This window comes from Trichomycterus rosablanca, chromosome 6 (assembly GCF_030014385.1).
Source record: "Trichomycterus rosablanca isolate fTriRos1 chromosome 6, fTriRos1.hap1, whole genome shotgun sequence".
Lineage (NCBI taxonomy): Eukaryota > Metazoa > Chordata > Actinopteri > Siluriformes > Trichomycteridae > Trichomycterus > Trichomycterus rosablanca.
Window position 1 is genome coordinate 5,367,560 of NC_085993.1, and position 288,358 is coordinate 5,655,917.

A 288,358-nucleotide genomic window follows, 5' to 3' on the forward strand; every position below is an offset into this window, starting at 1 on the left:
TCCTCGTTTCTGTCTCAAGTAATTGCATAAACGCTCACTCTGACAGTTCAGGTTTAATTAATTAATTTATAAGGATTTTAATATCATGTTTTACTCTTTGGTTACATTCATGACAGAAACGGTAGTTACTCGTTACACAAGATTCATCAGTTCATGTCAAAAACAGTCACTGACAATTTTGTATCTTCAATTCAACTCACTTGCATGTTTTTTGGACTGTGGGAGGAAACCGGAGCTCCCAGAGGAAACCCACACAGACACGAGGAGAACATGCAATCTCCACACAGAAAGGACCCCGGACCGTCCCACCTGGGAATCGAACCCAGGACCATCTTGCTGTGAGGTGACAGTGCTGCCGCTGAGCCGCCTTAATTAATTTGTGTCAAATGGATTTCTATTATTCTGCTGTACTTGGTTTCATCAGTCTTCTAAACTTTCAGAATCTCATTATTTATTCCTGCTCAGACAAAATACACTCGATAAAATACAAAAAAAATTACATTATCTGTCTTTCTCTACAGGAGGGGTGTCCAACCTTTTTCACAAAGAGTCGGTGTGGCTGCATGTTTTGTATCAATATCAATCAAGCACCTGAATTATCCTTTTTAATCACTTACATCTGATCAGTTTTATCAGGTCAAGCTTTGCCCTGGATGGTATTAAAACCTGCAGCAACACCTGCCCTTAAGGATAACACTGGACACCCCTGCTATACAGAAAACAAACTACTGCACATTTTCTTTGCTCAGTTAAACATATGGTGCAAAAGTGTACACACATTTACTATTTGAAATTGTGTGTGTGTGTGTGTGTCAGTGTGTGAATTGTTTAAATAAATAGAAATTGTGCCCCAAAATCTATCAATCTACAGTACAGTAGATTAACAAGTACAGTTGGATGTGCCTGTAGGAGGCAGGTCTTTGGGGTTCCACATTGCTGCTGCAAACACAACATTTGCTGGATGGTCTTGACTCTTCGTACGTGATATGGCTCTCTGAGAGACTAAGAGGTGCTGTAAGCAGCAGAGAAGTTGCAATTATTGAATTAAAAAGGACTAGACTAGGAGAAAAAGGTGGAAATGTGGCAAAATACAATAAAAAAACAAAGTGGTAAAAATACAAACCTGTAGAGCAATGGTTCTCAAACTGTGGTACGCGTACCACTGGTGGTACGTGAAGCAGCACGAGGTGGTACGCCAGATAATCTCGGAAAAGTAATTACATGCACCGAAAAAATTAATAATTTAATAATTATAAATAAAAAAATATGAAACAAAATGTGTAAATTACTAATAAAATCAAAGTTCTTATAATTCTGTTTTAATAAAATCAGTTTAATTAAAACGAATGTGTTTTTAAAAATATTCGGGGCTACGCAGACACCGTACTTCATTACGTCTATACTTCAAGTTCGCGGTTTCCATCTCGAAATTTCCGAAACGCTTTTGTCAGAGCCAGATCTGAGTTTGAAGCTCACTGACCTCGTTCCTGACATCACAAGGCTGCTCCGCTAAACAGGCGCACGGTTCTTATCGACTGTAATCCACCCATTCAGCTTCGCATCAGTAGAGGGAATTAATCATAACTCGTAATAAGAGCTGCACTTTCAGTATCACGGAGAGCGAGCGACACACACACACACACACACTTACATTCACATACACTAACACCACACACATAAACACACACTCGCACGCATGCATACTCATACACACACACACACACACACACACACAGAGCTAGAGCTAGTAGTATAATGACAAATAATTGAGAAATAAACTTGTTTAATTGTGTTAAATCTGGTTATTTCATTGTGCTTATGTTTTAAAGCAGAAACAAACAGTCGCATCTCTGCACAAAAGAGGATTTTTCTGAAACTTAATGAAATGCAACTACAGTATGTCAGTAGTTTTTTTTCCTTTTGAAATAAATCTTTTTTTCTCGTTTAAGTGTTGTTTGAATTAGAAATACATTTAAGGCAAGGTAGCAACATTTGATATTAATATCGGGGGTGTCTATAGTTTACCTTGTAGCGCCTCCCGAAGAACGAAGAGCCATTTTTTGAACGGCTCTTTAAAAGGAACCGAGCCAAAAGATCCGACTCCCTTCAAGAAGCCAGAATTCCCATCACTAATATATATACACACACACCTAATTAATGTGTGCCATATGTGGTTCTGTGATGAGAAACATAGGTGGTACTTGGAACTTTTGGTTTGATAATGGGTGGTACTCGGTCTAAAAAGTTTGAGAACCACTGCTGTAAAGAATGTAATTCTCTTTTCTCTGGTCTACCGGCTAAATGATGAATAAAATTCAGTACATCCAAAACTTTGCAGCAAGAGTGCTCACATACAACAAAAAATCTGCCCACATCACCCACATTCCTAACCAGCTGCACTGGCTACCAGTAACTTACAAGGTACAAAATATTTCTTATTACATGGTCATGTTTTTCAAAGCCCTGCATGGTCATGGTCTGCCTCCTTCTAACTTACAAGCACTGATCACAAATTCGCCACACCTGCTTTCATGCAGTTTGTCACACACATTACGTATACATTTCATTTAGGAACTGTAATGAAGTAAAAGTGAATTTAAACAGAAATCTAAGTACAGTAAGTACAGATACTCCAAAAATACTTAAGTACTGTAACAAAGTATTTTACTTCGTTACATTACACCACTGCTACCTGCAACCACCCCTAGGTCCTTTTATAGCGTGGTTCTCACTCTTCCTTATACTACACTATCAGTGGGTGGAAGATTGGTTTTGTACCAAAACTCCTTGCCCCAAACTCTTTGTGACTGTACATCAGTTTCCTCTTTTAAGTTTCTTTTGAAGACATTTCTTTTCAAACTGTATTTCTGTCCTTCTTTAGTCCTGTAGTTTTTTTTTTCCACATAATTAATATCATTTACTGTTCTGCTGTTGTAACACAACCTTGAGTTTGTGAAAAGTGCTATAAATTACAGCTTATTATTTATATTAACTTATTATTATTATTATTATTATTATTATTTATTAGGGCAGCACAATGGCAGGGAGTAGCACTGTCGCCTCACAGTGAGAAAGTGCTATGTTTGGTTCCCAGGTGAAGCGGTCTGGGTCCTTTCTGTGTGAAGTTTGCATGTTCTCCCTGTGTGGGTTTCCTCTGGGAGCTCCGCTTTCCTCCCACAGTCCAAAAACCATGCAAGTAAGGTCAATTGGAGATACAAAATTGTCCCTGACTGTGTTTGATATTAAAATTTGTGAACCGATTAACCTTGTGTAACGAGTAACTACCTGTCCTGTCATGAATGCAACCAAAGTGACTGTGTGAATTTACTCCCGGGACTCCGTTTTATTCTCCCACAGTCTAAAAAAATGTGATTTAGGTGAATTTGCATGTGAATGTGTGTGTCTGTTCTGTGATGGACTGCTGACCTGTCTGGTGTGTTTCCTACATGTTGCCCAGTTAATCAAACCCACCATCACCCTGAACAGGAAAAAGCAGTGTTAAAACAGACAATAACTGAACTGAATGAATAATACTGTTTATTAGGATGTGTTGACTTATTTATATTCAGAAACACATTGACCAGTATTAATCACCCACGTGCCTAGAGCAGTGGTAAATGATAGTACAAAGTGCATTAGCACTGTATTTTAACAGCAGTAGTAAAATAAAACGACATGAATTAATAACAGTTCTGAGAGGCCTTCAGCTGTCACTGAGCCAAAGCCATAACGTTTTAAACAGATGGCATGAAGTCCAGTCAGCTGAATTTTGATTTATGAGTGTTCCTCTCACATACACACAAATTATTTAAAGAATGCAATAAAGTATTTATATGTACATCAAATTAATCTGTAATGTAAACTCTTAAATTGTTAATTGATATATACTATATATATATATATATATATATATATATATATATATATATATAAATCTTATTATTATATTAATTATTATTGTTGTTGTTATTGTTTTAATATCACTTTTGTGCTTTATTTAATTGTAAATATTATTAATAATTATTTTGGTATGTATTAATTATTTTTATAATGCAAGTTTACATTCTTTAAAATCAAATTATTTATATTTCATTAAAAAAAATTATTAAAAAATAATAAATTTTCTAGACCGTTAGTAGCTTTGAGGTACAAAAGTAAAATATTTTTTTCTGTTATCAGATTTTTTTATTTTTACTAACCACTGGATCCTGCTCATGGGTGCAATAACAAGGCAGAGAAACACCCTGGTGCAGAACACCACACTCGCTCACTAACACCCCGACTAACTTACAGCAACTAGTCCAACGTCTGCCTGTTTATTTTTTAATGAAAGTTACCCAAGTACCCAGAGAACCACTTTCTTTCCTATTTATTTATTTATGCATGTTCTCCCTTTTTCTCCCAATTTAGCGTAGTCAATTTGTCTTACACTGCTGTGGATCTCTGATTGCGTTTGAGGAGGGTATATTGTTGCTCATGTGCCCACCAACGCGTGCACAGTCTTAGCAGACCCATTTTTTACCTCTTTACCTCTCTATCTGCTAACCAGGGTCCTTGCACAGCGTTTGAAGACCCCATCCACTTGGTCCGGTCATTTCCCCACCCAGCAGATACAGTGGCCAATTTGTGTCTGCTGCAGGCACTGTCAATTGTGCCTGCTAGACGGCACACAACCGACCAGTAGCAGAGACGAGATTCGTATCGGGGTGTTCAGAATCTCAGGGCTTGTGTGCTAGCGGAATATTCCGCTGCGCCACCTGAGCGCCGGAAAACCACTTTTTTAAATGCATTTTGCTCCCGATTTAGCACACTCAATTCTGTCTTCCGCTGCTGAGAGATACCAGATTGCATCTGAGGAGAGCACGTTGCTGTACATGCCTCTTCCGACACGTGCACAGCCCTCCTCTTCTCGCCCCTGCATTCTGCACAGCGTCTCTTCTGCCAATCAGGGTCCTTACACAGCGTATGAAGACCCACCCACCCACACATAGTCAGGCCCCCACCCTGCAGATACGGTGGCCAATTAGTATCAGCTGCAGGCACTGCCAATTATGCTCGCTAGACGGCGCCCAGTTCAGAATGTCGGTGCTGGTGTGGAAAACCACTTTTTAACTGAGTTATAATACGAGAAAACTTTTTACAAATGTTGACTGGATTTGTAAAGATTTGTTTTAGAATTTGTTGTATAGATTTACGCCAAAATATACATAATGTCATTTTAGTTACTATCAAATTGGGCTCAAATGTGGCTTTTCAGGACTGGAATTGACCATAAAATATAATGTACACTCCTGTGGCTGAAATACTTGTCCACATATTTTTGGCCATATAGTGTACAATTTAGTGTTACAGTTGTACTAAGCAGAATCCACTAGCCCAGGTATATCTGCACAATGGTGGTCCAACAGTGTTTCATATTATTGTGGTAGATGCAGTTAACTTCAGAAACAGATTTTAAAAAGGTCCAAGTTATCAATGACTGACTGTAATTTATTATCCCTTTATTACCCCACAGGCAGATCAAGCAGTTCTGTGGTAACCCACTGCAAGCTAAGGGCAGTGCTGACCAAACCTTACAATGGCAGAAACTTCTGACCATCCAAAGCCGGATATTATCAACGATAAAGCCTACATCTCCAAAAGAAGCATCAGAAAAAGCTTGATAAAAAGGATGCATTATGTACCCATTGCAGTTGAACTTAATTCTAATAACAAACGTAAAGGAGCAGGCTCGACTACACACAGTACAGGGGGAAGTCCATTGTCCCTCAGTTCTACTGTAGAGATGCTTCAGACAGATCCAGTTTCCTTTAATGTCCAGCAGGATGTAAATAAGTACAAGGCTGTTAGTGCGATCCAACAGGCTGGATCAGAGCCGGAGAAAATGTGCAGGGTGAAACTTGAAGAAAACAATTTGGCACCGGTTTCAAAAGTCCCAGATGCAAAGTCATCCCAGGAACACAAGCCAGATCCAAAACAAACAGCCAAGCCACAGTTTATATTCGCTGCTATGAAGAAACGCAGCGTAGAAGGTGACACGGAGAACCGTCCTTACAAGTGTCCTTACTGCAACTGGGCCTTCAAGAAATCCAGCAACTTGCTAAGCCATGTGGAGACGCACAGTGGGCTGAAACCACACATCTGTGATCTCTGTGGGAAGGCATACGCACATCAGGGCACACTGCAGCAACACAAGCGTCTGCACACAGGCGAGCGGCCATACTGCTGCCCTTTCTGCGACAAGAGCTTCACGTGGTCCTCGGACTATCGCAAGCACATCAGGACACACACAGGCGAGAAGCCGTACGACTGCTCCCAGTGCGGCAAGGAGTTTGTACGCTCATCGGATCTGCGCAAGCATGAGCGCAACACACACGCCAAAGACAAACCATTTCCATGCAATGAGTGTGGTAAGACCTTTAACAAACCACTGGCACTGTTCCGGCACGAGCGGACACATCTGGGCGAGCAGCCCTTCATCTGCTCCGACTGTGGCAAAGCCTTCACCCTGCCCTCACGCCTCGCCGAGCACATGAAAGTCCACAGTGGACTGCGTCCATTCACCTGCCCCATCTGCCCCAAAGCATTTACCAAGTCCTCCAACCTGACCGAGCATCTGAGCGTGCACACGGGTTTCCGCCCTCACACGTGCACCGAGTGTGGGGTGGCATTTGCCATGCCATCACGTCTGTTTAGGCACCAGCGAACACACACAGCCCATTGATTGCAACAAGTACTTCAGCCACCAGTTTAAATTTGGTCTGTTTTGTTTGTTTTATATAGCAATAAAACTATTACAAAGACAAGCTTATATGCTGGTGTCCACATACTATCGACCAACAGCCTCACCAGTGCTCAGGGATGTTTCAGATGACAGAAGATGGCATTAATTTCCTACTTTGCCAGTCATTAAAATATAAGATTGTTACATTATCTTAATAACAATGATGTATGGTCTTTGCATTTTCCTCATTAGGATATGCTCACTCTGCCTAATGCACGACACCCACCTCCACCACCTCCGACACATTTTTACACCAGAGATTCTCCGCACATACAAAGGACATGCTGCTCTTCAACACCTCCACCAATACTCCACCAAGGTCAAGGAGTATGGTAATAATGGGCTAGCGTAGATGCTTATTATGTTTAAAAAAAATGTTGGTTTTATTTCAACTTGGCAATAAATTGTAATTGTCTTTAAAATAATTAAGCCATCTTTTAGTAGACACTGCCAAGACATCAAGACATTTTTTTTTCTCTTTTTCTCCGATTTTCCACCCCAATTTTATCCCCTAATCTGGTCGAATACAATTACCCTGATTGTGTTACACTTCACCTCTACTGACAACCCTCCACTGCTAACTGAGGAGCTTTGCAACTGACACATGCCCCCTCCGACACGTGCTCAGTACTGACTGCCTCTTTTCACCTGCACGAGGCAAGTTCATATGTGGATCAGCTTTGTGTACGGAGAGCCACACCCTGATCAGCATTATTCCTCGACTCTGCACAGGCACCATCAATCAGCTACAGTCCAGCTTTCCCCATCCCGAAACAACAGCCAATCATTGTTCATGTGACCTCCCAGCCCAGCCAGATGGCAGAGCTGAGATTTGATACGATGTATTCGAAATCCCAGCTCCGGTGTGCTAGTGTGTTTCACCACTGCGCCACCTGAGCAGCCTATCAAGACATTTTTAATAATAATCATCATCATAATTTTTTTTTAATTGTTGTTATTTGTTAGCTTTTTTTAATCATATATTCAGATTCAGTTTGAAGTCGTAATGTTTCTCTTGTTCTTTTATTTTACTATTTTATTTTTGAACATGACCAGATATAAAAGTTGATTTGTTTAATATCGAGTCTTATGCATAAGGGTCTTTAATTTTAACTTTATTTATTAAAAATTAAAATTAAAAATGTTATTAAAAATACGAATAAAAATATATTGTTATAATAACATTAATAATAAATTAACAGTAATATACAATATAATAATAATAATGTTTTAATAATTAGTAAATAAACAAAATTTAAAGTAAAGATGCACAGAAAAATAATTTCTTTAATATTACTACATATTTTATAAATGCACAGCCTTCGATCTTTTATAAACGCACAAGAAAGTTACTTTGTTCTATTTAGGATTTTCATATAGAAATGTTTCCATCTTTATTTATGCACCTGTACCTTCTTATTTTCTTTTATCTTTTACCTTGAGCTTTGAATTTTCTTGCTTTTGTCATGTCTTTCAGATACCAGGTGAACATTAAATAATGTTTTATACATGAAATGTTTTGTTTATTTGAGTTGTTTTCAATATTATTAGCTGTTTTGTTTCTATTCATTATAACATTTTCACTGCATAATAAACTTAAATTTAAAGGAAATTTTACATCTGACGTTGTAAGTGGGGTGTAATTGGAGCGTCTTATTTCTCCTGGATGCCCACACACCAAGCTGCACTGTTGCAGAAGCTCTGCCATCATGTGTTTCTGTCCTACAGGCCCACAAGTTAATTTAAGCTACGTTCAAACCCCTGAGTTGCATAGCATTACAGCCCAGCAGGACAAACTGTTCTACATGCCAGGCTCACGTGTTGGAAGCCTGGTACAGTGCTCTAAGCATGCAGGAGTGAAACATGCCAGTGTAGCTTTAATACCTCACTGACATATTTACACCAATGCTGCTAATAAAATGATTAGAGGAACTAAACCTGATGAGAGCCTGGGATTTGTCCACTCGTCTTATCATCTACTCCCTAATACAACACACAGGAGAATGATTTAATAACTGTTTCTGTTAGTTTGCTTCAGGGCAGCCAAACCTAAGCTGCATTATTAAAAAAAACTAAGTGGCATAAAATGTGTAACGTTTAACTGTGTATTGAGTCATGTTGGCAGAACTAGTTAGAAAAGGGCATTTTAAGATCACTTCTCATTTCACACAGACATGTTCATTTAACTATATTATTTATACTATTATATTATAGTATATTTATCATTTTGGTAGCTCAGCAGTTAAGGTTGCTGGTTCTAGCCTCATCACTGTCAGGTTACCATTGTTGCCCCCTGAAGAGGGCCGGGCACAGGAGACACCTTCACAATCTTACAGATTTGGAACTCCGAGTAGGCAAAGATTGCCAGGTCAAGGTGTAAAATGCTGAAAGTCAACCCTTTAACAAACTTTTACTTTGTGTGTGCATATTTACGCAACCTCATTATTGTAAGTTTTTTATCTTCATTCCCCCCACCCAAAATTCAGTTTGTTTTTTCAATTGAATTGTACAAATTTTAGGTCACTTTTTACAAAAACCTGGTATTGTAACAGGGGTGTGTGAACTTTTTATTTCCACCGTAGAGCAGAAGCTATTAATTATGTGAATTTAATGGGAAGATTAACGATGGTATATTCCACAAAGCTGCTAAAAAAGCCTATTTAAAGTTATTTGGCTTATCAATTAAACTGGAGAAGCGATTATTAAAAAAGAATATCACTTTTTTCAATATTTATATGCATAATTTTTTCCTTAATAATAAAATGATGATGAACTTATAATTTTATGTAATTTTAGGGCTCACGCATCTGTGACACATCGCTAAATTACACCAACCAGTACTGATAGGATAAAGGGTTCAAATCCCCAGTGGTGATATTATGTCTGGGATGCCAGGGTTATGGCTGAGGCCCTGCAATGGATTGGCATTTTCTGCTGGGTTCCATTGAGTCTGTGAAATCGGATTCACCACAACCCTGACCAGGATAAAGCGATCGTAAAACATAAAGTAAAATTAAACAAAGGATATCAATGCCAAGGAAATTACACATGTTGCATGCATAACAATATGGACACTTATTTGAAACTCATGTTCCTTTAACCCTTTTGGGTGGAAACTCATTAGTGCCGGTCCCAAGCTTGGATAAATAGGAAGGGTATTGCCCCAGGAAGAGTATCTAGCATTAAAAACTGTGCCAAATCAAATACACAGTTGTATCTTTCGCTGTGGCGAACCCTAGGTGCTTTTAGAAGTGTTTAAATGATCTGTATACTAAAAAATATTCTTTACATCGATTTATTCACAAGTGTTTGATTGTATAACTGACCCCTGTGCTACAAAAACCCAACTATGCAGACTCATGGTAAAAGGAGACGTCATCAGTCTTGTCAAATCCCCTCGTGCTATTCGGAAAGTGCCCTGAGGAATGCCAGTAAGCATGATTCTTGATTCAGTCCTGTGTCTGTATAACAAACACTACCTCTAGTCAAGTATTTTCTTTTTATTAATTCCCACTGTCTGGTGTCAATTACCAAACATCAGGGGTATTAGTGCAAATAAAGTTCTGTAAAACTTTAGGAATTAACAAATATACATAACACTGATATACAAATACTATTCTGTATATTTAAATCACCTACTAATCAGTTGTCTCAAAACAAAATCTACACATTTACAAAATCAACGATAATTATGATAAAACATTCTGATAGCCGATGAGTACTGATTAATTACACTGTGCTTTAAGTGAGGTGCCCACTGGATGAGATGTTCCAGTCCAGACCCTGCAGACGGCCACTGGGTTTGAACTCCACATACAGAGAAGAGTCCTACGTGACATGCTGCATTAGGGACCCTAAAAGCAGAACAAAGACTAAATGCTTGTATTTGTGAAGAAGGTCGTGTGTATATGTATGTTGTACACTGAGGAGCCAAAACATTAGGACCATAACTCAAATGTGCATGGCAATACTTATTTGGTTCCAATAATGCATGTTGATCTGATGGTAGTTCCTCATAGTTCCCGTGTTCAATGCAGCTGATCTGATCAGCATAAAGATGTTATAGCCAGGTGACTAGGTTGAAGTATTTATGAAACAGCGAGGGGTTTCGCAGGAAGCTGTGGTGAAAATTTACAGACAGTGGTCTGATGAGGGACAAGCCACAATCCGCCAACAGGTTTTTGGGTGGCAAAGATCCATTGATGCCAGGACATACAGTGCGTCGTACCCTTCTGTGTATGGGGCTGCATATTTGCAGGCCAGTCGAGGTACCCAAGCTAACTTCTGTCCACCTTCGAATGCACCTGCTATGAGCACGCAGACACTTGAACTGGCAACAGTAGAAGGTCGACATGCCATGCATGTGTGCATCGGGGAAATGTGTTTACCTGGGCAATTCCACCTCACAATGTACAGTAATTGAAAGACCTGCTGGTAATGTCCTGGCACTATATACCACAGGACTTCTTCAGATGTATTATAGAATCCATGTATCATGGATTAGAGCTGTTTTGACAGCATATTGAACATGTGTTCCTAATGTTTTAGCTCATTAGTGTATGTACTAAAACTGTACCTGTGACATATAGGTGATATTCTGTCCCATGTTACCTCCCGGCAGCTTTTGACCTGTAAAAAAAAGCCTCCAGTCACAGTATGAAAGCTGCATTATGACTTCTAGACTCGAACACATCCTGGTGCTTGTGTTAGAGGGTTAGTAAGATACCAAGGTCAGCACAATGGAAACAGTGGTTTCTAAACACTTAAATATGCAAATATGAACTTTTCTTTTATGCATTTTCCTAATTTAGATACACATTCTGCCCTTCGTATCCACAGGGATTGGTCCCAGGACCTTCATGATTCTCCTTACATTAGAGATCTGCTGCTTACCAGGGAAAAAGTAGTGGTCGATGACTTCCATGTTGGAGGAAATCATCAAAAATCCAAAATTAACAAACCAAGCGTGTATGAAGCAACAAGAAATTCTCTGATGTGAAACGAGGCAGAAATCTGGAGCCCCAAGCAAACATTAACAAGATCAAATCAAGCTTACAGGAGCTTTGAACTTACCAGCTTTCCTAGAGAAGGGATTGACACCAGCAGCTGTAGGTTGTGATGGTGGCATGGCAGGAGAGACCATTGGTGTGGTGGGAAAAGCAGAGACGAATGGTGACTCCTAAGAAAATAAACAATATATATACATATTTCTGCATTTTATTCTTAAATTTTTAGTTCGTCTACCAATCTAGTCATTTCCAACTTCCTTATACAATTTATCTGCCGTTTGCACTAACCATACGCTGCCTAAAGCAGAGTAAGGCACATCCCTTCCTAAAGCTGCCAGCTGCTACTTTACAATAGTCAGTGGTACACTCACTCTGGTGCATCGACCTGACTGCGGGAGTTGCTATTGAGGTCCACTGTGTCTCTTGAGTGCCTGGCCAGGTCGATAGCACCGCTGAGACCTGAACTTGAAAACTTGTAGCAGAAAAGTACTGTGTCTGGAATGACATGCTATAAACTCCATGGATAATCCACCACCTTAAGCCTCAACAAGACAGCAGAGCAGTAATGAAGCCCACGCAACTGATCTCTTTAGGCACAGCCAGTTGTGCCTGTTTAAATGCCTGGCCAATTTGATGGCACTGTTTGGGACGGAGAGAGCAGGAGTTGCTGTTTTAGCAGCAATAAGCTCATAATGTCATCCAGTTTTTGTTCCCTCAGACACATCCAACTGCGTCTGTGAAGAGCCCAGGCCACCCACTGGGTCACCGCCCAGTGTTTTCTGGCAGAACTGGACCAGCAGTGACCCTGACCAGGATAAAGCAGTTCATAAACATAAGATAATAAGATAAAACACAAGAAAATAAGAATTACCTTGTGAACAGACTTGGTTTGTGGATTTTCTTGTGGAGTTTCTTTAGGCTTTGACCTGAACCATCCACTAAACCATCCAGACTTTGTTTCCTGTAAGAAAAGAAACATCACATAAAAACGGTAGCAGTGACAATTTAACAGAATATAAATACCATAATAAAAAAAAAAAAACAAGTTTAGGAACCTCCCTTTTTAACAATAATTAGAATTTTCAATTCAACACTTGCCAATAGTTGTAATTGGAACAGTGGTAGCCTAGTGGGTAGAGCTTTGATCTATCAACCGGAAGATTGGCGGGTCAAATCCAGGCTCTGCTATGCAGCCACTGTTGGGTCCTTGAGCAAGACCCTTAACCCTGTCTGCTCCAGGGGCGCCGTAAGGTGGCTGACCCTGCACTCTGACCCCAGCTTCCAAACAAGCTGGGATATGTGAAGAAAGAATTTCACTGTACTGTACAACTGTATATGTATATATGACAAATAAAGTATATCTTCTTCTTCTTAATAAATCAGTTATATAAAGGAAGTCCAGCATGGCCTGCACAGATCCCTGACCTCAGCCTCAGCTTTGGAATGAACTGGAACATCAACTAAGGCTTTCTTGACCAACGTCAGTGCCCAGCCATACAAATACTCTTTTGACTGAATGGACACAAATTCCCACATACATACTTCAAAGTCTTGTGAAAGGCCTTCTCAGAACAGTAGCTGAAAGATCACATAGAGGTCACTCTGTTTTAAATGAATTTTTTGAATGGGATGTCCAGCAAGCTCATGGTCAGGTGTCCAATATTTTATATGTCTATATAATGTATACTGTATATTGTATGTAGAGATTTTGAAATACTGACCTCTGATTTTTGACTGGTTGTTTCCTTTGTTTCAGCTTCAGATGTGGTTGTCGTATCCAGGTCAACACCACCAAGAGCAGAACCATTTTCGTAAGCATCCATCTGTAACACAGACATAAAATAAACTTCAAATAAACTGAACTTTCATTTAAAAAACACAATCTTTTTATTAATGCTTGAATAGATTATGTTTTATACTTTTGCTTACCATGTTTGTACCAGCAGAGAATCCAACATCTATGACCAAAAACACACTGGTCACACACTGATACAGCATGTATATAATACAACATTGTACATTAACACTCATTTTTAATTGAATTTATATTTATTTCTAGTCAAGACCACCCCACCTTCACCATCCACACTCAGAAATGGAGTAGTGAAGTAGTGAAATGAACCTTTGCTTGTAGCAATACAATCAAATAAGTCAGAATAGTAAGTAGACTGATGACTACTGAGTCCAAGACTCTAGTCCCTCAATCCTTACCTGTGTTACTACGGCTCCTCTGATCTGGACTGGCAGCATTTTGTTGGTATGAAGCATCAGGATTATAAACAGTGCTCTGAACTGCATCTGGTGAAGGTGCAGAAATGTTCTGGAGGGAGTACATGGGCACTGGTGCATACATTTTAGTCTGATGTTCTTCAGAAGTATGTCGTTGGGTTACCGGGGGGAAAGGCTGTTGCTCTGAGGGGTAGGATGTGTACGATGGACCTTGTTGTGGGTAAGAGGTAGAGGAGGGATCAGTTTGGTTAGGGATGTAAGACTGCTCATTGGAGGCATGGGAGGAATGAGGTTGATAGTACTGCGACTCTTCAGATCTAAGATTATCCTCAGGACGAGAGGTATGCATCATCTCAGTGGTAGGCAAATCTCCTGACATGACTCCTGGGTCAGGAGCTATAAAAACATGGTTTATACATTTTTATTGCATAATATCAGTAGTACTGTATTTTTACTACATGGCCTACAACAGTATGTGGACACCATGGGATGTTGGAAACCCCATGAGTCATTCCCCACCTACAACACCCAGCTCCTGTGCACTGCTACAACACGCCCAATTGACGGTGTTTTGGAGTGTGCCTGTTGTACCTATTTAATTAAATAAGCATTTGATGTTGGACAAGAAGGCCTGGCTCACGATTAACATCCCAATTCAACTCAAAAGTGTTCAGTAGAGTTGAGGTCAGGGCTACATACAGGCCACCAGAGATTCTTTACACCAAACTTGGGCCTTCCCCAAACTGTTGTAACAATAAGGAAAGCATAAAATGACACACATAAATGACTTTTGTCTACTTGTTAATATTAAGGGCTGTTAAACAGCTACTTTTAATAATTGGAAGGCATGTCCACATACTTTTAGCCATTTAATGTATGTATTAACGTATGTTAAACAAATCACTTGACTCTTAGGCTTAGGCAGATATTTCATCATTACACTCTAAAATCAATCCTTTTAACCAAAGCAGACTTTAAGATTATAGTTAGTGATTTGAGATAGATGGGTCTGCCAGACTCAAAGTGAAAGTCTGTGAGCCAGTAGTGAGGCCTGCTAAGTTGTATGGCTTGTAGGCTGCGATTCTAATGGCAAGTGATGAGAAGGGACATGACTGGGAGAAAGTTTATTAAAGGGACAGCACAGATAGGATGTTTTGGAGACAAAGTGAGATTGAGACTGTTTGAACATGTGCAGAGAAGGGATGAAAATTCTGTGGGGTGAAGGGTGTAGAGGATGGAGATATCATGTGAAAACCTTGAAAATCTTCTCTTTTTCACTTGTATCAGTTAAGATTCAAGAGAATTAACAAATCACACATTCTTCTTTTTACTGCAATGTGCAAAATGCCCCAATTTTTTCAAGAAATGGTATTTGTACATTGGCATTAGTATTGTATTTTTAGATCATTGCAGAACTTTTGGGTATTTATTAGATTTAAATCTGCTTTTATTTAAAACAGTTATATTATCAGTGTGAAACAGTTTACCTGGATGGTCCCTGTTCTCTTCTTTGTCCCAAACATTGCCTTCAGTTGCTATTTGGTACACACCACTACTCCCAGAGTTCTCCATCTATAAATACAAATGGTTATATGTCAGTTTTACAGACCCAGATCAATGCAGCTAAATTCAAGTGAGCTATAACAAGTGATGGATTCATTATTGGGTATAAGGCGAATCCTCCTTTTATACCCAATAATGAATCCATCACTTGTTATAACTCACTTGAATTTAGCTGCATTGTCTACAGGCAATAAACAGTGGTAGCCTAGTGGATAGAGCTTTGGGCTATCAATTGAAAGGTTAAGAGTTCGAATTCCAGCTCTGCCATGCAGTCACTGTCAGGCCCTTGAGCAAGGCCCTTAACCCTCTCAGTTCCAGGGGCGCTGTACAATGGCTGACCCTGCGTTTTGACCCCAGCTTCCAAAAAATATTTTAGTTAAAGAGGAACATTTCTAAATGCAAAATTACAAAAAATTGAAGTTTTGTTTTACCATCCACTGTACATGACATTGTAAAAAGATTCAGGGTGCCAGGGCAAGGCTGAAAATCACTGTTTAATGTGTGTAACTGGCTTCTCCTTTCACGCTTGAAACAATAAAACACTTAGAAAAGCTTTACTGGAATTGCTCAAAGAAAGAGTGAGTTCACCTGCTGGTCATGGAGTCGCTGTCGCAGGAGAACCAGCCAGTCCGGATCAGCACTGGTCTCGCTGAGCTGTGTTTCTGAGTGTTTTAGTCTGTCCACCAACTGTTAAACAATAAGAACCCACCACACACACACACACAAAGAACAACACACAAAATTACTATAAAACACAATGTGATTTCAGATCCCAGTCTGTAAGATACACTACAGAGTCAAAAGTATGTGGACACCCCTCCTAATTACTGAGTTCTGGTGTTTCCACCACACCTGTTGCTAACAGGTGTATAACATCAATTTGATCATTTGACCGCATAATTGATTTGGCACAGTGACTGAGGTTGATTACATCACACATAACTGAACTACTCAGGGTCTGTAGGTGGTCAGTTATACAAGTTACCTTTATTACTTCCTGTAGTAGCACCATGTGTGGTTCATCAATGATGAGCAGTGCTTTAGCCACAAGCTCACAGTAATGAAATGCCTGTGAGATCAGACCACAGTCCAGTAGCCGACATGCATACAGGAACTTATACACCTGCACAACAACACACAACACAGTTACAATTGGACAAACAGAGAGTAACCAACATGCAAATCATACATTCGCAAGCCAAACAGATATTGCATAATTACAAAATGACAAAAAATGCTATGTTTATGTATAGCAGAAGTCAATTGTCAACCTGTTTGATGGTTTAAGCTGGATAAAGAACCTTTAGCTTTAGGATTTAGCAAAACTGAGGCAAAGTTAGGCTAATCCTATGCTGATTATTCAATTAAAGTTCACTGAAAAACTGGCTGAGCATACAAACAGACACAGTTGGCTGTGCCCGAGGGAGGGAGGGTGGTCAACTGGGCTTCATTGTCGCTGTACAGTTGCGACCTCTGCTGTCTAATCAGATCCTGCACTAGCGGTGAGTATTTGTTTAGTTCATAGCAAAAACTATAAGTGAGACAGAAAAGCCTCATTAACATGATGAACAAGATTCCACCACCACAAACACCGGGCTCGAATCTTGGTGGTGCCATCAGCCCAGTTGGGTCAAGACATAAGCAGTGGAAAAAATAAACAAATTAACCACAAAACATGTACAACCACATGTACCAATAATTCTAAAGTTGACTGTATATTTTTGGTAATAATGTAACAGTAATAATGTTTAATAACTAAATAAAGTTAAACTTTTTTGATGATTGACTAAAATTTTACTCAAAAACTTGAAGCTTCACCTGGAATGAAGGGATGATAAAGGACGGGTCTGCGAGTCTCTGGCAATACTCGAACACCTCAGTGCAGCGGATAGACGAGTTCAAGCAGAATTTTGCAAATGAAGCACTGCAAAATTATCAGAAAAATCATCAGCTCAAAGCAAAATGTTTAAATATTTGAACAGATACACTACATCTTGATGTCCACAATGTTCAACTGAAATGCTCTCACTGTTATTTGCACTTGAATCTTAGTAGTGTTATCGGCACATGACTGGCTATGTCTGATGGGGGGTAGGGGGGCCGGCCGAAAACCTGCTATGAATTGGCGCTCTGACCAGGGTATTCCTGCCTTGCGCCAAGTGTTTTACAGTGAAATTGGACATGACACAACCATGAAAAAAATGTGTTACACACTGATCTACATTTATAACTGTAACTTCATGCATTTTTTTATATAACACCAACAGTTCATAAAAAAGACTATTATACTGTATTAATAGTATTATATTAATATTTTTAACAATGTTGTGATTTCTTTACTTTATTATTACATTGCACAGCTGATGTATAAAATCAATGGAATCACAAGAGCACAACCCCTTTATCTTCTATTGCAAGTATAAAATATGGTAAACTGAACAAACACTTCAAAGATGCTCTGGTTTTAATGTAATAAAACAATTAAAAACCCACGTGATTGATTGTGTTTATTTAAAGGTGTTACCTGTGACTGCTGCCCAGTAGCACCAGACGATGTGTTTTGTTGTTGTACCAGCTGAATGGAGTGTGAGCTGTGAGGTAGCAGATATGAGCCGCATGCAGTAGACCTCTGGAGGCTGACGCACATGTGCATAAACATTAACCAGTTCTATAATAATCATGTCAATACTGAGAATAAATTGGTAGTAAAGTATGAGGATTAAACTGGCACACTACATGGACAAAGTTATTGGGATACCTCTTCTAATCAATAAAGTCATGTGCTTCAGTCACATCAATTGCTAACAGGTGTACTAAAGGAAATTATATGCTTCCAACAACAGTTTAGGGAAGGCCATTCCCTGTTCTATACAGACATAAAGAAAAGCTCAGCTTAAAGAAACTTTAGTGACCTGCACAGAGCCCTGACCTCAGCCCCACTGAACAGATTTGGAATAACCTGGAACATCAACACCCAGCCATATAACAGCTCTTTTGACCAAATGGGCATGAATTCCAACAGACCTATTTCAAAGTCCTGTGAGTGATCACATAAAGGCCACTATTTCGCTTAATTTTTTTAAATGAGAAGTTCAACAAGCATGGTCAGGTGTCCAAATACTTTTGGCCAAGACTCTTAAAAAGAGAGTTCGATAAAAGACAAGATAAATCAAGAATTTTTTAGTAGTATAGAGGTGATTGTGTGTAATTTGTACCTAGCGTATCACCCAGTGTGACAATAGACTTGCAGTGATTTTCAGAATCTCCCGTCTCATTGGATAACATGACGGCAAGATGAGACCTCCAGTCACCCCACTTCTCATTACTGTACGACTACAGAGATGAGAAAAGAGAATAGATGAAAGTAGTAAAAAGGTAAAGATAAAAGTATGAGATTAGAAAGGGGTTTGAATATTAGCTGCAAATCACAGACCAGTGCTAAATGCTGGACATACAGGAAGACCTCCGGACAGTTCTGATGTAGTGTAAACCAGTGGTCCCCAACCACTGGGCTGCGGGCCGGTACTGGTCTGTGGGTCATTTATTACCGGGCCGCACAGAAAGAATAAATAATTAGAGATCGCTACAAGAGCAATTAAAGTTATTGTTTCTAATTATCACTAGGTGGGAGCAGCTTAGGATTCACATTGATTTTACATTCTATAGTTATTCTATTTTAAATCCCCCCACCCCCGCCGGTCAGTAAAATTATATCTTATATAAAACCGGTCCGTGGTGCAAAAAAGGTTGGGGACTGCTGATGTAAACCAAAGACAAGAACAAAGTATGGTACATTACCACTGAAACAGCTGGAACCTTTCCAGAAAGGAACTGGAAGAGGGTTTGGAGTGGATCGCTGGGAGAGAGACTGCCTGTAAACCTGTTAAATACACACACACACACACACACAAACACTTCAATATTTTATTATTTACGTTCAGACAAGTAGTACTGAAATATAACCCCATTTTCAAAAAAAAGTTGGGACGGTGTGGAAAAAAGAGTTATAGTTTTTGCTTTGCACAGTCTCAACATGATGTGTTGCACCATGTCCTGTACATACTGTAAGATATACACATATTAAATTTATTTAGCTAACTACACTATCTAACCTGTAAATGGGGTGCTCAGGTGGCACAGCGGCAAAACACACTAGACCATTAGTGCTGAGATCTCGAGCTCTAGTTCAAATTTCCACTTTGATATCAGCCGGCAAGGTGCCCTACACAGACACACATTTGGCTGTGTCTGTGGGGGAAACAATGGCTAAAACAGGGTTCTTTGTTGCTGGGGCAAGTGCGGCCTCTGCTGATCGGTAGAGGCGGCTGATCATGGATGGCAGTGCACGGCCTTCCGCATGCGCTCTATGAGACCTCAAGCCTACAAACTTCCATTCCATAGCCTGAAACTGTACTCACTAGGCTACCACTGTTTATTTTACATTTACCTTACATAATTATAATAATATTTACTGTACATAATTATATTTACATAAATACATACATTGATGACAATGTATGTATGCCAATATTTACCCCACTTATCACGTGATGTAAATATTACCACTTATCACGTTTTCCTTTGGAATCTGACTGAACCACACATGTCAGATTCTCTTATTATACCTTTACATTTAAGACATTTAGTATATGCTTTTATCCAAAGTAACTTGAGGGTCAAGGGCCTTGCTCAAGGGCCCAAGTGACCCAGTGATAGTTGAGATGGTGGGGGTTAAGCCAGCAACTTTCTGATCACTAATCCAGTACCTTAAGATAATCCAGCTAATGTATCACTGCACTTAATCATTAATATTGATTAATCTGTTTGTTGAAGCTGAGAGACCCTTTTCTATTACCTAGCAATTTGGGATTAGTGGAGCACCACAGGTATAGTGACATAAATATATATAAAATCCAGGGCGCCCAGGTGGTGCCACCGGTTGGCTGCGCGCCATCTAGCGGGCATAACTGGAAGTGCCTGCAGCAGACTGTAATTGGCTACCATGTCTGCTGGGGCGAGATGACCGGACTATGTGGGTGGGGTCTTCTAACGCTGTGCAAGGACCCTGATTAGCAGATAGAGAGGCGCCTGTGCAGAGTGCATGGGTGAAAAGAAAGGGTCCTAAGGACTGCACACGGGTCGGAGGAGGCGTGAACAGAAAATATACCTTCCTCAAATGCAATCAAGGATCCCCCAGCAGAGCCGCTCAGGTGGCGCAGCGGTAAAGTACGCTAGCTTGCCAGAGTTGGGGTTTTGAATACATCGTATTGAATCTCAGCTCTGCCTTCCGACTGGGCTGGGCGGCAGTATGAACAACGATTGGCTGTTGTTGGCTGTTGGCAGGGTTAGAGGATAAGAAAGTCGGATCATAGGTCCTCATAACTGGTGCGACTGCGGCCCCTTCTGGCCCTTCGATGGCGCCTGCACAGGGCTGAGGAATAATGCTGATGGGGGTGTGGCCCTCCGTGCACAGTGCCCATCAAGTATATGAACTCGACTCGTGCAGGTGAAAAATGCACTATCTGTACTGACTGTATGTGCCGGAGGGGGCGCATGTCAGTTGAGAGGCGTCCTCCGTCAGCGGTGAAGGGTCGAATCAGTATAGAGGACGCAATCAGGGTAATTGGACACGATTAGATTGGGGGAGAAAATTGGGGAAAAAAGAGGGGAAAAAATATAAATTAAAAAAATTAAAAAAGGGATCCCCGAGCAGCGGAAGACAAATTTACTACACAAAATCGGTACGATAAATAAAATAGAAAAAAAATGGTTTGTTTTATGATCTCAAATCCTTTAATGTGGCAGAGAGAAATTTCTTTTTTTTCACATCAGTCTCTTCTTATTATTAGTTCTGCAAGTTCGATGGAAATATCAGGGTCTGAATCCCTCCCCACACACACACAAAAATAGGAGGCAACAATTTAGCATAGTCCAGCAAGAGCTTTTGGCTTCTCCTGAACAAGCAGGCGAGCCTGAGTTCAAATTTCACTCCTGTCAGTTCAGCTGTGGATGCAGATGTCCATGCAGAAATGGAGATTCAAAGTGATTTAGACCTGACCTATAAATGTTTCAGCCAACGAATTTACACGTTTGGTAATCTGATCTCCTCCGTCACTCTGGTGTTTATGGCCTTTAAAACTTGCCATGACAAACAGCGAGCTCCTCTTTACAAAACTGGAAAATGCTTGTATTATTGGCATGAAGATGAAACATTTTAACAGTTACTGGCTAGTTTAGGGACAGCAGATAAAAAAGATGAATGAGGATTTGTAGGACTGTGCCAGGCAGGACGTCCACATGCTTGACCACATGCCTGAAATCATTTAAACCTTGGCAGATTTTGCAACTGTGTCATCTAGCTAGCTCAGCTGTGCTCCTGTACGTACGCCAGCAGCTGGGTGATTTCCTGCTTACATCAGAGCAGGATCTGTAGGTCTGTTAAAGAAAATAAGCTTCACATGTAGGTGGGATTTCTTGAGCTTCAGGAGGGTCAGAGGAAAATATCAGAAGAACAAATACCTGCCAAACCAGTAGGTAGAGTTTTGAGGCAATTAAATGGTTAAAATAATCCTGTAACTCCTGTAAAAATAATAACTGTAATAACCTGTAAAAGTATTCACTCACCCATCCAAATCATTGAATTCAGTTGTTCCAATCACTTCCATGGCCACAAGTGTATAAAACCAAACACCTAGGCATGCAGACTGCTTCTACAAACATTAGTGAAAGAATGGGTCGCTCTCAGGAGCTCAGTGAATTCCAGTGTGGTACCGTGATAGGATGCCACCTGTGCAACAAGTCCAGTCGTGAAATTTCCTCACTACTAAATATTCCACAGTCGACTGTCAGTGGTATTATAACAAAGTGGAAGCGATTGGGAACGACAGCAACTCAGCCACAAAGAAGTAGGCGACGTAAAATGACAGAGCGGGGTCAGCGGATGCCAAGGCGCATAGTACGCAGAGGTCAGAGGTAGTTTTTTTTTTTTTATTATATTTCTATTATATTTATATTTCTTATTTAGGCGTGTGGTGCAGCAGTAAAATCCGTTAACCCACTAGTGCTGAGATCCAGGGTTTGAATCCCAGCAGTGCTATTAACTGGTTGGCATCTACACGATCTACATGATTGGGAGGTGAAATGTGAACTTGTCAGTGCACTCTCAGACCAGATAAAAATATGAAAAGTTGCACCAGGAAAGGTATATAACCACTCTGGGTTCTGGAATACTTCAGGACTACATCTACTCCATTTCCATTTTTAGGGCAGTTGTAGCTCATTGGTTACTGGACTAGTAGTCAGACAGTTGCTGATTCAAGCCACACCAATGCCAAGTTGTCACTGTTGGTCCCCTGAACATACTCGTTGTGCAATAAGAGTCCCAGATTGCATTTCTTAATGCAACGGCAGACTGTGTTAAGTAACAGTTTTAGGAAAACCTGACCCTCAGACCTACTATGATTAGGAAACTCTCTCTATTTCCAGGATCTCACTGTTGACAAGGATGAAATTTAGCACCACTTAAGATCCAACTGAACATGTGGGGGAGCCCAGAATCACATTTCACCTCCGTCAGTTTAGTATTGAGTGCACATGTCACTGCTGAAATAGAGCCAGCTGCAATGGATACTGTACTAAACCTAAACTATAAATGCTTCCGTTTGCAGTGTAACAGGTTTGGTTTTCCAAATGTTTCCATCATTTGGGCGTTTATGGCCAGTAAATGTACCATCGCAAACAGCATGCTCCTCTAACCAAAATACAGTAGCCAGTGTCTTTAGCTGGCTGATTTAATGGGCCTATATTACAGCGTTTAATATTATAATTGTTGACTTTGACTTTGGACGTTACATGTGGTGCAATGTGTTCAATGTAGCAGAACACACAAAACCCACAGAACCATGGTGGCAATAATGATCAAAGAAGGTGATCAATAGAAATATTGTATAGTGGCACAGACCTGCTTAGTACTGAGCTGGAGGCCCTGCGGTCCATCTTGCTGGCCAGAAACAGGGCATGACCCCATAAACCACTCTGCATAGCTGATTCCAACGCCTCCTGCACAAATAAAAAAGTGGTTTTAATAATAACCTTCTTGCTTTGAGGCGACAGTGCTACCCACTGAGTCACAGAAAAGTACATGACACCTCTGCATTCGTCTGCTTGCTACTATTTACTTGGTTTAAATTCAGTCTACTTAATTAGACTCGTTTGACATACACTTTCGCTTCTATGTGTCCTTGCAACATTAACCAGTAAGAAAAAGTGCAAATAACGGGAGCGGCATGAGCCATGAGGTCATAGTGTAACATAAGACTCCACAAAAAAACAGAACAGTGACCTTCTTTCTCCCAGCCAGCAGGAGTTTGGTGTAATTATCGATGTTTTGTTTTGATGTTTCTTCATTAGTGAGAGGTTTTCCGGTCAGCAGATCTGAAGCGTTCAGGCTCTCTGTCTCCGGTGTTGAAGTTTCACTCAGATCAATCAGGCTCTCTACGCCCAGCTGTTCACCGTCTCCATCACACACTCCCACAGAGCGATTTCCTCTAACCAGCAGCTCTGCAATGTCCGAACCTACAATTCTCTTCAAAACAAACACACACACATATACAGTAAATCCAACTTCATGTGTAATGACAATGTTCAAACTGTATTTTATGCATATTGTGTGGGCAAAAGTGAGAATGTGATCATGATTTTCTTGGACACCCTATTCCATAATCATGGGCATTAAATCCAAAAAGTTCAACCCTCCTTGGCATCTACTGTATATTTCCACCATATTTTGTAGTGAAGCTGTTAGAATTTATGCATATTCAGTCATAAGGGCACTGGTGTGGTCAGGCACTAATGGTTGAAAAGGCTTGGCGTGCAATCAATGTATTAATATGTCCCTATTATTAAAGTATTCAATGTAGAGGTCAGGGTCTGTGCAGGCCACTGAAGTTCCTCTACACCAAACTAAGCCTTTATGGACCTTCATTTGTGCACAATGGAACAATCATGCAGGAACAGGAATGATCTAGAAGCAACTGGTGTGACACCAGGACGCAAGAATTTGGATGTGTGTATGCACATACTTTTGGCCATGCAGTGTATTGTTAATTAATTTGACCAAAATTCCACTTGGTGTAGATTTAACACCCCTACTTACCCCGTTCTGTCTACACAGCAGTACCAGTAGATGCCACAGAAGGGAAGCAGATGAAACATCAAGCACGGTCTTATCTTTTAGACAGAGATCAGCCATCTGCAGGGCAAAGGTAATGACATCCACCTTATGCAGATCCTCCCTGCAGTAAAAAAAAAAACAACGTTTTCTCTGAGGTAAGGTCATGATGAATAAAAAATCATCTTTGCAATACAATTCTGCTGCACACAAAACAATAAATGTGTTTCCAAATGTGTTTCCCCTTATTTTTTGAATGTATGTACCAAAGAGAACACAGAATTGTTACTAACATCAGCACTGAATATAGTATTGAGTTTAGCTGAAATGCTTTAGCACTGATGAGCCACTGGGGCAAGTAGTTCATCTGTAACGACTGCTTGTTGTCCTACACACCCCTCTGCTGGTGGACGAGGGTGTTACCTGCCAATTTTTGACAGTTTCAACAAAAAGTTTCAACAAAAAATGTTTGATTTTTGGTGAGGCTATCGACCTAGTCAGGCATTCACACAGTCACAGTTGGCTGTGCCTGTTTGGAAGAAGGTCCAAGGGTTTCACTGCCACTGTGCAATTACACAGCTGGAGGTACCTGTACTAGGGTATTACGCTCCATATGCAATATGGGTCTCTGCCATCAAAACTGTAAAGAGGCAGCCGGCTACTGGGCCCATGTCAGAGGAGGTACAAGACAGTTTTGGCCCTTCTTGTTTGGCATGCGGTGGTGCAAGATGCAGGTGAACTGAGGATTTGATCAAATTGGGGTAAAAAGGCAAAAAAGACACCAGTGAACTAAGAGTTATCAGTTGTCAAAATAAACAGATAATGTACCATTAATAGGGTTCCTGTCTCATTAACTATAGTTGATCCTAGTTTATAGTTTATGATGATCCTACCTGGCTAAAGGTCCAGGAAAGTCTCTCATATCATTCTGCTCATGGGTTTCACTCAGAATAACCTGCACACAAAACCATACTTATAAGTAACTAGACTGATTTAAATTAGCAAGCAGTGATATTAATTAAATTGATCACTTCCAAGTCGTAGAATTGCCAGAGTGCCTCCTATTCATCAATCCCCACCACTGGACTGGTGGGTATTTCCCAGATGTTTCCCAGTTGAAAAATAAAAAATATGAATGGTAAAAAATGAAAAATATGCAATCTAAATGACTGTAAATTTGGATGATTTTGAAATTTGTACAAAAAGGTAAGTATTTGTATTTTATGCAGATCAATCTGAATTGGCACTGCTTGTCCTTTTTGACGCAACCCTCCTTAATTTATACGGGCTTGGAACTGATAGCGCACTGACAAGTGCATCTCTTAATGGCTATGCTGACTGGCCACCCCCCTCCATCAGACAAAGCAAATCATGTCTGTGTAGACACCCGGCCGGCTGATAGCACTGCTGAGATTCGAACCGCAGGTCTCAGAGATAGTGGGATAGCGTGGTTTACCAGAAAAGAGTAACAGATTTAAAAACAGCTGATCCATGTGTTTACAGTACCTCCAGACTGTGCATTTCCACCTGAGCTGGTTCACCATGAGAAGGTAAAGCTGGAGCGACTCTCACCAGCTGCCCTGCAGGTCCAAAACTTACAGCCACATGAGGAACACAGAACTTCAGAGGAGCCACCGACTTGGACTCGACCTCAGGCTCTAATGAAGAGTACAAAAACATCTAACATTTAAGAAAAGAAGTTCTGTTGTAGTAACCAGAAGAGGAGTGAATGTTACACCCCCTTGTGATAGTGCTGGGGTATGAACAGGGTCAGTAACAAATAAACTGTAAAGAACTGGAAGACCAAAGTGAGTAGGTACTCCAGTTCTTAAAAAACCCAATCTGGATCAATCCAATTTGAATAACTTTCGGCCGATTTCAAATCTTCCATTCTTTTCTAAAGTCCTGGAGCGCGTTGTTGCAATCCAGCTCAAAGCGTTCCTGGACTCCCATAACTTACTCGATCCCTTCCAGTCTGGTTTTCGTTCTCAGCACAGCACCGAAACTGCCCTCGTAAAGGTAGTTAATGACCTGCTTGTGTCTGCCGATGCCGGTGCCGCTAGCATTCTTGTTCTACTAGACTTAAGGGCTGCATTTGATACAGTGAACCATTCCATCCTCCTGACTAGACTGAGTGAGCTGGGCATTGGTGGTTCTGCCCTTGACTGGCTCACCTCCTACCTAACTGATCGCAAGCAATTTGTTACACTCTCTGGGCACAGGTCATTTACCTCATCTCTCACTCAAGGTGTCCCGCAAGGCTCAGTCCTCGGACCTCTATTATTTATTATATACATTCTCCCACTAGGCAAGATTATCCGCCATTTTAATCTTGACTTTCATTGTTATGCGGATGATATACAGATTTATCTAAGGCTGGATTCCCTTTGCAACCCATCACTTGGTAAGCTAGAATCGTGTCTTCTGGAAATTAAGAACTGGATGCAATGCAACTCCCTAATGTTAAACAGTGATAAGACTGAACTCATTCTTATTGGCTCAAAAACTGCTCTTAATAAAGCTGGGCCCATTACTTTGTTATTTGATAATGGTCCGGAATTTGGGTGTTCTGCTTGATTCTTCACTCAAACTTGAATCCCATGTCAGCTCCATCGTTAAAACCTCTTTCTTTCACCTGCGCAATATAGCTAAAATCCGCCCATGTCTTTCCCAGACTGCTGCTGAAGCACTAATCCATGCTTTCATCTCTAGTCGTTTAGATTATTGTAACTCCCTTCTTGCAGGCATTAGTTCTTCACAGATTCAAAAACTCCAGATGGTTCAGAACTCAGCTGCCCGCCTCATCACTTACACTCGGTCCCACCACCATATCACACCGGTTCTCCAAAACCTCCACTGGCTTCCCATAAAATATCATATCCAGTTTAAGATTCTTCTACTCACATATAAAGCTCTCAATAATCTTGCCCCGTCCTATCTCTCTGACCTCGTCTGCATCTACAAGCCTGTGCGTGCTCTCCGTTCCTCTACTGCTGGTCTGCTCACCGTTCCCTCCTATAATCTCCATAGCTTTGGTGATCGAGCATTTTCCAGACTTGCTCCACGCCTTTGGAACCCTCTTCCTCCACATATTCAACAATCAAACTCACTATCCTCATTTAAATTCAACCTTAAAACACACATTTTCCGTCTTGCTTATAGTCTTCCTCCGTCTTAACCTGCCGCAGTGAACCCCCCCCCCCATATGTTGTTTTCCTTTGTATTATTGTATTCCTGTTCGTCATTGTTTACTTCTTCCCTGTATTACCAATTGTACTCTGTAAGTCTCTTTATTTGTTGTTACTTTGACTTCTTGTATGCCACTTCTTGTATAATAGTTTTCTGCTTGTTTGTCGTTCATTGTTCCTTGCATTACCAATTGTTCTTTCTAAGCGTCTTTGGGTTACTGAAAAGCGCTATATAAATGTGATGTATTATTATTATTATTATTAGGTAGAGACAATGAACCCAGTCAGACACACACTAGATATCGGACTCTTTACTGAAAAATGGGGGGGGACAATATCACAAACAGGTTGTTCTGTACGGTCAAGCAAGGCCAATTTAAGTAAGGTACAATCTACGAGGAGTGCATGAAACAAACATATGTACATATGAGCGGTTTTTTTATACAGTTTGCAAAGTGAGCACAACTGGCTTTCACATGATAAGCATTTGTCTGGACCACTCAGCACCAAGCTTAAAAGCAATCCACACTTTCAGCCATGTCTGTGCTTCGATCTTTACAATGTCATATAAAGAATTTGAAAAGGGCAGCAGCAAACTGGGTCAAAGTTCAATCAGATTTAACTTTAAGAACAGCAACTATGCTCAATGTGCGATGCTCAAGGTAGCACAATGGCAAGATAAGTGGCGTCGCCTCACTCCTGGGGAACAACGGCACAGCAGCACAGAAGTGGTTAAACTGACCATTATATGAATGCAGCCTAAGAGAGAAAAGGCCAGATGAAGGTATCTCCTCATTCCTGTCCTTTTGAAGCATTATGGCTGTGTAAAAGTCCACCACTAGCTGGTAAAAAAGAGCTAGTCTGTGCTTCTCCTCAGCCTGCATTATTGTGGTGCGTAAGGCAGAGACTGACAGTGCCAATAAAGGCAGCATCAAAATTACTTTTTAAAGGACATTTTTGTGAAAACAGTGCTACTGAACAAAGTCTTGAATCCTCAGTGGCTGCACAGATGGAAAAATAACTCACAATGTGTGATGTGATAAATAGGATGAGCTGTTTGCTCTGATTGAACATACCTGAGTGAGGTGGTGGTGCAGCATCGCTTGGTTCAGCCCCGTTAATGTATTGGCTGAGTTCATAGGTACTGGATGACAGACCAGAGGTTTTGGAACTGGCCAAGCCTCCAGGTTCACCTGCCTGGAGAAGATTCAGTGCCAGAGATGTGAGCTGAGAGTTAGAAACATTTGTATTAGTAAAGTACGATGCTTTTTATCCTGATTACAAATAGGAATACTGACCGTGCGATGACCATTCATGGCCAGGAGTCAGAGAACATAATGGGACAGTGGTAATTTAGTGGTTATGGTACTGATCTAGTAATTGAATGGTTGTTGGTCTAGCCCCACTCTCACTAGAAGTGCAAGGCTCTCAACACTCAATTGCTTACATTGTATTCAGTCACAACTGCAAGGCACTTTGTATAAAAGCGCCAACTAAATGCCATAAATGTAAATAATGGGAACATTCAATCAGAATGGCACCAGCTACATGAGAGAACCACCTCCTGTATTCATTACAATGAATACATAGAATTTTAATCTGACCTCTCTGGTTCCACTCCTGTTCTCCAGGCTTTCTTTGTTTTCTTTCATAGTAAACGTGCCATCATACTGCTCACTGTCTCTTCTCAGCTCATACCTGAAAGATGAAGAATGTTCTAATCAGGACTTGCATTAGAACAAGTACAGAAGGTGAGTGAGAGAGAAAATGGGACATAGATCACATGGTTACACAAGGTTACATCTTAGTATCTTAGTATATTACACTAGCCCACCATCGCCAATATCCGGGTTTAAATCTCAACTGAGCTATCGGCCAGCCAGGCACCTGCGCAGACTTGACTGGCTATGTCTAAGGAAAAGATGACCAAAGACCTGCTATAGATCAGTGCCAAAGCGGCTGATAAAAATGAAAAAGACATAATCAAGAAATTATGATGTACTTTCATCATTACTGCACTAGTGTAAACAAAATGTATAAGCACTGCTGCACCCACTGCAATCAAGCAAAAGGAAGCCGCCTAGTTGCCTAGGTCCAGCTATATGTCTAAATAGAATTCAACAAAGAGATGAGCAACCCAAAGAGTCCCTGCTGTGATACAGTGAGGTAGTTCATATTAATAAAAGATGAACTGACCCATGCTGCGGTGTGTATGAAGCTCCTGTCCGCTCCTGATACCCATCTGTCCTCCAGCCACTCTGCACTGGCCATCCACTGCCATCTGACCCTGCTGCATCAATAACACTGGATTTACCATGAATGTGCATTTACCGTACTCTCATGTTTTATTTATCAAAGTCAACCTCTTTATTATGATAACTTTTACAGTCTCCTCCACAATTATTTGCATCCCTGGGACCCCTGAGACCTCACGCTTGGATTTTAGCTGTGCTATTGACCTGAAGCATCTATCAAACACTATGACTATGTCCCAGGGAGGGAAATTGACAAGGTTTTTATTGGTATTGTGACCGCTGCTGGCCACCGCAGTGCCTAGCATGACTCTCCATACATGAAACAGAGGCACCACGTTATTGCAAGAGAGAATTAGAAACTGCTTTGTGCATGGGAGTACAGTCATGCTGAAATGTAAAACTGTTTCCACAAAGTTAAAAGCTTATTATTTTTATAACACTGACATTAAACACCTCTTAACAGTAGGTCTGCTGAATCACCTGAACTCCATAAACAGCGGATGTCTCAATACTTTTGGCCAGGTAGAGTATTTAGTAAATATAAAGATTTATTACTTGTAAATATAAAGCACCAAATACGTTTTAGCCGATTTGGGGTCAAAGGGGAAATAATACGTGTAATTTTTATCAACAACTTTATTGTTAAAACAATTTGAAATTAATTAGAGCATGATAATCTTATCATGAATACCTGGGTATCCATAATGTCCTCTGTAGTAACTGGGATCATAATAGTTATAGTCATCCCTGTAGTCCTGATGAGGATAATCATATGCCAGCCTGTGTGGATTACAACACATACAAACTGGTTTTACTTCATAGACAAACAGAAAATAACCATTTACTTAATATCATAACAGTTTTTAACCAAAACTGAGTATTTAAAAACAGACACAGCAAAAAAACTGAATTTCACTGGACTGAGTGAAAACATGAGCTAACAACTGTATATGTATTATATATAGTGTATGTCATTATATAAAAATAAAATATTTAAAATGTATTTTTTGACCAAGCATGGGTCATTAAACAAAATTACAGAGAAAAATATAAATGATTTGCATTTTCATATTTCCATTTTAATTATTAGGTGGGTACAGTTTCTATAATGCTATAATTTGCATCTTATTATTAATGATTTAATTTGTATCAAAACTTGATATTTGAGTTTTGTGCATGAATAATAAGATAATAAATAACTCTACATGTCATTAGCAGCCATCAGAGTACATACCTGGAGTGTGGGCGAGTTCGTTTGGGTGCGTATCCTTGGCTGCTGTATGCAGGATCGAACTCAGGTGCGGGAGGAAGACCGTTCATGTAGTGCATGTAGTGTGGATCTGAAGTGTACCATCGTCTGTCCCATTCTCTGGTATCCGGAGAAGGATAGTGTCCCTGCTGTCCTGAGTGATGAGACCTGTAGGACTCTTCTCTGTCTCTGCGACTTGAGCGGGGATACTGTGGTCCTTGTTCATGCCAACCCTGTCCTCTGGGCTCCATCTTTAACTTGTGTTAGAGCTGGAAAAGTTTTACACCAGCAGGACACACAAACGTACATGAAGAGAACAGAGCATAAGAGAACAGAAGAAAAGTAGGAAGGAAGGTGAGGAAGAGTGAGAAGGAAAGATAAACAAAAATATGATCAAACACATTAACAGGAATAAGGCAAGGATATTGACCGGCTGGATACAGGCATGATTGGCTGTGTCTGTATGGGAGGAAATTGTAGGTCAAAAATTCATTACCGCAGTAGAATTGTGACCTTTGCTGTCAGGTCAAGGTGCCAACCTAGAAATTAAAGTAGAACAGCAGATGGTGTTTTTGATTTTTTTCTCGTAACTAAAGTGTCCTCAGGCAGATTGTGGTACGGTAAGGAGCTCCTGTGGATAAAGAATGTAAACAAGACAGCCCTACTTTTATATTTTTAATGGGTTTTTTTAGGGCAGAAGGTTGCCGGTTCTAGCCTCACCACTGCCAAGCCGCCACTGTGGAGCTCAGTTGCTCAAATTATATTCAGTCATAAATCTAAGTCACTTTGGATAAAAGTGTCTGCTAAATGCCAGAAATGTACTTAGTGCACCTTTAAACTGCAGATTCCAGAGAATAATAAAACTCCAAACTTTACAAGCCACAGAATGAGAGCAGAAGTTAGACAGTGAGGAATAGGATTAGGAATTTGAATAAACTAGAATAGAATAGAATAGAATAGAATAGAATAGAATAGAATAGAATAGAATAGAATAGGAAATCCAGATGTTTGTACTTACAGTTAAAGCCGAGGTTCCTTGTGTCTCACTGCCACATCATTGCATTGCAAATCAAAGCTTTACACAGCACTGATCTATGGACCCGCTTACAGAGTCAAAGTACAACAAACACACACACACACACACACACACACACACACACACAAACACGTGAGTGTGTTTCCCAAGCCCAGCCCAAATCCAGCGGTTTGTCGCTGTTGCTCAAACTTTACCAGATGCAGAGCTACATACACACAGCTGGATTACAAACCAGCATTAACATTATAAAGAGAACAGAAATAGAAATGGGTTTATTAAATCTCTGCTCTCTGTTTGTGTTCATCATTGATTTCTCAAAATCCAAAAGTGGCCACGTCGCCCGGAACCATGTTATGAAGAACTCAGGAACACGAACACACACACACACACACACACACACACACACACTCCAAATCCGCCATATTGGTGAGGTCTAACTAACTGCTGTACATTATTTGAGTCACGGTGGGTCCTGTTCTACCTGAAAACACCTGGCGCAGGGAAGGAACACGACAATAATAAAGGTGCAAAACAAAGCATAATTTGTGGCTTTATAAAGACTGGATTTGTTTTTATTCGTTTTTTAGCTACCACTTGTCTTTGTGCACAATAATAATAATTATAAAGGTGCCAAACAAAGCATGATTAATGGTTTTATAAAGACAAAAATGTGTTTTTTATTCTTCTTTTTAGATCGCATGCCTGGAAACTAAAAAATGGACTAAATTTCTTATTATTCTTATTTAAAAAATAAAACTATTTTGCGCATTTCTCTGATGAGCCATGTGGTGTCGCTGTTGCATTACAATTACCCGGATCTGATGTGCTTAGATGTAGTGATGCCACTGCAACTCATGATGTGGCACTGATTCTTTCATTTGTACTGTAACAGACTTTTCTATGGGCAATTCGCTTTCTGTCTGTTTATTTGCTTCTGTAATTTATCTTGTACTTTATCTTGTAACCACTTAACCCTGTGCAGAGGGGCGGGGAGTAACTGAAGACTGAAGACCAGAATTGTGGCACATGTGTATGTATATATCTATGTATGTGTGTGTGCACACTTGTGTGTGCACATGCACAGACAGACACATATGCACCTCTTTGCACATCCATCTGCAAATTTTTATCTTTGCACTATAGACCACTTTATAATTTATACTTTACAATTAATACTTTACAATCTATACCAGTCTTTCCATGTATACAGAAATAACATCTCTATATGTACCCACAGGCCCTGTTGTTGTAGTGTGTTGTTGTTATTATGCAGGTACTTCTTTGTACAATGTGAATCTTTGTAGTGTATACTATTATTTTTATCTATGTAATTAAGGCATTCATTTACTTCTGGATTAATAAAGTGTCTGTCTGTCTGTCTGTCTGTCTGCCTGCCTGCCTGCCTGCCTACCTACCTACCTACCTACCTACCTACCTACCTATTTATCTATCCATCCAAAATTCTACCACGTTTACATTGCACCAAAAATATGAAGCACATTGTCTTATCTCTTGATGCATGCTCAATAATCCAGGTACACAAATCCACAAAGTTGAATCACATTGTCTTATTAACCACGTGGTGTCGCTGCAGACTTAAAACTGTCTCACTGATGCTTCACAAGGTTTAAGTACATTTTCATGCATTATTATGTGACTTCCTGTGGGCGGCACGGTGGCTTAGTGGGTAGCACTGTCGCCTCACAACAAGAGGGTCCTGGGTTCGATTCCCAGGTGGGGAGGTCCGGGTCCTTTCTGTGCGGAGTTTGCATGTTCTCCCCGTGTCCGCGTGGGTTTCCTCCGGGTGCTCCGGTTTCCTCCCACAGTCCAAAGACATGCCACCAGGCTAATTGGAAACACTGAATTGTCCTATAGATACCTAGCCGCTAGATGTACAAACCAGTGCATTGTAGTGCCGGTCCCAAGCCCGGATAAAATAGGGAGGGAGGTCAGGAAGGGCATCCGGCGTAAAAATTGTGCCAAATTGATGCGCGGATCATGATCCGCCGAAGAGCTGACCCCGCAACCAAGCGGGACAAAGGCCCAGAAGAAGAAGAAGATGTGACTTCCTGTAATGAATTCTGCCTGTCACTTACTAATGTGTTTCCATTCATTTGAAAATATTACTAATAGAACGTTTGGTTTGGCAAAACATTTACTTAATACAAGTGTAATTTAGTTAAGTAACCACCACTACAGTTTAGATCCATTTGCAGACTACAGTAGAGCCTTGAATTTGGTTTGAGCAGCTGAACAATCAAAATTCTGTATGACAATTTGGCTGCAGAAGAAAACACGCATAAAAGAAGGTATGTCGGGTCAATGGTGCTTAATATGGTGATAAAACATTTGTGGCATGTGCAAAAGTTATGACAGATGATCCAACATAAAGAAAACATGCATTAACATTTGGACATCCAGTTCCAAAATTTACAGTTCGAACCTCTTTAGCATGTGTTCAAACCAGGCTTTTAGATAAAGAAACCTTTCAATACTGGTACACAATATGGCCAAAAATGATAAAAGGATGTGGACTCACTTGCAGATTTGGGAGTGTGTCTGTGGAGATTTGAACACATTTAGTAAAAAGAGTGGTCAAATATGGTCAAATGGTCACAATATGGTCAAAAAGATGTGGACACACCTGCAGCTATAACAGCCTACACTCTTTTGTCTCTTTACACAAGATTTTTGAATGTGTCTGTGGAGATTTCAACACATTTACTCAAAAGAGTGGTCAAATATGGTCAAATGGTCACAATATGGTCAAAAAGGATGTAGACACACCTGCAGCTATAACAGCCTACACCCTTCTGTCTCTTTACACATTATTTTGGAGTGTGTCTGTGGGGATTTCAACACATTTAGTCAAGAGTGCTTAATATGGTCAAAAAGGATGTGGACACACCTGCAGCTATAACAGCCTACACTCTTTTGTCTCTTTACACAAGATTTTTGAATGTGTCTGTGGAGATTTCAACACATTTAGTCAAAAGAGTGCTCAATATGGTCAAAAAGGATGTAGACACACCTGCAGCTATAACAGCCTGCACCCTTCTGTCTCTTTACACATTATTTTGGAGTGTGTCTGTGGGGATTTCAACACATTTAGTCAAGAGTGCTCAATATGGTCTCAACAGCCTACACTCTATCATCTGTCTATCTATCTATCTGTCTGTCTGTCTGTCTGTCTGTCTGTCTGTCTGTCTGTCTGTCTGTCTGTCTATCTATCTATCTATCTATCTATCTATCTATCTATCTATCTATCTATCTATCTATCTATCTATCTATCTATCTATCTATCTATCTATCTATCTATCTATCTATCTATCTATCTATCTATCTATCTATCTATCTATCTATCTATCTATCTATCTATCTAATGTGTTTGTTATCTATCTCTCTACAGACCCAACAGTGAAACTTCTAAAGTTTGCAGATGACACTACGATCATTGGACTAATCCAGGATGGAGATGAGTCTGCATATCGGCAGGAGATTGATCGGCTGGTGCTCTGGTGCAGTCAGAACAATCTAGAGCTGAACACACTAAAGACTGTAGAGATGACAGTGGATTTTAAAAAGAAACCTTCGACACTGCTCCCCATCACCATATTCAACAGCACTGTGTCTACCGTGGAGACCTTCAGGTTCTTGGGAACTACTATTTCCAATGACCTAAAGTGGGAGGCCAACACCAACTCCATCCTCAAAAAGGCCCAGCAAAGGATGTACTTTCTGCGTCAACTGAGGAAACATGGTTTGCCACAGGAGCTGATGAAACAGTTCTACACCGCAGTCATTGAATCTGTCCTGTGCACATCCATCACAGTGTGGTTCAGTTCAGCCACAAAACAGGACAGATGCAGATTGCAAAGAGTGGTGGATAGAGCGGCAAAAATCATCGGTGCTCCTTTGCCCACCCTCCAGGACTTATACACAACAAGGACCAGAAACCGGGCAGAAAAAATTATCACAGACTTCTCACACCCTGGACACGAACTCTTTAACCTCCTACCCTCTGGCAGGCGCTACAGAGCCCTGAACACAAAATCAAACAGACACTGTAACAGTTTCTTTCCAAACTCATCAATAACAAAAATTGAACTGCTGTTTACTGTTGTTTACATGCCACACTGCACTTTATACATGCTGTATAATACCGTAACTGCATCTTACCTTACTCAACTATTTATTTTACACTATTTTTATATTTTCTGTACATATGCAAATTCTGCTGAACATGTAAATGTGTACATTGTCTACATAGTCTTGTCTGTATATTGTATTGTTTGTAAATTGTAGAGTCTACATAGTCTTGTCTGTATATTGTGTTGTTTGTAAATTGTAGAGAGCTAACAACAGCCGGAAACAAATTCCTTGTGTGTGTAAACATACTTGGCGAATAAAGCTGATTCTGTTTCTGATTCTGATTAGGGTTAAGGTATTGGTTTAGAAATGTCTTTAGTGAGCTCGCTTTGTGTACAGTGGTACATTCATGCAGAAACAGGTAAGAAACGCATTTTTTAATGAATAAAGCAAACAAATGAACTTAATTATAATTGTAATTTCAATCATTGCTATTGTTGCACAAAGGATCTGGTCATGTGCAGACTTCAGTCCGGAGTGCATTGTCTGCCTGGTTATAGCAAGCGACCAATAGGAATTTAGTATGCAAATTAGGTCGTAAAGAAATATTTTGATTGGTGATGACTCACACGCTGCTGGGCAGATCTGACCAATAAGCGCGCGGTATGTAAATGAGGCGGGGTATGAGAGGCTCTGAGCGGCTTTGTTCGCACGTTAGTCTGTGGTGACCGTTCAGAGTCTCGCGCTCTCGCTCGCGCTGTTCTGGATTACCTTGGAAACGGATTATTTACCTGATGTGCAATATGACCTATGAGGAGTTTTGTGGAGAAAACGCTACAGAAAGGTAAATATAATGTATATTTACACTTTATATCATGTGTAACTCTACAGTTTAAATTGTATTTTATTAAGCTTAATCTATGAAGACTGAGATGCTGCCTTCAGCGGCTCACCGGGAACATAATCCCTACTACTGAACATCTATAGGACAGATCCGGCAACAGTTTCATTTAGGCATAAACCAAATATGCAGTTGCAATTTATGCCATTTTTATTTGCACAGACTTGAAAAGAGTTTGCACATTCAGAAAACGTTTGCAAGAATTTGCCTACAGATGTCAAACTGCAAGAACTTTAGAATTAAACACATTTTACAAAACATCTGACAGCTTCTGCAGGATTCTGGCTCAGACCTGGAAATAAAAATATGCAAACATTTAAACATCCAGTTCCAAACACAATTTGGGTGAAATATGGTCAAAAATGATGTGGACACACTTGCAGCTATAACAGCCTACACTCTAATGTCTCTTTACACAAGATCTTTAGTCTTCAAAATAAAGAATCATACACAATATGGTCAAACGAATGTGGACACACTTGCAGCTATAACAGCCTACACTCTTCTTGGTCGAGAAAGCCTGACTCAGAATCGATGTCTAACTTCAACCACAATAAAATGTGCAAACTGTGGCTTCGAGTTTTCAAACCGTGTCCCTTTAATTTTGGCCAACAAGGACATTTGCATTTTATGTAATTATTTCCATTTGACTTATTACCTTTGGGATAACACAAAAACATGTAAAACACTTTTATTGCTATACTATGGTATAGAGATGGATCAGTAAGAGAGATGTGGATCTGCAAAGGTTTGCACATTTGAAATAATATGGACCGTCTGTTGTGAAAACTATAAATATGTCTATATTCTTTGCACAAATAATGCAGCTTTCTAAATGCTTTTCACTGAACATTACAATACATTTCTTTCTCTAATATTCTATTAAAACAGCAGTACTTAACTTATTTGTGAAGACCTCTCTGTTTGAAATGCATTGTTGCATGCAACTTGCATCATAGCATTTGGTGACAGTTCTCCAATTACCAGTTAAACAGATAGTGGCAAAACAAAAGCGAATCTATTGTTACAACTGTTTTAACAGTAGAAGTTACAAACCACAGCTTTAGGTGTAAATTTTAGAGGTTGGGAACTGTAACTGCCTCTATATGAAGGTTTTTGCTTGCAGACTTGCATGCATGTTACTCATGATGCACTGCAAATTATGTAAAGATAATTAAATGTCATGACTTGGCTTACTTTGGATAAACTCACAGTTTGTGCACATTTTTTGCAGAATGGACTCTGTGGCAAAGGCGCTGGAAGAAGTCCTGACCGCTTCATTACCTCAGGGCTGCATCACTGTGGGAGTCTACGAGGCTGCAAAGTCACTCAACGTGTAAGTTTACCGAGCTTGACGTTCTTTATTCATCCTGCTCATGTAACGCTGTGCTTTTAGAGTTGTAACACCTGTTCTCTGATCATTTTCTGCAGAGATCCAGATAACGTGGTCTTGTGTCTGCTGGCGACGGATGAGGAGGACGTCCAGGACGTCGCCCTGCAGATCCACTTCACGCTTATCCAGGCGTTCTGCTGTGAAAACGACATCAATATCCTGCGTGTGAACAACATGAGAAGGTTGGCAGAGATCCTGGAGGGTGTCAGACCTATCGGGGGAGAGCCCATAGACTTGCACTGCATCCTTGTCACGGTACGTGTCATTTCCCTAATGCAAAAGAGTTTCTCAAATGGGGTTATAGTACCCTCTGTCTAGTTTAGTTGGTAGAATAGGGCATTTGAAACAAAAGCAGAATGTATAACATTGTGTGCACATGTTGGTTCTAATTTGCAAGTTACATCAGCTAAAATGGCAAGTCTCAGCTAAAGTTTTAACCCAACTACAACAGTGGACTACGTCCAGTTAAGTTTTCCCTATTGTATTCTGCAAAACATTGCATTAAAGGCTCTTATAATCCTTAAATCAGATGGTTTTTTTAAACATTTTTCTGAAGAAAACTTGCTCTTCTAAATGGGTACTTTGTTTAGACCTTTAAAAGAGGGTACTGTAGCCAAGAAATGAGAATAAACGGCCTGTGTTTCAATAAGCATGCTAATGCCTCAAAGCCGCCCTCCACTCAGAGGGATTGGCGTTCATGCATACTCATCATGATGCAGCTCAGATTGTTCTTGGCTTGCTGTTTGCATGCGAATGGTTTTGCACTTCAGTTATTGGACTGAGAGACTTAAAGGTTTTAGCCACCGGGTTGTAAAAAATTGCCGGATCTGTTCATGTGTGATGTGGCATACCAGTCAGTCTGCTGTGCAAATTGGCAGCACTACAGGCCCATCTGACTCTCGTTACCCAGCTTAGGCAGCTGCTTGGGCCGACTTTAGAGCACTTCCTGCAGAGGGTTTGCACAAACAGAAAGCATTTCTTGGAAGGGAAGTTCTCTGAAGTGACCACCAGTTACCAGCAAATTACTACGAACTTCGCAAGAAGTTGAAGCATTCAGTGTTAAACTTACTACATGAGCTCTTTCTGCATCTGCACCAGGAATGCCATGAGCTAAACCCAAGTATCAGATATCAGTCTTTTTGTTTTGGACTAAGATGACACAAATCACCCACATAAACAGGGAAACCAAACTATCTTCAAGTCACCACCATCATGGCTGGGCTGTGTTCACAACTTGGTTTGCTTGGTTAATGTAAACAATTGTACACTAAAAGCTCAGATATCATAATGGGTTTGAAAAGGAGAAAAAACAATCAGTACATCGTTTCTCTGCACTATCCAGTTTGCGTGCAAACCCTTTTGTTCCATTTTAACCTCAGTGATTAATTTGCATTTGTGTTGCTTTGCAGAAACCTCAGTCGTCTGCATGCAAAGATCCAGCGCTGAGCAAACTGAATTGTTTCTGCAGAGACAGTCGCTGCCTGGACCAGTGGGTGCCCGTCATTAACCTCCCAGAGCGATGAGACCCGACAAACACGCCTCGTCACGGAACTACTGCACTGTATTTGTGTACCTGCCTCGGCCGATTCCCCGGAACGTCTTTACGCTGCCACGAGAAGAATGACAAGAGGGGAAGACTCGCAAGGAACAAGGAAATAAATCCACCTGCCACGAGGACCAAGAGCATGGGGATTTTATTACAGAGCGAGACATGAACAGGAAGCATGACTCAGCAGGAGGAATAATAAATGCCAGCTCTAGTTTTACTGGAAACCCAAATCGAAGGACCTTAGCAGAAACTGAGTCATGTGAGAGGACCAGGATAAATGGAAGGGACTGGTCTGAGCACCACACTGATGGATTACTAAATCACTCTGGAATCTAGAGGGGACTTTTAACTTATGATCTTTAATATAATAATATGTAATATCTATTTAAAGTGGAGGTTTTTAAATTTTTCAACACGGATGGGTTACTACTTTCATAATGCTGGACTGTTTGTACAATTTCTGTCTGTCAGTTTTGTCTGTGTTAATTTATCTACTGGTATTTATATGTTTGTACGTAAGTTTTTGTGCAAATGTTGAAGAATAAAAAAAGATAAAATAATATTTTGGGCGTTGGTGCCTTTTTGTAGGCTTGCAGAAACTACCAAGCATGCTTATGCAGCTTACAACACAAAAGCAAAGTCTTTCTAATGAAGTCTCTTTACTTGGAAGGCATTTATGCATTGACGTAAGAAGCCATGCAAAAACCAGGCACATATCTACACTACATGGTCAAAAGTACAGGGACTCTTAATGATTGAGTTTCACTTTTCATTTACATCAACCACTTGCTAACCAGGCCACACCTATTGCTAACAGGTGAATAAAAAAAATCATTTCTGTGTAAAGGACTGTTTCATGTTCTGGCATGACATGTGGCATGTGCACAAGGTAAGGTCTATAGTCCATGGTTTGACAAGTTTGAAGGAACTTCAGTAGCCTGCACACAGGCCTCATCTTAACCCTGTTAAACAACTTTGAATTAACTGAACTGTCGATTAAAAACTAGGCCTAAAAATAGGCACAGATCGTCACTAATACACTTTAAAATCATGTGGAAAGCCTTTCAAGATTTATATCCAGTATACACTGATCAGGCATAACATTAAAACCACCTCCTTGTTTCTACACTCACTGTCCATTTTATCAGCTCCACTTACCATATAGAAGCACTTTGTAGTTCTACAATTACTGACTGTAGTCCATCTGTTTCTCTGCATGCTTTTTTTAGTCCCCTTTCATGCTGTTCTTCAATGGTCAGGACCCCCACAGGACCACTACAGAGCAGGTATTATTTGGGTGGTGGATGATTCTCAGCACTGCAGTAACACTGACATGGTGGTGGTGTGTTAGTGTGTGTTGTGCTGGTATGAGTGGATCAGACACAGCAGCGCTGCTGGAGTTTGTAAATACCGTGTCCACTCACTGTCCACTCTATTAGACACTCCTACCTAGTTGGTCCACCTTGTAGATGTAAAGTCAGAGACGATCGCTCATCTATTGCTGCTGTTTGAGTCGGTCATCTTCTAGACCTTCATCAGTGGTCACAGGACGCTGCTCACGGGGCGCTGTTGACTGGATATATTTTTGGTTAGTGTACTATTCTCAGTCCAGCAGGGACAGTGAGGTGTTTAAAAACTCCAGCAGCGCTGCTGTGTCTGATCCACTCATACCAGCACAACACACACTAACACACCACCACCATGTCAGTGTCACTGCAGTGCTGAGAATGATCCACCACCCAAATAATACCTGCTCTGTGGTGGTCCTGTGGGGGTCCTGACCATTAAAAAACAGCATGAAAGGGGGCTAACAAAGCATGCAGAGAAACAGATGGACTACATTCAGTAATTGTAGAACTACAAAGTGCTCCTATATGGTAAGTGAAAGACTCGGTTCTATTTTGTCTTTTCTGTTTGCTTTTTGTTTTGTTTTGTACTGTTAATTATTTGTTGTACTATGCTACTGGGGCTTTAATTTCCTTCGGGATCAATAAAGTATCTATCTATCTATCTATCTATCTATCTATCTATCTATCTATCTATCTATCTATCTATCTATCTATCTATCTATCTGATAAAATGAACAGTGAGTGTAGAAACAAGGAGGTGGTTTTAATGTTATGGCTGATCGGTGTAGTTTTAATCTGCTGCTTTTGATTTTTGTTTCTTGTGTCACTTTAACTTTTCATTAAGTCAGCTATCAGCTTTCAGCTATCATTACTATTACTCAAGTGTACGTATCAGGAATCTCAAGCAACACTGGGCATTACACAAGATGTGGCAGAACAGGATACAGCTGTTAGTGAAGCAGCTACACAGCAGTATGGGTCTGGAACACCCAGGTCTTGACCTGTGTTTGACCACTTCTGAATTAAATGAGTTTTTTAAATTTTTGTATTATTTTGTATTTATTATTCTGGCATCAAAATCAATTAATCAAAAGTCAAATCTGTCAAATCAGCCAAAATCAGTATCATCAGAAACAAAATGTTCCCGATGCCCCAATTCCTTTGTGTACTCAAACAAGTTTTGCCATGTTGCAGTTCCAGCGCCTGATAAAAAAATGCCCCAGCAGCTTCATGTTCTGCATCATAAGCACAAAATATAGACAAGGGTGGCAATCTCACCGTGTATCGTACTCCTGCTTTGTTTTGCCAACACTAAAACAAGGACAGAGCCCGGTGCAAACAGCCCACACCCTTTCACTACCTCCACCAAATATAGACGCACTAATGCGCTCTGACAGCAAAGGAACTCTGTTCCGGTCCCTCCTGCACCTGCGCCGTGGCTGACGGACTGGCCTCCGGGGTCTGGTGTCTTTACACAAAACACAAGATAACCCTCGCCGAGCCGAAAATAGCACCAGCTCAGAGAGAAAGAGAGACTGAAGTCTACCTAGCAGCAGGACATTACTAATGTGGGGCTGTTCCAGGGACAAAAGAGGCCTGAAAGAAATGCAGATGGCATGAGTCAAGGCCAGTCAGACGTGTACACGGCTAATAATAGATCTAAACGCGGGCCGAAGGCTTCCTGTTGTAGCTGAAGGGAAAAGGGTTGAAAGGGATAAATTCTATGAGCTTGTGCTGTAAAACAATCACAGTGGCCTTTTCACTTGACCTGACCAAAACTGGGTAACATTTATTCTAGGGGGAGGGGGGTAATTAAGGGTTCTGCCTACTTTTGTGGCTGTTCAGTACTGACGCTAAAGTGGCGTCAGAGGCATCAGGAATCTGATGCATCCAGAGGCTGGGGGGGTGCCACGGGGGCATGGTCGTTTACATCACTTTGAATTTTTAGTAGTAGCCTAGTAACAGGGGGTTTAACAAGGAAAAGTAAACACCTGATACACTTGCCATCAAGTGCCTCAAGTCACGAGAACACTGTTCCTAGGCATCTAGTAAACTATGAACTAGCTAGTGGCTACAGAAAAAGAATTAGTTTAATTATTTCGCTATTAAGTTTTTATACAGACAATCTACATGCACAATGAAACTTATAATAAAAGAAAACTGTTGGGAATACAAACATTTACCTCAGAAGTGTTGCTAAATTGCTAAGAATAGACATGCAACTAAAATTACGAGTTCAAAATTAGCTAGCTAGAATGTAGCTGTAAAGTAAAACTAACTGCCTTTGTCTTTCTTTTTTCTTTTCTATTTTCCCCCACTTCTTTCCCCCAATTTTTCTCCCCTATTCTAGTCTTGTCCAATTGCCCTAAATGCGTCCTCTATACTGGTTCGACCCTTCACCGCTGACTGAGGACGCCTCTCAACTGACTTGCGCCCCCTCCGGTACGCAATCAGTACAGACTGCATTTTTCACCAGCATGAGTCGAGTTCATACACTAATGGACGCTGTGTACGGAGGGCCACACCCCCATCAGCATTATTCCTCAGCCCTGTGCAGGCGCCATCAGTCAGCCAGCACAAGTAGTGGGGGTTCACATGGGCAAATTATGACTCACTATAAATGGCACATCTCTCTGTGAGAATCCACCACTGACTGACTGGTGTATAGAAGTGGCTGGTGACTTCACACATAGATGAAAAGACAGGTTAAGACTTCTAGTCTGCAGCCCTCCTTAGCTCTATGCTGCATTGGGGTGGTAAAACTTGCAGAAGGATTCCGATAGGGAATTAGGAATAACTAAATTGCAGGAAACTTTGTTGTTCACTGTGGGTCAACAATCTTAGAATCTAAGAACAGTGCAGGATGGGAAAGGAACCGATTCTTAAAAATCAGACTGCAGACTCAATCCCCCAAAACTCAATCTGCATTATACAATCTCCAGAACTCTATGGTAATAAATATGAAGTAGCAAAACATTATTATATAAAAGTGGTATATAGTATAATATTATACATAACAGTGATATAGCATGCATTGAGGTGGTAACACTTGCAAAAGGATTCTGATAGGGATTTGGGAATAACTAAACTGGGATAAAAAGCAACAATGCAAAAAAATGAACGAGTAGCACAAGAGTGCTTTATGCAAAATGAAACACAAAACAAAACCCTCCAGAGACTCGGTGTCTGCAGAGCAGAGGGAGTGGACGTTTCTGCACCAGGTAGATTTTGGAGCTGAACACTGCTGACATTATGTCCCTCCAGCACGCACGTGGATTTCTCTAAACCACCGTGCCGTTAGTTTCACAGGGAGAAAGGAAAGAATGCAGCCAAAGCCAAAGGGAGGGCAGACATTCATGGGTTTGTGGGGCGTGACATTATTGGCCATTCCCATGACTTGAGGAATGCAAATGTTACGGGGAGGACTAACGTCAACTGCACAGGTCGAAACCAGCCAGCGTTAAGTGCAAACAAAGGGCAGAAACGTCCAAATGGCAGCTGTATACAAAATGAAGTGACTTGTTTGTCCTGCATCATAAAACAATGAAATGTAACTCGTAGCTCAATGTGGTTTTAATAATCCTGTTAGACACAACTAAGTTGTGGTGCCAGTTTCCTTTTTTAAATGGTTTAGACAGTAAGACAAATTAGTTTGTTGTCTAAAAGGTTGAGACAAAGGCATGTTTACTAAAATGCTACATCATCTTACCTTTTAGACCTTTTAATGGTTTGGGAACTGAGGACACTAACTGTTGCAGTTTTGCATATTTTTTCTCCATTGTAACTTGATACGAGACTTCAGCTGCTCAAGTCTGTAGTTTCTGAATCTCCTCTTCATGATGCTCCATATATTTCAATCAGAGACAGATCAGGACTGCAGGCAGGCACCCTCCCACAAGGGTGCCACTCTCAGTTCTTGTGGCAAAGCTGGCAGGCTTTATGGTGTCAGTGCAGCAGATAAAGCCAGGACCAGGCAGCAAACAGGCTAAACAGACAGTCTTCACCTTGAGACATCACCTACATACTGTATGTTAGGTCACAAACTCTTGACACTGTGGCTGTGTCCTGCATCATTTATAAATGAAAACATTCTCAAAATGATGTTTTAATAACCTCAAGAGCATTAATCTGAATTATCCTGGTTAAAAACAATGATAAAGTCAAATTTAATGTTAGAAACTACTAAACAGTTGATCACTTGCATCTAAAGTCATAATAGTAAGTGAAATTATCACAAAAGTTATTGACAATTCTTTCACGAAGATTGGCACGAAGTGGTTATCCTTTATTGGATCCTCCTTTTATACTCAATCATGATTCCCTCACCTGTTACCAATTTACCTGCTTATTGTGGAACTGTGTACCTTGAATATTCTATGAGCTCCATTTGCCTCTGTCCCAACTTTTGTTGATTGTGTTGAAGACATCACATTAAAAAAAGTTAGTCAGAATAAAACAATTGAGTAATTTCCTCTGTGAGTTAAAAATGTTAAAAAGAAATCAGATTTGTTCAGTAACACTTCTAAACATCAGATTGAATCATAGCCAAGCATGGAGGTAACACGATCTGTGAACTAAATCACAAGGCCTTGTCCGTCATTCACTGTGGGTCATTCTGGGTCATCTCAGAATGACCTGATTTTAAGAATGACTGTACAGGATGGGGAAGGAACAAATTCTTAAAAATCACTCAACTGACTGGAGACTTTAATTTGCTTCAATCCCAAAAAACCCAATCTGCATTATACAATCTCCAGACTGAGGTTGACTTCGACATCTATGATAATAAACATGAAGTGTTGAACAACATTATTATATAACAGTGGTATATATAATATTATACATAACACTGATATATAACAGTGATACGTAACACTGATGTGTAACACTTACTGTACAATAACTGCACCCTCTGTTCACTGAACCATTTCTGTTAAATTCTTGCACATTTGAAATAAAAGGAATAATTTCACTATAATCAGTCTGTCATTTCTCTATGACAGTCTTGAAAAAAGTTGTTTATAGTAAAGTCACATTAATGTACATTTTATGGCCAAAAGTATGTGGACACCCCTAATGATCTGGTGACCATCACAGAGCCCTGAATTTAACCACACTGACCAACTTATGAAAAAATGAGCTCATAAGTTATAAGCCATGGCCTTTTTGTTTAACATCAGTTCCTGACATCACATTCCTGACATGTTCTTTTGCCTGAAAAGGCACAAATTCCCACAGAGACATTTTAAAATCTTCTGGACAGTAAAGGCTATTTTAGCTGCAAAAAAGAAAAGCAACTCTATATTAATGCCTTTGGTTTGGAAAAAGTTCCCATGGTCCAACAAGCTCAGTCAGGTGTTCACATACTTCTGGCCATATAGTGTAATTATTTATGATCCAAAACCAAAATATGCACATCATTAGCAGTCACAGTTTGACTGGAATTTTGTATGTTCTTTCAATGTTGATTTGTCCCGATTTAGTGTAGTCAATTTGTCTTCCGCTGCTGGGGAATCCCTGATTGCAGTTGAGGTGGGTATATTGCTGCCCCCGCCTCCTCTGACCCTTAACTGAACCCCTTTTTACCTATGCACTCTGCACAGACGCCTCTCTATCTGCCAATCAGGGTCCTTACACAGCATTTGAAGACCCCACCCACATAGTTCGGTCATCCCGCCCTAGCAGAACCGTGTCTGCTTCAGGCACTGCCAATTATGCCGCTAGATGGTGCCCAGCCAACCGGTGGCAATACCGAGTTTTGAACCGAGGAGTTCAGAATCTCAGCGCTGGTGTGCTAGTGGAATATCCCGCTGCGCCACCTGGGCGCCACGTTGATTTCTTTTAATTCCTTTAATTGGCTGCACTGGCTTTGTAGCTGCCCCAGGGTTTACATTCACTGACCCGACAAGAAACAAATTCTCTTTACATTCAATGTAAAGAAAAAAATCAAGACCAGACACAAGTGTTGTGAATAAAATTATATTTAGCTGGAAAAAAGCCATATGCGCCACCAGAATTTAGAATTTCTGGTGTTTTTCACAGGTCAAAGTTTCCATTTGGTAAGAACAATCCACATAAAACGGTGAGAATGAGTGCACTTCATATTCAACAATCATTTTCTATTAAAAGGCAAAAAGCATTGGTGAGACATGACAAGAATTTGTATAAAATCCGCTTTAGAGGGTGTTTGCTTCTAAATATGCTTCTGATTACTAACAGGTCATGAGAAAGAGCTTTTAATACTTTTTAGAGAAAATACTAAATATAAAATATACCACTAAATAACACAGTAGATGGTGTGTTTCTGTAATGCTGATATTTTATAGAAACCTGATCAGATTTGAACGGCTCACCGACTTCTGTGTGGTTTAATAGGTTTTATGTTTATGACTGCAGTCCTGATCTATCAGCCTTTACTGAGTGATCACTATTGAGCTCAGCAGCGAGGTTCCAGGGGTAAAATTCATTCCATTCCATTTCCACCAAAGCAAGTATGTTATTTGATTAATCATGTTAAACCTATCAAGACTGACTGGGTATGAGCTATGAGATTAACGAATGCTGATATACAAGTCGCTCAGTTGGGACAGTGGTCTATAATCCCTCTGGAGTGTTTGATCTTGCGAGTTCAAATCTCAGCAGAGCCACTGACCTGGCCATGTGTTCACACAAACACAACTGGCCGTGTCTGAGGGAGGGAAGATCGGATGAAATCTCTGGGACTGGTCAGGCTTCTGCATGAGTTGGGGTCATATAGAACTTAGTAAGGCTCTCTCAACGTAATACAGCTCTGTGTGGAAACCAAACACTGATAGGTGATGAGAATAATACATGGCTCAAATTGACACCACTGTAAAAGTGATAGCAGGAATTATGAACACAGCTGAGCCGTTGGTCCAGGAAACTTCAATTTGCAAGCAAATAAGAATCCTATTTGTTGTGTGCTCTTATGGCATTATTTGCATTGCATTATGGGATTTGCACAGTCTTTCACCTCTGGCTTTATCCCATTTTCCAGCCTCCTATTGTGCACTTGGAGCCATTTAGGGGAGCTTTGCACTAATGCTATAAAAGCAGACCTGGACAAAATAATGAGAGGTTGGTTTAGGATGCTGCTGATGTCTGAATATCAGTGGATTTGTTGGTGTTTTCAGTTCTCTGCTTCTTATAAAGACTTTACTTTATTTTTGCATTTTGCGTTCTTATTCAGCCCATTGGAATGATAGAGACACAGTGTGAGCTGGCCAAGGATCAGTTTAATGCACAAAGAAGGCGTTACTTCATTGCTCTGTATAGTCGAGACTGAGGAGCTGGATGAGTGATAAAGTCTGGGTTGAGGTGCATTATCGTTATCCTAAAGTGAGTCCCTTAATTGACAGGTACTCTGTTGACTTCAGTGTAGTCCATGTGTTTACTTCTGTGTTACATAAGAGGGAATGTAACCCTTTTTTTAATGCTTTTCCAAACGGTCTACAGATAAAAATAAGTAGAATTTGTACCTCTGGAACCAGAACTGCTGAAAAGTGACCCTCACTGTTGAATTCTGTTAGCATAGTTAACAAGCCAACCGCCCTTGACCTGGCAGTGGTATAGCCTGAACCAGCAACCTTCCAATTAATAGTCCAGTGCAAAATTATTGTACTAGTACTGTGAACAAAACTTACTGAAGACAATTTACTAACCACGTCAAAATTTGTGCTAAATTATTCTCTTAACATTAGCATATAGCAAAATACTTATACTGTTTATCCTGAGGCTTCAGTTACTGAAATACGTTTACAGAACCGCACATAGTGTCTTCATTTTTATGAAGTTCTTTAACCTGTTCTGGACTGCAGTACTTAACACCGATCAGCCATAACATTAAAACCACTTCATTGTTTCTACACTCACTGTCCATTTTATCAGCTCCACTTACCATATAGAAGCACTTTGTAGTTCTACAATTACTGACTGTAGTCCATCTGTTTCTCTACATATCTTTTTAACCCGCTTTCATGATGTTCTTCAATGGTCAGGACCCCCACAGGACCCCCACAGAGCAGGTATTATTTAGGTGGTGGATCATTCTCAGCACTGCAGTGACACTGACATGGTGGTGGTGGTGTGTTAGTGTGTGTTGTGCTGGTATGAGTGGATCAGACACAGCAGCGCTGATGGAGTTTTTAAACACCTCACCGTCACTGCTGGACTGAGAATAGTCCACCGACCAAAAATATCCAGCCAACAGCGTCCCATGGGCAAGGTCCTGTGACCACTGATGAAGGTCTAGAAGATGACCGACTCAAACAGCAGCAGTAGATGAGCGATCGTCTCTGACTTTACATCGGACCAACTAGGTAGGAGTCTCTAATAGAGTGAACAGTGAGTGGACACGGTATTTAAAAACTCCAGCAGCGCTGCTGTGTCTGATCCACTCATACCAGCAAAACACACACTAACACACCACCACCATGTCAGTGTCACTGCAGTGCTGAGAATGATCCACCACCTAAATAATACCTGCTCTGTGGTGGTCCTGTGGGGGTCCTGACCATTGAAGAACAGCATGAAAGCAGGTTAAAAAGATATGTAGAGAAACAGATGGACTACAGTCAGTAATTGTAGAACTACAAAGTGCTTCTGTGGAGCTGATAAAATGGACAGTGAGTGTAGAAACAAGGAGGTGGTTTTAATGTTATGGATGATCGGTGTATTTACTAGTGTTTAGCAATGAAAAACCTTTCAGCTGCATGGTGAGTAATCATTAGCATAGCATAAGTTTGCAGGATTCCTATTATTAACCATGGTAGCCACATGCTAATCTATTCCTTTCAACCCTACATGTACCAAAGGCATTGCTCTCTTTATCATGAGGCTCTGGTGATACACAGTGTACAGGACTGCAGGTGCTAGTTCACAGTAGAGGAACCCTAGAGCATGTAAGGTTAGCGTTATACTTGATTTTAACTACATGTACGTTTAAAAAATGGAAAGGAGTTCCACAAAATTTTGGAGTGTGTGTGTGGCAATCTGTGCCCATTCAGTCAAGAAAAAGTTTAAGGTCAGGCACTGATGTTGGACGAGAAGGCCTGGCTTGCAATCGTCCCATAAATTGTTCACTGAAGGCCTCTGGAGTTTCTCCCCACCAAGCCATGTTTTAACTGGTAGTAATGACTGGTATAAACAGTGGGGAAAGTATAGCGCAATGTTATAGGAATGAAGACTTGTTATACCTGTTATATAATGTTATAGCACCAGAAACTAAACCTGCATAGGTTACTTATGCACTATCACAGTTCCTGTTTAGTTGGGGCCAGTAAGGGGGCCCTGAATAATAATGCTGTAAAAGCAGCCATAAAAATGACAACAGGGAATTGCTAACTGGTAACGATGTTTGTTTGTTTATTAGGATTTTAACGTCATGTTTTACACTTTAATTACATTCATGACAGGAACGGTAGTTACTCATTACACAAGATTCATCAGTTCACAAGGTTATATCAAACACAGTCATGGACAATTTATTGTCTCCAATTCATCTCACTTGCACGTCTTTGGACTGTGGGAGGAAACCAGAGCTCCCGGAGGAAACCCACGCGGACACGGGGAGAACATGCAAACTCCACACAGAAAGGACCCGGACCGCCCCGCCTGAGGATCAAACCCAGGACCTTCTTGCTGTGAGGCGACAGTGCTACCCACTTAGACACCGTGTATAGTGGTGGGGAAATATAGCACAATGTTACAGGAATTAAGATTTGTTATACCTGTTATATAACGTTATAGCACCAGGAACTAAAACTGCTACTTATGCACTATCATAGTTCCTGTTTAGTTGGGGCCAGTGAGGGGGTGCTGAATAATAGTGCCATAAAAGCAGCCATGAAAATGACAACAGGAAGTTGCTAACTGGTAATGAATTAAGACACAGCTGATAGTGAAAGCACACTGGATTTGGCTGACCGGTTTACGTTTCTCTTCTCTCCCTATTTGAGTCTTGGATTTGTCTTTGTTTCTTTCCTGACAAACCACCACAATCCCCTAGAAGCTGAACTGGACTCCCTTATGCTCCTGTGGACTCCCATCATTTGTGGATGGGAAATTCTAGCCCCAGTAATACCACAGATGTTCATTATTGTGAATTAAAGAGACTTTTCTGTTTTCTGTTGTGCTACTCTGGAGCCCATATATGGCATATAATGCCACAGATGAATAAAAAATGAGTGAGTGACCATGTTAACAACGCTGCTTGTGTAGCAGCTGTGTGGGTACATGTATGCATAGTTAAGCATCAAGTATAATGCCAACCTTAGAGCATATAGGCAGCGCAAGTGAAAGCAGGAATACTTGATTAAGGCTTTTTTGTAAGTTTCTGGCTTATTTTCGCCAGTCGTGTGATTATACATGAGAAAATACATCAGAAATGTACTTACACTGATATACACTTATTCACATAAAAACAAACAGACTGCATGGCACTATGCATTAGGAAGTAGAACAGAAAATGTTACGATATCGCACATGTAAACATGGAATGTTTAATTTCAGGCTAACAGTCACTGCGATAATTACAAGGAATGCTATTGTAGCTTATTAGCTCAGCATGGAATAAAGAAGCACTGGCAGTGACTATAGAAGTTTTAGAACTATTGCTGGTCTGGTCAGAATGGTTACAGATTTCATCATTCAGAAGAATACCTTCACTAGAAATGAATCGAAACAATCAGCATCAAGAAATAAGGCATATAATCATTAAAGGGTTACGATAGATTAATGTACCATGATCTGTACTAAAATATATTGCTATCAGATCTACCATCAACAGGACAACATGAAAGCCAGGAAGATTTCAAGGCCAAAGGAAATCCATTAAGTGGGCAAGGGAATGTGGGTCAAACACTTTTGGCAAGTCTTGTGTAAAAATAAATCAGGCATGTAGAGTGATTTCTCTGCCCTGCACTTTGCTGTCTGGTGGCATTTGGCATTTTTCATTAGCTGCAAACGTGGCTGCATAAAGAGGAAGTGGAACACAAAGCATGGTTGGTGTAGTGGCCTACAAAAGATGTGACCTTCTCCTGACCCATCTGAAACACTCTATTGTTCAAACACAGCGAGTTAAGAAGGCAGCGCTGGTGCTCTTGAGGTTAAAATACGTAAGAGTGACGCCAATGTTCCTCGCCGATGAGCAGCGACACTCATGCAGGTCAGTCTAACCATTCAGCGGTCTTAAATCAAGGCAATTGGACTTGGGATCTAATCTTGAAGAATGTTTAGGGGCGGTGAGAAGCAGAGCTACACTGGATTTAATGCCACAGCCATAGATTCTCTGCTCCTCTTGCTTACGTAGCTAAATAAACCAGCCTGTGAACAAGAGTGGCTGGAATGTAAAACTACTCTGCCAACCTCACGAGCTGAAACTGAATACAGACCAGAAAATTGTGGGTTGTTCTCAGTCAGTTGTTTAGGCTGAGTGAACTGAGCTGGATCATCTAAGATATCCTGCAATCTAAACTGACTTTTTCCTGACTGAGTATTGTTCAGGACTGGTTTTGTTTGTTTATTAGGATTTTAATGTCATGTTTTACACTTTGGTTACATTCATGACAGAAACGGTAGTTACTCATCAGTTCACAAGGTTATATCAAACACAGTCTTGGACAATTTAGTATCTCCAGTTCACCTCACTTGCATGTTTTTGGACTGTGGGAGGAAAACGGAGCTCCAGGAGGAAACCCAGGCAGATGTGGGGAGAACATGCAGACTCCACACAGAAAGGACCCCGATTGCCCCATCTGGACCTTCTTGCTGTGAGGCGACAGTGCTACCCACTTAGCCACCGTGCCGCCCTGTTCAGGAATGGTAGAATTTGATTTACTTAATCTTTGAATTTTGATTTGACTAAGTGAATAAAACTAATATGCTGTGCGCTAGCAGTTTAGGGTCTTTACATTATAAACGTTTAGCACTTTGTTCACCATAAGGCTGTGTGCATATTGCTGCTGCACATGATGCGTGGCAACATAATACGACTGTGCCACAGAGCACCAAGCTTGAAAACAATCCACAGCTTTGACTGACAGTACTGACGGTTTATTTACACACAGTTTGGTACAAGGTGTAGGGTAGTGTAAAACGCTCTGCACCGTTGTCATTTGAAGATGTGAAAAATAAAGATAAAAACTGATATTAAAACAGTAAATCTGTAAGGTGGATAACATTCAACACGCACCATTTTATTTCCTTGGATAATGAAGTGAATTGTGACTTTCGGGGTGCAGACGTTTTTCCACCAATATGAACCTACTGGGATATTCCGCTAGCACACCAGCACTGAGTTTCAGAACTCCTCGGTTCGAATCTCGGTGTTGACACCGGTCGGTTGGGTGCCATCTAGCGGGCATAATTGGCAGTGCCTGCAGCAGATACTAATTGGCCACCGTATCTGCAGGGTGGGTACCGGACTATGTGTGTGTGGGTCTTTATATGCTGTGTAAGGACCCTGATTGGCGGAAGAGACGCCTGTGCAGAAAGCAGGGGCGAGAAGAGGAGGGGAGCGACGTGCTCTCCTCGGATGCAATCTGGTATCTCTCAGCAGCGGAAGACAAAATTGAGTCTGCTAAATTGGGAGGAAAATGGGGAGAAAATGCATTAAAAAAAGAACCTACTGGAATAGTTAACAGTTAACCAAAGCTAATCCAGTTGCCTTGACTTAGTACTACAGTGTGGGAAAGTGGTAGCTCAGCAAAAAGAATGCATGTACATGAGTAAATGTATGCAGCTCTGTTCCCACATGAAAGCCTGAACCTATAAATCCAGTTAACAATATCATCACGAGATAGAAACACGCTACTGCTGAGCTCTGCTTATAAAACGTGAGACATTAAACGGGTGTGATGATCAAAGGGAGCTGAACGGGCCTTGTGGAGTTTCGTGCTTTCTTTGGGAACTTCCCATTTTTTCTTCTCTTTTTCTTTATGTGCAGAGCCGAGTTGTTTAAACCACATCAGATACCACGATCACAGCAAAGCAATTCTCAGTTCTCACTATCAATAGAGAAAAAAACCCTCCTATCTATCACTAGCTTTGTCTCGGCACCTCCAAACTTGTTTGCTTAGCGGGTTTTGGTCTGTTTTTTTGTTGTGCAGAACAAAAGTGAAAGAGGAGTGAATATGTTTCAGTGTTTCAGAATTAAAGGGACAGTGAGAATGAGGGGGCGGTTAGCTGAATTTAAGGCGACTAGTGTATGAAAGGTAAAATATTCTCTATAAAAAAGAGGCATTGAAGAGCACAGGCTCCAGGCTTCCCGCTACAATATAGTGCACGGCTTCTTGTCCTTAAACGGGTTTTCTGAAGCTGGGATGCCCATAAGTAGTGGGTCGTACTTGGCATGTTCGTAGCAGTAATGCATGAGGTCTGCAGATGCTTTTGAAATCTGAAACATAAAAAAATGAAATGGACAAATAAATAAATCAGTATAATATATCAGTTTATTTATTTAATTATTTAAATAAATGAATTATAAAAAATGATCGAGTACCTTTATCCTCTCGATGTTAGCCTCTATCCGTAGCTGCTGAACGATTCTCCTGGCCTGTGCTATGTTATTGGAGCTCTGCATCTTCGACGACTTATTTCTCGCTGGAAGTCTTCACAGACCTGTAGATACAAATACATGTTAAGTTTAGATTTAATGATCGGGATCATTTCACACCATCAAAGCAACACAATACGACAAGTACAGTATCAGCAGTTCAGCCAGTGTCCACAAGCATGTTAAGTTAACCCACACTGAATGCTTTTGAAGATGATTGCATGATTGCTTTTTTAATCTGATTACTGATACACAATCACCGCCGGCTCATGCAGTCACACACAAAATAACATTGCCAGCAGTGGGTGGAGTGCAATGAGCATTACAGCATCAGCCCAGCAACACCTTTCATTTATCATCCATAGGGTGTGTATGTATGTGTTGGGAAACAAAATCCAAGATTTGGGGTGAGCTGGGTAAGACGTCAAACCGGTGTGGCCCAGTGTTTAAAGCAAAACCTGAGTCACAATAAACCTACCAACTCAGAATTCCCAATAGCATTTACTGTAATAAGAACACATCAGCTTTGCACGACCAGACAACATAAACATCATGTACCTCAGGTAGCATCAGCAAAACAAACCAAACATACAACAGACCTCCACAATCAAGTTCATTATTATTATTATTATTATTGATTATTATTGATTATTAAATGTTCTATTTTTTAGTCATGGCAGCACCTGACTTAAGCTAAACTTTGGTGTTCTGGACCTTGCTGCTGTTGGCATGTGTGTTTGGTATCTGCTCTTTGAAGACTTTGAAGAGCACAGATGGAAATGAATGGAGAGTCATAAAGGTGGAGCAGCTTCCAGAAGTCCACTAGTTTTATTCCGAAGTCCAAGAGAGAATACAAGGGAAGAGACTGGGAGTCCAGAAGGGCTTGACTAGTGATTCTCTTAAATTGAAAAAAATGTATAGGGCAGTTAATGTTCTCCTCCAAGCATGTTCGGCTGCCCTGTCATGTTGTGTGCACTGCAGTTTAATTAAGCAATAGAACACGAGAGGGAGTGTGTTATCGCCTTCGGCTCGTGCCTGCGACCAAATCACAGCCGTGATGTTATTCGCGATAACATCACGACCTCAAGTGTTCTATTGCTTTTATACAACAGTTTTTACAAAATAAATAAAGAAAATAAATCAAAGAAGCTCTGAATTTCATATTGAATATGCTTTAATATTGACAATACCTTCCGCCAAAAAGTAGTTCCACAACGAATGAGTTGCTGCTATGCAACGGTAAAAATACCTAAAAAAGGCATATAGTTTAACACTACAAAGTAACGCTAGTTTGGAATAAAAATAATAAGCGAATATGAATAAGCGAAGATGAAAGGAAAAGGAGAAAAAGCTAAAAATAAAATGAATGAAGAATTAAAAGATAGAATTTAGTTATTTATTAGAGTTACTGCGTTATTTGTATATGTTAATCTGCACACTTCCGTTCATTGTGCAGTTAGAAAAAAAAAGCTGCTCTGTAGGATGTGCATCGGCATCAAACAGTCCGGCTTGTGTGCATGAAGCTTGTCGTTACTGGCAACGCGTCAGCGGAGTAATACAGTTGTGGTGTGAAAAGGCCGTGCTGTTATCACCAATATCAGCACGGTTAGAACGCTTCTCAACCAATCAGATTGTAAGGTCGGAACTAACTGTTGTATAAACAAATATAGCAAATAAATGTACTTCTATAGTAAATAAGTAAATGTGTTTGAGGAAGCATGTGCTATCCCCTAACATTACAGACTAGTAGACAGCACAGTCTGGTTGTATTATGGGTGGGTGTGCAGACTAAACATGGTGGTCTGGCAACTATAGATTGTGCGGTGCGCTGGCAAATGTTTGTGACAAACTGAAACAAGCCAATACCAGCATGGCTACAGCTGGAATCCTATTTGCTTGATGGCACTGTGCAGACCTTCTGTAGTGTGGTGCTAATTGTTTCTAAAACACTGGGAGACAAACATGTGAATTACAAGCACAAATCCAGTTGAAAGCCTGTTGGCATTGTGGGTGTGCGTGGTCTGGTGGTCAAAGCCCTTAAAGAGCATTAGGTGTGGGATTACGTCACTGTAGCGATAGTCTTCAAAAGGACTGTGACCAGCAGGATCATGCTCTGCCTGGTTGCCCTGCAGTGGCAATGACCACCAATAAGAACTGGTGTGGTAGGAACAGTGATTTATTTATTATTGTTTTATTAGGATTTTAACGTCATGTTTTACACTTTGGTTACATTCATGACAGGAACGGTAGTTACTCATTACACAAGATTCATCAGTTCAAGTTCAATATCAAACACAGTCAGGGACAATTTTGTATCTCCAGTTCACCTCACTTGCACGTCTTTGTACTGAGGGAAGAAACCGGAGCTCCTGGGGGAAACCCACACAGACACGGAGAGAACATGCAAACTCCACACGGAAGTGGAGAACACGGACCGCTCCACCTGGGAATCAAAACCCAGGACCTTCTTGCTGTGAGGCGACGGTGCTACCCACCAAGCCACCATGCTTCCCAGGAACAGTGATTAACAGAACCTTTTGAATAAAATGTGGACCAAACCTATTGGACTATGTTTGTTTGTTTGTTTATTAGGATTTTAACATAATAATATAATAAATAATAATATAATAAATAATAGTATAATATATATTATAATAATAATATAATATATAATATAATAATAATATAATATAACATAATTGGCAGTGCCTGCAGCAGATATAACTGGCCACCGTATCTGCAGGGTGGGGGCCGAACAATGTGTGGGTGGGTGGGTCTTCATATGCTGTGTAAGGACCCTGATTGGCGGAAGAGACGCCTGTGCAGAATGCAGGGGCGAGAAGAGGAGGGGAGCGACGTGCTCTCCTCGGATGCAATCTGGTATCTCTCAACAGCTAAATTGGGAGGAAAATGGGGAGAAAATGCATTTAAAAAAAGAACCTACTGGAATAGTTAACGGTTAACCAGCATAAAGCTAATCCTTAAAGCTAGTCCTTAACGTGGCAGGACAGGTAATTACTGGTTACACAAGATTCATCAGTTCACAAGTTTAATATCAAACACAGTCATGGACAATTTTGTATATCCAGTTCACCTCACTTGCACGTCTTTGGGCTGTGGAAGGAAACCGGTGCTCCCGGAGGAAAGCCACACAGACATGGGGAGAACATGCAAACTCCACACAGAAATGACCCAGACCGCTCCACCTGGGAATCGAACCCAGGACCTTCCTGCTGTGAGGCGACAGTGCTACCCACTGAGCCACCGTGCTGCACAGGAACAGTGATTAACAGAAACTTTTGAACCGTTTTTAAAATGTGGACCATGTTGGACTATGTTATTGATAACCATCAAGTGTTGGCATTGAGTGGTGATCAGTCGGACCATGCCAACAGAAGTATGGCTACAATTGGCAGCACTACAGAGGGGTGGCATTGTGGGTTTACAGACCTTGTGTTTGGTAGCCAAGCCATCTGATTAGAACTTATGAGGCTTCGGTAATCTGGAAATAGCTATTGAAAGAACTGAGATCAAAGGGATTTTGCAGTTAAAAGCATGGCTACAGTTTGCATTGTGGTGGCAATGCCTCTTAGCAGGACTGTGAACTGGGAGCTGCATGCTACTATAACCACAGCTGGCAGCATTACTGCCTGGTGACACTCTGGGTTCACAGACTGTGGTGGCAACAGGCATTAAAAGAAAAGAACCTCTGTAACTATACAAGTGTGAAAATATCAAAAGTCAGGACTATGCTAATATTAGCATGACTACAGCTGGCAACATTACAGTCTGATGGCATTGTGGGTAGGCAGACGTGGGTGGTGTGAAGAACAGTAGAAGAATACTCATGGGATAATTCCAGTAAAGGCTTGAATACAACTTCTAAAGAAGCCAGCTAACCTTTGTGTGTTTTGTTATCTGCTTTTTGTGCGTTTATTTTATTCTTTTGATCTTTACTGTAAATTTGAGTGAATGTACTAAACACTGACAGGCCAAGACATTATGGGAAAAGAATCAGAAATAAATACGGCAATGCCTACGTTGTACCAGTGGTGCATGTGAGGGTGAGAGAGCTATTAAATGTTGATCTGATGGTGGTTCCTCATAGTACACATGTTGAATGCAGCAGATCTGATCAGCATTAAGACCTGAGTGACTTTAATAATGACCAAATCATTATGGTCAGACGACTGGGTTGAAGTATCTCCAAAACAGCAAGCGTTGCTTACAGCCAGCTGTGGTGAGTACCTACATACAGTGGTCCAAGGAGGGACAAGTCAAACCCCAAACATATTGCTTGACAGCTGAGACTCTTTAATGCCAGAGGACATGAAGGCCAAGGCATCAGGTATGGACCAACAGAGGGTCTACAGTGGCTCTAATTGCAGACAATTTTAAACCTAGTGATGAGGCAAATGTGTCAGCACACGGTGCATCAAATCCTGTGTACTGGACTGCGTATTGCAGGCTAGTCAAAGTGCCCATGCCAATCGTCCACCATCACAATGTGGGTGCAGATATCGAAACTGGACACTGGAGCAAAGGAAAATCGATTGTTCTGACAAATTATGTTTTTTTAAGATCATGTGAACGGCCAGGCACATGTACATCATTTACTCAGTGAAGTAATGGCATCACAGGTTATACCACATAACACACAGATGTTAAAGAACCTGCAGGTAATGTCCTGTTACCAGATACCACTGGACTATTTTAAATGTGTGGAGTCCAGGCATCATTCATAGTATAGAGCTGTTTAGATGGGTGGTTCTAATGTTTTGGCTCATCAGTGTATGTATAATTATTATTTCACAATTTATTATTTTTAATTTGTAAGATTAATAAGCACAGATGGCAAGAAACCGACTATGACTATTTAATAGGAATCACGCAATACTATCTCCCAATACCCGGAAAGTTATCAGCACCATACACAGCGCTGAAGTGCACTAACAAAAGAACTAGCAGCAGATGATAGAACTTGCCATTCAGCACTCAAAACACTGTTAATTCACTTCCTGAGAAAGCTGAGTGTTATCAGAAACGCAGAGAAAGAACACGACGGCCTCTGGTTGGTTCCTCTGTTCGTCTACATGCTCATATCTGTGCAAAAAGAAAACAGACTGAAACGAACAGAGCTGAGAGAGCGTGAGGACCAAGATAAAGCCTAATGAGGGACTCGTAAATCATCCTGTCTGACCAGTCTGTCTTTGTAACAAGAGACCCCACACAATTTACACTCAATGCCGAGGGACACCAGGAGGAAAAGCAGGGGTGGGATAAACAGTTTAAAATGTATCAGATGAAACTGATGGGCACAGTGGGGATAAAGAGCTGCACCCTAATCCACATGATATGCACTAAATCAGGTGATCTATGCAGTCACTGGGATATTTGCAGCCTGGGACACATAGTAGCACAGTTAGTACCCCTGTAGTTTGGGACTACTGAGAACCACTTCACTAAACTATTATCAAAGGTGATAACGAAAAGTATAAAGACAACGAAAGTATAAATAACAAGGCTGCATTTTTTCTGTCTAAATCCAGACATGAGGTTTCAGGCTCATAGCTTTCTTTGATCAAGGTCTCTGTTCAAGAATATTCAATCTAAAGGTCAAGTTAACATGAGAGCAGAGAAGTCATTAAGCACAGATTTATATATATATATATTTATATATATATATATATATATATATAGGGCAGAGCCGAGATTTGATACGATGTATTCGAGATCTCAGCCTGATGAAGGTCTAGAAGATGACCAACTCAAACAGCAGCAACAGATGAGTGATCGTCTCTGACTTTACATCTACAAGGTGGACCAACTAGGTATGAGTGTCTAATAGAGTGGACAATGAGTGGACACAGTATTTAAAAACTCCATCAGCGCTGCTGTGTCTTGTCCACTCATACCAGCACAACACACACTAACACACCACCACCATGTCAGTGTCACTGCAGTGCTGAAAATCATCCACCACCCAAATAATAGCTACTCTGTGGGGGTCCTGACCATTGAAGAACAGGGTGAAAGGGGGATAACAAAGCATGCAGAGAAACAGATGGACTACAGTCAGTAATTGTAGAACTACTTCTATATGATAAGTGGAGCTGAAAAAAGGACAGTCAGTGTAGAAACAAGAAGGTGGTTTTAATGTTATGAAATTTAATGAAATAAAACAATCGATTTAGAATCTGTATTCATCAATAATAATTTACTAATCACACTGTGGTGCTATGAATAGTCACATCAACAGATTTATATGTCATTAATAATCAGCATGAACAAAGCACAGACGTGCAGAATGATGTTGAGAAAAGCTGGAGAAATACCAGCAAAAAGAAAAAAAAAGAAAAACTAAGCTAAAGAAAAATGCAGTCATTCAGGGCTACTTAGCAGGATTTTCGAGCTTTATTTCCTGCAGCTGAGTGTGTTGTTCTTCAGAATTCAACCAAGAGGCGGAAAACAATATTCAACCACAAATAAAAACTTATGAGACCCATCAGCTCAGATTTATTGCTGGCAATGCAGATTGTGTTCAGCATACCGGAGTGCTGCGAGACTAAAGTGAATAAAGGCTGATTCGTTTGCTTACTAAACATGAACTGTAAATGTTCAGCATATTGCATAAATACTGCGAGAACACTGGGATCCATCTCAGTCAGCTTCCTGTGAAACCAAGCTGGCATAAAGAAGCTGCTCATGCACAAGTCAGCCCACGTGTTGGACGGGGCGTGGGTTAGCTCCGTTCTCCTCAATCAGAGCGGGGATCGGCATTGGTGGAGAGGAAGCATGATGCAATCGGGCAGTTGGACGTGCTAAAAGGGAGAAAATGTATAAATAAAAATATATATATAAAAAAATAAATAAACAAATAAATGCAAAGTCAAGGCGCCCTGGTGGTGCAGCAGGATATTCCGCTAGCACACCAGCACCGAGATTCTGAACTCCTCGGTTAGAAACTCTGCGTTGCCACCGGTCGGCTGGGCGCCATCTAGTAGGCATAATTAGCAGTGCCTGCAGCAGACACGTTTCTGCTAGGGTGGGATGACCGGACTATGTGGGTGGGGTCTTCAAACGCTGTGTAAGGACCCTGATTAGCAGATAGATAGGCGCCTGTGCAGAGTGCATAGGTGAAAAAGGGTTCCGCTAAGGGCTGCACGCGGGTCGGAGGAGGCGTGAGAAGCAGTGTACCCACCTCGACTGCAATCGGGGATCCCCCAGCAGCGGAAGACAAATTGACTACACTAAATTGGGAGAAAATGCAGAAAAAAAATAAGAAAAACCCGAGTCAATTCAATCATACATTATAAAGCATGTACACACTTCTTGTGTGTCATTTTGCAAACGGAAGTGAGAAATTTACTCTTTCACACAAACCTTCTCTCTACTGAACCTCTCTCTCTACTGAGATCAATTCTCCACTTCCTTTCCGCCCAGCCAATCGGACACTCACATGTGACAGCATGAGTAACTGGCGGAGTGCAGATAGCCACATCCGTTTCATTAGCCCACTCTCTCGCCCCTCTCCCACTCGCCCCTTTAACTCCCTGCAGGAAGTTCTTAGCTTTTCTACTCCCAGCCTGGACTGTATTAAATCATTAAAAGATGTGTAAAAAATACAAGAGGAAACAGGATGAATGGGGGAGTTAGTACGAGCAGGAAACTAACCACACACACCAGGAGAGTAACATGTGATCTTACTACCGGCGAGTAGAGTACAAACGACAATCAAAGGATTTACTTCGCATCCAGTTGGAGAACACCTACGCAGCACGTGCAACCAACTACTGAGACATAATGCAACCGAGAAACGTTATTAAAAGTATTTAATGCCTTCCATGGAAACCAGTCAAGATCCGTTCTATGCAATGCCTGGTTATTTATTTCTCATCTCATCTTCCGTCCACTGCTCCTGGTGGGGTCATAGTGGAAGCAGGGTGAATAGATAAACACCGGCTTCTCAGTCCTCAGCTACAGATTCCAGCTTCTCCTGAGCCATTCCCGAGCAGGCCAGGTAACATCCTTGTCATGTCCAAAACACTGCGACTGGCTTCTCTCAATTAGTAGGAAGAGAATGGAAAGCAAGCAGCCAAGCGGCAAAGAAACCTCTTTTCTGCCACTTGAACCTGCAATCTTAGTGATCGTGACATTGAGGACATGCCTGGTACACAGAATGTAAAGAGCTTTACCATAACAGGACAGTATGGTGAATGCAAATGTTTGCCACTGTTTTAATTTGCTCGTCTTTAACTTCTTCATTTGGGGCATGTTCTTCCCCATCAACTGAACAGAGCGTTCCATTTTCCAGTTTGAAGTTCAAGCTTCAGACAAAGTCAAGAGAACAGCATTGTTTTGCAAATAACAACGGTTTCCTTCAGCCCTCATACGGGACTGCACTCCGGCCCAAACCATACCTTCATATCCTGTTCATAAATAACAGACATAGAGGATAGAAGCTGAGACTAAATGCAACCTTGCAGTACTTCAACACCCACCCTGACTTTGACTTAACTGTGAGAATTTGGACACAGCTATACAGAAAATGTTGTTTGGTTCATTTCCAATTCCCACTAGATCCTATCCAGCTGCAGACAGTTTATGGAAAAAGGCTAAGATGTGCTTCCTCTGTTTCAAATCAAGGCCAAACATCATTTTTAGGACTAATGATCATGCAAGATTAAAAAGCAATTCAAATAACTAAAAGGTGACTAGAATAGAATATATCTATATAATAGTTCAACTCTATTTTAAAAGACAAAAGAGTTAAACCTAGAGAACAAAACTTACATATTCCCTAAAACAGGCACTGCAATTAGTCTCAATTACTGAACAGCACAATTTCTCCAGATTTACTAGGAAAGATTCAATCAACTTCACAAGAAGAACAAAATAAAAATGGTTCACTGTCTATTACATGGAAATACATCAGTAGCAGATTTTCTTGTTAATACAGGGGTTGTGACACAAGATGTGCTGCAAAGTTCTAAAAATGATACTGGACACTCCAAATGATACTGACAAGATTGCAGACTAAGACAAGGAAAATAAAAGCTGTTTTAATATCTTAAACATCCTTGTCATAACCATTGGTTTAGTCATCAGCAGTGCAAAGATTTCTGTGTTCTCTAACCTTCATGACAAAGAATGTAAAGGAGAAACTAGCAGTTACTTTAAAAGACTTGACAGATGACCTAACAACAGCAGGAACAACAATCAGCAATAAACAAACTATGTTTCAAACAGAGGGGTTGCTGGTATAATCCCAGCACCACCAAACTCAGCGATACACCGATCAGCCATAACATTAAAACCACCTACTTGTTTCTACACTCACTGTCCATTTTATTAGCTTCACTTACCATATAGGAGCACTTTGTAGTTCTACAATTACTGACTGTAGTCCATCTCTTTATTAGCCCCCTTTCATGCTGTTCTTCAATGGTCAGGACCCCCACAGGACCACTACAGAGTAGGTATTATTTAGGTGGTGGATCATTCTCAGCACTGCACTGACATGGTGGTGGTGTGTTAGTGTGTGTTGTGCTGGTATGAGTGGATCAGACACAGCAGCGCTGATGGAGTTTTTAAACACCTCACTGTCATTGCTGGACTGAGAATAGACCACCAACCAAAAATATCCAGCCAACAGCACCCCGTGGGCAGCGTCCTGTGACCACTGATGAAGGTCTAGAAGATGACCAACTCAAACAGCAGCAATAGATGAGAAATCGTCTCTGACTTTACATCTACAAGGTGGACAAGCTAGGTAGGAGTGTTTACTAGAGTGGACAGTGAGTGGACACGCTATTTAAAAACTCCAGCAGCGCTGCTGTGTCTGATCCACTCATACCAGCACAACACACACTAACACACCACCACCATGTCAGTGTCACTGCAGTGCTGAGAATGATCCACCACCTAAATAATACCTGCTCTGTGGTGGTCCTGTGGGGGTCCTGACCATTGAAGAACAGGGTGAAAGCAGGCTAAAAAAGTATGTAGAGAAACAGATGGACTACAGTCAGTAATTGTAGATGTCAGTAATTGTAGAACTACAAAGTGCTTCTATATGGTAAGTGGAGCTGATAAAATGGACAGTGGGTGTAGAAACAAGGAGGTGATTTTAATGTTATGGCTAATCAGTGTATATGAAAAGGAAGAAACATGATATGGGGCTTTTAAACATTTAAACAAGCAACTGTTGGCTGTTTATTGGTGTGGGTGGGTGTGCATGTGAGAGTATGAAAAATATTAAAAATAAAGAATTAATAATAAAATATCTTCTAGTTTACAGATGTTTTGTTAATATGTGTAATTGTAGAGTGAAAATACATTGTATGATTAAATTGAATCTACAGTGGGAGCCAAAAGTCTACTAGTAAAAATGCTTCTATTTTGCATACGATGTTTGATTATAAATCTCAAAGGTCAAAGCCCTGCAATGACTTCTAAACCAAAGTAAAAGTCCTTCAGTTCCTTCACAGTCACCTGACATAAACCCCATCCAGCATTTATGAGGGCATTTGAAGACAGAAAGCCAAGTATTCAGTAACATCACAAAATGCTCTTTGAAATATTGTGGAATCGTGCTGGGAGAACGTGGATCATCAGGTTTTGCACAGACTTGGAGTTCGTGCCAGCTCGAGTACATGCTGTCATCTCAACAAAAGTGGGAACATACCAAATACTGAGAAATTCATGTGCAGCTTTCAAATATTCAGCTTGGAATGAAAAGTATTGTAACACATTAGAGAAAAGCTGTTTGGTCTAATCACATCACCCAGCTTTAAATACTTAATTACTAAAAATACTTAAATATCACAGTGCATTATCAGCCAACACTTACATACGTGTAGATGAAACAGACCAGTTTTACATCAGGTTTGAGCAATGACAGCGCAGCAGACTTTGCCCCGTCCCTGTGCAGAGTCGAACCCTGTGTACTTTTCACTCATGTGTATCACAGCACCTTGTGTTGACTCTGGCTGGAACTGCACGGTCCAGTGCAGTCACTTCATCCACTTTAGAGCCAGACGCCGCTGCTCATTACACTACAGTGACTGTAAAGCATCCACACGACTGAACACTGTGTCACCCAGAGTGCTCATGGGAAACCTGCCGGAATCGGGCAGCTATGAAATGCTCGAGAGCAAAACCTTACATGCAATATGATAAATTCTCTGTATGGTATGGTAAGTGTACAGAACATTACAATATCAGCTTACAACTTCCTTCCTTTTCTAGCAGGATGATAGCAACAGCTGTGTACACTGAAGCACCAGCGCAACAACAATTTAATTATCCAGATGAGGAAAGTGCTCACGAAAGTACCTTTCTAGGGACGTGCTGCAGCTGGGAGGGACCATTTCCACACCATCATCCTCAGTGGTGTGGCAGATTAATCATCTATATTTATAAATCAAAACTGTATATTTTAAGCAGGGTGATCAAGTGGTGCAGCGGACTATCTTGCTAGCCCACCACCACTGCAATCCAGGATCGAATCTCAGTGGTGCGATCGGCCAGCTATTAGCAATATAGAATTAATTCGCTATTTGCAGCATTGTGGCTCAATTTTTAAACAATTTCTTATTGCACATTGTGTATAATTTACTAAGGTTATAAATGTACATTATTATTTTTTAATAGGATGGATTATTTTGCCATCAGGTTTGGAATCTAGGGCTGCCACTAACGACTATTTTTCTATTGATTAATCTATAGACTATTTTATTGATTAGTCGATTAATCTAAACGATTAATTTTCCTTCAAAAAATTTAATTCAGAATCTCATTAACGCTTCTTTTATTTTAACAACAAACTGTATGCTGTCATAATAATAATAATACGGCACAAAACTAAATGTACACAGGTTTTATGTCCATAATATCAAATTCTCAAGTGCTCCATATTAAACAAAGTGCAGCACGTGTTTATGGCATTCCGTACACAAAGCAAAGTGCTTAAACTTACAGCAGAGATAAAATAGAGGTGAACACGTCTCATTAAGTCCAGCTCACAGTAACGACAGAATGAGCCCAGAATCTAACCTACACATTCACTCAAAACTTACTTCACATTCTAAGCCATGTAAAGTGGTAAGCGTTAGGACTCATTCATATGAGAAGCTTTTTGTGCTTTGATCGCTGCAGCAATCGCGAAAATTGCGAGCCCAATGCAGCAGTGCGCAGCGCATGTGAATGCGGCCTAACTGAACTCACTAAGAGATACAGTATTCCAAGATCTCCGCGATTAAGAAGCTTAATGAAACCACATAGAAGTAAAATGCGCTCTAACTGAACTCGCTAAGGAATTCGGTATTCCAAGATCTCCGCGATTAAGAAGCTTAATGAAACAATATAGACGTGCAACATGGCGCTAGTGCTGCTGTGGTACCATCAAAGCTTTGCACAGTGAACAAACCACCTTTTAGTTTTGTGCCAGTTTTAAGTATCACCAAACTTTTGATGATTTGGGTCTTTGAGCTTTTCTTTGAAAGCTCTACAATCGGCCTCTGACCACTGCAGACGGTGTTTTTTAAGACTGCGCTTAATGCCGCCAACCGGTGACTGGACCAAATACGACTGAGGTCCTGCACACAGCAAGTAGTGCTGAGGGAATCATATGAACGGTTCTATGAATGGAAACATTGTAGAAATTAAAAAGGAATCATTTATAAGCATAGTTTTAAAAACGATGCATCAACTTAAAATATTGACGTCGACTAGGTCAACCAATCGTGGCAGCCCTATCGGAATCAAATTGTTGAACGATCCAGATTTAATTTCTTTGCAATATGTCACAGTTTTCTGCTAGATTCATGTTAGATTAAGCAGACGCATGAACGATGCGCACCAAGTGAACAGTACTGATTACTGAACTTAAAGCTTGACCTATACAGTCAGGGGCTCAGCATTTTGCTTGCATGGTTTGGATACACCTGTCCCATTAAAGTGAAAGATGAAGTTATTCTGACTGATCATCTGATCAATATAATGAAGCATTTCTATCCTGATCAGGGTGGTTTAATAACTTCAATCATACGACGTGACCTTCTAAGACATTAGATCTCAGGTCAAAGGGAGGTCTTAGCTGGACATGTTAGACAGAGCCAACACCTTACTAAGACACACTATAGCCCTGTTCGAATTCCATCAGTTCCTTGGGGGGGGCGCCTGTAATAACATTTGACACTTTCCCCTCAGCGATAAAACTCTTACATTCGGGAGGCAATAAAATTACACAGGGACGTGCGAGTTTCTAACAGTGAAGCTGTTGGAGCCTGGTGTGGATTACATATGATGAACTGCCAAAGGGAACGACCGTAATTCTCTGATCATATGAATTAAAATCGAGCCCATGGATAACAGCCAATTAAGCTTGTTATGTTCACTTAGTACGCTTTATTTGATTATTTTCTTACTTTCATTTGACTTGAGACCATGCGCTGTTGTATTATATGCATTAGGTGCTTGAATAAAGAGAACGTTATTGAAGTGCTCCTCAAACTGTGGTACGAATAAAACATGTGGAGGACCAGAGGAGCTGCTAAAATTTACTTAGCACTTAAATAAAAGGGAATTGTTTGAAATGTGAGAAGAAACTGAAATTAGAAAGGTTTAGAAAGAAGGAACATGCCATGAACCATCTCCAAGCGACATGAAGGCTGTGGGGCAGCACACTGGCTCAGTGGGTAGCACTGTCCCATCACAGCAAGAAGGTCCTGGGTTCGATTCCTAAGTGGAGCAGCTGGGGTCTATTCTGTGTCGAGTGTGCATGTTCTCCCCGTGTCTGTGTGGGTTTCCTCTGGGAGCTCCGGTTTCCTCCCACAGTCCAAAGACGTGGAAGTGAGGTGAACTGGAGATACAAAATTGTCCACGACTGTGTTTGACATAAAACATTTGAACTGATGAATCTTGTGTAACCAGTTACTGCATGTCCTGTCATGAATTAACCAAAGTGTGTAAAACATGATGTTAAAATCCTAATAAATAAATAAATAAATAACAATCCTGGTGATTAGGTGAATGTGTCACTGCACATAATGTAGTGCGTCGAACCCTTTTGTGCACAGGGCTGGCCAGTTATAGACCAGTCAAAGAGCCCATGCTAAATCCTGTTAACCGTCAAAAGCACCTATAATGTGCATTCAGGCATCAGAACTGGACATCAGAGCAACAGAAGAAGGTTCACTGGTCCAAGGAATCAGGTTTTCTCTAAGATCAATACGTGTGCATTGTTTGTTTGTTTGTTTATTAGGATTTTAACGTCATGTTTTACACTTTAGTTACATTCATGACAGGAACGGTAGTTACTCATTACACAAGGTTCATCAGTTCACAAGGTTATATCGAACACAGTCATGGACAATTTAGTGTCTCCAGTTCACCTCATTAGCATGTCTTTGGACTGTGGGAGGAAACTGGAGCACCCGGAGCAAACCCACACAGACACGGGGAGAACATGCAAACTCCACACAGAAAGGACCTGGACCGTCCCACCTGGGGATCGAACCCAGGACCTTCTTGCTGTGAGGCGACAGTGCTACCCACTTAGCCACCCGTGACCATTGTTAACCTGTGGAAGAGATGCACCACGATGCACTGTAGGACGATCCAGCTTGCAACATACAGAATTTAAAGGACCTGCTGGTAATGTCCTGGCACCAGAGTCTTGTGGTGTACGTGAGCTGTTTTGGCAGCATATTAGGTATCAGGCGTTGGTCTAAATGTTTGGCTCATCTGTGTCCACTTAATGTAGCTAATATTGCTTCAGTATATCCCTGGATCTGTCCTCAGAGCTGATTAGGACACTCAGCCTTGGAGTTTTATTACAGGAACTGCTTTTGCAAGTTGAAGTAACTCATCAAATGATGCAAAGGATCTCAGATAAACAAGCAAAAGGTCAAAAGACGGGCGGAGCGATCTTTCTCCTCCGGCGTCTCTTTGAAGGTGAGCAGACAGAGAGAGAACCGGTGACAGACAGACAGACAGACAGAGCTTACTACTGTATGACTCAGGCTGAACATGAACTGGACCACCTCAGGGCTGAAAGGGGCCGGGCTGATTAGCGCCCCACATGTAAAAGCAAACCAACACCATCAGGCCACCCTGCACAGTCTCATGCCCTAAATATGCCCTTTACTGTCTGACTCTTTAATAGGCTCGGATGATTCGTTCCTAAAATAGCATTCCAGTACAGGAAAAGCTTCCCGGGGACCACCGTGCACGTAGATCTACCTGGACAAGACCTTCAGCTTTAAATCTAAACATAGAAATGCTCACTTCACTGCTGTACGTTGAGACCCTGGGTGTAGTCTTTTCACTTTTTTCCAACGCTACTGAGCAACAATGACGTATGGACAGACATTCAGGAGAACTGAATACAACACTGTGTACATTCATAAGCCGTGCCAGGAAGCAACTGGTTTTATGAGACAGTGTGTTATGTATACAGCTAGGTTTCCACAGCTCGGGCCAGAACGGCTGGAGATACAGAGGTCAGTGTGTTCAGGACCTCACCTGAAGGTCAAAGCACTGCTCAGTGCTGGAGTGAACAAAACTGATTTTATAGACAAAGTTACCGCTTTAATGCAGCCTGATTTTCCTAGCGGGTCACAAATATGGCGAGGTAGCCAAGCTTACACAAGACCTCATCTTTCAGGAACCTGATTTCTTCTGCTTGCTTGAAATGACTGGCGACGAGCCATGAAGTGCGCACTACCCCATGATTAATTGTATGCATTTACATTTACATTTTCGGCATTTAGCAGACGCTTTTATCCAAAGCGACTTACAGTTGTGACAGTATACAGTCTAAGCAAGGGTTAAGGGCCTTGCTCAAGGGCCCAACAGTGGCAACCTGGTAGTGGTGAGGCTTGAACCGGCAACCTTCTGAATACTGGACCAGTACCTTAACCACTAGGCTACACTACCCGTATGCAGGGTAATTAGAAAACTATGAATGTGTGCAAAAAAAAATCCTTTTTAGCTTGAGACATTTTGCTTAACTTGCTGGCCGCTCAGGTGGCACAGCGGTAAAAAAAAACACACGCTAGCGCACCAGAGCTGGGATCTCGAATACATCGTATCAAATCTCAGCATGAACAACGATTGGCCTGTTGTTCATATAGGGGTGGGGTAAGCCGGATAGGGACTCCTCGTAACTGATGCACTACGACCTCTGCTGGCTGATTGATGGCGCCTGCACATTCGCATATATGCATTCGCCTGGTGTGGGTGACAAGATGCATACAGCTGCTGCCCATGTGTAAGAGGGGGCGTGGGTTAGCTTCGTTCTCCTCAAATCAGAGCGAGGGTCAGCATTAGTGGAGAGGAAGCGGGACGCAATTGGACGCGTTAAAAAGTCTGGAGAGAAGGGGGAGAAAATGTTTAAGAAAAAAAAAAAAAAAAAGCATCGAACCAGCCCATCACTCATATTTTTTTTTACTGGATTTTTCCCCTTTATACCCTGATCCAGTCATTTCCAATTCCTGCAGTCGCTTGAATAAACCCCGATCCGACCAAGCGGAGCCGGAACACCCCATGCCCCCTCTCACACGGGTTCAATCTGCAGCCACTTCTCATTACCTACCAGTGTTGGGTTCTTAAACAGAGGCATATTGCCTATGGAGATCCACACTAAGCTAACGTCAGTGCCATGAAAAAAGCTAAAATTTATCGGCTCCCCCACCCAAACATGCATGCACCAATTCAAATTCACGATAAAAAAAAAAGAAACAGGTTTGTGCGTTTGTCCCCTTTTCTCCCAATTTAGTCATTTCCAATTCCCTTTTCCAATTCCTCTGCTTATGCAGCAGCACTAGACTGCAGCACTAGGCCAGAAGGATCCGCAGACCAGCCACCTGAGAGCTTAACCACGCCCTTTTGAACTGAAGACAACATACACATCAGTAAAAGAGTAAAACTTGCCATCAATAAAACGTTTGTTTATTTTTTATCTTCCATCTATTAATGGTCCCTGAACTGATCAAATATCTCTGATTCACAGTAGCAAACTGTTTGGCAGTGTGAAGTCCACTGGGAACTAAAACAACACGAATACACAACAGCATTGTTCTGGACCGAGAGTGCACAGTGAGGACAATCAGCACTGCACTATCAGTACGGTGACACACTCCAGCAGGCTGGCTCACACACAGAGCACGCCGAGACGCTGAGAGTCAGCGCCAGGACCCGAACAGACGGAGCTAACTGCACTCTCATGAGGGTTAATCACACACAGCTGATGTTATCAGGCAGACGGAGTGAACAGAACTGAGGACGAGGAGGTGCGGGTAGGAGACAAGGTGGCCTTTATCACACAGGAACAGGAACAATTGAGGGGGGTGGAGATGGAGAGGACAATAACAGAACAGTTACAAAAAAGTGTCAGACAGAAGAAAAAGAAAAATACTGCTTTTGTTTATATAATTACATGTATAAGGCTGTTTACAAAAACATGGTCCAACAGCTTATAACTCATTTTTTATTTAAGAGCAAAGCATGAAACATGATATGGTCAAAAAGTAAACAGCTCATATAGAGTTGTGAAGGTGCTTCCCTCATGATATTTCTATAATCCAAGGCCATAACGCCTTGCAACAGTCAGCGAAACATAAGTACCATCCCTAAAAACGTTCATGGCAGTGCCTATTCTGTAACAGCAGTGCATGCTTTTATTTTTGCTATTCTTTTTAATAGTTTTTATACTTAGATCACGACAGAAATGTGAAGTCCTAGATCCTAAAACTTGTAAAGTTTTCAGTTTCCTGATTGCATGTAAATCTGTCCTGTTTCTGTCTAATTTTAAGAAATTGTTCTATATTTGTTGTTCTCTCTCATAATTTAGCTAATTTTTAATGAACTGTCTTATGCTGCTCTCTTTGTTTTTATCTTAATTATTCTTGATGTTGATGTACTATTTTGATTTTGTACTATGATTTGTATGGTGTATGTACGTATTTGTTTTGATTATTTGTCTTATGTAAAGCGTCTTTGAGTATCTTGAAAAGCGCTATATAAATAAAATGTATTATTATTATTATTATTATGTGATAATGGTGAGGGAGCTATTAAATGTTCATCTGATGGAGGTTCCTCAAAGTTAACTGTTGAATGCAGCAGATCTGACCTGAGTGACTTTGGTAAGGACCAAATCATTATTGCAAGTAGACTGTGTTAAAGTATTTGGGAGCAGCAATAGGTCTCACAGGCAGTCGTGGTGAGTACCCAGTACCCATCAACAGTGGTCTGAAAAGGGACGAGTCATGAATTGCTGGCGGGTTGTTGGGTGACCAAGACTCATTGACACCTGAGTACAAGAAGGGTATGATGTCTGGCATGGACCAACAGAGGTTTAAATAGAAGATAAACTTAATTCTGGTGATGGGGTGTCATAAGCACCTACAAGGGGCACACAGGCATCTGGACTGGACATTAGAGCAATATAAAAATGTAAAAATGAATAAATAAATAAAATGACTGGATATGTGAGCATCATTTACCTGAGGATGACATGGCACTAATGGTTTGGTATATCTGTGTATACTGACAAAATTATTCAAGCATGGTTTGAAGACCAGGATGACATCAAGCCCCTTTCATTGTCTCCCTAAACACCAGATTTGAACATCATAGGCATTTCTGGAGCTGAATGGTATAATGTCAATACTTGACAGTTATGTTAATAAAGTAAAAGACAAAACCAGAGAGATGAAAGACAAGGAGAGGAAGACCCTGTGAATGCACATGCAAATAAAAAACTGTCAGAAGCCAACTTAATGAGAAATCCTATTTCAAAAGCTACTAAAGGAAGCCGGCAGTGCAAACGGCCTGAGGTGTCAGGTACATCACACTGCTTCATTCTTCATGTCTCTGATCAATTACAGGTCTAGATAACACAGCAGAGAGAATAGACATGAACGCATGGCTTCATGTGTCTTTATCAGGGAGGACAGAAGAGGACAGAAGAGGTCAGGGTCATGGTGCCATGTTCTGGTTCCTCTGGCACTGTATGATATAACTAAGCAGAACCAGTCCAGAACAGTTCATTACGCTTAGGGGCTCAACAGTGGCTGCATGGCAGAGCTGGGATTCAAACTCTCAACCTTTCAGTTGCTACCCACTAGGCTACCACTGTCCCTAAATAAATATCATAAAAACATTTCATAAATACAGAGGTCTTGAACTTGAGAAATGTGTGATAGTGATATGGCGACAAGAACTTTAAGGGACTAAAAGGATATTGCTTTATTCAAAGAAGGGAGAAATTCCATTTAACAACAAATAATAGAAGGATTATTTCTTTCTATCATGTTAAAGTTGTTGTAGTGTTGCAAGAGAATTATAAGAGAATAACCTGTTGTATTAGTAAATGCAACATATTCATTAATTTGTAATTAATAATCACACTGGAAATCTCACATGAACCATGAGGGCATTTTAACTAAACACGATCAAAATGCACAGCTGATTACAAACATTCATTAAACATTAAAACTAACAGAAATCACAATAAACATTTTCTTGCCCTATTACATCACAAAGAGATGCTGCTTGAAATAAACAGCATGAATGCTAGAGACAATCAAGCATGTAAAGTTATGCCAAGTAACACAAGGAAGATCAAAATACTATTATGCAGCACCTCCAGCTCTTCCACCTACACCATCATTATATTTACAGCTCTTTAGAATAATATGAACATTTTGCAGTGTGGTTTATATTTTACCTCACTGGATGTGACAAAGTGCGACTGTCTAAGGACGATAAAATCCATCACACGAGCCTGATTTCCACCTGTGTGTCTGCACGGACATGCAAACACATGCTTCCCTGCACTTGCTTTTTCTTTCCCCCTTTTTTTGCTACATGCACCCCCTGCCCCCATTGTGTCCTTACTGACCCCGTCAGTCGCAGATTAACACGAGTAAATGAAGTAATGTGGGCTGATCTCTCGCTGTGTTTGATCTCTCAGGGTAGGCGGCTCAAGAGCCCGACATCAGAGCTTGTTCTTTCTCTGCACACGTGTGAAGATTTTCGGTCATTCAGGTCATTTGGAAATGTCTGGCACTAGAGCGGCTTTGAAATAAACGTTAGTGTGTAGACCTATGCTGGGATTATTTCATTGGAAAAGAGTTTGTCTGTGCTATCAGAAGGTTAAAAACAAGAAAGGTAAAGCACCAAATTTGAGCCATGCTCGACTTAAAGGTACTGCAGCATCAAGCTAAATAGTCTCTTAAGGTTGAGGCAGTACATGAGTGAATGGATGAGTGTGTGAGTGAATGGATGAGTGTGTGACGCCCTGTAATAATCTAGCTACTGAGAATGAACACACAAAAACTAGTCCTGTTAAGTTCCATTGGCCACATGGCTGCAATATTTGACACTGTGTATCTGGATGTATTATAAAAGTTTTCTTGAACCAACGTTTTCTGTAGCTGCTTTTTTTGTGCACATTCCTGCAAGTGTCTCGTAGCCTAAACGCCCCCCCACCCCTCCACCCCTGTCTAGGTGAGGGAGATCAGAGAGCTCGGCTCAGTGTTTGAAGTGCACTTGATTCTTCTGCTGCAGGCACATTTGAAGAGCAGCGCAGGAAAAGAGGGCAAAACTGAGGCAGCAAAAAAGTCAGGGGGAGTCAGAGGGATGTTTGCTTTTGTTAAAAAAAAGAGTGAGTCTTCTGTCAGCAGTTCACTCACCAGATGAGACATAAATGAGTCTATTTCTCTCCACAGTCTATTTACTTTAAAGCTGCTGGATGATTAAAAAAAAAAGTTGTGTACAAAGCCCACCTGCATTTACCGCCCAGTAAAGTAAATTCACCCGCTGGTAGAGCTGGGCAACTAGAAATAAAAAATGATAATAATAAAATAATAATGATTTTATACTACTACCACTATTAATAATATTCATTATTTTACACTAATACTACTACTACTATTACTACTACTAATTATTATAGTAATATTAATAGTAATTATTATAACAAAAATATCAATAAACTAAAATAATATTTTAATAACAATTGTTTTTACCATTATTGTAATAATTTTTGTTATAATGATCATTATTATTATTAATATTGTTTTATTATTATTAGAGCAAAACAAAAATAAACTCAAATAAAATAAGAGTAAAGCATTAATAATAATAATTATTAATATTAATACAAAAAAACACAAATAATAATACAATAACAATACAATCCTTATTACCATTATTGTTATGATTTTAGTTACACTAATGATAATTATTATAATTATTATTAGAGCAAAATAATAATAAACTCAAATAATATAATATAATAATATAGCAAAGCATTAATAATAATGATAATATTAATAATAATAAAATAATAATGATGATAATAATAATAATAATAATGATTGATAATAATAATAATAATGATACTAATGATGACAATATCAATAATAATAACGATAATGATAATAATAATATTAATAATAATAATGATAATAATGATAATTTAATAATGATAATAATATTAATGATAATAATATTAATAATAATTTGTTATAATAAAACAAACAATAAATTTACAAACCCACTGGTGCCCAGGTGGTGCAGTGGGATATTCCGCTTGCACACAGCACCGAGATTCTGAACTCCTCAATTCAAAACTCGGCGTTGCCACCAGTCGGCTGGACGCCATCTAGCAGGCATAACTGGCAGTGCCTGCAGGGAGGGATGGCCGGAATGTGTGAGAGGGGTCTTCAAACGCTGTGTAAGGACCCTGATTGGCAAATAGAGGCGCCTGTGCAGAGTGCATGGGTGGAAAAGGGTTCCGTTAAGGGCTGCGGGTTGAGTGAAGGAGGCGTGAACAACAATATACCAATTTTTATATACCAAATATTTCCAAAAAGGTTTTATAAAATGCAGCAAAAAGAAGAATGTGTGATTCGTTAATTCTCTTGAATCTTACTGATAAAAGTAAAAAGAAAAGATTTCCAATGTTTTCACTGACCACTGTATCACTGTATGTTGTAAATACAGACACATTTAGAATTTAATGCCTGCAACACACTCCAGAAATAAATAAAATGTGAAAAGTTTATAGAATAGTTAAGTTACAGCATTCAACAACAAACAGGTGAATGAATCATGATTGGTTATAAAAGGAGGATACAACAAAGAAAGATTCTTTACAAGCAATGAAGGGTCGTGGCTCACCACTGTGTTCCAAACTTCAGGAGGGAATTTCCAATTACTTTAAAAAGAACATTTCTCTACGCAAGACTGCTAATAATTTAAATCTTTCTTTATCTACTGTTCATAATATTGTGAAAACATTCAGGTAATCTGGAGAGATCTTGATCCATGCGGGTCAAAGTCAGAAACCACTACTGAATGTGTGTGAGCTTGAGCTCTCAGACGGCACTGCATAAGAAACTGTTATGTTACTGTGCTAAATATAGTCTCATGGGCTCAGGAGCACTTCAGAAACGCCTCAGAGTTTTCTCACAGTCACTGGGGACAGCTTAGGCTTACGTCCCTGTGGAGTGAGCGTGTGGAGTGTTCTGTCCCTGCTCCAGTTCTGCGCTTATCTAACTGTTCTAACTGTTCCGGTGCCTCGCCGCTTTGAGCCGCTTTGTCTTTGTTTCTTTTCTTTTATTTTCCATTCAAGTAGTCATATCAAATGTGATTTCTTGGTCTGTTTATTTGCACATTACAGCAGACCCTTGGATGCTCCCTCGTTCTTGAGTCAAAATAGTGTTGAAATTTTAAGATACCTTACTAGTGAGGATATTAAGGCATCTAGGATTTCGAATAGCCTCCTTCTTGGGAGCGCGCGTAGGATGACGTAAAATGCGTCTATGTAGAGAGCTCACTAGGTTTTCAAACACACCCAATGTTCATTGTAAAAAGTGCTGTATAAATAAAGCTGACTCGACTTGACAGAGCCCTGACCCCAGCACCACTAAACAGCTTTAGAATGAACTGGAACATCAACCAATGCTTTCTTGACCAACATTAGTCTGTGGCCAAACAAATGCTCTTTTGACTGAACAGGCACAAATTCCCACACATATACTTGTGAGTCTTGTGAAAAGCCTTCTTAAGAGAGTGGCTGTTGTTATAGCAAAAAAAAGACCACATAGAGGTCTCACTCTTTTAATACCATTTGTTTTTAAAATAGGATGTCCAACAATCTCATGGTCAGGTGTCCAAATACTTTTGGCCATACAATGTATTGTTTACCCCATAAGCTTTTGTAGTCAATTTTGCTTTGTAAGCAAAATTTAAGTCTCTTTGAGCTCCTCTTTACAAAAATGCAAAAAAAGTAAATGAAGGCCAGCACAGGTGGTCACGCTGCCACCCTCTAAGCAAACATTTCTGCACCCCTTTTAAAACCCAGCTGACAGACCAAAGAGAGGCGTTCTCCCAACTCGTCCCTCTTCTGTAGAAGCATCAGATCTTTGTTCGCGTTCTTGTCTTGTTAGTTCTCGCCGTGTCGTTGTACAGATGTAAAAGATGAAAGCAGTGAGTCACACCGCGGCGGTTAAGAACTGTACATCTTCATTGTACGAGCACAGTTCTTGATCTTTGAGCATGTATGGGTTGTTCAGTACAGTGTGTGTACAAAGGTGGGCTTTGTTCAGCTGTTTTCTAGGTGCTTTATCTTGAAGTGGAGGCAGATAGGGGCGCTGTGTGTGGCGAGATGCTAATGAGGCTCCTCAGACAGGCTGGACCTGCATGCTCAGATGAATACTTAACCCAGAGGACATGATCACAACGTTTCAGCATTTACTCTCACACACTCTCTCTCAACTCAACACACACACACACACACACACACACACACACACACAGTGGACGACTATCTCTGTACTGCTAGATCTTCATGTTTCTCCTTGTACTTTAAAAAAAAAATTTTAATAGCATTTTTTTTCAACATCATGTGTTACACACTTTGGTTACATTTATGACAAAACAGGTAGTTACTCATTACACAAGATTCATCAGTTTAAGTTTAATATCAAACACCCTCATGGACAATTTTGTATCTCCAGTTAACCTGACTGCATGCCTTTGTACTGTGGGAGGAAACCGGCGCTCCTAGAGGAGACCCATGTAGACACGGGGGAACATGCAAACTCCATACAGAAAGGATCAGAGCTGCTCCACCTGGGAATCGAACTCAGGTCCTTCTTGCTGTGGGGCGACAGTGCTACCCACCAAACCACTGTGCCACCTTATCCTTGTATAGTTTTATTAACCCAAACTATGAACCATCTATTTGGCATATTCAGTTATTTATTGTCTGTTTTACCACCAGCTATATCCTGGTCAGGGTCACTGGGCAAGAAAGAGGGCAGACACACACACACACATTTATGACAATTTTAATAGCTTCAATTAACCTGACTGCATGTCTTTGGACTTGGGGGATAAAACCAACCCAAGAGCCCACATGAACACAGTGAGAACATGCAAACTCCACACAGAAAGAACCCTGGTCGCCCAGCCGGGGAATCAAAACAAGGCCCTTCTTGCTGGGTGCGGGAAAATGCTACACACTGTGCCACCGTGCCATGTTTGGCAAATGTTTGTTTGTTTATTAGGATTTTAACGTCATGTTTTACACTCTGTTACATTCATGACAGGAACGGTAGTTACTCATTACACGAGGTTCATCAGTTCACAAGGTTACATCGAACACAGTCGTGGACAATTTAGTATCTCCAATTCACCTCACTTGCATGTCTTTGGACTGTGGGAGAAAACCGGAGCACCCGGAGGAAACCCACGCGGACACGGGGAGAACATGCACACAGAAAAAAGGACCCGGACCGCCCCACCTGTGGATCGAACCCAGGACCTTCTTGCTGTGAGGCGACAGTGCTACCTACTAAGCCACTGTGCCGCCCTCTCCTTGTATAGTTTCATTAACAAAAACTATAAACCATCAATTTGACATATTCATTTGTTTATTGTCTGTTTTACCACCAGCTTCATCCTGGTCAGGGTCACTGGGCAAAAGGCAGGTAACACCCCAGAAACAGGGCAGACACACACACACTCACACACACACCCGCACACTTTTAATAGCTTTAATTAGCCTGACTGCATGTCTTTGGACTTGTGGGAGGAAACCCACACGAACACAGGATGAACATGCAAACTCCACACAGAAAGAACCCTGGTCGCACAGCCAGGGAATCGCACCAAAGTCCTTCTTGCTGGGGGCGGGAAAGCGCTACCCACTGCGCCACCATGCCATGTTTGACGAATGAATGACCTAAAAAGAAACTCTGTGCTGTAACTGAAGCTGTTACGGTGCGACTAACTAATCAGGCCTCGTTATACACATATATATATTTGCATGTTGGTCTCATCCAGGGTGAAGACTTCTGAAAAGAATGGTTTCAATTTTACTGTGGAAAGTGTTTTTTTTTTTTAATAATCTTGTGGTCTAATATTTAGATATCTAATATCTTGTGGTTTAAATTTCATTTAAACATTTGAACATGTCTTTCCTGTATGTGTACACACTTTTTCTGGTAGCGGTTTCACAACATGCTTCCACTTAGCCTGCTGAGAGGTTTATATACTGTGCTGTGCACACACTCGAAATGTACTTTCCACCTACTGGTTTACGGTATATGACATCACCAATACATGGCTGTTGGCTCTTAAAATACCATGAATGATTCCTTTCGGCATATTTCACGTGGCTCAGTTTTTACGCCGGTTGTTCTTCCTTGTTCACCCCTCCTATTCATCCGGCTATAGGATATTTATTTATTTATTAGAATTTTAACGTCATGTTTTACACACTGTGGTTACATTCATGACAAGACAAGTAATTACTGGTTATACAAGATTCATCAGTTTAAGTTTTCAATGTCAAATACAGTCATGGGGGCTTTGGGATAAATAGCATTTGCACGGTAAGTGTTATCAAACTCTGGTGGTGCAGTGATATATTACACTCACCACCACCTAATATATATAGTGATATATTACACTAGCTCACCACCGCTAAAACCTGGGTGTGAAATTTAGCAGGTGTCACTGGCATGACATGAAAATGAAATTTCATACTGACGGTGTTTTTTCTATTTTGGTTTAGTGCTAGGTGATTTCTGAACTACTGATGTAACACCGACCTCGTGCTGATCTGCAAAATGTTTCGGCATCAGTCGAACACTTTGTATCTGTTCTGTGATCTTTCAGAAAAGCACAGAGAAGTTCTCAGGAGAAAAAGTGTCAGATAAAAGTGTCCACTAAATATAAATAATAATAAATATAAATACACTATACATTGATCAGCCATAACATTAAAACCACCTCCTTGTTTCTACACTCACTGTCCATTTTATCAGCTCCACTTACCATATAGGAGCACTTTGTAGTTCTACAATTACTGACTGTAGTCCATCTGTTTCTCTACATGCTTTGTTAGCCCCATTTCATGCTGTTCTTCTATGGTCAGGACCCCCACATGACCACCACAGAGCAGGTATTATTTAGGTGGTGGATCATTCTCAGCACTGCAGTGACACTGACATGGTGGTGGTGTGTTAGTGTGTGTTGTGCTGGTATGAGTGGATCAGACACAGCAGCGCTGATGGAGTTTTTAAACACCTTACTGTCACTGCTGGACTGAGAATAGTCCACCAACCAAAAATATCCAGCCAACAGCGCCCCGTGAGCAGCGTCCTGTGTCCACTGATGAAGGTTTAGAAGATGACCAACTCAAACAGCAGCAATAGATGCACGATCGTCTCGGACTTTACATCTACAAGGTGGACCAACCAGGTAGGAGTGTCTAATAGAGTGGACAGTGAGTGGACACGGTATTTAAAAACTTCAGCAACTTCAGGACCCCCACAGGACCACCACAGAGCAGGTATTATTTAGGTGGTGGATCATTCTTAGCACTGCAGTGACACTAACATGGTGGTGGTGTGTTAGTGTCACTGCAGTGCTGAGAATGATCCACCACCTAAATAATACCTGCTTTGTGGTGGTCCTGTGGGGGTCCTGACCATTGAAGAACAGGATGAACAGATGGAACAGAACAGAGTCCAAACAGATGGACTACAGTCAGTAATTGTAGAACTACAAAGTGCTTCTATATGGTAAGTGGAGCTGATAAAATGGACAGTGAGTGTAGAAACAAGGAGGTGGTTTTAATGTTATGGCTGATCGGTGTATGGCCAAAAGTATTTAGACACCTGACCATGAACTTGTTGGACATTCCAACAAAATTTTTTTTTCTTTTTAGGGGTCGTCTAACATTACAAAATAACAGGGCAGAAAAAATGCATTGAAAATAAAACTCATGCAAAGGCTCGAGAAACCGGTGAAAAATAAACAGCACTAGCAGGCAAAAATGAAAACCAACAGCCAGAGAGACGTTTTACTGTCTGTCAGTCCTGTTTGAAATCATAAATGCATGCATGTTTGCAGTGTAGCTTTAAGGTAACGTGAACAAACTACATCTATAATACATCATCAAATTATTATTAACTATTTGGGATCACAGACAACTTAACAATAAATATTGTGGCATTAAGGGTGGATTTGAAGACTGATACTAAACAAAAAACCTGGTGTTACAAATATTTTTGCATTAAGAAGATGAGTTCAGAGATCACACCTTTCTCCAGGTCTGAGTCACAGTGGGTCAGGCTCTACTAGGAAACACTGGGAACAGACCCCTGTGCCATCCAATCAGTGTTGTGCTGATGATTTATGCTATCTGCATTAAATTGTCCTTTATATTAGCAAACTGTTCCACGTCTTGGAACATGTGAAATAACGTGGAGTCATTTCTGCTGCTTCACCCCACCTGCTTTCATGTAAAAAAAAAAAAGGTGGCATCAGTTATATAGGACTAAAATGAATGTTGCTTCTCAGAAACCACCTGACTTGCGTGCATCGAAAGTGTTTGCACACTAAGCGATTCATCCAGCTGGTTTATCTTGTATTCCCAACCCCAGTTCCATATTTTTACTGGGTGTGATCAATTCTTTAACCTATACATGACAATAACATTTTTGGCGACTCATAATCGCTCCAAATTCCTCATTTAGCAGAAACACCATATTTATAATAATATTACACCATACTTACTAAAATCAGGAACAGTACTTGTACACCACTGGAGAAGTTGGGATCTTTTACAACATGCCGGTGTTCCATCACCTTTCCTATTATTAGACTTTATAATAGTTTAGTAACAGAGGACACTAATTGTTGCAGTTTTGCAAGTGGAATTTTTCTCGATTCTTGCTTGATTTGAGACTTCAGCTGCTCAATTCATGTTGTGCCTTCATTTTTAATAGGAGACAAATCTGGACAGTCCAGTCAAAGAGACACACTCTGGGTCTACAAAGTCACGCAGTTGTGGCACATGCAGCATGAGGCCTGGCAAAAATGTTCTTTAAAAAGTTTCCGCACTTTTTTAAACTCTATTTATTAAGAATTTCAAAAACAAATAACATCACTTTTCTACACAGTCACCTTCCGATGCATTTTCCCAGCACCGTACCGACTTTTTAATGCCATCAGCAAAAACTGTTTTTGGTTGAGCGTGTAGCCACTGATGCAGCGCTGCATCATCACATTGAAAATCTTCTTTCCCTTAAAGCTTCTTTGACCGTCCAAAAAGGTGGAAATCAGATGGCGCTAAATCCGGACTATAAGCATCTCTCAGTCTCTCAGACACGACCGATTACTCCTCCTCCCACCCTCACCGCTTCCAATGGAAATGTCTGAGGTGAGATTTTTCTAGATTCTGTCAAACATTTCACAATATTATGTAGGATAGAGAGTGAAATAACTAAATTGGACCTGACTGACCTAATTATCACACAAAGATCGTCACAAAGTGGTGAGGCATGACACATCTCTGCTTGCAAAGACTGAGCATTTGGTGAATCCTTCTTTTGCATCCAATCCCTTACGTGTTACCAATTCATTATGTAACTTGAATATTTTCACTCTGTCTGTCTGTCTGTCTATCTGATCGATAAATGTCTGTCCATCCGCCAATCTATAAACAACCAAGAGAAACAGTCTGTTGATGCATGCTCAATAATCCAGGTACACAAATCCACAAAGTTTAATCAGTTCATCTGGACACAAGTTTGTTGTAGAGATACGTTTCGTCACTCAATCCGAATGACTTCTTCAGGAGAAGAGAAACAGTGTTTTTTCTTCCAATGTGATATAACAGGTCTGTACCTTTTACTAACAAGTACTCTAGAAAATACAGGGCATTATCATCTACACAGATACTTTATCACACCAACATTCAGACAAAATGCTGTTTGCTAGATATTCATCACTGTTCTCAAAAACATGTCTTTTTACTGCATGCTGTCATGTGTGAGTATTGCATGTCTGCTTCACATTCCAATAGATTTATTCTGCAGGAAGGAAAAAAAGAAAAAGGGATTTGTCTGTTTCCCATAAACAGAAAAAACACACAATTACAAGAGCTGCCATAAAAACCAGTTACAGGAAAGTTGCACAGTGGCATAAGGGATGGGCCAGACTGGAACTGAGCTGTGTGTTAGGTGGCCAGATATTTAATCCAAATCCTTTGCGTGCCAACCTCTTGGACTGTCAGTATATGTGTGTGCCTATCTTTGTGTGCTCTATAATCTGCAAAGGAGAGCATGCATGTGTGCACATACACACTTCCCACATAAAAAAAAAAATCATTTTTTTAATGTATCAGTAAACAATCAGCAGCTGGACCGGATGCACATCCAGCTCGGCTTTAGCTGAAGGAAATGAGAAAAGAAGAAAGAGAAGGGAAGTGCTAGGCCGTACTCCTGGAATTAAGCACACTTCCTGCAGCCCTGATTCTCAACTGGAAGATCAGTGCATGAATGACGGCGTTTAGGTTGCGCCAATGTGTCCGCGTCTAGACGTGCAGACTAGACCGAGCTTATTTGAGAGGAATCTGGCTGAGTCGGTGTTGCAATAGACCATGCGTTTTTCCCCCACACCCTGCAGTTAAAACTCAAATGCAGCACTTATTACCGCCGGGGCGTTCTTTCCCACCCCTTTCCAACCCTGACAACCTCACTGTGCCCTCAAGTTCTATAAATAACGTCTTTTAGGTGGTGCAGGATAGAAAAAGCCCACTCACGCTAGCAGAAAGAAAAAACCCCGTTTTTTTTTTTGTTCAGTATCTCCTTACAAACATGAAAATCTATCTGCAAACACTGACGATGGAAGAGTAAATGAAGGATTTTCCATTCGCGCAGCAGTGTACATGGTGTACCTACGCATGCACGACAGGCAACGTAAGAGTGAGTAAGCTGGCACTGCAGCGTGGCAGTGATAGTGCGTAATCAGGCTCTGGGTGTGCACTGAGGGAGCGGGGAAAAAAAGCACAACCGGATAGAATTGCATGTCCACGCATAAGTGGGTCAGTAACCTTTACTCTGATTTAATTCAGCATTCCTCTCCTTAGGTTCACTAAGCAAAAAGCAGAAACAAGTACTTTTAAAACTGATAAGGAACCTGGCAAATAACAAAATACAATTACTAACTGTAGTCCATCTGTTTCTCTACATATCTTTTTAACCTGCTTTCACCCTGTTCTTCAATGATCAGGACCCCCACAGGACCACCACAGAGCAGGTATTATTTGGGTGGTGGATCATTCTCAGCACTGCAGTGACACTGACATGGTGGTGGTGTGTTAGTGTGTGTTGTGCTGGTATGAGTGGATCAGACACAGCAGCGTAATTCGGACGAGTGCAGCGCGGCAGAGCACCGTGCACGGAGGATCACACACTCCGCCGCACCCCCTCCCGTCTCCATGCAGGCGCCACCAACCAGCCAGCAGAGGGCGCAACCGCCCCAGTCCTAAGAGAGCATCCCCTCCGGTCTCAAATCCCGCCCCCCACCTGAACAACAGGCCAATCGTTGTTCATATAGCCGCCCAGCCCCGACCGGTGAAGGCAGAGCTGCACTCGAAACGACGCACTTTCGAGATCCAGCCCCGGTTGCAGCGCGTTTACCGCTGCGCCACCTGAGCGGCGATTTTTCCTCTTTTTAGATCAATTTTAAAAACAACCCATAAACAGCAATGAGTATGCAAAATCCTGTCCATACTTATCGCCAAATAAACATTCATCAGACCCAAACCACCCACGTGGGACAGGGGAAAGAAATGCAGTAACTTATTAAAAATAATTAAATAATACAAGCAGAATGTTTTATTCTAAAATAAGAATGTTTAGTCACAGTGTACAGCTTTTTGTTAACACTATAGTAAAAATGTCTTAATTTGTGAATATTTAAATAATGTTATCTGAAATTCTAAAAATATGTCCTGTTATTTGCAAATGGTTTAATAATCACCTAAATGTGCATAACGAGATAAAATTGTATGGACAAGTGAGTCAGTCCCCTTTGCTCTAATTCCATTCAACATTCTTCTCCTTACAGTCAATAAGATAAAGAAGCAAGAACAAGCAGAATAATTACTTAAATAAAGAAATGCACAGCATTTCTTTTCTAATCAAAAGTAAAACACTGACTCAGTCTAAGTGCCAACCAACCATCAAAGCTCTCTATACTGACTCAATGCACTACAGTCGTGCCTGCCAGGCTTGTGAGGAATATATTCTAAATAAACCTGTTCTAAATTAAACTGCTCAAAGACCTGATGCAAGCAAATGTACATCAATCCTTTCAAAAACCTAAAATGTGTGAGCAAATGTGAAGGAAAAGCCAACAGTTTAATAGGATAAGAATGTTATACACTGGTCAGCCATAACATTAAAACCACCTCCTTGTTTCCACACTCACCGTCCATTTTATCAGCTCCACTTACCATATAGAAGCACTTTGTAGTTCTACAATAACTGACTGTAGTCTATCTGTTTCTCTACATACTTTTGTAGCCTGCTTTTAACCTGTTCTTCAATGGTCAGGACCCCCACAGGACCACCACAGAGCAGGTATTATTTAGGTGGTGGATCATTCTCAGCACTGCAGTGACACTGACATGGTGGTGGTGTGTTAGTGTGTGTTGTGCTGGTATGAGTGGATCAGACACAGCAGCGCTGCTGGAGTTTTTAAATAGCGTGTCCACTCACTGTCCACTCTATTAGACACTCCTACCTAGTTGGTCCACCTTGTAGATGTAAAGTCAGAGACGATCGCTCATCTATTGCTGCTGTTTGAGTTGGTCATCTTCTAGACCTTCATCAGTGGTCAAAGGACGCTGTTGGCTGGATATTTTTTTGGCTGATCGGTGTATAATATCTTTAAATAAAAAATACAGTGATGCAATAAACTGTAAAAAGAATACAGGAAATTGCTTTACTTGAACTGACAGGTCACACCATATTTACATGAACTACCAGGTACACAGGTTACACCTCTTTCACAGAGACTGGTGGATGGATGAACCAGGTTTACAGGGACTGACGAGTATAAAGGTTACTCCAGGTTTAGAGGGATGGACAGGTACAGGTTACACCTCCTTTGCTATGACTGACAGAAACTGCAACCAGAATAAAGAATAAAAAATAATATAATAAAATGAACACACAACATTACTGCCACTAGGACTTGCTGGGTACACCTGACCAGCCCAATTCTGTTCCCTTTATTACTACCCATCAAAAATGTATGTACAAAGCGGGAGAAGGAATAACAATCAGCCAGTAATGAGCCAGTCAGCACCTTGTGTGTTACTTTTACTTCATTCAAGCCACAACTGGAAATTTGAAAGGTAGCTAGTCAAGTTATAAACTAAGCATTCATGTGGCTCCTCTCTGCTTATCAGCTGAAGACATGAAGATAATGAGCTAATTTCTGTGCAGCTAACACAGTTTAAAGCTAAAAATGGATTTTTTTATTTGCGCAGACACAAACAAATCCCGCAGTCTGCACATGACGCACACAGCTCACACTTTGACTGGGACTAAACACCATTTGAGTTGCAAACGAGTGTAGAGATACATCTGGGATAAGAGGGATAGGATACCTTCAAACAACTAAAATCCATTAAATCCTCAAGGAATCCAGAAAAAAAGAGAAGTGGTGTAAAACCAAAGTGTCTGGAGGGATGATGTGATGATAAAGGGTTGACACATCAGACAGGAATGAGCAAGGAATGCAGCAAATTAAATGTGCATAAAGCTTTTCATCATGTCTAGGAAACTACTGAACTGAATTTTGCAGGTCTGCACCACCCATTTATATCTGCTTGATTAGCATAACGATGATGGTTGAGCTTTGCATTAAAAAAAACTAAATGCAAATGTAATAAATAATGTGGTGGTGGAAACAGATTTGTGAAATAATGCATGTGTTGCGGTTCCTCAGTGATTGCAGCTGTGGCGCAGCTGTGGTTCATTTTGAAATGACCAGGACTGAGGGTACTTTATAGTGAGGATTTTGAAAGACCCACTCTGGAATATGCAGGTTACTGGTTCATTCTAACAATTTCATAAGGTGCTGTCTACATTGTTTGCAAAATCATCAAACATCAGTTGAAATTCCAGCTTGTTCTGTCCAGATGTGCAAGAATTTAAGACGTGCTGCAATGTACTGCACTAAAAGAACTGTAAAGCTAACTGCAGTGTAAGATCATTTTCACACATGGTTTGAATATCCAGGTTAACTAAAGTTCAGTTCTGAAACTGTTTGGAAAGGTTAACGTTGTTGTTTTTTCACCACATGTCCAAATGTGCAACTTTTAATCATCATGTCATATGAGTAGGGATGTAACGATGCACCACAAGACAGTTAAAAATCGGTGCACATGTGTCACGATTCAAATGGGTTATTTATTTAAGATGACTCAATATTCACTTTAAACAGCAGAGGGCGCTGGTGCTATTCACCTCACCTGGTTGATGGCACTTCACAAAGTTGCCAGGTAGGGAATTCTCCAGCCATATTTATTTATGTGAGGATAACTTTCTTTATTTGTATTATTCATTTATTTATTTAATGTTGGATTTGTTTTTAAATTTCAGTTTAGTTTTTTTTTTTACACAATAAGCATTGTTTTGCATAGTTTGTACCTACCTCAGAAATAAAAGGGCATTCATTATTTAGATAAATAAAACATAAGCACAAATACAGTATTTTATTTACATTTTTAAGAGAAATAATAAAAGAAAACTTTGTCATAATTTGTCTTCAATTTCATTTTGTTTAAAAAAAAATCAGGAAAAATTGCATCGTGAACCCAGTCTAATGAATCGTATCGCACCGTGGGTAGAGTGTATCGTTACATCCCTACATATGAGCAAGGAATTTTTCGCAAAATGGGAAGAAAAACCTTTCATAATAATTATTTCACGTAATTTTACTTTCATCAGAGCTTTATCCTGGTCAGGGTTGCTGTGGGTCTAGTTCCACCGGGAAACACTGGGTGTAAGGCAGAAATACCCTTCCATCACAGGGCTTTCAGCCATCCATAATACAAAGCTAATCATGTCTGTGTATGCACCCGGCCAGCCGACAGCACCGCTAAGACTTAATCCTGGATCTTAGTGCTAGCAGGCTAGAGTAATACTCAAAGAGACAGTCAGTCAGACAGAAATTCAGTGAGTCAGTTAGTCAGAGGAAGATAGTCAGTCAGGCATTCAGACAGAGGGACAGTCTGTCAGTCAACTAGAAAGACAGTCAGACAGAAATTCACTGAGTCAGTCAGTCACAAGTTCAGTCAGTCAGACAGTCAGTCAGAGACAGACAGACAGACAGTCATTCAATCAGAAGAGACAGTCAGATATTCAGTTAGTCAGTCAGAGGCAGACAAGACAGTCAGTCAGACATTCAGTCAGTCAAGTCAGAGAGAAAGACAGTCAGTCAGATCAGTGGTTGTAGAACCGTGTCAGTTCTAGACTTGTCTGCAGTAAACAAGCTGTGGCTGAAAGTGGTAAAAATGATAAAAACCAGATGTGTAAAGGAAATGATGACAAACATGTTTTCCAGGATTCTGTTTAGCTGATATGTTTATGTTCTTTTTACTATATTTGGCAGAACAGAAATAGCTTGAGCAGCGATTGTTTTTGCTGACTTTTTGGAAAGTTGTTTAGTCAGACCTGTTAGAAAGTCTTCTAGGAAGGAGGCTGTGATTCATACATCTGACAAGGTCAAACTTGTGATAGCAAGAAGCTTGTGATTTCTTCAAGAAATCTAGCAGAGAGTGTTTGTAAAATCAAAAAAGTTAAATTAAAGTTTGCAAAAGACCCCTCCATCCCCTTCCAATTAATCACAAAGAAAAATTCAGGATGAATAAGTAATAATCTTCACATAATGTGGGTTAACATTTTACAGAGATTTTATAAAATGTTTATCAGTGTGTTTCCGTTTGCTGTAAAGCAGATCACAATCACAATCTATTGCAATAAAAATGCAATATAATATTCTGATCATACAGAGCAACCCAAGTACCAGAGTTCATAATGATGAAGGTCAAGGCTGCAGCAGCTTATCATCAAAATTAAGTTTCAATTACGCTTCAGTATCTGACAATAAACTGATTAGTAATGAAATTCTTTAGTGATTAGCAACAGTGAAGCAAATAAAAACAGAAAAGTCATTTTTAGTTCATTTCTGAAATACTGGGCATGTGCAGAAGTCTCAGCTATTATGTAATTCTCTCCCTATTTCATTTAATTGAGTTAAGTCTTAAATCACGTGGAGCAGACCAAATCCCATTAAGTATAAATAATGACTTATATACAGTATTGTCCATTTTATCAGCTCCACTTACTATATAGAAGCACTTCGTAGTTCTACAATTACTGACTGTAGTCCATCTATTTCTCTACATGCTTTGTTAGCCCGCTTTCATGATGTTCTTCAATGGTCAGGACCCCCACAGGACCACCTGTATTATTTGGGTGGTGGATGATTCTCAGCACTGCAGTGACACTGACATGGTGGTGGTGTGTTAGTGTGTGTTGTGCTGGTATGAGTGGATCAGACACAGCAGCGCTGCTGGAGTTTTTAAATAGCGTGTCCACTCACTGTCCACTCTATTAGACACTCCTACCTAGTTGATCCACCTTGTAGATGTAAAGTCAGAGACGATCGCTCATCTGTTGTTGCTGTTTGAGTTGGTCATCTTCTAGACCTTCATCAGTGGTCATAGAATGCTGCCCATGGAATGCAGTTGGCTGGATATTTTTGGTTGGTGGACTATTCTCAGTCCAGCAGTGACAGTGATGTGTCACTCCATCAGCGCTGCTGTGTCTGATCCACTCATACCAGCACAACACACACTAACACACCACCACCATGTCAGTGTCACTGCAGTGCTGAGAATGATCCACCACCTAAATAATACCTGCTCTGTGGTGGTCCTGTGGGGGTCCTGACTATTGTAGAACAGCATGAAAGCGGGCTAACAAAGCATGCAGAGAAACAGATGGACTACAGTCAGTAATTGTAGAACTACAAAGTGCTTCTATATGGTAAGTGAAGCTGATAAAATGGACAGTGAGTGTAGAAACAAGGAGGTGGTTTTAATGTTGAGGCTGATCGGTGTATTTCTGCCTGTTAGTGATACCACTAAGGCTGCATTCACATGATCAGAATAACAGCTTCAGTGCTGCTGTGCCATTGTTTCCTTGCCATTGCGCTACCTTGAGCGTCTTGCACTGTGCACATGAATTGCTTTGTCATTCGATTTTACCACTTGTGGCCTCGCTTAGATCAGTCTGACTGAACTCTGACCCAGTTTGTCGTTGAACTTTTTAAAGCACTTTCAAAAGACAGAGGCAAAGCACAGACGTAGAGAAGCAAAACTGATTCTCACTGTCTCACAAAACCACGAACTATTTAATACAACTTTAAATCTAGCATGGCATTATGGGAAATGCCACACTGTGAAACAGTGGGTTTGCATTTTAGATAGCAAGTTTCCTCATCCTGGAATCACTTGTGGTTTCAATATGAATTATTTCACCCATAGATGAATAAAAAATAAACAATGAAGACACTTTATACTTCCGCTGTTTCTTCTCACGTCTCCAAACAATGATGCTGCAGAGCGTTTTTGTATAAACTAAAATCCATTTAATACAAAACCACATGTGAATAAAGCAAAAAAATTCTGTCAATCAGTAGTGTGGATTGTTTTTAGGTTTGGGGCGCAGTGACACAAAGCTGTTTTGCCATTTACAGTATAACATGGCAAAATACTTATTATGGGTGTGTTCAAAAAGCTAGGCAGCTCTCCACATAGACACATTTGATATCATCCTACGCGCGCTCCCGAGAATGAGGCTGTTCGAAATCCTAGATGCCTTAATATGCTGTCTAGTTAGGCATCTTTAAATTTTAATGTCATTTTGACTTAAGAACGAGTGAGCATCGGAAGCGTCCTTAGTGACCAAAGCAATCCCAGCATTCAGTGCGGCAGCTCTTCTCTCACAGAAAAATAAAAAAAACTTGCCGGACTGTGCGGAGACACGAACGGAGTTATTTTCAAACGTAAATAAATTATTATTGATTTTTAATTTGTATAAACTTGCACAAGTGTTTTCATTTGCAAGTTCAGGCTTGTCAGCGAATTGAACCGTTTTCGGTACACGGAGGGAGATGTTAGTTTACATGCTAGCGCGCTGTGCCACCCCATTCCATTGGTTTGAATGACAAGACGCTAACTGTTAGCTTAGTAAGCAAAACCCGATGGAATCGCTGTCTAAGTAGCGCGTTCGAATAACCTGCCTTATAAGTCGATGACTTATTAGAATCCTCTCTACTGAGGCAGCTGCCTATGTAGGCAGTAAGACAGCAAGGCAGCTCCCTAGGTTTTCGAGCACACCCTATGTAAAAGCCATGACTGTGGTAGGCATTGCAGTTCTTGCATAAATTGATCATATCCAAAATTGTGCCACTGAGACTCAAACTTGTTGAGTTGAGTCCAGTCAATGTGGGCTTGCGTACTTATTGCTAAGCACTGAAATGTGATGTATTTTGTGCTACAGCTGCTTCCTTCAAATCTCACCAAAAAATTCCTTTTAAGCAAGTCAGACGGTCAAGCTTGCCTCTTCCTGCAGCAGAAAACATCCCTACATCATTACAGAATTGAACTGTGTACCAGAATTCTGCAGGCCTGTGCTAAGTCCTTATGGCATCAGACATTTCTTGCTAGACTATTTCTCTAGCAGAATGCTTTGTGACTAGTGTGCATGAGGAATAGTGGCTATTATTTTCTTCGAACTATGTTGCACCATGGACTAGATTCTTTGCATTAAACGCCTGTCGGCTGAAAAAATGTAAATGTATTTCTAGTAACTACATTAGAACACACTGTCCTCTTTCACCCAGAGAGCAGGATCTCTATGTATTGCTACATATTCCAGGAATATTTGTACTAGAAATGCCGGCTGGCTGGAATCCATTACCAGTAATAAATCCTGCACACTTAGCAAAGACAGGTCCATGCATTAACAAAAAGATCCATAGCACCATGTGACCGGTGCTTCATTCCAGTCTAACAATAAAGCCTTAATGCACAAACATCCTCCACATAGTCATTCTAGCTTCCTTGGGGCAGAAGAGCTATTTTTAGTTTCAGACACCTTTACATACTGGATGACCATCATGAGCCAAACATGCAGGTTATAAGTCAGTAAACTGAGCACGCTGAGATAATTCAGGCGAACACAGAGGGGGAAAGTCCAACGTGCAGGTGAAAAAAATGAGGCTTTTGTTCCAGGCAATGAGAGCAAGCGAAAGTCACAGCAGGAATGAGGGTGATCTAATCATGGCATCATCGGGAGCTTTCTAGTCACTGTGGAAAGAAGCGAGGGGCGTGAAATCATCGCAGTAGTCTATTTTTGCCATAAAAGGCATGCTGTCAGGTTCTATTGTCAAAGACAGAAAGTGTGTATGTGTGTGCACATAGCGACAGCATGAGAGAGATAGAGAGAGAGAGAGAGAGTGGGAACGAGTGAGGGAGTGTCTGTGGTGAAAGGAAGAGCCAGGACTATTGCATTAAATGCTGAACTTTGTCCATGTTGGCGAGATTCCTGCAGAACAGCAACAGACAAGAAGAGGCTGGAAGAACATTGTGAAGTATGCATGAGTGAGTGAGGCCACAGAGATCTCCATCAAAAGAAAACGATAGTAAGAGGAAGTAGAGCTGGATTCCACGAATCTCCACGAATAAAAGTGTCTGCTAAATGCTGAAAATGTAAATGTAAATAATATTAAATAATATTAAATCCTCCCTTCCCCGCCCGTCTGTGAACTTACAGGGGTTGGACAAAATAACTGAAACACCTGGTTTTAGACCACAATAATTTATTAGTATGGTGTAGGGCCTCCTTTTGCGGCCAATACAGCGTCAATTCGTCTTGGAAATGACATATACAAGTCCTGCACAGTGGTCAGAGGGATTTTAAGCCATTCTTCTTGCAGGATAGTGGCCAGGTCACTACGTGATGCTGGTGGAGGAAAACGTTTCCTGACTCGCTTCTCCAAAACACCCCAAAGTGGCTCGATAATATTTAGATCTGGTGACTGTGCAGGCCATGGGAGATGTTCAACTTCACTTTCATGTTCATCAAACCAATCTTTCACCAGTCTTGCTGTGTGTATTGGTGCATTGTCATCCTGATACACGGCACCGCCATTGGATGCACATGGTCCTCCAGAATGGTTCGGTAGTCCTTGGCAGTGACGCGCCCATCTAGCACAAGTATTGGGCCAAGGGAATGCCATGATATGGCAGCCCAAACCATCACTGATCCACCCCCATGCTTCACTCTGGGCATGCAACAGTCTGGGTGGTACGCTTCTTTGGGGCTTCTCCACACCGTAACTCTCCCGGATGTGGGGAAAACAGTAAAGGTGGACTCATCAGAGAACAATACATGTTTCACATTGTCCACAGCCCAAGATTTGCGCTCCTTGCACCATTGAAACCGACGTTTGGCATTGGCACGAGTGACCGAAGGTTTGGTTATAGCAGCCCGGCCGTGTATATTGACCCTGTGGAGCTCCCGACGGACAGTTGTGGTGGAAACAGGAGAGTTGAGGTGTACGTTTAATTCTGCCGTGATTTGGGCAGCCGTGGTTTTATGTTTTTTGGATACAATCCGGGTTAGCACCCGAACATCCCTTTCAGACAGCTTCCTCTTGCGTCCACAGTTAATCCTGTTGGATGTGGTTTGTCCTTCTTGGTGGTATGCTGACATTACCCTGGATACCGTGGCTCTTGATATATCACAAAGACTTGCTGTCTTGGTCACAGATGCGCCAGCAAGACGTGCACCAACAATTTGTCCTCTTTTGAACTCTGGTATGTCACCCATAATGTTGTGTGCATTGCAATATTTTGAGCAAAACTGTGCTCTTACCCTGCTAATTGAACCTTCACACTCTGCTCTTACTGGTGCAATGTGCAATTAATGAAGATTGGCCACCAGACTGGTCCAATTTAGCCATGAAACCTCCCACACTAAAATGACAGGTGTTTCAGTTATTTTGTCCAACCCCTGTACATCTTATATTCACTTATACGGTCCGTGGTGCAAAAAAGGTTGAGAAACGCTGCCTTAAAGGCTAGGTTTACATAGCATCATGTACCCTGGAACCCAAGCACTGAGAAAGGCAATAAAGAAAGTGAACAGCTTTAAATTATATATAGTCGCTGGATTACACGGGCTAGACATGTATGTAGAGTATACTGTACACACTATGTTTGGTGCATAAGAGAAACATTCCTGAAATGTAAAACACTTACAGCACGCGGAGTCCAACAGTCCGTGCAGATGAAGTGAAACTAGATTGATGAGAATTCCTGCAAAACAACCAAACAAATAAAGTTAAACTAAAGTCGTATAATACTTTAACTTCAAATAATTAATGATTATGATCTAATCCGGACCGCCGCGTCATTTGATCCGGCCCGCGAGAGCTTAAACGACTGTATGATTGTTGTGATGGTTCGAGTCGTTACAGAGACGCGCTTATAATTTCATGGCAACTAACTTTAACCTTCGCTAAGAAGCCATGTGACTTTTACGGCAAAGAGAACGCGGGGTAGCGTAGTCAGTAATGTAAACAATAATAAATAAATACAAATAATTATATTGCAATATAATACCCAAGCATTGTCTGTAAGTAGTGGCGTTTATATTCTCAGTTGTTAGTAAATGTTTAGTGAGTATATCACAGCGCTTTAGTTACAAATTTACCGTAATTAAATACTGTTGTTACCGTTACTATAGCAATTAATATCTTTACACACAATTTTAGCTCGTTATTTTACGTTTGGTTAAATCTCATATTGTACCAGATGTAACACTTGACTACAGCTGTGTGCTTTTACTGTATTAGGTTCTTTATTGTTTTTATTGTTTGTATTTTTACTTCATTTTGATGCACACAGCTGGGGAGCAAATAAACCGACTATATTCTGAAGGGAGCTGTCTGTCTGTCTGTCTGTCTGTCTAGCTGAGAAAGGGGGATAAACTATTAGTGAGGGCAGAATGATTGTCTTAAAAATACACTGTAAAATCCTAAATAAACTGCATCTTTCAAAATGCAGGCTGATTTTGTGACCTGCAAAGTGACACATCCCGCCAGTAGATGATGTTACACATATTTACACATGATCCTAAAATGTACAAGAAGATCAGTAAGAAAATTAAGCATGAGGAGGAAATTTAATGAAAGTGAAAACAAGTTTGTGCTTCAGGAAGAGAAACCGGTGCGTCTCTTGTGTTATGAGGCCGTGTCTGTGGTAAAGTAGAACAATATAAATGCTGAATTCAGCCTCCAAGAAAAACAGCAATGTGACTGCAATCACAGCAGGATACGTTACAATCAGCCCTTTGAGGGCCACCATAATGCTGATGTGGCCCTCGGTGAAAATGAGTTTGACACCCCTGATCTAGATGATGTTTCTGTTATTTCACCCTGCAGTCGATCAGTTTGAAAGCACCTGCACAAACACTTTAATACACACCTGGACATTAAAGGGCCCCTGGGCCATATCTGGCTTGTTGGGTGTCTCTGATCGGCCCGCATGAGGTCAGAGGTAATTAGAAATAAGACATATATAAGTGTACATCATATATGCAATACAATAGCATTGTATTTATTTAGAAGGGACAGTCATTTTTCCAGTTTACCAAAATGTGTAAGTTCGTGTGTGTGTGTAGGAATGTATCCAGCCTCACTGTAACGTGTTGGCAAATAAAACTGTGAGTGCGATTGATCAGGACTTAGACTTCTCATTTTGTTTTTTTGTTTTTAAGTCAGATGTGAAGCTGTGTAAATCGCCATTACGGTACTACATATGCAGAGGTTTATTTATTTATTTATTAGGGCAGTTGTAGCCTAGCGGTTAAGTTACTGGACTAGTAATCCAAAGGTCGCTGGTTCAAGCCCCACCATTGCCAGGTTGCCATTGTTGGGCGCTTGAGCAAGGCCCTTAACCCTCAATTGCTCAGATAATATACTCTCACAGTACTGTAAGTCGCTTTGGATAAAAGCATCTGCTAAATGCTGTAAAGGTAAATTTATTAACATTTTAACGTCATGTTTTACACTTCTGTTACATTCATGACAGAAACGGTCGTTACTCATTTACATTTACATTTTCAGCATTTAGCAGACGCTTTTATCCAAAGTGACTTACACAATGATCTGAACACGATGAGCAATTGAGGGTTAAGGGCCTTGCTCAGGGACCCAACAGTGGCAACTTGGTGGTGGCGGGGCTTGAACCGGCAACCTTCTGTTTACTAGTCCAGTACCTTAACCACTGAGCTATCATTACTCATTACACAAGATTCATCAGTTCACAAGTCTAATGTCAAACACAGTCATGGAAAATTTTTTATCTCCAATTTACCTCACTTGTATCTCAGTAGGAGGAAACCAGAGCTCCTGGAGGAAACCCACACAGACACGGGGAGAACATGCAAACTCCACACAGAAAGGACCTGGATTGAACCCAGGACCTTCTTGCTGTGAGGCGACAGTGAAACAGGCAGACAGGAACTTGTACAATACAGAGCCGTCACATCCGAACTGCAAAAGCAACAAGAATTTTTTTATCAAGTTTAACACATTCAGGACTGAAGCATTAAAGACCAGCTTTGTGACATCTAGAAACAATATCCAACAAGAACAATAGACTGAGAAACAGCAAATGAGGTAATTAAACTACAAATAAAATAGTAACAGCACTTTGTGTAAAGTTTAAAACGTGCACATTTTAAAAGTCAGGTTTTTAAATTTAAAACCTGCACATTTAGTTCAAAACTGTTTTTTGTGAAAGTTGGTTAAATGCTTAAATGATTTAGATGTTTTTACTCTGCCTGCTTCTCATTTTCATTGCCTGATTGTAACATCTATTCTACCAGTAACAGAGTATCAAAAACATACAATTTACTGCCTTAATACAGAGATCAAATTAATATTGAGCAGAATTAAGATCAGCCTATTGGTCCGGCCCTCTACAACAGTCCCAGTTTCCTTATCAATAACAGTATTACAAAAAGCTGTTCTGTACAAATGTACACAACTACTCATAACCCTTCCTCCCGCCATCAAGTGTTGAGATCGATGCTCATGCACTATGCTACAGGTATTGGATGACGTATTGTATTTTCCTCCCAATCTAGTCGTATCCAATTACCCAAACGCATTTCACGTCCTCCACTGCTGCTGACTTCCACTCCTCACTGAGGAGCATCGTGACCCCTCCGACCTCTTCTTTTCTGCACGAGGCGGAATCATATGGAGATCCGTATCGTGCACAGAGTCAGAGTCAGGCACTAATCAGTTATCCCAGTCTCTGTGCAGGCACCATTGATCAGCTAGCAGAGGAGGTTATGAAAAATTTACTTCTGCATTCCCTTGCTTGGGGGAGCAAATCATTGTGTGTATAGGCACCTGGCCTGCCGTTAGCAGAGCTGAGATTCAAACTCATAAACTCGAGTTTTACTGGTGCACCACCCAAGCGCCAATGGATGACCAATTCTTTTTTGTCAAACAGTTCCACAGATGCATTGTTTATTAGCAAAACCTGTTTTCATCAGTCTTTTATGCAGCTTGTCTTTGACAACAAAGGCAAAGGACCTGCAGAAAGGTTCAAGCCAACATAAGGTTTAATACACTATACTACTCTGGACCAAACCTTGCATACCATGCCAAAAAAACTGAAATTGCTAAACAAAATCCAGGTCCCAGGTAAAGGTAAAATTTAAAAAGGAGAAGCAAATGATGACCTGCCCAATGCTAAGCATGGCAGTAGACCTACGCTTTGAGGTTGTGTGGCAGTCGGTGGTACAAGAAACATTGCACATGAAGAATGAGTAGATGCTAACATGCAACATGCTGTGTATCGTATATAGACATGTTCTGCATGGAAGAGTGGTTGAATACTTACTAAAACAAGGAGAGAAAGAATTCTAAACTACAAAAAGCTGTTGCAAGCTGTAATATGTAACTACTTATTGTCTTGCACATTCTGTAATTTTTTTGATGGGTAGAAATGTTTGTGCATTATCAGGAAAGCACTGTGAAGGGTTGACAGAAAGTTTAACTATAATAATATTATTAAAAAATGCAATTCTTAAAGAATGAGGACAGTTTACAGGCCTACAACACTAGTTAGCCAGCAAGCTAAAAGGTTGTGTCTCAATCTGCACACAAAATCCAATACAGCGTGCTTGAAAGAGCAGCCTTGCATTGGTGGAAATGAAGTCTAGCGCACTATTTAGTATATAGGATGGTATTTGGGACACAGCAGCTCTTCTCTGCTGTGTGCAGCCTGATAGAGCTTCATGAAGATATCAATTTTATGTGTTTCATATTCACATTCTTAATTTTATTGCAGCCCTGGAACCCCCCCTTCCTGCATCTACGCCTGGTAAGGAAGAAACCTTCAGAGTAACCTGACTTCTCAACATGTAAATTGGCAACCGTGTAAATACCATGACAGCCCAGTAATTAACACACTGAAGCTTTGACTGTGTGTGGGAATTAATACTTATGATACACGTGTGACCGGGTGCACGGTGGTAAATTGTCATGTGAACACTTCCGGTGTGCATGATGGCAAGCTGGGAAATTAGCAGTAAAGGTTATCTGGGGTTGTTCTAAGTCTTTAGTGCACGAGAGGCTGGAGTTTCTGTGCAGGGGAGTAAAAGCATGTGAGCGAGAGCTGTGCAGCAATGAGCACGAGAGGCAGGACAGCCAGTTCACAGTTAATGGTTAATGGGAAGCTGGAACTGAGTATCAGGCCTGTTCAGTTCCTCCTCTGTTTCTTGGAAGTTGCAGCTCAGTGTTTCACGTGAACTGAAAATAAAAGAATTCCCTGAACAGGTGGAGCTCCGAGTACCTGCTGGAAAATGGAGGCCAGCCAGGGGACAGCTGACATGCAACCCGAGAATACCAGGAAGCAGGAGGCCAGCGGGAGGCTGCTGTTTAGAAATGAAAACAAGTATCTAGCACGGTGCTCGTGAAAGACTGTGTGCAGTGTTTGACTTTATGTTTGGGCTAAATAAAGGCTATAAAGCATACCAAGATCACAGGGCTAATAGAAAGTATGCAGGCATTTGATGCATTACTTGTTTACACGCTACACGATGTGCTTATTTTGCAGGCATTTGTGGCTCAGAATGACACGACCTGCAGTACATAGCTTTGTTTACAGGGTACACACTGTGCATGCTTGTGCCTTTAAAGCTTTTACGTTACAGATGTACAACAACTCGTTACTAATTCAACTCTGAGATGCTTTATAATTTACTGGAATCACATGAAGTGAATGTGCAGACGCAAAAATTAGATTTCTACAGTTCCAGTGTGAACAGTTTGTGCATTTGCACACACTTAATTACCAATTGGTCCCCCACCCCAACCCCAACACTAGATAGATGTACAATTAATTGGTGCCCTGTCCAAATTGTATTTCTGACTTGCGTCCAGAGTTCCTAGCCACCACATTCACCACGCCCCTGACCAGGATGGAAAAGAAAGTGACAAATGAATGAAGAAGGCCGCTCAGGTGGCGAATCTCATCGAATCTCAACTCTGCCTGCTGGCTAGGCTGAGCGGCCACATGCACAACAAACAGATTGGCCTGTCGTTCAGATACGGGTGGGATTAAGTCGGATGGGGTCTCTCTCTCTCATAACAAATGCAATTACGACCTCTGCTAGCTGATTGATGGCGCCTGCACAGAGATGAGAAAAGAGTGCTCTCAGGGTGTGTCTCTCCGTACACAGTGCTGAGCTGCACTGCATTAGTCAAAGTGCAGGTGATAAGATGCATACAGCATGCTGCCCACGTGTCGGAGGGGGCGTGGGTTAGCTTCGTTCTCCTCAATCAGAGCGGGGATCGGCATTGGTGGAGAGGAAGCATGACGCAATCGGGCAATTGGACGCACTAAAGAGGGAAAAAAAGGGGAGAAAATGCATCAATAATAAAAGTATACATAAATATATATATATATCAAATGAATGAAGAAATGACGAACACTGCATATTCAAATCTGAAACTGCTGGTAATTTGCAGGGTTGAATGGGTTGATAATTAATAACTACACATGATGCAGACTAAAGGTCAATAATTCCGATGTACTAGGTGAGACGCCAGCAAACTGTCCTGTTACAGCGAAATAAAACACAAGGCAAAGGTGAAGAACATCCTGGTGTGACTAAGTCTGTGTCCTATTAAAAATCAGTTTGGTAAAATCTCACTAATACCTTACTCACATGCCAATGTTTAAAACACAGCTCCGTGAGAATGTTTTGCTTTCTGCATAAAGAACTTATTTATTTATTAGAAATTTAATGTCATGTTTTACACACTTTGGTTACATTCCTGACCGGACAGGTAGTTACTGCTTACACAAGATTCATCAGTTCAAGTCACAGACAATTTTGTATCTCCAATTCACCTCACTTGCACATCTTTGGACTGTGGGAGGAAAGCGGAGCTTCTGGATGGAACCCGCACAGGCAAGGGGAGAACATGCAAATTCCACACAGAAAGGACCCGGACCACTCAATCTGGGAATCAAACCCAGGACCTTCTTGCTGTGAGATGAGTTTAATCAAGAAGTTGCTATCCAACCAGTGCAGTGAACCAGGTTTAAATCATGGCGGTGCCACCAGCCTGTATACGCACTCCACACACACACACACACACACACACACACAAATGGCTGTGTCTAAGAGACAGAAGGACGGATGGTAATCCACCACCTTGCTGCAATGAGCCGATGAGTCCTCCAGCTGCACATACTAAGCATTTCATTTTTTCTTCTAAAATTCATGTTTTGGTGCTCAGGTGGCACAGCGGTCTATTACTCTAGCCCACCACTGCTGGGGTCCGGGTTCAAATCTTAGCTATACTATCAGCTGGCTGGGTGTCTACACAGATATGATTGGCTACGTCTGAGGAAGTGAATGGCCGAGGCCCTGCGATGGACTGGCGCTCTGTCCAGGGTGCCCCTTCCTTGTGCCCAGCATTCTCTGGTGGAACTGGGTCTGCTGCAACCCTGACCAGGATAAAGCGGTTAATGGCAATGAATTGAAAACCAAATTTCGTCTGTTCTATTGATTCTTCGGTGCCACTCTGCTGCATTCCATCCCTCACAAGATTACCAAAAAATAAAAATAAATGCAATATTAAAATCCATGACAATCATTTTTTTAAATGCTGTTCAGCAAAGCAACAGTCATAGTATAAAGTATAAAAAGTTTAGGTCTAATACATAGCATTATAACCACTATGATTACACTCGATGTCACTTCACTAGAAACTATGATCTGCTTCTGAGCTGGCCGTTAAAATGATCCAATCAGAAGCCGGGTAGCAGTGGTATAAACGTGTTTAAATTCTTGTATAAATCAGGCGTATTGTCACTATCTGTGTTGTGTAGCAGGTCTGCGTGCATGACCTGTCTCCGGAATGTGTAGAGTATGCAGCCTCTGCAGGATGGGATCGGATGGGGAGGGGCAGTTTAGGGGGCAGTTAGTTACCCTCAATAGACCAGCGCTCAGCACTGATAAAACCTTCAGTCAGACGACAGAGAGACGGAGCAGGCGTGGGAAGTGCCCTCCTCTGCACCCCTTCTCGGTATTAGGGTCGAATAGGAAGCCTTGAGAAAGGAAAAACACTTCCTGTTGTTTTCTCAGTTGAGATAATCTGCACACCCCTGATCAATCAGCGTGAGGGAGGGGGGATAACTAGCCGAAATACGCCCACTCAGACGCTGAACACTGGCTCCACACTCTCATGTCCACACAATTATGTGTTTATTAAGCCAGCTCACAGTCACGCTCAGTTGTAATGAGTCCGGTGGTCATGCAGCCTGCAGGCACAAGAGCAGTCGTAAAAATACAGGAGGCGCCAAAAAAAAACAAAAAAAAACAGCCCCCACACACACATACATACACACACGCACTTTTTATGACCGATACTCGATTATGAATCACGGACGCCTACTGCCAATCACAGGGCAGCAGGGCACGTGATCTGGTACATAGAACAAACTGATATCAGTAAGACAGACAGACAGATATGGGCACAGACAGGCATGCAGGTGAGTAGATAAATAAACAGACAGTCTGTCTAACAGGTGAATACAGCTGAAATCAAAAGTACAAACACCCATAAGCGACATCTATGCAATGTCAGGTCAGTTCCTGCATTCTAATCATTTCTGTATGATGGGTCACAAATATACACACAATAGCCTGGATTAAGTTGTGTAAAAGGTTTTAGAGATGTGGTCATGGAATCATGGAATCATGGAATCACAACAAACACGACTGCCATGAATTAAAAGCTGCTAAGCAATGGATGAGACTGTCTAGAGTCAAGCAAGCATTATATCACAAAAGGATTAGATGCTGCCAAACAAGAAAGAATGACAGATCAACAGATATCATGCTGATAGACAGCAGACTGATCGATTAATAGACAAAAAGAGCGCAACCTTTTTCTATTTTATTTATGCATTTTTTTCCATTTTCTCCCCAATTTAGCATAGTCAATTTGTCTTCCGCTGCTGGGGGAACCCTGACTGCAGCTGAGGTGGGTATATTGCTGCTCACACCTCCTGCAACCCACACGCAGTCCTTAGTGGAACCCTTTTTCACCTATGCACTCTGCACGGGCGCCTCTCTATGTGCTAATAAGGGTCCCTACAGAGCGTTTGAAGACCCCACCCACATAGCCCGGTCATCCCGCCACATTTATTTTCAAGCCAGTTTGGATTAAATCCTTTCCTATGTCTTTTTCTTTACTTATATGTTCTAATATATTATTGGGCTCCTTTTGTTTCCCTCAGTGGTGTATAATGCACCAGTACCTTTTGCAGATAAGCACCACAATATCATGATGCTTCTGCCTCCATACTTCAGTGTTTGTTTGGTGTTCTTGAAATTGGTGTTCTTGAAATTGGTGTTCTTGCACAACCCCTTCTTACTCCCAACATTAGCCAAACAATGTTCAGTCCAACATTTCTTTAAATGCTCATGTGCAACTGTTAGAGGTGACTGTGGTGAAGTACGTTGCTTTTTCTTCACTGTGTAACTGGTTTTTTATCTTATTTATTAGTGTTAAACACCAACTGTGAAATTTCTTACGGCTTTGAGGTAGGAAAATGCAGGTGCCAGGCTTGGTGGGTAACGCTGTCGCCTCACAGTAAGAAGGTCCTGGATTCAATTCCCAGGTGGAACGATCTGGGTCCTTTCTGTGTGGAATCTGCATGTTCTCCCCACTCTTGTGTGGGTTTCCTCCGGGTGCTCCGGTTTCCTTCCAATCCAAAGACATGCAGTCAGGTTAATTGTAGCTGCTATAAAGTCCCCTAGGTATGAGTGTGAGTGTGTGTATGTGTGTTTGCCATGTGATGGACTAACCATCTGTCCAGGGTGTTTCTAGTGAATCTGACCCACCGTGACCCTGAATAGGATATAGCGGTGGTAAAACAGACAGCAAATAAAGTTGATTAGTTAAAACACTAAATATCTCGTCTTTGTAATGCATTTCACTTGAAAGATAATAAAAATTACTTGCTAAGCATTGCTGTCTGTTTCACTTACAGTTTCCTGCTATCCCAACTTTCTTGGAATAGAATTTGTAAATCAACAGCTGCTTTTCCTGGATTTCACATTTAAACACCCACATTCTGCAAGTGTGCTCTCTTCAGTCTGGGTTGTTTGTCTCAGAAGGATTTGCATGTCTGGGGTGCAACGGCTTTTACAGCTCGTACCTTTCTGAGGTACAAATCAGGATAATTCGGAAGCAGGAGCCTTTCCAGGACATATTTACATCCACAATAATAATAATCTGATTATTGCTTTATTTAGATTATTGCTATATTAGTTTAATTAGGACGTTGCTTAAACATTGTACTGGGGCGCCCAGGTGGCACAGCGGTATATTCCGCTAGCACACCAACGCCGAGATTCTGAACTCCTCGGTTCGAATCTCGGCGTTGCCACCAGTCGGCTGGGCGCCATCTGGAGCAGATACTAATTGGCCACCGTATCTGCAGGGTGGGGGCCGGACTATGTGTGAGGTGTGGTCTTCATACACTGTGTAAGACCACCGATTGGCGGAAGAGACGCCTGTGCAAAATGCAGGGGCGAGAAGAAGAGGGCTGTGAACGTGTCAGAAGAGGCGTGTACAGCAACGTGCTCTCCTCAGATGCAATCGGGTAACCCTCAGCAGCGGAAGCCAAATTGAGTGTGCTAAATCGGGAGGAAAATGTATTAAAAAAAACATTGTACTGTGATTTTGAAACATGATAGTTTATTAGGCAGGTTTAAAAGTTGGCACATTTTGGGTATTTACATAAAAGGAACAAAAACGTCTTTCACATGTTACAAATACGACAAAATTTACTGGGTCAGAGATTTACATAAAGCACACTTGAGGTCCTTCAGCTCTTTCAAAGTTAAAATGTGGTCTGATTTTGGTATTTTAAAACCAGTTCTTGGATCTCATGTTGTTTATGTCACATAGAGGTGCATTTACACTTTTAACCTCAACGGTACATTCTGTTTTTTTAGGTTATGATGTACAATCCTCTGCACATTTTGTATATTAATTACTTCTCTTTCAGCAAAGAACAAAACACTGCTGCAATTATGGTGCAATTATTTTGGGCTGGGCAAATATTCGAGCTGTATCAGGATAGAAAGAGGAATGTCAGGCATGCTGTGGAAAAGCACAGGAAATCTCTTTTCCACTGACGCTACACATGTTAGGTCACCGCACTGTTCTGTGAAGGCTTGAGAATGCAGAGCTTTATGGTGGAGATGTCCTCAGAGATGTCTCGGTAATGAATGACACATTCCTATGTACGTACCTGTCAGAATGAGGGACAGGAAAGTATTCAGAAAGTGCAGATGTAGACGGACCTGCAGGCAACGTACAGGACATTAAGGAACAGCTGAGTACAGAAGAATGAGTGGGATCCACCAATGAATAATGTGTTCATGATTCAATGTCCTCCCCTTTTTCCCAGGAAAACTGGGAAAAATTTTGCTAATTTTCCCAATGTCCCCCTTTTCCCCAAGAGAACTGTTTCGTTTTCAGCAATCACCACAATCTGATAGCTCAGCCAGCCCAGAGGCTCCTACTCCAGCCATCCAAACACTCCAGTAACATCCCAACAAAAGTGTCTTTAAATCAAGCAAACCTGTAACGATGCACAAATCTTATATGACAGGATAAATCACATTTGGGTGCAATCCTGCGCCGCTGCGAGATCCAAAAGATGTTCAGGTAAAACACGCTCGCCCACCACTGCTGAGATCTAATCAAAAGCTTACCGGTTCAAGACCCACCACTGCCAAGTTGCTGCAATTGGGCCCTGGAGCAAAACCCTTAACCCAAAACTGATTGGATTGTTCACAATTGGTCACAATTGTAAGACATTTAAGATAAAAGCAGAATTTAAACGTGTTAAATGTAAATATTTACACACTCATATTTTGTTTATGCATTTTCTCCCGGCGTTTAGCGCGTCCAGTTGCCCGATTGCGTCATGCTTCCTCTCCACTAATGTCGACCCCCCGCTCCGATTGAGGAGAACGAAGCTAACCCTATGCCCCCTCCTACACGTGGGCAGCAGCCGTATGAATTGTCACCTACACTAGATGAGATCAGCTGCGGTTCAGCTCTGTGTACGGAGAGACACACCCCGATCAACGCACTCCTTCTCCGCCCCTGTGCAGGCACCATCAACCAGCCAGCAGAGGTCGTAGTTGCATCAGTTATGAGAGAGTCACTATCCGGCTTAATGGCCCACACCTATATGAACAACAGGCCAATCGATGTTCATGTGGCTGCTCAGCCCAGCCGGCAGGCAGGGCTGAGACTCGATACGATGTATTCGAGATCCCAGATCTGGTGTGCTAGCGTGTGTTTTTACTGCTGCGCCACCTGAGCGGCCCTTTTGCAGACCTTTTAAACACTCATGTGCACTGAGACCTGGTAAACATGATGATGTAATATAAATGATGCAGTGAAGTCCTGACAAACACCAGGAAAGATTTGCAATTAACTATGGATTTAAAATGTTTGACAGTCGGTGGTTAACCGAGTCACACATGCTTATGGATTAATAAAGCGAGTAAGGTAGTGAACATAGCAGTAATGATCAGAAACAGCCGGAGGAAACCCACGCGGACACGGGGAGAACATGCAAACTCCACACAGAAAGGACCCGGACCGCCCCACCTGGGGATCGAACCCAGGACCTTCTTGCTGTGAGGTGACAGTGCTACCCACTTAGCCACCGTGCCGCCCTTCAAGCTGCTAAACACCAGCGTTACAAACCAGCACTGCACTGAGGTGGTAAAAAATGGTGCATCAGTATTAATAACAAACACCCCTGCTGCAGGGTTTCTGCCACACAGCATTCCTGTGCGAGATCCTGCTGACCCACATTGGGTGGAGGAAGAATGAGGTGAGGCTGAGCGTAGGAGATGTCAGACACATTCACAAAGCACGGCTAAATTCTTTACTGCACTCTTTATAGACTAGAGCCGATCTCAGAGACGGCATGGATAGTTCACATTTCCCATCTCTCATTGCTCAGAGCTGACTGGAAGAGCTGAATCAGTCATTGTTGTGGGAGAAAGTTGTCTTTAATCAAGCTCAAGTAAGATGCTTGTACTGCACTGCTGGAGTCTAATCATAAGAAATCAAGCTGATTAGTCATACAGTGGAGGAAAAGAGCAGCAAAGATTAAACTGTGCGACTCACATACGAGTCTAATCACAAGCCAAAGAGACTAAAGGTTGCATTCAACAATACCAGCAGTGTCTGAAGGGGAATTTTCCTCAGCAGGGAAAAGCATTAACACTCCAACATTTGGGGGTGGCACTGTAGCACAAAGCACAATAATAATGCATGTTCTTAATTCAGGTCTCTGTGTCACTGCAGTCACACAGGACACTATCCTGGTCAGGGTCACGATGGGTCCAGTTTCCCCCGAATCACTGGACACAAAGCAGTAACACACCCTGGACAGGATGCCAGTCCATTAAGGAGCCTTGGGCATTTTTCGCTACCACCCCTCACAGACATAGCCAACAATGCCTGTGAGTAGATGCCCAACTGACCGATAAAACAGTTGGGCATTCAAACACTGGATCACAACATTAGTGGGTTAGGGTAATTTACCACTGCATCACCAGTTAATGCATGCAATTTGTACCATACTGTTTGTAAAATAAACAAAAGCAGACTGTTTCACTCACAGGTAAAATCTTTGCACACAAACAGTCTACAGTGGTTTAAGTCTGGGTTTTGCTGGGCCACTCAAGGACATTTAACGACTTGCCCCAAAGCCTCTTCAGTCTTGTTTTGGCTGTCGGTTTCTTAGGTAATTGTCATGTTGACAGGTAAACTATCGCCCGAATCCATATTTTGTGTGTGCTCTGGTTTTCTTTGATGACGACCCTGTATTTGGCTGCATTTATCCCCTGACCAAAGATCTTCCAGCCCAAATGTCCAGTTTGGCCATATGGCCTAAAACAATGTTTAATCAATGCTGTGCCAAGCTTCTTCAATTTTAAATTTCGAAGACAGTGTGGCTCTGGGAACACTCAAGATGTTTTTTGTTTGTTTATTGGGATTTTAACGTCGTGTTTTTACACTTCGGTTACATTCATGACAGGAACGGTAGTTACTCATTACACAAGATTCATCAGTTCACAAGGTTATATCAAACACAGTCATGGACAATTTAGTGTCTCCAATTCACCTCACCTGCATGTCTTGCACTGTAGGACGAAACCGGAGCACCAGGAGTAAACCCACTGAGACACGGGGAGAACATGCAAACTTCACACAGAAAGGACCCGGACCGCCCCACCTGGGGATCGAACCCAGGACCCTCTTGCTGTGAGGCGACAGTGCTACCCACTTAGCCACCGTGCCGCCCGAGATATTGTTTTATATCCCTGTCCTGATCTATGGCTCGCCCTAAATCAGGACAAGAATTTGATCAGATACTCACAGACTGATCCAAAGTTTATTGGACTTAATGGCTGGGTTTTAGCCCTGACAGTGGTGTATAAATTATGGGCCTTACAGATCCAGGTGTGCCTTACCCAATTATGTCTAACTGTTTTGCATCAGGTGGATTCCAGTTGGGTTCTATACCTTAAGATCTAAAGCACAGGTGTCAAACTCAAGGCCCGCGGGCCAGATCCAGAGTCGTTACAGAGACGCAGTTATAATTTAATGCGCTCCTGCGCCTTTAAGAGACAACGTGACATCGTAGTCATGGCAACTAACTTTAACCTTCGCTAAGAAGCCATGTGACTTTTACGGCAAAAGAACGCGGGGTAGCGTAGTCAGTAATGTAAACAATAATAAATAAATACAAATAATTATATTGCAATATAATACCCAAGCATTGTCTGTAAGTAGTGGCGTTTATATTCTCAGTTGTTAGTAAATGTTTAGTGAGTATATCACAGCGCTTTAGTTACAAATTTACCGTAATTAAATACTGTTGTTACCGTTACTATAGCAATTAGTATCTTTACACACAATTTTAACTCGTTATTTTACGTTTGGTTAAATCTCATATTGTACCAGATGTAACACTTGACTACAGCTGTGTGCTTTTACTGTATTAAGTTCTTTATTGTTTTTGTTTGTATTTTTACTTCATTTTGTGTATCACACAGCTGGGAAGCAAATAAACCGACTGTATTCTGAAGAGAGCTGTCTGTCTGTCTGTCTGTCTGTCTGTCTGTCTGTCTGTCTGTCTGTCTGTCTGTCTAGCTGAGAAAGGGGGATAAACTATTAGTGAGGGCAGAATGATTGTCTTAAAAATACACTGTAAAATCCTAAACAAACTGCATCTTTCAAAATGCAGGCTGATTTTGTGACCTGCAAAGTGACACATCCCGCCAGTAGATGATGTTACACATATTTACACATGATCCTAAAATGTACAAGAAGATCAGTAAGAAAATTAAGCATGAGGAGGAAATTTAATGAAAGTGAAAACAAGTTTGTGCTTCAGGAAGAGAAACCGGTGCGTCTCTTGTGTTATGAGGCCGTGTCTGTGGTAAAGTAGAACAATATAAATGCAGAATTCAGCCTCCAAGAAAAACAGCAATGTGACTGCAATTACAGCAGGATACGTTACAATCAGCCCTTCGAGGGCCACCATAATGCTGATGTGGCCCTCGGTGAAAATGAGTTTGACACCCCTGATCTAAAGGATAATTAAAACCAATAGGATGCAACTGCCAAATATTTGCTTTGCCTCAGTCAAAGAACAATAAAATCTTTCATTTAAAGCAGTGGTTCTCAAACTGTGGTACGCCTACCACTGGTGGTACGTGAAGCAGCACGAGGTGGTACGCCAGATAATCTCGGAAAAATAAGTACATGCACCGAAAAAATAAATAATTTAATAATTATAAATAAAAAAAATATGAAACAAAATGTGTAAATTACTAATAAAAATCTATTTCACAGTTCTTATAATTCAGTTTTAATAAAATCAGTTTAATTGTATTAAAACGAATGTGTTTTTAAAAATATTCGGGGCTACGCAGCCACCGTACTTCATTACTTCTATACTTCACGTTTGCGGTTTCCATCTCGAAATTTCCAAACATCATCAGTAACGTTATCAGTAGCTCTCTCGCTTTTGTCAGAGCCAGATCTGCGTTTGAAGCTCACTGATCTCGTTCCTGACATCACCAGGCTGCTCCGCTAAACACGCGCACCCCTCTCACTAAAATGGTCAGTGGTAACTGCATATACAGTGTATCACAAAAGTGAGTACACCCCTCACATTTCTGCAAATATTTTATTATATCTTTTCATGGGACAACACTATAGAAATAAAACTTGGATATAACTTAGAGTAGTCAGTGTACAGCTTGTATAGCAGTGTAGATTTACTGTCTTCTGAAAATAACTCAACACACAGCCATTAATGTCTAAATGGCTGGCAACATAAGTGAGTACACCCCACAGTGAACATGTCCAAATTGTGCCCAAAGTGTCAATATTTTGTGTAACCACCATTATTATCCAGCACTGCCTTAACCCTCCTGGGCATGGAATTCACCAGAGCTGCACAGGTTGCTACTGGAATCCTCTTCCACTCCTCCATGATGACATCACGGAGCTGGTGGATGTTAGACACCTTGAACTCCTCCACCTTCCACTTGAGGATGCGCCACAGGTGCTCAATTGGGTTTAGTCCATCACCTTTACCTTCAGCTTCCTCAGCAAGGCAGTTGTCATCTTGGAGGTTGTGTTTGGGGTCGTTATCCTGTTGGAAAACTGCCATGAGGCCCAGTTTTCGAAGGGAGGGGATCATGCTCTGTTTCAGAATGTCACAGTACATGTTGGAATTCATGTTTCCCTCAATGAACTGCAGCTCCCCAGTGCCAGCAACACTCATGCAGCCCAAGACCATGATGCTACCACCACCATGCTTGACTGTAGGCAAGATACAGTTGTCTTGGTACTTCTCACCAGGGCGCCGCCACACATGCTGGACACCATCTGAGCCAAACAAGTTTATCTTGGTCTCGTCAGACCACAGGGCATTCCAGTAATCCATGTTCTTGGACTGCTTGTCTTCAGCAAACTGTTTGCGGGCTTTCTTGTGCGTCAGCTTCCTTCTGGGATGACGACCATGCAGACCGAGTCGATGCAGTGTGCGGCGTATGGTCTGAGCACTGACAGGCTGACCTCCCACGTCTTCAACCTCTGCAGCAATGCTGGCAGCACTCATGTGTCTATTTTTTAAAGCCAACCTCTGGATGTGACCCCGAACACGTGGACTCAACTTCTTTGGTCGACCCTGGCGAAGCCTGTTCCGAGTGGAACCTGTCCTGGAAAACCGCTGTATGACCTTGGCCACCATGCTGTAGCTCAGTTTCAGGGTGTTAGCAATCTTCTTATAGCCCAGGCCATCTTTGTGGAGAGCAACAATTCTATTTCTCACATCCTCAGAGAGTTCTTTGCCATGAGGTGCCATGTTGAATATCCAGGGCCAGTATGAGAGAATTGTACCCAAAACACCAAATTTAACAGCCCTGCTCCCCATTTACACCTGGGACCTTGACACATGACACCAGGGAGGGACAACGACACATTTGGGCACAATTTGGACATGTTCACTGTGGGGTGTACTCACTTATGTTGCCAGCTATTTAGACATTAATGGCTGTGTGTTGAGTTATTTTCAGAAGACAGTAAATCTACACTGCTATACAAGCTGTACACTGACTACTCTAACTTATATCCAAGTTTTATGTCTATAGTGTTGTCCCATGAAAAGATATAATGAAATATTTGCAGAAATGTGAGGGGTGTACTCACTTTTGTGATACACTGTATACTAGTGATGGGTCGTTCGCAAACGACCCGATTCTATTGAACGGATCTTTGAAATGAACGAAAGGAACCGAGTCTTTTATTTCTGCGCAGTTCTTAAAGACTGTAATCCACCCATTCAGCTTCGCATCAGTAGAGGGAATTAATCGTAAATTGTAATGAGAGCTGTTTATTATCGATATTCAAATCCGAAAACACTTTCAGTATCACAGAGAGCGAGCGAGACACACACACACACACAGAGAGAGAGAGAGCTAGTAGTATAATGACAAATAATTGAGAAATAAACTATAAACTTGTTTAATTGTGTTAAATCTGGTTCTTTCATGGCGTGTATGTTTTAAAGCAGAAACAAACACAGGCACATCACTGCACAAGAGAGGATTGTTCTGAAACATAATGCAATGCAACCACAGTGTGTCTCTAACCTGTAGTTTTTTTTTCCTTTTGAAATAAATCTTTTTTTCTCGTTTAAGTGTTGTTTGAATTAGGCCTACATTTAAGGCAAGGTAGCAACATTTGATATTAATATCGGGGGTGTCGTACAGTTTACCTAATATATATACACACACACCTAATTAATGTGTGCCATATGTGGTTCTGTGATGAGAAACACAGGTGGTACTTGGAAGTTTTGGTTTGATAATGGGTGGTACTTGGTCTAAAAAGTTTGAGAACCACTGATTTAAAGGACAGAAAATTATGTTTTACAGTCTTTGACTGACTGGTTAACATGCACCAACCCCTAATTCTTTTACTGTGCTCATGATTAAACAGGGTCTTTTTTCTCCATGTGACTGTAAGGTTTATGGTATCATTCAGCCAGCGCCTTGTGCACAGAATCGAACTTGTTGAATCATTGGTGTGTTATTAGAAACCTGAATCAGGTGTGTTGGAACAAAGGAAGCAGGAAACTGCAGTTCTGCTACATTCCAGGATTTAAGAGAGAGATGTATTAGACCAGTAACAGAATTGACAGGGACAGGAAGAACAGGGACAGGAAGAACAGGGACAGGAAGAACTAGCCTTAGGCTGGTTTTACTTGCTTTTTTGAACTGCACAGTGAGCTTTACTCCCTACAGCTAGTGCTGACTTATCTGCAGCCTACACACATGAAACACCTCAGACCAATTACACCACAGCAAACATAAACCATGCTGTTGTTGACTATTATAGGACTCTTTAAGCTGTACATGTTTGCAAGCAAAAATAACAAACTGCAACTTTACTAGGATGCATTACAATACAAAGCAGAACTCCTGATGAAGCCGGAATGTCTGGGAAAAGTTCTATTTATTAATTTTTTTGCATGCATGCATAACAGTGTCACAGTGTACTAAAAACAAAACTATCTAAAAGCTCATCAGGATTAAAAGCCCAGCACAAAAACATTGTAAGGTTTGTGAGAATGCTCTCTCCATTGCAAACAAATCTCTGCACACGTTTGGAGTAGGACTGACACAAGTTCCTGCAGTTCTTGCATTTGTAATGTTGGATATTTAAGCACATACAGTAAGAGAATCAAGTATTCAGCCTCTTCTCTTTTCAACCACACATACCAAAACATAGCAGTATGGACCGGCTACTCTAAACTGGCCTTACAGTGGTAGCCTAGTGGGTAGAGCTTTGGGGCTATCAGTCCAAAGGTTGAGAGTTTGAATCTCAGCTCTGCCATGCAGCCACTGTTGGGCCCTTGAGCAAGGCCATGCAATGGCTGACCCTGCGCTCTGACCCCAGCTTTCAAGCTAGGATATGCGAAAAGAAGTATTTTGTTGTACTGTACACTTGTATATGTATATATGACAAAAACAGGCATTGCCTTGCATTGCAAATGTGCGAGTGTGTGTCCAATGTGTTTCCTCCTCCAAGTATTTACAAAGAAAGTCATTACACTACAACACTACAAGCCACTACAACCATAACTTTTTAAAGATAAATAAATTAAATAAAAATCTTGAAGGCAATTACCATATTTTGCAGTATGTTAAAAATAGGTTTAAGGGCGCAGCGGTCTAATGCACTAACCCACCACCATTGAGATCTCGAGCTTTTAAGTCCTAACCTCAGTTGTGCTGTGCTGTGCTGTTGACGTGGCCGGGCGCCTGTAGCAAAGCTCCCTGGGGGGTTGCGGGTTCTGCAGGCTGTTATGAAGAGTGCACTAGTCAACAACTAGCTACTACTGCAAAAGGCAGAAAGAGCCAAAAACCTGAGAAGAACTAAAAATGGGCTCGTGAAGTGAATGAAATGTGTGTACTACAAGATGCATGTAATATTTCAGAGGGAAATCTGCACATGTTAAAAGCAATGTAAATGTTTTAAATATCATATTTTTATCTTCACATATCTTTAGTAGCTATTTCATCCTAATGGTTTATGGAAAAATAAGTGAATTGCAAACTGTTGAATGTTTGTTTGTTTATTGGGATTTTAACGTCGTGTTTTTACACTTCGGTTACATTCATGACAGGAACTGTAGTTACTCATTACACAAGATTCATCAGTTCACACGGTTATATCGAACACAGTCATGGACAATTTAGTGTCTCCAATTCACCTCACCTGCATGTCTTGCACTGTAGGAGGAAACTGGAGCACCAGGAGTAAACCCACTCAGACACGGGGAGAACATGCAAACTTCACACAGAAAGAACCCGGACCGCCCCACCTGGGGATCGAACCCAGGACCTTCTTGCTGTGAGGCGACAGTGCTACCCATTTAGCCACCGTGCCGCCCCAAACTGTTGAATGCAAACTAAAGTGAATTACATTTACATGTATATAACTTACTGGACGTTTCTATCCTAAGAGACTTACAATTTAAGCAAATAAAGGTTAAGTGTCTTGATCAAAGCAACTTGCAGTGATGGGGCTCGAACTGACCATTGAACTTCTGATTACAAGTCCAGTACCCTAACCGCCTCGCTGTCCCTGCACTGAATTATCACTAAACCAAGTGTACGGACAAATACCACCAATTGTTCAACTGTATTGTTCTTTACACTGTATTGTGAAACATATCAAGATGCATATCACTCTTCTAAAAGAACACCCACCCCTACGTGCTCAAATAATCCCACAAATGTCTGCCACTACGCAAACACACAGCCAGACATATACACAGGAACCAGGAAGCTTCTAATGAGCAACCGCAAAGCAGTCTGCAGTCTGGGTGCATGACAAAACAAAGCCGGGACAGAAAAAGTGAACTACGAACTTAAAGCAAGCACTTCCTCTTTACCCCTACTGGGCACTGGACTCAGTACCTGACATCAAAAAGAGAAATACTACAAAGTGGTGTGACATCACGTCCTGTTAGGGCACGCCTGTCTGGTTTCTGCATGTGTGCGTGAGTGAGTAAAAGAGGATGTTTGAGAGTGGGCATGGGCAGGAAGGAGAACGGATGAAAGTCAGATCTATTTAAGCAAAAAGTCCAAATATGTACATGGGGTAATTAAGACAGGAAGGGCAGCAAGGCCCACGCGAGGGATGGGCAAGAGCAGAGAGACAGAAGGTTTTGTTTCTGATATGTCACTGGGACGCCTGCCCAAGAACATCACACACGCACGCACGCACGCACGCACGCACACAAGCGTGGCCATACATACACAGGCAGAAGCAAGATGCTCAGGTTTGTTTAGTTCGCCCGCTTCCCGGCTAACAGGCTTTTTTTAGGCTGAATGCTCACATCTGCCAGGCCCGCTGATGTTACGCAATACCTGAACCGAGACTACTGTTCTTTGTTTTGTGTAAAGTGAGAGTGTGTTCCTTCAGCAGAAGGTGAAAACAGGCCTCTCAGCCAAGAACACTCCTGAACTTTATACTGCCAGTCGTTACTCTGTCCTGAGCTCAGATCTCTAAGGAAGACACATCAGTCCAGGTAGGGAATTGACAGACTGACATTTACTCTACGCACTTACTTCTCTACGTCTTAGCAACCGTTGCAGTGTATCAAGCACAAACATGCACACACAGCCAGTGTTTGATGATTTAGGCGTGCCCAATGCACATACTGGTAGCTTATTCAAACTCGAGGTCTGACACACTAGCCCAGATCTTGAGCTCTTAAAGCCCCAATACGACAATCAGTTATGGAGTTTCTCCCCGATGATAAACAGCCGATGACATCACCAGAAGAACTCAAACATGCTGAAAATGTCATTCTGTATCAGGTACGTGCCATTTAACATTCGCATCTGTCTGGTCAGACAGAGAACCGCCGCCGCACCACCCACAGAGATGCACATCTCAGCTGCGTTCTTCTAGCTGCGCACACGTACAGTCAGAGCACTGAAGAAACGTGCAGCTACTCATCACTTCATCCGAGGTCTGGTTTACTCCAGCAAGTGCTTTGTCCTGGTCAGGGTTGCAGTGGGTCCGGTACATGCTAGTAAGGATTAGTCTAGATCAAATTTGACACAGCTCTGCAAGCTCTGATCTATTCACTATCTTTAGCCTATTTGTAAACTATTTACATCTGTTATTTAATTATTCAAATGACTGCACTACAATGGCGCTCATCAGGGGTAAATTACACTATCCCTCTACCACTGTGACCAGGTGGCACTATCATCAAGTCAGGCATCTGCATACATGAATGGCTGGTTTTGTAAAGGGGTGGGGGGTAACTGAGGCCCCGTGATGGATTGGTGTCCTGTTCAGGATGTGTTACCACATTGCATGAAGTGATTCCAGGAAATTGTACCCCTGAGCAAATTAAAGCGGTGGTTAAACTTGAAAATGAAATGACTGTACTGTGGTAAATCCACAGGCTTCAAATCTGAATAAGGTACACTCAGCATACCTCAACTGCACATAGCTAAGAGCCTTTACTGTGAACATTGCAAAAGATTTCTTCCTATGTGAAAGGTTCGTTAAAAGAACGAGGAATAGCTAAAGCCAATTGCGCCACCTGGTGGATATGATGTATAATACACTGACAATGAAGGGGATTGATTGTTTTGTCAATTCAGCACAGCTTTTAGATCTCTTTTCACATTACATTACAATAAATCCAACAACATACAAATATTTTAAAACAACACTGCTCATTAGGAAATCGAGTATAATGCACTGTGATTCATGAGTACAGTACTGTATGTTTTAATTTAACTGATAACTGAGTAGCTTACTTTGACCCATCGAAATGTAAAACATGGCACCAAGCTTCAAATCAACAACTCTTTATACTTTCGGCTGCTCCCATTTCTTACCGGATCATTCTATTCTGCATACCTGATTTGGCACAGTTTTTACGCTGGATGCCTTTCCTGACGCAACCCTAGTATTTTATTAAACCTTGCAACTGACACTGAGAGCAGACTCACAAGTTCAGCTTTTCATTTCTAGGCTGTTCCCCTCATCTTTTAGACACAGTCAAAGATGTCAGTGTAGACGACCAGCATGTACTACTGCATTGCACCCAGTGATTCCAAGGAAGCTGGATGTGCTATGTCCCTGACCAGGATAAAACAGTGGTAAAACATGCAAATGAAATAATGCAGAGCAAACTACACTCCAAAACGTCACCATTATAACTAACCCGATAGAGCACTTACATTGTACACAAGTTTGCTCTTAATCCAGACAGCATGTGAAGCAACAGTGTTGAGAAAGTTTTAAGTATCAGGGACAAAGTTCAGACATGAGCTCAGTTTTACTAAGGCAATACATCTAGAGGGAATTAACTACAGAAAAACAGCCTTATGATACCTGATTAAGACCAAATGTCTTATATCGTTTAAATATTCTCTATAAAAATTCTCTAAATGTGTTCAAGCTTTTAACAATTAAGAACTAGTTTCAGAGCAATGTGTGCTGTCGTTATTTCTCCACTAGACAGCAGTGTTGCATTACAGCTGATCCCACTGTGCAGGCAGGTCGCAGATCTAAAGTTCAAAATCGATCACAAGGGTGCCGGTAGGGCAGCACGGTGGCTCGGTGGGTAGCACTGTCGCATCACAGCAAGAAGGTCCTGTGTGTGATCCACAGGCGGGCCGGTCCGGGTCCTATCTGTGCGGGGTTCTCCCCATGTCTGCATGGGTTTCCTCCTGGAGCTCCGGTTTCCTTCCACAGTCCAAAGTCGTGCAAAGTGAGGTGAATTAGAGATACAAAATTGTTCATGACTGTGTTTGACATTAAACTTAAACTGATGAACAGAAGACACTGAATTGCCCTATAGATGAATGGGTGTGTGTGTGTGTGTGTGTGTGTGTGTGTGTGTGTACACATGCGTCTGCCCTGTGATGGACTGGCGCCGCGTCCAGGGTGTTACTGTGTGCCTTGCGCCCATTGAAAAGCTGGGATAGGCTCCAGCTCACAATAAAACCTATAGAAGGTGAATTTGCCTCTTTAAATTGTTCGTAGATGTAAACGAGTAAGTCAAATGTAGAATGAGAATGATCCGTACTGTATAGGTAAGCATTAGATAGCTCCCTCTGTGCTGTATTTTAGCCTGGCGAACAGTGTTTCACTGTATTGTGTTTTTGATGAAAATGAAACAACCCACCCACCCATCAAACAAAAACAAACAACAAAATTCAAATTCAAGAAAAAAACATAAAAATTAAAGTATGGATTGATTTACAAGTAGAGCAGAACTGACATGTAACCTTTTGTTCTGTATAACTATTATTATTATTATTATTATTATTAGCAACACTTCTGGAGTTTCTGGTTTCTGTCAGTGTTGAGTTTTGCATGTTCTACCTAGTATGTAAATGTCCCTGGTTGATAGCACCACTGCGGATTTGAACATATCTTACTGCATCACCCGAGTGCCCACACTTATATAAATACTAAATATTTAAATTTGTTTCTCAGTCAAATTTACTCAGATGTACGTGGGTCTTCTCTGGGTTTTCTGCCAACATGTGAATGAATGAATCCCTGAATGACTGGTAGCTTGTCTGTGCTACACTGAAAAACTGCACCACCTACTTGGGGAACACAGAGAGAGCTGCACACCAGCAGCACTACACACACACACTTACTATTGTTTTTATGGTTGTTACGATTGCACTGTTATTATTTTTTCTATTATAATTAATGCCTGTACATTTGTTTCTGTTATTTATTAGTTATTATTATTATTATTATTATTATTAGCAACACTTCTGGAGTTTCTGGTTTCTGTCAGTGTTGAGTTTTGCATGTTCTACTCAGATGTACGTGGGTCTTCTCTGGGTTTTCTGCCAACGTGTGAATGAATGAATCCCTGAATGACTGGTAGCTTGTGTGGGCTAAACTGCACCACCTACTGGAGAGGCACAAAGCTGCACACCAGCAGCACACTAATTTTTACTACTATAATTAATGCCTGTACATTTGTTTCTGTTATTTATTTGCTTCTTAAATCAGCAACCAAGCTTTGGTAATACGCATGTCCATATTTGTCAGGCCAATAAAGCTACCCTTGAATAGAACTGAAAAATGCTATAGGGGGAGAAAAAGAGAAATAATAGAAGGAGAGAAATCAGAGAAATGAGAGAGGAAGAAATGATAAGTGTGTAAGCATGTGCTGGCTCATAAAAAATATGCTGATTAAAAATGACTAGTGCATTGCTAGGGTGATGTCAGTCGTATTTGTAAAAACTTCGACACATTGTAAGAAGTTCGACACATTCAAGTCAAACCAGTTCAATAATCTCAGTGAAAAAAATCCAACATGACGCAATCAGGATGTGTGCTGCTTCATGTTTCTGACATGAAGTCAGTGTGTAAGAAGCAAGTGGGACTGTAAAATCAACCATTTTAGTCGTCTTTTCAACGATTGCAGCATGAACTTATAGTTCACGTTTCTGTCATGTGTGTTATTTGCTACAGAGCTTTTAAATAATAAAATCAATTTTGTAATATTACATCCACATCCCACATATGGATGCTAAATGTTGCTGACAGATCCTCATTAGTTGTAAAACTCACAGAGCAAACGTGGTGAAGATGTAGAAGAGTAACATGAAGATTCAGAATGTAGATTCCGAACTGACAATCCAACAGCCGCCCACATTAAGCTCTTCCTAACATCGTAAAGTTCAAGCTTTATATCTGAATCATTTTTATTTAACAATATTACACACAACTCTTAGACACCATATTGATGCAAAGCTCTAACTGTTCATGATTTCAATACACATTTCCTGCCTGAGATTGACCCTCTTCTCACTGCAGAGCTAGTAGCCAGATTTCCTACAGAACTTAATTCATCGGCCTCATACTGAACGCTGTTTTGTTTAAATGTTTAGCCCAGCACTGCTCATCTGTAAAAGATGTAAAATTCATTTTGTTCTGTCAGCAGTGGAGCGAGACCCATGGCTCAGGGTTACACATTACCAGGCAACATGCAGGAAATGTCTCAGACTTTGATTATGTTAGAGCAGGACACGACACGTCAAGTCCAAAATAACTACATTTGTATTTCATTTAGCCTCAATCGGACCCCTCACCCCCTCTAAGACATAGCCAATCATGTCTGTATGTAGATATCACTGGTTGATAGCACCACTGCGGATTTGAACATATCTTACTGCACCACCCGAGCGCCCACACTTAACTACTAAACGTCTAAATATGTTTCAAATTTACTTAGTGATGATACAGTAGTCGGAAGTCAGATCAGTACCCGACCCGATGCATGTTCAGTTTCAATCCACTTGCTGTAAAACTGCTAACGACTGTCTCAACACTCATCATCCTCATGAGCTTGTTAGACATCCTTTTCCAAATCAATGGGTATTAAAATGTAACTCTCCACTCTTCTGGAAAGGCTTTCCACAAGATTTGTAGTGTGTCTGTGAAAATATGTGCCCATTCATTTAAAAGACAGTCAGTAATGCTGGACAAGAAAACCAGATTGGCCACCAACTTTCCATTTCCCGAAAGGTAATTAATGAAGTTGAGGTCAGGGCTCTGTGCAGGCCACTGGAGTTCCTCTAAAGGAAACTTAATGTTACAATTAAACTGGAAGAAGAAGAGGCCTTCCAAACTGTTGCCACAAAGCTAAAAGCATGTAATGCAGTGGTCCTCAACCACCGGGCCGCGGACTGGTACCGGTTCGTGGGTCATTTATTGCCGGGCCACACAGAAAGAATAAATAATTAGAGATCGCTACAAGAGCAATTAAATTTAAGGTGAGAGCAGCGTCTCGTTGCAGTGAAAAAAAGCTTATGATTCACATTGATTTTCCATTCTATAGTTACTCTATTTTAAATCCTCCCGCCCCCGCCGGTCCATGAAATTATATCTTATATGAAACCAGTCTGTAGTGCAAAAAAGGTTGGGGGCCGCTGATGTAATGTATATAATTTAGTGTTTATAACGGTTTGCAACCGGTTATACTAAAACACGTAAACATATCCATTAGGAAGGGCGTCCATATACTTTTGTTATTATAGATCAAATCTTAAAGGACGTCTTGATTGCTGTATGTTGCCTCAGTTAATATGATGCTGCCAGAATCAGGCCAGTATCTGGTCCTGGCCAGTACACAAGCGCTCCGATATGGGCGATAAATGTTGTTACACAAATACAAAACATATATATTATAATACATATACAATACAAGCAATACATACGCCAGATGAGGCGATGTTTTGGTTGGTTGGGATCTGAGGGTGTTATCGATGGTAAAGAGGAAGGGTTTCGGACTGGTGACATCATGTTTTGACTGCAACAAGTGTTGATGCAACACTGGGTTTATGCATTAGTATTTCAAGTGGCTGTGTAACCTTGATTTTTGACATTTTTGAAAAACCCTAAACCAAGATCGAGACCGATGTGTTAGCTTGTTGGATTCCCTAATAGAGGGCAGCTACGGCAGATCAATGCAACTCATTGGGAAGCAGCTGCATGCTGATTGTAATGCAGCAAAAGTGGAAGTCTAAAATCAGCACATTGTACACCATGCCAACTAAGCTGGAGGGCTGTTTGAAACAAATCACAACACACACGACACACAAGTGGGTTACAGAGGCAAATTGTTAAGACCCTCAGTCCAAGAACTCATTCATTCATTATTTCTGCCTAGTAATCGATACCTAAACATAACCGTCCCTACTAGAAAGAAAAAGCAGTAGGTGAAGTGATGCTGTCTCTGGTGCAGCTGAATGTGGATCAGATTTACTGATTCAGTGTACAGCACATGTCGGCAGTAAACAATAAACAGACTGTGTGAACGGAGTCGCCAGAGCAAAGCAGCTTTGTTTTGGGTGACACTGCAGGAAGTAAGTGTGAGTGTGTGTGTGTGTGTGTGTGTGAGAGTGTGAGTTTGTGTGTGTGTGTGTGTGTGTAAAGCCAGCTGAGGATATAGGGATTGCAAAGCAGCACAACTAGGAAATCATGAAGAGAAAGATTGTGAAAGTTTTACTCTTTACTCCTTTATGGTCTAATTTATATCTGGTGACAAAGGCCACAATGTTACGACATGGACTCTTCTTCTTGCCTTCCTCTTGTTCCTCAGCCTTTGTCCCGTTTTTCGGTCACGGGGTCGGCATTTCCGGCTTCTTCCCGTTAGGGGTCGCCGGCGGGATTCGGCACAGTTTTTATGCCGGATGCCCTTCCTGACACAACCCTCCCTATTTATCCGGGCTTGGGACCGGCACTACAGTGCACTGGTCTGTGCATCCCAGCGGCTAGGTAACTATGGGACAATTCAGTGTCTCCAATTAGCCCATCGGCATGTCTCGGGCTGTGGGAGGAAACCGGAGCACCCGGAGGAAACCCACGCAGACACGGGGAGAACATGCAAACTCTGCACAGAAAGGACCCGGACCGCCCCACTCGGGGATCGAATCGAGGACCTTCTTGCTGTGAGGCGACAGTGCTACCCACTTAGCCACCGTGCTAACGATGGGAGAGAAATTAGATGGCATTAGATAGGAATAAAACCAAATTTGGTGAAGGATTGTAGATGTTGCTATTTTAATTTGTAACCAATCATTTGTTTGTTTTTTCTCTTTTTCTCCAATCTTTCCCCAATTTTATCCCCTAATCTAGTCAGATCCAATCAGTGCAGTCTTTTCACCTGCACTAGGCGAGTTCATATGTGGATCAGACTTGCAGACGTGCAGGAGAGCCACACCCTGATCAGCATTATTCCCCAACTCTGCACTGCCGCCATCAATCAGCCAGCAGAGGTCGTAATTGCACCAGTTAGGAGGTACCCTGGTCCGGCTCTCCCATCCCTGAACAACAGCCGAACCTTGTTTATATAGCCGCCCAGCCCAGCAGGATGGCAGAGCTGAGATTTGATACAATGTATTCGAAATCCCAGCTCTGGTGTGCTTGCGTATTTTACCTCTGTGCCACCTGAGCAGCCGTAACCATTCATATGTTGCATTCATCGTCTTTCACTTTATGAACATTTTATGTATTGGGCTTTATAAACTGACGGATTTGCTTGTACTGAGTTAGTAATAAAATATTTACTTGAGCACATTCAATTAAATATTTTAAGTTATTTCAAGGTAAGTGTTCCTTTTTCAGGTAAAATCACATCATTAGATCAACGCTCACATTGCCATGATCAGGCATTGCCATGCACATTTTTTAGGATGTAGTTCCTGATGTGTTGTTTCTAAACAGCATAAACACCCACAGACACACACAACACAACACAGGGCAGTTGTAGCCTAGCAGTTAAGGTACTGGACTAGTAATCAGAAGGTCACTGGTTCAAGCCCCACCACTGCCAGGTTGCAACTGTTGGGCCCTTGAGCAAGGCCCTTAACCCTCAATTGCTCACACTGTATACTGTCACTACTGTAAGTCGCTTTGGATAAAGGTGTCTGCTAAATGCCGAAAATGTAAATGTAAATGTAAACAACAGCTGCCTAAATTAATAAAGTGAGGTTTAGTGTAATTGTACTGCAGAACTGAGCCGCTGAGCAAACTTACACCGTATTGCCAGATGGAGGTGGAGTAATTACTGGGTCAGCTGGTGTAAAAGAAATACTGAGCTGAGTGGTTTAAATTATTAATAATTAACACCAGTCAACAACAAGAAATATTAAAAATGATGGTGCAGCAGGAAGTGCGGTCGCTGCACAGCACCATGTTTTGAGAACCTGGTTGTAGTCCTCACCTGCCGTCACCATGTGTGGTGAGTTTGTTACGTTCGCCTTGCGTGTACATGCGCTTCCATGGTTGGTCTAGTGTTGAGTCTAGTTTGCTCAAACCTTCCAAAAACATGCAAAATGTGAATTGGCTTGTGTGTGCGAGTGGGTGCACCCAGGGGTTTCAGGTGGCTTCAGACCCACCGAAAACCTGATCACGATGTAATGGGTACTGAAGATGAATGAATGACTGTTCAGATGGCTACATTTTCAGATATGTATCTGCACAGCACTGTTACAGGTGGACATCTGTAACGAACTGAACACTGCAACAAGACGAGCTTGATACGTTGACTGGTAGGGTGGGCATAGCAAAGGAATCAGAATCTGGGTTTGATCCTCATCTCTAATTACTGTCTGTAAGTTTTGCATGTTCTCCCCATGTTAGTGTGGGTTTTGTCTAGATACTTCTGAATTAACTATTCAAATGAATGATTTAATAAGTTACTGTGTCCTGTGATTGGTCGTCGTCTAGGTTGTATTGGTGCCTGGTGTTTCTGGGTGGTGGCAGAGCCAACACAACCCTGATCAAGATAAATCAATTAGTAATTAAGACTAAATTAAGACTAAGACTAAAATAAGATAATCGTCGTTATATTTGTGCGCAAAATCTATAAACTCGCTGCAAAAGCAGCAATTCATAAAAAGCAAAAATACAATTTTACAGAGTAACAAGTACAGCAGCATAATAACTCGGCCATTAAACACATTTTCACGTTTTACCACCGCTTTATACTGATCAGGGTTGCTGTAGTTTCGGTTTCCACAGAATCACTGGGAGCAATGCAATAGCACAACATGGACAGGACACCAATCCATCACAGGGCCTTGGTCATCCCCTCTCCAGACACAGCCAATCATGTCTTTGTGTAGACGCCCGACCAGCCAATTGCACCACTAGGCATTCAAATCCTGGATCCCAGCGGTAGTGGGCTTATGTAGTTTACTACTGTACCACCTGAGCTACCCAAGTTCTCGAGGAATACAAATGAATAAAGACACATAAAATCGAGCCGATAAAGTCTGAACCTTCAGCCTAGTGAACATCTTTGGCTTTCTTACAGATTTTAAATCAAGTTATTTAAGAATGAGCTGTTACCAGCTGTGGTGCGAGCTGTAACGTTTAGACAGGCTGCAGTGTGCACACTGGGAGTTATCACAACACTGATGTGATGGGAGATAAGGACGAGTGTGTCAAGGCCTTCCTGTGTATGTGATACATTTACACAAAACAAAGGACTGGATTATCAATGCACTAAATCAAAATGGGGAGGATGTGTGTGTGTGTGTGTGTGTGTGTGAGAGAGAGAGAGAGAGAGAGAGAGAGAGAGAGAGAGAGAGAGAGAGAGAGAGAGAGAGAGAGAGAGTGTTTCTACATTTTAAACACAATGATGACCTATAACACACATGATAAGGAGGGTGTTGTTTATGGAACATTCTTTTAATTAGAATCTGACATATCGGCTGTGTTCCAATTAAGTTGAAAATCTCCCCCACCTTAACATCCACTTTAACGTTTCAGGTTTTGATTTTTATTACCTGCTGTGTTTTCCTAGTTGCTAAGCAACACCTTCGTCCCCTATACAGTGTGTGTGCAGACAGATGCTCCAGCTCTGCTACACGGTGTACAGGCGGCATCGCGGCGCCTCTAGTGTGGAAACACCTAATTCAGCGATTCAGCGATTCTCAACTGGTGACCCGCCCACGTTCTGGGCGGGTCGCGAACACGTTCTGGGCGGGTCGCAGACAGCTTGTAAAAAATAAATACATTCTTAAAAAATTAAAAATAATGAATGCTTATCTGATTTTGTACTCGTCTTTTATCTGGAAACAAAGAGACAGAGAGAGGCACGCATCAGACGCGCGCAGCATTCTCGTTGCCATGGTAACCACCATTAGTTTGCCGGTTACCCTTCTCTTTAAATTTGTGATGATGTCCGGAGGCAAGATGGCGAAACGCAAATATAACCCGGAGTATTTGAAATGTGGATTTTCGTTCATTGAGGACAAACACGGACAGAAACCCCAGTGTGTTATTTGTAATGAAGTGCTGGCACATGAGCATGAAACCATCCAAACTAATGCGACATTTACAAACAAAACATCCCGCATGTAAAGACAAGACGGTGGAGTTTTTTCAAAGAGAGTAAAGTAAAGTACATGCCCAACCGTCTCACTGACTTCCACAAAAGACAGGTTAAATTAAAGCATCTTGTTTTGTAGCCTTATTTATTTTATGCAGTTTTGATATTTAAATTTGTTGTAGTAACTTTTATACATGCAGTTGGCATGGTCCTCCTCAGTTTCTTACTAATGTACTCTGAATGCAGAGATATCCAGAGAAGTGAAATATCAAATTTTGTAGCCTTATTTATTTTGTGCAGTTTTGATATTTAATTTTATTGTAGTAATTTTTATACATGCAGTTGGCATGGTCCTCCTCAGTTTCTTAAAAAAATTGCTCTTAGATTCACTTTGCATGCATATGTATGTTTAAATGTGTTTTTGAAGGCTATTTTTCAAAAATAAATTTGTTTGGTTTGTAATCTATAAAAGTGGGTCGCGACTTAATGACCATGAGAAAATGTGGGTCCCGGGCTGAGACCAGTTGAGAACCCCTGACCTAATTAATTGGCCATCGATAAGTGGGCATGTGGACAGTAGGCTGTTGTATGCAGGCTGCAGCACCATAGTCCATATGATTCAGACTTAGCTGCTGATCATCTCAACATATTAAAATTTAAAATATTCAACTGGAGCTTCAGATGTAATAATTTGGCTCTACAAACAAAGATCAGAACTGTCCTGACTATCATCTTCTGTGTGGTTATTTATCAATGTGAAAGCTGGGGAAAAAAAACAGGCCAGAAAGAATTTCGATGGCTTTGAACTTTGATGCTGGCGAAGACTTTTGAGAGTAACTTGGACGGCAAAATAGACAAACCAAATCAAGCCACTTACACTAAGCCCAGATAACCAGACTGAAGCTCTGTTCTTTCGGACACATTATGAGAAGAACCAATTTTTTGGCAAACACAATTACGCTTAGAAAAATCTAAGGTAAAAAAGGAAGAGGATGGCCAGCAACATGATGGATGGACACATTTAGAGGAGTAATAAATAAATAAAGTCATTAGGAAGTTTGAAAAGCAAAAGAGAAAACAGGATGTTCTGGAAAAACATCATGTGGTCACCAGGAGTTAGAATAAACATGATATTATACCAAATTACAAACCCAGTTTCAAAAACATTAGGACAGATGTTAGGACAGATGGTAAAGTGCAAAAAGCAGTGATGTGTGTTTTTATTTGGAAAAAAAAACACAATTTGCATATGATTTAATTTATCCGTTTATTGATTTCTGTAAACCAATAAGAGCTAATTCCTTATTTGATGTACTTAACACATTCCACATTTCAGTGGCAGTTTTACTTTCCCACATGTAAACTGGGAATTAGGCAACAAATGATGTCACATTAACGAATGGGGCAAAGATGGGTTCAGGTTTACCACTTTGCAAGAAACTGTGTGAATGGTCCAACAGTTCAAAAACTAAATTTCTCCCTGCATTATTGCAAAGAATTTAGAAAATTTACCATCTACAGTCCAGAACATTAAATATTAAAAATTCATAGATTTAGGGGGAATCTCTGTAGGTAGACCAAAAAAAACAATACTGAACGCCCATAATATTTTACCCCTTAGAAGGCACTGCATTAAAAACTAATATGCTTCTATAAAACCCGGGAATGCTTTGTAAAACCTGCGTCACTCCAACATCCAGAAACACTCCTGACAATAGAGTGAAATTAAACAATAAACAATACAATACTATAACAATACCAATAATAACAATGAAAATATGCTTTAACAGCAGCCAATATTCATTTCACAGCATCTTCATCCCACTAACCATAAAAGCAAAGCCAATTAACTCTCTTCTACCAGCCATGATGGCTTTGCTTTGTAGGCATCATTATCAACTGTTTTATTCCAACATTTCACCTTAAATAAATAAATAAGAAAATCAGGCACTTTAGTCTACAACCATCAATAAAAGGCTATGGGATACTGATGGGACTGATATTGGGATTCTTCAGCATTCTATATTAACCCAAGAACCACTAAAAATATACATATAATGGAAACATGAACCAGAATACAGTCAGATACTTGAACCCAGTTTTAATATAAGCACTGCTGGTCAAGCGTGTTTTTTCCTTCTTATTGAACACTGTCAGTGTCTCTGAAGTCCTGAGGATATCCACTTTAGTCTAAGAAAATTGTCCTGGGATGCAATTGGCGGTTTATAAATAACACAGCAAATCAATCTTTATACACATATTCTCCATTTTGTGTAAACATTGCTGTAGAAGACAGGAAGCCACTTGTGACAAACCTGAGCGAGGTGATGCGGGTGATCGCTGGGCTGGCAAGCTCAGACGGATCTCCTCAAGTTGGTTCTGTTGAATGATTCCTCTGAGATTCAGACACACTGAACTGTCACAGTTCCTGTAAAAGAGGGAAAAAAATCAATAAAGAAATAATTAGGAGGACAAATTTGCTGGTGGTTTGGTTAATGAGGTTCTAAATCTCCCGACAGTAAAACAATATACCGGCGACCGTCTGCAGGCAGATCATACACAGAGCAGAAACACTTGTTTTCTGTTTCATGATCCACATGTGTATTTTAGTTTTTTTTACATTAGCTGATTCTGGCAAAGCCGCCTCGGGTAAAAGGTTGTAATAAAAAGAACACTTTTTTTATTCTGTAACTTGCTCCCTATACACAGTAGGAAGAGGATTATCGAGGCAAGTTGCTATAAGTCCTGAACTGTGTCATAATAACGTGCTTTTGGTAAAACCCTGAAGGTTCAGATTTTGATTATTCACTGTGTCCTCAGATTTGACATCTGTATGCTATGCTAGTCGTTAGGGGTGTAACGATACACTCTGCTCACGATTCGATTCGATTCACGATGCTGAGCTCACGATTCGATTTTCTCACGATTTTTTTTGAAGTGTAAACAGTGCAAAACAATGCACATTTTCTTGTACATTTTTTAAACAAAAAAAAAACTTCAGTCCCTTGCAATTAAAGGTAAGAGATCAGACCAAGATCAGAGTACTTTACTGTAACCTAACAGGTTTACCAAATTTAAGTTACTTATTGCCATCTTAAATTGAAAATCAAAGTAATCAAACAAGCTCATTGAGCTGAGCTGAGTCTTTAAACAGATTTTTTTTTTGCTGCTTGAACTAATTTATTAACAAATTACATGTAAAATAAATTACTAATTAAAAAAAAACTATATTGTATCAAATGTTTATTATTTAAATGGCTTTATTTATATACTTAACATGGAATAGAGTGCTACAACAATAAATTATAAACTACAAAAACAAAGACCTATCTCAATTAGACCAAAAGGTCTGATTGTGTACATTATTTGTAAATTTGCATCTGCACAACATCAACAAAGCATCACTCAACAAAATATAATTGAAAATGTGCAAAAGAAAAATCAGCATCCAGGTGACAGTATTTGTAAGTATTTAGTGAAGATTAGCATTCAGAAAAACCAAGGAGCTCATCTTTGAGGGGTTGATCCTGTTTCTCCTTTCTGTTATGATCTGCCCTGTTTTGGAAAAGATTCTGTTTGAGGGGACAGTGGTTCCTCGTGTCCAAACTTTTCTGTTTCCTGTCACTCATTTTCCTCACCTTTCCAACGTGTAATGTCTGGCTACGAGTGTCTCTCTCTCTCTCTCTCCCTCTCTCTCTCTCTCTCCCTCTCTCTCCCCCTCTCTCTCTTGTTCCTGTGCACGGTGTTTCTGTGTGTGTAACCCCTCCCCTCCTGCTCAGGTGTAAACACACAAACGTCACCAGGCATCTTGACCAATCACGTGCGGCTTTAACGGAAAAAAACCCGGAAAAAACGAAACGGCTCCGGATCCTGTCATTCATTTTAAAGAGCCGACTTTTTTGCATCGCGAAATGATGTATCGTTACACCCCTACTAGTCGTATAAGGAAACCTGCACTGGTTTCTGTTTATACATAAAGCATTGGGTAGTTGCTTGTTAAGATGCAAATGATTAACCAACTTATATCAAATGTGTTTTGGTTTATACAAGAAAGTTCTGGCAACCATTGCGTGGCTTCATAAAAAGTTACTGTTTCGGTAATCTACAGATGAAAAACATCATACTGAAGAGCTATGTAGCCATGACAAATCAATTCCAGGTTCAGGAAATGTGGAAATGCTATCTATAATACAAACTGCTCTCACGGTTTTACAGCGTACTAGTCACTGTGCTGTCTTTTTCCCACAATGCCACAACATTTTGATTTTAAATGAAACCCAACAGTTCATGGTTTTTGTGAAACAGTGAGAATCTGTTTCTTTCTGCCATGTGTGCTTTGCTTTTACGTAATATAAACAAGTCGCCTCATTGGCAGTGCTTTAAAAAGGTCAGTGGAAAACTGGGTCAAAGTTCAATCAGACTGAATTTTGAGTGCAGCGACAAGCGGTAAAAACAGCCGTAAAAGCAGTAAATGTGCACTGTGCTCGAAGCTAAAGGCAGCAAACAACAGCAGGGTAATGCCTCGGCTCTCAATCGCTATGTGTGAACTACTCAACAACTCGATCCGAGCAGCTCGCCGACTAAAGAGAGATATTCAGCTTGTCAAATATCTGGATCTGAGTTGCCCGACGCAATGAGAACGCAAGATACGGTGTGATGGGAAATGCAGGGGAGAAGTTGTAAAAAGGTGGGACAGGGGCGTAATATAGTTTATATCAGAATACATCGGCACACACACAAGTTTTACAGTATTTCTGACCTTATCGTTCCCTACATAACATAACACCAACGCTGCATTGCAAAAAAATATTTATTAACTTCCAACTCACTTTAGAACAATCCATGCTGTTCCTATTTTTCCTACTTGTTTTACGCTGCACATCAGCGCACAAACTTTGATCGCTCGCTACTTGTTGACGTGCATTTTTGGACGTGGTATCATTAAACCTTTCGTCACTTCTCGCGTTTGTTTTCATTACAAAACGTAGTTTGGGAGACCAGAGAAGCTCGCCTGCGACTCCAGTTGGTGATAGATGGTGTAGTGTGAACCCCCCTATCGCCGATCAGTCGTGTAGTGTGAAATACACACCGACTTGAAAGACTCCCGATTACAAGAGATCCAGTTGTGTAGTGTGAACTGTACAGCGACCTGACAGAGGAAAGACTCAAACAGCATTAAAAAGTGGTTTTGCAGTGCATCATGTGAATGTAGCCTAAGAGTGCTGATTGGAAACGGTTCTAGTGTGGGTAAGATTGTTTACTGACGCATTTACTGGAGTTTATAACCCAAACAGGAAAACTTTTTTATGCATTAATATTTTTTTTTATCATAAATGGTGTAACTAGTAAACATTAAAATGACAGGCGGTGAATCTGGAAGCTGTTCTGTGTGTGCACCGAGTGGGGCTGCATGTTAAACTCTCTACATGTGAATCTGTGTGAAATGATTTGAAGATGATGATGAAAATGCCTATTTCTGTTTTTTATACCTCAATAACGCAACAAAAACTGTTTTGATGTTCGAAATCCCTGAAGCCTCCCACATTGTAAAATTTTAATGCTTTATATGCAAGACTCATTCTACCAAAATGCACCACAGAGCGCCACAGGAAGTCTTTTCTACCTGTGGCCATCAAACTCTATAATTCCTCCCTTAATGTGACACTACGGTTCACCTGTGCAATATTCGTTATTCATATGTGCAATAATAATTATTATAAGTATATTAATTATTTAAATAACTTTTTAACTTCTATTTGCAAATTTTTCTTCTTTTTTCTTTGTTTTAAACTAGTAGTGTTTATTCTTCTACATAAATGGGTGCTACTGTAAGAACTGCAATTTCCCTCTGGGATCAATAAAGTATTTCTGATTCTGATATTAATAAACTGATCATGCTTTCAGATTATACGTAAAAAGATCAGAAAATAGGTTTATAAAAGCATACTGTCACTGCTAACCTTGGTAGGAATGTCCGGCTCTGATCCAGTATCCAATACAAAGTAAAGGTTTAGGATCGTTTTGACACAGGCACCACCATATTGTTTGCATATCTGATGATTTGCATTTACTGTTCAAGTTCATCTGGTTACTGTGAGGGCATCAGTATCTGCATGAGCCAAAAGATACATTTAATAATGGGATTGTTTACAGCATCATAGTACAAACCCCATTTCCAGAAAAGTTGAGAGGTTTTGTAAAATGCAAAAAGATTTCGTACATATAAAAACATTCAGAATTTGATGCCTGTATCACACTCCAAAAGAATTTAGACGGGGCAAAACAAAAGCATTATAAGCAATATAAATGACAGTGTTTCACAAGAACCAGGTGAATTGGTAAGAGGTGATGGAATCATGATTGGGTATAAAAGGAGGATCCACAAAGGTGGGTTGTATCTCACCACTTCATAAAAGAATTCATAATATTGTAAAAAGAATTTAGTGAACCTAAAGAAATTTCAGTCTGTGTAATCACTTTTAAATGTGTATGACTTTTGACCCCTCAGATTGTACTGCATGAGAAACGGTCATGCCACTGGGATAAATAGAGCCTCACTGGCTCTGAAGTACTTCAGAAATCTAATGTCACTTAACCCAGTCCACCACTGCATCAAGAAATGCAAGCTGAAACTTCATTTGGCAAAAAGAAAGCTGTGCATCACTTTAATGCAAAATGTTGCAGCGTTTTCTGAGCCAGAATCTCAGATTTACTGAAGGACAACATTAAGCGGAAACATTATGCAACATCAAGGCAACGTCTTGAGAAGTCCATTGTTATTTCAGCAAGATAACACCAGGAATGATTATTCACACACAACATGTAACTGACATGCAAGTGAAATTGCATCCATGATGATGACAGACGTGTTTACCAGGCACATGAGGATTTTCCTGCTATTTCCTTAACCGCAAACTACATGCTATATAGAGTAAAGCACTAAGCACAGTGGTAGTGGTTTAGATACTGGACCAGCAATCAAAAAGCTGCCGATTCACTTTGGATAAAAGTGTCTGCTAACTGCCATGAATGTAAATACACTATTAAATATGTGGTTAGAATGTGGTTTGCACTAATCCCCTTTAAACCAGAACATATCACCAGTTATATCCGAATGATTAGATATGAAGCCTGAACCCACAAAACTAAACAAGGCAAGATGTGAAAAGCTGAAAATGTAATCATCCTTAAGCATTAAATAAGTGAGTGTTTCTTTACTAGCACTGGTCTGTATTTAAGCACAAACAAGAATAAAATAGTTTACAGTTCACACTGTTTAGCTCGATATCATCAGTGGCTTTTTTTAATAAACAAATCCTACAAGATCATACATGTTACATATGACAATGTTTTATTAAGACCTATTTAGCTAGAACAATGAACAGTGTAAAACACACACAGGTGCACATTTAGCTTTTTACACCCGACTTGGAGGAAAAACAACCTGGTCAAACGCAGAGCACAAACAAAGTAATTACACAGCCCAGCCTGGCAGAGATTTTCAGATAAACCACCAGCAAAAACCACCAGCCTTCAAGCTCACACCCTCCATCAGACTGGGCCACAATGCCCACACTACAATCTCAAATACTACACTACACTACACTGAAGAACTGCGATGACTTGTCCCCTGCCCAGGGTATTCCCACCTTGGGTCCAGTGTTACTGATGGAACCAGAATAAAGCAGTTGATAAAAAATATAATGAAAAATCAAATAACATGAACGCTTTAAAAAGGTTTCTGCTTAGATTAGTGCAATTATACACTAATAATTAAACCAAATTATACATAAAAAAGAAAACAAAACAACAAAAACAGACAGTTATTGTGATGTCTGCAACTGCTCTTTTTGTTTTCTTAAAAATATAAGTTCTACTGTACAAAAAAATCAAGATTCAATTCAAGATTCAAGATTTACTTTATTGTCATTTTACTGTACACCAAAGTGTACAGAAAAAACGAGATTACGTGCATTGGTTCACGTTAAAAACACCACAGGTTTAAAAAATAAGAAATATATATAGAATAGTAATACAATAGTAAAGTTAAATAATACTACTAATAATAATACTGACATTACGAAAATTGCACATTGTAGTTAAAGTATTGCACATTCAGAAAAATTCACAGTGGTTATACATAATGATAATTATTGCACATTTTGTTATTGCACATTTTGTTACTGCTTGTTAAGATTTAAGGATATTGCACATGTTATATCCATAGATGAAAATATTTATCAGATTTGGGTTAATTTGTTCTGTTCAGAAGTCTGATGGCAGTTGGGTAGAAACTACTTCTGAACTGGTCCGTGTTGCAGCGTCTACACCCTAATGCACCCCTAAACATCTTCACACACTCTCAAAAGCCCATACACATCCCTCATACATCCTCAAGCACCTTAATTCATCCTTGTACACCCTAATCCGCCCTAATGTGCTCTCAAACACCCTAATCAGCATTCATACACCCAAATATACTTAGTATATTGGATGCTTTCAATAACCACCAATCAGATTCTGGTACAGCTCCTCTTGGCAGGCAACCAAATTGAATATCTGCCATGAACATGACTTTTTTCACCAATGCTGAGATCTCATACTCTCGAGTTCCAATCCCACGTGGTGCTATGGACCTGGTCAGGCAGCCAAACAGGCACATTGGCTTGTGTCTGAAGGAGGTCCGTCAGGGCTTCATTGCCACTGTACAATTGTAAACCTCTGCTGTCTGGTCGGAGTGCCTGCACTAGTGGTTATAGCATGTCTTTCCATATGCTGTATAGTTCTTTGTGAGACTTCAACACTGGCAGGTGAAAAGATGTGGAAATAACTGTGTCAGCGTCAGAGGGGCACATGATAGTCTCAGGTCACTTCGGTCAGTGCAGGTGTGGTGCAAGCAACAGGAAAACTGCAATAGGGGAATTGGCAATGATTAGACAGGGTGAAATATGGGGGGAAGTAAAAAAAACAAAACAAAAGAAGATCTGGTCTGCTCTTTTGCATGTGCTCTCTCAAACTTTTACACAAATATTTTTTAATCACATAAAGTTCTGATTTTTTTGAAGATGATTGATTTGTGTGACCTGATATTTACAGGTTAAATAGGTTAAATTTAACGATGTTGATCTGTTGCAGTTTCCTGGTGGTGGATTTCCCCTACACCGCAATGTTTCCTGCCTCGGCATGTGTAGTTAATAGTTCCTGATCTAATCTTGGTCTATTTGTTTATTTATTTATTAGGATTTTAACGTCATGTTTTACACACTTTGGTTGCATTCATGACAGAAACAGTAGTTGCTCATTACACAAGATTCATCAGTTCAAGTTTTTTTATGTCAAACACAGTCATGGACAATTTTGTATCTCCAAATCACCTCACTTGTAATGTTTTTGGACTGTGGGAGGAAACCGGAACACCCGGAGGAAACCCACGCAGACGCAGGGAGAACATGCAAACTCCACACAGAAAGGAACCGGACCGCCCCACCTGGGGATCAGACCCAGGACCTTCTTGCTGTGAGGTGACAATGCTACCCACTTAGCCAACATGCCGCTAGTCTATTTATTTCAAAAGTTCTAAACTCATTCAATGTTTTAAATATACAGATTTCAGCACTGACGGGCTAGTGTTTTACAGCTGCGTCACCCGAGTGGCCATTAAATGGAAATACCAGACTGATGACAGATTCTGGTTCTAGTGCATGTGCTGAATTTTGACTCATCAATTAGATGTCCCTGATCACAGCGTTCTTGTGGTGCAGCGGTAAGATACACTAGACCAGCGTCTCTCAATCATGTTTCAGTCAGGGGAGCTTGAAAAAAATCCCTGTCTAAAATCTCTTTAAAAAACTTATGTAAAACACTAGATTTAAAACTTCATTGTAGTTATGATTCCCCTTTGAGGAAATTCATTTACATTTAGGCAGTGAGTGTGTGTGATGGTAACTGACACACAGAGTTAATCAGTAAACAGAGAACACAAAACAACTCGCAGCTCATTGCCATTACACTACTGATATTTAATATAGCTTACAGTAGGGTACGGACACAAGGGTACGGGTACAGTTTGTTTGTTTATTAGGATTTTAATGTCATGTTTTACACACTTTGGCTACTCATTACACAAGGTTATATCAAACACAGTCATGGACAATTTAGTGTCTCCAATTCACCTCACTTGCACATCTTTGGACTGTGGGAGGAAACCGGAGCACCCGGAGTAAACCCACACAGACACGAGGAGAACATGCAAACTCCACACAGAAAGGACCCGGACCGCCCCACCTGGGGATTGAACCCAGGACCTTCTTGCGCATGGGTACAGTAGGGTTCAGGGCATCATAGACACAAGAACTAGACAGGAGCATTTTGGTCATTCTGACAGATTAAGAATATTCAGCAAAGACAAATACTTAAACTGCAAGGGAAAGAGTGATGGCACGCCTCTTCAAATTACTTATGTATTAGTGTCACTGCTGGTAGGAAAACGGCTGTTCATAGTGGCACGTGCTTACAGATAGGAAAGTCAATGATCAACTGGTAAACTAATAACCAACAAATAAATAGTTTAATTAATGCTGTCGGGTAAACGTGTCATTTAAAATTATTTCTGACCCTTGATTCCAAATGAGAACGGTTACAAGCTGTACAGAGTAAGAAAACCAATCTGAAACACACCCTGACCCAGCCTCGGTGCGTATGCGCCAAATCTGTGTGCAGACGCATTTGGAGAGTCTAATCTAAACATTTAAATTACTACATAAAAACCACAAATGGAAGCTGTTTTACAGGGATCGGTGTGGAATGATGTGGAGATTTTGCATCATGTACCAGTATAAATGTTAAAACACTGATTAGCATCGTACTAACCACACAACCTGTCTTCCACCTGTCTTCCTGCCTAGCGTCCAGTGTTTTCCAGAGGAACTGGACCTGCCGCATCCCTGACCAGAATAAACCAGTTGATAAAAATGGCATTTACATTGTGCTTAAATTGTGATTACCCAAATGTAATTAGTTTCTATTGTTTCTTGTGATAATGTACGAAATCTTGGTGTTGTCCTGGATAACCAGCTGACCTTCTCTCCTCATGTAGCCAACATGACAAGATTGTGCCAGTTCCTCCTCTACAACATCAAGAAGATTTGTCCATTTCTCTCTATGAAAGTCACTCAGCTTCTTGTCCAGTCACTTATAATCTCACGGTTGGACTACTTCAACTCCCTCCTGGCAGGTGCTCCAATGTCCACTATTAAACCCTTGCAACTCATCCAAAATGCAACTGCTCACCTTTTTATTTTTATTTATTTTTTTATTTTTTAATGCATTTTTCTCCCCATTTTTCCTCATGATTTAGCGCATCCAATTTGTCTTCCGCTGCTGACAGACTCCAGACAGACTCCAAGGAGAGCACGCCGCTGCCCACGCCTTCTTTACACGTGTACAGCCCTCCTCCTCTCGTCCGCACTTCCTGCACGGGCATCTCTTCTGCCAATCAGTGTCCTTACACAGTGTATGAAGACCCACCCACCCACCCACATATAGTCCCTGCAGATACGGTGGCCAATTAGTATCTGCTGCAGGCACTGCCAATTATGCACGCAAGATGGTGCCCAGCCGACCAGTGGCAACACCGAGCCACGAACCTGGGAGTTCAGAAACTTCCATGCCACCTGGGCGCCACTCACCTGGTTTTTAACCAACCTAAACACTGCCACATCACCCAACTGCTGCGTTCTCTTCACTGGCTTCCTGTAGTTGCCCGCATTCAGTTTAAAACACTGATGCTCGCCTATAAAGCCAAAAATGGACCAGCCCCAAGCTACCTTAGAGGTCAACCCCACAACCTCCGAGCCACCAGTCTCGCTCGACTTGATCCTCCACTCAGAACTCGAGGAAGACGAGCATCAAGGCATCACCCAAGTGGTAAAAGGAGCTTCCTCTGAGTCTCTCACTGTCTTCAAAAGAGGGCGGCACGGTGGGTAGCACTGTCGCCTTACAGCAAGAAGGTCCTCGGTTCGATCCCCAGGTGGGGCGGTTCGGGTCCTTTCTGTGTGGAGTTTGCATGTTCTCCCCGTGTCTGTGTGGGTTTCCTCCGGGAGCTCCGGTTTCCTCCCACAGTCCAAAGACATGCAAGTGAGGTGAATTGGAGACACTAAATTGTCCATGACTGTGTTCGATATAACCTTGTGAACTGATGAACCTTGTGTAATGAGTAACTACCGTTCCTGTCATGAATGTAACCAAAGTGTAAAACATGACGTTAAAATCCTAATAAACAAACAAACAAACAAACTGTCTTCAAAAGACAATTAAAAAACCCACCTCTTTACTAAGCACTTGAGTTGACACGTACTTACTAATGCTCTTACTTATTCCCTGCATTAATAAAGAAACAAAAACAACTTTGGTCCTAACAGGGTTTCAGCAGATTTGTATTCTTGGACTGATGTTTACTTAAACTAGAGTAAGGTAATGTTTACTATGGAAGCACTTTTATAAGTCTGCTAAATGCAGAGGATATAAATGTAAAACCAAATAAAAACAAAGCATATTTATGCATAATAACATAATGTCCTTCTAAATACTAAAACATCTAAATACTTGTTTTTTTTTATTAAATAAATGAAGTGTTTGGGAAAAAATATGTCAATTTCAGTGGGCCACAACAAGTTGCCTAAACTGGAGAGAATTCTGCTGGAAAAACATCCTTAGATTTTTTATTACACCGGCACAGAAACGGTATCAAGGTTCAGGATCCGGGTGTTGGATAATGTGTGGTTCTGACGGTGCAGGTCACTTCCACATTTCCTGGGAGTGTACTATTCTGTCTGGGTACTGGAAAGCTATCCACCAGGCTGTCTGTACTGTATTCAAGATAAACATACCATTTGACTTTGATTGTCTATGTCTTGGAAACCTCTCTGTCGACAATGATAAGAAATTACTGTCGATTTTGTTGGCTGCAAGTAAGAAAGTAATCACCAGAAAATGGTTGTTCACTGAACCTCCTCAAATACATGAATGGATTGATATTGTTTACGAAATTTTTATTATGGAAAAGCTAACTTATTCCTTAAGAATTCAGAAGGACAAATTTGACCAGATTTGGTCTAAATGGCTAGATTACATAGGACCCCAACGGCCAGACTTTGTTTAGACTTTAATGACCTCTCCACCCTCTTCTTCTTGTTTCTATTCAAAAGTGAAACTCCTCATTTACATTGTAAAAGGTTTTTATATTAAAAATGGTGATTGAATCACAAAGGAAAGTCGAAATTCTGGTGTCTTAGTTTTTTGTTACAATTTACCCCAACTGTGTGCTTTGTTTGTAACAGGAATTGTACTCTTGGTTTACAATATTTGAAACATTAATTGTGACACTGTACTTGTTTTCTTTCTTTTTAAAAGATTTTCCCAATAAAAAGAAAATTACAAAAAAAATAAAATAAATGAAGTGTCTAGATTTGTTTTCCACACAATTGGGGTAACTAGCTGTAAGAGTTTGAGAATCCCAGCTGTACATGATGTGTTAACTTCAAAATCAACAATGAGATTCTGTCTGCTTAAAACTGTTACACTGAAACGTTACATTCTTGTGAATGTAACGTTACATGGTCATTAAAGTCATTCATTAGGCTGATTTGAAATCTGAAACATGTAGCTACACAGACAACACACCCAGATACATTATTAAAGAGTGATTACATGTAACAAGTGTGTAAAACAATAAACTAGAACATGTTAAACTCTGAGCACATCTGACTAGCGTTAACGCTATTTTAATGGGCTGGTACAGGGAAGTGACAGCAAGCCAAGTAAAGCTCCAACCAACCATGGACCAACATTAACCAACAGTAGGTCATTTATAAAAGAAATATAACATAAACATGTATTTACAGCCAATTCAATCATAATTAATCAACTTAAAGCTCAAATATCAACAACAGTAATCAGTGTATCACACACACACACTTACCTGAGACGCTCGCGACTAACTGTTATTAACGGTCGTTCTCTCTATTTTCAGCGACTTTACAGAGTTTTTTTCTTAATTTTCCACTAATAAACAACCACAATACAGCTCTAGTGTTGTCTGTAAACTGTCTTACACGTTTATAAATAAAAATGAAGCGGAAATCGACCTTCCACTTCTCACAGAAAAATTTACACGGAATGGTGGGAACTGTGGAATCTCACTGGCCGAAACCCAAAACGCTGATCATTTAAAACCAAGTGCACTAGACCAGAGTCTAGATCCCTATCAAGCTACACTCAATAGTGTAGTGCACATTACAGTGAAGAAGGGAATATTTGAAACACAGCCCAGAGTTCTTTTTGTATTAAGACAGCCAGAGCGCTCTCTATTGGAAGGACTCTGATTTCCACAATCCACCTGTATTTAAACAAGATCATTCTTTTTACACCGGAATTGTGGCTGTGGAAGTAATTTTTTTTTTTAAAGTTTTGTTTGTTTATTAAGATTTTAACGTCGTGTTTTACACTTTCATGACAGGAACTGTAGTTACACATTACAAAAGGTTCATCAGTACACAAGGTTATTCACCTCACTTGCATGTCTTTGGACTGTTGGAGGAAACCTAGGCGGACACGGGGAGAACATGCAAACTCCACACAGAAAGGACCCAGACCACCCCACCTGGGGACTGAACCCAGGACTTTCTTGCTGTAATGCCTAGTTCACACTACATGATTTTTGCCCTGATTTTCGCTCGCCGACTGGTCGGCGCTAGATTTGCCGGCTCGGGAGCAACTCGGCATTCGCTCGGCGATCAAAACTCGGCTCTTAATCGCTGTGTGAGAACTACCCAACAACTCGATCCGACCGGCTCGCCGAGCGCTCAGTGACCGGATCGAGATATCTAGCATGTCAGATATCTGAATGGGTGTTTCCCGACCCGCAATGAGTGCTATGTCGAACAGCCAATGAGAATGCAAGATACAGTGTGAGAAGAAATGCAGGGGAGGAGTGTAAAAGGCTGTACAGGGGCTTAATATAGTTTATATCATAATACACAGGTGTTACACACAAGTTTTACAGTATTTCTGACCTTATCGTGCTCTACAAAACACCAACGTTACATTGCAAAAATATTTATTAACCTCCAACTCACTACACAACAACCCAAGCCAAATCCACTAAGATTCATTTATTTTTTCTCTTTGTTTTTACGTGCACAAACTTTGATCGCTCGCTACTTGTGCATTTTAGGATGTGGTATCATTAAACCTTTCGTCACATCTCGCATTTGTTTTCATAACAAAACGATATTTGTGAGAGCAGAGAAGCTCGCCTGCGATTCCAGTTGGTGATAGATGGTGTAGTGTGAAACCCCCCATCACCGATCAGTCGTGTAGTGTGAAATACACACCGACTGAAAGACTCCCGAGCGCAAGAGATCCAGTCGTGTAGTGTGAACTGTACAGCGGCCCGGCAAATCAGAAAGTCGTGTAGTGTGAACTTGGCATAAGGCGACAGTGCTACAAACTTAGCCAAATTATTTTTTTAGGAGCCGTTAATAAAGTTCTCACATTCACTGAATCCTTGTAAAAAGTCCCTTGTTTAAGACACCTCAAAATATTCCAAAGTATATTTAATAATGATAGTAAGAAGAAGATAAAGAAGAAAATAATTTAAGAAGATGGAGATTAACATAGTCTAGAATTATTTTACCCAAATAATAATACTAATAATAATAAGACAAAAAAGAAGGTTAGCATTATCTGGAATTATTTTACTTCATATAATAGTAACAATAATAATAATGTATAATATTATTATTATCATTATTATTATTATCATCATTATTTTATTGTCATCCTCATCATCAAAAATCAACCCGACAACTATGAATTATATAAATATTTATATTATCATTATTGATGATGATCATAACTACATTAAAAACTACATTAAATACTTAGGAATGTATAACTTTTTACAATGAATATTTTACATATAATTTGGTTAATTCCATTTTATTTACTGCTCAGCTTAAGCCATTGATGGTTTGATCATTTCAGCTATATAAAATACAGTTCTTCTTCATTTCCTCACCCTAAGCTCACTCTGGATTTACATTGTTACTGAACTCTAACATGTTTATCTGCAGGTTCAGAGAATTCAGATGCACCTACTGACATGGTTTAAGGTCTCAAGTAAGTTATTTAAAAATTAAGAAAATGTGTTGGATTTAAAGCACGGTCAAAATCCCTTCTGAACTTACGTATATATTAGTTGTTTATTTAAATGTCACAGTACATTTACCATGTATGGTTTGTGTATGTGATTGGAACTTGTGTATTTTATGACTTGTGAACATCGCCGTCTTAAACATATTCTGATTCTTTGTTTTGAAAGGCATTGCTTATTTTTTTTAACAACAATTGTATAATCCACTTTTAATGTAGTCTTTTTCAAAATGATTTACATTAGCAGTGGATTCTACTGCAGATCTGTATGGACATCATGGCACCCACTGTAGGAACCAGTGCGTCAAATGACTCATCTTTTTTATCAAATTGAAAGAAATGATTCATTGTAGTAACGTCATTATTCATTTATTCAAAGCTTGAAAAAGCAGTCTGTTAAAACAGAGAACGTGTCTGGTTCTAATTTTACCCAAACGACTGTTCAATGAAGAGTCTTCAGAGCCAAAACAAGTTCTTTATGTGAACCCAGTGAAGGTTCAGCAGTGATGGGATTGCATAACAGACAGCTGCGCCACCTGAGCATCTCTTACATAAATATTATGTTTTACAAATGTAGTTGTTTTACAACATAAACATAAATGTTTGCTTAATAAACTAGAAAGGGGGCGATTACTTAACACCACTGTAGTATCAGCTGCACACACAGTTCATCTCTAAAATGTTTGGTATGGTAAAGATCAGAGTTCTGTGCAGGCCACTAGAGTTCCTCCACACCAAACTCTATGTAAATCATGTTTAAATGGCCCTCACTTTGTGCACAGGGACTCTGGAACACTCATGCTGTAACATGAGTGATGGGCCTTCCTTTAACTGTTGTCACTAAATTGAAAGCATATGAATTTTGCACACCTGTTAGCAATGGTTGTAAATGAAACACCTGACCTCTGTGATATGGCCATATCGTGTACATATCCCTCACACGTGTATGTGAACTTCTGACCTGAACTGTGTGTGCCCTGTATAATGGTTAGCACATGAATATCTGCATTTTATGTCAGTTATAAAGGAAAGAAAAATGACAGTCAGAGCTGTTCCTATAAAACATGTTGACTTTTATTGCTTAGAGAATACAGCTTACAGCTTCGTGTGAATGCGCACCTGAACAAAAACTCACCAATCAGCACAAGAGTCAGCGGACATTCACAATGCGGGTTCTAAACATTGCACCAGAGAAATACAGAGGAACAGAAACAATCCGTTCAGATAAAAATGCTTAACAAACTGAGGGTGGCGTGGTTTGGCACCGTCAGTAACCATTCGGCAGATGAGCCAAGACTGTCTGAGGTTTTGGTGAGACTCTGGTTGCTAACGTTTCTCTCCATCTTTGGTACTACAGAGATATTTCAGTGTTCTTGTTTCAATACTGTTTAATACGGGTCAAACAAAAGCTGCATATGACATAGGCTGTATTCTTACTGACAAAGTAAAACAAGCAAACAAGCAAACAACCAAAAAAAAAAAAAAGAAGTGTCTTACATTACAACTGTTTCTCCCCCAGATCAGCAGTCTCTGTCAGAGTGAGACCGGAAAAGGACCATTAATATAAAAATCAATTTCCTAAAGAAAAAAAAAATTAATTTAACTCGTAACAATTTGAACCCAACAAAAAAGCAAGATATCTGTAGGAGGCTCATAAATTTAAACACTCAAAAGATAACTTCAAAATGTAGCACGTCTCATGACCCCAATACATCATATATAAACGCACAGAAGAAAACCTATGCCGCCATAAAAATTTTCATTCACAAAACTGGGAAACTGAATTTCTGGTTAAAAAACTAAAGAAACGACGTTTGAAGCCTAGTTTGAAATAACTAAACTAAAGAAATATGACATGTCTACCGCCCGGGCATCGTACTTTCTATAAAGTCAATATAAACGGATACTGAGGGACGAAAGAGAAAGGGTGAGAGGGAAAAAGAGAGAGAGAGAGACTGAAGAATCACATGTCATCCTCTTCATCTTCTTCCTGGGAAGACCGGGTGTTTTGACCTGCGCTGGCTGAAGCTGCTGCGGCGGCTGCTAACTGTGCCTGCTGCGCCGCCTGCTGCATCTGCAGCCACTCCTGCTGTGCCAGCTCGGCCTGTTGCTGCCGCGCCTACAACATGCATCACACATCGGACAGAATGCATAAATATGGGACACAGGCTGTGCTGCTTTACATGTGTCAAATGGCAGAAAAAAAAAACAAAGGGCAAGTGTGCGTGATGCTCACCTTGGCAAATAACTCCTGTTGCTGACGTAGAAGCTCCTCCTCTGGGATGCCGAGGTTTTCCAGGCGCGAGCTGGCCTTTCTCCGCTTCAGTGCCACTGTTTTACATTCCTGCAAAACGTCCTTCACTTCTGTGATGTACGATCCAAAGCCGAGACTTTCAAGTGCTGGAAAACACAATAACGAGATTTTTTAAAATCTTATATTGTTGGTGCTTTTCATTTAGTTAAGTTCTCTTTAAGTTCTCTAGCGCACGCTGTGATTTTAAGCCTGATTTTTCCATCGCGAGCTCATTTCAGGGAAACACTATATGCCTGAAACCCTGTGGAGGCACAGCTGTTTCACACAATCTTCAAAAAAAAAAAACAGGTTTAAGTCTAAGCATTAGTATGAGACCACACGCTAGTTCACTAGATTTATTTATTTATTTTTATTATTGCAGCCACATCCATTGCTAACAGATGCGTAAAAGTAAAAACACAGCTGTGCAACATTCATAGACAAACACTTGCAGACTCAGTCATAAATTACCCCTTTAAAAAGAGTTTTTCAACAAGATCTTCACCTTTCCAACAACTTCCATCATCAGTACGTTAAATTTCTGCCCTATTAAAGCTGCCCTGTTAAACTGAAGGTAAACTGTTGTGAATTTCAAGCGTCTACGAGCGATAACAGCTCAGCTGCAAAGCCATAAAAGTTCAGACCAAGAACAGAAAGGTACAATTTTTCGATGATGTTTAAGCACCACGTACTCACACAGAGCTTATTATGAACTTAATAGATTAGGATTATGACCAATCAGCCACACAAATGCCAACAGCTAATTGGACGTCTTTAAGGTAAACAGGAACAGTAAAAGCAAACCAGTGTCAAACCAGTCCTTCTAGTCCAACATCAGAGACTGGCCTCACAAATGCTCTGTCAGAATGCCCATGGTTTTGGAACGGGAACTTCTTACAAACCCTGTTCTTGGTAAAAAGGAAATTCTGCTTTAGTTTAAGCCTCTAAAATCCATTAATGATGAACTACACATTAGTCCTGACCCTAACCCCATCAAACATAACAGGAAGGACAAGGAAGCCAGGCTCTCTTGAAAAACATCAGTGCCCAACCTAAAGCGTATGTAAATTCCAGCACTAACGTTTTAAAATCTAGTGGAAGGTAGGAATGTTTATGATCAACCTTTAATCTTTAATAGCTAATGAATCTCTACACACAGTTTACACTGCTGTTTAAGACTCAGGTCAGTGAGCAGCACCAAAAATTTCCCTGAATAAACTAATTCGGAGAGAGAGAGACAGAAAGAACACTGAACATGACATTTTTTATGCATTTATTTTATTCAAATCATAAAGAATGTATCTAGTATGTATTAAAATAACAACTGAAGTTGTTGTGGCAGTATGGAGTGGGACTGCATGTTAAACCCTGCACGTGTGGATCTGTGTGGAATGATAAGGAGAATGATGTGTTTACAAAAAAACAAGTGGAGGCTGTTATAACAGCAGAGGGGAAGCAACACTATATTAACACCCCTAATTTTGCAGATTATGTGCAGGTTTGCAGCCATGATCCTGCTGCACATGCACGTTGTATATAGTAGGTGTGGGTGATAACACCAAAAAGATGTTAGAAGTGTTAACACCCATTTAAACCACAATACACCTGTGAGAAAATTGTGTTTAGAAATACACCGATCAGCCATAACATTAAAACCACCTCCTTGTTTCCACACTCACTGTCCATTTTATCAGCTCCACTTACCATATAGAAGCACTTTGTAGTTTCTCTACATGCTTTGTTAGCCTCCTTTCATGCTGTTCTTCAATGGTCAGGACCCCCACATGACCACCACAGAGCAGGTATTATTTAGGTGGTGGATCATTCTCAGCACTGCAGTGACACTGACATGGTGGTGGTGTGTTAGTGTGTGTTGTGCTGGTATGAGTGGATAAGACACAGCAGCGCTGCTGGAGTTTTTAAACACCTCACTGTCACTGCTGGACTGAGAATAGTCCACCAACCAAAAATATCCAGACAACAGCACCCCGTGGGCTGATGAAGGTCTAGAAGATGACCGACTCAAACAGCAGCAATAGATGAGCGATCGTCTCTGACTTTACATCTACAAGGTGGACCAACTAGGTAGGAGTGTCTTATAGAGTGGACAGTGAGTGGACACGGTATTTAAAAACTCCAGCAGCGCTGCTGTGTCTGATCCACTCATACCAGCACAACACACACTAACACACCACCACCATGTCAGTGTCACTGCAGTGCTGAGAATGATCCACCATCCAAATAATACCTGCTCTGTGGGGGTCCTGAACTACAAAGTGCTTCTATATGGTAAGTGGAGCTGATAAAATGGACAGTGAGTGTAGAAACAAGGAGGTGGTTTTAATGTTATGGCTGATTGGTGTGTGTGCTACATATACCTACACACAGTGGTGTGAAAAACTAATTCCTCCTATTTAATTGCCTCTGTTAACTGTCACATGGAATTATGTCACAAGACATAATATTACACAAATGAAACTTAATAACACAACGGATTTCCCAGTATGCTAGGGTCAGAGCAGAGTCAGCCGATATACAGCGCACATAAAGCCAGACAGATTCAGGGTATTGCTAAAGGACCCAACCATGCTTGTTTCATCAGGATTCGAACCCTCAACCTTCAAACTGATATCGCAGAGCAATCCCATTTTTAAAAGAAGAGTTACACCATATGGTCCTCTTATTTAAGTCCATGCGTTTCAGCCACTCCTATTGTTGAGATATAGGTGTATCAAATTATTATTATATGCTTTCAACTTTGTGGCTACACTTTGAAGACCAATTCTTACTTTCAGCATGACCCTGTGGCCGTAAGAACAAGGTATGACAAGTTTGTTGTGCAGGAAATCAAATGTCTTGCACAGAGTTTTTACCCAAATCACACTGAACACTTTTACTGAGAATTGGTACGTCGAATGCATGCCGGGTATTCTCACCAAGAATCAATGCCTCATAACCTCATACAGTGTATCACAAAAGTGAGTACACCCCTCACATTTCTGCAGATATTTAAGTATATCTTTTCATGGGACAACACTGACAAAATGACACTTTGACACAATGAAAAGTAGTCTGTGTGCAGCTTATATAACAGTGTAAACTTATTCTTCCCTCAAAATAACTCAATATACAGCCATTAATGTCTAAACCACCGGCAACAAAAGTGAGTACACCCCTTAGTGAAAGTTCCTGAAGTGTCAATATTTTGTGTGGCCACCATTATTTCCCAGAACTGCCTTAACTCTCCTGGGCATGGAGTTTACCAGAGCTTCACAGGTTGCCACTGGAATGCTTTTCCACTCCTCCATGACGACATTACGGAGCTGGCGGATATTCGAGACGTTGCGCTCCTCCACCTTCCGCTTGAGGATGCCCCAAAGATGTTCTATTGGGTTTAGGTCTGGAGACATGCTTGGCCAGTCCATCACCTTTACCCTCAGCCTCTTCAATAAAGCAGTGGTCGTCTTAGAGGTGTGTTTGGGGTCATTATCATGCTGGAACACTGCCCTGCGACCCAGTTTCCGGAGGGAGGGGATCATGCTCTGCTTCAGTATTTCACAGTACATATTGGAGTTCATGTGTCCCTCAATGAAATGTAACTCCCCAACACCTGCTGCACTCATGCAGCCCCAGACCATGGCATTCCCACCACCATGTTTGACTGTAGGCATGACACACTTATCTTTGTACTCCTCACCTGATTGCCGCCACACATGCTTGAGACCATCTGAACCAAACAAATTAATCTTGGTCTCATCAGACCATAGGACATGGTTCCAGTAATCCATGTCCTTTGTTGACATGTCTTCAGCAAACTGTTTGCGGGCTTTCTTGTGTAGAGACTTCAGAAGAGGCTTCCTTCTGGGGTGACAGCCATGCAGACCAATTTGATGTAGTGTGCGGCGTATGGTCTGAGCACTGACAGGCTGACCCCCCACCTTTTCAATCTCTGCAGCAATGCTGACAGCACTCCTGCGCCTATCTTTCAAAGACAGCAGTTGGATGTGACGCTGAGCACGTGCATTCAGCTTCTTTGGACGACCAACGCGAGGTCTGTTCTGAGTGGACCCTGCTCTTTTAAAACGCTGGATGATCTTGGCCACTGTGCTGCAGCTCAGTTTCAGGGTGTTGGCAATCTTCTTGTAGCCTTGGCCATCTTCATGTAGCGCAACAATTCGTCTTTTAAGATCCTCAGAGAGTTCTTTGCCATGAGGTGCCATGTTGGAACTTTCAGTGACCAGTATGAAAGAGTGTGAGAGCTGTACTACTAAATTGAACACACCTGCTCCCTATGCACACCTGAGACCTAGTAACACTAACGAGTCACATGACATTTTGGAGGGAAAATGACAAGCAGTGCTCAATTTGGACATTTAGGGGTGTAGTCTCTTAGAGGTGTACTCACTTTTGTTGCCGGTGGTTTAGACATTAATGGCTGTATATTGAGTTATTTTGAGGGAAGAATACATTTACACTGTTATATAAGCTGCACACAGACTACTTTTCATTGGTTCAAAGTGTCATTTTGTCAGTGTTGTCCCATGAAAAGATATACTTAAATATCTGCAGAAATGTGAGGGGTGTACTCACTTTTGTGATACACTGTATATACTCCTTATACTGAGGAAAGGAGGCTGCTATAGCAACAAAAAGAGGAAATAATAAAAAAGCCAATCCCCCCCCCCTCCCCCCCCTTTTCTCCCACTTTAGCGCATCCAGTTTCTGCCTGTCAATCATTCTCTCACTAATGCTGGTCCCTGCTCCTGATTTGGGAGGACGAGGCTGCTCCACGACCCCTCCGACACGTGCACAGCAATCGAACATCACCTACACTTGACGAGTGCAGTGCAGTACAGCGCTGTGTACGGAGAGCCACACCCTCCACCGCACTCCTTTCCCATCTCCGTGCAGACGCCACCAACCAGCCAGCAGAGGTCCTATCGCACTAGTCTAAGAGAGAGTCCCCATCCGGCTTAATCCCGCCCCTATCTGAACAACAGGCCAATTGTTGCTCATGTGGCCACTCAGCGTCAGTCGGCAAGGCAGACCCGAGATTTGATACGATGTATTCAAGATCTGAGCTCTGGTGAACAGCGTGTGTTTTTAAAAAAATAGGATATCAAACAAGCTTTTATTGGGTGAGCATACTTTTGGCCGTAAAGTATATACCACTGTTGTAAAGCCTAAGACATGGTTTTGTATCTGTTTCCAGACTGATACACTGTACCCAAATATCCATGCTGAATTTGGTTACCATTCATGAGTCGAGCGAGAAACAGCACAGAACACTGACTGGTTAAACAAATCACCACTGGAGTGTATTGAAAACTAACTACACTACACTTAATTAAAACAATATCATCAAATACATGTAAAAAAAAGTGAAAAAGCACCACAGTAAACTAAACACCACAAGAACCACAGAGGGGAAATCAAAAATCATCCTGTTGTTGTTATTGTTATTCTCTAGAAGTTCCAGAGTACACTTGCTCACCAGCGTCTGCTGAGGAATACGTCACAGCTTCACCTTGGTTGATGGTTAAAAAATAAGCTATACAGTTTAAATAGCTGCATTGTGGCTGCTTTTGTGTAAGAACCACTGACGGTGCTTCAAATCCATAACAAGTTGTCCTTGCTTTAGTGTTTTAGCCATCAAATTGTTCCTAGATTTTTATTTCTATCTAGGATGAATGTTTTCATTATAAATCTGCATTCAAGGGCTTACTAGATGGTATGACGAGCATGAAAATCTTAAATGCAATTAAATACCACCATCAAAACAGCAACCAAAAACAATATAATACTTTAAAAGAAATGGTGTCTATGAGGACTCCCTGTTGTCCAGCATCTCACTACCTGCACTACATACATACATTTAAATCCAAAGCTTGAAACAAATTGTCAGTCTGGGTATTAAAGCCAAAGTTGCTAGAGCACATGTGGCACTGTCGACAGTCAAGCAAGCTTTAAATCGCCATAAGCTTAAAAGCTAGTGTGCAAGAAAGAAGCTCATGCTGCTACTTTTTCTTTGCCCATAGCTGGCAACAGATAATTACAAAGTTAGATGAGATTAAATTTCATGGTAGAAGTGTCTACATCACTAATTTAATCTTGTAATTTGATGAATGTCTATTTTGAACCAGCACCTATTAAAAAACCAAATAAGGTCCTTTAGTCACAGAAAAGAAAAGCTGCTGAAATCTTACATATTAAAGACTGCCAGGACATGCGTGTCTTTTTTAAGTACTGTATATGTAAACTTCTGACATGAATGTTTAATTATTTTACATTCATGGCTCAAAGCAGAAGACTTTATCCAACGCGACTTACAATTGTGTAAATATAATGCGAGAAATTGAGGGTTAAGGGCCTTGCTCAGGGGTCCAACAGTGGCAACTTAGTAGTTGACTTGACTTGATACACATAACTTATTCTGTACAATACAGTACATGCACATCTTGACATTATAAACTTATTCTAATTCTAAACTGAAACGTTATATGCCAGAATGATACTTGAAACATTTACATTTGCATATCAGAATATGTTTTTCTACCTCAGCCATCATTTACTCAGTACCATGTACTGACCAACACTTGTCTCTAGTCTTGTCTCCCTTAATTACTCTTTAGATTAGAAATAACTTATTGTATTTATTTTAGGCCTTTTTTTGTATGTATTGTACTGTTGTCTACCTGCACTGCATTGTGGTCATGCACTTGTGTTCTGTGTTGCACCCTGGTCCTGGTCCTGGAGGAACGTGGTTTCGTTTCAATATGTAAATGACAATAAAGCCGGGCAGCACGGTGGCTCAGTGGGTAGCACTGTCGCCTCACAGCAAGAAGGTCATGGGTTCGATCCCCAGGTGGGGCGGTTCGGGTCCTTTCTGTGTGGAGTTTGCATGTTCTCCCCGTGTCTGCGTGGGTTTCCTCCCACAGTCCAAAGACGTGCAAGTGAGGTGAATTGGAGATACAAAATTGTCCATGACTGTGTTCGATATAATCTTGTGAACTGATGAATCTGATGAATCTTGTGTAATGACAGTTCCTGTCATGAATGTGTAAAACATGACGTTAAAATCCTAATAAACAAACAATAAAGCCTCTCTTGACTCCCTCTCTTGCTGGGTTTGAACCACAGTCTGATGACTAGTCATTCAACACCATAAAGAAACAAAGGTACAAGGTTGAAAGTGTGTGCTCCTCACCATTGATGACATGTTCTGGAGAGATGGTCTTCTTCTCAGACTTGTTGCAGATCTCGTTAGCTTCGGAGGAGATGAGATGGATGAACTCAGTACAGCAGTTTACCACCAGCTCACGGGCATCGTTAGCCACTCTCACGTTGGGCAAAGTCTCTTTAATCATTTTGTTGATGGCTGCTCTCGGGATGGTCAAATCGTCATCGTTTCCAGACGATGAAGCCATTTTTAAACCTCTATTCACACCTGGATTTAGACGGAGCTAGTGAAGGCTGCCTATCGAGCTGCTGTACGGGGTTTAAAGAGACACGAACCGAAGCGATGCTGTGAAGCTGCTTTCCCCCAGTGTTTGCTCTTCTCTGGCTTAAATATGACATGCAAATCTCACCCTTCAGCAAAATAAAGTACCAGCAATGTAGGTCATCAGTAAACTCTGAATACAGTCACCAAAAACATGGCATGTACCTATTTTAACAGAAAAATGCAGGGACGTGTGAACGCGCCTCCGCTAAATTACCTCTACTACTAAAACAGATTAATGAAATAAAGCCAAATTTCTGCCACTAAAACAGTCACATTACCCTAGGGACATGGCTATGACATTATAAACGGGGCCATTGTTACATTCTATCGCATTTAGCACCCCAAATCACAATTTAATTCATTACTTTGATAATAATAATAATGTTTCGCGCACTCGGTTGCTAGAGTCCCACAATGCACGGCTGAAGGATATCCGGTGCAGTGTATCGAAAAATCCCGCCCTCTGTATAATCCTGTTCGCTGGCAGACAACCCGCCCCTCTGACCTACGATTGGCTAGTTTTATCTTTGTCGTAATGACGACTGCTTGAGAAAGACCAATCAGAGAACAGAAGATAGGTCGGAATTAACGGAGACGCTTTTTGTTACACCCTTGTACACGCTACTATTCAAAAGTAAGATCAAAAGTAAACTTGTTTTAATTGGAGAGTCATTAGAATCGAATAGAAGGTCAAATAAAATGTATTTAAACTAATTTAAGGCGATTCATTCCCACATGCCACACACAATATTCAGTTTTTAAATCACAAAAGTGTTTCAATTATTTAATCTACGACAAATCTATAAATCTAAGTAATTGGGGCAAAGAAGTGGGTAAAATGCTAATAAAAACAGAAAGCAGTGTATTTTTCAGGTATTTAATTAAAAAACAGCACAAAAAACATTAAGTTATGTTACATGTAAATTTAGCTCCTTTGGGTATCATACATCTTCAGGGTCCTGGACTCAAGCCTCATCTTGGGTCACTTCGGAGTTTGATATGTTCTCCACAAGTCCATGTGGGCTTCCTCCAAATACTTTGGTTTTCTCAGAAAATATTCCAGTGGGTGGATTGGCTCTGAATTGTCTCCAGGTATAAGTAAGTAAATGGGTGTGTGATGCCCTGCAATGGATTGACTGCAGTCCTGGATGTTTTAATGTTTTGCCTCTAGTTATCATAGGTGGTGTCGTGGTGTGCGACCCTGACCAGCATGAGGCGTTTAAAATTGTAACGAAAATGTTGTGCTTTTAATGTGCTACTGACTCTGTCCACCAGGGGCTCCCATTAAGCTAAATTTGATTAAGGCGGCTCTTTTCAGTGAGTCATATAAATGAGTTCACCGAGCAGAGTCGATTCTTTCAAACAAGAGTCGATTCATTAAATTTTATCCACTTGAGGGTCACCTTTTCGTTAGAGGAGCTCCTAACTGGGCACTGTATCACCTAGGACTACCCTAAACAGCACTGCATCCCATTTTCTCTAATGAAAAAGGCACTCTTTGGGAGACTGTTAAGTAGCGGCAGCATAGAATACATTTTATTAGAGCTCCCTTTTCCATTAGGACATATTATTAAATTGCTCTAGAGCATACATCATCATAATCACACTTTGTCTTATTTTTTCCACTCTAAAGTGGGCATTTTAGTGATGCATTTTCAACCATGGGGACGGCGAATGAATTTGCACTGACCCACTGCTGCCTGGGTCCAAGATTTGAAGCCACAGTGGTATTATTGGCTGACCAGACATCTATATACAGAGATGATTGGCTTTATATGAGGATGTCTAGTGGGAGTATTGGCCCCACAATGGACTGACGTCCTGTCCAGGGAGTGTTACAGCATTGCTCCTAGTAATTCCAGGAAGAAACGATCCTCTATGACCCTGACCAGGATAAAGCAGTGGTAAAACATGAAAATGAGAACTCCTGAGGGGTTCTGCTCTGAACCGAAGGTGGTGACACACTGAGGTGGTGTTTGGAGGTGGAAGTTAGTGAAGGTCTAAGTTGTTGGAGGTAATGGTTGATAGTGGAAGTAGTTCAAGGTGAAAGTTCCTTGAAAGGACAAACTCACATGGACACTGGGAAGAACATGGCAAACTTTTCAAGATGGGAATCAAAAGCAGAGACTGAACCCAGACACTGGAACTCGACAACACACACTACCTGCAGTCCAACTATGTGAGTGCTGCCCTGTGATAGAATAGCACCCTGTCCACGCATTTCGTCCCTGCACCCAGTGTTTTTGGTTCTCATTCGTGATTCACATTTTCTGTCTGAATTTGTGCCCATTCAGTTAAAGGGGAATTTGTGAGGTCAGGACCTGATTAAGTAGACAATCCCGAACTATTAAAATCCAAATATAATGTTGGATATTGTCATCTTAACTGGTAGAAATATAATACTGTTTTAAAGACAGACAAAAAAGACAGAAAACATTTTGTTTTGAAACCTTTATTTTTAGATTTTTTTCTCATTATAAATGTCATTATTCAGCATATGTTCAACTTATACATAGTACATTAATTGCTCAGCATTTTGTACTGTTGAAATCTACAGTCATCTAAGGCCACAAGAGACTAAAGTTCTAGCAGGAAGCCACGCAAACTATGTGTGTATGTGCAGGTGTGTGTGCAGGTGACTAGAAATTGGCACGGATGCGCTCCAGAGGACCTTTGTTCCACATCTTGTTGTCCCAGGCCTGGAACCAGCCAGTGAAGGTTGGAGGTTCGAAGCCCTGTTTGATGGTGGTGATGGAGGTACCACTACGCCCAGCAGGATCCGAATCCTCATACTGTTTAGCTGAGGGGAGGAAAAAAAGAAAAATGTAGATCTCAATTATAACAACATTATTTAATCACAGAAAACTCCCAAAACAAAACAATACAAATCAAAGATGGAAAAAAGAAATCAAAAATATTAAAATGTAGTAGAGACAGACAGTAAAAAGAAAGACTGAAAAGGGCGAGAAAAGAACTAAAGACTGAGAGGTCAAGAATAAAAAAAAAAAAAAAAAAAAAAAAAAAAAAAACGATCATTAGTACTGATTTTAATGTTGTTCATCAGTACTGATTATTAGAATAGATTATTAGTACTTATAATTAGTGTTGATCATTTGAGAATTAAAGATCACTAGTACTGACAATTAGAACTGATTTTTAGCACTGTTCATCAGTACTGATCATTAGTACTAATCAATAAATACAGATTATTAGTATAGATAATTAGTAGTTAGCGTTAGTACTGATTGATGATCATTTACACTGATCATTATTTTCATTAATCAATACAGTAAAAAGCAGACCAAGAGTTCAGATCATTAGTACTAATAATTAGTACAGATTATTAAGAAAGATAAGATATCCTTTATTTGTCATATATACATATACAGATGTACAGTACAATGAAATTCTTTCTTCGCATATCCCAGCTGGTGTTGGAAGCTGGGGTCAGAGCGCAGGGTCAGCCAACTTACGGCGCCCCTGGAGCAGACAGGGTTAAGGGCCTTGCTCAAGGACCCAACAGTGGCTACATAGCAGAGCCAGGATTTGAACCGCCAATCTTCCGGTTGATAGCCCAAAGCCCTACCCACTAGGCTACCACAGGCCCCATTAGTACAGATAATAAGTACAGATTAGTACATTAGTACAGATTAGTACACCATTAGTACAGATAATAAGTTTTGATCAGTAGTACTGTTAATAAGTTCTGATCATTTGTACTGATAATTAATTCTGGTATTAGTACTGATAATTAGTACAGATCATTAGTACTGATAATTAGTACAGATCATTAGTACTGATAATTAGTACAGATCATTAGTACTGATAATTAGTACAGATCATTAGTACAGATCATTAGTACTGATAATTAGTTCTGACCATTTGTACTGATAACTAATTCTGGTAATTAGTACTGATAATTAGTACAGATCATTAGTACTGATTATTAGCAGTACCTATTTGAGGTGAGTTGCTTTTCTCCACCTCGTTGGCGTCGTTGCCGATCCAGAGAAAGATCTAAGGAGAAATGCAAAGAAATGACGGTACTGGCACGTTACAGACAGGAAGCCATATCATGTAAACAGGAAATGGGTAAAATATGGCTGTGGCTGTAGACACATTTGAAAGAACATGCTGATGTACCTGATACCAGGTATCTAGGAGCATGATGTCATCAGTGGCCAGGTCAGCCTGAGTGAACTCTCCAGGAACTTCCTCCACCTGAGGACAAAACAAGACAAGGCAGGAAAGGACACCATCTAATTATTTATGTTTTAACCAGTGTATAAAATCTACGATTTTACCTTCACCTTATCCTGGTTAGGGTGGCAAAAACACTAGGAGCCAATAAATTGCAGGCATCACACATTCATCCACCCACACTCACTCAGGATCAATTTAGTTGACCTTCCATCATTTTAAAGGTGGGAGAAAAGTACTTGGAGGAAACACATACCCTCATGATAAGAACATGCCAAACTCCCCATAGACAGTGAACAAAAAGTGAGTAATGAACTCAGGTACCCAGGACCCATGTAGCTGTGCGGCACCAAATCTTTAAGCTGCACCACAAACACTAGAACTACTGATGCCTGCTGTGTAAACTCACGATAAAACGGCCGGTCTTGTTGGAGCAGCCAAACAGTCGAGGAGGTTTTACAGTCTTCTGCAAACTGCTGGAGGTCTGATAATCCTTCTTCCCACCAAGAGCAGCCCAGAAACCGGCTGCGAACGAAGGAGAGAAGCAGAATTATACATACATACATGTAAATATGTCAGTTTCAATCATTTTTTCCCTCACAGACTTGCCAGCTCCTCTGTTGGCAACCTGCTCTCTGAAACTGCGATGCCAGAATCGACTCAGTCGTTCCTTGAACTCAGTTTTTTGGGCCGTCACGATGGAACCACCTTGGATGAGCAAGCTGCCCCAGAGACACCATGACTGCCATTTTTTAGAGCTGGCCCCACGTTACGGTGCCACGCTGGGTTCGGGCTGCACCAGTCATGTATTTCTGTGTTTCGCCACCCTGACTCATTTTAGGGCTCCTTATCGTTCCTCTTTTTTTTAGGGAACTGTGTAGAACTTCAGATTAATTCAAATACAAGAACTTAGATTTGCTGCTCTTTCATTCTGGCCCTGAGTGAGCTACACCCAGGCTTTATCAAATAGTTGCATGATGCTAATAAGAAACTGATTGGCATCTTACCTGGTTCCTTTCCCTCAGCTACTTCAGTAGCGCTGCCACCCAAAAAGCTGCAGACATATTTGGCAGCTGCCATTTCCTCCTCCGTGGCTCCGACCCCTCTCCACAGGAACATGGCGTCAGGAGTCTTCAGCACAAACACATCGTTTGTGTTCAGTTTTGTAGCACTGGCCTCCACCTGAGAGAAGATGAATAAGAAATGTAAAAAAAATCAATCAATTTCAGCATAAAATAAAAATATTTGGAATTAAACAGGGTTTGTTGGACCAGTCGACTGGTTTCCATTGCTCTAATGTTTAGTTCTAATGTCTGCATGCCCAGTGTAGGCACTTTTACTGCTTAGTCCAACAAGCTCATGGTCAGGTGTCCAAATACTTTTGGCACTTGTGGCAAGCAGTTTGAGAAGACTGTTGTCCTGTTCAACCATCACTATAGAACTGTACACAAAGCTAGTTTAGTGTGAAGGAACTCAAGTGGCCTGCACAGAGACCTTTGACCTTTATGAAACAGATCAACATCAGTGCCTAAGAAATATTCTTTTGATTGAATGGGCACAGATTTTCACAGACAAACTCAGAAAATCTGCAAAAAAAAAAAACTTTCCAAAAATGTGGAGGCTGTTAGAGCTGCAAAGGGTGGCGTGGGATGTTAATGCCCATAATTTCGGAACAGCATGTCTGAAAAACTTGACATACATATAATTAAAGTTCAGCGTAATAAATAAGCATGCAACCTGTAAAAAATATAAAGCACTCCTGTAAGCACTCATATAATGACACAATGACACAATGATTACTAGCCCTGTGTTGTGATTGGCTGTGGGACTGAAGGTCTAATTCTTACCTCTACAGCGCGTGTAGCACGAGTGGAGCTCTGGCGGATGTGGAAGAGCCGTGTGCTAGCCGTACTGCTCTGCCCACCTCCACGTGAAGTCCCACCCAAAAAGATGATCATCGGCTTGCCCTTAAACAGGCTCATCAGATGGGGCGGCTCCTGGCCCTGAGTGACCCGTACCTGCAAAGATCGAAGTGGTCATCCAGTTTACAATGAATTCGGCAGTGAGCCATATTAAGATTCATGTCCTTTTGCGTTGCCACTATCCAAGGGTTGTGGTTATAGATTTACAGAAAAGAAAGTATTTTGGGGTCAGCAAAGTTTCAAATCTACAATAAATGCCCGTGTAGGCTGTTGGCACCATTAAGATTAGATTGATAGACTGCTGCAGCCCCTTAATGACATGGATTGTTCTTTTTTACTTTCCTGTTTCTTCCAAAGGGGATCCCACAGGAAAATGTGGATAATCTTAATAAAGACCAAAAAGAGTGAATTATTGTAAGACTCTTATCAAAATGTTATCAAATCTGTGCTACCAGCAGCAAATAAAAACTCAGGCGTGCGAACATGTAAACACGGAAATAAAACTAATCATGGCGTGTTGCAGCAAGCAAAAGGCATCTGCTTGTAAAATCGCAGAGACATGAAACTCAAATTATTAGTTCAGCCTACAGCTCAACAAAACAGTAGGTATTTCGGGCGGGGCGTTTCTTAGGTTGAAATGAAAGAAATACAAACACTGACAATAGTGTAGACAATAGTGTAGTGACAATAAATGTTTGAAAGGTGCATCACCACCCAACTTTGCATATATAACCAATACCATCTAAATAAGGCTTTAGGCAGTGAATTGTAATAAAAACATACTGATCTAACATTCATAACTTAAGCGGGTATTTTTTTTTCTTCCACTGATACCGTTTTGATTGCTTTTAGCAAGTCTTTATGCAAACATTATGAAGTGAGTTCTTCCTAATGCAACCCTTCTACTTATCTGGGATTGGGACAGACACTAAGCTGCTCTGATAAATGCTGTTACCGTTATGCCACCCGAGCCCACTTCTCCTACGCAAAGATATTTTCCCCATTCGATTTCATTTTAATGTTTTTTATTGTTTTTATGTTTATTATTATTGTTTTTAATTTTCATATTTTAACATTATAAGCAGTTTTCATGTCTTGATAAAAAATTAAATGAAAAAAAGTATATATCATTTACTTAATTTTCGAAAGCAAAGTGTGTTTCTTCAGTACCCTGTTGCTGTCTGGTGAAAAGAAGTGCCGCCAGCTGTACACATGTTCCCTGCAGACCCCTTAAGTCAGCATAGATGTTGTGTATAAAGCAAAAGTCACAAGTGCAATGGGAATTGGCTAGAATTGACGAGACTGACCTGGACAGGAGAACCTCCCATGGAGTCGTCAAGTTTAACTGTTAGAAAGGCTGAAGCTGCCAACTCATCTTGTGTGCACTTCAGTCCCTGCCTACAAAAACCAATCAATATTATTAGATTCATAAAAATAATTTACTTCAGTTAACTAATTAAAAAATCAGTTAGAACTATGCATGTTGGCTTGAGTTTCTTCCTCACCAGGTATAGATGATGTGCTGCTCTCTGCTTCCCTGCTTGTAGGAGTAGAGGATCAGGTAACAGTCTCCTCCATAGAACTGCCCATTAGTGGCGGCATCCACAGGAACCTTTTTTCCACCCTCAACGCGCCACACCTGTACAGGTAAGTCAAGATTAGAAACTCTGATACCCCTCAAAGATGGAGATGGAAGTTCTGGATGATAAAATGCATCGGGTAAAGCAGGGATATTTATCAAAACCCAGAGACTCTGAGGTGAAGTGAGGGTGGGCTGTATTAAAATGCATCCACAAGTTTCACAATCAATCCTTGGAGAAATGGGACGTTAATGGGACCTAACCAGTGATGTAGCCGACTGGAAGTCATTCTTACCTGCACCTTGCCCGAGCCGTCGTCCACCATGCTGTGTTGGGCAGCCATGGATTTGTTGGAGTGCAGGGTGGAGGGATCAAATGGGATCTGCTCCACATGAGCAATAGATCCAATGGTGTAAGCTTTTCCGGGGCCTGTGCTCTGATCCTTATTCTTCCAGTTTCTGAAGAACTGTTTAAACAGGGTGGTCTCCCCTCCAGCCGGCATCACCTGGATCTAATCACAAACACATCATGGATCATTAGATAGATGACCACTGCTGATCCACTTTATTTGGAAATATGGTTCAGTATTTACCTGGGTGTTCTTAGGGTAGTTCTTGTCTTTGATAAACTGCTCTGCCGCACTCATGGCTGCCTTGCGTTCAGATTCGTTGGCTGTTGGACCTAAGGGGCATAAAAACAAGACCAGAAATACAGAAATAATCTTTAGGGGTTTTTTTTATTCAGTGTATCGATCAGCTTGTTAGCCATCTACCACTGCTCCATCAGAGTGAATTCAGCGTGATACAGAATAAACTCCCAGGATCTTCATAACTGAATGAAACCATTAAGTAAGCAAAGTTCATTTCACATTGTGTATAAAATCATTAAAGAAAAGAACAACAGATTAGAAGCTTTACCTTTCCACAGAAAGATCTTTCCATCGACTCCATTGTCAAGAATGTAACACTCACTGGGAGACAGCATGTCCTGTTTAAACGGGCTGTTCTGAGCCACCACCGAGGCCTTCATAGAGCCTGCAGCATCAGAAACCTATCATACACACACAGATACACACACGCAAACATACATACATATACACAAACAGACACACACATGAACAGACCCACACAACCCCCCACACACAAACACAGACATAAAAAACAAATTATTATTATATATAATCATTATTCATAGTGCCAATACATTAATAAGATTAAAATAATACTGCAGTACAACACTATCTACACAATTATTTCCACAATGAACGAATAACTTTATTAATAATAGTAAAAATAAATAAGTATTTATCTGCATAATAACTGTTTAATAATAATAACAATAATAATAAACTTTGTGAAATGTGGTTTATTATTACTGTAATTCATTCTGTAACTTTCAACACTTTTTGCAGCAACTTTTGTTTATAGAATAAAGCAAGAGATAAAACAACTAAAATACACTTATAAGGCAGGAGTGGATTTCTTTTTTCTTTGAGATGAGGAACATAAAAGACTTCTGCTCTTCACACATGCAGAATGAAAGTTTAGTAGTAAAGTTTACCATGTACAAAGTGCCCTTCTTATTAGCTTGATCGACTGCTTCGTCATCAGCACTTCCTGGAGGAATGTTGGGTTTGGGCCCGAGAACCTAAAAATACACATAATTTCCTTTAATTCAGGATCTGAGCCCATGTTTCCTGCAGTTAAACATGGCAGAAGAATGTGTGTGAGCGATGTCGGATCAGTTACACATGTGGACTGTTTCAATGCTAAAGAAATACGTTTATTACTCGCGTTTAATAGTGACTGTAATGTTTAAAGAAGTAAATTAGACACACTTCCCCAATGCTAAATGTATGTGACTAGTACAAATGGACCAACTACACTGTGTTGCTTAGAACTAATAGAAGCTAATGGCTAACACTCAACCAAGGTTGCACAAAGTTTGTTATATTATGGAACTGTTATCTATAAAAAATTATAAAAAATGACAAAATAATGTCATAAGTCTAAAAAAACTGCTATTTTAATCTTAAAGAATTATCAGTTTTTGTATGTGAGTCAAAATAAGTTTCTTTCCCAGCCTATAGTTGATATCTCTACGTGGCATTAGACTTAATAAAAAGTGTGAAGGTGTGGAATGAAGTGAAGTCACTGTCACTATTATATCAGATAGTAATACAGTTCAGACATTTTTATTGTCCCCTATATCTCACAATTTAGTTATTTCCATTTCCTTACTACATTTCATTTAAAGAAAAGTGCATTGGTTTCTTTAATTCTTCTGTTAATAAACCCTCACGTCTATGATATCCTGAGGTTCCGATGCTTCCTCCACCATGTGCAGCTTGGCACGACCATTCCGCTCATTATCTCGGATGTCGATGGCCACCTGGGATGCTTTCAGACGCTCAAACCGGTTACACTCGCTTCCACACCACTGAAAGATGTCCTGAAAAAACAGCCAGACAACAACAATAATTATTTTCTCCTACATCTGAATGATAATCCTGATCAGCTGGACAACAGAACTGCTTAAGTAGCAACAGTGTGTAGCAACCCCATCTGTGACCCTGACCTTGCCCAGATCAATGATGAAGCAGTCCCCACGGTTAAAGCTGGACCAGGACAAAGGAACCTCAGTGGCCCGGATCACTCTCCGTCCTTTAACATGCAGTAAACGCTTCACGTTCATGTCATTGGTCACCACATGCTGAAAGCCAGAGGCCACTCCACCTTGCTGCTCAACACAAAGTATATTTAACATGGTTAGATTACATCTAAAACATCTTGAACTGGCAAGTTGGGGAAAACAAGGTGACAATAACAAATTAATTACCCTGTAGGTGTTAATTTATCACTAAGACTTGTAAGGCATGTTTTCTATGTGTAATTTTACTGCATGAATAAAGGAAGTACAGCACCCTTCTCTGGTATTCCCATGTGAATTGAGATGAGATGCGAGTCTGGACTTGGCTGACAGCTTCAGGCTATTTTTCCACTTTAACATCATCAGCAATGTATGCTTTATTACAACCTAAACCATAAACTAAAGCTTTCTTAATTATTGCTTTCAGATGGCATCTATCTCAGCATCTTAACCAGATCGTTTGAGAACATTCATGTGTTCTGTATGTCATGCAGCACCTGGTATTTGACTCCGGATTTGAAATATCCAAGGAACGCCAGCGACTCGTTGTTCTGGACCTCACGGAACTGAACCGGTGAACCGCCCAGGAAATCATCTAGCTGGGTAGCAAAGATTGCTGCAGCTCCACCCTCATCCTGAGAACATTCGCTCCCTGTAGCATCAAACATTAAAAACATTAGCCATGTGTAAGACAAGCACACAAACAGACATAGAGTTAAAAAAGACTGGCCGATATAACAGAATTGAAAGCTTGAAAGTTGGTTCTTGCACAGAAATTGCTTCTATTCATTTATGTACAATGTGTGGCAAATTAAATTAGTTTTATTTTATTTATTTCACTTTAAAATAGCTTGAATTATGACAGAGATGTTGATGAATGAACTGTGATCATTTAGTGTCAGTATAACAGTGGCTAAGCGGCACTTTTATAACAGGACTTGTCACGTTATGGTCAGGGGCATGTTCCTGTCCTGTGCCCAGGGTTTCCGTGTGGTAACCATGACAAAAATAACGGAGTTAGTAAAACAAACAAATTAATAAATGCGACTGTTCTGACAGTTTCCTTATGTTTGTATATTATCATTTATTTAATCAGCCATCTTATTTATCAATTAGGCTGGAATAAGGTTAAGTGCTAGATAAGGACAGACTAGGAAAAGACTTACCATGCCAAGCGTGGATGGCATAGGATGGAGCAGGAGTGGTGTAGAGGAGGATGTAGGCATCTCCAGTGTAGAAGTTACCATAGAGCTGCTTCGGTACGGGAACAAGGTCCATGTTTTCCACCCTCCATACTTGCAGGCCAGGCTGTTTTCCTGCAGTCTGGAACTCCTTATGGAACACCATGGTCTGTGGAAATGTGCAGTACTTGTGTTACTAATGTGCACAAAACAACCTGCTGCCATGCAGAAAACTGGTACGTTCATGTATGTAGGTGTATGTTGTTGGGTATAAATCCCACAGGGCCATTTCACAAGGGAAACATGTCTGTACACCAGCTCAACAGATCATTATACACTTAACAAGCAGCAGCTGTACATGTTTCAGTTCTCTCACATTCAACCTAGAAATAAAACACCATTAGAAATAATTACCATTAATAATAAAGGTGATCTAGATGATAAGAATTACAAAACACTAAACAAAAAATTACCAAAGAATATTTGGTTTAAATACCAAAGTTCGTATTGAGTATCAGTTTTGGGTTTGTTTAGGGGAGAGGTCACTTACAGCAGGTTCATCAGACCAGTATCTATTGCACAATACTAATGTCAGTCTTGCTAAGCAGGAAACAGGACCACACCCGTTCCCATAAACACACATCCCAAATCATAGTCACCTCAGGTCCAAACAAACATCCACTGTTTACTCACTTATTTAAAGACACTGTTGCAAAAAAGCTTTGTACAGTCAAGCATGCTTTACATCGCTTCTGGGTTAAGGAGCTGACACACAATAAATGAAGCCCCTGCTTCTGCTTTTTCTTGCTTTATGTAAAGGGCTTCTTATTTGCACAGCATTGTTTAAGCTTTTGGTGATGTAAAGCTTGATTGACTGTGGACAGTGCCATCCTTGTTTTAGCTTTCTATTCTTGGCAGCCTGTTTTAGTAGGTATTGGATTACATTTGAGCATCTAGACACATTTTCTATAAGTATAATATTTCTAAAGTAGTACAGTTTGGGGTTTTTCTGACCAGTGTTTTTCTTTGTATTTTTAATAGGTGCAATTAACCTAGCCCTATGTATACAGACACAAAGATACACACCTGTTAAGTCTCACAGTCAAGTCACCTGTTGAACGTGGTTTGCGTTTTTGGCAATCTGATAGCCTTGAACGCAAATCATAGATTCAGTTTACTAATTACTAATTTTTCTTAGTAATTTTTGCGACTCCGTAAAATGAACCGAACCACTTGAGTTTGATTCCTCCTCTGATTAACACAAACTAACTGGGCGGCATGGTGGCTCAGTGGGTGACACTGTCCTGTTGCCTCACAGCAAGAAGGTTCGATCCCCATGTGGGGCGGTCCGGGTCCTTTCTGTGTGGGGTTTGCATGTTCTCCCCGTGTCTGTGTGGGTTTCCTCTGGGAGCTCCGATTTACTCCCACAGTTTAAAGTGAGGTGAATTGGAGATACAAAATTGTCCACGACTGTGTTTGACATTAAACTTGTGAACTGAAGAATCTCATGTACTGAGTAACTACCGTTTCTGTCATGAATGTAACCTAAGTATGTAAAACATGACGTTAAAATCTTAATAAATAAACAAAACAAGATGTCACAAGAAAATAAAAATAAAATAGTATAATAAATAGTAATTTACCTTTTTATAATAGAGGCCAAATTCCATCATAGATCAATCACATGACACCAGCCAAACCCCTTACCACTTACACCTAGGGACAATTTAGAGTACAAATCCACCTACTGCATGTTTTGACGTGAGAAAAAACCCACGCAATTACGGGGTCACCCAAATGACCATAGACCGTGACTAAAGGCGAGGCTCAAACCCTTGTTCCCAGGTACAATGTTCCTGTAAGGCACCCACTCAACTGCATCGACACCTTGTTTTGTTTGTTTATTAGGATTTTAACGTCATGTTTTACACTTTGGTTACATTCATGACAGGAACGGTAGTTACTCATTACACAAGATTCATCAGTTCACAAGGTTAATATCGAACACAGTCATGGACAATTTAGTGTCTCCAATTTACCTCACTTGCATGTCTTTGAACTGTGGAAGGAAACCGGAGCACCCAGAGGAAACCAACGCAGACACGGGGAGAACATGCAAACTCCACACAGGAAGGACCCTGACCGCCCAACCTGGGGATCGAACCCAGGACCTTCTTGCTGTGAGACGACAGTGCTACCCACACACCTTGATTTGTATTTATCGTTTAGGGTTAATCAGACGAATCAAAACTCCAGCGGTTCGCTTCACTTTACAGTCGCAAAAAGACTCGATTCAAGAGTTAGTGAACTGAATCGAGATGCGGATGTCAGCTGCATAGCTGACATCCGCAATCATACGTTCAGTAAAGCAAATAAACATTTGGTTTAAAAAAGGAATTGCAAGATGCAGAGTTAATAACTTCGCTATAACTTCAACATAGCGATGGAGAAAAAAAACAAAAATCTACTTTAATTCTACATTAGAATAAAGTGACGCGATCAAGAAACACACTGCACTTTTATACCAAACAGTTTAAAACAATCTTCACAACTTTCACCTGGAACATGTAGCTTCAATATCGCTCATTTGGAAGAACTTACCAGTTTATGGTGAAGAATGAGAGTCTGGAAGCAGCTGCTGGGTGGAGAAGCTGTAGATGGAGTAAAATCAGGACGAACCACGCCTGTATAAGAGCTGCTTATAAACGAGGAAGTGAACTACATCTGTCTCCTCCTCTCACCTCATTCCTCCATCCTTCTGCTGAACCACCTCAAATGCCAACACCCTACACAACATCTGAATACATTTTGTCTTATACATAATCATTAATACTCATTAGTATAATACTGGTGTTCACTGTCCTCCTGTTCCTCTTCCTATTTTCCCTTTTACATTTAGATTTTGCAGTATTTAGCAGATGCTTTATCCAAAGCGATTTACAGTACTGTGGCAGAATACAGTCTAAGCAACTGAGGGTTAAGAGCCTTGCTCAAGGGCCCAACAGTACCAACCTGGCAGTGGTGAAGCTTGAACCAGCAACCTTCTGATTACTGGACCAGTACCTCAACCACTAGGCTACAGTTGCCTTTTTGAGCTTTACAGTGTTTGTGCACTGTCGCCTCACAGCAAGAAGGTCCTGGGAACTGATGAATCTTGTGTAACAAGCAACTACTGTTTCTGTCATGAATGTAACCAAAGTGTAAAACATGACGTTAAAATTCTAATAAACAAACAGTGTTTGTGCTGCTTCTCCATACAACTCTTTTGTAATTTTTAATTTTACTTAGTTTTACTCAGCAAGTGCCTGTTTAGTGCCTGATTAGACACAGAGTACAGCTCTGCAGTAGAAAGCTTTTCCATAACGCTGGTCCAAATCTGCCAGTCCAATTCATTGTCCATTAACAATCTCACCTCAACACAGGTCAGAGAAACTTTGATTCTCATTTTCCACCCAAATGCAGAATGTTGCGTCTTTACTGCGTTGGCTTATCAGATTGAGATCTTTGTTTGAAATGGATCCTATGAAGTAGGGTATTAAAACACTGTATTCAAAAAAATGTGCGTTATTCATCAGCTTCAGTATTAACCACAGAGGAAAGACTGAGTCAGAACCACAGGGGTGAGTCAGTTGTACATGCTAAATTTACCCTATCCATCGTACTCCTACCCATTTCCATCACAACAACACAGTAAACCAAACAGACTGAAACTGGGATTCAATCACACTTTACAGAAATTTACAAATGTGCAGTTCTGTTGGCAGTTTAAACTCAGAGGATACAGGAATAACACTGGCTTTACAAAAAAAGAGAAGAACACTATCGAGTGGAAGTTACTCTGACTCATCAGACTAGATCACCCTTTTACTATGTTCTTCACAACGACCCAAACAACAGAACACATTTCCTTAGAAACGGTTTGAAAATATTTTGTATTAACAGTCGCTTCACCAATAGGAAGTTTGACAAGACAAATTTAGGTCTGAGCAAAATCCAGTAGATGCATAGATTCAAATGTTAGAGGAGCATTTCTTAAATATAGTGATTGTAAGGTAAACTATGAAAACACTAAACAATTTTTACTTTATGGGGGAGTCATGTTTGCATTAAGGAATGGAGAATATGTATAAATGTGATTGGTTTAGGGAACAAAGTTTTTTTCTTCCCAGGTGGATGATAAAATATAATTGCTTTAAACAAGCCGTTCAGACTATTTCATTTTACTTTCTTTTTCAGGTAACCTATTTGAAACAATAAGAACAAAACATAATATTGACCAGTGTACCTTTAAGTTAGATGCCAGTGCCCAGGTGGTGCAGTGGGATATTCCGCTAGCACACCAGCACAGAGTTTCTGAACTCCTCCGGTCGAAACTCGGTGTTGCCACTGGTCGGCTGGGCGCCGTCTGGCGGGCATAATTGTCAGTGCCTGCAGCAGATACTAAAAGGCCACCGTATCTGCAGGGTGGGGGCCGGACTATGTGTGGGTGGGTGGGTCTTCATTCGCTTTGTAAGGACCCTGATTGGCGGAAGAGACGCCTGTGCAGAATGCAGGGGCGAGAAGAGAAGGGCTGTACACGTGTCGGAAGAGGCGTACAGCGACGTGCTCTCCTCGAATGCAATCTGGTATCTCTCAGCAGCAGAAGACAAAATTGAGTGCGTTAAATCGGGAGGAAAATGGGGAGAAAATGCATTAAAAAAGAAGTTAGATGCCAACTGTGATCCAGGCTGTATCATTCATTATGAGTGCCCAAACCTGTATGGACATCCCTGCAGTCATGTAAAACCTAAATGAAAACTAGGGAACCAAGTCTGTCTTAATATCCTTATGGTCAGTACTATTAATGGTAACATAGCATATGACTAGTATCATATTGCAAGAAAAAGATGCTTCTTTTTTGCACAGCAGCCTTTAAGCTCATGGTATTAAAAAGCTTGATTGACTGTTGACAGTACTGTATGTCCTGGCCTTGACAGGAGACCACTGTTCTATGTTCTGATGAGTGCAGTCAAACCTTTCTTATTTATCTAGGAACAAAGAGTCACAGGCTATAGTTAAGCATAATCGCTAAACTGGGCACTACACCACTGTGGAGTTTTCAAACTAGCAAGTTAAAATTACAGCATAGCCACTGTAGGTTGAAGGGAGAGAGAGAGAGAGCTTGGTAATTTAGTAAAGTGTTGTAATATACATTTTCAAGAGAAGGGGCTTGTTCCTAGCCTTACTATTTAAAAAACTGGCCTTATAATCCTCCAGACTAATACGCAGCAACAATACTTCTCTGTTGTCATGACATGATGCAAACACATCCCCAAGTGCTTTAGAACTTGGGTTTCACTTTAATACAGGTAGTCGCATTTCTTGATGGTTAACTAATCTTGTGCAACATCTGGCTGCTAATCACTACAAAATAGTTTTAAAGGAGGTTGCACTTGTTTGCAATAGAGTTGAACGAGGAAGCAAATTCTTTAACTGTATTTGGTATTTTATTTGCTGCTGACAGGCTACAGCATTTGCATAACATTTAGTGTGTAACATTTGTAAAGGATTTAGCTAAAAGCGCAGGCTTCCCTAAAACATACGTGTGTGTTGCCCCCTGACATCAAAACAAATACCAGGAATAAATAATGAAAGCAGCAAGGTTTTATTTATAATAGAAAGTTCAATACCTAAGTGACTGAGGCTCTGAGAATGAATCAGGAGTATCTTCACTGTTAGTGATTAAGAATCTCAGGCTGGATTTGTATTTGGTGCCTGCCTGCTTCTGTAGGGTCAGTGGAGTCACGGTGTTGTGTATTGGTTTGGTCTGGTGTACTGGTCCACTCTAAGAACGGAGCTTTTGATTCCCTCTGGGGTTGTTCGTGTAACGTTGAAAAGGTCAGATCTGATGTCTGAGCTTGGAGTATTGAACTGAAGCTTTGTGGATCTTTCTATACTGGACAGCCTCGTCTTTAGACGTGTGATTTCTGACTCCTGGAGGAAGAGGATAAAGAGGATAGTAACCATCACTGATTATTTCCAGTACTAGTATGTGAGGTTGTGTCTCCTATGAGCTGATGCCGTTCTCATGAGTTGACCGTAAGAAGTTTCACATGTTCTCCCTGTGACTGTGCTAGCTTCCATCAGGTAATTCAGTTTCCCCTTCTTCCACTTTTCCATGGATGGGCTGTCTAAATTGCACCCTAGGTTTTAGTGAGTATGTTAAAGAGTGTGTTTTACCCTTTAATGGACTGGCACCCTGTTCAAGGGATATTTCTACCACACACCCAGTGTTTCCAGTTGGCATCATGTTGGACTGGAAATAAACAGTAAAAATGAATAAATAAATTTTAAAAGCTTAATAAAAATCAAGACAACTTTTGGGTTTATATTTCGATTACACACTAGTCTATCATATACTTTATAGCCAAAAGTATGTGGACCCCCCCTTCTTATGATTGATTTTTAGTGATTCAGTCACACCAGTTGCTAAAGCTACTAGCTAAATTTAATTATCTAAAAAAAAAACATGCTTTCAACTTTGTAGCAGCGGCTTAAAAATGAATCTTTCCGGTTCTAATATAATTAAGTGCCTGTGCACAAAGCTATATAGACAGGTTTGGAACTCCAGTGGCCTGTCCAAAACCCTGACCTCAACCTCAATGAAGAGAGGTTTAATTCAAATAAGGCCTTCATGCCCAACATGAGTGCATGCTCTTTCAATAAAATGGGCACAAATATCAACATACACACTCCAAAATCTTGTAAAAAAGTCTTGCCAAAAGAGATCAATAACCCGTGATCAATAAACAATAGTATGTTTTGTGGATAGCAGGTTCAACCCTATTAAAGACCTTTGAAATGATCTGGAACGGTAAATTCCCACAGACACTATCTAAGCCTTTCCCAAAAAGTGGAGGCTGTTTTAGTTGGAGAGTAAAAGGGAGGGCATCATATGGTATTGGAATAAAATGTACTTGTGGCCATGCAGTGTATTAGGTAGCGTAAATCCTGACCTTCACCAGCAGAGCCTCACTGGTGTACTGAAGCAACTGCTCATGCTCACGCAGATCATCCAGCAGGGCGGCGCTCTTATTGTAGGCCTGCTCCAGTTGAGCTCTGCTGCACTGCAGCTCCTCACTCAAATGACCTTGATGAGAAGCATTCGCCACATGATCCGACACCTTCAGAACCTCAGCACGGGTCTCCTGAATAGCACAGAACTGATACACATTCCACAGGTTACACAGAGCATGAAGAGCACTGTTTATGCACACCCACACAAGAGCATGTGTGGACATGCCTACCATTGCCTGGTGCTGTGTCTGGAGTGTGTGGAGTTCCTGAGTGAGGGTAGAAACAGTGCTCTGCAGTTGGGACTCCTCATTTTGGGCTTTCTCCTGAAGTCTCTCCTCTACAAGCTTAATCATGCTCTCCTACAACATAATTTTAAACATACAGTACTTGGAGAAAACAATTTGAATCTGCAGTATACAACTTTACATACAAGTATACAAGTATCATGATTTAGAGACGTTTCATGTAGGAATACAGCACTGTAAAAAGTAATTGCCACCTTGTTTCAGTCATATGGGACAAGGGTAGCCCAGTGGGTTTTGGGCTATCAAACAGAAGGTTGGGGGTTTCAATCCCATCTCTGCCACAGGTGGGCCCTCAAGCAAGGCCCTTAACCTTCTTGGTTCCAGGGGTGCTGTACAATGGCTGAACCTGCGCTCTGCCCCAGCTTCCAAGACATTTCATTGTACTGTACACATGTACATGTACATATGACATATAAAAGCAATCTGTCCGCCCTAGTTTATTATTACACTGGATGATGTAAAATCATTAAACATACAATGATGTTACAGAAAGGTGATCTTTAACACAAAAAATTTGACATAAAACAAGGGGGGGGGGGATATTTATTTGGGCATGTTTGATGTTTGACATTTGATGAAATACAACAAGGCTCTTGAGTGAATGGGCACAGATTCCCACAGACCTACTTCAAAGTCTTGTGAGACACCTTTCTATAAAAGTGGATGTTGTAGCTCAAAAGATCACATAAATGTCACTCTATTTTACTACTATTTGTTTTTTAAATGAAATGTCCAACACACTCATGGTCAGGTGTCCAAATACTTTTGGCCATATAGTGTATTTGCAGTAGAAGAACAACAAGCTTGTGCATGACCTGGGCAGAAACAGAGAAAAGGTTACATTCTGCTGTTTTAGCAGAGCCAGGAGTAACAAGCCTGCAAAACCTGTTCCAGTCAGCAAAAACCTTTTCATTGTGGAGTTTACCTGCCATGTTAAATACAATGGCTTAGTAGTGTAGTTAAACAAAAATGCTAATAGCATAATTTATTAAAGAAAAAAGATATACAGTGTTACACCTACCCCAAATATAGACAGTTGGCCTGTACAGAAGCATTATTATGAATAAGAAGAGCTTAAAAGCTTCACACAAACTTCCTTAATATCTACATTCTCATGTCATTACACAATGAGTTCTGTTATCTTGCCTCCTATGTAAAGGCTTTTCACAAGATTTTGGCTGTGGGTGTGCCAGTGGGAATTTGTGCATTTGTCAGGTCAGGCACCCATGTTGGAAGAAGATCTGGCTTCCACTCGGCCTTCCAATTCATCCCAAAGATGTTTAATAGTATTGTTTAGTGTGCTCGAGTGGCGCAGCGGTCTGTTATGCTAGCCCGCCACCTCTGAGATCTGGGTTCTTCGCAGACATTACTGGCTGCTGGCCGGGGTGACAAGGAGTTTAATCAAAAGAGCATTTGTGATGTCAGGTACTTAGGTTGGTTCGAGAAGGCCTGGCTCACAACTAATATTCCAATGAACCCAAAGATATTTAGGGTGGAGGTCAGTAACATAACATAATTTGTTATTAAGTAATGTAGGACATGTTCCTAGACTTCTGGACCTCTGAGTATGTAAAACAAAAATGTGCGTGTTTATTGGAACCTCTTGTGCTGTTTGCTGAAGCCTGTTCTCTCTTTCTTTGATCGCCTCATCTTTGTCCTTAACCTCTTTTCTCAACAGCTCCACCTGTCCTCTTGTTTCCCTTTTAGCGGAATAAAACAAAAAAGACCCTGAGACTGTGAGATCAATCACACAAGGAAGACTGGTCAGAGTTTGTTTAGCCTTTATGAAAACACACTTAACACAAACATAAGATCAGCAAGTACAAATCCAATATCTTCTAGCACATGGGGGTCTCAACCCTAATAACCGAAACAATGGTCAAAAGCAGCTGTTGCAGGCCACACACACATATACAGTACCTGGAACTGTATACATTAATCTTTACCAACTGCTTCGTCCTGGTCATAGATGGTCCATCAACATTTAAATCACACTCACATGAACTCAAACACATTGAGGCACAATTCAGAGAAGGGCAATTTGAGGCATTTGTAGTTCAGCGGTTACGGTACTGATCTAGTGATCAAAATGTTGCTGGTCCAACCCACCATTGACAAGTTCCTACCATTAAGCCCCTGAAAAACAGCCCTTAACTCTTAAGTGGTTGCACCGCATTCGACAGAATTGTAAGTCAGTTTGGATAGGGGTCTGCTGAATGCCATAACTGTAATAGAATAGATTTTTTTACATTTTAATCGAGTACTGTGGAAAGATTGCAACCCGAGAGCTTCTCCACATCAGAGCTTTATGGACAATGCAGATAAATAACTTTGATCTTTGTTGCAAGTTCTTTGTTTCACATTTGTGTACACAGTCTGTGTAGTGCCTCCTAGCAAAACATACATTTCATTATTTCATTTGCTGCTTTATCCTGGTCAGGGTCACGGGGTGTCTGGCACCACACAGAAACACTGGGTACAATGCAGATAGGCAAAACAAATACAGAGATACAGAGATTTTCAACACTGTACCTACTGTCAGACATAGTGGGTGTTTTATACCTTAATGCTGTTTTGCAGCTAGAGTGATAAGGTGCATTGTAGAAAGTGGAATAATGATGAAGGAATATTATTTTTAAACTCTTGAATTTTGGCTGCTCCCGTATTTAGGGGTCACCACAGTGGATCGTTCTTATAGTTTTTACATCGGATGCCATTTCTGATGCAACCCTCCTTACTTTATCCGGCCTTGGGACTCCCAGTGATTAGGTTGCTACCTCCTCCCTTCCCCACTGGGTTGCAGAGGGTCCATGTTTCAGAATCACTGGGCACAATGCAGTAACACACTCCTCGGGCCTCGGGCCTAAAACCCCCTACCCAATCCAGCATAAATTATTTAGATAAAATGCAGATTAAAACCTATTTACACTTGTTTGCTAAAACAGCTAAATCCAGTAACTGGGAGGAGGGTGTCTACATACTTTCCACCATATAGTCTATTTTTAGAGTAGGAAAAGTTTTACCAGTTAAACTTGAATTTACTGTTGCGCCACCTGAGTGCCCTACTTATTTCTTAAAAAGAAACACTACTGCCTGTACAGTAAATTAAGAACCGTGTTAAAAACTGATTAAATAATAATACAATTATTTTACATTAATTTCATATTAATAATAAAATAAGCTGATATTTGCATTCACATGCCTTTCACACAAAGCCACTTCCAATTTTAAAGGAATACATTCCAAGCAAATGAAGGTTAATCTTGTCTAGATCCCCAACACTGGTGACTTGGCAGTAGGAGGCTTTGAACCAGCAACCTTCTAACTAATTTAGTACCTCAACTTCTAAGCAAGCACTGCCTCACTTTTATAAATGATATTTAAGAAAAGCATGTGATGCCATTCTGATAAACTGTTGTTGCATTGTAAACAGCCGTGTGTGTGTAGGTGGGTGGTCACTTGTACACTGACTCTTTTCATGAAGGAAAACTGTATTTGTAGGGCATCATGCTTTTTTGAGCAGCTCTGGTCTCTCAACTGAGTGTTGCACCAGAATCTAGTGGAACATTTTGGCTTAAAGGTGGGTAAGAAGAACACATTTGAATTTTTAAACCTGATCACACCACACAGAGATGGAGCTCAAACTAGGAGGGATAGTGTGCTTGTAAAATATGTCTGCAGCTAGCATGATGGAATGATAACAGTGTCGAAACATACAATGGAAAAAAGTATTCAGACTCCTTGACAATTTGCACACTTTATTCTATGTGGATTTGATTTAAATGGAAATAATTGAAATTTTTACCATCAGTCTACACTCAATCACCCAGAATGACAAAGTGAGAATGTTTTTAGATTGTTTTAAAATATGTAGAGACAGATATATAGATACTTTATTTATCCCAAGGGAAATTATTGCGTAGTATGAGTAATACGTAATAAGTATACATGTATTAAGATTTAAAAATTAAATCACTTGTTTACAGATGTATTTAGGCCCCCTCAGTGCTGTGATACTCCAAATTGTCATCAATTGCATCCTGTTTGTTTGAATTATCCTTAAAATGTGTCCATATGCATCAACCGGACTCCACCTGTTGCTTTCTGAACCGTTTGAAAAGGCACACTTGAGTCTATAAGGTCCAAAACCAGGCCATGAAGTCCAGAGAAGTAGCAGTGGATCAAATTGTAAGGTATGGATCAGGGTAGGGATTCAGAACCATATCTAAGGTCTTCGGTATTTGCAGAACCACAGTAGCCTCAATAATTGTGAAATAAGAGAAGTTTGGAACAACCTACAGTGTATCACAAAAGTGAGTACACCCCTCACATTTCTGCAGATATTTAAGTATATCTTTTCATGGGACAACACTGACAAAATGACACTTTAACACAATGAAAAGTAGTCTGTGTGCAGCTTATATAACAGTGTAAATTTATTCTTCCCTCAAAATAACTCAATATACAGCCATTAATGTCTAAACCACCGGCAACAAAAGTGAGTACACCCCTAAGAGACTACACCCCTAAATGTCCAAATTGAGCACTGCTTGTCATTTTCCCTGCAAAATATCATGATTTGTTAGTGTTACTAGGTCTCAGGTGTGCATAGGGAGCAGGTGTGTTCAATTTAGTAGTACAGCTCTCACACTCTCTCATACTGGTCACTGAAAGTTCCAACATGGCACCTCATGGCAAAGAACTCTCTGAGGATCTTAAAAGACGAATTGTTGCGCTACATGAAGATGGCCAAGGCTACAAGAAGATTGCCAACACCCTGAAACTGAGCTGCAGCACAGTGGCCAAGATCCTCCAGCGTTTTAAAAGAGCAGGGTCCACTCAGAACAGACCTCGCGTTGGTCGTCCAAAGAAACTGAGTGCACGTGCTCAGCGTCACATCCAACTGCTGTCTTTGAAAGATAGGCGCAGGAGTGCTGTCAGCATTGCTGCAGAGATTGAAAAGGTGGGGGGTCAGCCTGTCAGTGCTCAGACCATACGCCGCACACTACATCAAATTGGTCTGCATGGCTGTCACCCCAGAAGAAAGCCTCTTCTGAAGTCTCTACACAAGAAAGCCCGCAAACAGTTTGCTGAAGACATGTCAACAAAGGACATGGATTACTGGAACCATGTCCTATGGTCTGATGAGACCAAGATTAATTTGTTTGGTTCAGATGGTCTCAAGCATGTGTGGCGGCAATCAGGTGAGGAGTACAAAGATAAGTGTGTCATGCCTACAGTCAAGCATGGTGGTGGGAATGCCATGGTCTGGGGCTGCATGAGTGCAGCAGGTGTTGGGGAGTTACATTTCATTGAGGGACACATTAACTCCAATATGTACTGTGAAATACTGAAGCAGAGCATGATCCCCTCCCTCCGGAAACTGGGTCACAGGGCAGTGTTCCAGCATGATAATGACCCCAAACACACCTCTAAGACGACCACTGCTTTATTGAAGAGGCTGAGGGTAAAGGTGATGGACTGGCCAAGCATGTCTCCAGACCTAAACCCAATAGAACATCTTTGGGGCATCCTCAAGCGGAAGGTGGAGGAGCGCAAAGTCTCGAATATCCGCCAGCTCCGTGATGTCGTCATGGAGGAGTGGAAAAGCATTCCAGTGGCAACCTGTGAAGCTCTGGTAAACTCCATGCCCAGGAGAGTTAAGGCAGTTCTGGGAAATAATGGTGGCCACACAAAATATTGACACTTCAGGAACTTTCACTAAGGGGTGTACTCACTTTTGTTGCCGGTGGTTTAGACATTAATGGCTGTATATTGAGTTATTTTGAGGGAAGAATAAATTTACACTGTTATATAAGCTGCACACAGACTACTTTTCATTGTGTCAAAGTGTCATTTTGTCAGTGTTGTCCCATGAAAAGATATACTTAAATATCTGCAGAAATGTGAGGGGCGTACTCACTTTCGTGATACACTGTATATCTAAACCCATTTCTAAACAGAGAGAATCATCTGGTCACTGAAGACCTACGAAAGTCCTGTGCAGAAAGAGATGCAAGAAAGAAAATACACTCTGTTAATGCAGCTGGTCAGTGCAACACACAAAGATCAGATCTGCAGGTCCACTGAGGATAAAACAACGTCCCACAACAAAAGTAAGTGCACTCCAGAACACCAAGGCCTGAAAACAGGAGATTTTGAAAGCCATGGGTGCCATCGTAGTTCATTTTCAAGCATTTGACACAAAGCGTTTAAGAAAACTCCCAAAAAGTGGAAAAAAGACACAGCTGGAGGATGAAAATTTGACATTTACAGTCATTGTCACACAGGTGGCAGGCAGGTGAGGTGTCACCTGTTTAGAAGATCAGCAACAGGTTTGCTGGTCTCACCTGAGCTCGGAGGTCAGTTTCTCCATGGCTGCTTGACGCTCCTCTGCTTTCTGCTGGGAGCGGCGCAACACGTCTCTGAGTGCCTGCAGATGGTCCAGCGTATCCACCAGCTCGCCTCGCACCGTCTTCATCTGACTCTCCAGCAGCTGAGTGCGGTGCAGAGAGTTACGCCGCTCCCGCTTACTGCGCTGCACCTTTTCCTCCAGCTCAGATACTGAGGGAAAAAATAGAAGAAAACCAAGCGACTTGTGAACATAATGTTAAATATTTTGTAATAATAAGTGAATAATGATTGTGATGATCATTAGAAACAGTAAGATATAGACAAAAGTACTGGGACACCCCTTCTAATTTAAAATGTGTGTTTTCAGCCACATCAGTTGCTAACAGGTGTAATTAATCAATTATATAAAGGAAATGTTTTTTGCTCCCATTTAAAATAATAAACTGTAAACCACTGAGCAAACATCTTAATGCACACATCAGAAAGAAAAGCTGTGATACAGACCCATGGTGTCCCCGCAAGCCTCTTTTTCCATACCCATCTCGTTTTTCTTCTCCAGCATGCCTTTGGTCTCCTGCAGCATCTTCTCCATCTGAGCCAGCTGGGATGCTTTAGCTCCGCTGGCCCTGCGGATCTTCAGCAGCTCCCTCTCCTTTTCGCTCAGCTCACCTCTGTACTTGTTCATTTCCTCCTGTAGCCGGCTGCACCACCAATAGCAGCACACGCACACACACATGTAACACACACTTCTGTACTAAGAACTGTGCGAGGACGCCAGCCAATATACTCAACGGAAAAACACAAATACTGGCAGACAGAAAGTGTGGACAAAATAAGAACAGCAAGTGATGACACAATTATCGAAATGTTAGTGGAGCACACTTTTTTTGCACACTGCCCGACATCCTCCCTACCTCTTCTTCTGAGTAAAAAGAGGAGAACTGGGTCTTTATATACCTCCAACCCATCCCAAAAAATAGATAACACAGTGTTCTAGTGATCATGAGATGTGCCTCATAACAGTCCTCAAGCTAACTGGCCTTACAAACCCTTACATTCATCGAGAATACAGAACACTCCTACTAACAAGGGTCTGTATTACACTTGCTACTGTTTTGGCACAGCAAACTGTTCTCCAGCTCTCAGGTTCAAATCTCAGGTCAGCTATTGGCCGTCCAGGCCCTTGAACTGGCCATCTTGAACTGGTTATTACTAGTCCAGTAGCATAACCGCTGAGCTACCACTGCTTTGTCATGTAAATTCCATCACCCAGAGCGAGGCTCGAACTTGCACTATAGTGCTTCAAAGACCAATGCTCCAATGACTGCGTTAAACTACAAAGTCACACCTCAGTAAAATGTGCAGAAAGGCAAGGAGTCTGAGGACTTTCTAAATCCACTGTGTATATTTGTAAAGGAATAGGACAGCGTGTCTGATTTGTCTTACGTGACAGAGCTGCAGGGTTTAGCTCTGTGTCTCGGGTGTATCTGGACGTCCTGTTTAGCCTCCAGAACTCTCTGTTCTGTTTTCTTCAGCTCTCTGGAAGCTGAGCCCTTTTCATCCTCAAGCTGTTTCTCCAACTGGGTCACCTGAGCAGCACAGGAATACAAAATATATTCTGAGAAGGAACATCACATGTGCTGTGAGATGTTTTTAAAACACTGCCTTAGGTGTAAAAAGCTGCTGCTGAGAACAGTGTAATGTTTTGTCACATGTTTTAAGTTTTTGGGCTTCTTCATCCCGCTTGACCTAATTTAACCCAATGCATGCTCTAACTTAAAAACAACATTTGTTATTAATTATTACTACGATACAAATCAACTGATTGGACTGCTTAATTTGAGTTTCTGTCAGACCCTCATGGAGTCTATTTCTGACAGTTTCAGAAACATACAGACCCGTAGCCCACTGGAGATCATTTTGAAGGGCTTTGGCAGTGCTCCTTCTGTTGCTCCTCACATAAAGGAGCAGATATCAGTCCTGCTGTTGGGTTGATGCCTTTGTAACAGCCTGTGTCCTGGTTTCTCCTTCATGCTTTTAAGTCAGAAGTTGGACATGAACCACTGACAGGTTGTGCAACCAAGAACCATTGATCCCAGAGGACATGAAGTGTGGCGTCTGGCTCAGACCAACAACAGATCTGTGGTTCAGTTTTCAGATAATTTCACACAGAGCATCAAACCCTTCTGTATAATCACACAGTGCCCATGCTGATTAATATCCAGTGTCAAAAGCACCTTAATGTGCAGGCAGGCATTAGAACTGGACATCAGAGCAAGGAAAGAAGGCGGACTAGTCCTATAAATCCTGTTTACTCCAAGATCATGGGGACAGTGGGGTATGTGTACATGGTTTACCTGTGGAAGAGATGCACCAGGATGCACTGTACGATGACCCACCTCGAAACATACAGAGCTTGAAGAACCTGCTGTTAATGACCTGTTACCAGACACCACAGCATGTTCTTCTTCAGCCAGAATGTGTGGAATGTCCAGCAGGGGGAGGAACTAAACATGGGAAAAGCACAAAGGTGTGCACAATCTGGCTCTGGAGGGTCAGGGTCCAGCACAGTCTATTCAGTGAACAGCTCTTTCACACAGATCTTATGTGATCAAGTGTTTTTAAGCACAATTTTTATTGCACTTAGAAGCATTTAGGTATCACTAGACCTGAAAAAAGTGGTAGCAATGGTTTCGATGTACTGTACATTAGTGGAGTTTGCTTAGTGGTGCAGAGTACCCCAAAAGGAACAGCTAAGAGGTAAAGCCATCTTCTGTTCATAAGTTCACTGACAAATTTAAGTCAATGGCCTATTTTTTCAGCACCATCACCCCCCTGGTCTCCACCTCTACCTTATTTAGATGCATCTTCAGATCTGCTTCCGGTTGATCTGTCTTATTTACTTTAGCGATCAGATCCTGCACATGCTCTGCGTCTTTCTGTAACTGGCTAAAAGATACAGAGAAAATGTATTTAGAAGGATCTTGTAAATCATGCATGTGCCAGTTCTACGAAACTAAGAAGTTTGTTCTGTTCATCCCTGCCTTGTTCTTATAAAGTACTTTAATCCTAATGCAAACTTTTCTTTGGTCAAGACCCAGTGTGCATCAGTTCAGATATAAACAACTATGATGACATTAAAATAGCTCCAAATATTCCCAATCTAGTGTAAAGATAGTTGTAATTAAGTTTCAGTGTACTTCAAATAGTCATGCTAGCCCACTACCACTAAGATCTGGGTTAAAATCTCAGTGGTGCTATCAGCCTATTGGGAGTCTACACAGACATGATTGGAATGTCTGTAATGGAGGGTGGCTGAACAGCCTAGCCAGTGGAAGGTGAATTTGTCATTGCCAGTTTCGAGCCTGGACAAAAATGAGGGTTGCAAAGGGAATCGGGTGTAAAAAACTGTGCCAAATCAAATAAAGCAAACTTAGGTTGATTACACAGCCAATTATATGTGTGATAATGACGCCTACACAAGATCAAAGTCAACCGAGTTGTCCGTTTTCACTGAGAATACATAGGAAGTACACAGTATGTGCCAGTACGTGCAAGAATTCTCTGCGTTGCCAAAGTGATAAGGTACCAGTCTCTTTTCTAGTGTAACTCATATAAAATCAAAGTTATTTTTGTATTGACTGATGTTTTTATTTTAAACACTCTGGAGGCTGACTGCTGCTGTTGGATGGCAGGAGGAAACTAAAAGGTCCTATTTTGCATATTCACAAATATTACTGAATTCTGTATTGAATAAGGTAATAATACAAAAAAGGTTCATATACATATTTTACTAGCAATCCAAAGTACACAAAACTGTTACTTTAACTGCAAACATTTTCTAATCAAACACAATTTCAAAGATAGCGATAACTGCTAATCTAACAAACACATTATGGTGAGCACCTGATACTTTGGCAGGTCTGTTTATCCAGCTCCTCCTTTAGCTGCTTCACCTCTTTATTCCTCATGGCAAGAACTTCTTGAGTCTCTTTCAGCTTTTTACCAACATCTCTGTAATATAAAACACAAGTGTTCATAAAAAGAAACTTACTAGACAATTTACATTAGAATGAAAGCTTTGCTTTCCTAACCTGTGTGAAATTCGCATAGTCTGCAGCTCTGCCTTGAGATGTGCCAACTCCTCCTTCATCTGCGACATGCTGGAGGTTTTGGATCCAACCATGGATACCAAAACAGACACCTAAATAGCAAAAAAGGTGCTATAAATTAATATAAATGTATATTAAAAAATCCAAAGGCAGAACAGATTCATAACACATTCTGATGTAGGAAGTACTTTGGTTTTGGAGCTAGCCAACTCAAGCTGCAGAGTCTCTAGCTCGTTTATAAGCTTTCTGTTCTCCAGGATGAGTGAGGCTTTCTCCTGCTCTGCGGTGCTCAGGATTCTCCTCAGCTGAGCATTTTTTATCTCTAATTCCTGAGCGGAAAAGGTTTGAGCTTGAAGTGCCTAAAGAGTAATAATAAAAAAAAAATGACATGAAGTGCAACAGTTCCCATTCCAGTGGTTGTGTATGAAATGGTATACTCTATATACTACCTAAACATACTAAAGTAAAACATACTAAAAACATAAAGAGGTACTCAGTACTTCATTCAACAACATTCACAGCATTTAGCGAACGCTCTTATCCAGAGTTATTAAAAGTATTTATATCATTTTGCAATGACTCAGACATCAAGGCAAGTATCTGCTGTAAAAATTCCCAGTGACTTTGAGATGCAAAAGAGAACTGGTTTAAATATGAACAAACAGTCTAAGAATGCTATCCAGGTAAAACCCTGTTAGAAATAGCCTGTGCAGGAAAAACATCAACTACAAGCCAGGTATTTTTATTCAACACTGGTGCCTGAACCCACAAATTCTTGCATGACTCAATGGGCACAGATTTGCACAGACACAATTAATTAAAAGCCTTATCGGAAGATTTAAGGATGTTGAGGCCCACATGTGTGAAATGGGACACCCATCAAGCTTATGTCCACATACTTTTGCCCATGTAGTAAACATGTCTTCCCTGAGTCATGAAAAGAAGATCAGGTCTTAGCATACTTGAGGCTTAAAAGGTACGAGTTTAGGTGGGGGCTGGTCCATTTTTGTCTTTGCAGGCAATGCTGGTTGGAAAGAACCAGAGATACTGAAGAAAGCCCATGCGGATAATAACAAAAAATACAAATCTTACCACAGACAGTAAGTAGAGGGAGAGAATCAAAACCAGGTCCCTGGGACCCATGTGCTATACCCCGTATGCCAGTCAGCACTGCTTGAGTAAATTGAAAACCAGATGAGAACTAAATTCTGAATCAGTTGTGGAGGGTCTGAAGGTACCCATGTGATACTAGAGAACTGCAGTGGTCCAGTCTTGACATGATGAAAGGCAACATGCACCTGAGTGGCTTCTATAAAGAGAAATGGTCCAAAACCTTCTGATGGCACAATATTCAAGTCAGATTTTAAAAATGCAGGTAAAGCCTATCCTTTTTCCCCAATGCAACACTGTTAGTTTCATTAATAAATGTAAAATATATGTTGCATACTGCACACTACTGTTTAATAAATAATTTGTAAAGTGTGTGATTACAAATAATATTTTTTAAATGTTTCTGCTATAAAGGGCGCAATTTGCAGATAAATTTTTCCTGAATGTATATTCCTATGCGCTGGAAACGATAACCACTGAAAGTCCAAAGAACCTCAACATTGAACGATCACCTGTTTAGCTTCCATGGTTTCTCTGGATAAGGAAAGGTTATATACTGCAACACACTGTGATCAGCAGTCATGTCATGTATGCTAGAAGTTTTGAATAATCCTGGTTAAAGATGTTGAGTCCCTGAATACAAAAGAAATTCAATTACTTAAGTTAAAAATGTTTTATGTTTACTATATGGCAAAGTATAAAATGTAGTAAAACTCAAACTCTTATATTTGTAAGAGATATTTTAATCACTAAGGTTGAATGGAAATTATTATCCGGCCATATAGGGTATGACTTAGTTATTTATTAGGATTTTAACGTCATGTTTTACACACTTTGGTTACATTCATGACAGGACAGGTAGTTACTGGTTACACAAGATTCATCAGTTCAGGAGTTTAATGTCAAACACAGTCATGGACAACTTTGTATCTCCAATTGACCTCACTTGCATGTTTCTGGAATGGGGGAGGAAACCGGAGCTCCCGGAGGAAACCCACGCAGACACGGGGAGAACATGCAAACTCCACACAGAAAGGACCCGGACTGCTCCACCTGGGAATCGAACCCAGGACCTTCTTGCTGTGAGGTGCTGACAGTGCTACCCACTAAGCCACCGTGTCGCCCTCCGGCCATATAGGGTATGAAGGCTTTAATTTAATTGATAGAAGACTGAACTGTTTATGGATTGAACCTTAACAACTTAGTTACATGGTTTTAAACCTCTATCGACACCCATGTGGGCTACAATCTGTCTATTGTCTTTTAAACCCTTATCAACACCCATAGGGGCTACAGTTCATTTTCAGCATCCTCATTTTTGAAAACCAAACTATGGACACTTTATATTTAGGTATTAATTGGTTTACTACCTCTGTAATATGACACAGGATTAGTTGATGTTAAATTCCTTATGTACTAAATTATATTTGTCTTGTATTTAATTTTGTTTGGAGGACTGACTCTATTACTGTAAATGTGACAAATGTACAAAAAAGAAAGGGGACCCAGCACTTTTACAACACTGTATCTGTAAAGTGCAGTAACCTGTAAATATTTCGTTTCTAAACTTGCAAATTAATCGTGATTATTGTTTGAGTCATTATTGTGCAGCCTTAACATTTACACTGATCAGCCATAACATTAAAACCACCTCCTTGTTTCCACACTCACTGTCCATTTTATCAGCTCCACTTACCATATAGAAGCACTTTGTAGTTCTACAATTACTGACTGTAGTCCATCTGTTCCGCTGCATGCTTTGTTAGCCCCCTTTCATACTGTTCTTCAATGGTCAGGACTCTTCCAGGACCACTACAGAGCAGGTATTATTTGGGTGATGGATCATTCTCAGCACTGCAGTAACACAGACATGGTGGTGGTGTGTTAGTGTGTGTTGTGCTGGTATGAGTGGATCAGACACAGCAGCACTGCTGGAGTTTTTAATCACCCCACTGTCCCTGCTGGACTGAGAATAGTCCACCAACCAAAAATATCCAGCCAACAGCATCCTATGACCACTGATGAAGGTCTAGAAGATGACCAACTCAAACAGCAGCAATAGATGAGCGATCGTCTCTGACTTTACATCTACAAGGTGGACCAACTAGGTAGGAGTGTCTAATAGAGTGGACAGTGAGTGGACACGGTATTTAAAAACTCGAGCAGTGCTGCTGTGTCTGATCCACTCATACCAGCACAACACACACTAACACACCACCACCATGTCAGTGTCACTGCAGTGCTGAGAATGATCCACCACCTAAATAATACCTGCTCTGTGGTGGTCCTGACCATTGAAGAACAGGGTGAAAGGGGGCTAAAAAAGTATGTAGAGAAACAGATGGACTACAGTCAGTAATTGTAGAACTACAAAGTGCTCCTATATGGTAAGTGGAGCTGATAAAATGGACAGTGAGTGTAGAAACAAGGAGGTGGTCATAATGTTATGCCTAATCGGTGTGTGTCCAACATTATTTTGATTTGAAACATTTAGTTTATACTCTAGCCAGTAAAAATACGTAGGTGTGCGATAGACATTGAAGATATAAGCACAACACGCTTAGTATTTTATTTATTTTATAATTTTAAAATAAAAAATTAAGTGCATGATTTACATTTTTTTTTTAGTTTTATGCTTAAACAATTTCACTTAGCAAACTAGCCAACTGTTCAACGTGCTTTACTCGTTAACTAATATTCATTTATATTTCCCCACTTTTTTTTACTTCGCGTACTGTTTGACTTTTATTGTGTATAAATGTAAAATAAAGCATTTATAACATTTAAAAGTGTATTTATTCGAAATAACTACGTTAGTTAAGCTAACAGTTACTTACAGGACGATGTTCTGTAGTCTGGACAGCCAACCTCAGCTGGTGTCAGTTAAAAACACAAGAAGGCTTTTCAATAAATAAATAAATAAACGTATTTTTCTTTAAAACTTTAAAATGAAAACTTTAATGGCTAACTACTAAACTGAATATTTACAGGAGTAAATTTTAAGGTTCTTATTTGCTGTACAGAAGCTAACGGTGCGTCTGAATGGCAGAGCTGCTTTCCAGTGAACCTAAATATCTATTCAGTTTGTTTAAATATATATATATATATATATATATATATATATATATATATGCATATATATATTTATATATATATGTATATATATATATATATATATATATATATATATATATATATATATATATGTATATATATATATATATATATACAGTGTATCACAAAAGTGAGTACACCCCTCACATTTCTGCCAATATTTCATTATATCTTTTCATGGGACAACACTATAGACATGAAACTTGGATATAACTTAGAGTAGTCAGTGTACAGCTTGTATAGCAGTGTAGATTTACTGTCTTCTGAAAATAACTCAACACACAGCCATTAATGTCTAAATAGCTGGCAACATAAGTGAGTACACCCCACAGTGAACATGTCCAAATTGTGCCCAAATGTGTCGTTGTCCCTCCCTGGTGTCATGTGTCAAGGTCCCAGGTGTAAATGGGGAGCAGGGCTGTTAAATTTGGTGTTTTGGGTACAATTCTCTCATACTGGCCACTGGATATTCAACATGGCACCTCATGGCAAAGAACTCTCTGAGGATGTGAGAAATAGAATTGTTGCTCTCCACAAAGATGGCCTGGGCTATAAGAAGATTGCTAACACCCTGAAACTGAGCTACAGCATGGTGGCCAAGGTCATACAGCGGTTTTCCAGGACAGGTTCCACTCGGAACAGGCTTCGCCAGGGTCGACCAAAAAAGTTGAGTCCATGTGTTCGGCGTCATATCCAGAGGTTGGCTTTAAAAAATAGACACATGAGTGCTGCCAGCATTGCTGCAGAGGTTGAAAACGTGGGAGGTCAGCCTGTCAGTGCTCAGACCATACGCCGCACACTGCATCAACTCAGTCTGCATGGTCGTCATCCCAGAAGGGAGCTGACGCTCAAGAAAGCCAGCAAACAGTTTGCTGAAAACAAGCAGTCCAAGAACATGGATTACTGGAATGCCCTGTGGTCTGACGAGACCAAGATAAACTTGTTTGGCTCAGATGGTGTCCAGTATGTGTGGCGGCGCCCTGGTGAGAAGTACCAAGACAACTGTATCTTGCCTACAGTCAAGCATGGTGGTGGTAGCATCATGGTCTTGGGCTGCATGAGTGTTGCTGGCACTGGGGAGCTGCAGTTCATTGAGGGAAACATGAATTCCAACATGTACTGTGACATTCTGAAACAGAGCATGATCCCCTCCCTTCGAAAACTGGGCCTCATGGCAGTTTTCCAACAGGATAACGACCCCAAACACAACCTCCAAGATGACAACTGCCTTGCTGAGGAAGCTGAAGGTAAAGGTGATGGACTAAACCCAATTGAGCACCTGTGGCGCATCCTCAAGTGGAAGGTGGAGGAGTTCAAGGTGTCTAACATCCACCAGCTCCGTGATGTCATCATGGAGGAGTGGAAGAGGATTCCAGTAGCAACCTGTGCAGCTCTGGTAAATTCCATGCCCAGGAGGGTTAAGGCAGTGCTGGATAATAATGGTGGTCACACAAAATATTGACACTTTGGGCACAATTTGGACATGTTCACTGTGGGGTGTACTCACTTATGTTGCCAGCTATTTAGACATTAATGGCTGTGTGTTGAGTTATTTTCAGAAGACAGTAAATCTACACTGCTATACAAGCTGTACACTGACTACTCTAAGTTATATCCAAGTTTCATGTCTATAGTGTTGTCCCATGAAAAGATATAATGAAATATTTGCAGAAATGTGAGGGGTGTACTTACTTTTGTGATACACTGTATATATATATATATATATAGCAAGAAGGTCCTGGGTTCGACCATGTTCTCCCCTGTCTGCGTGGGTTTTCTCCGGGTGCTCCGGTTTCCTCACACAGTCCAGACATGCAAGTGAGGTGAATTGCAGATACAAAATCGTCCATGACCGTGTTTGATATTAAACTTGTGAAGTGATGAATCTTGTGTAATGAGTGACTACCGTTCCTGTCATGAATGCAACCAGTGTCAACTCCAAATAAACAAATAATATATATACATACAGTATATATATATATATATATATATATATATATATATATATATATATATATATATATATACTGTATATATAACACATTGTATTTTATTACCTTAAGCAGTTAAGATTTAGAACAGATAATAAATCAATTTTGTGCTTCCAACCTAAGGGGTATACAGTGCCTTGCAAAAGTATTCAGCCCCCTTGAACTTTTCAACCTTTTGCCACATTTCAGGCTTCAAACATAACGATATGAAATTGTAATTTTTTGTGAAGAATCAACAACAAGTGGGACACAATCGTGAAGTAGAACGAAATTTATTGGATATTTTAAACTTTTTTTAGAAATAAAAAACTAAAAAGTGGGGCGTGCAATATTATTCAGCCCCTTTACTTTCAGTGCAGCAAACTCACTCCAGAAGTTCAGTGAGGATCTCTGAATGATCCAATGTTGACCTAAATGACTGATGGTGATAAATAGAATCCACCTGTGTGTAATCAAGTCTCCGTATAAATGCACCTGCTCTGTGATAGTCTCAGAGTTCTGTTTAAAGCGCAGAGAGCATCATGAAGACCAAGGAACACACCAGGCAGGTCCGAGATACTGTTGTGGAGAAGTTTAAAGCCTTTGGATACAAAAAGATTTCCCAAGCTTTAAACATCTCAAGGAGCACTGTGCAAGCGATCATATTGAAATGGAAGGAGTATCAGACCACTGCAAATCTACCAAGACCCGGCCGTCCCTCTAAACTTTCAGCTCAAACAAGGAGAAGACTGATCAGAGATGCAGCCAAGAGGCCCATGATCACTCTGAATGAACTGCAGAGATCTACAGCTGAGGTGGGAGACTCTGTCCATAGGACACAATCAGTCGTACACTGCACAAATCTGGCCTTTATGGAAGAGTGGCAAGAAGAAAGCCATTTCTCAAAGATATCTATAAAAAGTCACCTGGGAGACACACCAAACATGTGGAAGAAGGTGCTCTGGTCAGATGAAACCAAAATCGAACTTTTTGGCCACAATGCAAAACGTTATGTTTGGCGTAAAAGCAACACAGCTCATCACCCTGAACACACCATCCCCACTGTCAAACATGGTGGTGGCAGCATCATGGTTTGGGCCTGCTTTTCTTCAGCAGGGACAGGGAAGATGGTTAAAATTGATGGGAAGATGGATGGAGCCAAATACAGGACCATTCTGGAAGAAAACCTGTTGCAGTCTGCAAAAGACCTGAGACTGGGACGGAGATTTATCTTCCAACAAGACAATGATCCAAAACATAAAGCAAAATCTACAATGGAATGGTTCACAAATAAACAGGTGTTAGAATGGCCAAGTCAAAGTCCAGACCTGAATCCCATCGAGAATCTGTGGAAAGAGCTGAAAACTGCTGTTCACAAACGCTCTCCATCCAACCTCACTGAGCTCGAGCTGTTTTGCAAGGAAGAATGGGCAAAAATTTCTGTCTCTCGATGTGCAAAACTGATAGAGACATACCCCAAGCGACTTGCAGCTGTAATCGCAGCAAAAGGTGGCGCTACAAAGTATTAACGCAAGGGGGCTGAATAATATTGCACGCCCCACTTTTCAGTTTTTTATTTCTAAAAAAAGTTTAAAATATCCAATAAATTTCGTTCCACTTCACGATTGTGTCCCACTTGTTGTTGATTTTTCACAAAAAATTACAATTTCATATCGTTATGTTTGAAGCCTGAAATGTGGCAAAAGGTTGAAAAGTTCAAGGGGGCTGAATACTTTTGCAAGGCACTGTAGTCAGATATTTGAGCTATTTTCTTTTATCATGCACTATGTGTGTTAATCCCTCTACTAGTTAATCAGTGTACAGTTTCTGAGCACAGAATGCTTTATTAAATGTACCTTTTCTATTTTTAGTGGTCAATTGTGTTGTCTGTGGTACTTTCAACAATCAGACCAGCAAACAGCAAACCATTCTTTTAATTAATTTATTCAGTTATAATTGTATTATTATATTTTGTTAAAATTAGGTTGTTTAGCTGATCTTCTATTTCATGTTGCTGCCATCAAAGTCATAACAACACTCTTGACTAAAGAAAAGTCAACATTGTATAATTACACACATTTTATTGTTTAAAGTACAACTACGTATCAATGAATGTAAACCAACAGACCAGACTCACTACTCATTGATCTAAACACTCTTCTCAAATTCAAAGTTTAACCATTTTTTAAACACAGAAACTGTAACCAAAAATGCTTTTTTTTTTTTTACAAAGATCAAAGCGACACCAAGTAAACAATGTAACATACAAAAATGTCCACATGCAAATCAACTGCATTGAGCCTCTGTCAGTCCACCCCTATATAACACGAGTACTTTAGAAGCCATTAGGCAAAATAAATTAATATGCAGCTGAAAATAGTTACTAGCAGACCTTTAAAAAAGTGGTAAAAACATCACGTCAGCATAGAAGAAAGAAGAAAATGTAACAACCCAAAAGAACTTGGACTAAAGGCCATGTATCCTTGTGTGTCAGTGGTGCGTCTCCAGCTCCACTATGGTCCATTCTCCCTGAGGAGAGGCAGCGTCCTCAGGAGAAAAGCTAGTCACAGTGATGCTGGTGGTGGAGTCATCCATTGGAGAGATTAGCTCAGCCCAACGTTTAAAACCTTGAATTTCTTTCTCATGATTAATAAAGGTCTGTTCATTTACACAGTCTCGAGACAGCGACAGAGTCTGTTTGATCAGATACTGAGCCAGGTTAAGATCCTCCGGGACAGGGTTTATCACACCCAGACTCGACTCCTGGTCAGACAGTAATTGTCTGAGCAAGCTCCAGTCCCGTTCGGCAAACTCGTTGTTCTCATCCATGTCTTCCTTCTCCTCATCTTTCTTGTCTGTGTTTTTCTCATCCTCATGAGACACGTCCTGGTGTTCTCCGTTGATCTGGCTCTTGTCCAAGCTTTTCTCGAATGCCTCTCCGACATCCATCTCATAAATGGGGGACAGGACTTTAGATGAGCGCCGGTCATGTGTGGAGCTTTGATCCATTCTGTCACAACCCTCAATGTCCCCTAAAAACAATTGACAATACTGTACAATGACCAAGTGTTTCATCCATACATGGGGCTTTTTTGTTTAAACAGCTCAAAAATGCTGGAATTTCAAGTCACATTCTTGAATTTGAAATGAAAGTTTCTTTCCAGAGAAACTGTGCAAACTGCAGATTATGTAGCTCATCATAAAATAAGTGCACAATTAAAAAGCAGTTGTTATTTTTCCTAATCCTCACTGTCATTTAGTCAAAATCTATAACATAAAGAAATAGTTCAACCAAAAATCACATTCACAGATTTTCCCCATACCTCAAGTATAGTCAGTCAGCCAAAAACGTTTGGTGTATGAAAGTTGCTTTTTAGATTTGAACTGGAGCCATGATGCTGATGTAGGCTTAAAAAAGTGACATTTCATATTCAAAAGCTTTTCGACAAAATCAATTACCAAATCTTAAAAGCCTTTGGATTACATTGAAAATGAAAGATTCTTTTTACCACCCACCCACTGTTGCACTATACCGGCTTTGTTCATCTCCTGCCCCCTCGCCTATGCCCACAAATCCTTTTTAAACTTTTAACAATGTCAGAACTGCCTTGATTTAGTCCTACTTGAATACTCTGTATTTGTGTGTCATGGCAAGATGACAAGTCAAGTGTAATGCCTTTTTACTGTAGCTGCTATGAAGTATCTGTTTACTCTGTACCATCTCAACAGTAATTAGCACAATGACACAGAACCTCAGTACTTTTACCTCCTGTCCACACATATCTTCTAATTCAACAGAAACTGAACACTAGCAAAAGAAAATGCAAATGTCAATTGCAAGAGAAGTTGAGACAGCATGTAAAATTCAAAAATCAAAATAAAACAGCGATTTCTTAATCCACATATACCTGTACCTAAAGTAAAACAATACTGAGATATGTAGTGTAATATTTTCCAAATTTAACTTGACTGTAGGATGCTAAATTACACTGATACCCAATACCGCTATAATCCCAAACTGTGCGATTGGCCAGCCAAATGTCTAAATACAGACATGATTGGCTATGACTTTACTATTTTTGGTGTCCTATACACAAATAAAACACAACTTATATACATCTGGTGATTTACAGCCATCCAAAATGAAATACGGTTAAACAGGAAAACATTCACATAGCACATTTAACTGATATACTGCTGTATTCCAAACTGCATTATATGCATTAATGCATTATATTATATAAATATACTACTAGTGCACTAATTAGAGAGGCTATACTATGAAGTATGTGCGGTTTAGAACCGTTTCAATTGCCATGGTTTAGACTGGTTTAGAAAATTCCAAGTCAGTTTGATTCTGTCCAAGTAAAACTATTTTTCCATCCACTATGAAAGCCACACCACCACAAGTCTACTCCAGCACAAACCTAAAAAAGCAAGTAAGATTAGTAGACAAGTTTGGCTGACCACGTTTAGTGTAAGGGGAAAATTGTGTACATTATATCGGGCAAACTGTTGTTCTAAATGACCTGTGGTTTACAAAAAACCAGATATAAAGTGCTGAAGTTATTAGTGAAGCACATTAGAACTTTGGAGGATGGAGATTAACAACTGCTGTTAAGGGGAAGCACAGAAAACAAACTACTCTGAGTGTATCTCTTTTATCCACATCTACTCAAACAACAGAAAAGCCATGCTCCTGCTGGTACCTGTTTGTGTAATTTAACAATATCAGGAACAACAGAGACAACAGGAATCTAGATGCATGCAAAACTGAATAGTGTATAACTTTATAGCTCTATAAATACATACAGAAACATAATCAAGCAGTAAAACATAGCATGTTCGCTTATAGTTTTCTTAACCTTATATTTTTACACTGACATTACTGCAAATATGAGACATGCTGGAAAAGATACTGGTCTTTTTCTGGGTTTATTCAGTCCTAAACATGAGTCCTTTAACCTTTAATGGTAACTGCAATTCCAATGTGACAAAAGAGAGACATAGCAGTGAAGTAACAAAACAATATACAGAAAAATCTACCAGTTCTACAGTACACAGAAAAAAAGCACTACAACAAAAAACTGACATCTAGTGTTCAGGAAAATGGTTACCTATCGACTAACACCATGCTCTAATAAAAAAAAGTAAATAAATACGTAAAATACAAAGAAAACTAACAAAAAATGGAAACACAGGACAGGTATACAAAAATAAACATTAATGGGAGTTATGTCAAAAAAACAATAATGGTAGGTAGCGTTAGCATGCAGGAATATCTGGTTGAGTTGACTGATAATGAAAACATGTAAATAAATAAGGATCACTCTGGAATATCCTTCCGCTGATCCAGAGTAAAGAAATCTTTGACACTGAATAAGTGTGTTCACACTATCAAGCAATTAGCCAATAATTTTGTTCTAGTGTTGCCTGTTCAGCTTACTGTACATTCTGTGAAGAAATTGTAAAACTCTGTGATTTAATCACCTTCATGTCTGAATGTCCCAAGCTCATACAAACGTTGCTATTTCAAGCCATACGATCCTGAAACTTACAGACTGATAAAGTAACAGCAACAAAAAAATTGCTTTGAGAGCCACCACACTCCTGAGGTGCTGTGGGCTCATCACAGCCAAGAGCTTTGGTATTCGAATTTTTATATTTATATATGTATATATATGTACATATATTGTTTATATGCATTTTCTTCCCTTTTTCTCCCTTTTAGCGTGCCCAATTGCGTCATGCTTCCTCTCCACCTATGTCAATCCCATCTCTGATTGAGGAGAAGGAAGCTAACCCACGCCCAATCCGACACCTGGGCAGCAGCCATATGCATTTTGTCACCTACACTTTGACGAGCGCAATGCGGATCAGCCCTGTGTACGGAGAGACACACCCTGACAGAACTCTTTTCCCGTCTCTGCAGGCGCCATCAATCAGCCAGCAGAGGTCGTAATTGCATTAGTTATGAGAAAAACCCTATCCGGCTTTCAATATCCCACCCCCATCTGAACAACAGGCCAATCGTTGTTCATGTGGCTGCTCAGCCCAGTCGGCAGGCAGAGCTGAGATTCGATAAGATGTATTTGAGATCCCAGCTCTGGTGTTCAGCGTGTGTTTTACTGCTGCGCCACCTGAGCGGCATTAGAGTTCGTATTTAATCTTTTATTTGTTGTGTATTAGATACTTACATTTTAGCTAAACGCTGGAAGGATGTCAAACACCCTGTGCTCTTTTGCCAAATTCTTAATTAAAATTTTTCTTATTGGGGGTTGCAGGAATTGTGGCTCTATTTCTGCAATTTGATTAATTGAGATAATCAACTGTTGCAAAATCGTGACTTTGTGATGTAAACTTACTATGAAAATGACTGACCGTTTCTTACAGCAATAGTGGCTCGGTGTTGAAAATTTTAATAGAATACAAATAATCATGTTGTAAACTTACATATGAAATAAATGGTAGGTTGTTGCTGAATTCATGGCTCTGTAATACCAAGAAATGAATGGTCAGCAGTTGCTGCAATTTTGGCTTCCTGTTGCAAGCTTATTTAGGAAATAACGGCTAATTAACTATTGTGGAAATTACGACTCTGTGTTGTACAAAGGGTCACCAGTTACCAGAAGCATTGCACCATATTGAAAACTGACATTAAAAAATGGTCAGTTGTTGAATTGGAGCTCCTTTTTGTAAGAGTAAAATGAACAGTCAGCTATTACCTGAATCACACCTGTGTTGTAAATTTACTTTTACTGAGTGATGGTTTTGTTTTGGTTACATGCGCATGATATTATTGGTTGCCATCCCATCTGACGCTTGTTAGCTTGAATGCAAGCTAACATGGTGCTTTGCAAAAAGAGTCCTGTTCTTGTCTTAATAAACTCAACACTTATAAGGCATTTTGTGCATAAAACAGTTTGAGAATCACGCTAAAGGGTGCTTGTTTGGCATAAACGTCTAACATAACACAAAAATATGTATAAACATTTTATGGCTAACAAAACCTAGAGAAAAAAAACCAAGAATTGCATCCCTTACTGGTAAGGTTTACATAAAAAGTGCATTGGTACAGCTTGCATTCCTCATACAGGCTGCTAGTTGTGTGTTTTTACTTGAAACCTGCATTTTTATTGTTGTGGTTTGTAAACTTAAGGACACAGTGCCTACGTGTGCAGGTGGTTTCACTGTCAAGAAGAGTGACACCTGATTACAGCAAGAGATCCTGAATTTTGGTGAAGAAAATCAAATAAAAAAAGTAAATAAAGTGGACATGAATGATCTATATGCACTCTAATGTTGTCTATGGAAGATTTAACTGTACAGTAGAAGGGTTTAAAAGAAACAGTATTTGAGTGGATTGTTGTTTTGTGCTGATTTACTCTAGCAGGAATTGCGGGTGCATGATTTAGAAGTTGGCATTTTTTTAAAGGTGGATGGGGGGCACTGGATCTTCTATTATACATTACCTGCTGGGGACTGGGGAGGTTGTGCAGGTGAACACGTGGTCACCTGCTGCTCAGGTAAGTCTAGCTGTAAATCTGCTCTCTTGCTTTCTGCTTGCTTAAACTGAGAGCTGCTATACTGCTCGACCAGCTTTAGGTCTAGGTGACTCGGGCGTTCCTGAGGAGGAGCCTCATTTATATCAGTGTCTATGTGAGAAGCTTCTGATTGTTTAAGCAATTGGACTTCCTCGACTGGCGATTCATGGAGCTCCGTAAGGAAAACAGCACTTTCAGTTTGTTTTATCTGACCATTGTCCTTAAATGTGCTTGCATTTGCGTTTTGTTTTGATGTCACATCACTTTCAAAGACGTCACAGTTTGCGACTTCTTCGGATCCCAGCTCTTCACACTCATCCACCGAGAGTAGCACGGACCGGCGGAAGCCAGAGGCAGGCTGGAATTCGTGTTCGTTATCTTGGTCTGCGCCATCGTCAAATGCTGGATTGACAATACCCTGGAACTGTGGTGAGGTTTCTGCATGAGAAGCCGCGACCCCACCGGTAAGGACCTCTACTTCGGACCGTTCTTCTTCAGATTCTTCTTCCTCTTCTTCCTCAGAAGAGAAAAGCTGGGGATCTGGGGCGCAGATGTCGGTCACGGCATTATCCAACCCACAAGCCTCCTCTTTCACAGGTGCATCATCACGCTTTATCCACGACAGTGGCCTCCGAAGTACCACTTCTTCATCACTCGTAGTCTCAGCTTCGCGACCTCTGAGCCGTACCTCCACTCGCATCCCACCTTCATAAATTTTTAACTCCTCAGGGGTGCTGGTGTCACTGCTGCTGCGGCCCAGGAAATCTGGACATCGCATCGTCCCGCATTTAGACACGCCACGGTCATGAGAGCAACAGTCGTCATCCTGAGAGCCTCCCGCGTCGTAATCTTCGGAGCGTGGCTTGATGTCGTCCGAAGATGTTGTAGCACTGGCTGTCTCTGATTCAGGGCTCAATTGAGGGTGAATCACACTCCACGAGTCCTCAAGTGGGGTATCCACGCTTGCAAAGCTGCAAGGTGTTTCGGGAAGAAAGTCTGACCCATTGCCAGGGGTCATTTTGCTCCCAGCAACCTCACTTACAACAGTGTCTTGAGTAGTAGAAGGGTTTACAGTGTTTTGGACTTCCTGTACTGTAGTCGGTTCCTTGTTAGTGCTACTGGGTTTAACTGGTGAATGAGTGCTTTGATTGGCTGCAGGAGACTCCTTAGAGGCCACAGAAGCAGCCTTGGGTACAGATTCCTGGACTGATCCAGGCTTTCTTGGTGACGATTTGCCTCCATTTAAACAATCTTGAGATGACATTAAGGCTGTGGACTTCTCATCATGAGTTGCCTTTACTTTTTGGCCAGTCTCTTGACCCTTACTCTCCACTGTGGCTACTTTGGGCTGCTGGGGAGCCACTTTGTTGCCTGATTGTGTAGGATTAGATGCTGAGTTCTTCTCTGCAGCAGTTAGCTTTTTGGAGGCAGCAGGAGAATGTTTGGGTAGTGTCACAGACTTGACTGATTTTGCCACCAGTGATTCTGGGGTTTTCTGCCTCAGACCAGTCTTACTGGCTGTACCTGGGGATGCTTTTGAGGAAGATATTACAGGTTTTGCTGGTTTAGGGGTAGGTTTAGAGTCTGTGCTAGGTTTTGTTAGTTTTTTAGTGGCTGAAGGTTTGGATCCATCTTTTTCATCCTCTTTCTGGAGAGAGGTAGGTTTTCTGGAGGTCAGCGCAGAGCCAGGTCGTGATGAAACTGGTCATGAAATAAATATGGACAAGGTATTAAACTTGGCAATGCATAAATCATATACTGATAAACATATCCTGAAAATTATGGATGTGGCTCACATCTAGTAACGAGTTTGCTGGGCAACTAAACTTTTGCTTGTTATTTCAAAGGCTGGACTACTCTTACTCCCTTCTGGCAGGTCTTCCCATGTCCACTATGAACCCAAACACTGCCACACCACCCCACTGCTGTGTTCTCTACACAGGCTTCCTGCAGCTGCCCACATTCAGTTCAAAACGATGTAGGGACGATGTTGCCTAGTGGTTAAGGTTCTGGACTAGTAACCAAAAGGTTGCTGATTCAAGCCCCACCACTGCCAGGTTGCCACTGTTGGGCCCTTAAGCAAGGCCATTAACCCTCAATTGCTTAGACTGTATACTGTCACAGTACTGTAAGTCACTTTGGATAAAGGCATCTGCCTAATGCCAAAAATGTAAATGTAAATGCAAAACAATGGTAGTTGCCTACAAAGCCAAAAACAGACCAGCCCACCCTACAATACAGAATCAAACCTTGTTCTGTACCTCAAACCCTGACTGAGTCTCTCGCTGTCTTCAAAAATGATTAAAGACCTTCATCACTTCTTTCTACACTGAAATTTCTACACTGAAATTACCCCTGAACTTACTAATCTACATATTTATCTTTCAAAGAAAGATTTACGTTTTATCAGTGTTTCATTAGATGTGTTCTTGGGACTGTCGTCGATTTGTCTTAGAGTAAGGAAATGTTCACTGAGCAAGCTCTTCTGCAAGTCACTCTGGATATAAGCATCTGCTAAATGCTGTAAAAGTAAATATTTACTAAATAAATACAAAAAGCACAACGTGGAAGAACTGGGAGGCAACAGAACCAGCAAAACATCAAACATTATCTACCCAGTGTTTTTTTTTATAAAATGTCCTTGGTGATATAAATAAGATGTTTATATAAGGCAAGATCTCTTACTTTGATTCTCTGAAGCACCGGTAGCAGTAATTTTGCTCTTCGTTTCTGTACGCACTGACGCTGGACCACTGACTCCAGTTCTGCTGCTCACTGTGCTCTTGGGCCTGTTTGGTTTATTAATGGGGCTGAAAAACACACAAATGTTTTTTAAATGTTACAACCTGATTACATACACATACCATATTCTCACACACATTAATTGACATACAAGGGCATGATTACTGCTACCTACAGTCCTGCTAAACTGAGAAGCAACTCACCTGCAAGTCTTGTCTGTTTCTGATTTCTGGGCAGTTTTGGTCAGAGGAGGTCTTGTTGTTGCCTTGGCTTGAGGTTTTGGCCTAAGAGCTAAAAACAAAACAAAAGAGCTTATTGGGCTTTGAAAAAAATAAACATAGCACATAATTTCTGACTAAACTATGAGTCCAGGAACCTATGGGCTGAGTAACTGCATGAGTTATTGGCAAGCTAAAAACGAAAAAGAACCAAACATGGTTACATGTTTTCCTAAGCACCAACTCTATGTTGATTGTGTAACTCCATCTGTAGGTTGAGTCAGCAAAACACATTAGTCAGATTTAACCATGTTAAGAAGATTAGTTATGGGATAAGTGGATCTTACAAGACTAAAACGTGCTCTGCTGACCATACAGTCTGAATGTAGTGCGCACGCACACACACACACACACACACACACACACACACACACACACACACACAATTATCTGAACAATAATAGAATTTAATTCCCCCAACTAACCCCTCAAACCATGACTTTACGGACAATGCTTTGTACACAGGGGCACAGTCATGCTGGAACAAGAAAGGGCCTTCCCCAAAAAGCTTAAAACATCAAATATATGTTATATAATCAATTGTATACCCATGTTAGCAATGGGCGTGACTGTAAAACATGAGCTGTTGTGTGGATGTGTAGCTATAATGTTATATACTGTAACACCAGAAAAGCTGTTTTGAAAAAGATCCACATGTATTTAGTCATGATGTGTAACGTCAGTATCAATTCAGTTGCTTTTATATTTACACCTGTTACCGATGGGTGTGACTGTAAAACGTGAGCAGTTGTGTGGATGCGAAGCCATGTGATCCATATGTTTGGTCATGGGGTGTAAGTCAGTACCAATTAAGGTAATTTTATTTTGCTTCATATGCATAATTAACTAGTTTCTGAAGGCTTTTGTTTATCTGGATACAGTAATACTAACAGACAGCTTCTTGCAGGACATTGGAAAATATAAATATATATATATATATATATATATATATACAGTGGTGTTCAAACAAATAGCAGTGATTTAAAAAAAGCGAATAAAGCACAAAATCATTATAATAACTTTTATTTCCATAAATGCAAATGCACTGAAAATACTACACTTTTAATTCTAAATCAAAACATTAACAAAATTTTAGGTTGTTCAAAAAAATAGCAGTGCCAGCATTTTTCTTTAAAAACTCAAAAAAATTGTTTTTAAACTGAAAATGTTTGAGGTTTCACTTTACTTTAAATTACTGAACTAATATTTAGTGGCATAACAATTGTTTCTGAGATCTGTGTTGCATGGCATCGACCAACTTCTGGCACCTCTGAACAGGTATTCCAGTCCAGGATGATTAGACGACATTCCACAGTTCTTCTGCAATTTTGGGTTTTGCCTAAAAAAAAACGTGCTTCAGATTTCAGCCCACAAGTTCTCTATGGGATTGAAGTCAGGGGATTGTGCTGGCCACTCTATTACCTCAATCTTGTTTGTCTGTAACCAAGATGTTTTGGGTCATTGTCATGTTGAAACACCCATTTTAAAGACATTTCTTCTTCGAAATAGGGCAACATGATCTCCTCAAGTATTTTGTTATATTTAATCTGATCCATGATCCCTTGTATGTGATAAATAGGTGTAACACCATGGTATGAAAAACATCCCCATCCATTTTGTACCACCGTGCTTTACTACCTTCACAGTGAACTTTGGCTTGAATTCAGTGCTCGAGGGTTGTCTGACATACTGTCTACGGCCACTAGACCCAAAAAGAACAATTTGCTTTCACCAGTCCACAAAATGTTGAGCCATTTCTCTTTGGAACAGTCAATGTGTTCCTTGGCAAATTTGAACCCATTCAGGACGTCTTTTTCTTAACAACGGAACTTTGCAAAGAGTTCTTGCTGGTAACTTGGCTTCACTTAATCATCTTCTGTACTCACTGCTAACTTCAGATGTTCCTTGATCTTTCTGGAGGTGATCATTGGCTGAGTATTTGCCATTTTGGCTATTCTTCGATCCATTTGAACAGTAGTTCCACGCTTCCTTCCGCGTCTTTCAGGTTTTGGTTGTCACTTCAAGGCATTTGAGATCATTTTAGCTGAGCAGCCTATAATCTGCTGCACTTCTCTGTATGTTTTTCCCTCTACAAGCAACTTTTTAATCAAAGTACGCTGTTCATCAGAACAATGTCTGGAACAACCCATTTTACCCAGTATTTCAGAAGGAAATGTGCTATGACCAACCTGTGCAACATTTGCCACTCTCCTACCTTAAATAAGTGCCAAAATTGACCCCCGTTCTTCTGCAGAATGAGTGACTTCACCAATTGAACTCCTCACTGCTATTATTTTGAACAAGCCCCTTTCAATCAATGCTTCGATTACTCAGAATGAGTGGGATGCATGTCCTAATTGTTGGGTTTGTTTTGTTTTCATTACTCTACTACACTTTCAAGTAAATTTTTTGCTATGTAGAAACAGCATTTCTACTAAAAACAGTGATTTATCAGGTTAATGGTGTTGGACTGCTATTTTTTTGAACACCACTGTATATATATGATCCGACATTATTCTGATCATGTAATTCTCTGCTCTCTAATAACGCTCCGGCTGTTTTAAACCGCAATGCACGGTAAATGTTACAGCCAGCTTCCGGCGTAGTGATGAAGTGTCGCTTCCTACTTAAAATGGTGGAATACCCTATGCAGTGCACTTCACAGTAACAGATAATGTGAATGGAATGCTCCTACAGAATTGGCACTAATGATTTTAAGAACCGCTTTCTGAACCAATCAGACCTTCTGATTTTAATTGTTAGTAAGAAATGCTGTTATCTGCATGTATTTAGTTTGCAGCGTCACACAGATGACGTGGTAATGAAACGCTTGATTGGCTTTCTAACGAGTTCGTGTTTTACTTCACAACTGGGAAAAGTTTGGAGGTTTTTAATTATAAGCACATTTACAAAATAACGGATTCTATTCCTAATGGGACACACGGCTATAAATTTAATAGAATCTGGAAGAACAGAAGCTAAGGTAAGCAGTGGTTATGATTTTTTTGCTGCGTTTTGGATTTTGGCCGTTGTGCCTGATTTGCAATGAAAACAAAACTTCAGTTGAAGCTTTTAACTGGTACCTAGGAAAGTAAAGGCACAAAGTAAAATGGCAAAATACAGTCGCTAATCTGTTACATTTCCAATATATGTTTTGTGTATATTATATTGACTCGTGACTTGACTCGGACTCTAGCCTAAAGACTCGTGACTTGACTCGGACTCGTACTTTGTGACTTGTGAACATCTCTGCCAGAGCCTCAGCAAATGCTTTGTCAATTGATTTCGGTAGACTGGTTGATTGTAGTTAAAGGGTAATTGTCTACACAGGGTCACGTAGGGCTGAAAAAACATTTTTGCTTCAAGAAATGAATTCATCATAAAAAATAAAAAAAAATTGTCTAGTATATTTAATGTTGTTTGATTATCTAAAATGTAAAAGTGTCACAAATAATGCAAAAAATAGAAGTAACTGTTGTAAATCCTCCATTTTTCTCCTTTCACTTCATGTTTTCTCTGAGAACAGAGGGTGAGAAATGTTCTTTTCACTGAGGGAGATTATCGATCTTAACCATAAACCACATGTTTGTGAAGTGCAGTGAACAGTATGGGGATTAATCTGTCACACGTCTGAGGGTGTCTATGTGCGACGTGACCTTCAGGTATTGAGGCTCAGCTTGAACTATTGCTTGGACTGAAAAAAAAAGCTTCCAGCTAAATACAGAAAACACACACACACACACTCACACACCTCACCATTCTCCATACATCTCCATCATCTGGACCAACATTTCAGTACTTTTCACTGATGAGAAAAAGCCCATTAAGCAGCCTTGCATTGATTTACTGGCTTAGACAGCTCCCCATCCTCTCATACCAAATTAAATATACAGTTCATCTGTTCAGCCTATTCTTCTCCTGAGCTTTCACTAGAAAGTGAGGGCTAACACATGCTTTCTCCAAGACACAGAAGACACTGCAGCTAAAGCAACGTTACTGAGCAGATCAATATTCTTTGAATGAGTAACCTAACTGTCACAGACAGCTGGGTCATTTATACACCAATCAGGCATAACATTAAAATCGCCTTCTTGTTTCTACACTCACTGTCCATGTTATCAGCTCCACTTACCATATAGAAGCACTTAGCCTGTTTTCACCCTGTTCTTCAATGGTCAGGACCCCCACAGGACCACCACAGAGCAGGTATTATTTAGGTGGTGGATCATTCTCAGCACTGCAGTGACACTGACATGGTGGTGGTGTGTTAGTGTGTGTTGTGCTGGTATGAGTGGATCAGACACAGCAGCGCTGCTGGAGTTTTTAAATACCGTGTCCACTCACTGTCCACTCTATTAGACGCGCCTACCTAGTTGGTCCACCTTGTAGATGTAAAGTCAGAGATGATCGCTCATCTATTGCTGCTTGGTCATCTTCTAGACCTTCATCAGTGGACACAGGATGCTGCCCACTGGGCGCTGTTGGCTGGATGTATTTTTGGTTGGTGGATTATTCTCAGTCCAGCAGTGACAGTAAGGTGTTTAAAAACTCCATCAGCACTGCTGTGTCTGATCCACTCATACCAGCACAACACACACTAACACACCACCACCATGTCAGTGTCACTGCAGTGCCGAGAATGATCCAACACCTAAATAATCCCAGAATTTCACTGAGCTAATGTTAAAGATCTCGTGCTCGGACTATTGAAACAATACAATCTACATATCTGCAGGATATAAGCAACAGATTTGTATCAATAAACAGATATTGCAACTGAGCTGTACAAAAGCTAATATAAACTTGTTGGACATCATAATCCAAAACAGTGGCTTAATACATAGATGACTGTGCAACGTCAAAAACGTAAGTACTGGAATTGGTTTGTACTAAAGTATTTTGGTATCCATGTGACAACACAGTGATCAAACACAGTTCCATGCATAATGCAAAGCACTGTAAGTTTTCAAATATTTGCAAGGTTTGAAACAGCTATCAAATGTATGTGATGGCTTTGCAAGAGATACTGTGAAGCTACCGTGATAAATATAGACACATGGATTCAGGAGCACTTCTGAAAACCATTGTCATAACACACAGTGGTTTATTTTAGCAACACAACACCAGACCTCATTCTGCACGTGCTACAAAAGCATGGATGGTATGTGTGCCTGACTGGTATGCCTGCAAATTCAGATGTGTTGCCTACTGAAATGACAAATCAGACAGGTGCAGTCTCGTATCAAACAAGTTACCTCACATATACAGACGAGCTAGATAGAAAGTAGGTTAGGATGCCAGAGTTTCTCTGTCGCAGGAGGGGTATTTCAGTAAAATTAAATGCAGTCAATACCAGACTGGGCTTATTTTAATATATTTTTATACTAATTCTGGCACCATGCCCTGGCTCCAGTTCCCACAGCTGGCAGAAATACGAAAAAGCAAAGATCACAATACAGTTGCTAAAGCTTAGAATCTGGCACAGGCTTAGAGTTCTAGGATCAAGTACAAAATCAAACCTTGGCTGCTGTGGTTCCGTGGACTGTTCCCGCTGCTCTCGGGTGAGACGGTGCCTGATGTTGAGGGTGTGGTCCGTGGACAGTGTGCATTTTCGGCGCTGTCGGAGGTAGAGCCCTGAGTCGAGTCCTTCCCTGATGCTTTTACAGTCTTGCTTGGTTTGGCTGAATTTGCTGCCCCAGTCGCCACAGCGGGAAAGGATTTGGGCCTGGCACTCTGCGTCAGCCTCTTTTCCTGGACTGATTTGCTTGTTGTACCATTAGCAGTGGAGTTCTCCCGCCTGGCCGGGGGGATGACGCTGCCATTGGTGATGGGTTTAGCGGCGGAGGGTGTTTTCCTTTTTGCCGGGCTGCTGGTCTTAGTCCGGCTTGAGTCACTGGTGCCTGTTTTGGTTTTCGTGGTCGTGGACGTACCGAGACTATCGGACTTCATGGCACCTGTTGCCGGTCTTGTGTTTTCAGAAGAAGGACGCTGGCCCCTGGGGGCCTTCAGGGGACGAAAGGTTGGAGGACTCTCACAAGGAGAAGATGAACCAGAAGTACATTTTGAAAACTTCTGCTGAAAAAAAGACAGACATAAAGAATTAAACTTTATTTAATGCTTAGCACCACCATTTATTAGATTTCAGACTTTTTAATTAGCAAAATGTTCCATTTTCGTTTCATTTTCACATTTGTTTTATCATGGTGGCTACATTTTTCCAGAATCACTGGATACAATGCAGTAACACACACTGGACATGACACCAGTCAATCGTGCAGACTTGGTCACCGCCCCATCAGACACAGCCAATCATGTGCGACCAGCCGCTAGCACCGCAGCAGATTCATTTTACCAGTCAGAGATGGAGCCTCACAGAAAGAGACTCACACTACGCTACTCCATCATCATCCACCTCTCATACAAAAACCTCAACCAGTCAGCTGAGGTTGCATTAGCAGCAACAAAGAAAAACCACTTTGACCCCTATTTAACCATGGCCAGTTGTGCCTGTTAAGACACCAGGCCAGGTCAATAATACAGCTGAGATTCAAACTCAAGAGCTTGAGATCTCTCGAGTTTAAGTCCATACTATGAGATTTTTTTTTTTTTGGAATTTCCAAAATTTTCTCCCTAATCTAGTCGTATCCAATTACCCTGATTGCATTACACCTCCTTTGTACCGATACAACCCTCCACTGCTGACTGAGAAGCATCGCAACTGACACAAGCCCCCTCCGACACGTGTGCAGTACCGACTGCATCTTCTCACCTGCCTGAGGCGAGTTCATATGTGAATCAGCTTTGTGTACAGAGGCAACCTATTTTTTACAGAAAGCAACTGTTAAGTTTACCTGGTACAGGCCTGGTAATAGTAAGTTTGTAAATGTGGAATTAAAATGTGCTTAAAATAGTTTGTGGCAATAAGCAATTTCGCAAAAGCAGTAAAGAAAACAGAAATTCATATTCAAAATTTAAATTTGTGAAACCATGACCTACAAATTGATGCTCGAGTGGTGCAACAGTCTGTTATGCTAGCCCACTACACCTGAGATCCGAGTTTAAATCCCAGCTGTGCTGTCGGCTGGTCAGGTGAGACGATTGGCTATGTAAGTGGGAGGTGGGGGTGTCCAAGACCCTACGATGGACTGGCACCCTATCCAGTGTATTCCCGGAGTGTACCAAGTGAGATTTAATACAATATTACTTGATCTGAGTACAAATTATTAACTGAAAATGTAGAAATATGGTTTGCAATCAGTCAGAAGTCTAAATAAGATCAATCACAGTTTGTATATTTGTTTAATGGTCGACAGGCGAGGCAGATAACTGACAGACACCCATCTGACACCCATAACTGACAAGTACCCATCTCTGTGTACACTTAATACTAGAGATGCATGAGTACCGATACTGGTATCGGGTATTTGCCCGATACCGCGCTCATTAACTTGTACTAATACTCGCAAACGAGGCTCCGATACTAAACATCCGATACCGTGTGCCTAGTGCACGTTGCTGCATTATGCCTGGTTCACACTACACGACTTTTGCCCTGATTTTCGCTCGGCGACTGGTCGGCGCTAGATTTGCCGGCTCGGGAGCAACTCGGCGTTCACTCGGCGATCAAAACTCGGCTCTCGATCGCTAAGTGTGAACTATCCAACAACTCGATCCGACTGCTCGGCGACCGGATCGAGTTTTCTAGCACGTCAGATATCTGATCTCAGATGTGCGACTGGGAATGAGTGACATGTCGAACAGCCAATGAGAACGCAGGATACGGTGTGAGGGGAAACGCAGGAGAGGAGTGTAAACAGGTGGGACAGGGGGATAATATAGTTTATATCAGAATACACCGGCGCACACGTTTTACAGTATTTCTGACCTGATCGTTCTCTACAAAACATAACAACAAAACACCAACATTGCAAAAATATTTATTAACCTCCAACTCACTACAGAACAATCCATGCTATTCGTGTTGCCAAATCCACTCAGATTCATTTATTTTTCCTCCTTGATTTCATCACATCAGCGCACAAACACTTTGATCACTCGCTACTTGTTGACGTGCACTTTTGGACGTGGTATCATTAAACTTCTTGTCACTTCTCACGTATTCTAAATAGGTATCGGTATCGGTATCGGTAAGTACAAAAATACATGTACTTGTACTCGGTTGGGAAAAAATGGTATTGATGCATCCCTACTAAATACCTCATTTAATTTTGAGACAGAACGTTTTAACCCAAAAAAAGAGAAACCAATGACAAATAAAAACCACAAACACAAAGAAGAACTCAACCATGTGGTTTAATCATTCCCAACCCCCCTCCTTTTCCAGTTGTATCTAATCATATTTCAACTGCTCATTATGATGCAGTTTGCTGTCAAGGGAAAAAAACCAACAACATGCAAGGACAGAATAATAAGTGAGACGAGGAATCCACTGAGAAGAAGAAGAAAAATCTCACACCTTACAGCCTTCATCACATGGGTTCTTGACAACCACAACAAGGTTGCCATGGTGACGCCTCAGGACCAGTGAGGAATTCTTATGAGCCACTTGTGCGTCAGATGCACGTCGAGTTTTCCTGCAGAAGCCCTGACTAAGCTCAAAAACGCAGCCAATTACTCTCTATGAAAACGTAAGCAGGCTCGTTAAATCAGCGTCAGAACCTCCAAATGAACCCACAACTCCACCAGAGCTTGTTTATAAATACCCCCCAGGAGCGAAACCTTATGAAGCGTTAGCGATCCTGCTGCTCTCTGTGACTGTAGTCATTAGTAACAGTAATTTACTGACAGCCTGCCTTTGTTATGGGGTATTGTAACACTGTGGATTTGAATTGATGCAGAGGTTTCAATATCTATACAGTGACACTCATATGTATTTATTTATGCATTTTCTCCCAATTTAGTGTAGTCAATTTGTCTTCCGCTGCTGGGGGATCCCTGATTGCAGTCAAGGTGGGTATATCCCTGCTCACGCCTCCTCCGACCCGCATGCAGCCCTCAGCGGAACCCTTTTTCACCCATGCATTCTGCACAGGCACCTCTCTATCTGCTAATCAGGGTCCTTACACAGTATTTGAAGACCCCACCAACGAAGTCCGGTCATCCCGCCCTAGCAGAAACGTGTCTGCTGCAGGCACTGCCAATTACGCCTGCCAGATGGCGCCCAGCCGACCGTTGGCAATGCCGAGTTTTGAACCGAGGAGTTAGAGAATCTCGGCGCTTGTGTGCTAGCGAAATATCCCGCTGCGCCACCTGGGTGCACGAAACTCATTTTCAAATAAAGTTGGTCAAGCTTTCTGGCTGAAAGAGGGTTGTTTTCCTGTTAATCAAAATAACATTTGATGATCTCTGGCATTTGTGAGCTAATGTGTGCAGAAGGGTGGGAATAGCGCCCTCCTACAAGCAAGTGGCAGTTCATGCTAGTCTAGTGGTGGCAGAGCCTCCAAATATCGACCTTATTAAAACTGGCATAAGTTGTGTAACTGTTAATCCAAATAAAAGAGGTGTGGTGCCTGCACCTTAAGGTGCAATGAAGGAGGCTAGGTCGATGTGCCTGTCAGTCACAATAAAAGAGGGGTTTGTTAGTGAAGCAAACCTTGTATCTATTACAATACTGAATCAAACACCTCTATATTTTATTACAATAAATTGGTGGCTGCTTTAAATATAATCTTTCATATACTGAATGTGTACTTTAATGCACACTCTCCCATCTTAGAAAGGAAAAAACACATAATAATTACAGAACAAAAAACTGTTTAGATTAGAGCAAGATGGAAAATTACCTGAGAGCTGGTGAGAACTGGCTTCTTACTGAGTCGTTTACAGTCTCCAGTATCGAGAGTAGCTGTATTTAATGACAAAAGGAAACAAAAAACACCAGACATTAATAATATGCATTTTATATGCAATCAGTCTGGCATTAACAGCATGATGTTTATTCATTTATTAGGACTTTACCATCATGTTTTACATTCATGACAGGACAGTTAGTTACTGGTTACACAAAATTTGTCAGTTCAAGTTTTTAATGTCGAGCACAGTCATGGACAATTTAGTGTCTCCAATTCACCTCACTTGAATGTCTTCGGACTGTGGAAGGAAACCGAAGCTCCAGGAGGAAACCCACACGGACCTTCTTGCTGTGAGGCGACAGTGCTACCCACTGAGCCACCGTGCCCCCTAACAGCATGATGGAATTGGTCCATATGGAATATGGACTGCAGCCAGGCCAGTCTAGCACCTGCTCCCTCTTACTACAAAGCCAAACTAACACGTGCTGAATGTGGCTTGGTATCAATTTGCTAAAATAAGCAGAAACATCCCTAGAACAGACATAGTATAGTATGCGTCTGTACTCGAGCATGGACGGTGCTTTCACAAATGTGCAATTATCTATACCACTAGCACTGAAACACCCCATACCATAGATTCAGCACCACAAAGTGTCCACTAATACAAAGTGTCCACTTTGTATTAGTCTATCTAAAATAAGCTTGTGATCAGAGAGGCCGGTGGCTATTTAAAATGTGTTTGATATATAAATTGCTTTTTTGCATAATAGAAGGGTGCAGCGACATGTGTTTGCTGACGAGTGTTTTCAGAAGTATTCCTGAACCCATGTGGTTACACTCATTACATAAGCTTGAGAGTTTCTTGGTCACAGGCTTTAAATATTGTTTTAGACCTTGTCATTTATGCATAGAGATTTCTCCAGATTATTTGTGCATAATAATGTTAAGGATAGTAGGTGGTGAAATCCCAAAATTCCTAGCAATCGTGGTGAGAACAATAGCTCTTAAACTGTTGGACTATTTACTCACATTATTTGCCAAGTGGCAAACCTAAACCTATTCTTATTTGTAAAAAATTGACCAATACTGAAAGCATCAACTATATATGATGTTTTTTTTTTTTTAAACGTTGCACAGTATTCTTGGTTTTAATGTTAATTAAATTTTTTGGAACATATTGCAGGCAGCAGATTAGAATTTAGCATCTACTTACAATAATCAAAGTTATTAAGGTAAAAAAATATTATTTTCTTCGTGCTCCTTTAGTTAAATACCTATAAATAGCAGTTTACAAATCCAAATTTTTTTCTTCAAAAAGAAAATTTGTCTTCCGTTTGAGGACCCCGCCCACATATTTCGATCATCCCTCCCTGCAGGCACTGCCAATTATGCCTGCTAGATGGCAAAGGAGTTCAGAATCTCTGCGCTGGTGTGCTAGCGGAATATCCCGCTGCGCCATCTGGGTGCCTGCTTTAGTTTTTTGTTCACGTTACCTACTGTCCCAATTGTTTTTGGGAATTTGGGTTGTATTAAATATAAAAACAAGCAGCTGCCCATTACTGTGAGGAACAGTGGACTATGTCTATGACATCCAGACAGTCTGGAAAAGCATTTGGTAATACAATTCATTGCAGTATCTGTACTCTATGACAATCATATGATAATATCACCCAGCCCAGCCCTTCTAATAAACACACAATACAATCCTTCTTCAGTCCAAATGTAATGACTATCAGAAAAAAAAAAATACAAAGAGAATTGTTCATTCTGGAGAGCTTGGATTGTAAACAGAGGCTGTTTGAACCTCCCACACCGGCCCTTTAAATCTGCTGAGCCCGGCGCATTCTAGTCTTAATGTTACATTTTATCAAGCCGCTACAGAAACGCATTAGCATGAGAATGAACACACACACACACACACACTTACTCACACCCTTGCACACACCACACACTCTCACGCAGCTACAGCTGAGCACAGATGGACTGCAAAAAATCACCTTTCACATAGCGGTTAATGGTATGCATCACCATCACCATATTCCACATTTTATGGAGAAACGTGAGAGGTTTTAGACAGAAAGACTTCATCCTGATCAGGGTTGCAGTTACTAAAGAGCCACCCAAGCTGGGCCTAAAGCTAGGAATACACCTTGGAAGAACACAGACCAGCTAATTCACCTTCTGCATGTTTTTGGAATACATTATTACAGAAAAACAGCTTATCTAAAAGAAATGCATGCGGATGCAGGGATTATTTTTTCACGTCCACTTAAATACCCAAACATTAACATTCAGAGGCCTACATGTATGAGACTTTTTTCAGCATATCATTATATACATTATATATATATTTTTGTCCAGCTCATTTGAGACAACAAGCGCTGTTCTATACATTGTACAGGTAAACAGTCAAGTCTGGCTATTTTTAATACCGGAAAGGGCTAAGTAGTAGCACAAGTTAGCAAAAACTGCATTATTAATGAGAGAGAAAAGCCAAAGCAAATAGAACCAGTGTCATGAGCGTGTCTGAATGATGCAGGATAACTCCTGAGAATTAGCATGGTGGCATGAACTACGACGTGCATGATTTATCAATATAAAAGCAATGTAATTGAGTTCTATATCTATATAGTGTTAATATTTTTTGGTCACCCAGCCCTTTAATAGTGCACTCAGAATATGTGCATGCAGAACACACACACTGAATGTGTATGAACTAGAAGGACTGTGCTACCCATTACTGATAGACCGGTGTTGCTGCATAGAATACACTAAAGAAAACACACACACACACACACACACACACACACACACACACACACACACACACACACGTCCCAGCTCAATGCATCAGGTCTCATTCCTCCCCATCAGCAGTATGTAACCCTAGCTATCCTGCTTTTCCGTACCTGCAAGGATGCGTTCCCGGTGTCTGTGTGGCAGCGTCTCCCATCCTCGAGTGTGTCGTACTGCAAAGAAAGACTGAAGCAGGAAGGTCCAGAGCCGAGCACGTAGAGAACACACCTCACGCCTGAACGGCTGCAGCACAACCAGTCAGTGAGTCAAACAGAAAAAGAGAGAGTGTGTATGTGTGTATGAGAGAGAGAGAGAGAGAGCGGGTGAGAGAGAGACGAAGGGAGGAGGGGGAACAACAGCAGGGAAACAGGAGCCAATGTGCAGCTGCTTGAGAACCCCGTCACCCTGGAAACCTTCTCCACACCCCTCCCAGAATTCCCCTTGAGCCGCAGAGATGATGTCAGTAGCCACGGTTGACGGTGGCCGATGACTTTACCTTCAGGTGGCCGCAAGTGTGTAATAAAATCTCAATGACTCCAAATGACTCCATCTTACTCATTGATTCACTGACCAGTTCATCTGGCTTTACCAAACTGAGGGCCAGTTACTGCCAACCACGCCCAAACTGATTCGACCTTCTATCTCCCCACACTGATCCACCCTCCAAACTCCCCAACCTGATCCATCCTCCCATCTACCCAAACTGCTCTACCCTTCAATTTCCCCAAACCGATCCATCCTCCCACCTTCCCAAACGGATCCACCCTCCAAACACCCCAAACTTATCCATCCTCCCATCTTCCCAACCTGATCCACCACCAATCTCTTAAAACTGATCCACCCTCTCATCTTCCCAACCTGATCCACCCTCCCATCTACCCAAACCGATCCACCACCAATCTCTTAAAACTGATCCACCCTCTCATCTTGCCAAACTGATCCACCATTTCATCTCTTAAAACTGATCACCATCCCATTTCTCCAACTTGATCCACCCTCCAATCTCCCCAACCTGATCCACCATCTGATCTCTCAAACTGATCAACCCTCCCATTTTCCACTCTCCCAACTCCCCAAACTAATCCACTCTCCTATCTACCCAAACTGATCCACCATTCCATCTCTCAAAACTGATCTACCATCTGATCTCTTAAACTGAGCCACCTTCCCACCTCCCCAAATTGATCTACCATCCAATTTCTCAAAACAGATCCACCCTCGCATCCTAACAAATTAATCCACTCCTATCTTCCCAAACTGATCCATTTTCCTATTTTACCAAACTGATTTACCCTCATCATCTCAAACTGATCCACCACCAATCTCTTAAAACTGATCCACCCTCTTATCTTGCCAAACTGATCCACCTTTTCATCTCTTAAAACTGATCACCATCCCATTTCTCCAACTTGATCCACCCTCCAATCTCCCCAACCTGATCCACCCTCCCATCTACCCAAACTGCTATACCCTCCAATCTCCCCAACCTGATCCACCCTCCAATCTCCCCAACCTGATCCACCCTTCCATTTCCCCAAACTGATCCACCATCAGATCTCTTAAACTGATCCACCCTTCCAACTCTCCAAAGTGATCCAACCTCTGCTACTCCAAACTGATCCACCTTCCCTCCAGTCAAACTGATCCTCCCGATCTAATCCACTCCTACCAATTTCCTAAAACTAATCCACCATTCAACCTGTCAAAACTTATCCACCCTCCCATTTTCCAGAGACATCAAGGCTCTCAAAACTGACCCACCCTCTGAGGGTGGTGGCTCATATCCCAGATAAGTGTTAGTGAGCCAGAGATAGAAAAGAAGAAAATAATGTACAGAAACAGACAGACATCTACATGGCGACGTAGATCGATGAGTTTTTCTAATGATGTTCTATTTGTGGTGTCACTTTACGGTAACACATCCATAATCAGGGACATTAAGGAAGAGCTTACATGTCAGGATCAAATGGAGCTTTTCTGCTCTTAACACATGCCACTGAACACACACACACACACACACACACACACACAACACTGCCAACAGAGACGCCATGTGCTTCATTGCTGCTCATTATATCTGCCTTGCTCATTAATGTCCACACCTCATTAATAACTAATTAATCCTTTGTTTGATTCCTCCACTAAATTTGAACATTTGCTCGGTTATTTACATTCAGAATCAGTCAGGAGAGCAAACAGAACAGAATGGATTAGAAAGGGATTAAAGAGAAAAGAGAAATGCTATTTTCAAACTCTCTTTTGATTGGCCGTTTCATTGTTTACCTCCACCAGCTCCTGGTCCTGATTGGCTGAATCTGCCGTCAGTATGTCAGAGTCCGGTAGGCCGCTCAGCTGGTCCACGGCTGTAAAAAGTTCGCAGCAGTTCTCCACAGTAACTCCTTCCCTCACTGCAGCACACACCTTCCTGAGCAGGGTGGGGTCACGTGTAAACTCCTCCCTCTGTCAGACAGCCAATTACATCACGGTTACAAACCACGACTTTATGCAATTACAACCTCTAAGAATAAAAAAACAGCATGGGAGCAAGTCAGCAAAATCATAGCAGAACAGCTCAGAGAAAAGCTTAACTAAAACAGCTCAGCAGAACAAAAACAGAACAGCTCAGAGAACAGCAAAATCATAGCAGAACAGCTCAGAGAAAAGCTTAACCGGAACAGCTCAGCAGAACAAAAACAGAACAGCTCAGAGAACAGCAAAATCATAGCAGAACAGTTCAGACAACAGCAAAATAATAAAACGGCTCAGAGAAAAGCAATATCATAGCAGATCAGCTAAGAAAAAAGCTCTTAAAATAGCAAAATCATAGCAGTACAGCTAGGAGAACAGCAAAATAATAGCAGAAGAGCTGAGAGAAAAGCTAAACATAAACAGTTTAGAGAACAGCAAAATCGTATAGATCAGCTCAGACAACAGCAAAATCAAAACAGAATACAACAGAGAAAAGCAACTCATAGCAAAACAGCTCTGAAAACAGCAAAATCATAGCAGTACAGCTAGGAGAAAAACTAAACATAACCGAAACAGCTCAGCAGAACAGCAAAACCACAGCAAAACAGCTCTAAAAATGGCAAAACCACAGCAGAACAGCTCAGAGAAAAGCAAAACAATAGCAGAACAGCTCAAAGAAAAGCTAAAAAATGACCGGAAAAGCTCAGCAGAACAGCAAAATCAAAACAGAAAAGTACAGAAAACAGCAATATCTAAACAGAACAGCACAGAGAACAGCAGCAAAATCATAGCAGAACAGCTCAGAGAAGAGCGAATCATAGCAGAACAGCTGAGAGAAAAGCTCAACATAACAAACAGTTTAGAGAACAGCAAAATCACATCAGATCAGCTCAGAGAACAGCAAAATCAAAACAGAATACCTCAGAGAAAAGCAAAATCAAAACAGAACAGCACAGAGAACAGCAAAATTAAAGCAGATTAGCTCGGAGGACAGTAAAATCCAAACAGAACAGCTCAGACAAAAACTAAACATAACTAGAACAGCTCAGCAGAACAGCAGAACCACAGCAAAACAGCTCTAAAAACTGCAAAACCACAGCAGAACAGCTCAAAGAAAAGCAAAGCATGACCGGAAAAGCTCAGCAGAACAGCAAAATCTAAACAGAACAGCACAGAGAACAGCAAAATCATAGCAGAACAGCTCAGAGACGAGCGAATCATAGCAGAATAGCTAAGAAAAAAGCTAAACATAACAAACAGTTTAGAGAAAAGCAAAATCATAGCAGAACAGCTCAGAGAGCAGCAAAATCATAGTAGAACGGATCTTATATAGTTATAGAAACAGTTGTATAGTTATCCATTTACACATCTTTTATTATTATTACTGATATCATTATAATACATATCTAACTAATCTTTTATTATTATTACTGTTATTATTATAATATACACTTAACTAATCTCATTTTATTTATATGCTTATTACTGTTATTATGTATATAGTACTATGTACATAGATATAATTCCATATATGTAAATAGCTATAGTTATAATTATACAGTATATTACTATTACTTATAGATATGTAACTTTACTGATTTTCTCTGTTTTCTTGCACAATGCTACTATTTGCACTTCTGGTAGATGCTAACTGCATTTCGTTGCCTTGTACCTGTACTGGGCAATGACAAGATCGATCGATCAATCAATCAATCAATCAATCAATCAATCAATCAATCAATCAATCAATCAATCAATCAATCAACCTACCTACCTACCTACCTACCTACCTACCTATCAGAGAAAAGCTAAATGCAAATGAAACAGCTAAGAGAGCAGCAAAAACATAACTGAACAGCTAAAAGAGCAGCAAAAACTTAACCGGAATAGCTCAGCAGAACAGCAAAATCAAAGCAGAACAGCTCAGAGAACAGCAAAAGCTACAGTACAGTATGTGAAGGAATGTCCCCATAACGTTTTGATCTAATACTTACAAATTACAAAGAAGTTGTTCAGTGAAAACACACTTTTTTTTTAATCGACAAAAGTAAAAAAAATTATATATATAAAGAGAACAAACAAATCAAAGACTATAAATTTTATTGCCTTTTACAAAATGTTCCAACTTTTTGGGAAATAGGGTTTGTATGTTAATGGGGAAAGGGGGTGATCTGTGTTGTCATTTCACATTTGGCACCCTAGCATTGGTGAAACTTGCAGTCCAGTCCCCTAACCACTGAGTGACCATTGCCCTTCCTAAATCCCAGTTTAAATCCCATGCTTTTGCACTACCTATACAACCGGTTAGCAGATAATATAAAAAAGTTTATGGCCAATCTGATACCAATCCAGAATTTTATGGCTGTACTGGGCTGGATAATCACACTGTCCTCTTTATGTGAGACATTCCTATTTAAGTGGGTCTGTACCCTGTGGATGTAGTAAAAGCTAGTGGTGTGTATATCTCAGTGAGTAGGTGTGCGTGTGTGTGTGTGTGTGTGTGTCCGTACCCTGCGGAGGCTGTGAAAGGCAGCGGTGTGTATGACTCGGGGCAGGTGTGTGACGATGGTGTGTAAGCACTGCTCTTGCAGCTCAGTGGCCAAACACACAACCTGCTTTGCCCATTTAACTTCAGGCAAAGAGCCAATCAGCTGCTCACTGTCACACAGGACAGAGACCACCGCCTGCACCGTCTGCAACACACACACACATTTATTTCCAACATCACACATCATAATATACACATGCATTTTCGTCCTGTATAAAACACACTTCTGATCCACACAGACTCACTTTGGTTCATAAGCAGTGTGTGTACTATTCAGTGTTCTGCAGCGAGCATTTCCTGCAGTAAATGAATCTGTGTATGAATAACAAGCAGCCAGATCATGACAGTAGAGGCCATGAACTTTCCTTTCCATCTGAGACCCACAATAACTCAATTAAGACCCCTAATGACTCTACAATCATTCAGTAAAGCAGCTGTGGATCAGGACACAGCCGGGGCTGCTTAATGATTTCCTGCCCTGTGGGTAGACACATTGACCACGACTACTGAGACTGTGTGTGTGTGTGTGTGTGTGTCACACCATGTTTTTGGTGACGGCGTCGAGGCAGTCCCTCTGTAGCTCCTGAGGAAGGATGGCAAAGCTCCTCTCCGACCAGCACTTGACAAAATGTTCAGCTATCCATCTAAACACACACACACACACACACACACACACACACACACACACACACACACACACAATCAGCTTCATGTATGCTTCAGCCTTCAGCCAATCTCACTAGTTATTTTTAAAGTACATTTCTAAGCTTTGGAAAGAAATATACAATATTATTATATGAGGAAGAAGCTAAGCAGAAAAGGTAAAAACTGGCTAATGCTAAATCTAGCAGCTAACAGAAGGCTACAATATCATCAGCAGAGTCACTTGAATATGAAGCAAAGCTGCTAGGAAAACACATAAAGCTAACCCTGAACAGCTAATACTGGAGTGTACACACACTTGTTAGGGACATGTACGTAACAGCATAACAGTTTAAACAAAGCGTCAATCCAAAGCTAACAGAAGCTCTATTAGCATCTATAAATGACCACATGAGTTCTAAATACAGCAAACAGTTCAGCTGCTGGTTCTTCTGTCAAGAGCAGCCGCTGCTAAAACAAATGTTTAAAAAAGCTACTACTTTCTTACAATCAGTATAATAAAGCCCTTCTAACACTCAGAGAAGTGTTCACAACACACACACACACACACACACACACACAAAGTAACACAAACATGCATATACTGTAACCCACACACAAAGTAACAGACACACATATAATGTAACACACACAAACACAAAGTAACAGACACACACACATATACTGTAACACACACACAAAGTAACAGACACACACATACTGTAACACACACAAACACAAAGTAACACACACGCATACTGTAACACACACAAACACAAAGTAACAGACACACACATCTACTGTAACACACACAAACACAAAGTAACAGACACACACATACTGTAACACACACAAACACAAAGTAACAGAGACACATCTACTGTAACACACACAAACACAAAGTAACAGACACACACATATAATGTAACACACACAAACACAAAGTAACAGACACACACATATAATGTAACACACACAAACACAAAGTAACAGACACACACATATAATGTAACACACACAAACACAAAGTAACAGACACACACATATAATGTAACACACACAAACACAAAGTAACAGACACACACATATAATGTAACACACACAAACACAAAGTAACAGACACACACATAATGTAACACACACAAACACAAAGTAACAGACACACACATCTACTGTAACACACAAACACAAAGTAACAGACACACACATCTACTGTAACACACACAAACACAAAGTAACAGACACACACATACTGTAACACACACACAAAGTAACAGACACACATTTACTGTAACACTGTATATTAGATACACACAAACATACATCCAGACTTAAACACTCTCTAACACATTCATACACATCCTCTTACACACACTACCATACACTTACACACTCACTCTTCATCATATACTCATACACACACACTAACAGACACTAACACAAACAAACACACATTAAACAGACACATACTGTAACACACTAACATACACACACAAATATAGACACACACTAGCACACACACTAACACACACACAATATTATATACTCACACACACACACAACAAAAATAGACACTAACACACACTACACTCACACAAATAAACTAACAGATGGATACACATGTACTGTAACACACAGAAACACACTCTTACACTCACTCAGGCTCATAGGGACACACTCAAATGCACTCACTCACAACAACACACACACTAACAGACATTAACATACACAAACACACTTAGACACATACTGTAAAACACACTAACATACACACAAATAGAAGATATACGAAGATATACTTTATTTGTCATATATACATATACAGTTGTACAGTACAATGAAATTCTTTCTTCGCATATTCCAGCTTGTTTGGAAGCTGGGGTCAGAGTGCAGGGTCACAGTGGCTGCATAGCAAAGCCTGGATTTGAACCGCCAATCTTCCGGTTGATAGATTGGCGGTTCAAATCCAGGCTTTGCTATGCAGCCACTGTTGGGTCCTTGAGCAAGACCCTTAACCCTATCTGCTCCAGGTGCGCAGTAAGGTGGCTGACCCTGCGCTCTGACCCCAGCTTCCAAACAAGCTGTGATATGCAAAGAAAGAATTTCATTGTACCGTACAACTGTATATGTATATATGACAAATAAAGTATATCTTCGTATATCTTCTATTTGTGTGTATGTTAATGTGTTTTACAGTATGTGTCTAATGTGTATTTGTGTATGTTAATGTCTGTTAGTGTGTGTGTTGTTGTGAGTGAGTGCATTTGAGTGTGTCCCTATGAGCCTGAGTGAGTGTAAGAGTGTGTTTCTGTGTGTTACAGTACGTGTATCCATCTGTTAGTTTATTTGTGTGAGTGTAATGTGTGTGTTAGTGTAGACTCAAACACTAACACACACACACACACACTAACACACACAAACACACTAACAGACACACATATACTAGTCTGTAACACACAAACACACTCTTACACTCACACAGGCTCATACGCACACACACTCAAATGCACTCACTCACTCACTCACTCACTCACTCACACACACACACACACACACACACACACACACACACACACACACTCACTCACTCACTCACACACTCACACACTCACACACTCACACACTCACTCACTCACTCACTCACTCACACACACTCTGTTTCTGCAACTGTCCTAATTCTATGATGGTCAGTACATTTTAAGAGGAGAATTTAAATTGATTAGTGTCAAAACAGTCAAAACTGTTTGGATACTGTTCCAGGTCGACCTACTTTTGCCTGCTTCATGACCTCAAAAAGAAGTGCAGTGGAGTTATGGTACAGTGTGTTCCTCTAAACTAGCTCATGTTCAGTTCACAAACACTGCAGAATATTTCTATTGTCTGGTACAGCAGACCGAGATCTAAATCCAAACCTAATTTCTGGAAAAGTTGGGACTCTATTAATTACAGTTTTTGGGGACTGAGGTTTTGGGAGTAAGAACATTAACTGTTACAGTTTTGCATTTTCTGTCCATTTATGCTTGATACAAGACTCAAGCAAACAGTGGTTCGTCTCAACAGTCAGTGGTCGCCGTTATACGATTCTTCTCTTCATGCTGTACCACACATTTTTAATAAAACAGGCACGTGTAGAATAATTCATGGCATCAATACGCTGAAATAATCATGGACTTCCCGGGACGTCACCTTGATGGCAGCATGTTTCTCCCTAAAAACCCAATACAGTGGACCCTTGAGTTACGAGCGGATTACCATACGAACATTTCGAGTTGCGAGCGATCTTTTTTTAGCGATCAATTTTAAGGTACGAACAAATTTCGGATTACGAACCGAAATTCTCGAAACACGTGACGTCACGAACAACCGTCTCTCTCTCTCTATTTATATATACAGTGAGCAAACATTCGGACAGCGGATGGTGTTTTTTCGGTGTTTTCTTTATATTTCATAAAATTCTATATTAAATGGCCAAAAAGAAGCTTGTTGTGTTGTATAATTACTCCTGCCAGTAGGTGTCACTGTGTATCAGACAGAGGGGACAGTGAGTGAGAGAGAAGAAGGAAGTCCGCTGAGTAAAGTATTTTTTTTTTCCAGTGCATTTTTACCTACAAAATACAACACTACTGAAATAAAGAAGGAAATAATAGAGAAATATGAGAGTTTTTGTTGTTTCTGGTAGATACAATGTATTATGGTGTATGGTACAGCACACGTACTGTACTAAAATGTGGTGTGTGTTTATGTACAGTACTACTGTGTATTATTGTATGTTATTGTTTATTACTGTAATGTCTATTCTGTAATTTAAGATTAAGGGAAAAGGCCGGCACGGATTCATTCTATTTACATTATTTCTTATGGGAAAAATAGGTTTAACTAACGAACATTTTGACTTAAGAACAGCCCTTCAGAACCAATTCAATTCGTAAGTCAAGGGTCTACTGTATATGCCTCAACATCAATGGTACCTTCACACATTTTTTTTTTTGTAATAGAATTTAAAGTACTTTAAAGTCCATGTGGTTATATATTTCCCAAAAAATTATGATTCTCATGCAATGCCATCTGAGGGTTTGAATGTCACACACATTCCACAGTAGTTTCCAGCCTGGCAATATACGGACTGAGACTTCAATGTGGGAGCGTACATTTTCCTCAATAATAAACAACAATACACAGTAGTACTGTACTGTACATAAACACGCATCACATTTCAGTACAGTACGTGTTCTGTTCCAAACACCATAATAAATTTCCTTCTTTTTTTTATGAAATGTATCTACCAAAACCAACAATAACTACAGCCCCAACATTTTCCAATTTGATCTAATTATATCATGTCTAGTCTTGTTGGCTCCTGATATAAGTAGATGAATTTACCTGACACATTGTTGGTACAGATTTTGAAGGCTGATTGAATGGCTGATGGCCAGGCACTCGAGTATGCTCTTCTGCACTCCCTCCACAGGCTGAAAGAAGAAGAATTATTGCCTGTTATTCGATTTTTAAACTGGTGGCTAAACTGTTTGCCGAAGCTAAGAGAGCTGTTACTGTGGTTTAACAACCAGTGTTGTAAGTGAAGTTATACACATAGAAAAAAAACGTGCTGTCATTAAATATAATGATTTCAACCATTTTCAGAACATTTTCAGTACAGACTGTGTAATCAGAAATTGTGTGATTGTGTCCTGGTACCCAGCATAATTTTATGTCATATTCCAGTTCTGTTCAGTTGTTAATTGTCCTTTGCAGGTTATTAATGATAGGGTGGTTTGATGTGCATGATTCTAGTGCTTTAAGAATTGTCTGTGAGCCTGTGCATATTAAGTGTTTAAGTTTTTGGTTTTATTCTGCATATACCAGAATGTAACACAGATGTAAAAATTAATATTAATTAATAATATTATTAATATGGAGATTAATAATCCACTATGGTGACACCTAAAAAAAGCTGCCAAAAAGGAATCATCATTTTCCTTTTTCTCCAAAATTAGTCACTTTAAATTCTGCATTATAAGTTTGTTTGTTTATTAGGATTTTAACGTCATGTTTTACACTTTGGTTACATTCATGACAGGAACGGTAGTTTCTCATTACACAAGATTCATCAGTTCACAAGGTTATATCGAACACAGTCATGGACAATTTTGTATATCCAATTCATCTCACTTGCATGTCTTTGGACTGTGGGAAGAAACCGGAGCACCTGGACGAAACTCACGTGGACATGCGGAGAACATGCAAACTCCACACAGAAAGGACTCGGACCACCCCACCTGGGGATCGAACCCAGGACCTTCTTGCTTTGAGGCAAGAGTGCTACCCACTTAGCCACCGTGCCGCCCCTGCATTACAAGTAACTCCGCCGCTCACATCACACCCACACTGGCCCAAGAGGATCTCAGACTTCTCTGCGTTGGTCAGTTAGTGTATAATGCTGCTGCACAGCCTGATCGTCCCAAAAATAGCTTTCTTCCTTGTGAAAAATCCCTCAAATATCATTTTGCTGTTTGTGGCTGTGATCTCATTTACACCTCATATTCAAATGAGTCAAATCATGAATCATTCAAGAATAAATCCTCATAAAAAATGAACAAACACGAGCTTTCTGAAGGTTGCAATTTTACTGTGTGCCAATTTATCAGCAGGTAATCCGATTTGAAAAAGCCAGCAACGTTCACTGTGGATCTCAAAATGCTCAAAACCTTATTTTCCTTGACTTACTTACTTACAACACGCCATAAAAGATTATGTTTGATCATCTGCAGAAATGGAATTATTCTGTAACTGTTCATTTCCTGAGGCAAGCAGTCAGTGATATTTGCAATCACAGCTGTAGGAACACAAATATAACAACCTCCATCTGGCTGATAAACTCACAAATAGTCACAGCACAAAAATCAACACCACTATATTTCATTTATTTTACATTTAATTCTATAATTCCCAGGGCATCATAGTGGCACAGCTGGTAAGTGAGTGCCGCCCACCATGATGGGTCCAGCAGACCTGGGCTTGATCCTTTCCACTTTGAGATCTCGAGCTCTCGAGTTTAAATCTTAAGGTGATACTCAGACAAGTGATTGGCCGTGTGTCTGAAGGGATGAAACATCGTTCCTCATTGGTGGGGCAAGTGTGGCCTCTGCTGACCGGTTAAGGCGCCTGCATGGGACATGGCTGATCACGGATTGCAGTGCCTAGCTCTCTGCACGCGATACTGAGCTCTGTGAGAACCTGCCTATAGCAGATGAAAAGAAGCAATCGGGGCACATGTGACAAAGGGGGCGCGTAACAGCCTCGGGCCTCCTCAATCAGGGGTGGGATGGCAGCAGCAATGAGAGAACAATTGCTTGTTCACTGAATCACTTAAGCCTATCCACCTTCTGCTTTTTGGGAGGTGCAGATACCATCAGAGTACCCAGAGAAACCCAAGCATGAGATAATTACTTAAAATTTTAAATATTTGCCAGTAGTTTGGGGAAGGCTGTTTCATGTCTGCATTACTGTGTCCATGTGCACAAAGGCCGTAAAGACATGCATTTAAGGTTTGGTTCGGAGAAACTTCAGAGGCCTGCTCAGAGCCCAGCACCTCAGCCCAATTAAATGCTATTAGGAAAAACTGGAACATCAACGGAGAGTTAGGTTTCTCATGCAACATCAGTGTTTGACTAAATAGACACAAATATCCACAGTCACACTCCGAAATCTTGTAAAAATTCTTTTCAGAGAGGCAGAGACTGCTGTAACTCCAAAGGGATTTTGGAATGGGATATCCAAAAAGCTCATGGTCAGGTGTCCACATATTTGTGGCCATATAGTGTATATTAATATATAATGATTTTCTCTGACAGCGTTTAGGGGTGGCTTCTGTACATTAAGCACACATTTTTGTACTGGATCAGATGTTTTCTGAGAAAGGTTTGAAGTTTGTTGGAGCAAAACTAGCACTGATAGTCAGAGTTTGGTTCTTTTACCTTTGGGAAGAATCTGCAGTAGTCCCTGGTTAGAACCATTTCAGCCACGTCCTTCAGTCCCTCCAGACCCAGCATGTCTGCCGCCAACACCACCTGACTGAGAGACACACCAGACGTTTCACAACGTCACCAACAACACTGCTGCACTGCACCATAACCAGCATGATCAAACATTCCTTCATTCATTTATTCTTAGTAGCTGCTGATCCTGATCAGGGTCGCAGTGCATCACTGCTTTACAAATACACTGGACGCAGGGCATGTATACACCCTACACATGGTATCAATCCATCTTAGGGCGGCACATAATTCACTACTCGCTCACTCACTCACTTACACCTAAAGGCAAATAATGCTAAGTTCACACTGTTCACAATTGTCAAGGTGTTCAGATGGCTGTACAGTTCACACTACACAACTTGAACTCTTGTAATCAGGAGTCATTTAAGTCGATGTAGTTTTCTGTGAGCGAGCAAAAATGAGGGCAAAAAACGTGTAGTGTGAACTAGGCATAAGAGCAACCAATTCGCCACTGCAATAAATGCGGAGGGTGGAAGGACACAAATGTGGACAAAACATGAACATGTCAAGCTCCCGAAAACCACTGAGCGGGGTGAAAATTAAAACCAGGACCTTAAATCCCTGGTGCTGTGGTGTATGGCACTAACTCTACCATCTGCACCATGGTGGTGGAAATTTAAAAAGTTCTGGAATCACTGGGATTGTGGTAAAAGGAAGAGTGATGGTACCTGACGTTGGTTCCTGGAGGAAGGTCCACTATGGCTCCATACATGAAGTGCAGAAGAATCTCCATCTCATCAGGGCCCAGACTAGAACACACAAGGCAACAACAGGTCATTTGTAGAAGTAAATAGTTATCAACTGGTTCAGGTGTGCATTACTTAACTGGTATCTTGACCAGTATAAACTGAGTGTGCAGTCATTACAGTAATTACTAATTAGTGTTGGTGTTTTAGTGTAAACCTTTTGCTTAAGCTAGACCTTTTTACTTTCTGTTTCCCAAAATCCCAAGGGAGCAGTGAATTGTCTGAATTGTCCTAAACAAAATTCTAGCAATATTCATACAATTATATACCATTTCCACTTTAAATTTATTGCTGGTAGGTGCAGCAGTCTATTATGCTAGCCCACCACTGCTGAGACCCTGGGTTTGAATCTCAGCGGTGATATCAGCTGGCCGGGTGGCTACACAGAGATGATTGGCTATGTCTAAAGTATTCCTGCCTTGCGCCTAGTGTTTCCTGGTGGAAGTGGACCAGGGCAACACAGTGATGAAAAAGTAATGAAAAAAATAAATACATACAGTAAATAAGAAGACAGTACACACACTGGTATGCAAACACAAGAAAATACAATCATACACACGCAGTGCTTTGATGTACAGTACACTAATGCATAAATAATGAATGGTGCTGTAAGATGGTGCACAGACAGTCAGGCATGCCAAGCTTAGAAATATGATAACGATCTGAACAGGATGATGAGAGGAGAGGTCACGTCTCTGTCTAGCACCACTTCAGGATCATCCATACAGTTCAAAAAAGCTTTACAAAAACAGTGTGTGAGGGGCACCATAGAAAATGCTTCTATTTTGCATGTTTGTAGAATCGAATACAATGTTTTTTAATACAAATCATATAGAACAAACAATTCAAGTAAAAGGTTGCATTTTTAAATAATACTAAAAGTCTGGTGCTACTGAAAAGCAAGTAAACACCATTTGTAGTATCAGACAGGACAACTGAGAGGAGAAAGGAGGACAGGACAGACCATAAATAAGGGATGAAGGATAAAGGCAAAGATGAGCACAGCACCCTCAAACATTTCCATCTTAGAAACATCCCTGGTACCAACAATATTACCTATCCTTCTTTAACCAGATAAAGTATCTGCAATAAAATGATATTTTTCATCAAGATAGTTGTTGCCGGTATTTACTGCAAGAAAAATGAAAAAAAGAAAAAGAAAAAAGCAACCTAATGAATCAGCTGCAACTGATCCAGTTCGTCCCTTCACCTCACACGTATGGCTGTGTGTCAGTAGAGGTAGGGACAGTGGTTAAAACAGGGTTCCTCGTCACTGGGGAACGAGTGGCTGATGACTGGTTTAGGCATCTGCACAGGGGGCAGCTGGTCACGAACAGCAGTGTGTGGCTCTCTGAACAATACTGCTCTCTGTGAGGCCCCGCCCCTGGCAGGTAAAAAGAGGCAATCGCTGGCTAAGCTTGTGTCAGTGGGTCGAATGACATCCTCGGCACTATTTGATTTGCGGTGGGGGTGGCGGCAACACCGAAAAAGAGATAGTCTCTAATTGACCATAACAGGATGGGGTGCAAAAAAAATACAGAATTGATCAAAATGATCCAGACAATTAAGCTAAAAGGACCAAGAGACAAGGATCAAACCCTGGAGGCGTGTAGGCACCCTACAAGTGTGTGTGAACTTTTGACTTTAACTTTAAACTAACAATGTCAAAAAATTAAAATATGGTTGATGTTGACTGACTATCATTGCAAAACAATTATGATGTGCTGTTGTTGTTGACGACTCACCCATGTAAAGTGATGCACTGGCGTGAACTTTCCATCCAACTACCACAAAGCATCGCTCTGAAGTACTGAGAACGGGCACAGAGAATAGCCCTGGAGGACACACACACACACACACACACACACACACACACACACACACACACACACACACACACACACACACACACACACACACACACACACACACACAGACAGACAGACGTTAACTTGTAACTAGGAGGAACACTCCTCAACTACAAGTTCATACTGGTAATGATTACCCAATTAGCTGATAATCGGCAACAGTGTTAAAAAACTCATTTTAATTCAGTTCCAACAGCTGAAGCTGGATTTGATCTAAGAGTGGAGCTAAAGTGTGACAGTTCAGACTGCTGATTTAAGACTCACCCTCACCCACACAACTTTCGGAGCTATTTTAAAGTTACTGTTGGGTACTGTTGTGGATACCCCTTCTATTGATTGAATTTAGACATATTGCTGTGTATAAAATTATATTAGTTAAATGATACGCTTTTAACATTGTGGCAATAGTTTGGGGAATCCACTTTCTCTTTCATCATAATTGGTTTGACTAGTAGCCTGCACTTGACTAGGAGCGCCAGTTGCATTCACAAAGCCTCACTGACTCTATCAACTAACTAGGCACAAATTCTCACAGACACCATTTAAAGTCTTGTAGCTATAAGAGTGGAAAGAGAAAGCAAATTCAATATAAATGCCCATGGTTTTGGAATGGGATGTCCAGAAAGCTTATGGTCAGGTGTCCCAATACTTTTGTCCATATGAAGTACCTATCAGTCCCAGAGAAGTCGTGAACAACTGCAATGCTCAATCCCATGTGTGTAACATGTATTTCATTAAAAGAGCTTTAAATTGTATAGTACTGAAGTATAGCCTCCTTTATGCTTTTCCTGCAAAAATTAATTTAAATAGTGTAAGTTTTTAGTATTACATGCCGCATAGGACAAATCTTGACAAGTAGGAGAGAGAAACACCCTTCACTCCCTCCTTGTCCTCTGGTAGATTAGACAGATGAAAGTGAATAGGAGATCAGAGATTATTTGGGAGGGTGGCGGGGTTGGTTGGGTTGGGTGTGCCTCAACTGCAGCAGTCACTACATGCACATCATACTGACCAGGACGGCAGCTGCTCGCTCATACACATTATTTACAGAACAAAGGAGCATGGAAGCTCTGGTACCCCTCTATTGCTAAAGAGAATATGCCTTTATATGATGAAAGTGACTTTGCTGCCATAGGTATGGCCTGGATATAATAAACAAATGCTGTTTGCAGTATTACCGTAGCATTGTACTGATTATAATAGAGAACAGTCATCTTAGTTTAGTTACAGTACACAGATTACTGATGTAAGAAAACTTATAAGTACAAAAGGACATTATGTCATTTACTGTTTACTGAACCCACCGGCATGAGTGGAAGACCAAAAAGACTAGAACCATCTAACTATACATCCATATTTACATCCTAACCTTTTTATTAGTGGCTATTTAGCTACAGTATTTTTCTACCTTGGTTATGAATCCTACAAATTGAGTTGCAATTCTTGTTTTAATGTTTTAATGTCCCAAATGTTTTGAAAACAGGGATTGTAATATTATTACCAGTACGATGTTACCTGTGAGCCGAGAAGATTCGGTCTCCCACCTGGATGCTGATGTCACAGGCTTCACTACGTTCATACAGTGCCAAAAGATCGGCACCAAGCCCCGAAGCTGGCTCCAAACGCACCATGGCTTGAATAGAGGAACAGGAAATATGTTATAGTATAGAACTAGCGTAGGGTAAATAACAACAAACTCGTGTGCTTCACTAAATTGCCATAAAAATAAAGAATTAAATAATTAATAACAAATGAATAAAACTGTCACATGGACCAAATAGTAGATATGAAATAGGGTGTGTTATTGTGTGTGTTTCAGAAGGGTTTTTCTAGCTGAAACTTTCTGAGGTCCAACATTCACTCACCAGGATCTGAGCTGGGATGAGGCTCTGTACCTTCCATCACATCACCGTTTGTTAGTACTGAAGGGCCCTGCAGTCCAGCAGAAGCGGTTTTTACCTTCCCAAGACATTTATCTTCTGTGTACAATCTCCTACAGAGCAGAAAAATACAGCGAGAGCATTAATACACACTCACATGCAAAAGGTTTGGACATCGCTCGTCCAATTCTACATTTTTTTAAGTAAAAATAAGTAACTATTAAACTATTACTTTCATTAAATACAGTGTATCACAAAAGTGAGTACACCCCTCACATTTCTGCAAATATTTTATTATATCTTTTCATGGGACAACACTATAGAAATAAAACTTGGATATAACTTAGAGTAGTCAGTGTACAACTTGTATAGCAGTGTAGATTTACTGTCTTCTGAAAATAACTCAACACACAGCCATTAATGTCTAAATGGCTGGCAACATAAGTGAGTACACCCCACAGTGAACATGTCCAAATTGTGCCCAAAGTGTCAATATTTTGTGTGACCACCATTATTATCCAGCACTGCCTTAACCCTCCTGGGCATGGAATTCACCAGAGCTGCACAGGTTGCTACTGGAATCCTCTTCCACTCCTCCATGATGACATCACGGAGCTGGTGGATGTTAGACACCTTGAACTCCTCCACCTTCCACTTGAGGATGCGCCACAGGTGCTCAATTGGGTTTAGTCCATCACCTTTACCTTCAGCTTCCTCAGCAAGGCAGTTGTCATCTTGGAGGTTGTGTTTGGGGTCGTTATCCTGTTGGAAAACTGCCATGAGGCCCAGTTTTCGAAGGGAGGGGATCATGCTCTGTTTCAGAATGTCACAGTACATGTTGAAATTCATGTTTCCCTCAATGAACTGCAGCTCCCCAGTGCCAGCAACACTCATGCAGCCCAAGACCATGATGCTACCACCACCATGCTTGACTGTAGGCAAGATACAGTTGTCTTGGTACTTCTCACCAGGGCGCCGCCACACATGCTGGACACCATCTGAGCCAAACAAGTTTATCTTGGTCTCGTCAGACCACAGGGCATTCCAGTAATCCATGTTCTTGGACTGCTTGTCTTCAGCAAACTGTTTGCTGGCTTTCTTGTGCGTCAGCTTCCTTCTGGGATGACGACCATGCAGACCGAGTTGATGCAGTGTGCGGCGTATGGTCTGAGCACTGACAGGCTGACCTCCCACATCTTCAACCTCTGCAGCAATGCTGGCAGCACTCATGTGTCTATTTTTTAAAGCCAACCTCTGGATATGACGCCGAACACGTGGACTCAACTTCTTTGGTCGACCCTGGCGAAGCCTGTTCCGAGTGGAACCTGTCCTGGAAAACCGCTGTATGACCTTGGCCACCATGCTGTAGCTCAGTTTCAGGGTGTTAGCAATCTTCTTATAGCCCAGGCCATCTTTGTGGAGAGCAACAATTCTATTTCTCACATCCTCAGAGAGTTCTTTGCCATGAGGTGCCATGTTGAATATCCAGTGGCCAGTATGAGAGAATTGTACCCAAAACACCAAATTTAACAGCCCTGCTCCCCATTTACACCTGGGACCTTGACACATGACACCAGGGAGGGACAACGACACATTTGGGCACAATTTGGACATGTTCACTGTGGGGTGTACTCACTTATGTTGCCAGCTATTTAGACATTAATGGCTGTGTGTTGAGTTATTTTCAGAAGACAGTAAATCTACACTGCTATACAAGCTGTACACTGACTACTCTAAGTTATATCCAAGTTTCATGTCTATAGTGTTGTCCCATGAAAAGATATAATTAAATATTTGCAGAAATGTGAGGGGTGTACTCACTTTTGTGATACACTGTACACACAAAATAAAACATTAAATATTAAAGGTGACATAACTTTTTGTTTTATTTTTTGCCAAATATGTATTAATGTTTCCCCAAACAGTACTTGTGCGTTACAATGTGCAGACGTTCATTCTGTTTCCTTAGCAGGGGTAAACAAAGTTTTGCATTTGACTGTATAACAACAAAAGATCTATGGCATAACCTAAGGGCCCACAGGTTGCAAGTTGGGAACCTCTTCTGTACAGTTACACTGTTTATGACACGCCAAAATGATACTCACAATTACATTTAATTTTATTTTTGATTCTATTTTCATCAGACACTTTATTCTGGTCAGGCTGGCGGCGGGAAACACCAATCAAAGACAGGGTAACAATCAATCGCAGGGCACCACATCCGAACCCCCAGTGACCTAGCCAATCATGTCCGTTTAGTGTTTCATAAACCTGAACTGCATGGAGCCGAACCGACTCGTTTCCATTCCTCCTGCTAGTCACGCTATACACAGTTTCACAGGAGCTTTTTAATCCACCATTATTTACATTGCTCACAAATAAAACCCTAAAAAAGAGGGTGGCACAGTGGCTTAGTGGGTAGCACTGTCACCTCACAGCAAGAAGGTCCTGAGTTCGATCCCCAGGTGGGGCGGTCCGGGTCCTTTCTGTGTGGAGTTCGCATGTTCTCCCCGTGTCCGCGTGGGTTTCCTCTGGGTGCTCCGGTTTCCTCCCACAGTCCAAAGACATGCAAATGAGGTGAATTGGAGATACTAAATTGTCCATGACTGTGTTCGATATTAAACTTGTGAACTGATGAATCTTGTGTAATGAGTAACTACTTTTTCTGTCTTGAATGTAACCAAAGTGTAAAACATGACGTTAAAATCCCAATAAACAAACAAACAAACATCTTATGAAGGTTGTATAGAGCTACAATATGTACCTTCAAGGTCAGACATTAGCACAATCACCTAAATTCTTCTGCACAAATGTTACATTTATTGACCTATTTTTACTCAGATCAGACACTAAGTAAGCTTGTGTTATTATTTCTTAGTGCTTCTTTGATGCTAGTTTGGACCCATGATGCCATGTGATTTTGCTGTGGTGTGGTGTGTCCCTGAGGTGTGTTTATTTCTGGAAGTGTTCAGGGGTAATGAGCACCCTGTTCCAAACACAAACACCCTCAAAAGAAGGTAGAGAGAGAGAGAGAGAGAGAGAGAGAGAGAGAGCAATGTCTCAGTAAATCACAAAATAACATCTCAAGAAGAGGTCTTAGTGGGTGGAAAATAAAAAATAGAATAATTATGCAACACAGCAAAAGAAAAACATCATCAACATCAAGCTGCTACTGAATAGTGGATCAGGATTGGAATTTAATAAAACATTTGTTGTGTTGAGTAGAAATGCATGACACTAAAAGCTCACGATTAGTAGAAAAGAACCAAATTTAGCAAAAGAGAGATTTCATATACTAACGTGCAGCGCCACCTGCCCATCAATCAGTGCCACTGCAGCTTCAATGCTTAGAACATCAGACCAGAACATCATACTGGTTAAGGCATGCAGTTGTGGTGTTAAAGGGACGTGTTTGTCGAGGCGGTCTTGGGTTTATTCACTGCATTAGTCAGTTTACTGTGGGTTTTATAAAAAAAAAAAACAGCTGGGTCAAAACATACATACAGCAACAATACATTAGAAGTTCTAAAATATCATTAAAATGTACATAACAGTAATTGACTACAGCTGGTGACTTCTCTGTGCCCATTTATTTAGGATTTTAACGTCATGTTTTACACACCTTGGTTACGTTAATGACAGAAACGATAGTTACTCATTACACAAGATTCATCAGTTCAAGTTTAATGTCAAACAAAGTCATGGACAATTTTGAGCTGTCTGGGGTGTTTCTTGTCTCTCATCCAATGAATCTGACCCACTGCAACCCTGACCAGGATAAAGTGGTGGTTTGTTTATTAGGGTTTTAACGTCATGTTTTACACACCTTGGTTACATCCATGACAGAAACGGTCGTTACTCATTACACAAGATTCATCAGTTCACAAGGTTACATCGAACACAGTCATGGACAATTTAGTGTCTCCAATTCACCTCACTTGCATGTTTTTGGACTGTGGGAGGAAACCGGAGCTCCTGGAGAAAACCTATGCAGACATGGGGAGAACATGCAAACTTCACACAGAAAGGACCCAGACCGCCTCCCCTGGGGATTGAACCCAGGAGCCTCTTGCTGTGAGGCGACAGTGCTACCCACTAAGCCACTGTGCCGCTCTGTGCCCATTTAAACAGGGCTAGTTTAACTGCACCCATTAGCCTGAGCCACAAGCAAAAAAAATCCTCAAACCTGGTCAAAAAGCAGATCCATGATTTTTTACTGGTTAGTAACCATGGTCAATACATGGTCAACAGTTGGAAAGATAACCCAAACTATCACCTTATGCTGAGGAGAAGTTTGGTCAAATTTGTAATCCAGGCACCACTAAAAAGGGGTCTGTCATTACTTAAAAGCTGCTTGTACAAAGGTGTCACTGGTCACAGTCAAGGGAGCTTTACAAGTTTACAGGTTGCCATGCAGGAATCTGCTCTCTAAAGCTCAAATGAAGTTTGCTGTTGATCATGTGGATGAAAGTTTGCCAGATGAAACAGATAAAGCTATCTTGCCACAATGATGGACAAAAGGTGAGCAATTTAAACCCAACAATACTGTACCTACATTCAAGCATGTTGATGGTAGTATTTTGCTCTGGGCTGTTTTGCTGCTATTATAACTGGTGCATTGCAGAAAGTGGAATTAATAAATAAGGAAGATTATTTGATTTTGAATGCAGTATGAGTGTTTTAGAAAAGGCCTTTCAAAGTCCTGACTTGTACTGTACTGAAAAGACAAATCTGCACCAAAAAAGAACAATTTGGTTAAACTCTACCAATTCTGCACTGTAGTGTAGTCAGAGATCCAACAGGAAGGCTGTTGATGGCCATCAGCGGTGTGGTCCAAGATCAGGGACTTTTGTTGGACAAGAAGGCTTGGCTTCCAATAAACATTTTAACATCTAAGTAATCTATAATTGCAAGGGAAAACTGCTGCTGTAGTTCCCCTCACAATCCCTAAAGATAAAATTCTACCCTGTAAACCTTGAAGCTCACTGTTCACCCTCTGATACCTTTAGCTCACCCTTGATAATGTTTGTGAGATTCGAGCACAGTGACAAACTAGCCTAATAAATTATACCAGTCTGATTATGAGCTGCACTGTGGGAGCAGATAAAACAGGTGCTGCTTCACCTGCCAAAAAACAAGGTTACATAAGCACAGACTGAGAATCAGCATCACACCGAGCAGAGAGACGAGGCAGTGGCAGCTCAGACTATTGATTAGAAGATTTCTGGTTCATGCATCACCAGGCCTCGATTGATTGCATTATAATTAGACTTAATTTGGTAATAAGGCATCTGCTAGATGCCTGAACTGTAAAAATTACACCAAGGTCTCTTTAGGTCAGAAACAAGTGAATTTTGCATAACTGGAGCAGTAAATAAACTAATTTAAACTGGCTGTTCAAATATACAGAAATATATTCTGCATATGTTCTGTTTTTTTCCCCTAATTTAGTCATTTTGAACTCCCTGTTGCATTATCACAATTCTGAGCAGCACGATGGCACAGCGGGTAGCGCTGTCACCTCGCAGCAAGAAGGACCTAGGTTCGATTCCCCTGCTGGGTGGCCAGGGTCCTTTCTGTGTGGAGTTTGCATGTTCACCCTGAGTTTGTGTGTTTATGTGGGTTTACTTAAGTCCAAAGACATGCACTGTGAGGCCAATTGGAGCTACTACAAAATGCCTACAAAGTGTGAGTGTGTGTATGACACACCCGGTCCTGGCTGCCCCGGGAGGAAAGGCTGTGCCAGCACTGCACTCTCAGTACAGTAGAGACGGAGCTGCACTTCCTCACCCAGTGTACCAAGTACCACCACATCCGGTCCCAATTCTTCCCCAAATTTAACACCGTCATCCCCAACTTCAACTCCCCCCCAGACCCCGACAAACTGCCCCACCTACTGGGGGAGCACAGAGAGAGCTGCACATTAGCAGCACACTACACACACACCTGCCACCAGGTGAGGGACAGTGGGTGACCATGTCCCATATACACATACACACACACACACAACAAAGTTTATTACTACCTCATTATTGTAAATGGCACCTTTTTATTGTTATTATTTGCACTGTTTTTATTATTATTTTATTATTATATACAGTGTATCACAGAAGTGAGTACACCCCTCACATTTCTGCAAATATTTCATTATATCTTTTCATGGGACAACACTACAGACATGAAACTTGGATATAACTTAGAGTAGTCAGTGTACAGCTTGTATAGCAGTGTAGATTTACTGTCTTCTGAAAATAACTCAACACACAGCCATTAATGTCTAAATAGCTGGCAACGTAAGTGAGTACACCCCACAGTGAACATGTCCAAATTGTGCCCAAATGTGTCGTTGTCCCTCCCTGGTGTCATGTGTCAAGGTCCCAGGTGTAAATGGGGAGCAGGGCTGTTAAATTTGGTGTTTTGGGTACAATTCTCTCATACTGGCCACTGGATATTCAACATGGCACCTCATGGCAAAGAACTCTCTGAGGATGTGAGAAATAGAATTGTTGCTCTCCACAAAGATGGCCTGGGCTATAAGAAGATTGCTAACACCCTGAAACTGAGCTACAGCATGGTGGCCAAGGTCATACAGCGGTTTTCCAGGACAGGTTCCACTCGGAACAGGCTTCGCCAGGGTCGACCAAAAAAGTTGAGTCCACGTGTTCGGCGTCATATCCAGAGGTTGGCTTTAAAAAATAGACACATGAGTGCTGCCAGCATTGCTGCAGAGGTTGAAGACGTGGGAGGTCAGCCTGTCAGTGCTCAGACCATACACCGCACACTGCATCAACTCGGTCTGCATGGTCGTCATCCCAGAAGGAAGCTGACGCACAAGTAAGCCAGCAAACAGTTTGCTGAAGACAAGCAGTCCAAGAACATGGATTACTGGAATGCCCTGTGGTCTGACGAGACCAAGATAAACTTGTTTGGCTCAGATGGTGTCCAGCATGTGTGGCGGCGCCCTGGTGAGAAGTACCAAGACAACATGAATTCCAACATGTACTGTGACATTCTGAAACAGAGCATGATCCCCTTCCTTCGAAAACTGGGCCTCATGGCAGTTTTCCAACAGGATAACGACCCCAAACACAACCTCCAAGATGACAACTGCCTTGCTGAGGAAGCTGAAGGTAAAGGTGATGGACTAAACCCAATTGAGCACCTGTGGCGCATCCTCAAGTGGAAGGTGGAGGAGTTCAAGGTGTCTAACATCCACCAGCTCTGGAGTGGAAGAGGATTCCAGTAGCAACCTGTGCAGCTCTGGTGAATTCCATGCCCAGGAGGGTTAAGGCAGTGCTGGATAATAATGGTGGTCACACAAAATATTGACACTTTGGGCACAATTTGGACATGTTCACTGTGGGGTGTACTCACTTATGTTGCCAGCCATTTAGACATTAATGGCTGTGTGTTGAGTTATTTTCAGAAGACAGTAAATCTACACTGCTATACAAGCTGTACACTGACTACTCTAAGTTATATCCAAGTTTCATGTCTATAGTGTTGTCCCATGAAAAGATATAATGAAATATTTGCAGAAATGTGAGGGGTGTACTCACTTTTGTGATACACTGTATGCACCTGTAACTGTGTTGTATATATTTGTTCTTATTGTTATTTTTTCTCTGTAACTGAGCTTTGGTAATATGAATGTCCATATTTGTCATGCCAATAAAGCTTCCTTTGAGTTGAGTTTGAGTATGAATGTGCATGTGTGTGTGTGTGTGTGTGTGTGTGTGTGTGTGTGTGTGTTTGCCCTGTGATGGACTGGCAACCTATACTGAGTGTTTCCTCCCTTTCACTCAATTAATCTGACCCACTGCAACCCTGACCAGTATGAACAGATGTTAAAACAGACAATTAATGAATGACTGAATAAATAAATTATAGTATTTCCTTCAAGATGTCCTTCAATGTTTAAATCTGCCAGCAGCTTCTTTTTACTGGACAGCGGTGGACTACAGACAGCTTTAAGCACATCCAAATCAAAACGAACAAGCTATGCTCTCGGTGTTTCAGTGCATCAACCCGACAGCAGGAGTTGCTCTTACTGCAGCAGTGTGGTGATAAAAAGAAAATGAAACAATCAAACAAAAACAGAAGCAGTAGTAGAATAGGTACCGGATGAGCTCTTTGAGTGCTGTAGAATCTGTTCCCTGCAGGTGGATGGTAGAAGCATTCGGTGCGGCTCCCTGCAGGAGGTGAGGAGCTCGAGCAAGCAGCACGGCCTTATGGGCCTTGATCTGAAAACCTGAGCTCCCACATATGATCACATCCGTCTCCTGTTCCTCCTGTAGAAGCCTGAAACCACACAAGCACTTACAAGATCATGTAAATGATAACAATACATTTTATTTACATACAGTTGATGTCGAAAGTTTACATACAACAATGTCAAACATGTTCACAATGGAACTTAAATCATGCATTTAGTTGTAGCTTGGCTTCCTGCTTTTTGATTGCTGACAGTGACAATTGTAATACAGCAGCTTTTAATTGAGTTGGATTTACACAGGGATCAGGATCACGTACCTAGAGTCACACACTGATGTCCATTATTTCCTGTCTCTATACAGGCAACATCAGCAGCCAGCAGAGGCTGGTGGACTAGTGTATTTTACTGCAGTGCCACCTGAGCACCCTTGAAGGACTGTTTTGTCTAAAGCAACTTACAATTGAGACAGGATATAATAAAATAAATGTGTTAAGTGCCAACAGTGGCAACTTAGCAATACTGAGGCCTGGATCCTAAACCCTCTGATAAACAACGACCTTAAGGGTAAATGTTCACAATTATATGGTAATGACACTTGCTATTAGTGACACCAACCATATAGTTGCACACTGTAGTTATGCAGCTACTGACTGTCGCCCATTAGTTGATATGCATTATTTGTAAGGACCATCATGGAGCCTCCAATGACCGAGAAACAGAATTTGAGCAAAAGCTTAATCTGTCCTGGTGCCCGCTTCGCCCTCCTCCTCATCATTACTCACTCCCCAGTGAGATGTGATTCATCTGGGTGACCCAGTATAGCACAGCACTAACACTGACTCCATGGTGATACAGAAGTAGGTCAGAAAAGCTGAAGAACGATCACTGTATGCAGAAGAAATATAAATATAAATAATACAAACAGCCTGGTTGCCACACAAGATCAGCGGTCCTGGCAACCTGGGTTCAAACCCTGTCTCTGGTTACTGTCTGGGAGTTATTATTCCTTCAGGTTTTCAATATTTGCATCTATTCATTACATGCAAACACTGGATTGAAACACACTTCAATGTCAACGCTCAAGGTCAAAATCCACATACAGCAGCTTTAATCTGGTGGTGAAGAAACTGAGCGACCACTGCTGGTGACTTAAATAAGGCTAGTTATTTTTTGCAGGGGTCAAAAACAAAGTACATACTGCCCCCTTATGATGAGGTCAGACAAAATACAAAAACAACCCAATAAAGACGATTTGCCATTAACTTGCCATTAACAAACCTCTGGAAAAGTTGGGATGCTTTGTAAAATGCAATAAAAGGAAGAATCTGTGATTTGATAATTCTCTTGAATCTTTATTTAGCTGATAACAGTAGAAAGAAAGGATTCCCAGTGTTTTCACTGATCAGCTTCACTCTATTTTGTACATATTGTTTGTCTGATTATTAATGCCACGGCAGCTGCTACGGCTACTATCACTGAAGAATAATAGGGTTGATTTGTTTCTTTAATTGTGTACATAGGGATTAGAGTGTTGTTTGATTAGGGTGACTGTGAGGGTGTAGAGTTTAATAGATTTTTTTATATATCTTATATGACATTTTAAGTTCAAGTTCTTATAAGAATTTAAGCAGTTTAGCAGTTTTTTAATGGCTTCAACACATTCAAGCAAATTTGGGACAGAGGCGTGTTAATCACTCTTTTCTTTGTACTTTTGTCAGTTAAATAAGGGTTCAAGAGGATAAACGACAGATTTTTGTCTTCATTGCGTTTCACAGAATCTGGTATAATTCTATATTCTGCGCTATATAAAAGCTAAGAAGTTTGAGTAATAAGCTTGGACTACCTGCAAATTGCGTAAATTTAATAGCATGTATATAAATATCCCTGGTGGAAGTTTGCATGTTCTCCTTGAGTACATGTGGGTTTCCTCCAGGTGCTCCGGTGTCCTCCCACAAATCCAAAGACATGCAGTCAGGCCAGTTGGAGCTACTCTAAATTGCCCTGTGTGTGTGTGTGTGTGTGTGTATCTGCCCTGTGATGGACTGGCAACTTGTCCGGGGTGTTTCCTGCCTCTCACCCAATTAATCATACCCACTGTGACCCTGACCATAATAAATGCCAATCCGACCTATTCCTAATCCCCACCTTCCCCAACATTGCCAATCATGTCTATATGTAGCGGCACGACAGCGCCATCACAGGATTATGAGAGAAGATGTTAAAGAGCAGATTATTTTTGCATTGAGATTGTCCTGTAGTGTGAGCCAAGCATCACATGTACAAACCTGGTCAGGTCCGCAGTGAGGGCACTGTTGAGGCATTTACTCAGATCCTTCATGCATTTACGTGCTTTACTCTGGATCTCTCTGGTGGCCTCAGAGGAGGTCATTACAGCGGCCTGGCGCTCCACAGTCAGCAGAAGGCATGGATCTCTGAGAGCTTTCTGGAATTCTGCTGAAAAACATAAAGAGAAAATCGTAACGCTGCAACATTATTCTGCGAGAGTGCAAATGTGTGTAAAGGTCAAAGTGAGAGACACGAACATCAGAGACTCACTACACAAGGTACACACACACTACACACAGTGTACACTGTACACACAACTACACACACTGAGTTCACTATGTACACACACTATACACAACACTGACCACACACACTCTAAACATACACTACTCACCTATACTGTACACATTACACACATTCATTCATTGTCTGTTTTACCACCGCTGTATCCTATTCAAGGTCACAGTGGGTCCAATTCACTGGAAACACCCCGGACAGGACGCCTGTCCATTACAGAGCAAACACACACACACACACACACACACACTCATGCTCAGGGCAATTTAGTATCTCCAATTAACCTGGCTGCATGTCTTTGGACTGTGTGAGGAAACTGGAGCACCTGGAGGAAACCCACACAGACACGGGGAGAAACTCCACACAAAAAGAGACCTGGACTAAGGCGACAGCGCTTCCCACCAAACCACCCACACTACCCACACACTACACAATGCACTGTTCACATTGTACACACACTTACACTGTACACACACTCACACTGTAAACACACTCACTACACACTCTACACAAACACTTACTACACACTCTACACAAACACTCACTACACAAACACTCACTACACACTCTACACAAACACTTACACTGTACACACACTTACTACTCACTCTACACAAACACTCACTACACACTCTACACAAACACTCACTACACACTCTACACAAACACTTACACTGTACACACACTTACTACTCACTCTACACAAACACTCACTACACACTCTACACAAACACTCACTACACACTCTACACAAACACTCACTACACACTCTACACAAACACTCACTACACACTCTACACAAACACTCACTACACACTACACAAACACTTACACTGTACACACTTACTACACACTCTACACAAACACTCACTACACACTACACAAACACTCACTACACACTCTACACAAACACTTACACTGTACACACACTTACTACACACACACTCACTACACTCTACACAAACACTCACTACACACTCTACACAAACACTTACACTGTACACACACTTACTACACACTCTACACAAACACTCACTACACTCTACACAAACACTCACTACACACACTACACAAACACTTACACTGTACACACACTTACTACACACTCTACACAAACACTCACTACACACTCTACACAAACACTCACTACACACTCTACACAAACACTTACACTGTACACACACTTACTACACTACACAAACACTCACTACACACTCTACACAAACACTCACTACACACTCTACACAAACACTTACACTGTACACACACTCTACACAAACACTTACACTGTACACACACTCACACTGTACACACACTCACTACACACTCTACACAAACACTCACTACAAACTCTACACAAACACTTACACTGTACACACACTCTACACAAACACTTACACTGTACACACACTCTACACAAACACTTACACTGTACACACACTCACACTGTACACACACTCACTACACACTCTACACAAACACTCACTACAAACTCTACACAAACACTTACACTGTACACACACTCTACACAAACACTTACACTGTACACACACTCACACTGTACACACACTCACTACACACTCTACACTTACACTGTACACACACTCACACTGTACACACACTCACTACACACTCTACACAAACACTCACTACACACTCTACACAAACACTCACTACACACTCTACACAAACACTTACACTGTACACACACTTACTACACACTCTACACAAACACTCACTACACACTCTACACAAACACTCACTACACACTCTACACAAACACTCACACTACACACACTACACAAACACTTACACTGTACACACACTCTACACAAACACTTACACTGTACACACACTCTACACAAACACTTACACTGTACACACACTCACACTGTACACACACTCACTACACACTCTACACAAACACTCACTACAAACTCTACACAAACACTTACACTGTACACACACTCTACACAAACACTTACACTGTACACACACTCACACTGTACACACACTCACTACACACTCTACACTTACACTGTACACACACTCACACTGTACACACACTCACTACACACTCTACACAAACACTTACTACACACTCCAAACCACCCACACTACCCACACACTACACAATGCACTGTTCACATTGTACACACACTTACACTGTACACACACTCACACTGTAAACACACTCACTACACACTCTACACAAACACTTACTACACACTCTACACAAACACTCACTACACAAACACTCACTACATACTCTACACAAACACTTACACTGTACACACACTTACTACTCACTCTACACAAACACTCACTACACACTCTACACAAACACTCACTACACACTCTACACAAACACTTACACTGTACACACACTTACTACTCACTCTACACAAACACTCACTACACACTCTACACAAACACTCACTACACACTCTACACAAACACTCACTACACACTCTACACAAACACTCACTACACACTCTACACAAACACTCACTACACACTACACAAACACTTACACTGTACACACACTTACTACACACTCTACACAAACACTCACTACACACTACACAAACACTCACTACACACTCTACACAAACACTTACACTGTACACACACTTACTACACACACACTCACTACACTCTACACAAACACTCACTACACACTCTACACAAACACTTACACTGTACACACACTTACTACACACTCTACACAAACACTCACTACACTCTACACAAACACTCACTACACACACTACACAAACACTTACACTGTACACACACTTACTACACACTCTACACAAACACTCACTACACACTCTACACAAACACTCACTACACACTCTACACAAACACTTACACTGTACACACACTTACTACACTACACAAACACTCACTACACACTCTACACAAACACTCACTACACACTCTACACAAACACTTACACTGTACACACACTCTACACAAACACTTACACTGTACACACACTCACACTGTACACACACTCACTACACACTCTACACAAACACTCACTACAAACTCTACACAAACACTTACACTGTACACACACTCTACACAAACACTTACACTGTACACACACTCTACACAAACACTTACACTGTACACACACTCACACTGTACACACACTCACTACACACTCTACACAAACACTCACTACAAACTCTACACAAACACTTACACTGTACACACACTCTACACAAACACTTACACTGTACACACACTCACACTGTACACACACTCACTACACACTCTACACTTACACTGTACACACACTCACACTGTACACACACTCACTACACACTCTACACAAACACTCACTACACACTCTACACAAACACTCACTACACACTCTACACAAACACTTACACTGTACACACACTTACTACACACTCTACACAAACACTCACTACACACTCTACACAAACACTCACTACACACTCTACACAAACACTCACACTACACACACTACACAAACACTTACACTGTACACACACTCTACACAAACACTTACACTGTACACACACTCTACACAAACACTTACACTGTACACACACTCACACTGTACACACACTCACTACACACTCTACACAAACACTCACTACAAACTCTACACAAACACTTACACTGTACACACACTCTACACAAACACTTACACTGTACACACACTCACACTGTACACACACTCACTACACACTCTACACTTACACTGTACACACACTCACACTGTACACACACTCACTACACACTCTACACTTACACTGTACACACACTCACACTGTACACACACTCACTACACACTCTACGCTTACACTGTACACAAACACTCACACTGTACACACACTCACTACACTCTACACTCACACTGTACACACTTACACTGTGTACACACTCAAACTGTACACACACTCACACTGTACACAAACACTCACACTGTACACACACTCACTACACTCTACACTCACACTGTACACAAACACTCACACTGTACACACACTCACTACACTCTACACTCACACTGTACACACACTCACTACACACTCTACACTTACACTGTACACAAACACTCACACTGTACACACACTCACTACACTCTACACTCACACTGTACACAAACACTCACACTGTACACACACTCACTACACACTCTACACTTACACTGTACACACACTCACACTGTACACACACTCACTACACACTCTACACTTACACTGTACACAAACACTCACACTGTACACACACTCACTACACACTCTACACTCACACTGTACACAAACACTCACACTGTACACACACTCACTACACACTCTACACTCACACTGTACACAAACACTTACACTGTACACACACTCACTACACACTCTACACTCACACTGTACACACACTCACTACACTCTACACTCACACTGTACACAAACACTCACACTGTACACACACTCACTACACTCTACACTCACACTGTACACACACTCACAACACACTCTACACTCACTACACACTCTACACAAACACTCACACTGTACACACACTCACTACACTCTACACTCACACTGTACACAAACACTTACACTGTACACACACTCACTACACTCTACACTCACACTGTACACACACTCACTACACTCTACACTCACACTGTACACAAACACTTACACTGTACACACACTCACTACACTCTACACTCACACTGTACACACACTCACTACACACTCTACACTCACACTGTACACAAACACTTACACTGTACACACACTCACTACACTCTACACTCACACTGTACACACACTCACTACACACTCTACACTCACACTGTACACAAAGCACTGACCGGCGCTACATCTGTATATGAAGTCTCCATACTCGCTTCATCATCTCCATGCTTGTTGATCTACACCGCCATTAAAATGAAATCCTGTTTCACTATAAATCCTTCATTTCTCTTTCTTACTTTCGGTCTCCTTATGGAAGCTTTGATCTCCAACAACCCTGAATATGTATCAGGGGAAGAACAGCTCCATCCTCTCTACACTACTGCACTACATAGGGAATGAAGTCATGGCTTCTGCCAAAGAGCTTCATCTTACACACCGAGACCTGCCACTCTCAACACTTCCGCTTCTTAACTTTCCACTAGAGGGCGCCAATGAAACATCCAAAAATAATCAGAGACTTGTTGAGCTTTGGCTTCGAATTTTGTAAATGTTTTATTAATTCGTTCATTTACTGTCCCAACCCACCTTAAAACTGTCAGGATCAAGGTGGGTCCCATATTCTCCCTGTTTACAAGCCAAAACACACAGTGGACAGAGCACCAGTCCATCGCAGAGAAACATACAGCACCTTCCTCAATAATACATAGGAGATATTTTGAGTGGCCATTACACCTTGAGGTAGAACACATGGAAAAAAGCATGCAAAGCTTAAAACGAGTTATTGGACCCACCAGTCCAGTACCCACCAGTACAGCTGGTGGACCCACTCCACCAGCTGTGCCACCATGCTGCCTGTTAATATATCATTTAAATAAACATTCAAAATGTCAAAATGTTGGAATTATTATTCTTCTATTTTTTCTTGATGACACGGGTTTGTTTGCTCCATAGTAGCTGAATTGGTTTCTTTAAATTGCCCATGGGTGTGCGATTTAGCCAATTACCCAACCCTGTTGAGACCCTGATCAGTTTAATTCATTTACTGAACACTGAATAAATATATAACATGAAAACTACTGTGCACCTAAACAGAATCAGTTGCTGATGTTTTGTTCACCTTACACAGTTAAAGTCAAATGTTTATGGACAACTGTAAAGTGGGTAAATGTCATGGCATTGTCTGTCTAGAAAAAAAAAAGTTTTTTAAAATGTTTATAGTACATTTTCTGCTGGGTCAAACATAATATGGCAACTCAGATAATTATTCCACACTAGTGGACATGATTATGATTACAACCCATATACAGTGGAAGCCATAGGTCTGAAACCACTAGTAAAAATACATCTATTTAAAATGATTTCTTTTCATTACGTCATGTAATCATCATAACTATTTAATAACAAATAAATCTTAAAAAAATACATGAATTTCATGAATTTATCAGTATTTGCTTCTAATTAAAATTGACCATGTCAATTCCTTTGTATAAAAAAGCTCAGAGTTTGATCCTTTTTATTGAGGCAGCTGATTGAAAGGTTATACATTTTTAGTCATTAATCACATGTAATAAAATGAACATACCACATACTGAAAGATTCTGAAATTCATTTTTCAAAGATTCAACTGTGTACACAGATAGTTATGCTGATTTTATTGCCCTCACTGTAAAATAAACCTAGTAGAATTGTGTTTTGTTGCCAAGGTTGAAAAAATATCCAAACTGTTAGCTTAAAGTGTTGTTAAAATATCCATAAAGTATCTCTACCCTTTACTCCAGGCGTTATCATGACCAGGATAAAGCGATTAGTAAAAATAAAATAATAGGATTTCAAATGTTCAAATAACCAAGAGTTACATACTGTCACTTTAAAGCAAAAATAGCCAATTATTAAACATGAATGAATATATTTTATACATTTTATGAATTTTATAAATTTAAATTTATAAATTTAAACTCACTACACACTCTACACAAACACTCACTACACACTCTACACAAACACTTACACTGTACACACACTTACTACTCACTCTACACAAACACTCACTACACACTCTACACAAACACTCACTACACACTCTACACAAACACTCACTACACACTCTACACAAACACTCACTACACACTCTACACAAACACTCACTACACACTACACAAACACTTACACTGTACACACACTTACTACACACTCTACACAAACACTCACTACACACTACACAAACACTCACTACACACTCTACACAAACACTTACACTGTACACACACTTACTACACACACACTCACTACACTCTACACAAACACTCACTACACACTCTACACAAACACTTACACTGTACACACACTTACTACACACTCTACACAAACACTCACTACACTCTACACAAACACTCACTACACACACTACACAAACACTTACACTGTACACACACTTACTACACACTCTACACAAACACTCACTACACACTCTACACAAACACTCACTACACACTCTACACAAACACTTACACTGTACACACACTTACTACACTACACAAACACTCACTACACACTCTACACAAACACTCACTACACACTCTACACAAACACTTACACTGTACACACACTCTACACAAACACTTACACTGTACACACACTCACACTGTACACACACTCACTACACACTCTACACAAACACTCACTACAAACTCTACACAAACACTTACACTGTACACACACTCTACACAAACACTTACACTGTACACACACTCTACACAAACACTTACACTGTACACACACTCACACTGTACACACACTCACTACACACTCTACACAAACACTCACTACAAACTCTACACAAACACTTACACTGTACACACACTCTACACAAACACTTACACTGTACACACACTCACACTGTACACACACTCACTACACACTCTACACTTACACTGTACACACACTCACACTGTACACACACTCACTACACACTCTACACAAACACTCACTACACACTCTACACAAACACTCACTACACACTCTACACAAACACTTACACTGTACACACACTTACTACACACTCTACACAAACACTCACTACACACTCTACACAAACACTCACTACACACTCTACACAAACACTCACACTACACACACTACACAAACACTTACACTGTACACACACTCTACACAAACACTTACACTGTACACACACTCTACACAAACACTTACACTGTACACACACTCACACTGTACACACACTCACTACACACTCTACACAAACACTCACTACAAACTCTACACAAACACTTACACTGTACACACACTCTACACAAACACTTACACTGTACACACACTCACACTGTACACACACTCACTACACACTCTACACTTACACTGTACACACACTCACACTGTACACACACTCACTACACACTCTACACTTACACTGTACACACACTCACACTGTACACACACTCACTACACACTCTACGCTTACACTGTACACAAACACTCACACTGTACACACACTCACTACACTCTACACTCACACTGTACACACTTACACTGTGTACACACTCAAACTGTACACACACTCACACTGTACACAAACACTCACACTGTACACACACTCACTACACTCTACACTCACACTGTACACAAACACTCACACTGTACACACACTCACTACACTCTACACTCACACTGTACACACACTCACTACACACTCTACACTTACACTGTACACAAACACTCACACTGTACACACACTCACTACACTCTACACTCACACTGTACACAAACACTCACACTGTACACACACTCACTACACACTCTACACTTACACTGTACACACACTCACACTGTACACACACTCACTACACACTCTACACTTACACTGTACACAAACACTCACACTGTACACACACTCACTACACACTCTACACTCACACTGTACACAAACACTCACACTGTACACACACTCACTACACACTCTACACTCACACTGTACACAAACACTTACACTGTACACACACTCACTACACACTCTACACTCACACTGTACACAAACACTTACACTGTACACACACTCACTACACTCTACACTCACACTGTACACACACTCACTACACTCTACACTCACACTGTACACACACTCACAACACACTCTACACTCACTACACACTCTACACAAACACTCACACTGTACACACACTCACTACACTCTACACTCACACTGTACACAAACACTTACACTGTACACACACTCACTACACTCTACACTCACACTGTACACACACTCACTACACTCTACACTCACACTGTACACAAACACTTACACTGTACACACACTCACTACACTCTACACTCACACTGTACACACACTCACTACACACTCTACACTCACACTGTACACAAACACTTACACTGTACACACACTCACTACACTCTACACTCACACTGTACACACACTCACTACACACTCTACACTCACACTGTACACAAACACTTACACTGTACACACACTCACTACACTCTACACTCACACTGTACACACACTCACTACACACTCTACACTCACACTGTACACAAAGCACTGACCGGCGCTACATCTGTATATGAAGTCTCCATACTCGCTTCATCATCTCCATGCTTGTTGATCTACACCGCCATTAAAATGAAATCCTGTTTCACTATAAATCCTTCATTTCTCTTTCTTACTTTCGGTCTCCTTATGGAAGCTTTGATCTCCAACAACCCTGAATATGTATCAGGGGAAGAACAGCTCCATCCTCTCTACACTACTGCACTACATAGGGAATGAAGTCATGGCTTCTGCCAAAGAGCTTCATCTTACACACCGAGACCTGCCACTCTCAACACTTCCGCTTCTTAACTTTCCACTAGAGGGCGCCAATGAAACATCCAAAAATAATCAGAGACTTGTTGAGCTTTGGCTTCGAATTTTGTAAATGTTTTATTAATTCGTTCATTTACTGTCCCAACCCACCTTAAAACTGTCAGGATCAAGGTGGGTCCCATATTCTCCCTGTTTACAAGCCAAAACACACAGTGGACAGAGCACCAGTCCATCGCAGAGAAACATACAGCACCTTCCTCAATAATACATAGGAGATATTTTGAGTGGCCATTACACCTTGAGGTAGAACACATGGAAAAAAGCATGCAAAGCTTAAAACGAGTTATTGGACCCACCAGTCCAGTACCCACCAGTACAGCTGGTGGACCCACTCCACCAGCTGTGCCACCATGCTGCCTGTTAATATATCATTTAAATAAACATTCAAAATGTCAAAATGTTGGAATTATTATTCTTCTATTTTTTCTTGATGACACGGGTTTGTTTGCTCCATAGTAGCTGAATTGGTTTCTTTAAATTGCCCATGGGTGTGCGATTTAGCCAATTACCCAACCCTGTTGAGACCCTGATCAGTTTAATTCATTTACTGAACACTGAATAAATATATAACATGAAAACTACTGTGCACCTAAACAGAATCAGTTGCTGATGTTTTGTTCACCTTACACAGTTAAAGTCAAATGTTTATGGACAACTGTAAAGTGGGTAAATGTCATGGCATTGTCTGTCTAGAAAAAAAAAAGTTTTTTAAAATGTTTATAGTACATTTTCTGCTGGGTCAAACATAATATGGCAACTCAGATAATTATTCCACACTAGTGGACATGATTATGATTACAACCCATATACAGTGGAAGCCATAGGTCTGAAACCACTAGTAAAAATACATCTATTTAAAATGATTTCTTTTCATTACGTCATGTAATCATCATAACTATTTAATAACAAATAAATCTTAAAAAAATACATGAATTTCATGAATTTATCAGTATTTGCTTCTAATTAAAATTGACCATGTCAATTCCTTTGTATAAAAAAGCTCAGAGTTTGATCCTTTTTATTGAGGCAGCTGATTGAAAGGTTATACATTTTTAGTCATTAATCACATGTAATAAAATGAACATACCACATACTGAAAGATTCTGAAATTCATTTTTCAAAGATTCAACTGTGTACACAGATAGTTATGCTGATTTTATTGCCCTCACTGTAAAATAAACCTAGTAGAATTGTGTTTTGTTGCCAAGGTTGAAAAAATATCCAAACTGTTAGCTTAAAGTGTTGTTAAAATATCCATAAAGTATCTCTACCCTTTACTCCAGGCGTTATCATGACCAGGATAAAGCGATTAGTAAAAATAAAATAATAGGATTTCAAATGTTCAAATAACCAAGAGTTACATACTGTCACTTTAAAGCAAAAATAGCCAATTATTAAACATGAATGAATATATTTTATACATTTTATGAATTTTATAAATTTAATTTATGAATTAATAATTTATGATATTTGATCTTTTGGGGCCATAGTGGTTAAGGTACTGGACTAGTAATCAGAAGGTCGCTGGTTCAAGCCCCACCACTGCCAGGTTGCTGCTGTTGGGCCCTTGAGCAAGGCCCTTAACCCTCAAGTGCTCAGATTGTATACTGTAACAGTACTGTAAGTCGCTTTGGCTAAAGGCGTCTGCTGAATGCTGAAAATGTAAATGTAATGTAAATGTAATAACCGATGGACTCTTGCCTGCCCTCTACCGTCTCTCTATTAAATTGCAGTAACATTATGGTGTAGTGAGAGGAATAAAAGTGATCAGTCTCTCTTTGAAAAAGATCTTTGGCTCTGACACCCTATGTAGTGCACCACATAGTGAACATGCAGCTATTTGGGATTCTGCCTTTGCAAATGGATGATCAGGTGTGGTGACCATGGAGATGCTGCGTGATGTCCTTACTGAAGGACTCCTGAGGGTTACATTACAGGATTCAGCCGGGACTGTTCACAGTAACCTGGACTGCAAAGAAGATAAACAAATGGATTCTTAAACCAAATCAAGTCTAACCTTTTATTTGAGGCCCAAATAATTAAAAAAGGAGCTCTTTTATTTTTTAACACATTCGATTCAAGAGGATTTATTGTCATTTCAGCGTTATACAAGTACATACCAAAATGAAACCCAGGACTAGGGTGCAAGAACAAAAGTGCAAACAAAAAAAGACAAGGTACACATAATAATAATAATCATCATAATCATAATAATCATAATCATCATAATCATAATATATATATATGGATTATAACAAAATATTATGAGAACTGAAGAAGATTTTTTAACATGCACGTTTGATCTTTTTTTTTTTTTTACTTCCATCACCCTGGTCAGGGTCTCAGTGAGAATCAAGAATCATTGGTCACAAGGCATAAATACAAGATGTTCAGGGCGCCAATCCATTGCAGGGCTTCAGCCATACCTCTCCCCTTCAAACACAGCCAATGTGTAGTCAAGTCAAATTTATTTGTAAACCCCCCCCCAACAACCCCCCCCCCCCCCCCCCCCTCTCAAGGAAGAAACCTTGAGAGGGACCAGGGACCTCCATCCTCTCTGGGTGACCTTGAGGATAATTTGGATAAATCAGTTACAATTAAACAAACTATACAAAAAGGGGCAGAACAAAAGCAACCCTACTGGAGCTTGTTTATGGATCTACCGGCGCTTCCAGTGAGAAGGTCATTGCAATAATGTAAGCTTGAAGTTAAACACATAGATCAGCCTGTCATTATTTCTTAATTTGGTGATATTACATTAATAATTGTCATGTCATTATAATTGTGCTATTTGTGCATTCACTATTATTCACTTCATTAATAAGTTTATTATAAAGTAATTGGGGTGCCTGGTCACCCTGTATTAACCTCTTAGAAATTTGTATTAAAAGCAATTTTATTATAAAATATTTTAAAGAACACATTTAATTGCAAAAAGCGTCAATCTATATACACCGATCAGCCATAACATTAAAACTCCTTGTTTCTACACTCACTGTCCATTTTATCAGCTCTACTTACCATATAGAAGCACTTTGCAGTTCTACAATTACTGACTGTAGTCCATCTGTTTCTCTGCATGCTGTTCTTCAATGGTCAGGACCCCCACAGGGCCACCACAGAGCAGGTATTATTTGGGTGGTGGATCATTTTCAGCACTGCAGTGACACTGACATGGTGGTGGTGTGTTAGTGTGTGTTGTGCTGGTATGAGTGGATCAGACACAGCAGCGCTGCTGGAGTTTTTTAATACCTCACTGTCACTGCTGGACTGAGAATAGTTCACCAACCAAAAATATCCAGCTGACAGCGCCCCGTGGGCAGCGTCCTGTGACCACTGATGACGGTCTAGAAGATGACCGACTCAAACAGCAGCAATAGATGAGCGATCGTCTCTGACTTTACATCTACAAGGTGGACCAACTAGGTAGGAGTGTCTAATAGAGTGGACAGTGAGTGGACACAGTATTTAAAAACTCCAGCAGCGCTGCTGTCTGATCCACTCATACCAGCACAACACACACTAACACATTACCACCATGTCAGTGTCAATGCAGTGCTGAGAATGATCCACCACCTAAATAATACCTGCTCTGTGGTGGTCCTGACCATTGAAAAACAGCATGAAAGCAGGCTAAAAAAGTATGTAGAGAAACAGATGGACTACAGTCAGTAATTGTAGAACTACAAAGTGCTTCTATATGGTAAGTGGAGCTGATAAAATGGACAGTGAGTGTAGAAACAAGGAGGTGGTTCTAATGTTATGGCTGATCGGTGTATATATAGAATCTATAATTCTTTAGCTGTTCTCATTAAAAATGGCCATCAGCAGCACTATAAGATATAAGTATTTTTATATTTACAACCCAAAGAAGGACCCAATCTGACTGAATTGGATCCAAACTGCCCAATAATTAAAAAGTTATTTGGGTGTTTTTAATAATCTTAACCACTTTAAAATCCTTCTGACTTTTTTTGAAGCCACTTTTCTAAGACTGATTTTTCACTTGCTGTTAATAATATTCAGAATCACTTGAGTTATGCAAAGCTTTAGTTATCTTGCACATTAATCAAATAAAAAAATAAACTCACTCTTTATTTTGACCATCATTTATTTACTAAGAAAACCGAAATGGTACAGAGCTGGTTTAGTGATGTTCTCATGTGCAGCATGTAGGAAGAGATACAAAAAAGTACAATATTTAAACATCACTTTCTTTAATCATACAGAGAGATCAAAACAACAACATTCAAATATCTGAGCCGAGTATTTCAAAAGAATAAAAAACATAAAAAGAAGAACATTTTCCATTACGATATCACTACCTGAAAGAGAAGTCGAGGACTCTACGAGTCTCTGTGAGTGATTTGTCTGGATTACACCGTAACGAGCCCACAGCATAAATTAAACACGTATAGCACATCGTTTACTGTTGCAACATGGTACAAGTTGAAGTGAATAAAGGCACCACGCAGTATGACTTGTTCACCAGGACATTTTTGCCAAACACTTACTAATGTTATCGCCAATAAAGTGCAAACAATAATGTAAAAAAACCTCTACTCAACTCCTCTATTAAACTGTGCTTTAAGCTTTAAGCTTCACGTTTGTGTTTTATTCATTTCTGCCTTGTGCTGAATTCAGACAGGGTGCTTGCATTGATCATGAATTTGTTCACATGTGGGCGGAGCCCATTTTTACAGTCTCAGTTCCTGTAGCTCTTGCGCCCCTCTCCCTCCTTGAGGAACGTCCATATGAGCGTGTTGACGATGTCGGGCTGGTCTTGTTGGAGCCAGTGGCTGGCACCGGAGATGATGTTGAGGCGAAAATGGTTACGGATGTAGAGGCGGCAGGCCTCGGCCATGTCCTGCTCCAGGAAGGCATCCCTCTCGCCCCACAGGAGCAGCACTGGGGATCGTACCTCGCTCTGACTGAGAGGAAGGAAGCTGAAAGTGCACATACACACATCGTCAACTGTGATTCAAATAACATTCAAACTCAATATAGTAGGTATGTAAACACCCTCCTAACTACTGAGTTCAGGTGTTTTAGTAACATTCTGCAGGTGCATTAACTCCATTATATCAAATAATTTACATACATCAAACTTTTACAGCACTTGGCAGAAACCAAGACAAACACTTACAGTTTTACCCAAAACAATCAAATCAATTAAGGGTAAAAGACTTTTGTTTAAGAGCCCAACAGTGGCAACCTAGAAGTAGTGGGGCTTGAACCAAGGACCTTATGATTACTCACTTACTTACACCTTTGACCAATTTAGAGCAGCCAATCCACCTTTGAGATTATTCCAGGTCCTCAGGGGCCATGTTGCTGTGAGGTTCCCATCCCACATGCCATTCCACCCTCCCACCACTTACATCCTATGTAGTCTTCAAGGTGGGCCGATTAATTCGAGACAGAATTTGTTTCTGACACAAGAGGGCAGCACCACTCTACCAGCTCCAATTTCCACACCTGACACTTTACTAGCAGTACAAAGCTAAAGAGAGTTGATGAAGGGCGCGTCCCAAATCACCTAACAGTTTACAGACGTCGAGCGACTCAGCTGTTCAAATACACCAAGAATAGTACATCAAGAACAGCCTTAATGCCTGTCTACCTTCAGTCCTTTTCTTACTTATTTCTTCCTTCCTTCCCAGGAGCCAACATTAAATAAATGTGAGAGGTTTAAGAATCCATTTGTTTATCTTCTTTGCAGTCCAGGTTACTGTGAACAGTCCCGGCTGAATCCTGTAATGTAACCCTCAGGAGTCCTTCAGTAAGGACATCACGCAGCATCTCCATGGTCACCACACCTGTGGCAGGCGTTTCTCTTCCAGAAGGGTAGAACAGGGCCGTGGAAAGGAACACTCTTACAAAAGCAGGAGAAGTTTATTTCTTAAGAAAGACGTAATGCAACAAATTTACTAATTTGTTTTCACTAACTGTTTTATTCTGGTTAGGGTTGCAAAGGCTCTGGTGCCACCTAGACTGGGTGTGAGGTAAGACTGCATTTTGGGTAGGGCACCAATCCAATACTTGGGAGACAAACTCACACATCTACTTACAACAAGCTGCCCTTATGCATTTTTTGGAAAAAAAAAAAAATAGAAACCAGGAGTATACTGAGATACCCACACAGACACAAAGAGAAGGCAAGGATCAAAACCAGTTGTAGCCTAGTGGTTAAGGTACTGGACTAGTAAGCAGAAGGTCGCTGGTTCAAACCCCACCACTGCCAGGTTGCCACTGTTGGGCCCTTGAGCAAGGCCCTTAACCCTCAATTGCTTAGACTGTGTAAGTCACTTTGGATAAAAGTGTCTGCTAAATGCCGAAAATGAAAATGAAATGAAAACCAGGACTGTAGGACCCATGTTACTGTGAATCACAGCTACTGCTAAGCCACTGTACCATAATTGGTTGACCACTGAGTAGCCACTGAGAAGACACTCTAGAGGCTGCTGGTCCATATTTAATGAACATGCTGTGTTTGTGTGAGTGTATGTGTGTGGGCGCGTGTCTCACTTGAAGACGTTTCTGTAATAGTTCAGAGCAGCTGTGAGGGCTCCAGGCTGAGACAGGGCGTACATATATGCCTCCAACTCCTCAGCTGTCAGCCAGCGACCCTTCAGCCCGATCCCTGTACTCCGACTCGTGAACAAACTCTTCAGTGCCTGTACATTCACACCACAAAGACAAACGTCACACCTGCAATTATGTGACTTAAAGGGCACATAATACTGTTTATGTAGGATGTTAATCAGAGAGTCTGTCTTATACACACACGGCAGAATAAATGAGTATTTACCTTATAGTCGTTGATGGAAAACATGAGCTCTGGGAAGCGTGGAAGCTGAAAGAAGAAGAAGTAACTGGACTTGAGCAGCTGACTGGGGTGACGAAGAGCGTAATCTGAAAAAGAACACAACGCATCAGTGTTAACTAGGCAGGTTAAAAGCTAACTGAAATTTCTTTCCTGCAGCTTACAGCTGATATTCGAATAGAAAGTGGACCTTCAGATGTTACACACATCAGTATCATAAAGAAAAGCTTTAAGCTGTGCTAGAATCTAACCAGTGCTGGCACACTACTGTGATAAACTGTGAGTTCCAATCTTAGCTGTGCTACTGATTTGGCCGGATGTCTGACAGACACAATTATCTGTGTCTGTGGGTAAGAGGTCGGATGTGGGATTCACCTGTCTGACATACTGCCATCACGGTGACTGGCCAAGGCAACAGTCTCTGTACATGATAAAACTCTGAGCGAGTGCTCACTGCTTTGCTTGCTGGTGAATAATAAGCAACCAGCTATAACCGACTCGTCCTGGAGGGTGTGTGTGATAGTCTGTGGTCTTCCTGCGACCAGAGCAAGGTGGTGCAACTGCAGAAGGTTGCAAAAATCTGTATTTATACAGTAAAAATGCAGCTCAGTACTTTACAAAGTAAAAAGAGCAGTGGCTAAGTGGGTAGCACTGTTACCTCACAGCAAGAAGGTCCTGGGTTCAATCCTCAGGTGGGGCGGTCCGTGTCCTTTCTGTGTGGAGTTTGCATGTTCTCCCCGTGTCTGTGTGGGTTTCCTATTTACATATGTACATAATCTACACCTGAAGTAAGCCAGTATTTACCTCCCTCACGTCCCCATTCACGCCCTCCTCTAGGCAGAAGAACCTGAACCAGGCGGAGGATGCTGCTCTGAGACAGCATCACTCGAACGATCCTCTAATATTACCTTTCTTAAAAGTACTTCCAGTACTGAGCCTTAGATGTCAGCGTGACATAAAAGAAGATTGCAGGCATAAAAAGAACTTGAGGAGATAGAAGAGCTTACCGGCAAACACACTCGGATGAGGACTGTTCAGCACAACCAGCTTCACCACCATCTCAGGATAATAAATAGCAAAGAGCCACGCGATGATGCCACCCCAGTCATGGCCCACCAAGAAGCATCTGTTGTATCCTGGAGAGAAATAATGAATGAGAGTTTAATTTAAACATTTCTATTTGTGTATCTGATCAGGGTTCACATGATCTGTGTGTTCAAAACACTGAACTCATTTCTGGCTGTGTGAATCAGTGCAGATATAAAGCATGTTAAAGCCGCTGAGGCGTAACAAGGCGATTGTCTTTAAACACATCAAGCATGACTTTTGCTCTTAGAAGGTTTGAAGCACTGAGAGAGACTTTTGTGTCTCAGGATATTGAAATAGCCCTTGGGAGGACCAGTGGTGTTTGAGGTCTAGTTTGTCCACAAACATTGTCATCAAACGGTGTATTACACTGCTCCGCTACCCATGCTTCCTAGCACTGGCATGTCTAATTGATAGCATATTGTTTATTATTGTATTAAATTAATACATGTTTTTTTTTATTGGGACACTTCTCCTTGTGTTCCTTTATTAGTTTTTTTGTCCACAGTAATAGTAATATTTTCCTTGCTACCCTCCCTTGAATCCTAATTTTGCTTTGTCTCTTTTGTGTTGTGGAGTCATGAACACTGACATTAGATTAAGCATAACATTTTTCATAGATGATCAGGTTGATCAGTTGTTGTAAGGTTCTTGAACACAGGAGAACTATTATTGAGTGCCAAGTTTTCTTCATAATAGTTCTCATTGTGGTTCGGTGGAGTCTGAATACCATAGAAATGGCCTTGGAAACCCTTCCAGACTCACATATTTATATTTATTAGTTGTGGCATAATGACACTGATGGGAAGGTTTAAGATACACTATACAAGAGTATTGGGACACCCCCTGTGATTATTGAATTCATGCAATGTAATTGGTAACAGGTGTAATAGGTGTAATAATCAGTTACATAAAAAAAATTATATGCTCCCAACTTTGAAGCATTACTTTAGGAAATCCCTAAACTATTCAAGTATAACTGTGTCCCTGTCCACAAAGTAAAGTATAAAAAGACGGCGCACAGGTGGCGCAGCAGGATATTCCGCTAGCACACCAGCGCTGAGATTCTAAACTCCCGAGTTGAAACCTCAGCTCTGCTACCAATCGGCTGGCAGGCATAATTGGCAGTGCCTGCAGCAGACAAAATTGGCCATTTAAAGTCGGGAGGGTAAAAGACCGGACTAATGTGGGTGGGGTCTTCGACGCTGTGTAAGGACCTTGGTTAGCAGCCCGAGGCGCTTGTACAGGAAGTGGAGGAGCGCGGAGATCAGTGCGTGGCTCTTCGCGCGTGAATACTGGCCTCATGCGCAAGCGAATTCACCGAATGTGTTTGTGAATAAGAAGGGGTCGGTGTACTGCGCACACGTCGGAATATACCCTCCTCAGACACGACCGGAATCTCCAGCAGCGGAAGACAAACTGACTACACTAAATTGGGAGAAAAGGGGTAAAATGCATGAACAAAATAGCAATGTTGTTATAGCTGAGGAAATCACACAGAGGTCAGTCTATTTTAATACCATGTGTTTTTTTTTAATGAAATATCCATCAAAATTACAGTCAGGCATCCAAATACTTTTGGCCATAATGCAAGTATATATTTATGTGTAACGAATTTATTATGAAACTCTATTTCATGTCAGGGCTCGACTCATGATGAATAAGTGTATTGGTCCAGTTCAGAATATGAGGGTTTGGGAGAGTGATCTCGCTGCATCTCGCTGCACTACATCATCATTCTTACTCTCATGCTTCACTGATGCTCTGTCATAACACTGCTGGCTCATTTTCATCAAAGCCGCAGCTCTAATTCATTTAATCAATCCTCTAACCTCCACCTGACCCTGTCAAATCCATGACCTCTATTTCCACTGATGATGGCAATAAATATGAATACATCACAGCGCAAATTCATTTATATTACACTCAGCATTACACAATTTAAGGCAGATGGGTCCCAAAAAGTGACTTTTAATTCATTATTTCACAATCCTGGTCCTCCACAGTCCACCTTTGACCAAATGATTAACACACAACCCATTCTGAAATGGTAACTGGACAGTAAAACCCTGATAATTCCTTTCAGATGTGTTTTAGATGAGGCTGCTGTATTTCTCGCTGGCTTGTCAGTGGCTTCTTGGAGAGAATCACATCACAATTCATGTATCACGACCCTTGACATCATAACACAATTTGAGATGGTGACTTCCTGATCCATTTAGTCCCCCTGCCCTGGTCTATCACTGAATAGACCTGTTACAATTATTACATAATCACCAAATCACAGTTATTTGAGCTAATCATGATCATTTAAAGGGCACTCTGGTATTCCAGTGGTTACCTACGTTATCCCACTACCGTTGGAATCCAGGGTTCAAATCCCCAGCAGTGCTGTTGGCCAGTCTGCATCTACATACAGACAGCACAATTTCTCTCCGCATTTTTATGAACGGTACTAGTGGCTTATTAGGGCCAGACACATCAGCAACATGTTAGAAAACCTAAGCAAAAAAACTGATGCAACTACGGAACACTTTTTGTTTTTGTAAAGCACTTTGTGATTCTTATCTGTGAAAAGTGCTATATATTTTACTTTTTACTTACTTACTTACTTAAGCTTGTAACTTACTAGATATAGTCAGACCACGGACTCCACAACTGCTATTTAAAAAGCAGATTAAACACTGAACTAATCTAGTGTTATACTCACCTTACGATTAATTACTTTTTCATTTTAGTCTGCAATTGTACAAGATCAAAAGACAATATCGTCGCGTATCTCCAGAAACCCAACTTTTCAGGAAAAAGCAAAAACTTTCTCCCCTGACAGTAACGGTGCAAACAAACCACAGATGGCGACATTTAGATACAATTCAGCACAGAAATAAAAATGAATCTTTATCAGGTTGTCAGCCTGTTGGTTTCATGTAAAATGGACTTACGCGTACAAATATAAATCATGTTTACAACCATGCAATTGAATAACCTGAATAAACTGTATAGATCAAACATTACACATTTCTCAAAAAGTACCGGAAGGGAAGGAAGAGGAGATACACGGTTTTGATGGACAGGTCTAGCAGCCAATGGAGATTCTTGTTAAAGAGATTGCGTGATTGGTCATTTTGATATTAGCTGCTATGGACAAACAGAGATTTATACCCACAATCAACATGTAAAAAAGTGAAAACCGCTAAAGTGGAGATACGTGTTTTTCATCAGACAGCGACGATATATGTGTAACAAGCCCATCTGCCATAAAGATCAGCGACATGGCTCAGTTACGGAATCATGTCCTTCTGCCTTCCAAATTTGGCTGGCAGAGGAGGCATTAATGCGCTCCAGGTGGGAATGTTTCTATTAATCACGTTTTCTCCCTCATAGATTTGCCATCTCCTCTCTTGGCGACCTGCTTTCTTTCTTTGGAACAGTATTGCCAGGCTCAGTCCAGTCCAGTTTTCATATTTTTAGCTTTTTCAGGAAATCAGTCGATACAGCGACCTAATCTTAAAGGTCTTGTTTTTGAACAAGCACCAAAGTTCAAAGTATTCAAAAATCTTTTGTTTTTTACATGAGACAGCAGTTGGGAGAGGAAAATCAGCCTTAAAACTAAATGATTATCCTGTAGTGTGAGCCAGACATAAAGTCGGTGAAAGCATTTGTTTTGAACAAACTGTATAAACAATTTTATCATGTTTTTTTCCCTCTTTGTCTCCGAATTTTTCCCCCAATTTTCCCCCCTAATCTAGTCGTATCCAATTACCCTAATTGCGTTACGCTTCACCTCCACCATTACAACCCTCCACTGCTGACTGAAGAGCTTTGCAAATGACACACGCCCCCTCCGACACATGCTCAGTACCGACTGCATCTTTTCACCTGCAGGAAGCAAGTTCATATGTGGATCAGCCTTGTGCACGGAGAGCCACACCCTGATCAGCAATGTTCCCCAACTCTGCAAAGGCGCCATCATTCAGCCAGCAGAAGTTGTAATTGCGCCAGTTTTGAGGATCCCTGGTCCAGCTTACCCACCCTGTGATGTGGCCGCCCACAAATACGAAATACCAAATACGATGTATTTGAAATCCCAGCTCTGGTGTGCTAGCGTGTTTTACCGCTGCGCCACCTGAGCGGCTTTTATTATGTTTTTGATAAAAATTCGTTTTTACTTGTATTTATGGGTTTTTGTGGTAACAATAATCCACACCCAATCAGCATTTAAAATAAAACCCATGTTTTCTATATATGTGCATTTGTTCACATTCATTCACCTGTTCTTCAGATATTTCAACATAGTTTGTAATAGTAGATCAATAAAATTCTTCAAGAACACTAACATTTTGACTTGTGCTGCTTTAAATTCTAACTGCACTCAGTACTGAAACAACACGGTGAGCACAAGGTCACAAGTGCGTATCAAAGCACTTCTATCCTGCAGAGTCAGCTTATTACCAAATTACCAAATCCACCTCCTCAACAGCCTTTACCAGCCTCCCCGAGGTAAATTGAAGCTCGTCTTACCCAGATACTCTATAATGTCCTTGACATCAGTGACAAGGTAGTCAAGCCTGTAGGACTCGGTGGAGGGGGGCAGATCAGACTCTCCATAGCCACGCATGTCCACGGCAACCACCCGAAACTCGCTCTTAAACTCCCTCAGCTGGTGCCTCCATGAGAACCTGAAGGAAAAATTAAGGTCATTTTCCACCAGTGACGGATCATCTAACAGCACGGTACAGTACACAGGGTAGCATATTTAGGCTGTGGACACCTGACACCCAAACATCACGAAATCATGGACATTGATATCTTTGCGACACCAACAGACTTTAGAAAACTGCAGGGATTTACTTCCATAAAACATTACAAATTTGAAACACTTATGTTGGGTAATCATTCTTGGCTAGTGTAATCATATTTATAACTTAATTATAAGCGGACAAGCGGCACGGTGGCTCAGTGGGTAGCACTGTCGCCTCACAGCAGGAAGGTCCTGGGTTCGATCCCCAGGCGGGGCGGTCCGGGTCCTTTCTATGCAAAGTTTGCATGTTCTCCCCGTGTCTGTGTGGGTTTCCTCCGGGAGCTCCGGTTTCCTCCCACAGTCCGAAAACATGCAGTCAGGTTAACTGGAGACACTGAATTGCCCAATAGGTGAATGGGTGTGTGTGTGTATGTACTGTATGTGTCTGGCCTGCGATGGACTGGCGCCCTGTCCAGGGTGTTACTGTGTGCCTTGCGCCCATTGAAAAGCTGGGATAGGTTCCAGCCCCCCCCTCCCTGAAACCCTAATTGGATAAGCGGTTAAGAAAGTGAGTGAGTATTAGCGGACATGTCAGCTGTAAAATATAGTCCAGACGCCCAGCTAGGTACCCCCTATCAGGCACAATTGGCAGTGTCTGACAAAGACAAAATTGGCCACTAGTCTGCTGGGTGGGAAAAAAAACTGACTAAAAACTAACCAGGTAAGGACAGTTAGTAGCTCAGGGCACCTGTATAGACTGGCCTGTACAGACTGGCCTCACACACCAATCCACATGTGTGTCAGGCAAATGTACCCTCCTCGGACGCGATTGTGGTCCCCAGCAGCAGAAGACTAAATGTCTATGCTAAATTGGGAGAAAAAGCAAGTAAAATGCTAAGGTCCAAGTACACTCACCTACATTCTACCTCAATAATGGACACTTTTACTGTCCAGCTGATGCATCAGTCAGACATTAAACAGTTTAGTGAAACTAAAGGTCACCTTTAACACTTCAGTTCTTTCAAACTGCATCCAACATCAGTTTATTTCACTTTCCACTAAGCTCCCTAATTAAAGATCCTATCTGCAGCTAGAGGATGCCAACTGTGTGTGTGTGTGTGTGTGTGCGCGCGCTGAGGATGAGCAGAAGCCTGGCAGTGTTTCTGACGAGTCAGATTCAGCAGAGACTCCCTGCACAGTATTCCAATCTGTTCCAATATGGATGAGCTTTAAAAATGAATCAGACTATACACACACACACACACACTCACACGTTTTTACAGTGGGGTGAGAAAGTAATTGCTCTCTTTTCAATCACCTCTGTTATTGAATATTTGTCATATCAAATGAATTCAGATCACACAAAGGGAACTCATGTAAAAACAACAATGGTTTCCGGCACCATTGTAAATAAAGTAAGTGCACCCTTAACTGGTTGCACCAACTTTAGTAGCAACAACTGCAACCAAGGACTTCATATAATTTGAAATAAGTCTTTCGAATGTTAGTGGAGGAATTTGGGCTCCACTCGTCTTTGTGGAACAGGTAAAAATAACACACGCACACACTGCTGGATTTCAAACATAAGCTTTTCACATCAGGTAGCACCTCAACAGTTTTAAATTTGACTAACCGACTCCATAGGTTTGGCTGTTAATCTATTAGATGTCAACTTTTTTGTTTTTCAAATTACTGCTGAGGGATACCCGATTGGATCCGAGAAGAGCACGTCGCTGCCTATGCCTCTCAAACACGTGCACAGCCCTCCTCTTCTCACCCCTGGATTCTGCACAGGTGTCTTTTCCGCCAATCAGGATCCTTACAAAGCGTATTAAGATCCCACCTCACACACAGTCCGATCGACCCGGCCCTAGCAGATACGGTGGCCAATTAGTATCTGATGCAGGCACTGCCAATTATGCCCGTCAGATGGCGCCCAGCCGACCGGTGGCAATGCCGAGTTTTGAACCGAGGAGTTCAGAATCTCTGCACTGGTGTACTAGCGGAATATCCAGCTGCTCCACATCCTGCTACTTTAGCCATTTATGCCTTTGTAACAGCTCATGGACAGATGATCTTAAATCAGACAGGGTTGTAAAAAATTATTGTCCCCCTTCCTAATTTCTTCTACGTTGTGATACTGATCACATTTATAAAATAAAAATCATCAAATCACTTTTAATATTAGACAAACACCCAAGTAAGGGAGCATTTTACATAATAATAATGATATTATTTTCATCAGTGTCCAGTGGAGCAGAAACAGAGCCTGTGCCAAATTATTACACATCAAGCTTCTCTGTGCTCAACTTTACTGACTACACAGTGTTTTATGCTAATTTATGTACCAGGTTGATAATTAATTAAAAGCCAACACTTGTGGCTTTGTAGCTCTTCCATGTGATTTAATTCATCCTTAGATTAACTAAACAACAAAGTTTCATGAAGCCATTTTATTTTTGCTGGGTTTCTGTCTTCTAACATCTCCAAATGACGATGCTGCAGAACGTTTCTGTATAAACCTAAATACAGCCAGTCACAGAGAGGCCATAACCCTGTCTGACCTTCCTACCCACAAAAACACACCCAGTAGTGTTCGGTGGATGCCCAGCCAGGTTGGTGGCTCTGCTGGGATTCAAACTCGGATCTCAGCAGTGGTGTGCTAGCGCATTAGACCGATCCGTCATGTCAGTCTGGGGTGATCTGCGCCGGGTGTTTCTGGCTGGTACCAGACCCACTGTGACCCAGACAGGACAGAAGTGATTAGTACGAAATAAGCTCTAAATATTACAATGTGAACCACAGCAGCAGTTTTTCCCACTGCAACAACACTGTTCTACTATGCTAGACATTTAACATGGGAGCCTGCAATGTTTCATTTGTGAGCTGTAAACACTGTGGTTGAGTGAGAAGGTCCTGAGGGCATGTCTACAGCAGAAATAGATGTAAAAATATAAACAAGAGAGCCTGGCTTTGTGTTAAAATGATGTTTTCTTAGGCTTAGGATATTTAATCATTCTATTGCTTTTTTTTGCAACAGTGGGAATAATGAAATGTTGACCAGTGCAGTGTTGTTGTTGTCGTTAAGCACATTTAATGCATCGATTCACAGTGTGACTCACCAGAATTCAGGGAATCCATGCAGGAACAGCATCAGTGGTTTCCCCCGCTCTCCTGCAGCAACATAGTGAAATCTGAGTCCTGACTCCTAAAACCACAAAAATCAAAGACATTTATATTAATGAAATGCTTCCTGCCGCATCCATCCAGGGGCCGATTACCACCGATGCGGATGTCAGGCTCCTTCTCACCCTGCTGTCTGTTTTATAGAGCTATAAAGAGTCCAACACACAGGTTTCAGAAATGATCGATCCCACATGATTTATCACCATTCAGGAATACATTTACAGTGAGTTCAATGACTCTAGTGTTGACATCGAAATGCCTGCACAGTGATTAGCTTACTCTTGTGGTTTTCAATAGGTTTAGTCTGTTAAAACTGTAATCTAGCACGTCAAGAAGAGTGGGCGTCTGTGGTTCTGGTGTCCACATACTTTTGGCCAGATAGTCTTAATGTGTTTATTCATACTTAGTAATAGTAAAATCACATATCGCCTTGTAAGAAAAAGCTGCTCCACAATCAGCACATTAAAGCCCTATCAAAGTTTGTTACTGATCACATAAATGTGGGCATTAACAAGGAGTTTGGCCCTCTATGCATATAACAGCATGTCAGTGTGCTCTCAGTGCTGGTCCAAAGCCCAGATACAAATACAGTTGCCCCAGGAAGGGCATCCAGCGTAAAAACCGACAAATTGGGTATGCGGACCAGAATGATCCCATGTACCGACCCCTAAATACAGGAGCAGGAGAAACAAAACAAACAATATATATGGCACTCAGGTGGCGCAGCAGTCTATTGTGCAAGCCCACCATTGTATGAGTCTCAGTGGTCCAACTGGCTGTCTGGGAGTCTAGACAGATATTATTGGTTATGTCTAAATAGGATGGTGTCCTGTCCAGGGTACTCCTGCCTTTCTCCCAATGTTTTATAGAGGAAACTCACAGCGACCCTGACCAGGATAAAGTGTTTGATTATGAAGCAAAAAGAATGAAAACGTGTCAACCCATGTGTATTTATTTATTTATTAGGATTTTAACGTCATGTTTGGTTACATTCATGACAGAAACGGTAGTTCAATGTCAAACACAGTCATGGACAATTTTGTACCTCCAATTCACCTCACTTGCATGTCTTTGGACTGTGGGAAGAAACCAGAGCACCTGGAGGAAACAAACGCAGACACGGGGAAGAACATGCAAACTCCACACAGAAAGGACCCGGACCACTCCACCTGGGAATTCGAACTCAGGATCGTTTCGCTGTGAGGCGACAGTGCTACCCATCAGCCCCGGTTCTGGACTGCTTTGCTTGGGGGGGGCAGTAAAACCTAATGAGGGGGCATGTTGATAGTCATGTTTTTGAAGCCAGAAATATATTCAAGGCTTGATTTGTGCATGAATGATGACAGCCAAGCTATTGATACTGGCTTAAAGTGATGTATGAGGTAAAGAAATAAAAATGCATGTTTTCGAACTTAAACTTAAAACCCAATTATTAAAAAATACATGTTGATTATGTAAATGGAGAAAAAAGATTATCTAATTGTATTTCATTTTAATACGCCCCCTTAATTAAATTGCCATTAGGTCATTAGCCTAACCGCTAACGGCTAATAAAATAATTTAAGCAACACCTATGTAAGAGGTAAGTAACATTAAAGCAACGAAAAACCACAGTTAAGCAAATATTACCATGTGGAAGTCAGTTTAAACTCAGAAGAGTGTTTACCAGTATACCTGCCTCTCGCTCACACTAACAGAACATATACTGCCGAACTGAACTGTTTGGGGCAGTCTGCCGATTTTTATATGACTCAAAGAGCCAATCAGGAATAAGCAAGGAAATATCTTCACACTGTAAAACAAAATGCATTTTTGTGATTGGTTCAGAGATAATTTTAAAAATAGCCGTTGCTTGCATTGTGCTTGGGGGGGCAAAGACACAATTTGGGGGGGCAATGCCCCCCTCAGCCCCCCCCTAGCGCCGGCCCTGCTACCCATCATGCTACCTGCCAACCCATTTGTAAATGTTGAGGGGAAGCAAGTAAAGTTTATTCATACAGCAGTTTCTATACACTTTCTATACTCATTTAAAGTTTAAAATTGAGAAAAATGCAGAACTGCTGAAATAAATCAAATAAAAAAATTACAAATCAGGAAAGCGAGAGCGTTTTCAGGAGGTTGTGTGTTTGCTGGGATCCAATTTCTAGTCCAGTCGACACAAATCCTAGTTCAGGGTGGCACTGTGGCCAAGTGGGTAGCACTGTCGCCTCACAGCAAGAAGGTCCTGGGTTCGATTCCCAAGTGGAGCGGTCTGGGTCCTTTCTGTGTGAAGTTTGCATGTTCTCTCCGTGTCTGCGTGGGTTTCTTCCGGGAGCTCCGGTTTCCTCCTACAGTCCAAAGACGTGCAAGTGAGGTGAACTGGAGATACAAAATTGTCCATGACTGTGTTTGACATTAAAACTTGTAAACTGATGAATCTTGTGTAAGCAGTAACTATCTGTCCTGTCATGAATTAACCAAAGTGTAAAACATGATGTTAAAATTCTAGTTCGGGGACTAAGAGGTTGAGTGCTTTTAAAGTTATTGATACAGTAACTCATTTACATGACCGATGGGTTTATTCGGATTCGTTGCCCTCTCACCTTGATCCGGACGTAGCAGTGGGTGCCCAGTGAGGTGTCGGTGAGGCAGGCTGGCGGACTCTCTCTCACCCTCCACCTGAAGGTCTGGACTGGTCTGATCAGCACGCTCCAGCCCAGCCGCAGCACCGACACGCACGCGCACAGGCCGCAGCATCCGTACACCAGCGCCCAGTACCCCGCCGCGCGCAGCCTCAGCGCGAGCCGCAGCACCCGCCCGAGCATCTTCTCATCGCGTTACTGACCCCCCGGTGTCGGTGGCGTGGAGACTGTTGTTGTGTTGCTCTGGATTCCGTACACGTTGCTCAGCCTACATGGTGTAAACTACGAGTCCTGCACGATCTGCTCTGACGATGCCCGATTCACTCACCGAATCATTTTAAAGTGAGCCGAGTCATTTAAATGAATCCGGGAATCGATTCAGACCAGACTCTGATTTGTTGTCGCATTTGTTTATTGGGATTTTCACGTCATGTTTTACACTTTGGTTACATTCATGACAGAACAGGTAGTCACTGATTACACAAGATTCATGGTTAGGGCAGTTGTAGCCTAGTGGTTAAGGTACTGGACTAGTAATCCAAAGGTCACTGGTTCAAGCCCCACCACTGCCAGGTTGCCACTGTTGGGCCCTTGAGCAAGGCAGTCATGGACAATTTTGTATCTCTAATTCACCTCACTTGCACGTCTTTGGACTGTGGGAGGAAACCGGAGCTCCCAGAGGAAACCCACTCAGTCACGGGGAGAACATGCAAACTCCACTCAGAAAGGACCCGGACCGCCCCACCTGGGGATCGAACCCCAGACCGTCTTGCTGTGAGGCGACAGTGCTACACACTACCCACTGAGCCACAATAGTAAAGTGGCGGGTTTAGCGCTATATAAACAAGGTGGTAGCCTAAACCATTTATAAACACAAGAACGTGTGTAAGTAGCATACACACTGTTGCCCTCGGCTTGCTCAATTTGGTTTTTTTTTTGGTCTGTTGGTCCTGGATTCTGTAAAGTATCTTTGAGACAATGTCTATTGTAAAAAGAGCTATATAAATAAATTTGACTTGACAGTATTTGAAACATCAGGCCAAACATGAGAGAATTTTTTTGACATGACCAACCCTTTGCCTCTACAATACAAACCTTAACTTATCAGTTGTAGAGATTCTATAATCTAGAATATCTACAAAATATGATGGATCTTCAAAAAGTTTCCACACTTTTATATTTTGGTTGGAAGCAGTGAGGGTGGAGGAGGAGTAATCTGTCATGTCTAAGAGACTGAGAGAGCTTATAGTCCAGATGTAGCGCCATCTGATTTCCACCTTTCTGGACGCTTAGAGAAGCTTTCAGGGGAAGAAGAGTTTTATGTGATGATGTGAAAGCAGCGGCGCATCAGTGGCTACGCAACCAAAAGTTTTTGCCGATGGCATTACATTTACATTACATTTTCGGCATTTAGCAGACGCTTTCATCCAAAGCAACTTACAGTTGTGACAGTATACAAACCATTAAAATGGCATTAAAAAGTTGGTACAACGCTGGAAAAATGCATCAGAAGGTGACTGTGTAGAAAAGTGATGTAACTTCCTTTTGAAATTCTTAATAAATAGAGTTTAAAAAATGTGGACACTTTTTGAAGAACCCTCATAGTTTTTGACCTTAGACTAACTATCCTACTGTTCTTGAAATAACAATAATTCAGTTTGGGAACTCTACGCCCCTACAGAACAGAGAAGACAGAGACTTTCCATCTCCACTGAACCAGTGTGACCTTGAGCAGGATGTGGGTATTAGATTTAAACTGAATCATTTAAAACATGATAAATAAATTTTAAATGAAGCTCAGTCTGTTTTGTTCTGGTGATCTCTTAGAGTTTAGATTGAAACATGAAACATGTACAGTTGCAATCACAAATATTCAACCCCCCCCCTTATGTAAGAGGTATTATTGTGATTCAGTGAAAATAACTAATGTCTTTATGCACAATTATTCAAGCCCCTCATTCAGCATTTGGTGGGGGGTGGGGGTGTTACATAACACATCACAGCTAAAGCCGGTGAAGGCTGTTTATTGAGTCCCAATGCTTCAATCATGTTGTAACCCTAGACAAGCAATAGGTGTTAAGATTTGCAATGTTATGTAGGGGTTAAATAATTGTGATATGGCAGTATGAACAAAATACACTACTAAAATATCCTACTAAAATTTATGTACATTTATGCTTGAAACTCAGCTCTGCCATCCGGCAGGCTGGGCGGCTACACGAACAACAATTGGCTGTTGTTCATACAGGGTGGGAGCCAGAGCTGGGACCTCATAACTGATGCAATTACGACCTCTGCTGGCTGGTTGATGGTGCCTGCACAGAGTTGAGGACTCTCCATAAACAAAGCTGATCTGCATATTAACTCTCCTCGTGCAGGTGAAAAGATGCAGTCGACTACTGCACACGTGTCAGAGGGAGCGTGTGACAGTCTCGCTCTCCTCAATCAGGGGTGGAGATCAGCATCAGTAGAGAGGAAGTCTAATGCAATCTGGTAACTGGGTGAGGATTGGGAGGATAATTGGGGGGAAAACTAAATTTTCCTTCTGCAACATTCAACAGATAAAACTTAATTTAAAGCAAAATCTAGTTCTGCAGAACAGTTTAGAATTACAAATCCTTATTCTCTTTGGGAGGGGGTTGAGTATCTTTCGATTGTAAGCGTACATAGAAAGTGCAGAAGTATCACCGTTGCTAAGCAACACATAAGCGCAGGATTCAGCTGAAGGTCGCAGTTCAGCATAACACCTGCGACAGAGATGCTCAAGGTCATGAAAAGGATTTTGTGTACAGGACTGTGTATTGCTCTTGAATTGAGACGAATGTAGTACAGCGCTGCTTCAGATGTTTTATTTACCCGTGTTTTCATTTCAGTAATAATGAAATGTGCTATTTTGGAGAAAAGCAAAATAAAATTTTATAGATCAGTGTTTTTAGCATAATCTACGAAGATCATCTAATTTTAAGTGTATGAAGTGGAACTTAATAGCCTTAACATTAAATCATAAATGAAGATTGCATATGTACAGTATGTGCTGAGCAAGAGCATCATCTCACCTCATCTCATCTACTAATGTAAATACATTTTGCTTCTGTATTTATTCCCAGAAAAGGTAACTGGCAAATCACACAAGTGCAACTCAGTTGTTTTCACACAATCTTACTATTCCAGGGTGCAAAACACGGAAACATTTACTTACTTCTTCACACCCAGGGGCAAGTTAGAGTAGCCAATTCCCCGTCTGCATGTACTCGAGTGTGGAAAGAAACCAGAAAGAGTGGAAGCAAAAATCAAACCCAGAACCTCAGCAGGCATGTTGCTATACAGCACCGATTCCTCTGGATGCACCTCCATGTTGTTTTTTAATAAAAAGACATACACTATAAAGCCAAAAGTATTTGGACACATGACTGAGCTTGTTGGACAACACATTTCAAGAACAACTTCACTTTGAAGAAGGCTTCTCACAAGACACAAGGGTGCTCAAGTGGCACAACATGCTATTACTGTAACCCATGAATTGTCTGTGGGAATTTGTGCCCATTTAATAAAAAAAGCATTTGTATAGCTGGGCACTGATGCTGGTCAAGAAAGCCACAATTAATTTTCCAGTTCATTCCATAGCTGTTCAGTGGTGTAAGGTCAGGGCTCTGTACAGGAGTTTCTTCAAACTCGGCCTTTCTTCTTCTCTTTATAGAGCTTGCTTTGTGCACAGGGGCACGGTCATGGTGGAACAGGAAAATATCTTCCCTAACCTGTTGCTGCAAAATTGAGAGCATATAATTCCTTAAGATTACCTGTTTGCAGTTGTTGTGGCTGAATGAATAATTAATATAAATACTTGGCACAATAACAGCCAGTAATGTCAGCAAGTATACTCGACACAATTCTATGAAGCAATGCAATCTGTGCAGACTTTCTGTTGCTTAGTCGTTATGTTAAAAAAAAAATCATACAGTGAATCATACAGAGAACAATACTGCATCATTTTATTATCTGATGATTGATCTATTTATGTGAAGAAAAAAAAACCCATCATAAATTAATGTCACTTATAAAGCCAAGCGACCAGATTCAGTTAAGAATGTGGCAAATTACAATGTTTGCTTCATTTATGTACTGTTCTTTTTTGACCAGTACATGACTATGAAGTTGAACCAACTTCTGCTACAGTTCTGTCTTCCAGTGCTATAAAGCCAGCTTCATCTCAAATGTACGAGACACAGTGAGAGAAATATACAACCAATATTTGACATACAGAATGAATAAGTAGACAGCACATAAGTAAGAAATCCTGAGAATTTAATGTAGTCACTGTTTCCTTGCAATAACTAACCTTCACAAACTGGCAAGTTGGTCCAGATACATCAAAACAGGTAACCAGACAAATTCCTCTTCTCAAAGAAAAATCCACCAAAATTACACACTGTACAGTATTTATTATTTATTTTACAACATCCACAGAAGTATTAATGTGCAAAAGTGATGTGAGATCATCAGCGGTGAAATACTAGAACCGGTTTCAGTCACAGAGGAGACACTGAACAGATTGCTTTTGATTTTTAATCAAAATGTAGCATTTTATCTTGGTCTTAGTCCAGGTTCTTCTCAAAGGTAGCCATGATATCCCTCTGCCTGGTCATGTCAATGATTGAGGACATCTTCAAAAAAAAAAAAGAAAGCAATGAAACCTTAGTTTTAGGTCCAGTACAGTCACAGCAGAGGCAACAAGTTTGAGGCTGCTAGTTTGTTTGTTTGTTTATTAGGATTTTAACGTCATGTTTTACACTTTGGTTACATTCATGACAGGAACGGTAGTTACTTATTACACACAAGGTTCATCAGTTCACAAGGTTATATCGAACACAGTCCTGGACAATTTAGTATCTCCAATTAACCTCACTTGCATGTCTTTGGACTGTGGGAGGAAACCGGAGCACCCGGAGGAAACCCACACAGACACGGGGAGAACATACAAACTCCACACAGAAAAGGACCCGGACCGCCCCACCTGGGGATCGAACCCAGGACCTTCTTGCTGTGAGGCGACAGTGCTACCCGCCCCGAGGCTGCTAGTAAAAAGGCTTCTATTTTGCATTTTCACATCACAAATCAAAATCTGCATTAAAATGCGAGTGAATCAATAAATCTTCCAAAATGTACTAGAATTTCGAGATTTCTTAGCATTTGGAGGTTCATATTTATAATGGGTGCACAATGGCCACAAAACTTTAAATGAGCTTCTGAGGTGTGAATCAAATCCACCTGCTCAAAGTCACTTAAGCTCGTGCTTCAATAACAAGGACCTGACGTCTGAAAATGAGTCACAGTATTCGGTGCTACTACAATGGTTTGTAATATTCATCATAACATTTTCACTAGTGCTTTCAGACTTTTGGCCTCACGTTGTATTTCTGTTGTATTGAAGTGAGGTGGTGCCCTGGTGAGACCTTAAGATCAAACACAAATGTGTCTCTGTCTGGCTCTATTGGCAATAAAATAAAAGGAATATACATTTTTTGAAAAATAATCTAATCAGTCACACAAACAAATCAGTTTAATTATTAACACAGATTAATCATTTTAAATATCATCTTAATGTTTTACTACCACTTTATCCTGGTCAGGGTCTCGTTGGGTACGACTTTCACAAGGCACAATGCAGTAACACGCCATGGACAGGGTGCCAGCCCATCGCAGTGCCCCCCTAGACATAACTCATCATGTGGGCATGCAGAGTGGCTGATAGCACCACTGGGTATTCGAACCGTGCATCCCACCTGCAGTGGGCGAGCATCATTTACTGATGCGCCAATCGAGTGCTCAGAAATGTTTTATTAATTCATTAATGTATTATTAAAAACATTACTGTTTTCTCCTGATTTGTTACTTTGCACCACCCTATTAATTCATTTCCAATCCTAACTCCTCCACTCCAGGCACAACACCAATCCTGGCTGATGAGGGCATAAACAAGGACATGCCTTCTTTAATGTGTGTGAATTTTTTTCCCTTGCTAGTGATGGATTCTTGCGGAGGAACACACTATTCTCTGTGTGTTCCTCCAGCACTCACCTGTGTGTGTTTTATAACCCCATACTGGGTTGACCCACTTGTGTAGATTTCACATATATAACTGACCCCCGCAGACATACAGTCTGACAATGTTGGCAGTAAGTGACTGTGATGGATCGGCACCTTATCCAGACTGTATGCCTAGCGTACACCCTTGTATAGGTTTCAGACCCCCCACAAGCAGATATTGAAAATGAATAAATAAATGTACAAGATTGAAACCCTTAAATTGCACTCACAGCTTCCCGTCTTCGTCTCTCCTGCTCTCTTTTTCTTGCCAACTCTCTCTCACGGTCCAGGGCACATGAGGTAGAAGTAGAAGGCTCTGATGTTTTAGGTTGGTCCAGGATGGCAGCCATCAGAGGAAGTTCTGCACACTCTGACTCGGTTCTGGAGGCCTGGATCTCTGGATTGGCCTTGGTGAGCTGCTGCGTCAGGCTGTGAAACATTAAAAATCTACACAGTCAGTGCTTTTATACAGTTCTGCTGAACCTGCTGTTACGCCACGGTGAGCTGCAGGAGGGACCAAAGTGTGGAAGTGAACACAAAGCTGACAGGAACTGGTGATTGGGGGTCTCATCTGAAGTTTAATTTTCTTTTAAAAAGATATTGAACAACCTAGAACTAAAGATGTAAATTTGTATTTTAAAAAGGTCAGTACATATTTAGTTACAATGTTAATTAATTAATTGTTTAATATGTTAAAATGCCCCAAAATTCCTAAAAAAAAGACTTAGGAGCCTCTCTGTACCTTTACCTTCATGCAAATTAGAAACATCCCTTGCCACCCCATTACTCCTGCATCACTCAGAGAAAATTGTACATAGGCCATGCCTTCTATACTGAGGTTACACCTTTCCCACTGGGACTGATAGGTACAGAGGTCATGCCCTTTTGACTGGGACTGACAGGTACAGGGGTCATACCCTCCCAAATGGGACCAAAGATAAAAAGGTCATGCCTTCCACCTTGGGGCAGACAGGAACAGAGGTCATGCCCTCCCGAATAAGATCTACAGCGGTCTTTACTGGGACTGACAGGTATAGAGGTCATGCCCTTCTGACTGGGACTGACAGGTACATACTGGGACTTCTGAATACAGATGTAACACCTCTTGTATGCTGCCTTCACATTTTGAGCATTTGGTGCTTTCTTTACAGCATAGCTGTCCGTGGTGTTTAAACCACTTCCTGCTGGCTCTTCCACTGAGCTTAAAATTAAGATGATATCAACAGTTGATCTGACTGACTTTTGTATGAAATGCATGTTGGTTTAAAACCAAAAAGCTCTGACAACAGTCAGCATTTGTAACCATTACTAAGCCTGAGCCATTTCACCCCACCTGGTCTTATCTGTGGCACTTATTTCTCTGACTGTCTCCAGCTGGAGCTTACGAGCCCTTTCTCGCTCCTCCTTCTCCATAGCAGCCTTCCGAAACTGCTGGAAACTCTCCTTGGATGACCGGATGGTGCAGGGGGTGAGAGTAGCCATCTTGCCCAGACTCGTCCATGAGTCTGCATGCTTCAAAACGATTTCCTGTGGATGTAGAAATGCAAAGGTTTCTGTAGAGTATAACAAACATCGTGTGTTTTGGTAGGCACCTGGCTGGCTGATAGCAGAGCTGAGATACAAACTTAGCCCTGGTAAGTCAGTATGTTTACCGCTGTGCTACCATAGCGCCTTAATTGTTTTTTTCATATTTTTGAACATATTTTGATGCCTCAGCAGGTGTGTGCAGTCAACATATTTTTTATTATATTAAATAATAAACATACTAAAATCAATGCATCAGTGCCTTTTCCCTGAAGGCTAAAAATGATGAGTGAATGAAGTTTACACACATGTTTAATCATGTCATAGAGCTATAACAGTATTAAAATTAAAATTTAAGGTACCGTTTTGGCAGTGCTGGGTTTGTGGTCTTGGCTGGATTTGCATAGTTCTGCATCTGTGGGTTTAGTGCCTGTGTAAAAAAAACATACAAGTAAAGGCAACACTTTATAAAAGTTCAGTTATGAATGAGGGTCAAAAGATGACGTCTTTGGGTAAAAATACTGACCAGGCATTTTGTGCAGCTGAGCAGAGGCATTTCCTGGGTCACCGTTATCCTCCCTTAGATGTCCCAGTTGGCTGGACAGCACAGGACATTGCTCCAGGGGGAAAAGCTGAATGAGGTAAATGAATCGACCTTCATCTTAAAATCATTACATAGAACACCACAGGTGGATGAGAGACACATCAAACATAAACAGCATCAGCAATAGTGGTCACAAGTGGGATCTCAGTGTTAGGGACAGAACCTCTCAAAACTACCTCAGCAAAGAAACATCCTCAATTAAATGAGAGCATCAGGAACCCAGCTAAACAAATACTGTACATATTAAGCATCACCAACTTCAGTGGTCTCAAAGCAACATCAGTGACACTAAAACAGAAGGTAATTTTTTGAAAAAGCCTCAAACATTTTATTATTTTATCCTGAGCAGAAATATGTCTGGATTGCTAGATATAATCCAGGAGCCACATGAAAAAAAAACTGGTCTGCCATGAATGAGCAGTTGAAACATGTCTGTTCACAGTCAGGTAAGCCTGACAATGCCATGGGCTTACAGGTTGCCATGCAAAAATGAAGCCTTTATCACCTGCTTTTCACTGTTTAAAAAAAAATCTCAGAATAGCTGTAATATGCCAACAAGTCCTACAATCAAATGTAGCTAAAAAGAAAGTTCTACTGCCAAGTCAAAGAAGCTTTTAAAGTTTTTGCTAATTGTTTAAACGACTGTTCAACTGTTCTTTTAAGAGGGTGCAGTCCAATTACCCACACTTATATGGGCACTGAGATGTCACTAGTTGTAGTTCTTCATAATCATTAAGAAGAATTCAAAAGCCGTGCAGCAAAGTTAAATGCCTGTAAAAACGTAAAATTTAAATGTGTGTTGTGGAAATGATTGCCCTCCCATGATGGATTGGGCAGTTGTAGCCTAGTGGTTAAGGAACTGGACTAGTAACCAAAAGGTCGCTGGTTCAAGTGCCACCACTGCCGGATCCTTGACCCTTAACCCTCAATTGCGTAGATAATATACTATCACAGTACTGTAAGTCTCTTTGGATAAAAGCGTCTGCTAAATGCTGAAAAATGTAAGAAGTATCATGTCCAGTGTGTGTTACTGCATAACACTCAGTGATTTCAGGGAAACTGGACTCACAGCAACCCTGATAAAGTGGTGGTAAAATATAAAAATAACTCCTTATTGGACACATCATTTCAAAATCATGCCATGACCCTGGAACAGGGTTGTATTGTGCCACAAGATTTTGTGGGTCTGTGCAGATGTGTGCTATAGGTAAAGTCTGGATCTGATTTTGGACAAGAAGGTTTGACTTAAACTGACATTATAATTAATTTGCTTATTTATTTCTTATATATTATAAATAAGTTGCTTAGTGTAGTTGAGGTCTGGGCCCTGTGTAGGCCACTGGACTTTTCCACAACAATTCAGTCCGATCATAACATCATGGACCAGACCTGGACCTTTACTAAACTAGTGCCTAAAAGTTGGAAGCATACATATTTATATAATTCATTTTATGAACATTTTAGTAAGGAGTGTGGCTGAAACCAAAACCTTAATAATTACGATGAATTCCCACATACATTTGGCCATATTGCAAGTACATGTCCCATATATTTAGCCAACCAGATTATAATAACGGATGATCTTTACCTCATGCTTGGTGATGGAATGATGTCTTGCACCAGTTGTGGCTGGATTTAAAGACGGCAGTCCCGGAGGAGAAGACAATGGAGAGAGGAGAGCAGGGATACCTAACCAGTAACAAAAACTTCCATTATGAATGTAAATGAATATCCTGAGCAAACAGCGGGGTGTGATTGAATGCAGCAGTGTGATGCAGCCAGAAGTTAAAACACACACAACGACAACACATACAACCAGACATAAGAAACAAGATGCTCAGTTACGTAATGGAATCAAAGCAGCGCATGCAAAGCTAATCGGTCTCGTGGGTTCAGCGTTTGAGGGCCACATGAGGACAAGGAGAGGGGAACAAAGCCAGTGAAAAAGACGGCGATTCGGCAAGACTTCTTACCTGCCTGCTGAGGACGGGTGTGTACAGGATCTGATGGTGTTGACCCTGGGGAATTGTGCGTAGATGATGGCGCTACAAAACTCTGGGGCTTATTGGGTGAGGCAGACACAGGTGAGTCAGTAGTAGGTACTGCTTTAATTAGGGAAATAAGAGGAGAGACGGTGGTGTCCAGGGCTATAGGGGCCAATGGAGGAAAGGAGCCTTGTTCTGGGGGTGAATTCATATTTAGCAAGGTCATATTGCTTTCCTGGACCAGAGGCATTGGTTTGGGATTAGGTCTTGAAGGCTGAGGAGACACTTGGCTTTGCAAGGCTGGGGCTGAAGGTGTGGTGGAGGTTGAACAAAAAGAGAAATGATGTTACTGTGAAATCAGTCAGTTTCAAACAAGGTTTCATGTGCAAGGACCCTTTGAACTGTCATCATGGCACTGATTATATAAACGGATGAGACATGTGTCAGTAATCAATGATACAATGCGGTGCATTAAGGGTGGTAGAGTAGTTGGTAAACTGTGTGGGTTTAATCCTTACTTAAATTGATTGTATGGCTTTCCCCGGCAGGAAGGAGGGATTGGCAACTATATGTGATCACTATATTTATTCTTTATAAATCATAAAAAAAATACATACTTCAACCCTGTAATGTAGGCGATGCACAAGAACCTGGGTCCTGTGGACCTGGGTTTGTTTTTCAGCTCTGGTTACCATCTGTAGGAAGTTTTGCACAGACCATCCATGACTATCCATGAATATCCATATCCATGTCTGGCTACCTCATTTTCTTCCACAAACATGCAGAAGACAATTTGGTTGCCCCTAAAAGTAAGTGAATGACTAAATGTGGGAGGGTTTGGTCCTTGGCTCTGGTTACTGTCCTCCCACAAACATGCAGAAGATAAATAATGCAGAAAATAAGAAGATAATTTGATTTTAGGAGTAAGTGTCTAATCTGCAGCCACTTTTTATCACCAAACAGTGTTGGCTTACTTAACAGATCCATATAAGTCCCATGTGGAAGAGGTTGGACACTTTAAATAGGATCACTAGCCTTAAACATTTGGGAGCAGCTGTGCAAAAGTGTAATTGACATTTGTAAACAATGATGGACAAATGTTACACCAACATTTTATTATTTCTATAATACATTTATATTACAGTATGACAAACCCCATCATTTTCAGTTTTCTTTTTAATATTGGCAGCTACATACATGCAGTGCAGTTCCATACCAAATGCCTTCAGCATTAAATCCCAAGTGAGCATTACCATTTCCCATCTAAACAAACAAACACTATACAGTTACTAATAACCACACTATACAGGTGCTGTGAGACTTACTTGGTCGAGATGTGACCTCAGCAGATGATATGACAGTCTGCTGTATCCGTGCAGACAGGCCTTTAGAGAGCTGCTTCATCTCAAGAGAGATGCTCTTCTTCAAAGCCTGATCATGGAAGGAGGGGAACAATGTGGCTTTGTTTCACACTGTTGTGAGAAGTGAAATGCCCCATGCACTAATACAAAAAACCCCATCCAGTTCCCATCGCTACAGGCCAATATCAATGCAGTTCTCTTTACCTTGTATTTAACTTTGTTGCCATGACCAGGGACTTTGTTTTTCTTCTTCTTAGGTTTCTGTTCTGCAAGACATTCATAATGCACACCGTGGTCAACCTGAACAGATGGAAGGCCCGAGCACAAACCCCACATAGTCCTTACACACTCCTCCTGTCTGTCTATAGCAGGACTGGATGATCATAACTAACCCTGCATCCACACTGGCAGAAACACAATGAAACAATATGGCTGATTTTTTATTGTTAATATTAAACGAGTCACGCTCATTGTTGGCTGACACATGCTTGCTGCTATAAGTGACAGAGAAAAAACACATTATCCCACCAAGAAACACTGTGACTCATTGGTTCCAATCAAACAAATGGGGGTGGGCTTGTATAATAGACTGCTGCACCACCCAAGCACCTTAATTTCAAAGAAGTTCCCAATAAACAGGCGGCAATGTGTTATGAATATGAACTGCCATATTCTAGTTACATACAGAAATATTCTTAAGAGGTAATATATTAATACCGTACAATTATTACATTATTATTACATCTTCAGTATGCATTTAACAGAATGTTTTCCAAAAAATTTAACCCTCTTACAAGTCTTAAACAGAAGGAACTGGCTAATGAATACATTGTATATTCATATAACGAAAGGCAGTATTTTTAATTTCATTTATATTTACTTGTATTATATACAGTATGTTGGGAATCCTAATTATTCATTTTTCGCTGTTACCTATTTATTTATTTAAACATTGTTAAACTCATAGTATCTGAAGAACTGGTGGTTGAAGCCCCACTATTGCCAGGTTGCAACTGTTGGACCCTTAAGCCTTAATTGTTTGGATTGTATGCTGTCAAAATTGTAAGTTGTTTTGGATAAAAGCGTTGGCTAAACAATATAAAAATAATTGAAAATACAAAGTCACATTTCCCTAATAGAAACACTGCAATGTTGAACTACTTGCTTTTTGTCTGCTTACATTAAATTGGCAACACTTTCTTTTTCGTTCTATTTTCACTTTTAAATTGTTAACCAGTCCCATATAAAATAATTTACAGCCAATCATTACCAAGTGTAATTACACAGTACTTACCATAATGGTTAGTTCAGGAATATTTCTGGTTTTTAAAGTCATGAATGTGTTTTAGTTTTTTTTTAGGCTTTTAATTCTTAACTTGAAGTTTAACTAAGGCCATATTCAAAAAACAAAACTGCAGCAGTAAAAGTATAGCCAGGGTTTTAACACAGACATAACTGTCCATGTCTGAAGGGAAGGAGGGGCTGGTGGCTAAACAGCCTGGCCACTGAGGGGTGCACCTGTCAGTGCGTTATAAGTGCTGGTCCCAAGCACAGACAAAATGAGGTCCAATAAAGCTACACATCCATTTGTGTTACCTATCATTCATTCAGGATGAAGAACTTGTACGCCTACAGGTCTCAGGTGAGTTTGATACACTAATTAACTCTTGCACTCGGGTTAACCAATAAGGTAAAATATTAAGAGAGAAAATATTAAGCTTACATTCTAGTCATTGCCTATGCCCACCCACTGAGTCTACGGCATAAATTCCTGCATAAATTCCATGTCCTGTGAAGGTGAGAATGCCATTCATTTCATCCCAAGATCAGAGCAAATAAAACTCTCTAGAACTCCCAGCTCCTAATAGCTACAACACTGTTGAGAAATGTATTTAAAATTACCTGCCATAAGGATGAAAATTTTTGTGCCCACTAAAGTAAAGATTTCTAGCTTAAGACATTTAAACTGAAGATTCAGTGTGAGATGACTAACAACCTATAACTCATTTTATTTGCTTGGGAGAACTAATTATTTTCACTGAGCATCTTCTGGATAAAAAAAAAAAAAAAATTCACACACCTAAAATCTTTTAGTCCCGAGTGTGCATGCTGGAAATGTGTGAGTAACGTGACCAGGTGGAAATGTGATGGTGAGTGAAGGTTATTTGTGAAAGCAACAAGTGATGACAGAAAGTAAAACAAAAACACACCAATACTCGCAGAATGTACAGAAGTCCTCTAGGAAAGTGAGCTTTATTTGAACCTGTGTGTCAAACACCAAGTGAGCTTTATACCCGTTCCAGTGACGTACCTATACACGGCTACAAAAATAACACAGAACATGTTGCTCTCTCCTACTAAAAAGCTTGGTTTGGTCCGACCACACCCATGGCAACTCATTTACAATTATTTGGTTAATATCTCACATGCAATATTAGGCTGAATGTTCAGACAACCTAAAGATTCTTCTTTAACATGTTCAGCTTTACAAAACATTTACCATATATACAAACAACTAGTGCAACACCACACTCGGTTGGAACTTACAGCACAGAGTTTTAAACCAGGACCAGCTAGACCGCTCCATGTAAACAGCACTAACCTTACACTGTTTATACTTTCTTCCCCCTCTTGGTATTTTGAACGTTACCTAATTTTAGGGTTAGATGACAGGACTGTTACAAATATATACACACCGATCAGCCATAACATTAAAACCACCTCCTGGTTTGTACACACACTGTCCATTTTATCAGCTCCACTTACCACATAGAAGCACTTTGTAGTTCTACAATTACTGACTGTAGTCCATCTGTTTCTCTACATACTTTTTAGCCCCCTTTCATGCTGTTCTTCAATGGTCAGGACCACCACAGAGCAGGTATTATTTGGGTGGTGGAACATTCTCAGCACTGCAGTGACACTCACATGGTGGTGGTGTGTTAGTGTGTGTTGTGCTGGTATGAGTGGATCAGACACAGCAATGCTGAAAGAGGGCTAACAAGCATGCAGAGAAACATATGGACTACAGTCAGTAATTGTAGAACTACAAAGTGCTTCTATATGGTAAGTGGAGCTGATAAAATGGACAGTGAGTGTAGAAACAAGGAGGTGATTTTAATAATATGCTTGATTGGTGTATGTATTTTAAATAGTTATTATATCAATTATTATATTATATAATAATGTAACATAAGACTACATTTTTATGATTGGGTACTTGGGTGGCGCAGTGGCAAATTGCGCTAACCCACTACCGCTGGGATCCAGGCTTTGAATCCCCAGTCGTGCTATCGGCCGGTTGGGCATCTACATGCACACATGAACGTCTGTGACTGAGAAGGGGATGGCAGAGGCCATGTGATGGATTGGTCTTACTAAAATGCACCAGTGATCCCAAAGAAGCTGGACTCACCAAGACCCCGATCAGGACAAAGTTTGGCACTACAACAATAAGGAGTAAAGTGCAACAACTTGACACACCAACAGGCCTCAGGTTAGGAATTAAACAAGTCATGGGTGCTAGCTGGCCTCATTTCAAACTACAGCGCTGTTGTAGCAAATGCCAATGTACATAAATAAGTGATGATAAAACATAAAAAATAAACAAATATTTAAAAGAAATTATAAGGTGCACCTGACAAAAACTAAAGAAAGAAATTGTGCTTTGTAACAAAACTGATTTGTTTAGACTGAAGAGAAAAAGTGCACAAAATATACAAACTTTACACCCATATAAGAAACATCTAAGTTGTTCCAGTAGGTGTTATGGTTTCATTAATAAGGAAAAAGTGTCCAAGCAAAGAAAATATATTTATTTTTTGGTTTTCTCTCTCCTTTTATTTATTTTTCCCAGTGAACCTAACAGTGTAGGGTGGGGCAGGGTGTGGGACATTTCACCTTGACTACAGAGAGGGTTGAACAGGTAAAAAAGGTGGGAAAGGAGGAAGAGAGTGCTTATAGAGATCAGCTAACCTGAGTCCGAGTCAGTGCTATCAGAAGAGCTAGAGTCAGAACTACTGCTGTCAGAGCTGGACGTGCTAACGCTGCTTTCACTGAGCCGAGAAGAGTGGGCCAGATCCTTGGGATCGGCTGCCATCGATTCACCTGCATGAGGGAGGGAAAGACACCAGAACATGATTTCATTCGCGCAAAAAACAGATTTCACGTTTCAGCTAAATTATGTTTTTAGTTTTTATCTTTTTATTAAGTTTATAAGGTGATACAACAGTTAAAAAAAAAAAGGTCTATGAAGACAGATCTAGGGACGAAAAAGAAACCATACATAGAAAAATTATATTACATATATACAGTATGTGTATATACATACCTATATACTGTACATACCTATAAACTTTCAACCTCCTCCCACCCCCACACCGCACTTTTGACACTATAATCTGCCCACCCCTTCCCATTTATCTCCTTCCCCTTTAACCCCCTCCCCTTTACCTACCACCACCCACCCTTTCCCACAGCCTGGCCTGGAATTATGCATGGTCATATTGAGCAGTGTAATGAAATAAGTAGATAAATAGTAAAAAAATTAATAAATAAAAATTAAAAATAATAAATAATAATAAAAAAAAAAATTTCTTTTCTATCCAGACCTCCCTATTCATTACACGTCAGGAACTAATTTGTCAATTTTCTCTTCAATAAAAATGAGGATGGGACCCCACGTTTTATAAAAAAGGTCCAAGGACCCTTTCAAGGAAAATCTTAGCTTCTCAAGCTTTATACAATTTAAAAGTTCCTGAAACCATCTATCAAACACTTAAAGTATGTTTTTGATCTGTTTTTTGATCTAAGATTTTTGAAACAGATAAGTGTGAATTTTAAATTCTATATGTTTTATCTATTCTGAATTAAACACTGCATATATATGTGATTTATACATGATCAGTTTTATTGTGTTTTAAATTGATGTCTAAAAAAATGTTTTTTTTTACACTTTTACAATTTTACACTTGCTGTTTTAAGTCAATGACTAGTTAATTGTAGGGATGTAACGATGCACCACAAGACAGCTAAAAATTGATTCACATGTGTAACAATGCAAATCAGTTTACATGTATAACGAATCAATATTCACTTTCAACAGCAGAGGGCACTGGCTCTATTCACCTCGCCTGACTGACGTCACTACAGGGTTGCCAGGTTCAGAATTTTCCAGCCAAATGTATTTATGTGAGAGTACTTTCTTTACTTGTACTATTCATTTATTTATTTATTTAATGTGCGATTTGTTTTAAAATTTCATTTCAGTTTTTTTTTTTTTAACACAAAAAGGGAAATGTGCAGCATTGTTTTGCATGGTTTGTACCTACCTCAAAAATAAAAGCACATTCATTATTTAGATAAATAAAAGATAATCACAAATACAATATAAAAAAAAAAAAGAAGAAATAATAAAAGGAAACTTTGTTATAATTTGTCTTCAATTTTATTTTGTTTAAAAAATCGTGAAAAAATCATATCGTGAACCCAGTATCGTGAATCGCATTGCATCGTGGGTAGAGTGTATCGTTACATCCCTAGATAATTGGTGACTTTAGGAGCTCTGGCTAGCACACCACTGCAGAGTCAACTCGAGAGTTAAAATCTCAGCAGACCTGCTGACCTAGCCAGGCGTTCACACAAACAAAACTGGCCGTGTTTGAGGGACGGAAGGTCGTACGGGGTCTTTTCTCACTGTGATATGCGATCTCGAGGACTGGTGGGTATTTACAGGGAGATTCACTCGAAAGAGGCCCCAAATATTCTGTAATAACTCTCGTTAGGACGAAGCAATCTGAACGAAACAACCCCTGATACGCTTGCTGATATGTTCAGGAACATCAGGAGCGTCGCATCAAAATGTGTCCGGCAGAAAACTGGGATCACTTTGTAACGACTGGTTAGCGTGGGTAAGCTCCCTTGGAGAGAGATTAATGGTGCTTAGCTACTTGCCCTGTCCTCTGAAGAAAATACACACAGGACACGACCAGTGCAGGGTAATGGAGAGTATTTATTATAGGAGCACCCACACTTCTATTCTATTGCTATCCTGGATTATGATGAGTGGAACAGTCAAGCTACAACCCGAGCTTATCACCATGCGTGCTTATCTATCGATGTCTGAATGCTCACTTACCCAATAATGCGCATGCTCATACCACTTAAAGGGACCGTTACAACTTCCAACATCGCATGTTGCAATTACACATACGGCAAGATATTGTAGCGACCCGCTGCTGTGGACGAGAAGGGGGCGGAGCTTTACCCAGAAGCACTTGCGGCTGTGGTATCAAGATCTACCGTGACCGTGTTGTTCAGCGCTGGAAATGGGCTGGCTACGTGGGAAATGCATTATCGGCTGTGTGAATGTGGTATGAATGTCTATGTGTGTGAATGGGTGTTTGTCCACATGTTCACAAAAAGAGCGATTTCCTATCCCATCCTCGACGCCGACGCTACAATATGTTGCATATTTTTTTGGTTTAGATCGTTTCATCCTAAAGGTAGTTGCTACAGAATGTTCGGGACCTCTTTCAAGTGAATCTCCCTGTAGTATAGTATACAGCAGCCTTTCTCACCCTGGGGTGCCATCTGGCTTCGTCAGGGGTGCCGTCAAAAATATTCTGATAATGACGGGTCGTTCGCGAACGATCCGATTCTATTGAACGGCTCTTTAAAATTAACAAAAGGAACCGAGTGGCGCCTCTGGGAGTCGCTATATAGATTTTTATTTCTGCGCAGTTCTTATCGGCTGTAATCCACACATTCAGCTTCACATCAGTGGAGGGAATCAAGCAGTCATAATAATAAGAGCTGTTTATTGTCGAAATTCAAATCCGAAAACGGAGAGCGACACACACACACAGAGTGAGAGAGAGACACACACACACACACACACACACACACAGAGCGAGAGAGAGCAAGAGAGAGACACACACACACACACACACACACACACACACACAGAGAGCGAGAGAGAGAGAGCGAAAGCCACACACACACACAAACTGATCGTTATTACTACCTCATTACTACCTCATTACTGTAAATGTTATAATTTTTATTGATATTTTATTCTATTTAATATTTTTTGCACATGTAACTGTTTTGTATATATTTGTTCTTTCTTATTGTTATTTTTATTATTTCTCTGTAACTTGCTTTGGCAATACGAATGTCTTTTTGAGTTTGAGTTGAGAGAGCCGTAACCGAGCTACAGAGAGAACATGCAGAAAAGAAGCAGTGCTCTTAGTATAATGACAAATAATTGAGAAATAAACTATAAACTTGTTTAATTATGTTAAATCTGTTAAATTCGTTCATGGCGCGAACTGAGCTTTTCGAGCCTAACTTACATCAAGAACAAGTACAGGGGGCGACTGAGGGCTCTGGACCAGGAGCTCCGTGTCTGCCTCTCATCCATCCCTGCCAGAATAGGACGATTGTGTGCATCATCCCAGGCTCAGGTTTCCCATTAAAAGTAAGCCACGTTTACCCCTCCCTCCCTAAATGACACCGTGTGGAGTGTGTGCGTGTGTGTTAGCAGTCCGAGGGATGCAGAGTGTACGTTTTTTAATACATTTTAGACTGGGGTGACTTGAGATTTTGCGTACTTTTAAAGGGTGCCGTGACTAAAAGAAAGGTTGAGAAACACTGATATACAGTATATAGACTTATAGTCTGATACAGTATTCAGCCTTTGTCCAATTAGTTAAGAGCAAAATAAGAACAAGGAAACTTTTGCTCACGCTTTGTCTTTGTACTCTTGGTTGAGCTCAGCTCTTCAACAGCATCCGATTTCCCAGTCTCAGTCTTCTCAGCCTCAGTCTTCTCAGCTGTGGGTTTTTGTGTTTTCTTTTCTACAGAGAGAGAAGCCAGGATCAACAATAACACATGACCATTTCCTTTAAGCTGATACACACAGAGTTAATGAATCTGGGAAATGACAGAGTGGTGTTTTACTTACGGTCAGACACCTTGGGTTTTTTCCTGAGGCAGGTCTGGACGAAGCTCTCCAGCGCTCGGAGTGTAGACGGCTTGAGTATCTCAAAATCAATCTCGATTTCCTCAGGGTCCGTGTCTCGGAGCGTGGGCTCTCTAGATTTGATGATGTTAACCACTTTGCCCAGTTTCTCTCCAGGCAGCTTGTTGATGTCCAGACTCAGGCGGCGCTTCTCCTCATAAGACATGGGCAGGGGGCTCTCCTCTTCCTCGGACTCGTAGAGTTGACTCTCCTTATGCTGCCTGAGCACAGAGAAGCTCAAAGTTCAAATGGGAAATGAACAAATGTATTACAAGTGAAAGGGTCATTGTGTGTGTGTGTGTGTGTGTGTGTGTGTGTGTGTGTGTGTGTGTGTTCCCCACCTTGGCTTGCTGCTGCTGCTGCTCGCCCTTTTGTGCACTTTTGCTGGGACGGGTTTTTTCATTTCTCCACTCCTTCGTTTGTCTTTTTTTCTTTTCTCCTTCTTAACTTTATCCTTTCTTTTTGGTTTCAGCAGAGGAGTTTGGGACAGTAAGTTCAGCTGCTCTCTCACTGCCTTCAACTAATCAAAACAGACACAAAATAAATTCACTTTGAAAGAGTTAGCTTAATACACCAGTGATGTAGATTTTATTTTGAATGGATATAATTG

General features: G+C 40.9%; 10 protein-coding genes across 13 annotated transcripts in view; 2 read left to right on the plus strand and 8 right to left on the minus strand.

The window, feature by feature from the left end:
- Positions 1 to 5,578: 5,578 nt before the first annotated feature.
- Positions 5,579 to 9,628, plus strand: znf648 (zinc finger protein 648). Its single transcript, XM_062997135.1, has 3 exons — positions 5,579 to 6,686; positions 8,513 to 8,616; positions 9,581 to 9,628. The coding sequence occupies exons 1-3, from the start codon at positions 5,579 to 5,581 to the stop codon at positions 9,626 to 9,628; spliced, it is 1,260 nt and encodes a 419-aa protein (XP_062853205.1).
- A 641-nt stretch (positions 9,629 to 10,269) lies between these two features.
- Positions 10,270 to 32,556, minus strand: sec16b (SEC16 homolog B, endoplasmic reticulum export factor). The gene is made up of 25 exons (XM_062997308.1): positions 32,465 to 32,556; positions 31,432 to 31,715; positions 30,889 to 30,977; positions 30,139 to 30,232; positions 29,547 to 29,640; positions 29,019 to 29,169; positions 26,261 to 26,412; positions 25,648 to 25,709; positions 24,740 to 24,878; positions 23,927 to 24,169; positions 23,546 to 23,643; positions 19,384 to 19,465; positions 18,801 to 18,918; positions 18,110 to 18,221; positions 17,404 to 17,509; positions 16,571 to 16,708; positions 16,174 to 16,272; positions 15,510 to 15,594; positions 14,005 to 14,418; positions 13,723 to 13,751; positions 13,515 to 13,616; positions 12,665 to 12,754; positions 11,858 to 11,963; positions 11,361 to 11,413; positions 10,270 to 10,638 (listed from the first exon to the last, which is right to left on the minus strand). The coding sequence occupies exons 2-25, from the start codon at positions 31,695 to 31,697 to the stop codon at positions 10,630 to 10,632; spliced, it is 2,931 nt and encodes a 976-aa protein (XP_062853378.1). The 5' UTR covers positions 31,698 to 31,715; positions 32,465 to 32,556; the 3' UTR covers positions 10,270 to 10,629.
- A 4,744-nt stretch (positions 32,557 to 37,300) lies between these two features.
- On the plus strand, positions 37,301 to 40,645 carry gadd45ab (growth arrest and DNA-damage-inducible, alpha, b). Its single transcript, XM_062997309.1, has 4 exons — positions 37,301 to 37,415; positions 38,707 to 38,808; positions 38,904 to 39,120; positions 40,275 to 40,645. The coding sequence occupies exons 1-4, from the start codon at positions 37,366 to 37,368 to the stop codon at positions 40,386 to 40,388; spliced, it is 483 nt and encodes a 160-aa protein (XP_062853379.1). The 5' UTR covers positions 37,301 to 37,365; the 3' UTR covers positions 40,389 to 40,645.
- Positions 40,646 to 51,123: 10,478 nt separating this feature from the next.
- gng12b (guanine nucleotide binding protein (G protein), gamma 12b) lies at positions 51,124 to 141,529 on the minus strand. Its single transcript, XM_062997310.1, has 5 exons — positions 141,361 to 141,529; positions 129,698 to 129,810; positions 96,066 to 96,122; positions 55,283 to 55,401; positions 51,124 to 55,177 (listed from the first exon to the last, which is right to left on the minus strand). Exons 4-5 carry the CDS (start codon positions 55,361 to 55,363, stop codon positions 55,052 to 55,054), a joined length of 207 nt encoding a protein of 68 aa, XP_062853380.1. The 5' UTR covers positions 55,364 to 55,401; positions 96,066 to 96,122; positions 129,698 to 129,810; positions 141,361 to 141,529; the 3' UTR covers positions 51,124 to 55,051.
- Positions 141,530 to 144,646: 3,117 nt separating this feature from the next.
- On the minus strand, positions 144,647 to 153,814 carry dr1 (down-regulator of transcription 1). The gene is made up of 3 exons (XM_062996534.1): positions 153,095 to 153,814; positions 145,831 to 145,994; positions 144,647 to 145,713 (listed from the first exon to the last, which is right to left on the minus strand). Exons 1-3 carry the CDS (start codon positions 153,312 to 153,314, stop codon positions 145,558 to 145,560), a joined length of 540 nt encoding a protein of 179 aa, XP_062852604.1. The 5' UTR covers positions 153,315 to 153,814; the 3' UTR covers positions 144,647 to 145,557.
- Positions 153,815 to 155,827: 2,013 nt separating this feature from the next.
- On the minus strand, positions 155,828 to 167,626 carry scinla (scinderin like a). The gene is made up of 17 exons (XM_062997311.1): positions 167,525 to 167,626; positions 164,909 to 165,092; positions 164,240 to 164,394; positions 163,671 to 163,832; positions 163,395 to 163,544; positions 162,654 to 162,740; positions 162,011 to 162,143; positions 161,686 to 161,774; positions 161,389 to 161,604; positions 161,019 to 161,152; positions 160,821 to 160,911; positions 159,439 to 159,609; positions 158,599 to 158,773; positions 158,001 to 158,116; positions 157,535 to 157,612; positions 157,348 to 157,408; positions 155,828 to 156,191 (listed from the first exon to the last, which is right to left on the minus strand). Exons 2-17 carry the CDS (start codon positions 165,087 to 165,089, stop codon positions 156,031 to 156,033), a joined length of 2,160 nt encoding a protein of 719 aa, XP_062853381.1. The 5' UTR covers positions 165,090 to 165,092; positions 167,525 to 167,626; the 3' UTR covers positions 155,828 to 156,030.
- A 2,920-nt stretch (positions 167,627 to 170,546) lies between these two features.
- si:ch73-389b16.1 (coiled-coil domain-containing protein 18) lies at positions 170,547 to 186,904 on the minus strand. Of its 2 annotated transcripts, none has more exons than XM_062996535.1 (13): positions 186,698 to 186,904; positions 184,373 to 184,493; positions 182,939 to 183,109; positions 182,733 to 182,842; positions 182,545 to 182,652; positions 181,491 to 181,587; positions 180,085 to 180,227; positions 179,143 to 179,339; positions 178,635 to 178,848; positions 173,885 to 173,984; positions 172,210 to 172,338; positions 171,919 to 172,125; positions 170,547 to 170,896 (listed from the first exon to the last, which is right to left on the minus strand). In XM_062996535.1, the coding sequence occupies exons 2-13, from the start codon at positions 184,385 to 184,387 to the stop codon at positions 170,705 to 170,707; spliced, it is 1,683 nt and encodes a 560-aa protein (XP_062852605.1). In that variant the 5' UTR covers positions 184,388 to 184,493; positions 186,698 to 186,904; the 3' UTR covers positions 170,547 to 170,704. The 2 variants fall into 2 exon arrangements, with proteins under 2 accessions (XP_062852605.1, XP_062852606.1); XM_062996536.1 differs by having other exon boundaries at positions 179,176 to 179,339; positions 186,698 to 186,903.
- Positions 186,905 to 190,934: 4,030 nt separating this feature from the next.
- Positions 190,935 to 245,018, minus strand: btbd8 (BTB domain containing 8). Its single transcript, XM_062997312.1, has 19 exons — positions 244,984 to 245,018; positions 239,825 to 239,993; positions 237,446 to 237,625; positions 229,310 to 229,437; positions 228,960 to 229,077; positions 227,322 to 227,411; positions 225,499 to 225,579; positions 224,750 to 224,846; positions 222,156 to 222,244; positions 217,675 to 217,777; positions 217,096 to 217,278; positions 214,400 to 214,576; positions 212,230 to 212,359; positions 209,312 to 209,373; positions 205,028 to 205,580; positions 199,434 to 199,521; positions 199,174 to 199,298; positions 196,417 to 198,189; positions 190,935 to 191,976 (listed from the first exon to the last, which is right to left on the minus strand). The coding sequence occupies exons 2-19, from the start codon at positions 239,926 to 239,928 to the stop codon at positions 191,435 to 191,437; spliced, it is 4,623 nt and encodes a 1,540-aa protein (XP_062853382.1). The 5' UTR covers positions 239,929 to 239,993; positions 244,984 to 245,018; the 3' UTR covers positions 190,935 to 191,434.
- An 8,782-nt stretch (positions 245,019 to 253,800) lies between these two features.
- On the minus strand, positions 253,801 to 268,438 carry ephx4 (epoxide hydrolase 4). Its single transcript, XM_062996537.1, has 7 exons — positions 268,129 to 268,438; positions 265,483 to 265,568; positions 262,141 to 262,298; positions 257,541 to 257,669; positions 256,519 to 256,622; positions 256,236 to 256,384; positions 253,801 to 254,653 (listed from the first exon to the last, which is right to left on the minus strand). Exons 1-7 carry the CDS (start codon positions 268,348 to 268,350, stop codon positions 254,413 to 254,415), a joined length of 1,089 nt encoding a protein of 362 aa, XP_062852607.1. The 5' UTR covers positions 268,351 to 268,438; the 3' UTR covers positions 253,801 to 254,412.
- A 4,274-nt stretch (positions 268,439 to 272,712) lies between these two features.
- Positions 272,713 to 288,358, minus strand: part of brdt (bromodomain, testis-specific) — a 28,936-nt gene continuing 13,290 nt past the window's right edge. Inside the window, exons 9-21 of one of the 3 annotated variants that reach the window (XM_062997313.1) lie at positions 288,090 to 288,268; positions 287,692 to 287,969; positions 287,474 to 287,584; positions 283,701 to 283,832; positions 279,930 to 279,991; positions 279,690 to 279,795; positions 278,353 to 278,670; positions 277,968 to 278,068; positions 276,302 to 276,407; positions 276,138 to 276,205; positions 275,585 to 275,778; positions 274,482 to 274,680; positions 272,713 to 272,828 (exon numbers count right to left, since the gene is read on the minus strand). In XM_062997313.1, coding sequence (XP_062853383.1) covers positions 272,760 to 272,828; positions 274,482 to 274,680; positions 275,585 to 275,778; positions 276,138 to 276,205; positions 276,302 to 276,407; positions 277,968 to 278,068; positions 278,353 to 278,670; positions 279,690 to 279,795; positions 279,930 to 279,991; positions 283,701 to 283,832; positions 287,474 to 287,584; positions 287,692 to 287,969; positions 288,090 to 288,268 — 1,923 coding nt within the window. In that variant the 3' untranslated portion in view covers positions 272,713 to 272,759. The remainder of the gene's footprint in view (positions 272,829 to 274,481; positions 274,681 to 275,584; positions 275,779 to 276,137; positions 276,206 to 276,301; positions 276,408 to 277,967; positions 278,069 to 278,352; positions 278,671 to 279,689; positions 279,796 to 279,929; positions 279,992 to 283,700; positions 283,833 to 287,473; positions 287,585 to 287,691; positions 287,970 to 288,089; positions 288,269 to 288,358) is intronic. The other 2 variants (XM_062997314.1, XM_062997315.1) reach the window with 2 other exon arrangements.

Bases quoted from the DNA above. Each gene is read 5' to 3' on its own strand.
- scinla (XM_062997311.1), bottom strand. From the start codon at position 165,089: ATGGTGTTCCATAAGGAGTTCCAGACTGCAGGAAAACAGCCTGGCCTG. The intron at 158,774-159,438 runs GTAAGAATTAGA...ATCTTCTCTCAG, and splicing joins GTGCTACACGCGCTGTAGAG to GTGGAGGCCAGTGCTACAAA. The intron at 157,409-157,534 runs GTACATCAGCAT...ATTTCTCCTTAG, and splicing joins TCCTAGATACCTGGTATCAG to ATCTTTCTCTGGATCGGCAA.
- gng12b (XM_062997310.1), bottom strand. From the start codon at position 55,363: ATGCAGAGCTCCAATAACATAGCACAGGCCAGGAGAATCGTTCAGCAG. The intron at 55,178-55,282 runs GTACTCGATCAT...TTTATGTTTCAG, and splicing joins CTAACATCGAGAGGATAAAG to ATTTCAAAAGCATCTGCAGA.
- sec16b (XM_062997308.1), bottom strand. From the start codon at position 31,697: ATGGAGCCCAGAGGACAGGGTTGGCATGAACAAGGACCACAGTATCCC. The intron at 25,710-26,260 runs GTACTGTAAACA...TTTTGTGTGCAG, and splicing joins TGGAAATGCACAGTCTGGAG to GTTATTCTGAGTGAAACCCA. The intron at 19,466-23,545 runs GTCTGTGCCACT...TGTATTTAACAG, and splicing joins TCCAGCTCAGTACTAAGCAG to GTTTACAGGCAGTCTCTCTC.
- btbd8 (XM_062997312.1), bottom strand. From the start codon at position 239,928: ATGACCTCCTCTGAGGCCACCAGAGAGATCCAGAGTAAAGCACGTAAA. The intron at 229,078-229,309 runs GTGAGTGAATGT...CCTCTATTCAAG, and splicing joins TCATCCCAGCTCAGATCCTG to CCATGGTGCGTTTGGAGCCA. The intron at 227,412-228,959 runs GTAACATCGTAC...TGTGTCCTCCAG, and splicing joins CGAATCTTCTCGGCTCACAG to GGCTATTCTCTGTGCCCGTT.
- si:ch73-389b16.1 (XM_062996535.1), bottom strand. The intron at 180,228-181,490 runs GTAGAGGTGGAG...TGTGCTGCTCAG, and splicing joins TGAAGATGCATCTAAATAAG to GTGACCCAGTTGGAGAAACA. The intron at 178,849-179,142 runs GTCTGTATCACA...TTTTTCCCTCAG, and splicing joins GGCTTGCGGGGACACCATGG to TATCTGAGCTGGAGGAAAAG.
- ephx4 (XM_062996537.1), bottom strand. From the start codon at position 268,350: ATGCTCGGGCGGGTGCTGCGGCTCGCGCTGAGGCTGCGCGCGGCGGGG. The intron at 262,299-265,482 runs GTGAGTCACACT...TTTTTCCTTCAG, and splicing joins CATGGATTCCCTGAATTCTG to GTTCTCATGGAGGCACCAGC. The intron at 257,670-262,140 runs GTAAGACGAGCT...ATTTCTCTCCAG, and splicing joins GGACATTATAGAGTATCTGG to GATACAACAGATGCTTCTTG.
- dr1 (XM_062996534.1), bottom strand. From the start codon at position 153,314: ATGGCTTCATCGTCTGGAAACGATGACGATTTGACCATCCCGAGAGCA. The intron at 145,995-153,094 runs GTGAGGAGCACA...TGTGTTTTCCAG, and splicing joins TCCAGAACATGTCATCAATG to CACTTGAAAGTCTCGGCTTT. The intron at 145,714-145,830 runs GTGAGCATCACG...TGCATGTTGTAG, and splicing joins AACAGGAGTTATTTGCCAAG to GCGCGGCAGCAACAGGCCGA.
- gadd45ab (XM_062997309.1), top strand. From the start codon at position 37,366: ATGTGCAATATGACCTATGAGGAGTTTTGTGGAGAAAACGCTACAGAA. The intron at 37,416-38,706 runs GTAAATATAATG...CATTTTTTGCAG, and splicing joins GGAGAAAACGCTACAGAAAG to AATGGACTCTGTGGCAAAGG. The intron at 39,121-40,274 runs GTACGTGTCATT...GTTGCTTTGCAG, and splicing joins TGCACTGCATCCTTGTCACG to AAACCTCAGTCGTCTGCATG.
- znf648 (XM_062997135.1), top strand. From the start codon at position 5,579: ATGGCAGAAACTTCTGACCATCCAAAGCCGGATATTATCAACGATAAA. The intron at 6,687-8,512 runs GTCTGTTTAGGC...TCTGTCCTACAG, and splicing joins GGCATTTGCCATGCCATCAC to GCCCACAAGTTAATTTAAGC. The intron at 8,617-9,580 runs GTACAGTGCTCT...ATGTAATTTTAG, and splicing joins GCTCACGTGTTGGAAGCCTG to GGCTCACGCATCTGTGACAC.